Genomic DNA, 239,932 nt, shown 5'->3' with positions numbered 1-239,932 from the left:
TTTCCCAAAGACAACCTCTGGATATGATGCTGAACACATGCACTCAACTCCTTTGGTCGACCATGGTGAGGCCTGTTCTGAGTGGACCCTGTCCTGTTAAACCGCTGTATGGTCTTGGCCACCGTGCTGCATCTCAGTTTCAGGATCTTTGCAATCTTCTTATAGCCTAGGCCATCTTTATGTAGAGCAACATTTTTTTCTCCAGATCCTTAGAGAGTTCTTTGCCATGAGGTGCCATGTTGAACTTCCAGTGACCAGTATGAGAGAGTGAGAGTGATAACACCAAATTTAAATTGGTATAGAGAGCTTAGACTTTTTAGGCATGACAAAACATAATGTAGAAAAATATTATTTTATTATAGAAAGACAAAGAAAACATATATTAAAATCCACGCTAATGGACCAGCTAATGGTTAAAATATTGCAACTGTACATAACCCTTATGCAACTAGATGGAATACAAGAGAAAGACTTATTTCATGATACAATAAATCCCAGAGTGCGGTTATAATGCAGCGTTGCAATGTAAACTTGATCTTGCTCTACATGTTATGCGCCATGCGCTTCTGTGTTTAGTTATTTTATATTTTATACAAGCTGTACACTCACTACTTTACATTGTAGCAAAATGTAATTTCTTCAGTGTTGTCACATGAAAGATATGATAAAATATTTACAAAAACGTGAGGGGTGTACTCACTTTTGTGAGATACTGTATATGTGGTTTAATTGTGTATTTATCTTTTTGCGTGGAGTTTTTCAACCATGGAAAGTTGGTTGAGAAGCTGTGTATTTCATTTTGCAGTATTTAGCGATGAAAGTTGCTTTAGGGAAACCCCATAGGTGTAGTGCAACAGAGATCTGGAGACTACAGGAAGTTAACCTAAGTGCAACTTTAATAGACTTAGAAGGACTTTAAAGTGTTACTAAACCCACAACAGTAAAATATATCTGTATATGCAGTAAAGCATGCTTGTTATGCTCACTGTGGAACCTAAGGGGTTAATCCCCCGCATTGTGTAAAAAGGCTGCATGATCTTCTCTGATCCTCCCCTTCTTCCACAGTGCCCAATCCATCTGCTGATAGCACAGAGCCTTGGGGGCACTCTGCACATGCTCAGTTTGGTGTGTATTGCTAGAGAATTGTTTTTTTTTTTTTTTGGGAGGGTGCATGTGATCAACTCAGGTCCAATCAGCACTGTCCAGACAGAGGGTCGGGGTCCTGCAGCCTCATAGAACAGTCAGAGGAGAATGAAAACTCCTACAAGCTTTAACCAGTGCTTGGCCAGACACTGATAGAAGTCACAAGACTGCTATATATTGCTGATGGGAAAAGGTATTTAGCAGTTTATATTTACTAAAATAATTGCATTTCAATGTTCTGTGGGAAAATGTTAACCCCCAAACCAATGGATGGGACTTTTAAGGCAACTTAGAAAGCAAGTAGAAAATTCTATAAAAATTACATTTTTTACATCCATTTAAAAGTACCCTGGCCTCCTGTTTTTTGTTGTGGGCGGCCCCCTTTGGCGGCCCAGTGAGGGAAGTTCCGGTGGTTGTCCATGTCTCCCCGGGCTGGCCCTCCCCTTTTGGTGTGTATGGTCGCATGTGTGCGCCAGCGGTCCGTGGATGCATTACTTTTCATCCCACATTACGTTGGGGTAACGCCACGCTCCTTTGTTTTGGGAGGTTCCCCTACTATCTCCCGCGCATGCCCATACGCACCACGCATGCGCCGGCGTTCCGTTGCAATATTTAGGAGGGCCAGGGCAGTTCTATGCTGCATGTCCTTCTATTGCATAGAAGGTTTATGCAATTTTTCTATGCTTACACTTGTTGAGGCTTGATGATTGGAGGATGTTTTGGTGACTAGTAATCTGCAATGAGAACTACCCTCTGAGTCTTTTTCAAAAATACATATATTTTTGATTTGATGTATATACTTCTCCTATATAGATTTTTACATAATTGCGGAATCACCCTACTGATTGTGATCAGGTTCATTATATTAGTCATTAGATGACATATGGGACAGTATTAAAGTCCTTTGTTGATGCATACCCACAGAGTATAATTGATACTCCTATATACATATATATTTTATAGAGCTCCTATCTGTTTGGAGGTCTAGGAGTTGGCACTGAGGAGCCTTTGTGTGGGTCACCTGGAGCCTAAAATGTGGGAGTGTATGGATGCCCCCTCCATCTGGCAAGAGTGAACCTGGGTTTTAGATGTTGCACAGCTGTAATAATCATTGATCATCATGTATCGTATGCCACCACTGTTATACAGTATATCACACAGGAGTCTCATGTCCATATATCATTGTTCAAGGTTTAATGTCAAATATTATGTTTTATTCATAGAAACAAAATGTCTGTGACCCTCTCCCATTATACCCCTGAATAAAGGAGTGATTTCTTCCTGAAACGCATCAGGATAGACAAGAGATACTTTCACTAAAGCTGTGTGTATGCCCCAGAAGGGACATCAGCCGAGCAAGTCTTCAAGAGGAACGCAGGAGAAAGACTCTGAGATGTGACCAAAGGCGAAGGCAGGACTGACGAGCAGATCATGAACAGCTGAGTCACTGTGGAGAGAAAGGAGCTGGCAATTAGCCGACAGCTGAGCGGCCAGCTCAGAGAAGAAAGGGCTGAGCCCAGCCCTGACAGTACCCCTTTCTCAACGACGCCTCCCCCTCGGAGGACCACCGAGCTTGAGGGGAAAACATCTATGGAAATTACGGAGGAGGACAGGGGCATGTACGTCCGAGGATGAGACCCAAGACCATTCCTCCGGACCGTACCCCTTCCAATGCACCAGGTACTGTATGCTTCCACGGAACCTACGGGAGTCAACAATGGATTGTACTTCATACTCCTCATGGTTCCCAACCTGTATATGGTGAGCACGTGGCACAGAGGTGGTAAAGCGGTTGCAGACCAAAGGTTTCAATAAGGAAACATGAAACACATTAGAGATGCGCATACTAGGAAGAAGGTCCAACGCGTAAGCCACTGGGTTAATCCTGCGAAGGATACGGAAAGGCCCAATAAACCGAGGTGCGAACTTCAAAGAAAGAACACAAAGTCGGAGGTTGCGAGACAACAGCCAGACTCTGTCCCCAACCTGGTAGGAAGGCGCAGGCAGGCATCTGAGATCAGCATAGAGTCTGTACCTATCGTTAGCATGTCGCAAAGCCTCCTGGACTTGTGCCCAAGTGGAACGAAGACCATGGAGATGCTCCTCTAACGCAGGAATACTCTGCGGAACAAACGAGGCAGGCAACACAAAAGGTTGCAAACCATAGTTCGCCATAATCGAGGATAAATGGGAAGCTGAATTCAAGGCACTTTTGTGAGCAAACTCCGCCCATGGTAAGAGGTCTGACCAGTTGTTATGATGGTCATATATATAGCAACGTAGGAATTGCTCCAAGGACTGGCTCGTTCTGCGGCCCCATTAGACTGTGGGTGATACACAGAGGAGAACGCAAGCTGAATACCCAACTGTGCACAAAAGGCTCGCCAGAACCGGGACACAAACTGACTACCCCTGTCTGAGACAATCACCTTGGGTAGCCCATGTAAGTGGAAGATCTCCCGAGCAAAAATAGAAGCCAGTTCCTTAGAAGTAGGCAAGTTCTTGAGTTTAATAAACTGCAACATTTTTGAGAACCGGTCAACCACCATAAGGATAACTGTGTTGCCCTGGGAGTTGGGTAACTCCACAATGAAATCCATAGACAGATGGGTCCAGGGCCTCTCTCCATTTGGTATGGGTTGTAGGAGGCCCACTGGAAGGTATCGTGGAGTCTTACTCTGAGCACACACGGAACAGGCAGCTATGAAGGCGTTTACATCAGCACGTAGGCTAGGCCACCAGAATTGTTGGGAAATGGCCCAAAAGAGTTGATTCTTCACAGGGTGGCCAGCAGCCTTGGGAGAATGGTAAGTCTGGAGCACAGCAGTACGGAGACTCTCGGGAACAAAGCAGCGGTCACAAGGTTTCTCAGGAGGAGCATCGACCTGAGCAGCAAGAATTTTGTCACCCAAAGGAGAAGTAAGACTGGTGCGAACCGTAGCCAGAATACGATCAGGAGGATTCACAGGAACCGGAACCGACTCCATCTTGGAAGTGGAGGAAAATTGTCGTGACAAGGCGTCAGCCCTTACATTCTTTTTTTTTTAACAGTAAGTTGTTTTTTTTTTCTATTAAACATACAAGACAGTACAAACACAACAAATATCGTACAAAAGATCTGACATCAAGCAGTTAATTACATGACTTCAGTATTGCATGTGCAGGGGATATTCAAATCCAACAACATATTGTGAGGATTTACAAGATACACATATATTACAGTATTGTGACATAATATGGTGTGTGTTACATCAGGGGGTGGTCATAAAAAGATTATAAATAGGTGGAAGCATCTGGGCTAAGCTGACCCAGTGGGGGGAGCTATCCCCATCTCCCTAGCCAAAACGGCAATGGGAGGGAAGGACGGGGGGGGGGGGGGGAGAAGGGGCCCCACCATCGGACAAAACTTGAGTAGGATTTGACCCTGAGATCCAAAAGGAGGGAGCAACCTCGGTCTCTTCCCCAGAGAAGGGTATCTTCCAGGCATGAGCCGCTACGTGGGGCGTCCTCCCCTCATTGGGGTTCAGCCGCATGCTTCGACCCAGCTCGACCATACTTTCTTATATTTCTGAGGACAATTTCTACTCTCGTAAGTTATGCGATATAATGGCAGGACACTGTTTATCGTCTTTTGCCATGTTTCTGTGGTTGGAACCTATTTTTGCTTCCATTTAAGGAGTATTTCTCTTCTGGCATAGAATAGTCAATATGTTAGACACAGTTTAATGTAACGATCACCTTCTATATCCTCTAGGTGGCTCAGTAGTAGGGTTAGAGGATCCATTGGTGTAGTAAGACCGCATACTGTTCCTAAAGTGTCTGCCACTGCACTCCAAAATGGGCGTAGTTTGGGATAGGACCAGACCGTGTGAAAGAAAGTGCCAGTTTCTAGTTCACATCTGGTACACTTAGGGCTAAGTCCAGGATAAATTCTCGCTAGTCTTTGTGGCGTGTAATAAGCCCTATGTATGAATTTTAATTGTATGAATCTGTCCTTAGCCGCAATCATGGACGGGATAAATGTAGTTAAACACTCCTCCCATTCCCCTCCCCCAGAGAGGGAATATCTGCCTGCCATTTGGTCATAATTCTGTAATTTTTAACGTCATTGGCAACTGTTAAATAGAGGTACAGGGAGGATAGAGGTTTTTCCAACATCCCTGAGATCAGGAGGCGCTCGACTGAGTCAGGCTCAAGCGTCACCTGAGAGGGAAACTGGGCTTTGAGGGCATGCTGCAGCTGCCAGCATCTAAAAAGGAAGGTTCTCGGTAGGTTGTGAGCCTGTTGCAACTCTCAAAATGGGGCTAGGACCCTTCGCGGCATAACCTGTTTTAATGTGGTAATACCCTTCCTGGCCCAACTTGCTGGGTTTGGGATAGTGGAAAGGTGAGGAAGCATGGGGTTAGCCCACAGTGAGGTGTGTGGGGAGACGCAGGACTGTTTCAGGAGAGCTGCCCTAGAGGATCTCCACACCTGAACCGTGGTTTTTATAGGACCTGTCACAGCAGGATTAGCCCTCATCCCCCTATACGGCAAATTAGACAACGCTGCATATGATCCCATGATTGATGCCTCTAGGGTAACTGCTGGGTTTTGTCGAGTCTGCGAGAACCACCACCTCATTGTCACTAAGACAGCTGCCCAATAGTATACTAGAAAGTTAGGCAGTGCCAATCTGCCTCCAGCTAATGGAAGGTAAAGAAAGTTTTTAGCCACACTTGGAGATTTCCCTGCCCAAATAAAGGAGATCGCCACACTTTCCAGCCGGCGAAAAAAGGATCTAGGTATAGGGGTCGAGGTGTGCCTAAAATAGTACAGGAATTTTGGTAAGTAGATCATTTTTAAGAGTTTGCCTCTTCCCACCGGGGTCAAAGGGAGGGACTTCCAGGTGGAGCACTTCTGTTGAAGTTGGAACAGCAGCGGAAAGACGTTTTTATCAAAGTAGCCTTTCATGTCATTCCCTATTTTCACCCCCAGGTAGGTGAACTTGTCCACCCATTTCAAAGGGGTTCCTGTATCTATCTGGGGTAATGATTGCTGGAGGGGAAAGAGGAGCGATTTGTTCCAATTTATACGGATACCCGAAAATCGGCCAAATGTGTCGAACAAGGCTAGAGCTGCACATAGGGAATCTGAGGCATCCGCCAAGTACAGGAGTGAATCATCGGCGTATAAAGAGATCTTCTCTATCACTGTGTCCACTTGTAATTCTTTGACCGCCGCCTCCGCTCTAAGGAGAATGGCTAGTGGTTTGAGTGCCATGGCGAAAAGAGCCGGGGAGAGTGGGCAATCCTGCCTCGTTCCTCTCCCCAGGGTAAACGCCCCCGTTGGTACGGATGTGGGCTCTGGGCCGGGCATTGAGCAGCTGAAGCCAGGCCAGAAATCTAGGCCTGAACCCAAATTTGGAAAGTACTGCCCAGAGGTAGCCCCACTCGACTGAGTCGAAAGCCTTCTCTGCGTCGAGTGAGGCCACAACCCTGGGGTCACTGGATGAGGCCATCGCAATATGTGTGTGCAGCCGGTGGATGTTTATGTCCGTTCCCCTACCAGGCATAAAACCTGTCTGGTCTGGGTGTATCAGGGCCGTAATAACCGTGTTTAATCTATTGGCCAGAATTTTTTAGAGAATTTTTGTGTCAACATTAAGGAGGGAAATGGGGCCGTAGGATGAGCATAAAGTCAGATCCTTTCCTGGCTTGGGGATGACCACTATTACCGCGTCATGCATTGAGTCAGGGAGGTGACCCTCGTCCATGGTTTAGCTAGTAGGGATTGAAATTTGGGGGCTAGTTGTTCTGCATATGCTTTGTAAAACTCTACTGGGATACCAACCGGTCCCGGTGTCTTGCCTGTCTGCATCGTTTTTAGTGCTTTTAGGATTTCCTCAATTTTAATGGGGGCATCTAACTTGTTGGCGTATGTTGGGGTAAGGGTCGTTATGTCGATATTCTCAAGGTAGGCTGTCAACTCCCCAGAGTCATAAGTAACTCAGGAGCGGTATAAATTTTGGTAACAGGGGGCAAATTCCCTGCTGATTTCCTCTGAAGTGGAGAGCAGGGAGCCGTCAGCAGCCTGGATCTGCCCTATGGTCATACCTATGGATTGTTCCTTGGAGAGCCATGCCAACAAGTGGCCAGTCTTCTCCCCCTGTTCAAATATTCTCTGGGTTTGGTGGAGCAGTCTCTTTTGTGTTAGAGTTGTCCTCATCAGGAAACCTCTCTCAATAGGGATTGCAATTGGGCATACGTCTGTGGGTCTGGAGATCTGACATATAGAGCTTCCTGCCTCTCCGCCGCAGCTTCGAGGTTCGTGAGGTCTCGTCTACGTCCCCGGCGAACTTTTGCTATGATGGTCTGGTACTGTCCCCTGGAGTATGCTTTAAAAGCATCCCAGACTGAGGAGGCCGAGGCCGAGTCAACATTTACCTTCCAGTATGTCTCTAGCTCATCCCTGTATCTATATCTAGACAATCGCCAAAGTTTGTCTGATGGGGCAATCGAGAGATCTAGTTCCAGGAGAAGCGGGGCGTGGTCCAAGATACCTCGGGGAAGGATTTTAATATAACGGACTCTGGGGAGAACAGGTCCTCCCGCATAGACTAGGTCAATGCGAGAGAAGGTTCTGTGAGAGGCAGAGTGGCATGTAAAAGCCCTGGGGGTGTTTCCATCAACAGACATCATGTAGTCCATAAGTGTCAGCCCACTCTGCAAGCCCCTGGCGGGTCGCACCAGTGGGAGGGAGCCTGTCTAGACCGGCATCAGGAACCAAATTAAAATCCCCCATTATTATTACATTTTCAGTGGAGAATTCAGCTATTTTGGCAGTTACTCGGTTCAATATCTGAAGGGAGGCCAGGGGTGGAAGGTACAAGCCCACAATTACCCATGGCATGTTATGAAGCAGTGCATGTGACACCACATATCTACTCTCTGGGTCCAGAGCCAGATCGAGTAGCTTGAAGGGAAGCGTCTTTAGAATTAAAATGCTTACCCCTCTTGAAAATGTGGAGTGCGTCGAGTGATAGTGATAACCCACCCATGGTTTTTTAAGACTGAAGGTCCTCTTTCCCACCAAGTGGGTCTCCTGGAGCACGCATATATGAGGGTGGTAGGTTTTAACAAACTGGAATACCAGGGAGCGTTTGATAGGAGAGTTTAGGCCTCTCGTGTTCCAGGAGAGTAACTTAAGAGAAGACATCAGTACTGCTCAGAGACGATGTAGGATAGGTGTAGGTTAGACCTCCCCCATCGGGGCGTCTGGGCCCGGAAGGACACACAGGAGTTATTAGCAAGCATGCAATGTTAGTCAGATTATCATCCTGTAGTACTGTCAAATACAATAAAAACAATAAAAACAACAAATCAGGGTCTGCAACATCAGTCCAAAACAAGCAAAAGTCCCCTCCCCCCACCCCGCCCATCTCCCATCCCGGCAGGAGGGCCTCCATCCCCAAAAAACAAAAGGTTAGCTTATAGTCTAACTTGAGGGCAATGTGCAAGAGGCATCTAGCCTCCCCCTTCAGACCTGGGTGAAAAACAATACAAACATTTTGCAATCCGGCATGGATAATCAGTGTAGATCTCCCGGACCCCCGGGGGGACATACTTAAGAACACTGGGGCACTAAACGTATATAACAAACCTTTAAACAATGAGAACTTTTAGTTAATTTCTATCCATAACCCCTACCCCGTCCCCGAGCATGACGTATCCCAGTAGTCGAGCAAAGGGAGTAGACTCAGTCTCTTTACCCTGTGTCGCGGCCCCCCGGTGAAGCGTACGGGGGAGGTGAAGAGGGGGGTGGGACCTCCTCCAACATTCTCGGGTTGTTGTAGCACCGGGGGTTTTTAAAAGGAGGAATTTAAGATATTAAGAGGAGGGCTGCAAGTGAAGTCGGTATAAGCATCCGCACTCAGAATCTCTTCTCTCCGCAGGTGGTCTGTAGGATAGCAGTATCTTAGGGAGAAGTACAAGCCGTATATCTGGCCCTGCAGGCAAGTCCCTGTTTCATGTACGGCATAGCGGGATATCCATCTTGCACAAGCATGACATTCAACAGATAAGTAGTACACTCTGCAATTTCAACAGCTCAGAAAGAGACCAGGGGCCAAGGAGCTTGATGCTGATGAGTATATCAGTCCCCCAGTCCCCCTGCATTTGTCCTATATCGGCTGTAGGTGGGGGATCAGAGTGTGGGGAGCTATAGCAATCTCTGGGACCTGCCATAAATTGCTTCTCCATAGGTCACAAAGGAACGTCCATTGCATAGAAAAGACGGCCATATAACGTGCAGTCTATGTATTCTTATTCTTTGCACAAAATAACAGGGTGCCTTCCATATTCAGCCTGATTAATGGCATAGTCTAGGTGGATACACATCAGCTCAGACAAACGGTAGGGTATTATAGAAAGGGTCAGCATACCTGAGAATTAGTTGGGAAGAGTTTCAGCCCATGCTGCAGATTCCCTGGGCGAGGTGAAGAATTGTATCCCCTCTCCATCCTGAACCCGCAACCTGGCCGGGAAGAGCATGCTATATTTCACTCCCCTCTGACCGAACATGGTCAAACGATTTACGTCAGCGTTGGGTCTCCACCAAATAGTCCAGAAATATGAGGAGCTTTGTGTTTTCAAATTTGAGTTCTCCCTGCAGCCGAGCCGCCCGTAGTACCTCGTCCCAGTCCCGGTAGTGTAGCAACCCTAAATATGAAAGTGCGCGGTGGGGTGGCCTGAGGACCTCTGGTCACCGGCATACGGTGAGCTCTTTAAACGGAGAAGTGTGGGGAGAATTTGGTCCTGGGGAGCAAGGTTGGTAGTAGCCCCTCTATGAATGTGACTGGATCCTCTCCCTCCGCTCCTTTAGGGAGGCCGAGGACCCGCAGGTTGCTCCGCCTGTTACGGTTCTCGGCATCCTCAGCTCTTGTTTCCAAGTGTTTGACTTTCAGTTTCAGGGCTTGAATGTCAGCATGGTGATCCCTCTGTATGTCCTCAGTCTCAGAGACCTGCCGCTCCACCCCGCGGTCACGGAACTTATCCATGTCTCTCCTAATAAGTGCTGTTTCAGTCTGTACATGGTCAATTTTAGTTGTTAGCGTGGACTGGCATGTAGTTATAGTCAGCATTAAGGCATCAAAGGCGCCGAACCAGCTTGTATAGCTCCGTCGGGCGGGGAGTCTGGCTGTGACACCATGTTGTATGCCACGAGTGTTGTGGACCGCGGCAACGAGAGGGTACTCACCAGGGCTGTACTGTTCCTTTTATGGTTGAATCTTCTGCCCCCGGGCAGTGCCCAGTCCTCCCGCAGAATCTCCACAGAACAGTGGCTGCGTTACAGGTCTCCTACACTAGGATTGAAGCAGGATTGTTAGCCGGAGATTGGAGCTCTGCTATCACACGTCTGCTCCCAGCGCCATCTTGGACACGCCCCCCAGCCCTTACATTCTTAGTACCGGGTAAGAATGAGACAATGTAATTAAAACTCGACAAGAAAAGAGCCCATCACGATCTTCTGGGAGAGAGGCACTTAGCTTCAGACAAGAATGTGAGATTCTTATGGTCAGTAAGACTGAGAACCTGCACAGTGGTACCTTCAAGGAGATGTCTCCATTCTTTCAGGGCTAAAATGATCACCAACAGCTCTCTGTCACCAATCTCGTAATTGCACTCTGCCGGTGACAATTTCTTGGAAAAGTAGCCACACAGATGCATAGCGTACTCAGAGTTAGGACGTTGAGACAGAAGGGTGCCAACTCCAGTCTCGGAAGCATCAACTTCTAGGTTAAAAGGCAACGTAGGATCACGGTGTGCCAACACAGGAGCAGAAACAAAGGCAAACTTGAGACTCTCAAAGGCCTTAATGGACTCCGGAGACCAACTCTGTGGGTTGCCGTCTTTCCTGGTCATATCAGTCAGGGGCTTTACCAGAGACGAGAAGTTACAAATAAACTTCCGATAATAGTTGGCAAAGCCAAGAAAATGCTGCAGAGGACGTAAACCCATGGGTCGGGGCCACTGTAGGACCGCTGAAAGTTTCTCTGGGTCCATCGAAAAACCATCAGTGGAAATGACATAGCCCAGGAATTTCACCTGTTCACAATGGAATTTGCACTTTTCCAATTTACAATAGAGATTGCTCTCTTGTAGTCTCTGAAGCACACGACAGACATCTGTGTGGTGGCTCTCCGGGGACTTGGAAAATATGAGGATATCGTTGAAATAAACCACCACACATAACTGCAACAAATCTTGGAGGACGTTGTTAATGAACTCCTGGGAAACTGCTGAAGCGCTACAAAGGCCAAAAGACATTACGAGATACTCATAATGACCTGATCTAGTATTAAACGCAGTTTTCCACTCGTCTCCCGTCTTAATCCTGACGAGATTGTATGCCCCTCTCAAATCAAGCTTAGTGAAAAAAACGTTGCTCCCTTGAGGCGGTCAAATAACTCCGTAATCAATGGAATGGGATAGGGATTCTTAATCGTGAAACGATTGAGACCCCTATAAATCGATACAAGGTCTCAGTTCACCACTCTTCTTCTTCACAAAAAAGAAACCAGCACCAGCAGGAGACGAGGATTTGCAGATGAAACCATGAGAAAGTGCGTCTGCAACATACTCCTCCATGGCCTCATCCTCCAAGATCGACAAAGGGTAAACCTGGCCACGAGGGGGTATGGCACCAGGTTGAAGGTCAATTGCGCAATCATACGACCGGTGTGGAGGCAAAGTACCGGCTCTACCTTTGTCAAAGACATCGCTAAAATCGCGGTACTCCTCCGGCAGGGAGAAGAGTGAAGAGGTACACAGGACCTTGGCTACCTTCTGGAAGCATCTCTCACTGTACTGTGGCGACCAGGACAGAACCTCAGCACGGAGCCAATCAAAAGAAGGGTTGTGCCCCTGTAACCAAGGATAACTAATAACCAGCGGAAACTTAGGTGAGGAAATAACTTGGAATTGGATTATCTCATGGTGAAGGGCCCCTACGGCCATGGACAACGGAACAGTCCCATGAGTCACATGGGCAGGCTGTAGAGGTCTCCCGTCAAGAGCCTCAATGGCAAGTGGAGTGTCACGCAGCTGCAGCGGAATCGAGTGCCTCGATACAAAGGCAGCATCAATGAATAGGCCTGCAGCCTCAGAGTCGATTAGAGCCTGTATCTCGATGGACTACTCAGCCCAAGACAGGGTAACCAAAACCAGGGGTTTATCTTTCTGGGAAACTGGAGACGAAACAACGCCACCTGAGGTCTGTACGTGACAGGACCTCAAGGTTCGGGCGCTCCCTGGACGGTAGGACAAGACTTAAAAAAGTGACCAGCCTGGCCAAAATAAAGGCACAATCTCTCCCTCCTCCTAAGGGCTCTCTCATCCACAGAGAGACGCGTGAAGCTCAAGTGCATGGATTAATCTTCTCAGACCGACTCGGTACCAGGAGGCATGGGAGGTGAGGGAGGCATGGGTGGGACTGCAAAGCTCGGAGACAAATGTACAGGAGGCTTGCGCCAGTGCTTCTTAAAAGAGAGTCTTTCTCTGAGTCTGGAGTCAATGAGGATGCACATCACTGGATTGAGAAAGGACTCTGATATATATTTAGAGGGTATGTGGCATGCTGAAGGTTTTTTAACTAAAAAAAAAATTCTGCCTTTACAACCACTTTAAGTAATAGGCAAATTTAAATTAAAAATGTAATTTAAATGAAATTCTCTTTGGCTAACACATTGAAAGAAGATATAGCAACAGGGTTTTTTCTTGTGGAAAATGTATTCCATATGAAAAAAAAAAAGAAGTACCCCTGGTCAATGTTAAAAGGTTTGTCCCAATCTCTCTAACTGAAGTGTTTACTTGGCAGCTTGGTCTGTAAAGGAAGTGGCAAAATAAAGAATCTAAAAATTTACCTGCAAGTTTAAGTGAAGATATTTTTGCAGCACACCCATAATAGAAAACAACAAATTGTGATAGCAATCAAGTAAAAATGAATACAAAAAAATTAAAAGAACAAAGTTTGAAAAAGTAAAAATTATAATAAAGTTAAATTTTTTTTTTTTTTTTAATTGCCTTAACCCCCATTGCCCCTGCGCAAACGCAAGCCCGGGGTGCGCACGCGTATGTAAACCGCTGTCGCACCACACGTGTAACATATCGCCGTGAACATTAGAGTGAGAACAATAATTCTAGCACAAGAGCTCCTAGTTAACTCTAAACCGATGAGCTGTAAAGGCTTTTAAAGCGTCACCTATGGTGATTTTTGGGCACCATAGTTTTTGGAGATATCGTGGGAGCACGCAATTTTAAGACATGGAATGTTTGTTATCTATTTACTCGATACAACTTCATCTTTTATATTTTAACCAAAAATGGCTATTATATTGTGGGTTTTGCACTAAAATTCATTTTATTATGTTTTTTTCCTGAAAATTTACAACAGTTGTGCAAATATAATGTGACATAAAAATTTGCAACTATCACCATTTTATTCTACATGGCCACTGCTTTCAGAAAATATATAATATTCTGGGGGTTTAGTAATTTTATTGCTAAAAATTAATGAATAATAAATGAAAAAAAATTCTCTGGAGCCGAAATGGTTAAAGCAGGCGATGAGGAGGTGATGCAACACCTCCCCAAAGCCTGTCAAATGCTCTCTAAAGGACGATCCAAACACGGAATGCACTTCAGAGACCAAAGCAAGTTTAACCACTTGCCGTGCTGTGATTAACCACTTGCCCTCTGGAAGGTTTACCCCCCTTCATGAGCAGGCCATTTTTGCAATACAGCACTGCATTAATTTAACTGAAAATTGCGTGGTTGTGCAATACTGTACCCAAATAAAATGTATGCCCTTTTTTTTCATACAAACAGAGCTTTCTTTTGGTGGTATTTGATCACCTCTGCGGTTTTTATTTTTTGCACTATAAACAAAAGAAGCCGACAATTTAAAAAAAAAAAAAAAATCTTACTTTCCGTTATAAAACATATCCAATAAAAAATGGAAAAAAATTGAATTTCTTTATCATTTTAGACCAATATGTATTCTGCTACATGTTTTTAGTCAAATAAATCCCAATAAGCCGCAAGACTTCACTGCCCGTTTCCCGTATAGGCAATGGCGGCAGCAGCACCTGAGAGTTGATGGAAACATCAGCTGGGGTGCCGACATCGCTGGATTCCAGGACAGGTAAGTGTCTCAATATTAAAAGTCAGCAGCTACAGTATGTGTAGTTGCTGACTTTTAATTTTTTGCTGGGGGGGCAGAACTCTGCTTTAACCGCTTCAGCCCCGGAAAATTTCACCCCCTTCCTGACCAGAGCGTTTTTTTGCGATTCGGCACTGCGTCGCTTTAACTGACAATTGCACAGGCGTGCGACGTAGCTCCCAAACAAAATTGACGTCCTTTTTTTCCCACAAATAGAGCTTTCTTTTGGTGGTATTTGATCGCCTCTGCGATTTTTATTTTTTGCGCTATAAACAATATAAGAGCGACAATTTTGAAAAAAACGCATTATTTTTTACATTTTGCTATAATAAATATCCCCCAAAATATATAAAAAAACATTTTTTTCCTCCGTTTAGGCCGATCGTATTCTTTTACATATTTTTGGTAAAAAAAAATCGCAATAAGCGTTGATTGATTGGTTTGCGCAAAAGTTATAGTGTTTACTAAATAGGGGATAGTTTTATAGCATTTTTATTAAAATTTTTTTTTTTTACTAGAAATGGCGGCGATCAGCGATTTTCTTTGTGACTGCGACGTTATGGCGGACATGTCGGACATTTTTGACACATTTTTGGGACCATTGTCATTTATACAGCGATCAGTGCGATTAAAAATGCACTGATTACTGTGTAAATGACACTGGCAGTGAAGGGGTTAACCACTAGGGGGCGGGGAGGGGTTAAGTGTGTCCTAGGGGAGTGATTTCTAACTGTCAGGGGGATGGGCTGGTGTGTGACATCACTGATCTCTGCTCCCAATTACAGGGAGCTGAGATCGAGTGACACTTGTCACTAGGCAGAACGGGGAGATGCTGTTTACATCAGCATCTCCCCGTTCATCCTCTCCGTGAGGCGATCGTGGGTATCCCCGCGGCGATCGAGTCCGCGGGACCCGCGACCCGACTCATGGAGCTCCCAGCCGGCGCGCCGGCGGCGCACACGCAATGGCACGGCGGGGAATTCAAATGGACGTACAGGTACGCCCATTTGCCCAGCCGTGCCATTCTGCCGATGTACATCGGTGTGCGCCGGTCGGGAACCGGTTAAATAAGTGCCTAGCCAGTGTTTGTGTGTACTTTGAGCTGTGCTTTTACTAGGGGAAGCAAAAAGATTTTTTTCCCTGCTTTGCGGGGAAAGAAAATCTATTACTTCCCCGCTGACAGGACAGGGATTTGCCTTGTTTACACAGGCAGGGCTCTGTTCTGTTTGAAAACATGGTGATCAACATCTGCTGTGTTTAACTGCTTGCTGACTGTATACTGTATATATATATGGAGGCAAGGCAGCTCTCCTGTGCAAAATCACGTACCTGTATGTAATTCTGCACTTCTGGGTCTGGGGCGCGCATTTGCGCTGCCGGCAACCAGCTCCCGCTGTGATAGTGGGAGCCAATCAGAAAGTCTGATGGACGTGATGTCCCCCAGGACCCGCCGATTGTTTGGGATACAGGCATAACGGCGGTCTGCCCATGTGAACAAGGCAGATAGCCATTCTGTGAGAAGGGAAGGTTGTTATCCTGTGTTCCTACAAAGCAGGAACACGGATCTCTGCCTTCCCATAGTACAAGCATCCCCCACACAGTTAGCAAGGCACACATTTAACCCTTTGATCGCCCCTAATGTTATACCCTTCCCTGCCAGTGTCATTAGTAAAGTGAGAGTGCATATTTTTAGCACTGGTCACTGTATTAGTGTCACTGGTCTCCAAAACTGTCAGTGTCCAATTTGTCCACCGCAATATCACAGTCCTGCTATAAGTCGCTAATCGCCGCCATTACTAGTAAAAAATAAATAAATTCCGTAAATCTATCCCATAGTTTGTGGCCGCTATAACTTTTAACTTTTGCGCAAACCAATCAATATATGCTTAATGGGATTTCTTTCTCGAACATCACGGGACACAGAGCCTCAGTAATAATTGATGGGTTATATAGGTATCACTAGGTGATTGGACACTGGCACACCCTAATCAGGAAGTTCAACCCTCTATATAATCCCTCCCCTTACAGGGATACCTCAGTTTTTACACCAGTGTCTTAGGTGTTGGACGTGTAAAGATGTCCTGTGCTGAGCTCCAAAGGGAATATCCTATATCCTATACTGGGGCAAGCCAGGCGAACCGGATCCATTTCAAAGTGTCCTTTCTAGGCCGAATTGGATGGTACCCGGTCCTCGTGTCCGAAGAAACGAGGTTTTACCTGTAACGCTTCCTCTTTTTAGAGAGCTGGACCCCGCATATCAGAAAATGGTTTTCTATCCTTATTTCTGGCCGGGTGCTTTACAGGCCCAGAACTGTGGATCCCCCCAATCTGTAGGGGGCCCCAGCCTCTGAAGGTTTTTTCAAACGGAGCCCACCATGAGAGGTGAAGATTGGGTCTGTATAACAGAACCCTGCGGCTGGATAAGGTTAGGGAGATTCCACAGAATTTTTAATTCTAGTAGGATTTCTCCTTTAAAGTAAATGCATGCTGTGCCTATTGTCGCCACCGGGGGCTGCCAAGAGCACATACCTTCTCATGCTGATGTCTGTCTCAGTGTTTTCAGACTGCACAAGCTCCTCCAGACGGCTCCAGGTAGGATGGGATGGGGGGCTCTCCTCAGGGATATCACCCCCCAGACTAGGGGGAGGCCGCAGGTGGTCTGTGAGGCAGTTATACACCGCACTATTACTGCGGCCGCCATTGCCACGTGCAGGACCCATCACTGCCGGCCTCTCTCCTTCCTCCTCCACCCCCAGCCTTCCCTCCATGCTTGTCCCGGAGGGTCGGCTCGCACGGGAAGCGCACGGGTTTTTGAAAAACAGAGGGGGGGGGGGGTGATAGGGGGGGGGCAGGGCGTCAGCACAGCATCCAGCGTGCTCAGACTCCCACATTTGCCGGCTGCAGGCTATTAAATGCACACTTTACAGGTGCACAGAGCCTTTGGAGGGACACAGAGCTGACGGTCACATGTAAGGAGGGACACAGGCATTCTCCTAGGCAGCATTTACTAAAGAAACACCAGACTGGGCATTTGGTAACAAGGCTTTTGCCAGACTACATCGCTCAGCAGTCAGTGTTCATTTTGTGATACCTCCACCTTGTTGCTTCGCACTATGGGTAGAAGAGGTTCAAGTACCCCAAGAACCAGAGGCTCTAGGGGATCTCCTTCAGGTTCTGAGGACCCCCTTTCTGCAGCATTCCCCCCCCCTGAGGGGCCAGGGACGGCTAGCCAGGGAGCGCCGTTGGGGTCAGGGGCTACACCTGCTTCTGGCACTTCAGCCCCTGTATACATTACACAGGAGGTTTTTTCCTCAACCATTAATGGATTAGAGGAAAGGTTAATGGCCGTGATTACATCTTCACTCAGTGGAAGAAAACGTACTAGGCCTTCCTCTGTTTTCCAAGACCCTCAGGCAGAGGAGCTCTGGGATAAAGGAGAGGAATCCCTTTCAGAGGATCGGGATGGGATGGATGATTCCTCTTCTGAGGAATCAGGTGGAGAAGGACCCTCTGCGACTTCCCAAGAGGAGAAAGTCTTAGTGCAGATCCTTGCTGGATTGGTCCACATTTAAGTTGCTCATATCTGAATCAGTTAAAGAACCCTCTTCTTCTTTGGGGTCACTGAAGCCTCCTCAACAGCACATGCTTTTCCTGTTCATAATTTACTTGAAAAGCTCCTTTATTCCGAGTGGGATCACCCAGATAAGCGTTTTCTTCCGCCGAAAAAGTTTTCAACACTTTATCCTATGGAAGAAAAGTTTATTAAAATGTGGGGAATACCGGCCATTGATGCAGCCATTTCCTCCGTAAATAATAGTCTGACTTGTCCTGTAGACAATGCTCAGATGCTCAGGGATCCGGTGGATAAAAAGACGGAATCCCTGTTGAAGGATGTTTTCTCCTTAGCTGGTTCAGTGGCTCAACCTGCAGTAGCAGCGATTGGAGTCTGTCAATACTTAAGAGACCATGTTAAGCAGGTCCTCAAAGTTCTACCTGAACAGCAGGCCCAGGGGTTGGCTAACCTTCCAGCGGCCTTATGTTTTGTTGTTGACGCCATCAGAGATTCTATCATGCAGACCTCTCGTCTTTCACTTGGGTTGGTGCATATACCAAGAATTTTATGGTTGAAAAATTGGTCAGCTGAAGCACCATGTAAGAAGCTGCAGGCTGGGTTTCAGTTTCTTGGTGCAAGGTTGTTTGGAGAGGACTTGGATAATTATATCAAAAGGATCTCTTGTGGGAAAAGCACTCTCTTACCTGTTAAGAAGAAGAGTAAGCGTCCCTCTTTCAGACGGACTCTTTCCCCAGCACCAGGGGCATCAGCCTCCAGGCAGTCGCGACGTCCTCCTCCGTCTGGGTCAAGAAACAAGAGTCAGCCCCAGGGACAAAAGAAGTCCTGGGGGAAGAAGTCTACTAGACAAGACACTAAGACCTCTTTATGAAGGGGCGCCCCCGCTCGCTCGAGTGGGGGGAAGACTGCTACAGTTCTCAAAGCTCTGGCAGGAGAACTTCCAGGACAGATGGGTAATCTCCACTGTAACCTTAGGGTACAAGCTGGAGTTCCAAGAATTTCCCTCTCCTCGTTTCCTCAGATCAAGTGTCCCCAGAGATCCAGAGAAGAAGCAATCGCTCCTTCTAGCGTTAGAGTGACTTTTGTCGCAGGAGGTCATTATGATGGTTCCCACGAAGGATCAGGGATTGGGCTTCTATTCCAACCTTTTTACGGTCCAAAAACCAAATGGGGATGTCAGACCCATTCTGGATTTAAGGCATCTGGATCGATTCCTAAGGATTCAGTCCTTCCGCATGGAATCAATTTGGACAGTGGTCTCCATCCTGCAGGGAGGAGAATTTCTGGCATCGATAGACATCAGAGATGCATATCTGCATGTGCCCATTTTTCCTGCTCATCAGAAGTTTCTGTGCTTCGAAATAGGAGGGTGCCATTTCTAGTTTGTGGCTCTGCCTTTTGGGATAGCCACTGCACCTCGAGTGTTCACAAAGATCTTGGCTCCTCCTCTGGCCAGATTAAGGGCTCAGGGTATAGCTGTCATAGCATACCTAGACGACCTGCTATTGATAGACCGGTTGGTAGCCTCCTTGAACGGGAACTTGAGGACCACAGTCAAGTATCTGGAACACCTAGGTTGGATCCTCAACCTAGAAAAATCTTTCCTAAAACCAGTAAGAAGACTGGAGTATTTGGGTCTGATCATAGATACAAGCCAGGAGAAAGTATTTCTACCTCAAGCAAAGATCACTGCTTTAAGGGAGCTGATTCTGGCAGTCAGGACCAAAAAGGGTCCTTCTGTCCACCTTTGTATGAGGCTGCTAGGGAAGATGGTGTCTTCATTCGAAGCAGTTCCCTATGCTCATTTTCATTCAAGACTGCTGCAACACAGTATTCTGTCGGCCTGGAACAAGAAGGTTCAGGCATTAGACTTTCCGATGCACCTGTCTCATGCGGTGCGTCAGAGCCTAAATTGGAGGCTAATACCCGAAAACCTGCAGAAGGGGAAATCCTTTCTACCAGTTACCTGGACGGTGGTAACAACAGATGCCAGTCTGTCGGGTTGGGGAGCAGTTCTGGAACAGTCTGCGGTCCAAGGGGTATGGTCCAAAACCGAGAGGACCTTACCCATCAACATTCTGGAGATCCGTGCAGTATATCTAGCCCTAAAGGCCTGGACTATCAGGCTACAGGGTTGCCCGGTCAGGATCCAGTCCGACAATGCCACAGCAGTGGCTTATGTCAATCATCAGGGAGGCACCAGGAGCCGAGCTGCTCAAAGAGAAGTGAACCAGATCTTAGTCTGGGCAGAGAAGCATGTGCCATGCATATCAGCAGTTTTCATTCCAGGGATAGAGAACTGGCAGGCGGACTATTTAAGTCGCCAGCAGTTACTCCCAGGGGAATGGTCTCTGCATCCCGACGTCTTTTGGGCTATATGCCAAAGATGGGGGGTTCCAGATGTAGATCTCTTTGCATCCCGATTCAATAAAAAGATAGACAGATTTGTGGCAAGGACAAAGGATCCTCTTGCATGCGGGACGGATGCATTGGTGATTCCGTGGCATCGGTTCTCACTGATTTATGCATTCCCGCCTATTCTGCTACTGCCACGACTCCTTCGCAGGATCAGGCAGGAAAGGAAGTCAGTACTTCTGGTGGCCCCTGCTTGGCCCAGAAGGACTTGGTATGCAGAAATAGTGAGGATGACGGTGGGTTCCCCATGGACCCTACCGGTACGCCCAGACCTGTTATCTCAAGGTCCGGTGTTCCATCCTGCCTTACAAACGCTAAATTTGACGGTTTGGCTATTGAAACCCACGTTCTGAAAAGTCGTGGGCTTTCAGGTCCTGTGATATCTACCTTGATCAATGCAAGGAAGCCAGCTTCCAGGATGATTTATAGAGTCTGGAAAGCTTATGTATCCTGGTGTGAATCCAGGGGTTGGCATCCCAGAAAATATGTGATAGGTAGAATTCTTGATTTTCTACAATTGGGATTAGAGATGAAGCTGGCCTTGAGTACCATCAAGGGCTAGGTCTCGGCCTTATCAGTATTGTTTCAACGGCCACTTGCTTCGCATTCTTTGGTCCGAAACTTTATGCAGGGGGTGATGCGTCTTAATCCTCCGGTTAGGGCGCCTCTAAACCCCTGGGACTTGAATTTGGTTCTGTCTGTTTTACAGAACAACCTTTTGAACCAATATGTCAGATTCCTTTGGTTTTGTTGACAAGGAAGTTAATTTTTCTGGTAGCCATTTCTTCTGCTAGAAGAGTATCAGAATTAGCAGCTCTTTCCTGTAAAGAGCCTTATTTGATTGTACACAAGGATAGAGTGGTATTGCGCCCTTATCCTAGTTTTTTACCGAAGGTGGTTTCAGATTTTCATCTAAACCAAGAAATTGTTCTGCCTTCCTTTTTTTCAGATCCCTGTTCTTTGGAAGAAAGGTCACTACATTCTTTGGATGTAGTAAGAGCAATCAAGACCTATCTGGAAGCAACTGCACAAATTCGCAAAACGGATGTTTTGTTTGTGCTGCCAGAGGGTCCCAATAAAGGACAGGCAGCGTCAAAAGCTACCATTTCTAAATGGATTCGACAATTGATTATTCAAGCTTATGGTTTGAAACAGAAGATTCCTCCGTTTCAGATCAAGGCACATTCCACAAGGGCTATTGGTGCTTCTTGGGCAGTGCATCACCAGGCCTCTATGGCTCAAATCTGCAAGGCTGCAACCTGGTCTTCAGTCCATACATTCACCAGATTTTATCAGGTGGATGTGAGAAGGCATGAGGATATCGCCTTTGGGCGTAGTGTGCTGCAGACAGCGGTACAGGGTCCTCAGGTCTGATTGCACCCTACTTGGTTGTGTTCCCCCCCTCAGGTGGCATTGCTCTGGGACATACCATCAGTTATTACTGTGGCTCTGTGTCCTGTGATGTTCAAGAAAGAAAATAGGATTTTTTATAACAGCTTACCTGTAAAATCATTTTCTTTCAATGGACATCACGGGGCACAGAGGTCCCGCCCCTAATACTAATACACTATATTGCTTTGCTACAAAACTGAGGTATCCCTGTAAGGGGAGGGATTATATAGGGGGTTGAACTTCCTGGTTAGGGTGTGCCAGTGTCCAATCACATAGTGATACCCTATATAACCCATCAGTAATTACTGTGGCTCTGTGTCCCGTGATGTCCATTGAAAGAAAAGGATTTTACAGGTAAGCTGTTAAAAAAAATCCTATTTTTTTACCAAAAATATGTAGTAGAATAAATTGCCTAAATTGATGAATAAATTTGATTTTTTTATAGATAAAAGTAAAGTAAAAAATATTGTTGTTTTTTTTTTTTTTTAAACATGTCGGTCTTTTTTTGTTTATAATGCAAAAAATAAAAACCGCAGAGGTGATCAAATACCACTAAAAGAAAGCTCTATTTGTGGGATAAAAAGGACATACATTTTATTTGGGTACAGCATCGCACAACCGTGCAATTGTCAGTTGAAGTAACGCAGTGCTGTATCGTAAAAAACGACCTGGTCATGAAGGGGGGGTAAATCTTCCGGAGGTCAAGTGGTTAAACTGACCACCAAACAGTGTTGCCAACCTTACAGATTGAAATTTACTGACACGGCACCCAAAATTTGCTGGCACAGACAAATTTTTACTGGCATTTTTAAGCCTTACAGTTGACAGGTACCCGAACTTCTAGAAGTTTGGCCCCCCTCCTCCTTCCCCTGCCGCTGGGCCATTTACAAAGTGCCGTGCGCAGTAGGGCACTTTCCCTTACAAGCACCTGAGAGCCGATGGAAAAGTCAGCTGGGGGTGAAGACACTGCTGGATTCCAGGACAGGCAAGTGCCCTAATATTAAAAGTCATTTTTCTGAAATTCTAAAAAAACTTCTAAAATTTTTTTAGAACTCCGCTTTAAGTGCAAAAAAAAATACCTGTTGATCCTGCCAGAAATCCAGTGAGCACATAGTAATGTAATTAGCCCTACCCAATTCAGTCTGTTTGCTACAGAACCCTCACATTATTGATATGAGGAGAGAGGGAGCTGTCCTGTAGTCCTAATCCTTCCTGTCCTAAAGGCGCATTTCCTCCATAGAAACAGTGAGTGAGTGTTGTCACTGTAGGACAGGGAAAAAAAAAAGCCTGAGAAAGGAAAAACGAATTCAGCTACGGCTACTGCATCTGAAGCATGCTGATCGATATGGCTGCTGACTTAAAAAAAAAAATGTCTGCAGGAACCTGAACCTCATCTTTAAGGGAAAAAACATATTTCTTATTATTGTAAGTAATTAGCTCAGGGACAGGACTCAGGAGGGCAAGAAACGGGCAGGCACACACACATGATATTGATTCTCACAGTGACACTGACAGCAGAGTGAAGCAATATAGATGGTGATGACACCTCACCGACATGGCATGTCCCCTCCCGAGTCACAGTGACAGTCTCTATCAATGCCAGATGGTCCCTTCAGTCCAAACAGCACTGACAGTCCCACCCCCTGCTTGATTTGCTCCCATTTCACAGACCCACACAAGAGGCTCTGTCCGCTCCGCTCCCTTGCACAATGACATCACACGACACGCTTAGGCACCGTCTCGGCCAGACCTCCCCAGTGCCAGTGCCGCCCAAACACACGGTAGCAGGCACTCAGATCAGGTCATGGCTGGCTCTGATCCTGGAAAAGCATATGCGCAGTTCCAAGCGAAGTGTCACAACCATGTTTCATACCTTCCAACATTTTGAGATGGGAATGAGGGACACCTACTAACAAACGTATGTAGGCATAGGACATGCCCCCTGTCACACCCCCTTAAAGGAGAATTAACCAAAAAAAGGTTAAATCCAGAAGGGCTTTTTTTACCACTACTATTCCTTTAGACCCCTTTCACACTGAAGCGCTTTTCAGTCACTTTCACGCTAAAAAAAGTGCCTAAAAAGCTCATGAAAACTCTGTCATTAAAATCAATGAATGCTTTCACACTGGGGCAGTGCACTAGCAGGGTGGTGAAAAAACTCCCCTCTCCATTGAAAGCTCTTCAAAAGCGCCTGAAAAGCTGTTTACAAGCGCTTCAGTGTGAAAGGGGCCTTATACTGGCTTTTAAAATGTACACATGCAGCAATTTAGAAATTGGATGAAAGATTCAGCACTGGGAAACACTTTTTGAAAGATAAAAAGTACATTTTATATACAACTATATAGATCAGATCAAAATGAGGGACAAATGAGGAGGGAAGAGGGTCGGAGAGATAGTCCTTCGAAATCAGGGCGCTATGATGTTTTTTTACTGGCAAACTTTACAAGCAGAGTACAGATAATCAGAGTTATACAAACTGATACCTGTTACCAATCTACATACACTGCTCTATCATTGGAAGGGGGTCACAGTCACATTGCCGCATGCAATAGAACATCGATGACCAGTGAGTGTACATCAATAGAACAATGACCACTATAACACTTTCACATCTACCAACCCTACTGTCACAACATGAAGTCACATGGCCCCGTGTCACCACCAACTGACGTAATGTTCAGACGAAGAAATTACGTAAGCGCCTAACGTGCCGTACCATTGGTAAATCGGTAAGGAGGCGTGGAGCGCAGAGAAGGGTCCAGCTTATGATTGGCTTTTCCGCAGCCAATCGTAATCTGCGAGTGTCATTTGAACTGGAGGCGCTTGGGCAGCACGGAGGGCTGAGGTGAGGAATATTGTGAGGTAAAAGGCCGGGAGAGTGCATGAGGTGTGTCTGTCAGTGCGCCGAGCAGAGCTGTTGATAAGGGGGGTACCTCGGGCATAACAGGAGGGGCCCGGCAACTGTATGTGTAATGAAGGTATGCTTCTCCGGGGCACCTACCCTGCAAAAAACAAATGACATCTTTTAGGGGCCCGTGCCTTAGTTTTTAGGGGCCCAGGAAGCGCTAGCAGAGAGAGAACTTTTTATCCTGATTCCTGTGTGCGGGGTGGATGGACTCTAATCCCAGGCCTGCTGCCTCCCTCAGTGACTGCACTAGTGAATAATGGCAGTACTGAAGCCGGAGGGCTGGCAGTCACCCCTCCCCCCCAGCCATGCACATGATGAGCCAGCCCACAACACCTGTACTGTGTGATCATCATTGTGGTGATTGTTTGTCTGAGCTGATCGTTTTTAGGTCTCCTTTCCACTTGTGTTTTGGGGGGTGTGATTAAAAAAAAAAAAAATGCCATGTGTTTTTACTGCCTCCCAACCACTCCCCCTTACGCAGCAAACGCAATACTTCTTTTGCATCAACAATTTTGTAGTGGACGTTTGCCATGAACACAATGCTTTTTGCATGGCAACAATTATCCACACTGTTGTGTTCAGCGTTTTTACCACTACCACAATACCAGGCACTCCCCCCCCCCCTCCTCCTCCCTCCTGCCCAGGACAATTTTCAGCTTTCAGCGCCGTTGCACTTTGACAACTGCGCGGTCATACAACTCTGTGCTCAAATATATATATTTTTTTAATCATTATCTTCCCACAAATAGAGCTTTCTTTTGGTGGTATTTGATCACCTCTGTGGTTTTTATTTTTTGCTAAAAAGACTGCCAGTTTTTCTTCGTTTCTGTTAACCACTTAAGCTCCGGACCATTTGGCTGGCCAAAGACCGGAGCACTTGTTGCGATTGGGCACTGCATCGCTTTAACTGACAATTGCGCAGTCGTCCGAAGTTGCTCCCAAACGAAATTGACGTCCTTTTTTTCCCCCCCCACAAATAGAGCTTTCTTTTGGTGGTATTTGATCACCTCTGCGGTTTTTATTTTTTTGCATTATAAACAAAAAAGCGCCAATTTTGAAAAAAAAAAAAAGCAATATTATTTACTTTTTGCTACAATAAATATCCCCCAAAAATATATAAATAAAAACTTTTTTTTCCTCAGTTTAGGCCGATACATATTCTTCTACGTATTTTTGGTAAAAAATCACAATAAGCGTTTATTGATTGGTTTGCGCAAAAATTATAGCGTCTACAAAATAGGGGATAGTTTTATGGCATTTTTGTTACTAATATTTTTTTTCTTTTTTTTTTTTTTTTTTTTACTAGTAATGGCGGCGATCAGCGATTTCTTTTTTTTTTTTTTTTTTTTTTTTTTTTCCCCCCTGACAGATCGGACACTTTTGGTGCTATTTTGGGACCATTCACACTTATACAGCGATCAGTGCGATTAAAAATGCATTGATTACTGTGTAAATGTGACTGGCAGTGAAGGGGTTAACCACTAGGTGGCGCTGTAGGGGTTAAGTGTGTCCTAGGGAGTGATTCTAACTGTGGGGGGGGGGGGCTATGTGTGACACAACACTGATCACTGGTGTTGGGAGCTGTGATTAGTGTCATTAGGCAGAATGGGGAAATACTTGTTTACATCAGCATTTCCCCGTTCTTCCTCTCCGTGAGACGATCGCGGGTATCCCCGTGGACATTGAGTCCGTGGGACCCACGATCACACTCACGGAGCTCCCGGTGGGTGCGCGCCCGCAAGCTGCCTCTTAAAGGGCAACGTACAGGTACATTAATCTGCCTGTATGTGCCCTTCTGCCGCAGTATATCTGCGTGAGGCGGTCGGGAAGCGGTTAAAAAAAAAAAAATTGTTTTCTCCTTCATTGACGGGCACTGATATGCAGCAATGACGAGCACTGACAGGTGGCACTGATGAGGTACTGACAGCCTTTACTGATTGGCATCTGTGAAGGACACTTTGGTGGACACTGGCAGCTGATAGACACTAATTGGCAGATGTGGTGGGCACCTCTGATAGGGGCTGAGCTTATCATCAATGCGCTGTGCCATCAATGCGCTGACCCCCCATCTGACAGGAGAGCCGCCGATCTGCTCTCCCTGTCAGCACGAACCGAGGAAAATAATTTACCGGCATTTTCTGGTTACAGGCTGTGATTGGTCACAGCTGATCACATGGTAAAGAGCCTCTGTTAGAGGCTCTTTACCTAGATCAGAGTCGCGGTGTGTCAGTGACACACCACACTACTGATCGCCCAGCGGCTTATCCTGCTGGACGTCATATGACGTCCAGTCAGGATAACGAAACCACCTCCCGGCTGTGATTCTGCTATAGGCCGGGCGGGAAGTGGTTAAATGGTTGTGGACCACACATACATTTTGCTGCGGCAGTGCCGGCTGCTCTGTGCCAGATCAAATACCTAGTACGTGACACTTCCGGGCTCCCACTGTGATCACACACAGCAGGAGCCCAGCAACAGGTACTGCAGACTCGATGTCCGCCGCCACCTGCCAATTACTCAAGGCCCAGGCAGAACAACAATCTGCCAATATAAACAAGGTAGATTATCGTTCTGTCAGAAGGGAAGGCATTGATCCTGTGTTTCTGCTAAGTAGGAACACAGATCTCTGACTTCCCCCTAGTCAAAGCACTCCCCACAGTGAGTAAAAGCAACCTAGGCACACAGTTGACCCTTTGATCGCCCCTGATTTTAACCCGTTCCCAGCCAGTTATAAAATGAAAAGTGCAGCGCTGGACATATGACATAAAAATTGTGAACAGTAATAAATCAATAAATCAAATAAACAACGGTGAATAGCATCCAATAAAGATCAATATTATCAAATCCACTGATATATATTAAATCAATTAGGTACTCATAAATGTTGCAAAGACATAATAAAAAATGTAGTGAAAAAATAGTTCATATGGTAAAAGTGAAGGTGAAATAAAGTCCAAGATTTATGGTATTCAATGTGGGACCCAGGGTCAGTATTCCACCATTACTAGTAAAAAAAAAAAAAAAAAAAAAAAAAAATATTCAGTAGTTTGTAGACAGTAACGTTTGCGCAAACCAATCATATGCTTATTGGGATTTATTTATTTTTCTCCCTTCGTCTTTCAGGACAGCCACCATGAGAGATAGTCTCCTCCTCTTCCTCTAGGAAACACTGCGCCAGCCCATAAATTCTCACTTCCCCCTGCCAGACCTCAGTATTAGTGTTTCCTCCGGTGGGGAGACACTGTGCAAGGAACCGGGCCATTCAGTCAGGGTGACTGTGGCTGTTGTTTGTTTTTTTGGAGCCTGTAATGGTAACAGGGGCTTCCTAGGTGCATGGGGGGGACTTACCCCTCGTTCTGTTGCCACCACTTCCTAGCCGAGCGCGGCTTCAGGCTGTGGGGGCTCCCTATCGCGGCTACAGGACTGCAGCAGGCAAGCGTCCGCCTTTCCTGTATGCTTTACAGACCGCTCTTTTTTTTTTGGAACTAGGCGGGCCGGACGACGGGCGACGTCATTTCCGGCGGAAGGGCGAATGCTTGCCTTTGACCCGCGGCTTCCGGTTCCGGGTCGCGGAGCTGATAGGGAAGCCAGGCACAGGCTGGAGACGAGTCTGGGACGCGCACAGGCAGCGTAGGACTCGGTAGTAGCAACCACCTGCAAGTCATGTCGGAAGCGGATGCTCAGCCAACGGACACTACCTCCAGCCTTCCTAAGGTAAGAGTGCCTTGGGGAAAAGTACTCTTTATCTAGGATTGTCCCTCCATGTATGGTTCCTATCATGGGGGGGCAGATACCCTGGGTGGTCAGGGGAGGGAGGCTCAGTTCCCCACATATTAAGGAGGGTCTAGTGCACTCCCAGGGTTGTATCCTTGTTTTGAAAAAAAAAAAAAAAAAAGTGACAAAATGTTTGTTTTTTCCTTTTCATGTATTTCAGAAAGCTACAGAGAAGTCTAAGTCTACGCATAGCTCTAAGAGGAGGTGTGCCTCTTGCAGGGACACATTAGGGGAAGCATGGACAAAGGTCTTGTGTAGGGAGTGCATAGATTCCCTTGTTAAAGAGAGGGACTCTGAACAGGAGTCAGGACTTGCAGCCTCAGTAAAAGAGCTCTCGTCCACCTTTTTCTTCATTTAAAGCCTTATTTGAAAGGGTTCAGCCTCCCATTAGTCCAGCTCCCCAGGATACAACCCCGCCTCAGGCGCAGGGCTCTGCTCCTGCCCAACCTGCAACTTCAGTTAGGGCAGAGGAAGCTCCAGGGCCTTCCGGAGTGGAACAAAGACAGCCAGACAGTTCCTCCTCCGATTCCCAGGAGGGTTCAGAGGGGGAGGACCAGGACGGGGAATCCAGGAAATCCTCCAGATATAAATTATCCCTGGAAGAGGTAGAGGACCTCTTAGGGGCTATTTATACAACCCTCGGTATTCAGGAGGACAGGAAGCCCCTGACCCTTCATGACCAAATGTACAGGGGCTTGGGGGAACAAAGGAGAAAAGTTTTTCCAGTTCACGAGGTACTGGTTGAAACTATTAAAAAGGAGTGGCAAGATCCCGAAAGGAAACCCTTTTTTTCTAGATCCTTAAAAAGGAGATTTCCGTTCTCGGATGATCCTGCATCTATCTGGAATAAAAATCCCAAGTTAGATGCCGCTTTCCCCCAGGTTTCCAGGCACACAGACCTGGCATTTGAGGACATGGGGGCCCTGGTGGATGTCATGGATAAGAGAATAGACTCTCCTTTAAAAAGACTTGGGATTCAACAGTTGGTAACTTAAAACCTGAGTTGGCTGTCACAGTAGTGGCTCGCAATCTGGAGCACTGGCTCTCGAAGATCCAAGAGCATATTGAAGCTGGAACGGCAAAAGAGACCATTCTATCTTCTTTCCCTACGATTCTGCGAGGTATTGCCTACATAGCTGATGCCTCGGCAGAATCAGTTTGTATGTCGGCCAGATCAGCGGCTCTGGCCAATTCGGCCAGGAGAGCTCTCTGGCTAAAAACTTGGCCGGGCGATAGCGCCTCTAAAGTCAAGTTGTGCGGGATACCGTTGACGGGAGACCTTCTCTTCGGCCCAGGGTTAGAGACCGTCTTGGACCGCACAGCAGACAGAAATCCTTTCCAGTTAAGCGGAAAACCCCTACACAAACAAAGAAGGGGTTTCGTCCGCAAAAACGTAAAGAAACTCCAAAGCCAGAAGGGCAAAAGAAATTTTGGGGTCAAAAAGGCAAGGGCAGGGGAGGGGCGATTTTTCGCCCTCCTGAACAGCCCCGTAAAAGCCAATGACTCCCCAACCACGGTGGGGGGAAGACTGGGGGCCTTCCTCCCACAGTGGGAGGCAATATCCCCCAATCGCTTTATCCTAGGGGTTATAAGAAGGGGGTAACGTATCGAATTCACCAATCCTCCTCCACGGAGATTTCTTGTCACGCACCTACCCAGGTGTACGGCAAAAGCCGAGGCTCTGTTGGAAGCACTAAGAGATCTGGTAGATCAAAATGTGGTTCTCAGAGTCCCAAGGGCCGAGGAGGGCGAGGGTTTCTATTCACACGTCTTCGTAGTAAGGAAACCCACAGGGAAGTTCAGACTAATTCTGAATTTAAAGTCCCTGAACAGGTCAGTGACATACAGGAAATTCCGTATGGAGACAATTTTCACAGTCAGAGCCCTGTTGCCCCACAACTGCTTTATGGTATCGCTGGACCTAAGGGACGCGTATCTACACGTTCCTATAATAGAAGCCTCGCAGAGGTTTCTTCGGCTAGCAGTAGACGTAGGTGGAACAACGGTACATCTACAGTTTCAGGCGCTGCCTTTCGGGCTATCCTCCTCGCCCCGCATTTTCACCAAGGTCTTGGCGGAGGTGATGGCCTTTCTTCGGCTCCAGGGAATATCAGTGATAGCATATCTGGACGACCTGCTCCTATTTGCAGCGTGTCCACTGCAGTTAGTCAGAGATCTAGAACTAACAAAAAGGGTTCTTACAGGTCTAGGGTGGCTAATGAACTTGGAGAAATCCAATTTGATTCCCTCTCAGCGCATCACGTACTTAGGCTATCTGTTGGACTCAACGCTACTGAGAGTGTTTTCTTCCAGCAGAAAAAGTACAAAAACTGGACAGGGCAGTGGCTGTTCTCCAGTGCAGCAGTCAGGTCTCCATAAGAGTTCTGATGTCGGCCCCGGGACTATTAACAGCTACCCTCCCAGCAGTGCAATGGGCAGGTCTGCACTTTCGTCCCTTACAGTCCTTTGTTCTAAGGGTGTGGGATCACAGTCAGAAAGATCTGGACACCTTGGTACAGGTTCCACCCCAAGTAAAGAGATCCCTCTGGTGGTGGAGGAAGATCTCAAACTTGTCGCAGGGTCGTCTGTGGTTCATCCCAGTTTTTCAGGTGGTAACCACAGACGCGAGCGGCAAAGGTTGGGGGGCGCATCTGGGTTCCCTTTTAGCACAGGGCACCTGGGAGGGCGACGAACTAAGAAGGTCGTCCAATTGGAAGGAGCTGAGGGCAATCGGGCTAGCACTCAGGTTCTTCAAAAAGGAACTACAGGGCCACCATGTTCAGGTGCGGTCGGACAACTCGTCCGCCGTGGCCTATGTAAACAAACAGGGCGGCACGAGAAGCGGAGTCCTGTTGGCCTTAGCATCAGACATTCTGAACTGGGCCGAAACTCACACTCTCTCACTCTCAGCAATCTTCCTGAGAGGAGAAAAGAATGTGTGATAGCAGACTTCCTCAGCCGAACCAAGCTGAGAGAGGGGGATTGGATCCTCAACCAGGAGGTTTTCAATCTCATTTCAGAAAAATGAGGTCCTCCAGAAGTAGATCTGTTTGTGTCAAAAAACAACGCGAAAGCCCCTTGTTTTTTCTCCCTAAACAAAGGGGAGGGAGCGCGAGGGGTCGACGCATTGATCCAGAACTGGCATTTCAGAATCTGCTATGCCTTCCCGCCCCCGGCGTTATTACCGGCAGTTCTCAGGAAGTTCCAGATGGAAAACACGTCCCTGATTCTAGTAGCACCACATTGGCCAAAGAGGGCTTGGTTCTCAATACTCAAGCAGCTAGCGGTCGAACCTCCCTTATTCCTGCCACCTCGAGAGGATCTCCTCTCACAGGGTCCAGTCCTCTGTCCACAGGTACACCAATGGCAGTTAGCGGCCTGGCTACTGAGGAGGGTATGCTAAGAGCTAGGGGTTTTTCTGAGAAATTAATCTCCACCCTCGTCAACAGCAGGAAGAAGGAAACACGCCAGATCTATAAAAAGGTCTGGGTACGTTTCAATGAATGGTGTGCAGAAGGCTCCTTTTCGGTACACAGTCCTACTGCTGCGTTGGCATTCCTTCAGTGCGGGGCAGATAGGGGTTTATCCATAAGTACACTTAAGGGTCAGGTGTCAGCACTCAGTGCCTATTTAGAAAAGCATCTGGCCACCAACCCATGGGTGGTCAGATTCTTTAAGGCTCTGTCTAGACAGAGACCGGTTCAGGGTCCCCCCTTTCCCAAGTGGGACCTATCTTTAGTTTTACAAGGCCTGACGGGAATCCCCTTTGAACCTTTAGAAGGATGTCTACTAAAGGATCTTACGTTAACAGTTTTTTTGGTAGCAGTGACAACTGCCAGGAGAGTCAGTGAGATTGAGGCCTTATCTGTTAGACCTCCTTTTTGCGTTATCTTTCCAGATCGGATCATCTTCAAGACTGATCCAGCATTTTTACCTAAGGTTGCTTCTGGTTTTCACAGAAGTCAGGAGGTAGTTCTACCCTCATTTTGTCCCAACCCCTCGGGGGAAAGGGAATTAAAATTTCATTCTTTGGATGTAAGGAGATGTATCCTTCAGTACCTAAAACTGACTAAGATGTTTAGAAAGTCAGACTCTTTATTTGTTTTGTTTTCTGGGGCCAGAAAAGGATGCAAAGCGTCTCGACGCACTATTGCCAGATGGCTCAGAGTAACCATTGGCCAGGCCTATTCATTAGCAGGGAAAGAAATCCCAATAGGTATAAGGGCACACTCTACCAGAGCTATGGCAGCTTCTCAGGCAGAAAAGGCTGGAGCAACGCCAGAGCAAATATGCAGGGCTGCAACATGGTCCAGCTATTCCACTTTCGTAAAGCACTACAGAGTGGACCTGGTGTCGGCTAGTGAGCAAGCCTTTGGGCGAAAGGTGTTGCAAGCTGTAGTCCCACCCTAACTGGTAAGTGCTCGTTCATCCTCTCATGGTGGCTGTCCTGAAAGACGAAGGGGGAAAATTAAAGTTACGTACCGGTAACGTCTTTTCCAGTAGTCTTTCAGGACAGCCCTAGTTACCCACCCGAAATTTTGGGGTGTCTTATAAAAGACCAGAACGCAGCATGATAATGATATGGGATAGTATATTAATGTGTTCTTGTGTCTCCCCAGCTGACCGGAGGTAATCTCGGAATATACTGAGGTCTGGCAGGGGGAAGTGAGAATTTATGGGCTGGCGCAGTGTTTCCTAGAGGAAGAGGAGGAGACTATCTCTCATGGTGGCTGTCCTGAAAGACTACTGGAAAAGACGTTACCGGTACGTAACTTTAATTTTTTCGGTACAATGTTTTTTTATTGAAATATAAAAAGGGAAAAACCTCAGATAATGAGTTCCCACGCAGGGGATATGTACAGAAACATAAGAAAAAGGTTTACATGAAAGCACATAATGAACATTTTTGAGTGCATGTTATCAACTGACATTGACCCGTCAGCCAGGGCCGGCGGTCAGTGCGCTATGCCCAAGCCGTAAGGCCCAGGGGCTAAGGCGGACAAAAGTGAGCGGAGTTATCCGCAAAACAGAGTAGGGGGAGACAAACAAGCATGAGAAGAGAGGAAAGAAGAGAGAAAAGAAAAAAAAAAAGAAAGAAAGAAGGGAGAAAAAGGGGGAAAAAGAACACATGTACAACAACAGAGGGGGAAGGAGGAGGAGATATAAGAGTAGAACAGAGCGGCGGGCAAGAGGCCCAGAAAAAGAGGGGATGGGAGGGGGAAAAAGAGGTCCCTCAGGCTGGAGGCTAGTTCAAGTTGGATCTACAGACCTAGACTAGTCGGATTTAAATTGGGGAGTGTGTAAGACCACCATGGGGCCCATACCTTAAGGAATTTTGCATGGGAGTCGTGGAGGATGCTGGACATTTTTTCGTGAATCATGAGGGTCGTCAAGGAATTCTTCACCTCTGCAAATGAGACAGAGGGTTTTTTCCAAGCCCTCGCTATTGTTCGTTTGGTGGCAATAAATAAGTATGTAGCTAGTTTTTGTTGATGAGAGAAGAGGCCCGGGAGCGGGCAATGGAGTAATGCAAATTTGGGGTCTTTGCGGAAGGGAGCATGAAATAGGGAGGAAAGTAGACCAAAGACCCTTGACCAGAAGCCTATAAGACGGGGGCAGGACCACCACGTGTGCAGTTCATCTCCTCGTTGACCACAACCCCTAAACCACCTGTCGTTGTATGATGGGTTTGATTTGGCGATACGGGCTGGAACCCAATACCAGCACAGGAGGACCTTATAGGCCGCCTCCAACGTGGCAGTGTTAAAGGAGCATTTTGCTATGCTGGACCAGGCTTTACTCCAATCCGCGAGATCTATGGGGGATAGGTCGCGTTCCCATTTAAGCGTATAGGAAAGGGTAGTGGAATTGTTGCCGGCAGTTAGTAAGGAGTATATCATGGAGATGGTGCCACGAGCACCTGGGCAATGTTGGCAGGAGTGCTCAAAGGCAGTCACTTGGTACGGGAAGGAGCCCAGGCGTCGAAGGGAAGTTATCCAATGTCGTAGTTGGATATAACGGAAGAGTTCGGCAGGTGGAGCTTCATGGTTCTCTCGAAACAAGGACCACGTGGGAAAGGCTATTTATTTTTTTTTACCAAAAATATGTAGCAGAATACATATTGGCCTAAGTGTATGAAGGAGTTAAAAAAAAAATGTTATACTTTTTTTTTTTTTTTTTTAATTGGATATGTTTTATAGCAGAAAGTAAATTTTTTTTTTTTTTTTTTTTTTTTAATTGTTGGCCTTTTTTTGTTTAGAGCGCAAAAAATAAAAAAACGTAGAGGTGATCAAATACCACCAAAAGACAGCTTTATTTGTGTCAACAATAGGACAAAAATTTTGAGTACAGAGTACAGTGTGTGTTTAAGTGGTTAGAAGGTAATGTAGCACCTCATTACTGCCTGTGATATGTTGTCTAATGAGCGATCCAGATGTTGATTGCTCCACAGAGAGTGTATATGTGTGTGTGTGTGTGTGTATGTGTGTATATATATATATATATATATATATATATATATATATATATATATATATATATATATATATATATATATATATATATATATATATATATATATATTATTATGATCAGTGCAACTTTCTGAATAAAGTTAATGAGTAAATAGTGAAATAAGTATAACAATGAAAATGGTGATCAAAGTCCAAAATAACCAAATGTGATAACCGATTCTTCTCAAAAGTATGTGTGTGTGTGTAGATATGGAGGGGATTCTTCTGAACACTGTTTCTGTGACTTCGCAATAGCTTAATGCTCCCAGAGCTCTTACCTCAGTAAGCAGTATAATAAGCCTTATGGATCTCCTGTGGTGAGGACGGGCTTACAGCTACAGATCTCCAATTTCCAGGAAGTTCCGGTACTGGATGGTGTTACACCAGGCTCAGGACTCCATATGGTGCCAAACTTCCCCTTCCCCGTCTCCCAATTATACGGTCATATCAAGGTTCCAAATATCATATAAGAACAAAAAAATGGCCTCCCATAGTTTAAAATGTATAAACAATATAGATTTATTCAAAAGCCAAATGGATTCTTACAAAAAAAAGGTTAAAAAGAGCTTGTAAAGTACAAAACACAGCGTTGCGGACGCCTCTTACGTCACTAATGGTCCGCTCCGACTATCCGGCCATGCGTTACCTCATGACACACAGAGTACTCTGTACAGGGCTACATAAGAGAAGGGGGTTTGTCATTAAAAATAAAGCTTTGTTAGTTAAAAAAATAAAAAATCTGGCTTCTAAATTTTTTTTTTAGCTGGCTCCTAGATTCTTGACATTTTAGGGCCTCTGAAACTGACATGGGTAGTGAGGAAAGTGAAATGAGCAATTTAAACACTTAGAAATCCTGAAGGCGGTGATTGGTTTTCAGGATCCTGTATGCGGTTAGGCTCCCAAAAAGTCTCGTACATGTAGTATCCCCGTTCTCGGGAGAAGCAGCAGAATGTATTTTGGGTGTAATAAAAAAAAAAAAAAAAAAAAAAAATATATATATATATATATATATATATATATATATATATATTTATTTTCTCTCTCCAACCATGTGTGGGCAATATATAATTTCAGTCACAACTTTTTTTTTTTTTTTTTTTTTTTTTAATTACTTACAAAAAAAATGAAACATTCAGTGGGCTCAACATACCTCTCAGCAAATTCCTTGGGGTGTCTACTTTCCAAAAAGGGGTCATTTGGGGGGGGGGGGGATTATACTGTCCTGCCAATTTAGCACCTCAAGAAATGGGCAGTCATAAACTAAAAGCTGTGTAAATTCCAGTAAATATCCCATAGTTTGTAGTAGAGGTCGACCGATATGGGTTTTTCTCTGGCCGATGCCGATGCCGATATTTAGAAATCGCGGTGGCCGATGGCCGATATGTGATGCCGATTTTTTTGGGCCGATATATTAGGCCGATTTTTTTTTTTTTTTTACCTTCATCTCATAAAATCTAACAGTTAGACCCCTTTCACAATGGGGCGTTTTTCAGGCGCTTTTGGGCTAAAAATAGCACCTGTAAAGTGCCTGTCAAACGGCTCCCCTGCAGTCTCAGTGTGAAAGCCCGAGTGCTTTCACACTGAGGCGATGTGCTGGCAGGATATTAAAAAAAGTCCTGCAAGCAGCATCTTTGGAGCGGTGTATACCACCACTCCTGCCCATTGAAATTAATGCGCACCGCTGTCGAATCGCCTGCAAAGCGTTTCGGCAGCAGCGCTTCAGGGGTGCGTTTAACCCCTTCCTCGGCCGCTAGCTGGGTTATAAGCGACCTGCTAGCAGCCGAATAGCGCCGCTAAAATGACGGTAAAGAGCCGCTAAAACTAGCAGTCTTTTACCGTCAATGCATGCCCGCTCCAGTGTGAAAGCAACCTTCAGTGATACGGAAATTTTTTTACATTTAAACATTTATTAAACAAAACAAACCTCCAATCAGTTCACTTGTATGTAGAATTTAGATAAAAAAAATATAAAAAAAACCTCTCTTAAATATTAAATACACAAAAACAGGTAATCAAAACTTCTGGATGAAAAAAAATGGGCTAACTTTACTGCTTAGTTTTTTTTTTAAATTTATTAGTGTATTTTTTTTTTTTAAATTACATTTGAAAGACGCTGCGCAAATACCGTGTGACATAAAATATTGCAACAACCGCTATTTTATTCCCTAGGGTCTCTGCTAAAAAAAATATATATAATGTTTGGGGGTTCCAAGTGATTTTCTAGCAGAAAATACTGGATTTTTACTTGTAAGCAACAAATGTCAGAAAAGATTTAGTCTTTAAATGGTTAAACTGAAAACTTCTACACACGGAATTTAGTTCATTCAGAAGTGTAAACATTGTATCCTTCAGGTTCTTTTTATCAGATTTGGCAGGCTGCCCAGAGAGGGGGAGAAGTCGCTTCACACAGACAACTTACACTGACTTCTATTACAGAAGTCTTTTGCAAGTCGCGCTGAAGCTATATCGGCTTTTTTATCAGCACAATCGGCCGATGCCGATTAAGTAAAAAACACCAAATATCGGCCGATATATCGGCCGGCCGATATATCGGTCGACCTCTAGTTTGTAGACGCTAAAACTTCTGCGCAAACCAATAAACATATGCAAGACATGTAGCCGAGTACATTTTGGCCTAAATGTGTGACAAAAATTGAGTGTATTGGATATTATAACAAAAAGTAGATTTTTTTTTTTTTTTTTTTTTTTTTTTTTTTTTTTTCCCTCTTTCAGGACAGCACACTTGAGAGACCTCGGCTCCTCCCCTCTTAGGAAACACCGCCTCCACCAGATTTTTAAGTCGCCCCTTCCCTTTAGCCTGTCAGTTTTTGGTGTTTCCTCCAGAAGGGAGACATCGCTAGGAACCTAGGCCATATCAGCTGGGGAGGCTGAGGCCGGTACGATCGTTAGAAAGGAGAGACAGATGTCTCTCATTCACAGCAGTTCGGATGGGGAGTCTGGTTACCTGCTGTGGCATTGCGCTCCCTGTCCTCCCTTGGGGAATGCGAAGGCCTGGGAGTTCGTTTTTTCCGCTGCCTGGGGAAGGCGATACGAAGGTGTCCAGATTCCCCTCATCTTGAGAGTCAGCATGGAGCAAACGCGGGATGGATAAACGAACGGCGCAAGGGCTGGTGCAAGCTCCATTAAAGCTGAAGTGTCAGACAGAGGAGCATTCTGAAGCAGACCACTCCACTGGCCAGAGGGATGTCAGAGACGGATGGTTCCCGTTCTGTGCCGGGTGACGCCAGCACCAGCCACACTAAGGTAAGTGGAACCCTGGGGTGGTGTTCCCTTACCTTATTCCCACTTAGCTCCATGGGATAAACCCCCCTCTTAGTGGTCAGAGGGGAGGAGAGGCACGTCTGGGACCCTGGTGGTGGTTGGTCCTGGGGGGGTGCACTCCTGGTGTTGGTCACTTGGTTCTTTGGTTTTAAAAGACTGTTGCTGATGCCGACGCCTGTTTTTGTCATTCCAGGACAAACCTGCGGAAAAGACCAAGCCCTTACATGTGTCCAAAAGAAAGTGCCCATCATGTAGAAGTACTTTGGGAGAGTCCTGGGGGAAAGTCTTGTGCAAGAAATGCATTGAAGACTTAGTTAAGGAACACTCTATGGAACAGAGCTCTGACCTGACAGCTTCTGTTAAAGAGCTTTCCAGCACTTTTCAATCTTTCAAAACATTGAACATTTTCAGCTTATACAGCCCCCAGCAGGTCATCTGCCAGCACAGCAAGATCTTGCACCTGGTCCTTCAGGTCCCTCAGTCAGTGAGGAGTTACCGGGGGTTTCCAGAGAGGCTTTGGAAGATGAATCGGATGGTGCATCCTCACATTCCCCAAGCGAATCAGATGGAGAGAAGGTGGATGGCAAGTCCTCCAGAACCTCCCGATACAAACTCTCCTTGGAGGAGGTGGAGGAGCTCTTGGGAGCAATCCACACCACCCTAGGTATCCAGGAGGAGAAAAAATCTGTCTCTACATGACCGAATGTACGTGGGTCTTGGAGAGCAGAAGAAAAGGGTCTTTCCGGTGCATGAGGTCCTAGTAGATACCATTAAAAGAGAATGGCGGGACCCAGAAAGGAAACCTTTCTTTTCCAGAGCATTAAAACGCAGATTCCCTTTTTCAGAGGATGAAGCTGCTGTATGGAACAAGTCACCTAAACTGGATGCAGCCTTCTCTCAGGTATCCAGAAAGACAGACTTGGCGTTTGAAGATATGGGGGTGTTAACAGATCCCATTGACAAACGGATGGATTCTCTACTTAGAAAATCCTGGGATTCCTCTTTAGGCAACCTTAAGCCGGCCATGGCTGTCACAGTGGTGGCACGTAACATGGAGCACTGGCTAACACATATAAAAGCTCATATTGAAGCCGGAACCGCTAAGGAGACGATTCTCTCCTCCTTCCCAATGCTCTTGAAGGGAATCGCATACATTGCTGATGCCTCGGCGGAGTCGGGCCGCATGTCTGCTAGATCCTCTGCCTTGGCCAACTCAGCCAGGAGAGCCCTTTGGTTAAAGACCTGGCAGGGGGACAACGCTTCAAAAATAAAGCTTTGCGGGGTCCCTTTCACTGGGGACTTGCTGTTCGGTCCGGATCTGGAGGCGGTTCGTGATCGAACAGCCGATAAAAAGAAGGCCTTCCCCTTGAAGAAAAAGTTGGGGGAACAGCCTAGAAAGAAGACTCGCTCGCAAAGGAAGTTTAATTTTCCTAGAGCAGAGTCTCAGAAAAGAGTCTGGACCAACAAAGGCAGAGGGCGCGGGGGAGCGATTTTTCGCTCCCTCCTGAACAGCCCCGAAAGCCCCAATGACGGGCTAACCCCAGTGGGAGGAAGACTGGGGGCCTTCCACAGTGGGAGTCAGTTACCTCCAATCGGTTTATTCTGGGGATCGTAAGGAGGGGTTACAGACTAGAATTGAAGTCCCCGCCCCCCCCCCCCCCCACAGGCGACTGGTTACGGACTTGCCAAAGTGTGTGGAGAAGGCAGCGGCATTAATGGCCTCACTGGAGGATCTAGAGCGGCAGGATGTGATATCACGTGTCCCATCCGGAGAAATAGGCAGGGGTTGCTACTCCCACATCTTTGTGGTTCGGAAGCCTTCAGGGAAATTCAGGCTCATCCTGAACTTAAAGCCCCTGAACCTATCAATCTCCTACAAGAAGTTTCGGATGGATTCAATTTTCTCTGTAAAAACACTACTCCCTCCGAATTGCTACATGGCGTCCATAGATCTAAGGGACACCTATCTGCACATTCCGATTGCAGAGGACAGTCAGAAGTTCCTCAGGCTGGCGGTAAGGTCCGGGGAACAAGTAGTGCATCTTCAGTTCCAGGCCCTCCCCTTTGGGCTCTCCTCTTCGCCCTGAATATTCACCAAAGTTTTGGCGGAAGTTCTGGCATTTATGCGCCTTCGGGGAATTTCGGTGGTCGCATACCTGGATGACCTGCTCCTTTTTGCTCCCTCCCCAGAGCAGCTGGTCCAGGATCTGCGAGAGGTATACTGGAACATCTGGGATGGTTCCATCCCAGAGGATTACATTCCTAGGTTACATCTTGGACTCAATCCAACGGAGAGTTTTTCTTCCCGAAGAGAAAATTGCCAAAATAGACAGAGCCTTGGCAGTTCTGCAGGGCAATCACCAAATCACCATAAGAAGGGCCATGTCAGCCTTGGGATTGTTGACAGCTGCCCACCCAGCAGTAAGGTGGGCAGTTGTGCACTTCCGCCCTTTACAGTGGTTCATTCTGAAAGTTTGGGACCACACTCAGAAGTCCTTGGACTCGGCAGTCTACATTCCTGTACGAGTGAAGAGGTCCCTGTGGTGGTGGAGAAAGGCAGCAAACCTATCGCAGGGTCTGGAGTGGGTTCTGCCTGTCTCCAAAATTGTGACAACGGATGCAAGTGGCACCGGTTGGGGCGCACACCTGGGGACGAGTCTGGCACAAGGTTCCTGGGGGGTCGAGGACACACTACAGTCCTCAAACTGGAGAGAACTAAGGGCCATTTTTCTGGCTCTCAGAGCCTTCCAACAGGATCTCCGGGGACATCATGTACAGATCCGTTCAGACAATTCCTCAGCGGTTGCTTATGTGAACTGACAGGGGGGCACTAGGAGCAGTTCCCTTTGGGGTCTGGCGGAGATAATTTTCAGTTGGGCCGAGGTCATGGTACTCTCACTATCGGCGGTTCACCTGAAAGGGGAGTTAAACCAGAGAGCAGACTTCCTCAGCCGGAGGAAGTTGAAGGAAGGCGATTGGGTCCTCAATCAGATCATTTACAAGATGATTATCGAAAAGTGGGGGATCCCATGTGTGGACCTTTTCGCTTCAGGGGAAAACACGAAGGCCCCTCTATTTTTCTCCCTAAACCGCTTGGACGGGGCGATAGGGGTGGATGCTCTGTCTCAGAGCTGGCATTTTACCAAATGCTATGCCTCCCCCCCCCCCCCCCCCCCCCTCTGGTTCTGTTGCCTGCGGTCTTGAGAAAATTCCAGTTAGAGGACACGACTCTGATCCTGATAGCTCCACACTGGCCCAGGAGGCCATGGTTCTCGGTCCTAAGGAAACTGGCGGTGGAACCACCCTGGATTCTACCAGTCGGGGAGGATCTGCTCTATCAAGGCCCAGTCTGCTGCCCTCAGGTGGAGAGGTGGAATCTGGCTGCCTGGCTACTGAAGAGGACTTGCTGAGAAGTAAGGGGTTTTCCGAAGGACTGATAACAACTCTTCTGAATTCTAGAAAAGAGGAGACGCGCAGAATCTATTTGAAGGTCTGGAAGAAATTCAGTTCCTGGTGCGCAGAGAGCTCCTTTAATGTTCGCAGTCCAGTAGCAGAGTTCCTACAGAGTGGGGCAGATAAGGGATTGGCACTCAGTACCCTTAAGAGTCAGGTATCGGCTTTAAGTGTATTCCTTGAACAACAGCTAGCAGTGAATCCCTGGATATCCAGGTTCTTTAGAGCTTTAAGAAGGCAGAGACCAGTCAGCTCTTGCCCTTTTCCGGTATGGGACTTATCCTTAGTACTACAGGCCCTTACAGAGGGTCCTTTTGAACCTATTGAGTCTTGTACGGTGAAATTTTTAACCCTCAAGACGGTTTTCTTAGTAGGCATCACTACTGCAAGGAGGGTTAGTGAGCTACAAGCCCTGACCAGGAGGGCACCTTTCTTTCAAGTTTTTCCTGATAGGATTATTTTTAAAACCGATCCGGCCTTTTTTCCAAAGGTGATTTCGAAGTTTCATAGAAGCCAGGAAATTTGTTTACCCACCTTTTGTTCAAATCCTGTGAGGAAACAGGAGCAAGTCTTCCACAAGTTAGATGTCAGAAAATGTGCATTAAGGTACCTGGAGGTTACGGAGCAGTTTAAGAAATCCGACTCCTTTTTTGTTTCTTTTTCAGGGGCAAGGATGGGTTCCAAAGCCTCTAGACACACTATAGCCAGATGGCTAAGATTGGCTATTGGTCTGGCTCATTCCACTAGGGCTATGGCAACGTCACAAGCAGAGTGGGCTGGTGCTACACCCGATCAGATCTGCAGAGCAGCAACGTGGTCAAGTTTTAAGACTTTCGTTAAGCACTACAGACTGGACCTATTGTCTGCCCAGGACCAGGCTTTTGGGCGAAAGGTTCTGCGGGCAGTAGTCCCACCCTAGGGTAAGTGCTCGCTTATCCTCTCAAGTGTGCTGTCCTGAAAGACGAAAGAGGGAAAATCGAAGTTACTTACCGGTAACGTTTTTTCCAGGAGTCTTTCAGGACAGCACCAGTACCCACCCAGATATTGTCTTGCCACTAGGACGTGGAGCATCAGGAATATAAATGTTGTTATGTATTCTTATGTCTCCCTAGACTGGCCGGAGGTTCTCGTGTAAAAACTGACGGGCTAAAGGGAAGGGGCGACTTAAAAGTCTGGTGGAGGTGGTGTTTCCTAAGAGGGGAGGAGCTGAGGTCTCTCAAGTGTGCTGTCCTAAAAGACTCCTGGAAAAAACGTTACAGGTAAGTAATCGCAATCCCCAGTGGTGATCAAATACCACTAAAAGAGAGCTCTATTTGTGGGGGGAAAATAAGCAAATTTTGTTTGGGCACAGCATTGCATGACCGCACAATTACCAGTTAAACAGCACAGTGGCAAATTCTCCTCTAGGAGTGTCGGTGCTTCCTGGGCTATTCATCATCAAGCTTCTGTTCAAGTTTGTAAAGCTGCTATCTGGTCTTTTCTTCAAGTTTATTAAATTTTACCAGGATGAAGTTTTTGCCTCTGAACTCCAGTTTCAGATAAAATGGTTTTACAGCTGTCTTTGGGGTTCTGTTTGGAAATTGGGGCTTGTTCACCCTGTTGCTGTGTTGCCCTACCCACAGATTCATTACTTGGGACATCCCATATAGTAATGTTTATTTACTCCTCTGTGTCCTGTGATGAACGATTAAGAAATTAGAAAGTTAGAAAAGTGATGTGGGATTGATTTATTTGTCTGACAAGTCCCTTTTTTTTTTTTTTTTTAATTTTTTTAATGTTCTTGTATTTTTTGTTTCTACTAGTAAAATCCTTTCTTTTTGAAGTACATCACAAATGTAGTTCCCTCGCTCAGTTTCTCATTGCTTGTTACAAAACTGAGGCTTAGCTGAGCTGAATTCCTGCTTTTTTTTTTTTTTTTTTTTTTTTTTTTCCCCTGGCCAGTGTCTATTCATCTGAAGGTAGCAGCATAACTCTTGTAGTAATGACTTTTATCCTTTATGTCAAGAAAAGGATTTTATAGACAAATCAAAATCCCGATTTTACCACTAAGAAATTATTCTTTGCACCTGTTTCCAAAAAATGTAATTTCTGACATTTAACAATTTCCAATAGTAAAATTATTATGGGAAGAATCCTTACTTTTTTTGGCTTTCATTTCTTTATTGCTAATTTTGTGCCCTAATTTTAATGAGGTATGTATGTTAATAATAATAATAATAATAAAATATATGTATGTGTAATTTTTTTTTTTTTTTTTTTTTTTTTTTTTTTTTTTCTAGCTTGGCCCAGGTGAAAACTTTTTTTTTTTGTTAAGTAAAGAACGGACAAGATGTCGTCTCCTGCATTTCCGGCTTCAAATGAAAATCTGATACCATTAACACAGACTGTTGTAAGTTGTTGTTTTTTTTTCATAATACAACAATGAAAGGGTTTTCCTAAATTACAAAAATGTACCTGTTGATCCTGCCAGTAACTTTGTGAGTTGCTTTTTATGTGCCTTCTTCAGCGCTCTCAAGCTATTATCAGCTCTGCTTAATTCACTTTAAATACAGAACAACTCTGTTTTGGAGGTGGTGGTATGGTGAGTGATCATTGTTAGCCTATGATAGAAATAAAATAAAAAGGAAAAACCACCTAATAAAAATTATTGCAGCTCGAGCTCTAACATTTAGGCCTCGTTCACACCATGGTGCAGAGATGTCAGTTTTTCTGCACGCATTCTGCAAGAGCACAAAAAAACCCAATTGTTCTCTATGTCCCCTGTTCACACCACAACACTGGTATCATGTGTAGATTTTTTTTTTTCTGCGCAGGAATCTGCAACGTGTATACAGTTTTCTGCATAGAAAAAAAAAAAACTGGCATGATTACAACATTGGTGTGAACAGGGCACATAACTGACATGCATAACAACTGACAACGTGCATAAAAACTGATGTGAAACTGATGTAAACTCGTGTCTCTGCAAGTTTTGGTTTTCAGTTTTCATGCACATATGGTGTAAATGAGCTTTTAAGTATCGGTAAGCTGCAATACTACAACTTGCTCTTGGGTTTAATGCACTTTAAAAAGCTTTTTCTAATAACGTCAATCATACATAGAGATTTTTAGTATATACACCTAAACATGTTATAAACCTTTCTACCAGAACCTTGTGTTTTTTACCTGCATAAGATGTGCATTCCTCCTGTAGTTTCATGGTATCATTTGTTGCCCTGTACACAGCCAACATTAAATCTTCACATTCCAGTGTCAGATTTCTGTTAAAACGTGAGGCATGCAGTATGGCACTGCACAGGTTATGGATGATATCTGTCTCTAGTCTTAAGCCTCGTGCACACGTTTGGATTGTTGGCCAACAGAGCATCAGATTTTTGTTAAAAGGGCGTGTGCCTGGATCTTGTCTTGCATACTAATGGCACACAATTGTTGGCCAACAAACACGAACGTAGTGACGTACTACGTGGAATTTCAGCTCTTGAACGCCACCCTTTGGGCACCTTCTGCTAATGTGTTTGAGCATTGATTCCGAGCATGCGTGTTTGTACTTTGGACTTTTGTGTGACGGACTTGTGTACAGACTATACGAAAATCGGACAACAGGCCATTGTCTGACGAAAATTTACTAGCCTGACATCCAACATTTGTTGGCTGAAAGTTGGACAACAATTGTCTGAAGGAGCGTACTAATGGTCAGATTTTAGGCAAACTGTCTGTCATCACACAATCCCCTGCCAACAATCGGATCGTGTGTACCCCACTTAACCACTTCAGTCCCAGAAGGATTTACCCCCTTCCTGACCAGAGCACTTTTTACAATTTGGCACTGCGTCGCTTTAACTGCTAATTGCGCGGTCATGCAATGCTGTACCGAAACGAAATTTGCGTCCTTTTCTTCCTACAAATAGCGCTTTCTTTTGATGGTATTTGATCACCTCTGCCGTTTTTTATTTTTTGCGCTATAAACGGAAAAAGACCGAAAATTTTGAAAAAAAAAAAATGATATTTTCTACTTTTTGTTATAAAAAAAATCCAATAAACTCAATTTTAGTCATACATTTAGGCCAAAATGTATTCGGCCACATGTCTTTGGTAAAAAAAAATGTCAATAAGCGTATTTTTATTGGTTTGTGCAAAAGTTATAGCGTCTACAAACTAGGGTGCATTTTCTGGAATTTACACAGCTTTTAGTTTGACTGCCTATGTCATTTCTTGAGGTACTAAAATGGCAGGGCAGTACAAAACCCCCCCAAATGACCCCATTTTGGAAAGTAGACACCCCAAGGAAATTGCTGAGAGGCATGTTGAGCCCATTGAATTTTTATTTTTTTTGGCCCAAGTGATTGAATAATGACAAAAAAAAAATTTACAAAAAGTTGTCACTAAATGATATATTGCTCACACAGGCCATGGGCATATGTGGAATTGCACCCCAAAATACATTCTGCTGATTCTCCTGAGTACGGGGATACCACATGTGTGGGACTTTTTGGGAGCCTAGCCGCGTACGGGGCCCCAAAAACCAAGCACCGCCTTCAGGATTTCTAAGGGCGTAAAGTTGTGATTTCACTCCTCACTACCTATCACAGTTTTGAAGGCCATAAAATGCCCAGATGGCACAAAACCCCCACAAATGACCCAATTTTGGAAAGTAGACACCCCAAGCTATTTGCTGAGAGGCATGTTGAGTCCATGGAATATTTTATATTTTGACACAAGTTGCGGAAAAGTGACAGTTTTTATTTTTATTTTTTTTTTTTTGCACAAAGTTGTCACTAAATGATATATTGCTCAAACATGCCATGGGCATATGTGGAATTACACCCCAAAATACATTCTGCTGCTTCTCCTATATCATTTAGTGACAACTTTGTGCAAAAAAAAAAAAAAAATTTGTCTTTTTGCCGCAACTTGTGTCGCAATATAAAATATTCCATGGACTCGACATGCCTCTCAGCAAATAGCTTGGGGTGTCTACTTTCCAAAATGGGGTCATTTGGGGGGGGTTTTGAACTGTCCTGGCATTTTATGCATAACATTTAGAAGCTTATGTCACACATCACCCACTCTTCTAACCACTTGAAGACAAAGCCCTTTCTGACACTTTTTGTTTACATGAAAAAATTATTTTTTTTTGCAATAAAATTACTTTGAACCCCCAAACATTATATATATATTTTTAAAGCAAATGCCCTACAGTTTAAAATGGTGGGTGTTTCATTTTTTTTTTTTTTTTTTTCACAGTATTTGCGCAGCGATTTTTCAAACGCATTTTTTGGGGCAAAAACACACTTATTGCCCAAATGTTTGATGAAATAAAAAAGATGATCTTAGGCCGAGTACATGGATACCAAACATGACATGCTTTAAAATTGCGCACAAACATGCAGTGGCGACAAACGAAATACATTTTTAAAAGCCTTTACAGGGGGGGGGCGGCGGCATTCCCTCCCACTGCTTGTAAAAGCAGTCTGGAGGCTAATTAGCCACTAGGATTGCTTTTACATGAAAGCCGACCGCTGGCTGAAAAGAATGATACCAAGATGATACCTAAACCTGAAGGCATCATTCTGGTATAACCACTCAAAGTCCAGCAACATACCAGTACATTGCTGGTCCTTGTTGGGCATATATTGTAAACTTTTTTCATGCAGCCTGTGGGCTGAACGAAAAAAAGATATTGATCGGTGGGTATGCCCACCATTAGAATACCTACCTTCATCCACCCACTTCTAATGATGGGCATACATGCACTATATATATATATATATATATATATATATATATATATATATATATATATATATATATATATATATATATATATATATATATATATAATCGAAGCATGGGGGCATCCTCCCACAAAAGTTAAGAGCAAATCGCTCCTCCGCCCACTGCTGCCCCCACGCTTCGGCATATATGCTGAAGTATGTAACTGTGGTGGTGAAATCACCTCCAACAGCGCTGGAGTCACGGCTTTATGTATCGTGGGATCAAACGCTGTTGCTGTCTAGATAAATAAATCCGCCCTGCAACTGAATGGCGTACCTGCTAAGCAAATGATGGTTAACAAAAAAACAAAGTAACATTACAGTATAACAGTAATGCTTACCATACCTGCAAAGCAAATACAAAAAAAAACATAGTAAAAAATAAAACATTTAACGCAACCAGTGCCTACCTAAAATATATATATATATGCCTGAAGCTCTGTATAGCACATGAGCATTCAGCAAAGCCAATTGAAATAAATAAACAGACACTTTTTTGTACCAGCGTCTGGCCTTACGGGCAACTAGGTACGGCGCCAACAACTGGTCGTTGAGGTCCACCCCTCCCATATTTTGGTTATATTCGTGGACACAGAGGGGTTTCTCCACAACACCAGTCGCCGTAGTAATTTGGGTCGTCGTGTCTGCATGAAGGGAGGTAAGAACGAAAACATTCTTATTGTCCCTCCACTTCATAGCGAGCAAATTATTACACTGCAAGCAGGCTCTCTCCCCCAGCCTAAGACGGGAATCTACAAGCCGCTGGGGAAAGCCCCGGCGATTAGGTCGCACGGTGCCACATGCTCCAATCTGTTGATCAAAAAGGTGACTAAAAAGTGGCACGCTTGTGTAATAATTGTCCACGTACAAGTGGTACCCCTTTCCGAATAAGGGTGACACCAAGTCCCACACTATCTTGTCAGAGCTTCCTATGTAGTCAGGGCAGTTTGTCGGCTCTACGTGACTATCTTTGCCCTCGTAAACCATAAATCTACATGTAAAGCCTGTGGCCCTGTCACAGAGCTTATACATCTTGACCCCGTATCTGGCACCCTTGCTGGGAAGGTACTGTTTGAATGACAAGCGGCCAGAAAATTTAATCAGGGACTCATCAACGCAGACAACTTGATGGGGAGTAAACAAGTCTGCAAAACGCTGGTTGAAGTGGTTTACGAGGGGCCGAATTTTGTAGAGCCGATCAAATCCAGGGTCTCCACGAGGACGACAGAGTTTATTGTCGTTGAAGTGCATGAACCGCAAAATCTGCTCGTATCGTGCCCTGGTCATGGAGGCAGAGAACACGGCCATATGGTGAATTGGGTCAGTGGACCAAAATGACCGCAACTCACTCTTTTTAGTTATGCCCATGAGGAGGGAAAGGCCCAGAAAGTTCTTAAATTCGGAAAACGTAATTGGTCTCCAATCTCTGGCAAGGGAGGACTGGGGAATAGTGGCGATGTGTTGACCAGCGTACAAATTGCTTTGGTCCACAATAGATCTATAGAGATCTTCGGTGAAAAACAGCGAATAAAAATCCAGTGGCATAAAATCAACTGTTTCCACCTGAATTCCGGGTTGGCCAGTGAATGGGAGAAGTACGGGTGCTGCAGAAGTGGTGGGTTCCCAATTCGGATTGGCGAATGCAGCAGGAAGGGCACTATGGGCACGACGGGCCTGTGTTTGTCTTCTTGGTGGCAGCGGGACACTACTTGTGCTTGCCACCTCGCCAGCTTGAACTGCACTTATGGGACTCGCCACGTCACCAAGTGTTACTGCAGTGCTGGATGTACGACCAGGGTGTACTAGGCCGCTGGTGCTTGCCAGTTCACCAGAAGGAATAGCGGCAATAGTACTTCTCTGCTCCATACGAGAGCCCTGCGGTTCTTGCACTTCCAGGACAAATAAGTTTGGGGTCTGGTACGCCTGACCTTAGCAGGGACCACAACTCCGTCGTCAGAGCTATCTGTCATGGAGCCGCTGTCCTCTACAGGATCGTATTCTGAGCCTGAATCTGACAGATGAGTGACTTCCTCTTCACTATCTGTCATGCTCAGAAACGTGTAGGCCTCTTCACTAGTGTACCTTTGATTTGCCATTTTGGGCTCTAAATTTAGGGGTACACTAGTGAGACTCACAGGCAAAAAAGCTCCTGACTGTCAGCGACTGATTCAAAACGCTAACAAAAAACTGTTAGCGATCGCAGGAATCAGGCCTGACTCTGCAAACGCTGCAGTTATGTGTGCTTAGTAGAGCTGCACAATTAATCGTTAAAAAATCGTGATCTCGATTCACCTCCCCCGACGATCTCTCCTGCTGAGTTTGTCGATTCTTTCATATAATCAAGTTGAGAGATTATCTGCTCACTCAGCTGTCAAAAGAAAACATCTGGGCAGTCTGCCAAGTTTAGAACTTGAAACATTGTATCTAACTTCCTTCTTAGATCAAAGGGATAGAACTTCTCTGTGTAAACAAATAACCTGGGCAATCTGCCAAGCTTTAAACAACCCGTAATGCAGGAAGTTTAACCACTTAAAATCTAAATCTTTTTCTGACACTTCTTAAGTTAAAATCAATATTTTTTGCTAAAAAAAATTACTTGGCACCCCAAACATTATATATATATATATATATATATATATATATATATATATATATATATATATATATATATATATATATATATATATATATATATATATATATATTATAATTTTTTTTTTTTTTTTTTAGCAGAGACTCTAGGGAATAAAATGGCAATTGCTGCAATATTTTATGTCACACTTTATTTGCCCAGCGGTCTTTCAAATGCAATTTTTTGGTAAAAAATACACTTCAATAAATAAAAAAAAAACGAAACAGTAAAGTTAGCACAATTTTTTTTGTTTTAATGTAAAAGATGATGTTACGCCGCGAGAATCGTGAGAGAATCGTGATCTATCCTCTAAGCAAAAAAATCGTGATTCTCATTTTAGCCAGAATCGTGCAGCTCTAGTGCTTAGTGTTTTGTAAGTGTCAGTGATCGATCGATACTGCACTTGGGTGGGCTGGGCTGGGCCGAGGAGCAAAACGCAGGTGCTAGCAGGTATCTGGGCTGATCCCGCTAACACTGCGTTTATGGGAACCCTAAACTGCTGGGGAGTATAGATCTGATCAGATATCGATCCGTTCAGATACTATAGCACTAAGGGAGGTGTATGCTGCGTGCGTGGGTTTTAGAGGTACTGGCGCTAACTTGACGCTGCCTGGGGCAACGCAGACCTTATATGATCCTAAAAACGGAACTTATATCACCGCCGGGCAATTAGGGGGTTAAACCTTTATAGGTAATAAACGGCGGGTGCCCTAAAACTATAATAAACAAACTAACCAGCGTCACCCGTAACACTTATACGGTGATCGCTGGTGAAAGGGTTAACTAGGGGGCAATCGGGGTTAAAACCTTTAGTAGGTAGTATATGGGGGTCCCTGTCGCTATAAAACACTGGCAGCGCACCTATATACTTACCTCCCTAACTAGCGTCACCTGTGTCACTAATACAGCGATCAGAAAAACGATCGCTTAGTGACACTGGCGACGGGGGGTGATCAAGGGGTTAACCTTTATTAGGGGGGGTTAGGGGGGTACGCTGGACCTAAAGGGGGGTACCCCAGACCTAAAGGGGGCTAACCTAACTGCCCTAACACTTATAACTGTCACAAACTGACACCAATGCAAAAAAAAAAAAAAAAACTGCTATTGGTGTCAGTGTGACAGGGGGTACAGGGGGGGTGAAGGGGGGTGAAAAGTGTGCCTGGCGTGTTCTACTGGAAGTGTAGTGTTGGTGCACACATACGTTTTGGTTCAGTGTCACTCGACTGCGCAATTGTCAGTTAAAAAAAAAAAGCAGTGCCATAGCACAAAAAATGGTCTGGTCATAAAGGGGGTAAAACCTTCCGGACGTGAAGTGGTTAAATGTATTTATTCCTGACATTATTTGGGCTATCCTGTCAGTTTCTGAAGAATGATTTAGTATGGTGTTTGTATATTTCAGTCACCTGTAGCCATTATAGCAGTCACAAAATCCTACTGGCATTATAGTGCATTTCTTTTATGTAATATTGGGGTATATTTTATAGCTTTAATTTAGTAAATATAAGAATGCTAAAGTGATGGTCTTACTTGCTGTTGTTTTTGCCCTTTTTTTAACCCCCCCTTTTTTTTTTTTTTATTTATTTTTTTTTTTTTTAATGCATAGGTTCATCGTAAATCTGTTGGAAGGACTCCCCTGAAGACACTTGGTGTTCTTGACCCGAATAGTTTAAATAACCAGAGGCTCTCTCTTGCTAAGCCACCAAGCAACACAAGTCTTTTTGATAAGGTACAAAATTATACCAAGATCAACATTTTATGTAGTCGCATGTTTGTGGACAGGACACACATTATTTCTGCATAAAATTGAATGCTTTCTATTCTGAAGTTGGTCTTTTTATATTGACCACAGATTAAAGTGGAACTTTAATGTGGAAAAAAGAAAATGCGAGCAGGCAGTTTTTTCAGTTCAGAAGAGACCTACTTGGGTCTCTTTTGCATTAAAGTTTCTCATCTGCTTGTTTGCACTGTATGCTGAGCTGCGCACTCTCAGCTCAGTGTACAATTTTCACATCTGCCAAAATGAATGAACTCCCTCAGATGCATGGGAGTGAGGTTATCTCAACCTGGCCAATCTATTTGGCTGAAGATTCGAACTCAGAGGAAGACCGCCATGTCAATGGACGTGAGGAAGCTCCAGACACCGCATCGCTGGTGTGGAGGCAGGTATGGTTCTATATTTTTAAAGGTGTTTTTTTTTTTTTTTTTTTGCACTTAAAGGTGCACACACAAATACCTTGGAGGGGGAGACTGTCCTGCAGTATAGCTGTAAAGAACTCAGAAAGCTCTGATAACACTACTTAGGATTTCAGTGCAGCAAATGCACATTGCACAGGCGCTCACTGGATTTTTATTTTTTTCCAAAACAAAACATGGTGAAATGTGCATGTAATGCATAGATATACTGATTTATTTATTTAAAAATTATGTCCAGACCTACTTTAACACCTTTCCGCCGATGGCAACCATAAATGTGGCCTCCCCTGTGCCACATACATGCTTACCTCTCATTGTTCTGGGAGTGAGCCACACAGCGCACTCCCAGCACAGAGGTCAGGCTCACACCAAGAACCCCGGGGCTTGTCCTAACAATTGTGACCTGGAACTCCTGGCTTCGGCCACCTGATTGTTTTTACAGCCTCTGATTGGTCTTCACAGTGATCACCCACTGTGTAGCCCGCCCCTCTTCTGAATGGGGCGGAAGAAGCATTGAATCTTCATTTCATTTCAGGAGAGGAAGATGTAAAAAAAAAAATATATATATTTTTGCTTTTTAAGCCTACCTAAAACACAATGACACTGATCAGACATTAATTTCAAAATGCTTTGTTAAAAAAAAAAAAAAAAAAAAAATCCTATCAAAAATATACTGACCCCAACCTTGACCCAAACACTGGCACTGATCTAACCATTTTTTTTTCTTTATATATAAAGAAAAAAAATGGTTAGATCAGTGCCAGTGTTTGGGTCAAGGTTGGGGGTCAGTATATTTTTGATAGGATTTTTTTTTTTTTTTTTTTTTTTTTAACAAAGCATTTTGAAATTAATGTCTGATCAGTGTCATTGTGTTTTAGGTAGGCTTAAAAAGCAAAATGCGCACCATTGTTTCTGGGCTGTACTACGGGCACAAACAAAAATTAACGTACACCTGTGGTTTCACTGCAATCGTTGGGAGCAGGACAGTTTATTTTGGTGGTAAAAGGGGTAATAAGAGGGGCGGGCGTGGCGGAACTCCGACATCTAGGAATTGGTAAGCTGTTATATAATAAGTGTTTGCATTTGGATTTAATGCAAGTTGGGCAGAAGTCACTAAGATGCTACCATGTCTGCCTAATCTAGTTGTGGCCCAATTTTTAGGTGTGGAAGAAATGAGCTCGGCCATAGAAGTAGATCAAGATGTGCATTAATAATAATAATCTGTAGCCCAACAGCCCCCCACATTCTGGTTTTGATGCTTCTGGAATGATGTGAAAGATTATTTTATTGTAAAATAGTAAAGCTAGTATTCACAGCTTATTTCTTTTCCAGGAAACTTCCCTTATCAGTGCTGGTGTTCCTGTTAGTGTGTGGGTTGACTCTCGTTCTGATGATGATGATTGCGTGACAAGTTCAGCAAAACTATCTTCCTTCTCCTTGGAAAACAAAGAATTACAAGTTGACTTTATGGAATCCTCTACAAAATTGAAAGCTGATTATCAGTCTAGCCAGCCTTGTGAAACTGTATTGATTTCAGACGTACGTTCAGATCAGGTCCAGGAAGCGGTTCCTGAAAACTCAGCGATTACATTTCTTGAGGAATACAACACAATGGTTAGCTTAGCTTCTGAAGCGGCAGTTATTGAAACCTCATGCACTGATGGCCAACAGACTGTTTATGCACACCAATCGGGTCAGACAACCTTTAATGTTTGCAGTAACACAGTAGCGGCAACGCTTCTGGAGACATCAACAGACCTTTATGCAAAATCCTCTTTAAATAAAGATAACTCAAGCTCTAGTGATTGTGCTGTTTTAACCACAGTGGTTAATGAGCGTTCCCAAGTTACTGATATCGGCTTTATATCTGAATTTAACAATTTGTTATCTGCAGACAGTACTTATGAAATAAATCAGAATTTTGATGGTGAATTTGAAGTTTGCCACTTGCCTTTGTTCTCTGGGGAGATTTCAGCCTTGGCTCAAAAAGTTGAGAACTGGGGAATTTTTGGGAAGGAGGATGAAGAAAGCTTTACGGCTGTGCCAGACACGCATTGCGACTGTTCTAGACATGATCTCCATGCTAATGTGTTGCCTTCAGCTTTGCTAGGTGATGCAATAAATGAGGATAAAAGCAAGCAAATTGTGGATGCCTCATCAGCCTTTTGGGATTCTGCAGTGGTGCTGGACAAGCTTGATAGTATTGTTAGCCATGGTATTTTAAGTGATGAATGTTCTTTGCCTTTCATTCTTACTCATCCAGCAAAAACAATAACCATAGATGATGAATTTTCTTCAGGCAGTATTGAAAATACTACAGAGAGCGGCTTGGAAATGAGAGAATCTACTGACAAATGTTTTTTCCCTATCAGAGGGAGTACACCACATTCTAAACTAAAAGAATGTGATTCCACCAAAGTAACAAATACAGAGTGGCTGAGACCCAGCTCTAGTTTACATCAAACAGGTCATTCTAGCTTGGCTTTTGATCCAAAAAGGAGTGAGGAGTTTGCCACATCAGCTAAATGTACTAACTGCCCTACTCCAATTATTCCGCCTCACTCTAGGCCTCATTCTGTCTTCTCACTTAGACGTATCTGTAACAACATTTTTCCTGAGGCATTGGCCTCTCTTCATGAAGTTGGCACAGCTATGACCCCAATATCAACATCTGAAGAAATTACATGGACTACCCCTGTAATGCTTCTCAACAAAAGCATGAACACATCTTGGAACTTGAAGGGGAAGGGAGTGACAAGTGCAAAAGACAATGCCTCTGAGACAGATTACGTGCTTTGGAAGTAAGTAGAACTCTAGCTCCCTGGTGCCCGCCCTTTGGCCCCATGGCTAATTTGTGTGCTCCTATTGCCGTGTTTTAGCAGTCTCATGTAATATGTTTCCAGTCTGATTCTCCTAAAGCATGCCCCCAGTCTCCTACAACTCATATAGCATGTTAACCACCTCTGACAATCTCCTTTACCGTATCCATGGTCTGTGACCATCTCTTGTATCATGCCCATAGTCTTTGACTGACTATATCCTGTTTCATGTCTGCTGTCTGAATTTTATGTGTTGCCCTTTGGTGATGTTGGGGGGGCCACATACGAGGCCCCCTATTTCAGGAAAGTTGGCCACCACTGCTCTAGCTGTACTCGCATAGCTCTTATAAAGGGCAATAACCCCTGGAAACCACTCAAGCCGATAGTTGTAAGCAAAACATTTAAAATGAATTCCTATTCGATGCAGCTCTTTACCAATCCCTATAACTTCTCTGCAGCTATGTTTAAATTTCAGTTTTATGTACCTCAGTTGTATCAATAATGCATTTCTCCAGGGTCTTGCTAATTTTTTTAATTTTTTTTATTTTTATTTTTTTTCATTTGGCTGATTTTGACCCATAGAAGAAAAAATATTGAGCCAACTAGTAGATGTAAGGTTTAGAATTAATTTGTGATAATGCTGAAGTTGAGAACCAAGTATCGATTACAGTATTAATAAGACTCTTAGTTTCTAAGCTGCCCTGCGCCTGGATGGGTGAGTGAAACCCCTTTATTGTGGGGTGTCCCAGTGATTGCAGCAACCAGTCAAGTTAGCTAGAGGCTGGACACCTGTGTGCAGTGACCATACGGGGAGTTTTGGGCTAGCCGCGGGTGTTTTGCAAAGTGTACCCTCCTTCTTCCTTTTTTTTTTTTTTTTTTTTGCATACGTGCATTCACATGAGCGCAGCTGTGCGCAGCAGTTTTTTTTAAATTTGGCGGCCACGGCGCACGTGGCTTCGCGGCATGCGCCGTATCCTTTTATCTGGGTGCACCAAGATTTACATCATATCCGAATACAGCCACGCCTGTTCACTGTGCGTGCGCACGTACAGAACCGTTCAGTGCACAGCCAGTTTATTTGAGCTGTGTACATAGAGCAGGCTCTGAACCAGGCATTTGCAGCAGTTATTTCTCCTTAGCCGGGTCACGTGAGTCACCAGGTGTTGCTTGGCAGGCTAAAGGTGCTTACCAGGATTGTTGCATAGGGGCTTGGTCTCCTTTCTGAGGTGTGTTAATACTACACCCAAGTACTCTTTTTGTGGCTAGTATATGTCCTCTAAAAAGAGGAGCAGGATTAACCCTACAGGGAAGGGCACACCTATGTCGTCGGTAGTTCCTGATGAACCTAGTCGTATCCCCAGTGTTGTATCCCCCTGAAAGACCAGAGGCTTCTGGGTAATCTGAGCCGCTGCGCCTATCTGGTATTGTGCCTACAGTCAACGCTGCTGCTTCACCCTTTATCACCAAGGATGAACTGCCCTTGGCCCTAGCCGGGTTAGAGCACAAGATTGCCTCCATACCGCAGGGTGGCAAGAAGCATGACCCTGGTTTGGAGCAGGAATGGGTTGAGGATGGGGAAGAGCTAAAAAAAGCTCAGAATTCTGTGGAGGGCCTGGCAGGTGAGTCTGTTTCTGAGCAATCTGTGTTCTGACTGATCTAAGGAAGGGCGCGAACAAATCGGCCCAACATGTAATCTTTGAATGATTCCAATTACTTTGTAATCTTTTTCCAAAGATTTGATGGAATAAAGCAACAATTTTTAAGTCTCTATCTATCTATCTATCTTACTGCTGGACTCTGGGAAAGAAGGTATCCCTTTTGAAACGGCAGTGGCCCTCAAAATCTTCTCTATTACCATCTGGAGTCTGTTTTGCTCAGACCGATTTGCCATCATCTAAGGCTATTTATATTGTGGTGTTCTTTCACATGTTTGTTAGTAGTTTTTCATTTACTCTTTTAATGCACATGGTTGGTGCGCCCTCTTTTTTCCATTTCTCTTTAGGGTTTTACCCGAACCTGTTTATGGTTCAAAAACCAAACAGGGACACAAGGCCCATTTTGGACCTAAGATCACTGAACCAGTGTCTACTAATCCAGTCCTTTTGGATGGAGTCTGTCCGCTCAGTGGTAGCCTCGCTCCAGATTGGAGACTCTCTAGCCTCCTTCGATATAAAAGACGCGTATTTACACGTAGCTATCTTTCAGCCTCATCAGAGGTTCCTTTGATTTGCAGTAGAGGGACGTCATTTTCAGTTTGTGGCTCTACCCTTAGGGCTTGCTACAGCTCCCTGGGTGTTCACAATGGTCCTAGCAGCAGTACTGGGTCTTTTAAGGACCCAAGGGATCTTGGTGCTCGGGTATCTGGACGACCTCATGCTCAGAGATCACACATTACAGGCTCTAGAACAGAGAATACCATGCACAGTGTGGTGTTTGAAAAGCTTAGGTTGGATCATAAATACCGAAAGGTCAACCTTGAGACCAGTCTAAAGTATTTAGGTCTTCCTAGATATGGTCCAAGCAAGGGTATTATTGCCACCGGTAAGGATCTGTGTCCTGAAGGATCAGGTGCGTCAGATAAGGGGCACCAGACAACCCTCCATTCGGCTTTGTATGAGTCTTCTAGGGAAAATGGTGTCCTCCTTTGAGGCAGTGTCCTATGACCAGTTCCATTCCAGGCCTTTACAACCTTGGAACAGAAGAGGACAAGCCCTGGATTATCCAATGTTCTTATCTCCTTGGGCACGCTTAAGCCTAAACTGGTGGTTGCAGGATCAGAACCTGCGAAAAGGAAAATCCTTGCTCCCGGTAACTTGGAGAGTACTGACTACAGATGCCAGTCTCTCAGGCTGGGGAGTGACCCTATAGGGGCTCACAGCTATGGGGAAATGGTCAAGGACAGAACAGATCCTGCCCATCAATGTCCTGGAGTTATGGGCAGTACATCTGGCCCTAAGGTTCTGGACGGTGGAGGTTCAGTCTGACAATGCCACTGCCGTGGCCTATATAAACCCACCAAGGCGGTATCTGGAGTCGTTCAGCTCTGAAGGAGGTGAACCACATACTAGCCTGGGCATGTGCCGATTTTCTATCGGCAGTCCATATCCTGGGAGTAGAGAACTGGAAAGCGGATTATCTCAGCCACCAGCAGGTCTGCCCGGGAGAATGGTCCCTACACCCAGGGGTGTTCGAGGAAATTTGCCAGCTTTGGGGATGGCCAGAGGTTGACCTACTGGTATCCAGGTTCAACAACCAGCTACAGCAGTTTGTGTTCCCTGAACAAGAGATCCTCTGGCAATGGGAGCAGATGCTCTGGTAGTTCCTTGGAGCCAGTAGTCCCTGGTTTATGCTTTTCCCTCCGATCCCTCTCCTTCCACATTTTGTTGCACAGGATTTGGAAAGAGGGGGGGGGGTTCCAGTCATTTTAGTGGCACCAGCCTTGCCCAGAAGGCCCTGGTTCCCGGAGATTGTGAGACCAACAATAGACGGACCATGGGCGCTTCCATGTCACCCCGATCTACTGTCTCAAGGTCCAATATTCCACCCCAATTTAGTGTCTCTAAATTTGACGGCATGGCTACTGAAGTCAGGGTGTTGAGGGACCGTGGCATCTCGGGACCAGTGGCATCTACCCTAGTGAATGCTAGAAAAAATGTCACTAGGAAGATCTATCAAAGTCTGGAAGACTTGTATTGCTTGGTGTGAAGCCAGAAAATGGCATCCTCAGAATTTTGTGATTGGGAGACTTCTCTCTTTTCTACAGTTGGCTGTGGAAATCAGATTAGCTTTGAGTACAATCAGAGGTCAGATTACGGCCCTGACAGTATTCTGCCAAAGGCCTTTGGCCTCCCATTCACTGGTCTGAACCTTTTATTCAGGGGGCGACTCGTTTTGCTTCCCCCCCCCCATTAGGTCACTTATGTGTACTTGGGACTTGTACTTGGTGCTGTCTGTGTTACAGAAACAACCATTTAAAATTATCAAGGAAATTCCATTACACTTGCTGTCACACAAGCTAGCCTTCCTGATGGCCATCACCTTGGCTAGAAGGGAGACGGAGTTCCCTTTCGTGCAGGGAACCATACTTGATTCTTCACCATGACAGGGTCCTGTTACAACCTCTGTTCCATCCTTTTTGCCAAAATTGATGTCAGCCTTTCATTTAAATCGGGACATTATTTTGCGTTCTTTTTTTCTCTCAGCCTCGTTCGGAAGAGAGACGACTGCATTCCTTGAATGTTGTCCGGGCAGTCAAGGTTTACTTGTCTAGATCTACAGAGAGCCAAAGATCAGACTCCTTTTTTTAGTTTTACCAAAAGGACCCAAGGAGGGGCAGGCAGCTTCCAAAGCTTCCATTGCCAATTGGGTCCACCAATTGGTCATTCAGGCCTATGGTCTGAAACTTAAAGCTCCTCCGTTTAGGGTGAGAGCTCATTCTACCAGGGGTGTAGGAACCCCTGGGCTTTTCACCATCAGGTATCTGTGGATCAGATTTGTAAGGCTGCTACCTGGTTTTCAGTGCATACGTTCACAAAATTTTATCAAGTGGATGTTCGAGCAGCCGAGGATTCGGCTTTCGGCCGCTGTGTACTGCAGGCTACCGTATAAGGTCTGATGGCTATTGTTTGGCAGGGTGTCTCCCTCCCCTCAAGGCTATTGCTCTGGGATGTCCCAGTAGGTAATATTAGCCTAACTCTGTGTCCCATGATGTACTCAAATGAAAAGGATTTTACAGGTAAGTATGACGAAAAAAATCCCTTTTTTTTTTTTTTTTTTTTTCTCTGTAAAATTATTTTCTCTGCATTCATTGAAAGATACAGCACTTGCCCTTCTTGTTGTGTTGGCCATTGCCATTTTTGGTGTTTTGATCTCTAACTGTTTTGTTAAAATGAGGGGGTTGGCCACCCCAGGCTGTGTTTGTTTATCTTACTCGTGCAGGTAACAGTATGATCCTTTGGCCAACTCTACTAATCTCTGTGTCCTTTAATGAACGCAAAGAAAATAATTTTACGTTGAATTATAAAAAACTTTTTCTTTTTTTTTTTTTTTTTTTTTTTTTTTTTAATCCTCTAGAATGGAGAGACACTAGAGAGGAAACCCGAGATTTGCTGCTCACCCCTTGAAAACTGAAAACAGAGGAAAAGTTCCCCCAGGGTGGGGTTTTTAGGCAGCACAATGATAAAGGGAGTCGGATTCAATATCAAAAATATAACAAATTTATTGGGGTGTATCATAAAAGTTAAAACAATGAGCTCCAGTAGGGGGTGCTTAAGATAAAATTACATGTTAAATGAGCTGAACATATATAGGCAGACATATATTCACAACAACACTGGGTAGCATGAATATTTGAACCTGACGCGTTTCAACCCCTGTACCTTTGGTCTTCTTCAGAGGATTGGTCTGCTGAAAAATATACATAGATGAAATTGATACATGTAAGTAAAGTACATTGATATAGTAATAGTTACATTCACCATGTAAGATATGGATACAATAATAATAATTAACCAATAATATATGTTCGGCAGAGAAAGGAGCAAGGCCTCCCATATGGAGATCCCTTAGAAGGACTGTCCTCCCATCCTCCCCAGAGGAAGAATACCGGGCACCCCTACCGCCACCGTGGTTCAGGCCAGGGTAGTGAGGGCAGCGACGTGGCTTGCGAGAGGTCACACTCTTGAGTACCACCCACCAGATTAGCAATCAACCAGGGAGCACAAAAAGTTACACCTGTGATGGTAATCAAAGAATTTCTCATAATAAACTCAGTCATTTACACAGTATTAGTCATGTGTCCAAGAGGGGACGGAAATTGTAAAAATTATTTACATATATATATATATATATATATATATATATATATATATATATATATATATATATATATATATATATATATATATATATATATATGGTATTCTCCATAGGCGGTATAGGGTATAGGCAGCACCTCAGTATGTGCTCAATGTGACAGCGATCCATGTAAAAATGTGAAAATGTGAAGAAACTAGGGTAAAGTGAAAGGGTAAAAAATGTAATGGCTAGTGGGGAGTAAGTGTAAGAATATGGTGAGAAAGAGTAATTACACCGAGAGTGCTGGAAGTAAAAAAGATGTGAAGGGGGAAGGAGAAAGCGGGAGAAGGTGGGAGGGGGGGAAAGGAAAGGGAAAAGAAAAGAAAGGAGAAGGAGGGGGAGGGGAGGGGAGGGGGGGAAGGAAAGGGAAAAGAAAAAGGATTGCACAAAAGTGATTAATTAAAAATTGGATTAATTACCTCAAAGGGTACTAAAGGACATGTGTTTTAGCACTATGTTGTCCCATACATACAGGACTGTTGCCTGTTAACCAAACCCGGGATTGGTCATAAGGTACAGCGGGCTCGGTGGATTGGTATCCCACACTGAGTCCACCGGTCTAAAAAATAAGTAAACACAAAAGTATAAGTTGTAGAAAGCAGATGGTGGCCAAGCCATTATAGAGCAGGGCCACTATAAATAAACGGGGGTCAATGCAGAGTCAAATAGTATACGCATGAACCCCCATTGTATAGGGCAAGAAATAGTGCCTAGACACGGAAAAAACGTAGAATGATGGAAATGGTACTTACTTAGTGAGAAGTGAAAAGTGCCTGCTATTCACCAGAGAGGAAGGGAGACTGAGGGTATGCTGCAAATATACCTCTTATATACTGCCTAATGAGGGTGTGTGCTTACTTGTAATCAATCCAGGTGTGTGTGCTAACCCTAGGTCGCTCTACGGTGGGCGGCATGGCCGCCATTGAGACAGTCGAGCGTGGCTTCCCCGGCGTTCCGGAAGAGCTAGGCTCCGACTCGGCGTCACTCTCGCCGAAATCTCGTGATGCCAGTGACGTCACGCCGCACGCGCGGGGCCCCGCGCATGTGCAGTGGCGAAAGGCATCCGAGAGTGTTCCGGAATGCCGCCGGCAAGGAGGAAGTGATCCCCAATGTGGCGCCCGGTGGCCATCCGGGCATCCAATGGGGAAAAAACATGGGGGGGAGGAGCCACCTGAAAGAGGCCGGCTCGTCCCCCCCCCCCCACCTTGCCGGGAAGCCAGATCACTCTGAACCAGTTTGTCCCTCAATGATGTAGCTCGTCTGTAAGTAATGGAGGGGGTATTTGAAATGAACCTACTGACTTTCGGGTCATCCAAAAGTATAGACCAGTGCTTGCGGATGATGTTGTTTATCTCATTGTGCTGTTTTGAGAAACGTAAAATCACCCTGGTAGTGGCCATGTCCTGGTCACGTCTCACTCTCTCTTTGAACAACAGTGTATGCCTTGGCTGTGTGACCACTCTATTATATGCCTTACGTAGGCATGAGCGGCTATAGCCTCACGCTAGAAGCCTCGTTTGTAGTTTTTGTGCTTCTTGTTTGAAAGATACCTCGTCGGAACAATTCCTACGAACACGTAGATACTGTCCATAAGGGATCGAATTTTTTTAGGCGTGTGGAATGAAAGCTATCCGCGTGTAGGATGGTGTTTCCTGCGGTGCTTTTTCGAAAGAGTGTGCTAGAAATTGTATTCTCAGAGGTACGTCTCAACTGTACATCCAAGAATGTAATCTGGTCACGATCGTAGGACATAGTGAATTTTAAATTAAATTCATTTGCGTTGATTTGATCAAAGAACTTTAATAATAACTCTTCCGGGCCATCCCAGATGAGGAGGACATCATCAATGTATCGTCGCCACATATATATGTGGCTCCTATACCTGGCAATGTCCTCCCCATCGTCAAGCACTTTCTCCCACTCCCCCAGGTACAGATTGGCGTAGGCCGGGGCACAACAAGTGCCCATGGCCACGCCCTGCACCTGGAGGTAGTGGGAGTTGTCGAAGATGAAAAAATTATGATTGAGGATGTACTCGAGTCCATTGATGATGAACTCGTTTACTGCCCCATCGTATCTCAAATGTCTTGACAGGAGTTTTTTTCCCCATTGGATGCCCGGATGGCCACCGGGCGCCACATTGGGGATCACTTCCTCCTTGGCGGCGGCATTCCGGAACACTCTCGGATGCCTTTCGCCACTGCGCATGCGCGGGGGCCCCGCGCGTGCGGCGTGACGTCACTGGCATCACGAGATTTCGGCGAGAGTGACGCCGAGTCGGAGCCTAGCTCTTCCGGAACGCCGGGGAAGCCACGCTCGACTGCCTCAATGGCGGCCATGCCGCCCACCGTAGAGCGACCTAGGGTTAGCACACACACCTGGATTGATTACAAGTAAGCACACACCCTCATTAGGCAGTATATAAGAGGTATATTTGCAGCATACCCTCAGTCTCCCTTCCTCTGGTGAATAGCAGGCACTTTTCACTTCTCACTAAGTAAGTACCATTTCCATCATTCTACGTTTTTTCCGTGTCTAGGCACTATTTCTTGCCCTATACAATGGGGGTTCATGCGTATACTATTTGACTCCGCATTGACCCCCGTTTATTTATAGTGGCCCTGCTCTATAATGGCTTGGCCACCATCTGCTTTCTACAACTTATACTTTTGTGTTTACTTATTTTTTAGACCGGTGGACTCAGTGTGGGATACCAATCCACCGAGCCCGCTGTACCTTATGACCAATCCCGGGTTTGGTTAACAGGCAACAGTCCTGTATGTATGGGACAACATAGTGCTAAAACACATGTCCTTTAGTACCCTTTGAGGTAATTAATCCAATTTTTAATTAATCACTTTTGTGCAATCCTTTTTCTTTTCCCTTTCCTTCAAATATTCATGCTACCCAGTGTTGTTGTGAATATATGTCTGCCTATATATGTTCAGCTCATTTAACATGTAATTTTATCTTAAGCACCCCCTACTGGAGCTCATTGTTTTAACTTTTATGATACACCCCAATAAATTTGTTATATTTTTGATATTGAATCCGACTCCCTTTTTTTTTAATCCTCTATACTTGAAAAATAGGTCCAGTCTGGGTTCCATGCAAACATGATTTATGAGCAGTATGATTGATACTGATATGCAAAGTTTTATGATTCTGTCTAGGTCAGACTGGTCTACATGCAACTATTCAGCAGAATCAAAAAGTGACCGCAATTCTCCTTATTAAGGCCTTGATCACACTGATCTGACACGAAAGTCGCATGACTTCCGATTTGACTTTGCCCTGCGCCTTCGGATCCGACTCTAACCCCCTTCACGCTGACCGTACGCAAATTTGCGTTCATGGCTTGAAGGGGTTAAGCCTGGAACTGCAAACATCACTCTGGTACCGTTTTTTAGAGCCAGCGGTTGGCTTTTTAGTTATAACAACCGATACAGCTAAAAGCCGCTTGACTGTTATCCTATCTGCCGCTCTTCCTGACAGTATGACAGTATTCAGAATTGCCGATTTTGATGATCTGATTACTTTTAAGTGCAAAGTAGGGATTTGGGGTCCTTATCACTCCATAAAATCCCTCCATAAAGAGTACCTGTCGCCACCTATTACGGTCATAAGGAATGTTTACATTCCTTGTGACAGCAATGAAAGTGATCAGAATTTTTTTTATTTATTTTTTTTCTAAGGGACAATGTAAAAAAAAAAAAAAAACACTAAATCGCTCATGCAGCAAAGAAAACGCATATGTAAGTCACGCCTGCAAATGTAAACGGCGTTCAAATCACACATGTCAGGTATCGCCGCGATTGTCAGACTGAGAGAAATAATTCTGGCAAAAGACCTCCTCTGGAACTCTAACCTGGTAACCGTTTAATTTTTTTTGAAAGCGTCGCCTATGGAGATTAGGTACCATAGTTTGTCGCCATTCCACGAGTGTGCGCAATTTCAAAGCATAACATGTTGGTTATCTATTTACTCAGTGTAACATCATCTTTCACATTATACAAAATAATTGGGCTAACTTTACTGTTTAGTGTGTGGTGGTTGTTGTGTTTTTTTTAATGAAAATGTCCTTTTTCCCAAAAAATTGCGCTTGAAAGACCGCTGCGCAAATCCCGTGAGACATAAAATATTGCAATGATCACCTCCTTATTCACTAGGGTCTCTGCTAAAAAAAATATATAGTTGTGTGTGTTGTAAGTAATTTTCTAGCAAAAGATACGGTTTTTAACTTGTAAGCAACAAATGACAGAACTAGGCTTAGGCTTTCATGAAGGGATAATGAACTGGATCCGATTTTTTTTTTTTTTTTTTTTTTTATCTGACTCTGAGATGAGTGCGACTTTCCTTTGACCAATCAAAACAATTCCTTTGGTTCTGGTATGGATGAAACCTCATGCCCAATTAAAAAAAAAAAGGCGTGTCCCCCCCCCCCCCCCCCCCCCCCCCCCAAAGGAAATACCAAACACTTAACTGAGCATGCAGCCTGGCATGTCAAAAGGGGGGGACGAGTGAACGCCCCCAACCCCCCCCTCCCCAAACCATTTCAGGCCACATGCCCCCACCCCAAAGCACCTTGCCCCCATGTTGATGGTGACAAGGGTCTCTTCCCCACAACCCTGGGTCGTGGAAGTCTGCAGGCAGGGGGCTTATCGGAATCTGTAAGCCCCTTTAGGAAAGGGGTCCCCCAGACTTGGCCGACCCCTACCCATCCACCCAAAATAAAAGTGTAGTGTAATAAAAACCATGAGATTGTTTTTTAACAAGTCCTTTATTAAAAATTAAGATTGTCCCCCGATGTAGATCCAATGTCTTCCTCGTCTGCCGCGTTAAAAAAAAAAAAAAAAAAAAAAACTCTCCTCCCCGCCAAATGCTGCCGCCCCTCTGGCAGCTTCTGTGTCTGACAGTTAATTATATAGCTATGGGGTGTGGCCATGCGGTGACGTAACTCGAAGACCCCCGTCCCATTGTGATGTCAATGTACTCCATGCTTATTCACATGGGGGGGGCTGGATCTGGGGTCCCCCCTTAAAGGCCTGTTATGATTCGGGGGGGGGGGTGCTCGCTCGTCCCCAAGCCCTTTCCAGGCTTGCTGGGCTGCATGCTTGGTTAAGGATCTGGTATGGATTTTCGGGGGGGGGGGGCCTACGTAGGGTTTAAAGGGGGGGGGGGGGGGGGGGGGAATTTAAATTTTGGTGTGAAGTTCATTCCACTACAGTGGTGAGTGTGTCCTGGGATTTCTGTCACTAGGCTTTAGTTCCTCCCAGGTTGCAAAATGTTTTGGAAAAGAATGCGTAGGGTCTCTCCCCCAACCCCCCCCCCCCCCCTTGGATTTGTGGGGGACCCCACGCGTTTTTTGTTTTTTTACCAGTACAATTTGCATTAACATCCTGAGCACAAGTTGCATGTTACAAATCTGATCAGTTAAGATGCTGATCAGACTTTGATGCGACTTCCATTCAATTCTATGGGTTGAATTCAGACAGAAGTCTGACCAAAGTAAGGCACAAACCTTTTCCAATGTCGGACCGACACAAGTTGGACCAGTTAAGATCGCTCTCATAGGGAACCATTGCTTTTGACATGTCATGCAACTTGTGCTCTCGAAGTCGGAGCGCATGTCAGATCAGTGTGAAGAGTGCAAAATCTGGTGCAGCTGTGTATGGTAGCCAATCAGCTTCTAACTTCAGCTTGTTCAATTAGGCTTTGACAATATAACCTGGAAGCCGATTGGTTTCTATGCAGATCTGCACCAGATTTTGCAGCTCTTTAGTTTTAGAACATCAACCCCTTTTGTCTGCATTGTTTTTCATAGTGGTTTGTCTTTAGTTTTTCTAAGGAGACCTTTTGCCAAGCATCTCGGGAAGAACTAATACATCGCCTAGAAGGAACTTTAATTGTTGTTGAAGTGCTTTCTCGTCAACTCCAAGACTGGCAACAACGAACTGTCACATCTAAACCATCTGAACAGAGAGAGGCCTCCACGCAGACATGTGTAATGTATGACAGTGAAGTAAGTTCTTAGACTACACATTTTTTTTTACTTTTTAAAGTGTGTGTGTGTGTGTGTGTGTGTGTGTGTGTGTGATTTTAATTTGGATGCAAAACAAAACATCTACTTTATATTCTTTTTTATGTTCTGATTCACATAGCTTAACTTTAGGAAATGTTTTAAAAACTGCAGCTTACCTTTCCAAGTTCTTTACTGGAAATTCCATCAATGAAAAATCCTCCCAGTAATACTGCGAACTGGATTGGTACATTTTTTATTTCTTATGGCAATAGGGGGCTGAGTGTTTTGCCGATCTGTCCTGCGCTGTCAGATTGCCGCTATCATTTGTACACTAGATTTGAACAGGGTCTGTCTTAACAGCATTAAAGTAGTTGTAAAGGCATGTGTTATTTTTTTTTTTTCCTTTCTTAAAATGATAAACGTTATGCTTGCCTCCTCTGTACAATGGTATTGCACAGAGCTGCCTCTTCTTCTGGGGTCCACTGTCGGCTCTGTCTGCTCCTATTCGAGTGCCCCCATAGCAAGCCGTGTGCTATGGGCACACTGGTGCAGGCACTCTACTACTCCAGACTGTGTGTGTGTCGATAGATGGACAACATGGCTCGGCACCACCCTCTCGCTCCCTCCTCACAGGATTTGATGGACAGCAGCAGGAGCCGATGGTTCCTGCTCTAAGGCAAGCCAGTAAGGAGCAGTTTACACCAGACATCCACAAACTCCTCATGTGAAGACTCCCATGACTAAGCCCCGTGGGCCATGACAAACATGTCAGGGTTGTGGCCTAGATGAAGTGTCTAGGCTGAGGCTGCTTCCACTCTTTAACTGAGGGTTTTGTGTGATGTGCGGATCCTGGGAGTTCTTCTCCTTCCCCGTTGACTTCTATGGAGCTGAGATGAGCTCTTTTTCTGCCTGTACTCCCAACGATTGTCGGCATATAAAGACCTACTAGAGCCTGAAGTGGCACCCTTAAAGTGATGATAAACTCTTGTTGTTTTCACCTACAGGTAAGCTTTTAATAAAGCTTACCTCTAGGTAAAATTAATATCTTGCGAGCAGAAGCCAGTAACTTCACCGGCGCAAGTGCTCTGAAGGAACAGCACACCCATGCCATTGCTTCAGAGCTGTGTACCATGGACAAGACTCCCACCCGCATGCATGGGAGTGATGTCATTGTGGCTCGGCCATTCAAACAGCTGCAGCCCGCAAACCTGGAAGGGTCAGAGCAGAGAGCCAGTGACTGACGGTCACTAGCTCTCTGCACCTGAAGACTGAGAGTTGAGCGATCAGCACTCTATAATCGCTCAGTTCTCGGTCTGGAGCCGGTGGGGAACAGAAGCAGCATCAAGAAAACCAGGTTACTCATGATTGGGGGCGGGGATGCTCCTGGCTCCCCCCCTTTTCTGGGGACTTTGTGTTGGGCCCTTCCGCAGGAGAGTGCACCACGTGGTGGGGCTACCCCCAACTTTAGGCCGTGACTTTGTGGCCTCCTGGACTGGACAACGACACTCGCCATTTTACATATGGGGAGTCGCCCTCTGTGTGCCACCACTGCTGTTAAGTCCGCCACCCTCCTCTGGGTGAGAGGTGCTATAGGGGTGGACCTTGTTCAGGGCGGCAGCGGCCGCCATTTTGCTTTAGGGCATACATCCTTTCTCTCCCATCTCCTGTGCTGCGCTTTATGCGGTGGGCTGGTCCACTCAGGTATGTGGGGTGAGCCAGTCCTTGGGCACCGGAGGTTGGCTGGAGTTCCCCCACCCCCGGTCCAGTGGCCACGTGTGTGTGTGTGTGTGTGTGTGTGTGTGTGTGTGTGTGTGGGAAACGGACATACTCTGAGGCGTCACGCTCGGAGCTTTGCTGATCTGGCTCCACAATGAGTCCCAGTGAGTCTTTTTGCCTACTTGCTGCTCACAAACTGGCACTAGTGGCTGCACTGTTTGCCTCGGTGTGGAGTGCGTTACAAAATGAGGATAATTTTTGTTATGTGGCTGAGAATGTCCAAAGCATCCTTTCCTGATTCCGAAACATTTTTAGGTATGTTTTTTCTTTTTGCGGTAGCCCTTCTGAAAATATGGATCTGGCCGAAGTGGGTCTCCCCACTGCTGGGTTGCATAAAGCAACCATGATACTGGTGGAGGAGACCCCTTCCTTTCAGACTAAAAATACTAGATGAACCCTCTGCATGCTGTTATACCCTTTTCTAGCAAACTTTCCAATAAAAAATAGGGATATTTAGTTCACACATATTCCAATAAATGTTTAAGCTGGCCAACTGCATCAAAGTAATCCCTCTTTAGCTAGTCCTACTCTGCTCTGCCACTGCAAATGCTACTGTGAACATAATGCCAACATGGGGCAAACAGATACAAAATGGGGGAGAGCTACAAGGTTTAGGTCTGGCCCAAGCTATTGGGATCTGAGCACAGGTATATCTTGTTTCCCTTCCTACAAATTAAGGGACTTTCTTGGAGACCCCCAGGTCACCAGAACTAGTGTTGGAAGATTCTTCTTCTTTCTTCTTCTCCCCGCTACACTCCAAGCTTATCCATCTTGGTGTAAGTGCTTCGGGAAGTCCTTTTTGGCTAGTGTTGGTCCGCTGACCAGCCATCTTAAGCGGTCCAGGGTGACTTACCCTTCCTGGGTTATCTTCTCTCTGGTTTCTGCTTTGGATGACATCAAGAACCTTGCTGGTGGCAAGAGAATTTTCTTCCTACATCCACAAAAAAATTATGTGACCATGTCGTAAGCACAATCCATTCTCTGTAATTGATAGTGGTGGTGTTTTTTTTTTTTTTGGTTTTTTGTTTTTTTTTATTTTACTGACTGCTTGTACAAGGGCTCCAGTCTCTTCAAGGTGCCCACTAGGATGCCTGGTGTCCCTGGCCTTGCATAACCCTGAAGCCTGCGGACAAGACCTCCTCAGTGGGAAGGTGTACCCAGCCATTTCCAGGGTTGGGGGTCATCTTTACTGGTTCACAGGCCCTTGGACCTCTAATCCCTCGACAACTGGATCTGCAAACTGACTGTGTTCGCCTCCAAAACAGAATTCTCTTCTCCTTCAGAGAAATTATTTCTGTCCAGTCTTTGCTTCCCCTGTCTCACCTGCGGGGGTACTTGCATGGTGGGACAGGATTTGCTACTCCAGTAACTTTTCCAGAGCCGTTTTGGGGACCTTTACTCCAACCTGTTTACAGTTCCAATAGTGTGCCGGGTTCACCCAATAATGGGCTTCCAAGCCCTGAATGCCTTTTGAGGATGCAGAAGTTCAGGATGGAATCGATTACATTCTTTGGTGACCTCCCCTCCTCAGGGTGAGTTTCTAGCCTCCATGAACATCAAGGTCACATACATACCTGCACGTCCCCATATGTGCTAGGTATCAAGGCTACATTTTGCTCATTGGGGACTCATTTTCATTTGTGTTGCATTCCTTTGGCTTGGCCACTGCTCCTCAGCCTTTTACCAACGTGCTGGCCTCAGTTCCAGCGTTGCTGAGACACCAGGGGATCGCTGGAATGGCTACCTGGACAACCCTCCCCTGCTAGTGGAGACTTATTTTGTGCTGATGTACTACCTTATGATCACAATGCACTCTGTAGAAATGTTAATAGGTCCTGAAATTCAAGGCCTGCCTTGACTGCAAGTCGAGAGTATCTGTGTCTGATCCTTCACTCAGCATGGGCTTAAGTGTTTCTCCCAATCAGGCAAGCTCCAAACGCTCGGACGGCGGTCCTGCTGCTCCTGTCTGGCAGACCGTTTTCACTGTGGTCTTGCATGCAGGTCGTGGGTCCTATGGTTTATATGCAGTTTCATGCAACAGTTCCGCAGAGAATTTCTAGCCAATGGGACCACTCTTCCGCCTCCCAAGTCAACCAGAGTTGTCTGAGTCTGTTGGCTAGGGCCTCTCTCCTTTTTTGGTGGCTTCAGTATTCCTTCCTACAGATTGAGAGGTCCTTTCTTCCCCCTCCACTGGATGGTAGTCACAGTGAACACCGCTCTATCCAGCTGGGGAGGGGTTAATTTGGAGCCAAAGGTGGCTCGGCTTCCCACCTATGTCCTGGTGCTGTGTGCGATACGGCTGGATCTGAATCAATAAAAGGATCCTCTCTGAGGGTGTCCAGTCTGGAACCAATCTGACAACATCACTGTGGTGGCCTATATTAAACTGAAGGACAGTACGAGGAATGCAACAGCAGCGCTGGAGGCCTCACACATCCTTTAGTGGGCAGACCTTCATCTACTGGCCCTCTCTACCATGTACATTCCAGGCACTGGCAGGAGTTTTGCCTTAGTTGTCAGACGCTGGATCAGGGAGAGGGAGGGGGGTTGTCGGGTTTGGTGTTCCCGATCATATTGAAGGCGTGAGGGTCTACCTCTTGGGAGATATATCATCGCACCTGTAAGGCTTACATCATCTGGTGTGAGGCTCTGGCTGTATATCCACATTCCTTCTTGGTGGCTTGGGTTTTGGCCTTTTTCCTATGGGGCATTGAACAAAGGCTGCTGGAGTGCCAATAAGGTCCAGGTTTCCACCCTGGCGATCTTTTTTCTCTGACCCTTGGCCACGCTGTCTTTTGATATGTATCTTCACCAAAGGGGTTCGCCATATAGCACCTTCTGTGTGTTCCCCCGTTGTGCCACGGGATCTGACCGTGGTTTTTTCGGTACTCCAGAAGCCTCCTTTGAGAGTATTTGGGATATTCCCCTACTTATGCTATGTCAGCAAGTTGCCTTTTGGTCACCTTCATTTTCACACAGTGGGTGTTGAAACTGGCGGCCTTATCCTGTGGATTTTTCCGCTTTGGTCTTACACAGGGATCAGGGGTTCTCTGTCTGTGTCCCTCCTCCCTTCTAAAGATCGTGTTGGATTTCCACCAGGCTGAAGACATTGACCTGCCTTCCCTGTGTCGTCGACCTTTGTTCCATGAAGAGGGTCTGATGCACTCCTGTGATATGGGCAGTTCGTGTATTCCTATCTGCTATGGTTTTCTTTCTGGAGACCCGATGCCTTTATGACCTGATGCCTTTTTTGTGATCCGATGACCCCTAAAATGGCCTAGTGGCATCCTTTGCCATTATTTCTTGAGGGATTTGCCAAATGATTGTTCAGGTTTTTAACTTTTTAAGCATTGGGCTCTGCCCTTTCTGGTCACTACTCACTCCTCTAGAGTGGTGCTTCTTGGGCTTTCGGATAGCATGTGTCTGTCTCAGGTTTGCAACGTTGTCAACGTTCCTATGACAACGTCCAATAGGACGAAACGTACGTCGGAAGGCAGACGCGCTGACGTCATCGTTTCTATCCCATTGCGAACGGGTGCATGCAGGCCGGCCGGCTGATTTATATTACATGCTGTTTTATTCGTTCTTTTTGGTAAGTGCGCTATTTTTACTGTTTTCAATAAATTATTCAAGCGGATTCACACTATGGAGGATGTGTTTTTTATTCCCCTGGGTTCCCATTGCTGAGTTATTGGGCCTTGTTGTCGGTGAGTCCCGGGTGATCCTCCCTCTATGCTGAGACGGATGGTGGTGTCCCCACTGAGTGGATTTCTGGCATAAGCTTCATTACAGCTTACCTCTGGTAAACATATATCTACATAGGTGGTGGATTCTTCTCACAAGATGTTTTATTCACTAAAGTTTCCAATCACTATTGGTGGAACATATTGCAATAAGGACTGTTGATATCAGAAGTCACTTTTACTGTCACGGACTTTACCTTTTTTTTGTCACTTTTTATAATTATTTGCATCCAGTTTTATAGCACATTTCTCTGATTTATTTTTCACATATATATTGTGTCGATATTTTATTTATCTTATATTGATCACTTTACAGCATTCGAAATAATTGAGGATTCATTGATTGCTTATATTTAGCGCGGTTCTTTTATGTATTGCAAGGCGGCTACCTGGTCGTCCATGCACGCTTTTACTGCTGCTGTTTTCGCAGCTTGCAATGCTTTAAGGCTGCAAGTTTTTTTTGGTGGCCGATGTTTAAGCTTCCCTGTTCTCTCTGGGGAGGGAGTTTTGTGTGGGTGGTTGGTATGTTTGCCTGGTTGTCCCAGTTTTTTGTTGCCCACCCCCTCAGTGAAGAATTGAATGTGCGACGTTCCTATGGTAAGGAATAAAAACGAACAAGGCAAAGTTCTGACTGAATAGGATGCAGATGGCAAAAAAGTGTTGGCTAGGTCTGTACTTCAATTTGGGGAAACATTGCGAAATGTTTTTTTTTTTTTTTTCTATTAGGATGAACGTTATTACCGCAATTTATATTTTCAAACACTGAGTAGACAGCAGTCATTGCAACGCTGCCATGAGGATGAGAAGCGCTTACAAGAAGTTCTCCAAGAAGCCACTGAAGCCTTGGTAAGCACACATTTATGCAAATGTAATGCTGCTTGCTTACATGGTGCAACGAAACAGGTTCACTAAAATGTAATTCTTTCCAGCATATAATTCTTGTTGTAACCACTGCTCCGTTCAGCAAAAGAAAATCACGGAGTCTTCACATACATAGGGCTATGTAGAGAATTAAAGCTTAATTCCAGCCACAAAAACTTTCATTCAAATACAGTATCTCACAAAAGTGAGTACACCCCTCAAATTTTTGTAAATATTTTATTATATCTTTTCATGTGACAACACTGAAGAAATGACACTTTGCTACAATGTAAAGTAGTGAGTGCACCGCTTGTATAACAGTGTAAACTTGCTGTCCCCTCAAAATAATTGAACACATAGCCATTACCGTCTAAGCCTCTGGCAACAAAAGTGAGTACACCTCTAAGTGAAAGTCCATATTGGGCCCAAAGTGCAAATATTTTGTGTGGCCACCATTATTTTCCAGCACTGCTTTAACCCTCTTGAGCATGGAGTTCATCAGAGCTTCACAGGTTTCCACTGGAGTCCTCTTCCACTCCTCCATGACAACATCACGGAGCTGGTGGATGTTGGAGACCTTGCGCTCCTCCACCTTCCATTTTGAGGATGCCCAATAGGGTTTAGGTCTGGAGACATGCTTGGCCAGTCCATCACCAAAGCTTCTTTAAAAAGGCAGTGGTCGTCTTGGAGGTGTGTGTGAGATTGTTATGTTGGAATACTGCCCTGCAGTGCAGTCTCCGAAGGGAGGGGATCATGCTCCGCTTTAGTATGTCGCAGTACATGTTGGCATTCATGGTTCCCTCAATGAACTGTAGCTCCCCAGTGCCAGCAGCACTCGTGCAGCCCCAGACCATGACACTCCCACCACCATGCTTGACTGTAGGCAAGACACACTTGACTTTGTACTCCTCATATGGTTGCCGCCACACACGCTTGACACCATCTAAACCAAATAAGTTTATCTTGGTCTCATCAGACCACAGGACATGGTTCCAGTAATCCATGTCCTTAGTCTGCTTGTCTTCAGCAAACTGTTTTGCGGGCTTTCTTGGACATTATCTTTAGAAGAGGCTTCCTTCTGGGACAACAGCCATGCAGACCAACTTGATGCAGTGTGCGGCGTATGGTCTGAGCACCGATGGACTGACCCCCACCCCTTCAACCTCTGCAGCAATGCTGGCAGCACTCATACATCTATTTCCCAAAGACAGCCTCGATAAGAGGCTGAGCACGTGCACCCAACCTCTTTGGTCAACCATGGCGAGGCCTGTTCTGAGTAGAACCTGTCCTGTTAAACCACTGTATGGTCTTTGCCACCGTGCAGCAGCTCAGTTTCAGGGTCTTGGCAATCTTCTTATAGCCTAGGCCATCTTTATGTAGAGCAACAATTCTTTATTTTCAGATCCTCAGAGTTCTTTTGAACTTCCAGTGACCAGTATGAGAGAGTGAGCGCGATAACGCCAAATTGAACACACCTGCCTCCCATTCACACCTGAGACCTTGTAACACTGAGTCACATGACACGGGAGGGAAAATGGCTAATTGGGCCCTATTTGGAAATTTTCACTTAAGGGTGTACTCACTTTGTTGCCAGCAGTTTAAACATTAATCGCTGTGTGTTGAATTATTTTGAGGGGCCAGCAAATTTACACTGTTATACGAGCTGTACACTCACTACTTTACATTGTAGCAAAGTGTCATTTCTTCAGTGTTGTCACATGAAAAGATGTAATAAAATATTTACAAAAAATGTGAGGGGTGTACTCACTTTTGTGAGATACTGTATATTCCTCAACAAACACAAAAGATATAAATTCAATCTATATTCACCAAATACCTTTGCAAACTCAGATATTAACTTGTTAAATTGTGGTGACCTCATCACTGTCCTGCACATAGACTAAGCAGAGCTGTGGCAGGGACCCATCAGATCCCACCACTACAGGCTGCCTGTAGAAAACTATAGGAGGGGGTGGCTATAAGACCAGTCTGCACAAGGATAGAAAGGGGTGACTGGTCTTACAGGAAGCTCCTGCACAGAGGCAAAGTTACAGCCCTGGAAGAACTGCACACTGAAATTCATGAATTTTTGTACAGATCTGGATGATATACACAAAGTACACCAAGATTCAATTAAAGCGGGGGTCCACCTATCAGTTTTTTTTTTTTTGTTTTTTTTTGAGTTCATTCACAAACTTTTCTTCTCAGCATTACATACTCACATATTGTGTGTAATATGTCCGCCTGTGTCAGATTTCGTCGGAAAGAATAACTTATATTATTCACTGCAGGCGGTTTCCAGCTTCATTGTGTGCATTTGAAGCCCACAAGCATTTATTTCCTGGATGCGGTGAATGCTGTGCTCCCAGCATTCACCGCTCGTTCCCGCACATGCTCAGTGGCATCCTGGGAAGCCTGAGACTAGCTCCCAGGAGACTGTGCGGAGTCTGGGAGAGGCTAGAAACACGCTTACTCCCACGGGAGGAGAACCAGGAAGTGCAAAGAATAGAAAAATAAAAGGTAATTACTGCGATTTAAATTTTTTTAAACGGCATGTCAGCATCTAGGCAAGGAAGAGAATACACACAGATATTGTTCAAAATTTGGGTGGAACCCCGCTTTAAGAATACACACCTACATTAGTTTACCCCAGAGTTCTAAAGAAAAGCTTTCAAATAAGACTCCTCTGTTGTCAAAAGGTTCTACCAATGATAACTATCCTGAAGATTCTTTCTACAAAAAAGTTAAAGCATTGGTTTAAACCAATGTGTTTAAGCAAGTCAAGTGTACCATTTCCCGCTTTCATTGCAGCCCTTGGTTCATGTAAAATTTAAAGGGAATGAGATCTCTCATTGTTCTGTAGTTCACTAAAGGAAACCTGATGAATTATATAGTAAGCCATTTCCTAACATCCTTCCAAAAATCTCATTATTCCAGTGGTTCCAACAATCACTGTTAAAGGATAAGTTCAGCTTTCATAACATGTTACATTAATATGCAGGATGTAACATGTTATTAAATAAGCAGCCTCTGCACCCCAACCCCATCTCTTAGCAAATGTAAAACCTTGTAAGATGTGAAACTGAGAATAACCTGTAACTCCAGATTGCAGTGGGGGACAATTAAAGAAATTTAGATCTTAATTCTTTGCAAAGGCTTTGGGGGATGTATTCGCACCCCACCAAACTGAAGATTGCATGGCTAACCTTGAATGTGACCTTTGGTCGCTGGGCTCTGCTTGTGGTGCCAGACCTTGGTGTACTGTTAGCAGCAGGTCACTCTTCACGTCCAGAGCCATGGCACAGATTCTGATCCAGTCTCTATAAACCCCTGTTAGTGTCCTATACTTGTAACCATGGAACATGTTGCTTTCAGACTTAAAGCCCTGCATTTTAATGGATATTTTTTTTTTTTTATATCCTGTCATTGTGTACTTACTGTTTTGCATTTTCATCCGGGCCAAACTTGATGCAGTTCCTAAGTGACCCAAACTCTGATCCCTTCCATAGATATTAGCAGATATCTACTATGGTTAACATAGCCCAAAGTGTAACCTTTTGATCTCTAGATTATTCTATATGTTATGCTTTCATACTCTTCAGTGTTAGCTAGGCCTAGAAAAGTGGCATGACTTTTTGCTGTGACCAAGTCTCTCACCTCATTAAATGAGCAGAATGGTTGGTTTTGCAGTGCCTTGAAACAGTATTCATACCTCCTTGAAATTTAGTCGTTTTGAAACCAAAATCGTAAATGTATTTTATTCGGATTTTATGTGATAGACCAACACAAAGTGGCACATAATTGTGAAATGGAAGGAAAATGATAAACCGCTTTTAAAATTCTTTACAAATATGTGAAAAGTGGGGCGTGCATTTGTATTCAGCCCCCTGAGTCAATACTTTGTAGAACCACCTGTCATGGCGGAGACGCATCAAAATATCTTTTTTTTTTTTTTTTTTATTTAGACTTTAAACTGAGTCAGCACTCCAAGAAAGCACTCCCCCCTCCCAAGGGAATAGGCTGATTGCTGGAGTAAAGAGACAAAAACTGTTAAAGCTAAGTAAACATAAACACTAAGGTCATCTTACCCAAAACCAGCTGACAAAAAACAACATTTCTGTTTCCAAATCCAAGTTACAAAGCTTTCAATTTAAAGAAAAGAAGTGGATAAATAAACCCATTGTGTCAAAGGGTGAATTTATATTCTTCGTCAACCCCAATTTTGGCAGAACTACCTAGAGCATTATGCTTTGCCATAGATGCTATGAAGGATTCTATTCATTAGGCTTCTCGCCTTACGCTTGTGCTAGTTCACGTGCGAAGAACCCTTTGGTTAAAGGGTTGGTCAGCTGAAGCGCCTTTGCAAGAATCTTTTAACCAGTTTTCCTTTTAAGGGAGAATGACTATTTGGCGAAAGTTTGGATAAGTATATCCAGACAATCTCTAGCGGAAAGAGTACTCTTTTGCCAGTTAAAAGAAGATATAGACGTCCTTCATTTAAGCGCACCTTTTCCCCTGTGCCAGGTACATCCGCCTCTAGGCAGGGGCGACTGCCTCCACCGTCAGACTCTAGAGGAAGACCTCAGGGTCAAACCCAGGCACAAAGGAAAACCTGGGGCCGCAAGCCTGCAAAGCAGAATACCAAGGCCTCATCATGAAGAGGCATCTCCCCTCACCAAGGTGGGGGGAAGACTTCTGGGGTACTCAGAAGTCTGGCAAAGGGAGATTCAGGACAAATGGACTTTCTCCACAGTCTCTCTAGGATACAAGCTAGAGTTTTGAGAGATTCCACCATCTCGTTTTCGGAGATCGAAAAGGGATCCAGGGAAAAAGCAATCACTGTTGCAAGCATTAGACCGATTATTGGCTCAAGGGGTAATCATACAGATTCCCAAACAAGAGCAGGGTTTGGGGTTCTACTCAAACCTGTTTACGGTACCAAAGCCAAATGGGGATATCAGACCAATTTTAGAGCTACGGAATCTAAATCAGTTCCTGAAGATCCACTCCTTTCTCATGGAGTCGATCAGATCAGTTGTTTCCATCCTACAAGGAGGAGAACTTTTGGCATCCATAGACATCAGAGATGCATATCTGCATGTCCCTATATTCCCTCCTCACCAGAAATTTCTGCGATTCGATGTAGAACAAAGGCAATTTCAGTTTGTAGCCTTGCCCTTCGGGCTAGCTACAGCACCTCGGGTATTCACAAAGGTACTAGCCCCACTTCTAGCAAGGTTAAGGGCACAGGGCATAACTGTCTTGGCTTACTTAGACGATCTATTGTTAGTAGATCAGTCGGTGGCCCGCTTGAAGCAGGTTGTAGCCATTACAAGCAGTTACCTGGAGAATCTGGATTGGATTCTCAGTCTGAAGAAATCCTCCTTAAAGCCATTAAAAAGGCTTGAGTATCTGGGCCTGATCATAGACACAGCCCAGAAAAGGGTGTTCTTGCCTCCCGCAAAGATCAGCTCCATACAGGAGCTGGTACGGATGGTCAGGTCAAAGAGAAATCCCTCAATACGTCTTTGCATGAGGTTATTAGGAAAGATGGTAGCTTCATTCAAAGCAGTCCCCTATGCCCAATTCCATTCGAGACGGTTTCAAAACAGTATCCTGTCTGCTTAGAACAAGACGATTCAAGCTTTAGATTTACCAATGAGGCTGTCCTCAAGAGTGTCTCAAAGCCTCGGTGGTTACTAAGTCGGAACCTGCTGAAGGGAAAGTCCTTCAGACCAATTGTTTGGAAAGTAGTCACGACAGATGCCAGCCTTTCAGGCTGGGGAGCAGTACTAGAGAAGACGACTCTCCAGGGACAGTGGTCAAGAACCGAAAGAGCCTTGCCCATAAACATCCTGGAGATTCGGGCAGTATATCTGGCTCTGAGAACCTGGACTTCCAGGTTAAAGAATTGTCCTGTCAGGATCCAATCAGACAATGCCACGGCTGTGGCATATATCAATCATCAAGGGGGCACCAAGATTCTCTCAGCTCAGAGAGAGGTGAACCAGATTATAACTTGGGCAGAAAAGAATGTCCCATGCCTATCGGCAGTTTTCATTCTGGGAGTAGAAAATTGGCAGGCGGACTACTTAATTCGCCAGCAATTGTCCCCGGGGGAATGGTCTCTTCATCCCGAGATTTTTCATGCAATTTGCCAAAGATAGGGGACTCCGGACGTAGACCTTCTAGCGTCCAGGTTCAACATGAAGCTAGTCAATTTTGTGTCCAGAACATGGGACCCACTCGCATACGGAACAGATGCGTTAGTGACCCCATGGGATCAGTTTTCACTGATCTATGCATTTCCCCCGATTCAGTTGCTACCTCGACTTCTTTGCAGGATCAGACTGGAAGGAAAGTCGGTAATACTGGTAGCACCAGCATGGCCCAGAAGGTCATGGTATGCAGAGATAGTAAAGATGGCAGTGGAGGGTCCATGGCTCCTCCCACTAAGGCCAGACCTGCTAGCATAAGGGCTTAACGGCCTGGCTATTGATACCCACATTCTGAAGAAGCGTGGGCTTTCCGGGGAAGTTATTTCTACTTTAATGCTAGGAAGCCAGCTTCTAGAGCTATATATTATAGAGTCCGGAAAGCTTATGTTTCCTGGTGTGAATCCAAAGGTTGGCACCCTCAAAGATATATTATAGGCGGAATTCTTGCCTTCCTACAAGTAGGCGTAGAGATGAAGTTGGCCCTGAGTACTATTAAGGGCCAAGTCTCAGCCTTATCAATTTTATTTCAAAGACCACTTGCTACGCATTCTTTAGTATGGGGTTTCATGCAAGGAGTGATGCGAATTAATCCACCAGTTAAATCACCCTTAAGCCCTTGGGACTTGAATTTAGTTTTGTCGGTGTTACGAAAACCGCCATTTGAACCATTACAGCATATTCATTTAGTCCTTCTGACTAGAAAGCTGATATTTTTGGTTGCTATATCCTCAGCAAGGAGAGCTTCAGAATTGGCTGCTCTTTCCTGTAAAGAGCCCTATTTGATTATTCATGAGGACAGAGTGGTGTTACGCCCTCGTCCAGGCTTTTTTGCCAAAAGTGGTTTTAGGCTTTCATCTGAATGAAGATATTGTCCTGCCATCGTTTTTTCCAAAACCATGTTCCAAGGAAGAAAAGTCACTACATTGTCTTGATGTGGTTAGAGCAGTGAAGATCTATTTAAAGAAAACTGCTCAGATTCGTAAGACTGATGTCTTATTTATTCTGCCAGAGGGTCCTAAAAAAGGACAGGCAGCGTCAAAATCCACTGTGGCTAAGTGGATTCGGCAAGTTATAATTCAAACTTATGATTTAAAGGGAAAGATTCCCCCTTTTCAAGTTAAGGCACACTCTACCAGAGCGGTTGGTGCTTCTTGGGCAATGCGTCACCAGGCCTCAATGTCTCAGATCTGCAAGGCCGCGACTTGGTCTTTGGTCCATACATTTACAAAATTTTATCAAGTAGATGTAAGGTGGAATGAGGATATCGCATTTGGGCGCAGTGTGCTGCAGGCAGCAGTAGGATTCCTCAAGGTCTGGGGGTGCCCTACGGGTTGTGTCTCCCTCCCCTCCAGTAGCATTGCTATGGGACATTCCAAGAAGTAATTACTTGAGGCTCTGTGTCCTATGATGTACGATAAAGAAAATCTGATTTTTAAAACAGCTTACCTGTAAAATCCTTTTCTTGGAGTACATCATAGGACACAGAGCTCCCGCCCCTCTGTTTTATGGGGTGAGAGTATATTGCTTATATTGCTTGGAGGGGTTATATAGGGGAGTCAACTTCCTGTATTGGTTATACCAGTGTCAACACCTGAAGGTAGACCCATAACCCACCACCAAGTAATTACTTGAGGCTCTGTGTCCTATGATGTACTCCAAGAAAAGGATTTTACAAGTAAGCTGTTTTAAAAATCCTATTTTTTTCAAGTCTTGCCACATATTCTTATGCCGGCCATACACGGTTCGAATTTCGAAATAATTTTCTTTCGAAAATCGTATCTAAGACTTTTCGTACGAATTTCGCACCATTAGGGGGCTGCAGCAATGGGCGATTTTCGTGCGGCAATCAAATTTGAGGAATCGGACATGTTGGAAATTTTTAGAAAAACGAACTATTTTCTAATCAATGATGGGAGAATCGTGCGAGAAATGTAATAAGAAAAGAAAATTTACGGAGAGAAAAGAAGATTCCCGGCCACGAAAATTCTTTTCTGTAGCAACATGAGGTGAAATTGAAGGCTTGGTCGGCCGAATTTCGAAAATCAATGGTGGCATCATCGGATCACACAAAAAAAAAAACGAACTTTCTGATTTGAAACGAAAATCCCTTCGAAATTCGACCATGTATGGCCTGCCTTAATTGGATTTAGGTCTGGACTTTGACTGGGCCATTCTAACACATAAATATGCTTTGATCTAAACCCTAACCCATTCCATTGTAGCTCTGGCTGTATGTTTAGGGTCATTGTCCTGCTGGGAGGTGAACCTCAACCCCAGTCTCAAGTCTTTTGCAGAGCCTAACAGGTTTTCTTCTAAGATTGCCCGGTATTTGGCTCCATTCATTTTTCCCATCAACTCTGACCATCTTCCCTGTTCCTGCTGAAGAAAACCATCCCAACAACATGATGCTGCCACCATCATGTTTCACGGTGGGGATGGTGTGTTCAGGGTGATGTGCAGTGTTAGTTTTTAACCACCCATGGCATTTTGCTTTTAGGCCAAAAAGTTCAATTTTGGTCTCATCTGACCAGAGCACCTTCTTCCACATGTTTGCTGTTTCCCCCTTATGGCTTCTCGCAAACTGCAAATGGGACTTATGGCTTTCTTTCAACAATGGCTTTCTTCTTGCCACTCTTCCGTAAAGGCCAGATTTGTGGAGTACACGACTAATAGTTGTCTTGTGGACAGATTCTCCCACCTGAGCTGTGGATCTCTGCAGCTCCTCCAGAGTTAACATGGGTCTCCAGGCTGCTTCTGTGATTAATGCTCTCCTTGCCCGGCCTGTCAGTTTAGGTGGACGCCATGTCTTGGTAGGTTTGCAGTTGTGCCATATGTTTTTAGTTTTTGGATGTTGGATTGAACAGTGCTCTGTGAGATGTTCAAAGCATGGGATATTTTTGTATAACCTAGCCCTGCTTTAAACTTCTCCACAACTTTATCCCTTTTATGATGCGGTTTGTTCACTAAGATTTTCTAACCAACCTCTGAGGGCTTCACAGAACAGCTGTATTTATACTGAGATTAAATTACACACAGGTGGACTCTGTTCACTAATTAGGTGACTTCTGAAGGCAATTGGTTCCACTAGAATTTAGTTAGGGGTATCAGAGTAAAGGGGGCTGAATACAAATGCACGCCATACTTTTCAGATATTTATTTGTAAAAAATTTTGAAAACCATTTATATTTTATCACTTTACGCTTTTGTTTGTAACATGACAAAATGTGGAACATTTCAAGGGGTATGAGTTTTAAGGCACTGTATAAGCTGAAATATATATAAAAGCATTTTGACTGCCACTTTATATGTATTACATTACACTTATGGAATGACAGGTGGGGGGAGGGGCTTCTATTGGTAAATAAAATTAATTAAACTATACTTTTATTCTAGACATCATACAAAAGTGAAGCTGTTTCAATGGTCACCTTTGCCGAGAACCTGTATGAGACGGTACAGAAGGACAGAGTTGACTTGAACCAGAAAGTAAGACTTTTTTTTTTTTTTTTTTTTTTTTATATAACCTCAAATGCTTTTAAAATATGCATTTCTAATCTGAAGTGCTCTATAATATGTTGTTGTAACATTTAGCTCTTTATTGCATTAAATAGGATCAATTATGTTGTTTGCAGATCTTCATAATGGTTCCCTATCATTCCAAACACACACAGAATTATAAAACTGGGAACAGGCTCAGCTGGTATTGGCAGTGGTAAACCATGCCAGGACAGAGGGTAATAGTGGAGTCAGTAGTGATAATACAGCTGTAACTTCTAATCCTGGGGTGAATGCAAGGACAATTCAAAAACCAAGCCCGTGGAAAACTAAGGGGAATTAATATGCACCCATACAACTCGGAGAGGCGTATGCACAAATGCTAGGAGCCTAGCTAACAAAATGTAGGAACTGGAGCTGCTATTACATGAGGAGAACTTGGACTTTGTGGGAATAACTGAAACTTGGTTTGACAGCTCACTGGATTGGCTGGCATATATACAGGGATATTCCTTGTATCGGAAAGACAGGGAAGGTAGAAGAGGGGGAGGAATGTGTCTATATGTAAAAAATGTTGCAAGTGTGGTAGAGGAGCGACATTGTGAATGGGGGGTGCAATCAGTATGGGTATAACTTCAAAGAGAAGAAGTGGGAAATTAATAGTGGGGAAATGTTTTATAGACCACCCAACCTGAAGGAGGAGGAGCCGGACCTTAATATCACAGCTAGAAATTGCAGCGAGGCAGGTAAATGTCATCATAATGGGGGACTTCAGTTATTCCGATTGACTGGGCAGAGGGGACAGCCCGTCATTTCATGAATGTCTTACAGGACACCTTCATGTCCCAATTGGTGGATTCTCCATCTGGAAAGAATGCCCTGCTACATCTATTGATTACGAATGATCGTAGTCTGATCTCAGATGTGGAAATACGGGACAACTTGGGATCTACCGATCAGAGGATGATCATATTTAACGTAAAACATAGAAAAAGGAGGCATGAGGGAAGCATAAGAACACTAAATTTCAAACGAGCCAATTTTTCTGAACTGCGCTCATTACTACATGAATTGGGACCAAATCCTAGATACATTTAACTCAGAAGAAAAACGTGAATGCTTTAGGAGCATATTAAACAAAGGTATCACACAGTGCATTCCAGTGGGCAGTAAATCTAGAAGAGCGAAGGTGAAACCTGGGTGGCTAAACCGTAATGTAAAAAGCCTCATTAAAGAGAGAAAAATGGCATTTTAAACAATATTAAGGGGTTGGGTCACCGTCAGCATTCCAACACTACAAGGAATGCATTAAGAAGTGTAAGAACGCAATCGGGGTGGCCAAAAAAGACTGAGATACATATAGTGGAGGAGAGTAAAATGAATCCAAATAAATTTTTTAGATACTGTACATGAACAGTAAAAAGGCAAAATCAGAGCACATAGCTCCCTTAAAAGACGAGGATGATTATGGATGACACAGAAGGCAACTGTACTAAATGCCTTCTTTTCCTCAGTTTTTACACCGGAAAATGAGGGGTATATTGACTGCGACAATACTGTTAGTGACACATCACAGGGCATACCCTCGTGGCTAACTGAAACTGTAGTCAAGGAAAGACTAGATAAACTTAAAGCGGAGTTCCACCCTAAAGTGGAACTTCCGCTCATCGGATTCCTCCCCCCTTCCGGTGTCACAATTGGCACCTTTCAGGGGGGAGGGGGGTGCAGATACCTGTATAATACAGGTATCTGCACCCACTTCCGGGTATAGCTAGCCGCAGACTCCCCGCCCACCCCCGTTGTGTTGTGGGAATTACACAGTTCCCACAACACAACAGGGACCAGTGTAGACGCGCAGCGCGACTCGCGCATGCGCAGTAGGGAACTGGCCAGTGAAGCCGCAACGCTTCACTTCCCGATTCCCTCAGTGAGAATGGCGGCGGCAGCACCCGAGGATCGAGGGACAGTTCGGCCTCGGGTGCCGACATCGCTGGACCCCAGGACAGGTAAGTGTCCTTATTTTAAAAGTCAGCAGCTGCAGTATTTGCAGCTGCTGACATCTAAAAAAAATTTTTTTAGCGAAACTCCGCTTTAATACAAATAAATCACTAGGACCAGATGGCTTACCCTCACGAATCCTCAGAGAACTCAGGTTATAGCCAGACCATTGTTCCTGATCTTTTGTGGACAGCATACTGACAGGATTTGTACCAGCTGATTGCTAGTATTCAAAAAAGGACAGACAAATCTTTGGAAACTACAGGCCAGTTAGCCTAACATCAATGGTAAGTAAATTATTGGAGTGGATGATAAGGGACTATATTCAAAAATTTACTGAGGGGGGGAAAAAAATATAGTTATCAGCATGGGTTTACGAAAGGTCATTCTGTTAACATTCTATGAGGATGTGAGCTGCCATCTAGATAGGGGACGGCCTCTGGATTTTTAAAGGCATTCAGTACAGTCCCCCATAAGCACTTAATCTACAAGCTGAGGTCCGCAGGTATGGACCATAAGGTTTTTCTTAGGTAAAACTTTACAGGGGCGTATCCAAAGGGTAGTGGTAAATAATGTATACTCAGACTGGTCTGGAGTGGTAAGCGGTGCTACCCGAAGGTTCTGTCTTGGGACTAATTCTATTCAATTTATTCATAAATGATATAGAGCAGTGGTCATCAACCCTGTCCTCAGGGCCCACTAACATGCCAGATTTTATGTATTACCTTGGGGAGATGCAGACTAGAATACTGCAATCACTGAGCATGCAAATTATATCACCTGTTATGTATTTCAGTTATCTTGCAAACTTGGCCTGTTAGTGGGCCCTGAAGACAGGGTTGATGACCACTGATAGAGGACGGGATAAATGGCTCAATCTCAGTTTTTTGTGGACGACTCAAAAATAAGCAGGGCAATAACTTCACATCAGGATATAGAAATTTTACAGAAAGACCTGAAAAAAATAATGGAGTGGGCCAATGCATGGCAAATGAGGTTTAATGTGGAGAAATGTTAAGTAATGCACTTGGGGGCAAAAAACCTAAATGTAAACCACTCACTACAGGGAGAACCGCTGGGGAAATCAAGGATGGAGAGAGATCTGAGGGTCCTGGTAGATGAGATTGAGCAATAGCATGTAATGTCAAGCTGCAGCTACCAAAGCTGGCAGAATATGGGCATGCATAAAAAAAAAAAAAAAAAAAGGTATATTCCAGGGATAAAACTATAATCCTACCACTTTATAAAACTCTAGTTAGACCACAAATGGAGTATTCTGTCCAATTCTGGTCACCAGTCCTCAGAAGGCATTTGCTGTAACTGGAGAGACCCCAAAGAGGGGCAACAAAACTAATAAGGGGACTGGAGTACCTCGACTATGAGGAGCGACTGCAAACACTAAATCTATTCTCGCTGGAGAAATGACGCTTGCAAGGATAGCGATTTTATAAATACCTCAATGGCAATCCCAGCATAGGAAAAAAGGATTCAGTCTCAAGGAGTGTAAGAGGTCATGGGGCCACACTATGAGATTGGAGGAGAAGCTGTTTAATGTTAAACTGCACAGGGTTTTTTTCACTCAGAATGCTAATTTGTAGTCCTGTGAGCCTCCAGGTAATTGACCAAATCTGGTGTCCAAAATAGTATATCTTTGCAAATGATCAGCTGCTAACGTTACGCATGTCTCATAACCATGCAAAATAGTTAAACCAAATTGTACACACGCTGCGCTTATCAAAATAAAAAAGAAATTTCCACTAAAATATGAATAAAGTGATATTGTGCTTAACATATCCAAAATCTATGAATACTATACGTTAATGTGCAATAAATTTCACTGAATGAATAAATAGGTAAAAGTGCTCCAATAAGCCTGTGTATTGCAAATATTCCACAAAGCTTGTGCAATTTTCAAACATTAATAGATAATTCAACACAAACATCCATGCGATTTAGTGTTGCATCCAAGCATATCAGTACTGCATCTATGCAATATGGTGTTAGTGCAATGTTCGAACAATAAAAAGTTAAAAAATACAAAAAACGCATCCATGCGATTTGGTGCTACATCCATGTGATTCTATTCAATTCAGTGCTGTGTTGCTGTGCAATGATTAAATTAACAGTCCGATTTAGTGTTGCATCCATGCATTTCAGTGCTGCATCTATGCAATATGGTGTTAGTGCAATGTTCAAACAATAAAAAGTTAAAAAAATACAAAAAACCGCATCCATGCGATTTGGTGTTGCATCCATGTGATTCTATGCAATTCAGCGCTGTGTTGCTGTGCAATGATCAAATTAACAGTCCACAGATATTCCACAATCCATTCATGTGTTATGGTGAACACAAACTAAAGTGCTGTGCGCTCATACAAGTGCCCCCCCCCCAGGTGATAGCCCCTCACCTTAGGGTGTGCGACCTTGCAATTAAGCTTGGTCAGAATGCGCCTTAGAACCTCTCTGGGTTCGATGTTATATGCAGGGTCCTGGATAGATTTGCACTGGTGCCTCTGTTCCTCTCAGCAGTCCCGTTTGTAGCTCAATATATCAAAATAAAAAGGACTTCATGGTGCAGTATGTACTAAATTTATTAAAATCATAAACAAATCCCGCAATGGGTACTCACAGTAACAAGGCGCTTAAGGGCGCCACACTAAAACAGCAGAGACGAACGGGCAACAGCGGCCGGTATGGGGTGGCGTGCTAATCTGTCCCAACAGGTTGTATGTATAACGTTCCGTATAACACGGCGTGCTAATCTGTCCCAACAGGTTGTATGTATAACGCTCCGTATAACACGGAAATTTCTTATTTTTTATTTTGATAAGCGCAGCGTGTGTACAACAGGGTTTTTTCACTGTCGGGGCAATAAGGATGTGGAACTCTCTTCCACAATTGGTGGTGGCTGCGGGGCGTGTGGATGTTTTTAAGAGACTCTTTGATGTGCATCTTAAAGGACACAACATACAGGGATATGGGAAATAATTATAGATACTGACACATGTGCACCTACACAGGTTGAACTAGATGGACTATTGTCTTTTATTCAACCTTCCCTACTATATAACCATGCATGAAAAAGATTAGTCCAAGCTGATTTGTCCTGTGCTATTATTTAGCAAGGCAGTAAACAAACATGGCATGAATGCCAGGGGGCTTTTTACAGCAATGCTTTAGCCTACAACAAAACATGCGCCTGTCAGAGCTGCTAACTAAACCTCAGGTCTATTCGTAACTAACAGGCTCCCCAAAACAGGCAGCACATGTTCCTTTTTACTGTTCGGTCAGCCTCATTCACTCATAGCAATGTAAGTTGACACTGCAGTCTGCACACTATGGCCCATTCAAACAAATGCAGACTGCAGCTACCTACGAAGCTCTGTTCTTAAATGGGTAACTCCACTTTCATTGGAAACAAAAGACAAATAAAAAAAAAAAAAAGTACTGCTATATGGTAAGTTGGAGGCGTTTTGTACACAGATGGTATACCAAATGCCCCCAGAAATGTACTTTCCTGCTTGTGTGATTTGGCTTACTGATTTTCCCAGAAGTCTGCACTAATATACAAGTCCGGTATTAGACATCCCCTGCAATAAAATTGTAATTTTTGGTGAGATACTCCCAAAGAGAAATCGTCTAAAGGGATGCAGACCCTGCCACTTTCCTCATTGGAACCCTGCAAGAGCAGCAGCTGATTATTATAAAACCACTGCCATTAGATTCACTGTGCCCATGGATACAGAGAAGCAAACGGCTATTTTTTTTAGAATGACAAAGTTTTTAAAATCCTTGCAATGTACTTGGATCACCCAGAGGGGACAACAAAAGTGGTATTAAGCGTTAACAATATTGATGTTCTAAAATTAAATTGTATGCTGTGAATATAAATCTCCTTTTTAATACGCCTTTAAAGGGAAGTGGCACTTTACATTAATAAAGCAGCAAAGCACCAAATACACCTAAATTGATTCATTTACTTGTGATCTTGCATTGCTTGGAGTTCTTAATTCTTTATTTTTATTTCATTTAAGGTAAGCTGCACTCATTCTCTACTTGCGGATTACATGACATCTCTGTCTAAGATGAGAAAGAAGATGGAAAACAATGAACTTGAAAAAGAGGAAATGAAAGCTCGTATGGAGGAGGCCCAACTTGCAAAAAAAGCGGTATATCCTCTCCTAGGGGTTGGCGTTCCATAACATTCATAAACTACTTATGAGACTAAAAAGCACTTAATAGTGCCTTTGCTTAAGTGTATGGGGTTTTTTTTTTCCCTCTTTCTTTCTTTGGTCCTTGAAAGTCCTTCCTGGCTGTCTACTGTATCTTACTATTTGTATATCACAATGAGAGGTGGCCTTATTGGTTAATAGAAAGAAGTGGAGGGTATGGGGCAGCCTTTGACATTCGAAAAGTGTTGAAAATGTCCCTGTTAAAAAAAAAACAGGCATTTATTACCCTGCTCTCATCCTTCATCTCACGCCCACCTCTCAGATATAAGTCCTTGCTAATTCACATACTAAACGCTGGCAAGATGTGCATCTCCGGTAACTGAGAAAAAAATTACCTTTCCGACACTCTAGCAGTGGTTTGATAGAGTGAGGGATTTTCAGACCATGGGCACCTTATTGTGGTTCTTGGAGATAAATCTGCAGACCGGGCTAAGAAATGGAAAGAATTTTAAATGCTCATCCCAATATAAATAATGCAACTAGGAGGTTAATGCTTCTGCCTCAGATTGTAATCCCCCCCCCCCCCCCCCACTCCAAATTTCCTGCAGTACCTATATTTCCCCCTGCATGTGTCTGGGGATTTGCCCCTGATAAAAAAAAAAAAAAAAAAAAAAAAAATTGAAAAGTTTTGCCAAAGACATGATATCTTTTCCAACCGCCTATGACAGATTATACTGATGGGATGGTATGTATACATGGATTGTATTCCATTTTGTGTATGCTTGTATGCCATTTTGTGTGTGCTTGGAAAGTTTGTTTTTTTCATTTATTAATGCCTGTCTCTTGCTGTTTTGGTGAATCTTTCCGAATAAATAAAAAAAGGAAAAAAAAAAACAAAACAGGAATTTGCTGAATATACAGACTGACCTATTTACTTTGAAACCACGTAATTTGTTGTTTTGCTATATGTAGGCAGATCAGTGTCTGGAGGATCTTGAAATTCATTCTTCAGCGGTCATTGCTCAGCTTCGCAGAGATCTAGAATCTGAAAGGAAAATGTGTGAGGCTGTCAGAGAAGCAAAAGAACAGCAGGTAAGTTTCAATAAGTCTATAGGGCAAAGACATTTTCCATGTTTGCTGAAAACTTGGCTTTGAGCCCCTTATCAGATTTAAGAGTTAAAGTGATTGTAAAGGTTAATTTCTTATCGTTCATCACGGGACACAGAGCCATAGTAGTTACAATGTGGGTTATAGGCCACCTTCAGGTGATGGACACTGGCACGCCCTAAATTAAAAAGTGCACTCCCTATATAACCCCTCCCACTGGTGGGAGTACCTCAGTTTTTTTGCCAGTGTCTAAGGTGTTGGTCATGAGTAAAGATGTGCTGTTCTGAGCTTCTGAGCTCCACTGGAGCAATCCTTGCTGGGGCTAGCCATGCAGCCGGATCCATTCAAAGTGTCTTTTTTGGCCGAATTGAATGGTACTCGGGCCTCGTGTCCGAAGAAACGAGGTTTTGCCTGTTAACGCTTCTCTTTTAGACAGCTGGACCTCGGGATCCAGTACTTTTTGGTATTAAGGCCATAAAGTTTTACTGGCGGTGGTGCTATTACAGGTCCAGGATTGTGGGTTTCCTCGAGGATCCCCAGCTCCTGAAGGTTTAACGGAACCCACCGTGAAGGGTGAAGATTGGGTCTGTTGGTTTACCACAGAAAACCCTGCGGCGGGAAAGGTAAGTGGAGTTTTTCTAAGAAATTTGTCATCACTGGGCGCTGTATAGAGCACTTACGTCTCATGCTTCTCAGAGAGCCCACAATGTGTCCAGAAAACAGCAGTTTTCTCTTCGGTCGGCAGCAGACCTCCTCATCTGGGGGATGTGCTGTTTTTTCTTCAGGGAAGGAGTGCTTCAAAAAAAGGAAGCGCAAACAGCAGGGAAAAATCGTGGGTGCGTGTTATACGCCGATCCCCGCTAATTGTGATCTATCGGAGCGATCGCTGCCGACATTCGCATAGCGTGTAGTTTTAAATATAGTTCGGAGGGACTCGGCGCTGAACGAGCGCCGCCGAGATACACATAGCCGAGTGTTCTCGGCTCTTCTCGGGGGCCGTTCAGTCACGCCCAGTCCCGCCGTTGGACCTGTGTTATGTCCATCGTAGGGACTGGGCGTGACTGTGAGCGGCAACGAGAAGAGCCGAGAACACTCGGCTATGTGTATCTCGGCTCCACCCAGTCCCTCCGAACTCTGCGGCGCCATATTTAAAACTACACGCTTTGTGTATATCGCCGGCGATCTGTCCAAGCATGTAATGGACACTGGGGGCAAGGCTGCACTGGACACTGGGGGCAAGGCTGCACTGGACACTGGGGGCAAGGCTGCACTGGACACTGGGGGCAAGGCTGCACTGGACACTGGGGGCAAGGCTGCACTGGACACTGGGGGCAAGGCTGCACTGGACACTGGGGGCAAGGCTGCACTGGACACTGGGGGCAAGGCTGCACTGGACACTGGGGGCAAGGCTGCACTGGACACTGGGGCAAGGCTACGCTGACAAGGCTGCAGATGGACACGATAAGGCTGCATTGATGGGCATTTAAATGTAAGTTGTTTTTTTCTCCTTAAACTTTACTCCTAAAAGTTTTTTTCCTTAAAATTCCCTCCTAAACTTGGGGTGCGTGTTATACGCCGATAAATACTATAACTATAAGGAGTTCTTTTTTTTCCTCCAACCATTCTAAGTTTGGAGCAAAAAATTGATGCTTTAATCGCATCCCAGAGTGGGACTAAGCATAACGTGTCCCAATCCATTGCTCAGGACCCTCATGCTGAGGTACAAGGAGCGAGAGATGACGAATTTCTCTCAAGGGACCAGGAAGAGGCTGATGTCCGAAGAACCTAATATGAAAGGATCAGGTTCACAGGAAAGGTGGTTGGTACAGTCTCTCACTGAATTGGTCTGCTCCACATTTTTACTGCCAATAAGCGCAGTCAATCGATGAGCCCACTTCTGGTTTGGGTTCACTAAAGCCTCCTCAATCTGTTCATGCTTTTCCTATCCATTCATGGCTAAAAAAGCTTATGTATTCTGAGTTGGGAGCACCCAGATAAAGTTTTTTTTCCTCCAAAAAAGTTTTCAATACTTTATCCTATGGAGAAAGAGTTCCATAAGAAATGGGGATTTCCAGCAGTTGACGCTGCTATATCCTCTGTACCTGACTTATCCAGTAGACAATGCTCATATGCTAAAGGATCCAACAGATAAGAAGTTGAAATTCCTTTTTTAAAGCTATATTTCGCTCGCAGGTTCAGCCTGCGCGATCAGAGTATCTCATCCTTAAAGGACCAGTTTATGGAGGTACTCAAGATTATTCCTGATCAGTAGGCCCAAGATTTGGCCGGGATATCAGAAGCATTGTGTTTTACAGTAGACGCTATGAAAGATTCTATTCTCCAGGTCTCACGGCTCATGCAAGGGCTGGTACATGTGCGTAGAATCCTATGGTTGATAAATTGGTCAGCTAAAGCGCCATGCAAAAGCTCTTGGCCAGTTTCCCATTTCATGGTGAACGGTTATTTGGAGACGCTCTGGATAGGTATATCCAAAGAATTTCTAATAGGAAAAGTTCCCTTTTTACCAGTTAAAAAGAAGTTTAAGCATTTTTTTCTTTTAAAACATGCTTCTTCGGTGCCAGGGGCATCAGCCTCCCGGTAGTCATAACGGCCTCCTTCGTCAGGTTCAAGAGGTAACCATCAGGGTCAGTCCCAGGGCCAAAAGAGGACCCGGGGGAGGAAACCCACAAAACAAAATACTAAAGCCTCTTTATGAAGGGGCACCCCCGCTCGCTCAAGTGGGGGGAATGGCTTCTACAGTTTTCAAGGGTCTGGCAGGAACAATGTCAAGACAGATGGGCGGCTTCCTCAATATCTCTAGGTTACAAACTAGAGTTCTGAGGGTTCCCGTCGCCTCGTTTTCTCAGATCAAACGTTTCCCGAGATCCAGTGAAAAAAAGTCTCTTTCTAGCTTTGGCTCATCTCTTGTCTCAGAGTGATATCAGTGGTCCCCATGGAAGAGCAACGATTGGGGTTTTTATTCAAACCTTTTCACAGTTCCAAAACCAAACGGGGAAGTCGGACCCATTTTAGATCTAAAGATCTAAACCGGTTTTTGAATATGCTTTCTTTTCGTATGGAGTCAATCCAGTCAGTAGTCTTCATCCTACAAGGGGGAGAACTTCTGGCGTCAATCGACATCAGGGATGCTTTTCTCCATGTGCTGATTTTCCCCGCTCACCAGAAATTTCTACGCTTTAAGGTAGAAAATCTTCATTTCCAGTTGGCAGCTCTGCCTTCGGTCTAGCTACTGCGCCTCGAGTGTTTACAAAGGTCCTGGCTCCTCCTTTAACCATGTTAGGGGCTCAAGGTATAACGATACTAGCCTACTTAGGCAATCTACTCTTGATAGATCAATCGGTAGCCCGCTTAAAACCAAAGTTTGGTCACCGCAGTCAGCAACTTGGAATACCTAGGTTGGATTCTCAACCTATAAAAATCCTCCCTAAAACCATCAAGGAGATTGAAGTACTTGGGGCTGATCATAGATACAGCTCAGAAGAGGGTGTTTTTGCCCCAGCAAAGGATCATTTCCATAAGGAAACTGATTCAGTTGATCAAAACAAAGAAGAATCCTTCTATTTGACTTTGCATGAAATTGTTGGGAAAGATGGCTTGTTTCGAGTTCGTTCCTTATGCGCAGTTTCATTCAAGACTGCTGCAAAACTTTATCCTGTCAACTTGGAACAAGAAGGTCCACGCTCTGGACTTCCCAATGCGTTTATCCCCCAAAGTGCGTCAGAGCGCCTCAATTGGTGGTTGATATCCAAGATTCAAAAACGAAAATCCTTTCTACCAGTTACTTGGAAGGTGGTAACAGGTGCCAGCCTTCTGGGCTGGGGAGCAGTCCTGGAAGAAGTGTCTGCCCAAGGGAAATGGTCCAAATCAGAGATGACCTTTCCCATCAATATTCTAGAGATTCGGGCAGTATGCCTGGCCCTGGAGGCCTGGACGCTCAGGCTACGGAATTGTCCTGCCAGAATCCAATCTGACAATGCCACAGCTGTGGCCTATATCAATCACCAAGGGGGCACGAGAAGTCGTGCAGCCCAGAGAGAGGTGAATCGTATTTTATCTTGGGGAAAACAACATTCCTTGCCCATCAGCAATTTTCATTCCAGGGATAGAGAATGGGCAGGTGGACTACTTTGAGTCGCCAACAATTTGTTCCCAGGAGAATGGTCCCTTCATCCTGACATCTTTCTGTCAATATGCCAGAAATGGGGAGTTCCGGACGTGGATCTGATTGCGTCCAGGTTGAACAACTAGATCGACCACTTTGTGACAAGGGATCCGAAGGCATACGGAACAGATGCCTTGGTTTTCCGTGGGATCAGTTTTTCACTGATCTATGCGTTCCCTCCTGTTCTGCTTCTTCCGCACCTTCTCGCAGGATGAAGCAAGAAGGGAAGGAGGTGATTCCCGTGGCCCAAGAGATCTTGGTTTGCCAAGATCGTAAAAATGGCGGTAGGGGACCCTTGGACCCTACCGCTATGGCCAGACTTTCTTTTGTTAGGTCCGGTATTCCATCCTACCTTTACAAATGCTAAATTTAGCAGTTTGGCTATTGAGACCCACATTCTAAAAGATCGTGGGCTATTAGCTTCAGTAGTTTCTACTTGATTAATGCTAGGAATTCGGCCTCCGGAGTCATATACTATAGAATCTGAAAGGCATATGTCTCCTGGTGTGAATCCAGCGTTGGCACCCCAGGAAATGTGTCATAGGTAGGATCCTTGAATTCCTACAGATAGTACTCAAGGCCAGCTTCATTTCTAATCCTGTCAAGGCCAGATGTCAGCTTTATCTGTGTTTTTTCAACGACCACTTGCTTCACTCTCTCTGGTTCATTAAACTTTATTCAGGGTAACGCAGATTAATCCTCCAATCAGGTCACCCCTGAACCCTTGGGACTTAAATTTAGTCCTGTCAGCTTTACAGAAGCAGCCTTTTGACCCAATACGAGATATTCCCTTGCTTCTCTTGACAAGGAAAAATAATTTTCTTGGTTGCCATATCTTCTGCAGGAAGAATATCAGAGTTGGTTGCTCTTTCTTGTAAAGAGCCATATTGGTTTATTCATAAGGATGAGGTTGCATTGCGGCCTCATCCTGAATTCCTACTGAAGGTAGTATCGGTTTTTCATTTAAACCAGGATATTGTTCTGCCTTAATTTTTTTCTAGAACCTCGTTCTGTGGAAGAAAGGTCACTACATTCTCTTGATGTGGTGAGAGCGGTCAAAGTCTGTTGAAAGTGTCCGCTCAGATTCAGATTCATAAAACAGATGTTTTGTTCGTGTTGCCAGACGATCCTAAAAGAGGACAGGCAGCGTCGAAATCTACTTTTTTCTAAATGGATTCGTCAAGTGATTGTTCATATTAAAGCGCACTTCTCCAGGGCTGTTAGTGCTTCTTGGGCAGTGCATCACCAAGCCTCCATGGCTCAGATCTGCAAGGCCACAAATTGGTCTTCAGTCCATACACTTACCAGATTCTATCAAGTAGATGTAAAAGATCATGAGGATATCTCCTTTGGGCGCAGTGTACTGCAGGCTGCAGTATAAGTCCTTTAGTCTCTTGGTGCCCTACTTTTGTTGTCTCCCTCCCTTCAGTTGGCATTGCTATGGGACATCCCACATAGTAACCACTATGGCTCTGCCTCCCGTGATGTACGATAAGCAAATAGGATTTTTATAACAGCTTACCTGTAAAATCCTTTTCTTTTGAAGTACATCACGGGACCCAGAGGTCCCTCCCTTTTTGGTATACACATGTATTGCTTCGCTACAAAACTGAGGTACTCCCACCAGTGGGAGGTGTTATATAGGGAGTGCATTTTTTAATTTAGGGCATGCCAATGTCCATCACCTGTGTCCCGTGATGTACTTCAAAGAAAAGGATTTTACAGGTAAGCTGTTAATTTTTTTTTTTTTTACATAACAAGCATGCCTTCTTCCTTTTTTATTTTATTTTTTTTTTATAAAATATTTTTTATTGAGAAATTTTGCCATCTTATACAACAGTACAAAAATAACCCCCTTCCCCACTCCCCGCCCCCCCCCCTACTTTCATGCCCCTCACTTGTTACCATCTTTCATTCGCGCCCAACCCCCCCCCCCCCCCTATCCAATCCCATCTCCATATATATACTTCACCTCTAGCCATAATTTCCACAATCTCTCATATTTCTTAATATTTCTCCTCTTACTGTATGTAAATTTCTCCTTCCATATCATATCTTTCATAACTTTCATCCTTTCTTCCGCCATCGGAGGGATTTTTGCTCCAATTTTTGGATCCACTTCTGTGCAATCAGCTTTCTTGCTTGAAACAGACATCTAGTTATTGCGGTCTCTGTCTCCTCAAAAAACATTCCTTTCTAGAAGCCCCAAAACACATGTCTTGGCCTCCTATGTCTAGAGATGTCCCAAATACAGAATTTATTTTATTAACGATTTCCCTCCGATACTGGTGTAATTTGGGGTATCTTCAGACCATATGCACCAAATTTCCCTTTACATCCCCGCACCTTGGGTATTTCGTATCTAGTCTTCTTCCAAACAAACAACTTTAGGGGCGCGTAGCATGATCTGTGTACCAAAAATAAGTGGGATACAATCTGGAAGGGTGGTAATGAGACCGTGGGCCCCAATGCCAGTATTCGACTCCTTTGCTCCTCAGTTATTTGTCCAATATCCTCCTCCCATTTACCCCTATTAGAAATCAGCCCCTTAGAGATCCTAGCATTAACCCCCTTTCAGAGAGAGGGCATCTCACTCCACTCTAATGTCCAGGGCATGTCTGACCTGCAGGCTGACCTGCAGGTACCTGTAAAAAGACCGGTTTGGGACAGCATATTCCTCCTTTATCTCTTGAAATGATTTCAGTTCACCTGCTCGATACAGTTGTGCCAAACAATGAATACCACTTTGTTCCCATTTCTCAATTTTCCCCATCACCTTAAGTTCCTTTTAAGTTTTTATTATCCCATAAGGGGGAAAATTCAGAAAACCCATTATAGCCCAGCAGGGCCTTAACGGTTTCCCAGCTCTTTACCATCAGTTGTACTGTAGGACACTTGGAGCAAAGAGTCCGCCTCAACTGCCTCCACTACTATATCATGACTAGTGTCTACCATTGCCAGTCCCCCTCCAACCCCCCCCCCCCCCCACTGGTAGGTTACTTCCTCTCATATGCTGCATTTGTGCCGCCAATAAATGATTTCTCGGGTGTGGTAAGTTAGCCCTCCTTCCTCTCTCGGTAGCTGCAACGTTCACAGGCGGATTCTGGCTGAACCGTTTTTTAAAATCAGCTCTCTAAAAATACTGTCAATTTTTTTGAACCAGTGCTTTGGAACCCAAACTGGGGAGTTTTGCAACAGGTACAAAATCTGTTGTATCCAAACCATTTAATTAAATTACAACGGCCAGCCAGTGATAGAGGAAGCCAGCTCCAAACCCGGCATTTGTGTTTTAATTTTGTCATAAGTGGGACTGTATTGCTAGCCATATATTGGCTCGGGTCTCTGTGCAAGGGTTTTGCACAGAGCGGCCCCGGCTCCTGTGTCACTGGATTTGATTGACAGCAGCAGGAGCCAATGGCTCCTGCTGCTATCAATCTATCCAATTAGGACCCGAGACAGCGGCTGGAGCTGCTGGCCTTGTCCTTGACGCTGAAACGATCGGGTTCAGGTAAGTAAAAGGGGGGCTCTGTGGGGCTGCTGCATCACAGAAGGTTTTTCACCTAAATGCATAGAAAGATGTTTTTACATGACTACTGCTTGTGGCTATAGATGCCAGCATTAGTCATTGTGTTCTGCTGGCTGGGAAGGCTACTCACCGGCAGAATACAATATGTGGACGCTACTCCAGGGATTTCCCTATTCACACTGAATGTGTTGATGGGTAAATCGAGCGATTTTCTTTTCTTGTCTTTCACCCCTGGTGGAAGGAAACCAAATCAAATCTTCTATGGCTTGTGTTAGACCTTGTTCTCACTTTTTAAAATAAGTTTAAAGCGCATCAAAAATGCTCCCCAAACACTCCATGCGTGTTTGACACATTAAAAACACCCCCAGGTTCCTATGGAGCAGTACCATAGACTGGAATGGAAGGAGTTGAGATGCTTCAACTTTCAAATTCAACTTGTAGTTTCAGCTTTACAGCGAAGCAATACAAAAACTTCATGTTTTGATAATGTGAACAGCTTATTTGAGGGGCATTAGTGTGAACAAGGCCTTAAAGTCTAGAGTAAAGGTTGGCTATCTGTTCACAACTGAATCTCCCTTTTAGATGGAGGGTATGTATAAAGCTTGATCTACTTGAGGCTGTTTTTACTGAAGTCACTCTATGAATCAACTTCAGTACAACCAGCCTGTTGGGTTCTTTATTTTTTTATTTTTTTTGCACAAATACTGCCACAGACTATAGCCGGCAGCAGTTATGATTGTATTCTGACGGTGGGGAAACCTCCTGGGGACGCTATTGATTGGAGAATCAAGCTAATTTTTTCTCTCTTTAGATTTTTTTTATCAGCAAGAGCTCAACTAGGAAAGGTTGTCGCGCAAAATAGCTAAATTGATATATGGGAACTGCTGCCCTTACAAATACACTCACCTAGGTGGGCTGTAGAGATTAAAGGATAAAATTAGTAGGCGTGGCGCTGTTCTTAAATCCTAGGATTTTTGGAGTGCTCCAAATTCACAATCCTAACCAGTGACTTGTATATCTAAACAATCTTGAGTATGTTATAAAAAATGACTGGTGCTAAACATAATTATTGTGCTAACAGTGCAATCACTGTAGTAGTTGTAGTTGTACATGCTGTAATACTGTATGCATATAGATGCTTTTTTTATGAATGTAAAGTGTTTTATTTTCTCCTAAAGTCGTCTTACAATGAAGAGCTAGTAGAATTTGTTCGCAGAGCTCGTTCTGTTTCATCTGAAGTGGAAGATGACCGAACTCAGCTCTTGATTCAGGTAATGAGTAGCCAGACTGTTTTAACATGTTTTCTCCTTTTTTTTTTTTATTTATTTATTTTTTTACAGCAGTTTTGTGTTTTAATAGACTCCTTTTAATGAATAGAATACCTGGAGTACAGAACTTGGCAAATACCAAATTTGTGCAACTCTTATAAGTTTCAGTAGAAAACTGTTTGCTGGCTTCTTGATTTCAGACTAGGGTCTGAATTCTACAGTAATTTCTGGCAGAGATGTGTAAAATTCACCCTGTTGCATGTTTAAACCTTTCCCAGTCTTGCCATACTTCATTTTCTTTTTTTGTTAGAAAAATTGTGTCATTATTACTACCTTCGAAATGAGCTGAAGACTTGTTTTTTGTTAGGACCCTTAAAACTTGCACTGTGGGGTGGAATTATTGCTTTCAAGAACTGTTTTGGGCAGCGTTTTGATCCATCTTGTAAACAGTTGCCTAAGGCCTGTAAGACTCTTGTATCCCTGTTCTAGTATCAAATCGCATGGCAAGTCGCACCCCATTGCCAGCAATAGAACCATGCACATCACCGCGACTCGTGTCGCAGCGATTATGAAAAGGGTTCCTGCACTACTTTTTACAGATTTTTCATTTCGACTTGCATAGGCTTCTTCTTTTCAAATGAAAGTCGCAAGCTGCAATGAAATCGGCAGTGCAACTTGCGAACGGGGGGCTAACTTGCCTTCAGAAGTCACCTAATTAGTAAATCGGGTCCACCTGTGTGTAATTTAAGCTCAGTATAAATACAGCTGTTCTGTGAGGACCTCAGAGGTTCGTTAGAGAACCTTCTTGAACAAACAGCATCATGAAGGCCAAAGAACACACCAGACAGGTTAGGGATGAAGTTGGAGAAGTTTAAAGCAGGGTTAGGTTATAAAAAAAATATTCCAAGCTTTGAACATTTTACGGAGCACTGTTTAATCCATCATCTGAAAATGGAAACAGTATGGTACAACTGCAAACCTACCAAGTCATGGCCGTCCACTTAAACTGACAGGCTGGGCAAGCAGAGCATTAATCAGAGAAGCAGCCAAGAGGCCCATGGTAATGCTGGAGGAGCTGCAGAGATCCACAACTCAGGTGGAAGAGTCTGTCCACGGGACAACTATTAGTCGTGCACTCCACAAATCTGGCCCTTATGGAAGAGTGGCAAGAAGAAAGCCATTGTTGAAAGAAAGCCATAAGAAGTCCCGTTTACAATTTGAGGAAGCCAAGTGGAGGACACAGCAAACATGTGGAATAAGGTGTGCTGGTCAGATGAGACCAAAACTTTTTGGCCCAAAAACAAAGCGTTATGTGTGGTGAAAAACTAACACTTCACATCACCATGCCCACTGTGAAACATGGTTGTGGCAGCGTCATATTGTTGGGGATGCTTTTCTTCAGCAGGGACAGGGAAGCTGATCTGAGTTGATGGGGAAAATGGATGGAGCCTCAGCCAAATACAGGGCATTCCAAAAAGAAAACCTGTTGGAGTCTGCAGAAGACTTGAGACTGGGGTGGAGGTTCACAGCAGGACATCGACCCTAAACATACAGCCAGAGCTACAATGGAATGGTTTAGATCAAAGCATGTGTTACACTGGCCCATAATAGTCCACACCTAAATCCAATTGAGAATCTGTGGCAAGACTTAAAACTTGCTGTTCATAGACGCCCTCCATCTAATCTGACAGAGCTTGAGCTATTTTGCAATAAAGAATGGGCAAAAAATTCACTCTCCAGATGTGCAAAGCTGGTAGAGACATACCCAAAAAGACTTGCATCTGTAATTGCAATTTGGAAAACCATTTATCATTTTCCTTCTACTTCACAATTATGTGCCACTTTGTCTTGGTCTATCCCATAAAATCCCAATAAAATACTTTTATGTTTTTAGTTGCAACATGACAAAATGTGGAATTTTTCAAGGGGTATGAATACTTTTTCGAGGCACTGTATTCAGGGATCTAATTTTCTGACTGGTATTTGTTGATAGTGTTCTCAGGCCAGGGAACTGATGTCTCGACACTGGCACCTATTTATGATTATGAAGGAAATAACCCAGTCGGCTCTAGAGAAGTATGATGGAATTAAGAATGAAAGGGACCATGCCATTTTGGAAAAAGAAGAGGTGAGTGAAAACTGGTACCTTACAAGGTCCCAAACGGTAGATGTGTATAGCCAAGTCTGCAATACATAACTTTGTCCATTTTTATTATAGAGAGGCTTGCAAAATTAAAATGGTAATTGGTGTTTGAGTATATTTTGTTCAGACTCGATCATATGGGTTATTTTATGGATAGTATTTCCTGTGTTATACAAACCTTTTTTATTTTTATCAACATTTGGATTATAAAAAAAGTTGATATTTTAATACATCGACACCCCAAATATTTAAATAACTGTTTTACTTTGTCATGTTCATCTGTATGATCAGGATTCAGAGAGAATTGTCTAAGTCTGTTCCCTTGTAACAAACAAGATTTTCATCTGTCCTGTAAACTGATAGGAGAAGAACTATAAGAAGCACTATCTTCTTAAACTGCTGCTGAGAGAATCATGGCGAATGCCATTGATGCTGCTCAGTCTGCAAATTGTAGCTGCCTGTCTGTTGGGTTGACACTATTTTTTTGAGTCCAGTTACCATCTAAGGGGTAAATTCACTGTGCTTCTGTAGTTGGTGTGCCTCTTTGCCTTCCTACCATCTCCTCTGTACCTGCATCAGTTCTACAATCCTCTGAATGGTACCTGGCCTTCCTGCTGCCTTAGGCCAGGTTCACACTGGAACAACACGACAGTCATACGACTGTGGATCCGACTTTGGCCTGCGACTTGAAGTCCGATATCCATCCAACTTCAATGAACGAAGATCCGACTTTGATCCCGACAATACCAGGCACTTTGTGTCTGGTATGAATCTTTAGGGGAACCCCCACGCCACATGCCCTCAACTTGCGGGGTGTGGGTGCTTTGGAGCAGGAGGGCCCTGCGCCTTCCCACCCCAAAGCACCTTGACCCCATATTGATGAGGACAAGGGCCTCTTCTGGACAACCCTGGCCGGTGGTTGTCGGGGTCTGCAGGCAGGGGGTTTATCAGAATCTGGAAGCCCCCCTTTAACAAGGGTCCCCAGCCCCCCACTCTGTGACTGAGTATGGGGTACATTGTACCCCTACCGATTTATCCCCCAAAAAAGTGTAAGGAATGAAAATACTACACGGGTTTTTAAAGTAATTTATTAAGGCAGCTCTGGAGTCTCTTCCGATTTCTTCTCCCTCCTCCGCTGATGTCTTCTCCCCCTCTCTGGTTCTTCTCTTCTCTGCACTGTCTTCTGCCTCTGCCGGGTCTCCTCTCTTCGCTGTCTTCTCCCTCTGTTCTTCCTCTGATGTTGTCTCAACGCTCTCTCCCAGTGTAATGCTAGGGCCGCCGTGTGATATTACTTATATAGGCATGGGGCGTGGCCACCCGGTGGCATCACCTGGAGGTCCCGCCCCCTTGTGACGTCACCACCCGGGGGTGGTACGGTGATGTCACAAGAGGGTGGGGCCTCATGATGACCACTGGGTGGCCACGTCCCTTGCCCATATAAGTAATAGGGTTGTCTGGAAGAGGCCCTGGTCCTAATCAACATGGGGACAAGGTGCTTTGGGGTGGGGGGGCCACACCCCCTCATATTGAGGGCATGTGGCCTGGTATGGTTCAGGAGGGGGACGCTCGCTCTTTCCCACCCCCTTTCCTGGCCTGCCAGGCTGCGTGCTCGGATAAGGGTCTGATATGGATTTTGGGGGGACCCCACGCCGTTTTTTCTGGCGTGGGGGTTCCCATTAAAATCCATACCAGACCACAGGGCTGGCGTGGAGTTCCTCTTCAAGATCCGCACAAGTCACATGCCAAAGTCAGATCAGTTAAAACAATGATCTGACTTCAATGATATTGAATGGGCTGGAGTAGGATCAAAGTCAGACCAAAGTAATGTAGGAACATTTTTCAAAGTCAGACCAGTTAAGACGGCTCTCATAGGGAACCCTTGATTTGCACACGTCATGCAACATGAGCTCCCAATGTTGGAGCGTTTGTTGTACAAGTGTGAACTGACAGCTGTCCCAAGAGCCTGTCCAGCTTGCAATCCACTAACTGTGCTGGGGGTATCTTCCAGTGTTTTCAAACTAGCAGGTATTTTACGCCAAGTATCCAAAACTGGTCCAAACGCTGGTCGTTGGAGCATAAGTGCAAGAAGTGTCTCTTGTGTATGCCCCTTGTAGCAAGTCCCTGGGCAACTTCATCAGTGACGTTCCTGGGGACACGAGTACTCTTAATCCCAAGAAAAACTAGGCTAAACCTTTCTGGGAGACCCTCTATGCCTGCGGCTAAAAAGTTCTTTTCACATCTTAGACTTCCAGAGCATTTTTTTTTCCTTGCCAACAGCTACCAATCGGATTCACATCTGTCCTGAAAAAAGACATTTGGAATTTGAAGGCTTAAATCTCCCTTTTCAGATTCAGTTCCTAGCACAAAGACTAGTTGTATAGCAATTACTATAAATTGTGTACCTTTCACTTAGAGCAAAATGGCAGAATTGTCTATGAAATTTTGTTTCTCTTTGTAAACCTTTTTACTGGTAGATGTCCATTCGCCTGGCTGACCTGAAGTCTTTGAATGAACAAACAAAATTGGAAAACTCTCGTCTGGGTTCAGGTTTGTGTGTTAAGTGCTGTATAAATGTGGTTACTGTGCATTTCTGTTTTTATATTTATCTGTTTTATATATTTATTATTTTGTTAGAGCTAGAATCTCTAATGGAGCGTTTGTGTATTATGGAGTCAGAAATTGATAAATGGAAGGAGGACAATTCCGAGCTGGCGGAACAACTGTCAGCTAGAGACTCGTCTGTGATGCTTCTAGAAAAAGAGCTTAACGAGGCAACTGCAAGGTATAAAGCCATTTGATTTTTAAATGATTTCATAAATCTCCTCTTATGGTTGTATTGAATGTAATCTCTGTCCATACCTGCATAGATCTGTTAAAAAAAATTTGGGCTCATTTTACTAATGAACAGACCAAAGCTGGGGTGAGAAGTACCTCAGCAAGATGTTCCTGGGATATCAAACAAGCGAGGTAGTAAATCTAGTTATGTACATTATATTTGCTGATTGGGTCATCATGTTACAATGCCTGTTCAGCTCAGGTGCTTGTGAAGATTTTACACATGTGCACCACTATTGCTCTACTGCTTAAAATTCTAGCTGATCAGTCAAGTGTTCAGGTCATTTGGCACATGAGCACTTTAGCTTTTAGGAGCCAAATTATAAAGCAAGAGTATAGCCATACTGCTGCATAAATACCACATGTTTTTAGAAATGTTCTTAGCACTCCACTGACCTCTAGATTTCTAGACCATCAGAGCATTATTCTTCTAAATGCAATAAAAAAAAAATTGCTTGGAGAAGAGGCTATTCATGTGACCCAGTAAAGTCGCATGCCCAACTCTCGTTCAGTTATGGAATTGTCTGCAGCATATTTAAAACTAAAGATACATTTTGAATATATTGCTGCTATATATTGCATATAATGGGAAGAAAGGTTGGGACTTTATATGAGGCACATATAGAATGTGCCTCCATCCCTAATTGGAGATTAATGGAAAAGGTTGGGACTTTAATTGAGGTCATAGACATGGTGGAGACAAGTTCAATAAAAGTACACATTTATTGTCATAAAATCATGAAACAAATCAATAACAAAGACCACATGGGTAAAACACATTGTAATAAATGTAGTTTCATGTTTGTTCATACATACTATTGTGAGTGTGCATGCAATACAGGCAACTGGGGTACATCCGAGTATAGTAACCAAGTGCCCCACAGTGGTCTGATTGATCATAAATACATTCTAATGAGTTCATAATGGTACAAAAATATGTTGACAATACTAGCGAAAAAGACAGTGAGACCAAAATAATGCATAGTCAAAGCAAGAAAAGAATAGTAGGGAAAATCATCGAAGTATGAAGAGACATCCCAAGATCGCCCAAAATTGCCCAAATCAGATGGTGAGAAAGGGGCTTGTATCTGCATCCCAAAATAATAATGCCCGACGCGTTTCGTGTGTTTCACACTCATCAGGGGCGGGTGCTGATAGTATATCTACAAGATATAATAAGGTATCATTAGTGGAATATAATGGAGCCTATTCAAAAGGAAGATGGGTGGGCGTTTCCAAAATACTTACAGGGACTCACTGTAACTGAGGTATTGCACGTATGACACCGGGGTCAACCAATCTATGCCGGGAGCTGAGGTGATGAAACAGCGCGCTGGTAGGGCATACATCAAAGACTCCCCAAAACACAGGACACAGCCAGGTAGTATATATGGTAGGTCAGCAGTGTTGGAACCAAAGGGGCCACCAACGGTCTAGAAATATATATAATATCAAGATGTAATGACGTTCATTAATGTTAAAAAATAATGCATAATTGTATGGTGATGGGCACTCGTCAAACAGAGCTTACCAGTGTCACTGCTGGGAAAAAAAAAAAAGGGTGGTGAAATGAACTGCAGCGTCAGATGTTTAAAAGTCAATGAAGGAGCTGTGCCTGGGGAGGCCAGATATACCGCTCCACACACGTGCACGCTGCCCGCCACCAGCGTCACGCAAGCACGGCTGAAGAGGGGAGGAGCTCCGACGCCGGCGGTGAGCACCGCCCTTGACAGACGCTCATTCCCCCCGCTGGGCCGGCTGAGATGGCAGCATCACATGCTTGCCGTGATGACGTCAAAACCAGACGACGCACGAGAAGCAGGGGGCGTGGCGCCGATGCGCTGTGGGAGAAACTACCCCCCGCCCCCCCAAAGGCAAAGCACAGGGGGCCGGAGGGAACAGAAACACGCAGAGCGCATCGCAGCTCCCGGCAAGGGACAGAAACAACCCCAGCACATACAGCCTCAGAAAAAAAAAAAAAAAGAGGGAAGTGACTCAAAGCACAGTAATCTGTGCTGAATCCTCTCACTGATATGCAGAGGAGACCAGTGTCTCTAAAGCATAAGCCCAACCAAAAATGATCGAATGTGCCGGGCTTGATAATCTCACACCTAGGTGACAGAGAAAAAGAGGGACTGTCAATCTAGTCTATGGACCTCCATCCCTAATATCAGCAAACAATGGGAAGAAAGGTTGGGACTTTATATGAGGCACATATAGAATGTGCCTCCATCCCTAATTGGAGATTAATGGAAAAGGTTGGGACTTTAATTGAGGTCATAGACATGGTGGAGACAAGTTCAATAAAAGTACACATTTATTGTCATAAAATCATGAAACAAATCAATAACAAAGACCACATGGGTAAAACACATTGTAATAAATGTAGTTTCATGTTTGTTCATACATACTATTGTGAGTGTGCATGCAATACAGGCAACTGGGGTACATCCGAGTATAGTAACCAAGTGCCCCAGCAGTGACACTGGTAAGCTCTGTTTGACGAGTGCCCATCACCATACAATTATGCATTATTTTTTAACATTAATGAACGTCATTACATCTTGATATTATATATATTTCTAGACCGTTGGTGGCCCCTTTGGTTCCAACACTGCTGACCTACCATATATACTACCTGGCTGTGTCCTGTGTTTTGGGGAGTCTTTGATGTATGCCCTACCAGCGCGCTGTTTCATCACCTCAGCTCCCGGCATAGATTGGTTGACCCCGGTGTCATACGTGCAATACCTCAGTTACAGTGAGTCCCTGTAAGTATTTTGGAAACGCCCACCCATCTTCCTTTTGAATAGGCTCCATTATATTCCACTAATGATACCTTATTATATCTTGTAGATATACTATCAGCACCCGCCCCTGATGAGTGTGAAACACACGAAACGCGTCGGGCATTATTATTTTGGGATGCAGATACAAGCCCCTTTCTCACCATCTGATTTGGGCAATTTTGGGCGATCTTGGGATGTCTCTTCATACTTCGATGATTTTCCCTACTATTCTTTTCTTGCTTTGACTATGCATTATTTTGGTCTCACTGTCTTTTTCGCTAGTATTGTCAACATATTTTTGTACCATTATGAACTCATTAGAATGTATTTATGATCAATCAGACCACTGTGGGGCACTTGGTTACTATACTCGAATGTACCCCAGTTGCCTGTATTGCATGCACACTCACAATAGTATGTATGAACAAACATGAAACTACATTTATTACAATGTGTTTTACCCATGTGGTCTTTGTTATTGATTTGTTTCATAATTTTATGACAATAAATGTGTACTTTTATTGAACTTGTCTCCACCATGTCTATGACCTCAATTAAAGTCCCAACCTTTTCCATTAATCTATATATTGCATATATCCTTTGATATGGTGGCTGCCTTATTTTTATTTTATTTATTTCAGGCTTTTTCTATATTTTCAATTTGTGATTCTGCCAGTAACACACCTCTAGGGTAACCGTGTTCACTTGCTTCACTCTATGGAGGAGCAATGTTGTCTCCCAAGGCTACTCTCCTGATTTGGACTATAAACTGCTTCCCTCTTATCTCTATTGCATGGAAATGAAGTTGCTTAGCAATTCACAGAAGATAGCTGAGTAGACAGATTACACTGTTCAGTGAAGGAGAAGTTACAAGGGCACTATGACAGAATCAACAGATATTTTTCTGTGCTTACTTAAAATATACTAAGCCTTAAAAAAGAAAACAAATAGAGCCATCAGAAATTAGAACTGGTAAGCTTGAATATATTACATTTTTATTCTGGGGTTTAGATATACTTTAAGCAGAGATAACTCTGTTGCTTTGCTGGCTTCAAACCCTGGCTCACATTTTAAGATTTGGGCTCTAAAATGCAGGCCTTAGTGTGTATAACCTAGTGCAGTATAACTAAGCTTGGTTAGCAACTCGTCCCCTCAGTGTCCGGTGACTAACTTGTTAAAAAAATTTGTTCTTTCAGAGGCCAGTCATATCAAAATCGCATCAAGTATCTGTCTGCGGAGGTTGTGCCCAGGTATTATTCCCCCCCCCCCCCCTTTAACGTTTAAAACACGGTTACTGCTGATGGCATTAATTCAATTTAACTTTTTTTAAACTTGCAACGCAGGACACAGAACAGTTAATTATTGGACTACTGTGTTATGCTCCACCTCTAAGTGAATGGACACTGGCAAATAACAAAGCTTTACCATTCCCAGCATAATTGCTCCCACCCTGCTTGCTATTTTTTTATTTTTTTTTTTTGACAGTTAGGTTTTTTCAGCAGAGATGGACAAATTATCTGCTTTAATTTGTGGATTTCAACTGCCTTACTGTGCTGAACCTTGGTGCTCTTATAGCAGTGGCAGTCTTCTGGATTGGTCTCTGCAGATGCTTATATCTGAGTGGACCGTACCAGTGGAAGAACTGGAAAGGCTTGTAAGCTGCTTGTGCACTGGATCCAATGTGTGGTGCCTACTTCAGCAAATGGTTAAATGGTTTGGTTGCATCTGTGAATTAGCTGGAGGGGATTTTAACAGATCAGAACATATTTGCTGTGTGTGCAGTAAGTGCTCCTGTGGTGGTGGTGGTGGGTGGTGGGGGAATTGTCCCATTGTGTTGTCTGCTTAATAAGAGTCCGACGTGAGTTGCGGTTTCAATGCCATGCCTGTCTGCTGCAGGTTCCAGTATGGTATGCATTTCTAGAGGGTGCTGTTGGCATTCCTTGGTTGGTTCTGGTCACGTGCGCTATCCTGTTTGGTTGTAAAGTGGCGTAAATTCCTCTGGTTTTAGTGTGTTGTCGCAGCTGGCTGCCTATTGTGCAGGCGCAGCCCTGTTACACAGACATGGTCTGCCCGCCAGTGCTATTGTGCTGCAGGGCCTGAAGAATGTAATGGGCAAATGCAGGTGGACGCTTCAAACCTTGGATGGATGTTGCCTGTAAAGACTGCTGCAATTCCCAAGTTGGATTCCCTCTTTGTGCTTTCTGAAGGCCCAAGGAAGGGTCATGCAGCTGCTAAATCTACTATCTCTTGATGCATCTGTCAGCTTATTTCTCAAGCTTACAGTCGAAGAGGAAAAGTTCAACCTGTTTTTGCAACAGGTCATTCTACCAGGAGTGCCAGTGTCTTCTGGGCTATTCGTCAACAGGCTTCCATAGCTCAAGGTTTTTGAAACTGCTAAGTGGTCTTCAGATCAAGCTTTTACGAAGTTAGGAAGTCGATGTTAGAGCTGCATGGGATGCTACCTTTTGGTCGGCGCGTTTCACAGGCTGCTGTATGAAGTTCTAACTTTTTCTGGTTTAGTTGTTTGGGGCCTGTTGGCTTGTTGTCATTTTGACCACCCTTCATATTCCTGTGCTTTGGGACAACCATTCAGCCCCCCCCCCCCCCCCCCCCCATCACTCTGACTCAATAGGTGGAAGCTTTGTATCCATTTATAGCTTGACAGACATGGTACAGCTTTGATACAAAACAGGTGTGATTATAAGAGGGGTTTTTTCTGGGCTGGCCTACAGTTTTTCGTTTGCCAGGGTCCAATACACCTGTAGGCAGGAGTATAACCAGCAGGTTAAGACTGAAACGTGCAAAATTGCATACTCTCCAGACACACACACATAAATGCGCTGCCGTTTAGCAGTGCTTAATCGCACCCCCATGCATCTGCTGACAAGCACATCAAAACGTATGGTGTTGTGCTTTTTTTTTTCTTTTGCAAAAGACTTACAAACTTCTGCCCATTGAAATGAATGGGCCACTCTACAAGTTGTACGTTGTAAAGCACACACACGCTCATATCTGCATGGTTTAAATGGAGCCCAAGACTTCTTATGTTCCTCAATGGACTCCAGAGAATTTTTTTTGTAGCGATTACAAAATTCCTATTTTACAACATGATATGTTAGTCTTAGTGATTGTTGTGTGGTGTGTGTTTTTTTTATTTTATTTATTTTTTACCAAAATAAGGTCTACAAGCATGTTATACTTGCTGTATCTGCTCTGTGCTATGGTATTGCACAGAGGGGCCTTGAACCTCCTCTTCTGGGGTCCCCTACCAGTGCCTTCCGCTCCTTTTTTTTTCTGTCTGCTCCCCCAAAGCAAATGCTTGATAGACATGCAGGCTCACTCCCAAGCTGGGCTGTGTGCATCTATAGACCCAGCACGGCTCACAGAATTTGACTAGCAGGAGCCAAGCCTGTGAGTGAGGAAAGAGGTGAAGAGCTGCTGCAGATAGGACAGCGCTGTATCGAGAATGAGGGGTGTGCTGGCAAGGAACTGCTATGGAAAGTTTTTACCTTAACCACTTCATCCCCGGAAGATTTTACCCCCTTTCTGACCAGAGCACTTTTTGCGATTCGGCACTGCGTTGCTTTAACTGACAATTGCGCGGTCATGCGACGTTGCACCCAAACAAAATTGACGTCCTTTTTTTCCCACAAATAGCTTTCTTTTGATGGTATTTGATCACCTCTATGGTTTTTATTTTATAAAACATATAAACAAAAAAATAGTGACAATTTTGAAAAAACGAAATATTTTTTACTTTTTGCTATAATAAATATCCCCCAAAAATATATAAAAAAAAAAACATTTTTTTTTCCTTCAGTTTAGGCCGATATGTATGCTTCTACATATTTTTGGTAAAAAAAAATCACGATAAGTATATATTGATTGGTTTGCGCAAAAGTTATAGCGTCTACAAAATAGGGGATAGTTTTATGGCATTTTTATTACACATTTTTTTTCTTTACCAGTAATGGCGGCGAGCTGTGATTTTTATCGGGACTGCGACATTGTGGCGGACATATCGGACACTTTTGACACATTTTTGGGACCATTGGCATTTATATAGCGATCAGTGCTATAAAAATGTATTGATTACTTTAAAAATGTCACTGGCAGGGAAGGGGTTAACACTAGGACGATCAAGGGGTTGTGTTCCCTGGTGTGTGTTCTAACTGCAGTGGGGAGTGGACTATGTAGGGGAGATGACAGATCGCTGTTCATACTCTGTATGAACAGACGATCAGTCACTTCTCTCCTCAGAGAACTGGAAACTGTATGTTTTACACACACAGATCCCTGTTCTCCATGTGTCAGCAGCGATCACGGGAGCTCGGCGGTGATCATGAGTGCCAGGCACTCGCATCGGCTCCGGAGGCCTAGTGGCCACAGGGCGAAGCGTCGTAACATAATGTCGTTTCACCCAGCCGCGCCATTCTGCCGCAGTACAACTGTGGTGGCTGGTCGGCAAGTGGTTAATGCAGAGAGTGCTTTAAGGTAAAAAAAAAACCTTTTGCCTTTAAAACCACTTTAATGTTTTGTCAAATATTATACAACTGAAGCATGTAATTTTTCTGCCCTGACGGAGGGTCTAATGACATTAACGATAGCATCCAAAAGACAAAAAGTACATTTGCCATGATCTTTACTATAATGAACGGCCCTATTTACCAATGGCCTGTACGGCAGTAATTTTTGTGGTACTTATGTAAAGTAGGTTCCAGATAGTGTCTTCTGTCTGTTTACTACATAATGAAGCGAAGCTGTGTGCGTGTGGTGTTCTTCTTTTTTTTTTTTTTTTTATAGAATTTTAATATATCATTCTAATAACATTAAATGGATCGTGGCCGTAATATCACCATTTATAGATTACTGCAAGAGCATGCCAAATGATGAAAGTTTTGTTTTTTGTTGGTTCATAGTGTTGAATGTAGTGGTGCATAACACTGTTAGGGTTTTTTTTTTTTTTTTTTTTGGATGCTTGCTTGGGTAGTTTAGTATAGTTTTATAAGTGAATAACATTTTAATTTGTGCTTGATATGTTTTATTTATGATTCTAGCTTGGAACTTCATTTGTCAGAGGTTTCAAGCCAGAAGAACACTCTACAGACACAGCTGCAGGCTATGAAACAGGAACATGCTTCACAAATTGCCTACTATACAGAAAGCCTAGAGGTAAGACACTGTTTCCTTCTGTGTGCAGTATTAAACCAAATTAATCTTAGATTCTCCAAAAGAATGACATCGTGATTTGAAATATAATGCCACTGTATATTTTTAATGTTACGTTTCCCACTGTGTGCTGAAACAAAGTACATGTTTTCCAGTTTCTTGAACAAGAGAATCGGGTTTGTCAAGAGCAAGTAACAGAGACCGAATCTCAGCGAAGAATCGATCATCTTAGCTTGCTGGAGCGAAACTATCAGTGTGAGAATCTGAAGGATATGGTCAAGAAGCTAGAGTGAGTACACACTAAACATGATGATAATCTGTCAAGATTTACTGTATCTACTTAAAGAAAGCAGTATTTAACGCAAAAGCAAACATTTATTATATTGCAGTTTACCAATTCTTAGATGTGATGGCTTACCTAAAAATGAAGCCCTCCAGCAATGCACTGTCACCACTTGAGGCCCCTTCCATCTCCACCCGGTCTTCCTTCCCGGGCCTGCGGACTCTGGCTGTGTGACTGGCCAGAGCTGCAATGGCGTTACTTTCACGTATGTGCATGGGTGCCGCTGTTTATGGCACAGGGCTCTGAAGTAACAGCCTGGGTGGCCGTTCCTTCAGAACGCATGCGCCGGTGACGCCATCGGCTGCATATACATTAAATATTTCCTAAACTGTGCACATTTAGGAGATGTTTACGGTACCTATATGTAAGCCTTCTTATAGGCTTATAGGTACAAGACAGAGATCGGAGTTTACTCCCACTTTAAAGTGATGCTAAACTCTTGTTTTTTATTTAAATTTTTTTCTTTAAAAATAACAAACATGTTCGGACTATTTCTTTGGTGTACGGAAAATAATTTTTTTTTATATACATTTCACATTATTTATGTCTATTTATGATATGTTTTACATTATATATTTTGTTTTTTTTTTTTTTTGTTTTGCATGGAATGAAATCAGTTTTCCTTTTTCATGTTTATTCTTGCCCTGTGTAATGTTTTTGTACAGAGCAGAGCAGCCTGAATCCTCCTCCTCTTCTCGGGTCCCTCGCCGGCGCTCCTGGCCCCTCCCAGCTGTCGAGTACCCCCCCCAGCAAGCAGCTTACTATGGGGGCACCCGAGCTCCAGCTGTGTCCATTCAGACACAGAGCTGCGGTTTGGCCCCGTCCCCCTCTCTCCTCATTGGCTAACTGACTTTGACAGCAGCCGGAGTCAATAGCGCCGCTGCCGGGTCCCAGCCAAACAAGAGGGAGAGCCCCAGACAGGCGAGTCCCTCGTGCACATCCCTGGATTGAGATGGTGCTCAGGTAATTATGAGGGTGGGCTGCTGCACACGGAAGGTTTTCTCTTAATGCATTGCATTAAGATAAAAAAACCTTCTGCCTTTACAACCACTTTTAAGAGTCCCAAGCCAATAAAAAAAATTCCTGTACATTCACTGTGTTGTATGGTGATTTGTCCAATCATGGTAGGACATTTACCTCTCCCACAAGATTTGAAGAGGTGTTCCCTAGGAAAAAAGATTTCCTATAATGGATACAGCCATTTTCTGTCCTCCTAAGACCCTTACTATTAAGAACATCTTGGTGTTTTTTTTTAGGTCCGGTGAAAATTCTCCACGCTTGCTCGTCCTTGTTATGAAAGGTAGCCCTCACTTCTTGGGGCAGGTGGGGCATTTGTTGGTCTTTATGACCACATGGTCCAAGGACTTTTCAGATGCCCTGGTCCAATGGGTGGTGTCCTGGGGCTACTAGCTAACTTACCAATCTATCTTTGCCGCGCTTGAAGTCTAATCTTCTGCTTTCCTTGCAACAACTAGTGGACCTTCATGCTGGCTCAACTCTTTGGTCAGGGGATCATAGCCATGGAATTTGCGAAGCCCATTGTTGCTTCCCACAATCTCGGGCATTGCTGTCTCTGTAGACATCAAGGATGCTTCCTACATGTTCCAAGCTTTTCAGCGCATCTATGTTTCTTAGACTTTTTTCTGTGGGTACACTGCCCTTACCTGTTGCCCACCCCCAAGGGGCTGGCCCCTGTTGCTGTATGTCGCTGCTGATAGATTGCCTTTTATGGGTTACTTAGATGACTTTTTAATGAGGGAAGAGTTGGCAAAGACCAACATCTGACAAACTGGTCAATCACTTCAGAGGTTTGGCTGGATTCTGAACCTCCAAAAATCGAGTGATGGAATCAGGCCCTCTCTGCTAGTGTCTGGACCTTCTCTTGGATACTGTTCTGTCTAAGGTTTGTCTTTCGCAGAGAAAAGGCTTCAGGTTCCCCACTACCACTTTCATACTGTGCAGTCCAGGAGCCAGCCTACCTTTCATGAGATAGGGCTTGAGTGTAGCCTCCTTCGATGCAGTTCCATTTGTCCAACTCCACTCTGGACCACTGCAGCTCAACATTTTGTCTGTGTGGAAACTAGAAGGCTTATTTTCTGGATCTTTGCATTCCCCTAATGCCAATGACCATATTGGCTTGGGCATGATGGCTTACAAGTCCAGCCCCTCTGCTGTGGAAGGTTCTCACAATAAAATGCCAGGTTATCAAGACTTGCTCATCCTCTCGATGCAAGGGAGTTGGTCACTGGAGGGAGCTTGGCTCCCAAACAACATCCTGGAACTACAAATGACTTGGTTATATTTATCAACACTCGACCTCTCAACTACAGTTTCATTTTATTCTGATTCAGTCAGGCAATGCCACGAATGATTTACAATAACCATCAAGGAAGAACCATAAGTCATGCAACTCTAAGGGAAGCCAAGTGGATTCTAGTTTGGGCAGAACGTCACATTTTGGCTTTGCCCAGCATACACATTCCAGGCAAAGAAGATTAACAGGCAAGTTTCCTCAGCTAACAATATATGAAATCAATAGTTTAGCCTCTTTCCTAGGTGGTTTCAAGCCCTCTCTCGCAGGGAACAGGTGACAGACCACCTGGTCCCGAAATTGTACCACAAACTGATCAAGCTTGTTTCCAGGAATCCTCTTATAATCAATGTGAAAGCCAAAGTGACTGTGCAATTCATTTCTTGCATGCCTCGAAGGATCGGGATAGGAAGCATTTTGATGTCTTTATTGCACCTAACTCTGCCAGTCGGACAGTTTACTCGGACCTCATTGGGCTCCTGGGAGACTTTCTGTCTCCTCCAGGATCTTCCATCCCAAGGGCTTGTTTACCATACTGTATTATAGTTGCTAGTTTTGTGGCCTGGCTGTTGAATCCCTGGTCATCAAGATTGTTCCCATGCTTCTCGACGCTAGGGATTCTTCTTACAAGAACTACCATTGTACCTAGAATGCAAACTTCTCAGGGTGTAACATATAACTTCTGGTGCGCTACTATCATCAAAAATAGAACAAATAAATCAATAAATAAATAAATGTGAATATATATTCAGATACTGCACAACCCTGGTGATTGAATAAAGTCCTGGAAAAAAATCAGTCAATCCTGAAAAGACAGTCAGTCAATAGTCAATCAGTGCAAATCTCTGTATATGAAGTTCTTCCTTCAATGAATGAAAGACATCTCTTTGATCGAGGCAAGAACGACAGAAAGGAGGGGGGGGGGCGCTTACCAGATACGTTGGACCCCTATTATGGGGGTCTTATGAGCCCACAGATGCCGGATCAGGGAAGCAGGAACAGCTGATGTTAGTGGTTTGCGGCCTGTCTCCAGTCCCTCACAGGCAATGGGAGTACAGCGGGAAAGCCAATGCTTTTATTATTCTGAAGAAATGTTTTCTTCAGAATAATACAAGCTGTACTCCCATTGCCTGTGAGGGACTGGAGACGGACCGCAAACCACTAACAACATCAGCTGTTCCTGCTTGCCTGATCCGGCATCTGTGGGCTCATAAGACCCCCGTAATAGGGGTCCAACGTATCTGTTAAGCGCCCTCCTCCCCCTCCTTTCTGTCGTTCTTGCCTCGATCAAGGAGATGTCTTTCATTCATTGAAGGAAGGATTCATATACAGAGATTTGCACTGATTGACTGTCTTTTCAGGATTGATTGATTTGATTTTTTCCAGGACTTTATTCAATCACCAGGGTTGTGCAGTATCTGAATATAAATTTATTCATTGCTTTATTTGTTCTATTTTTGATGATAGCGCACCAGAAGTTATGTTACACTTACCAGAACTGGATATTCGAGTTTTTTTTTGTTTGCAGCACTCTTTTATCAATGTACACTTAAATATAATTTTTTATCACATTATCACTGAACTGCGGGGATAGCGCAGATTGTTTTTGGATCGAGCAAACTTCTCAGGGTGCCAGGCAAAAATATTCAATCTCATGGTGTTCTCAATGGGACGAATTCTGCCTCTTTCCAGTCTGGACTAGATCAACGCCTATCCCCGAGTACCATATGTGGGCAGCTTTCAGATTTGGCTGTTCACTTTCACAATTCACTTCCATCTCACTTTTTTGTGATGAACTTTATTTAAGGTGTTGCTCACACTGTTCCCTCTGTGCATTCCCCAGTGCCACTGTGGGGTCTCCGGTTCTGTTGGTTTTTCATACCCCCTTCTTTGAACCTACTTGATATACTCATTTATCTGCTCTTACTCGCAAAGTGGCCTTCCATCACCATCACTTCTGCGGGGCAAATTTTTTGACCTTGTGGCTCTAACCCAGTGTTTCTCAATCTTTTTTTCAGTCAAGTCACCCTTGAAAAGTATTTTCACTTTTGAGGCACCCCTGTCCAAGGCTTGGTTCACGTTGCTATGTATCGCGAAACATGTGCAAAATCACACTTGTTCCTGACACACAGACAAATGCGCTGCTCTTTAGGGGTACCATTAAGAGGGTTAAGTGGGTTTTTGGTGCGGAACAATTTTAAAAAAGTGTCAGATGTCTTTCCCTGCATTTCTGTGGGTAGGGAAGCCTATTGAAATGAATGGGCTGCCCTACACTCAGCACGCATCCACACAGATGTGAACCAAGGGCCTATTCACATGTCAGGTTGGACCGGGGGGGGGGGGGGGGTGCGCGCGTCGGCAGTAAAGCGCCGCGCTAATTTTAGCGGCGCTATTCGCCCGCTTGGGGGGGGCGGTTTTAACCCCCCGCTAGAGGCTGAAAAGGGGTTAAATCCGCCCGCAAAATGGCGCTGGAGAGGCGTTTTGCCGGCGGTATCACAGTGCTGCCCCATTGCTTTCAACCGCTACAAAGAAGCTGCTGGCAGGACTTTTTGTGATGTCCTGCCTGTGCACCGCTCCAGTGTGAAAGCCCTCAGCTTCTTTAGCAAGGCAATGGTCATTTTCGGGGTCGTTATCATGTTGGAATACTGCCCTGCGGCCCAGTCTTCGAAGCGAGGGGATCTTGTTCGGCTTCGGTATGTCACAGTATATGTTGGCATTCATGGTTCCCTCAAAGAACTGTAGCTCCCCAGTGCTGGCAGCACTCATGCAGCCCCAGACCATGACACTCCCACCACCATGCTTGACTGTAGGCAAGACACACTTGTCTTTGTACTCCTCACCTGGTTCCCGCCACACACGCTTGACACCATCTGAACCAAAGTTTATCTTGGTCTCATCAGACCACAGGACATGGTTCCAGTAATCCATGTTCTTAATCTGCTTGTCTTCAGCAAACTGTTTGTGAGCTTTCTTGTGCATCATCTTTAGAAGAGGCTTCCTTCTGGGACGACAGCCAATTTGATGCCGTGTGCGCCGTATGGTCTGAGCACTGACAGGCTGAACCTCCCCCACCCCTTCAACCTCTGCAGCAATGCTGGCAGCACTTATATGTCTATTTCTCAAAGACAACCTCTGGATATGACGCTGAGCACGTGCACTCAACTTCTTTGGTCGACCATGGCGAGGTATGTTCTGAGTGGAACCTGTCCTGTTAAACAGCTGCATGGTCTTGGCCACCGTGCTGCAGCTCGGTTTCAGGGTCTTGGCAATCTTCTTATAGCCTAGGCCATCTTTATGTAGAGCAACAATTCTTTTTTTTTTTTTTTTTTTTTTTTTTCAGATCCTCTGAGTTCTTTGCCATGAGATGCCATGTTCAACTTTCAATGACCAGTATGAGAGAGAGCGATAACACCAGATTTAACACTCCTGCTCCCCATTCACACCTGAGACCTTGTAACGCTAACGAGTCACATGACACCGGGGAGGGAAAATTACTAATTGGGCCCAAATTCAGCCCGTGTATGGGGCTTAAGACTGGCCATACACAAAGTGTGCGCGCGCTGGCTCTCCTAGAATCTTTACAATTCCAGGAGAGCCAGCAGGTTTTTAGGAGCTGCGCTCACTTTGTCAGGGCCAACTTTAAACTTTTCTTTATCGTACATCATGGGACACAGAGCCTTAAGTAATTACTTAATGGGTTATAGCCTACCGTCAGGTGTTGAAACTGGTAAACCCTAATTAAGGAAGTTTACTCCCCTATATAACCCCTCCTCCTTCCAGGAGCACACCAGTTTTTTCCCCAGTGTCTAAGGTGTTGGTCACGAGTGAAGAAGTGCTCTGAGGAGCTCCAGGAGGGATCCATGTTGGATTTAAATTATTCCATAAAAATAAACCAGATCCATCCAGAAGTGCCACTAAGGCCTAAAATGGATGATACCTGGGACCTCGTATCTGAAGCACGAGATTTTGCCTGTAATGGCTCTTTGTAGGGCTGGATCCCAGGAACCCAGGGCTTAGGTCTTGTTACATTACCTCAAGTTTCCTGATGTGGGGTGCTATACAAGGCCCAAGGTAGTTCAGTCGGACCCAGTTTTAACGGACCTAGTCCTTGAAGGTTTCTTAAACGTAACCCGCCGTGATAGGTGAAAGCTGGATTTTCTGTTAAAACAGCAAAATCTTGCGGCGAGGACAAGGTAAGGAAAGAGAGACTTGGATATTAAAAACATCTATACATTTCTTTCATTGAAGGAAAAATGTTGTCATGCCTTAAAAATCTCCTCTAGATGGAGTCTATGCACATACCTTACTCTGTTGTCTCACTGTTTGCTCAGTTCCGTGCCTGGCTGTACAGCATGTGGAAGCAGATTTTTGCAAGGTAGGAAAAGCTGCAAAAAATGTTTTTTCTTCCCCTGATGGGACCAGAGGGTTAGAGGGACAACAGCAACAGGTCTGTGCCTCACTGCAGGAGGCTCTGCCGCCCCTCTCCCCCTTATGTTGGGTCTGGGGGGGGAGCGGGGCCTAACGCAGGTGCCGTGAAACATCCGCTGACAAACGGCAGGCTAATGGCAGATAAATACAGCTGTGTCAGTCTCTCCTCTGCTGAGGGGGAAACAAGCTGCCTGCACACAGGGACACACGAACTGTGGGACACGTATGGGTTGCAAAACTGGCATTTCCTGATTCAGGAAGGACACCCTTTTCCAGCACTAAGCTGAACTGTATAACAATTTTAAAAGCATTGACTATTTTCAGCGATTTAGTGCAATGTGTATAGCGCCTCTGTTTTTGTACTTAGGACTATGCCTGCCAAAAAAGACACCACAAAAGCCAAAAGAGTAAAGGTTTCACCCCCAGGCATTAGGATTTCAAGCTGTATTTCCTCGCCTGAATTACCAATCATGGCAACTCAGGGTGAGCCATTAGAGCAAATTGTTGGTGCGGCTGCCTCTCACATCTCAGCACCTGCATACGTGACTGAAGAAACTCTTTCCTCCTCACTCCAAGATCTGGAAGAAAGACTAGCGGCTTTAATCGCATCCTCCATTCAAAAGGATAGGAAACGTACTAGCTCCCCCTCCCCCGCTTCAGCTTTACAAGGGGAACAGTGGGCACACGATGAGGTTCTACCCTCAATCAATCAAGAAGAGCTTACCGATGATTCTTCTACTTAAACAACGGTAGATGAACCTTTGTTAGTGTCTCAATCAGAAAAATTGCTGATACAAACTCTTACAGAGTTGGTTCGTTCCTCTTTCATGCTGCCTCTAACAGAGTCTAATGAAAACGTGGCCTCTTCCTTAGGTTCCTTAAAACCTTCCCATCCTTTGCATGCGTTTCCTGTGCATGCATTACTTGAACAGCTTATTTTTTCGGAATGGGATAAACATTTTCTCCCTCCTAAGAGGTTCTCAATTCTCTATCCTCTGGAGGAGAAATTCTCCAAAAACTGGAAAGTACCAGCAATTGATGCTGCGATTTCCAATGTAAATAATAACTTGTCCTGTAGACAATGCACAGATGCTTAAAGATCCAACAGATAAGAAGTTGGAATCCCTGCTAAAGTCTGCTTTTTCCATAGCAGGTGCCTTCACCCAGCCTGCAGTCGCCGCGATAGGCGTCTGCCAATCCCTAGAGGACCAATTCAAACAGGCCCTTGGAGAGCTTCCTACACAACTAGCTCAAGATTTGGCTGAACTACCTAAGGCATTATGTTTTGCCATAGATGCCATCAAAGACTCTATCCACCAGGCATCCTGCCTCACGCTTATGCTTGTACAAATGCGCAGAATCCTGTGGTTGAAAAATTGGTCAGCTGAAACGCCATGTAAAAACCTAACTGGGTTTCATTTTCATGGGGAGCGAATATTTGGAGAAGACTTGGATAAATATGTCAAGACAATTTCTGCTGGGAAAAGTTCCTTTTTACCAGTCAAAAGAAAAAATAAACGCCCTGCATTTAAACTGACTCTTTCCCCTGGGCCAGGGGCTTCCGCCTCTAGGCAGTGGCAATGGCCTCCGCCGTCAGACTCTAGAGGAAGGACTCGGGGTCAGACCCAGGCTCAAAAGAAGCCCTGGGGTAGGAAATCTGCAAAACAGAATCCTAAGGCCTCAAGAGGCAACCCCCCCTCACCAAGGTGGAGGGAAGACTTTTGCAATTTTCAGAAGTCTGGAAAAGGGAAATTCAAGACAGATGGGTCATTTCCATGATAATGCTGGGGTACAAGCTGGAATTCCGGAACTTTCCACCGCCTCGCTTCCTGAGGTCAAGCATTCCCAAAGAGCTAGAGAAAAAACAGTCTCTGTTTCAGGTACTAGACCGATTAATATCTCAAGGGGTGATCATACAGATACCCACAAAAGAGCAAGGTCTGGGATTTTATTCAAACCTTTTTATGGTACCAAAGCCAAGTGGAGATGTCAGACCCATTCTAGATCTAAGAAAGCTAAATCAATTCCTGAATATCCGCTCCTTTCGCATGGAGACAATCAGGTCAGTAGTTTCTATCCTTTTAGGAAGGGAACTTCTGGCATCAATCGATATCAGGGATGCATATCTGCATGTCCCTATATTTCCTGCTCATCAAAAGTTTGAGGTTTGAGTTGGAACAGCAGCATTTTCAATTTGTAGCCCTGCCCTTTGGGCTAGCCACAGCACCTCGTGTGTTTACCAAAGTGCTGGCCCCACCTCTAGCCAGGTTAAGGGCACAGGGCATAACAATCGTAGCGTACCTAGACGATCTATTACTTATAGATCAATCAGCGACTCGTCTGGAGCAAAGCGTACGCACTACAACCAACTAGCTAAAAAGTTTGGGTAGGATTCTCAACCTAGAGAAATCTTCCTTAATACCGCTAAGAAGGCTGGAGTACTTGGGTCTGATCATAGATACAGCCCAGGAAAGGGTGTTCTTTCCTCAGGCAAAAATCAACTCCATAGGAGAACTGGCGCGGAGGGTCAGGTCAAATGGCAATCCCTCCATTCGCCTTTGCATGAGGTTGCTAGGAACCATGGTAGCTTCATTCGGAGCAGTTCCCTATGCCCAGTTCCATTCAAGACTGTTGCAAAACAGTATCCTTGGAACAAAACAATTCAAGCTTTAGACTTGCCAATGCGGCTGTCCCCAAGAGTGGCCCAAAGCCTCACTTGGTGGTCATTAACCCAGAATCTGCTGAAGGGAGGATACTTCAGACCAGTCATCTGGAAAGTGGTAACGATGGATGCCAGCCTTTCAGGCGTTGGAGTAGTACTAGAAAAAACAACTGTTCAAAGACAGTGGTCAAGAACCAAAAGAAGCTTACCCATCAATATCCTAGAGATTCGGGCAGTACGCCTGGCTCTAAAGGCCTGGACTTTCAGGTTACAGGATTGTCCTGTCAGGATTCAATCAGACAATGCCACAGCTGTGGCCTATATCAATCACCAAGGGGGCAGCAAAACTCTCAGCGCAGAGAGAGGTGAAACATATTCTAACTTGGGCAGAAAGGAATGTTCCATGCCTTTCTGCAATCTTCATTCCGGGAGTAGAGAATTGGCAGGCAGACTACTTAAGTCGCCAGATTCTACCAGGTCGGTTAGTGCTTCTTGGGCAGTGTTTCATCAGGCCTCCATGGCTCAGATCTGTAAGGCCGCAATTTGGTCTTCAGTACTTACATTCACAAAATGTTATCAGGTGGGTGTAAGGAGGTATGAGGATATCGCCTTCGGGCGCAGTGTGCTGCAAGCAGCAGTATAAATCCTCAAGTCTGGGCGTACCCTGCGGGTTGTTTTCTCCCACCCCTCATTTGGCATTGCTATGGGACGTCCCATTAAGTAATTACTTAAGGCTCTGTGTCCCATGATGTACGATAAAGAAAATACAATTTTTATAACAGCTTACCTGTAAAATCCTTTTCTTGGAGTACATCATGGGACACAGAGCTCCCTCCCCTCTTTTTTGGGATACAAGTGTATTGCTTTGCTACAAAAACTGATGTGCTCCTGGAAGATGGAGGGGTTATATAGGGGAGTAAACTTCCTTAATTAGGGTTTACCAGTGTCAACACCTGACTGTAGGCTATAACCCATTAAGTAATTACTTAAGGCTCTGTGTCCCATGATGTACTCCAAGAAAAGGATTTTACAGGTAAGCTGTTATAAAAATCCTATTTTTTAATAATCAGTATGAAATCATCATTTACATATGATTATACATACAAGCATCCCCATAATAATGCAAAAACAAATTAAATCCGATTTAAATCTAGACAAAAGTAAAGCGTATTGGTGCTAAAGAGTGCTAAAATAGCACTGTGAAAGTTAACATTTTTTTTTTTTAATCCATTACTTTGAATATATAAACAACTAAAAAATGCACAGTGTGGCGCTATTATGTGAATACAGTATGAAAAAACTAAACATAAATTATTCAAATCATAAACATCTCATGTGAGCACTTATGACAGTGACTAGTGAAAGAATAATACATATGTGTGTTTAGATGAATTAAACATCAAAGGCAAAATCAAATATAGAGTCCATAACACCAAAAAGAAAAAGTCCGTGATAGCAGTGTATAAATGGTATGCAGGTGTATTTCCTGTATATGCAGGAAGATCAATTAGACCCGGTAGCCTGGTAGATGAATGGAACATAAACGACCAGAGGTGCACAGAAATTTGAAAACGGTGCCAGGACCATCACCAGAAGATATGGAGGCTTACCAGAAGTAGTGGCCCGAAATAGCGTATGCTAAAACAGGTCAAGAAGGCTTGGTGACCAACTGGTCTAGATGTATTGTCTGGTTAGATGTCATCACCACATCAACGGAGGGAAGGGGGGGAAGCAATCAGCACGATTTCCTCAATAATAATCTTACCACCAAGCCAAGCGAAAGATTCGTGTACCATGTGAGGAATGAAAACACTCACATAGTGTAATAACGTATTAACTTGGATTTATTAAAAATAACAATAAAAAACAAACTCACATTTTATGCAGATCAAACAGGCATGTAAATCGTATAGCGGTAGTTGTGAGGGGTCCACCCAACATGTTTCAACTAAAAAAGTCGTCTTCTGGGGTGTGGAACCCTCTCTCCCCACCGCTCTATTTATGGACAAAGAATGACCCCCACTGGAAGTGTCCGAAACCGGAAGTAATTAAGATGACCCTATTTCCGTTTTTTTTATCTGAACTGTTTATTTAGATTATGAGATAAAGTATCGCTGTATACGATCTACATTTTAGATAACTTGTTTAACTTGTCTGATCTTTTAATTAAGTTTAAAGATGCTCATTAGTTACTCATAATTTCAGCAGTACATCCACCTTTGCTGACATTTCCTGTCCCTTCCGTCCCCTCAATAGGAGGTTGGGTGTCACTTCCTGTTCTGACTATGTTGCTGGATGTGACTAATCCTATTGAAAATGAGGCTTGGCTAAAGGCCTGGAGCGCACCGCCATCGTTATTCGATCGTGCGCGTGACGTCATCGCGTCATTCGACGGCCGATCGAAAACGAGGCTTGGATTATACCCTTGGAACGCACGGACGTGAATTATGGGCGTGATGTTATCACGCCACCGTGTCGGAACGAGGCTTGGCACTGAGGGTGGAGCGCAGCTGTGTGGAGGCGCTTCCACCCACTGCATACAGGGACTGAGAGTGAGGCTTGGTTACGGATTTAACCATCCGGACCAAAGCCGATCTATACAGTAATGTACATTGGTCTTATAGTTCGGACCTCACACAGGACTATGAGATTTTTGATATTGAATCTACTAATGGGTGATTTTTTTGAATTTCTTATATATGCCCCCCCCTGACCGGAAATAGGGGTCATCTTAATTACTTCCGGTTTCGGACACTTCCAGTGGGGGTCATTCTTTGTCCATAAATAGAGCGGTGGGGAGAGAGGGTTCCACACCCCCAGAAGACGACTTTTTTAGTTGAAACATGTTGGGTGGACCCCTCACAACTACCGCTATACGATTTACATGCCTGTTTGATCTGCATAAAATGTGAGTTTGTTTTTTATTGTTATTTTTAATAAATCCAAGTTAATACGTTATTACACTATGTGAGTGTTTTCATTCCTCACATGGTACACGAATCTTTCGCTTGGCTTGGTGGTGCGATTATTATTGAGGAAATCGTGCTGATTGCTTCCCCCCCCTTCCCTCCGTTGATGTGGTGATGACATCTAACCAGACAATACATCTAGACCAGTTGGTCACCAAGCCTTCTTGACCTGTTTTAGCATACGCTATTTCGGGCCACTACTTCTGGTAAGCCTCCATATCTTCTGGTGATGGTCCTGGCACCGTTTTCAAATTTCTGTGCACCTCTGGTCGTTTATGGTCCATTCATCTACCAGGCTACCGGGTCTATTTGATCTTCCTGCATATAACAGGAAATACACCTGCATACCATTTATACACTGCTATCACGGACTTTTTCTTTTTGGTGTTATGGACTCTATATTTGATTTTGCCTTTGATGTTTAATTCATCTAAACACACATATGTATTATTCTTTCACTAGTCACTGTCATAAGTGCTCACATGAGATGTTTATGATTTGAATAATTTATGTTTAGTTTTTTCATACTGTATTCACATAATAGCGCCACACTGTGCATTTTTTAGTGTTTTCTTTTTTTTCTCCCTGAGTCTACGGGTGTGTTGGCTGCTTACTTAGTTTGTTGTAGCGCAGCGCTGTATCATATTTCTTGAAACTTTGAATATATAGCATTGAGATTTAAAATTTACATTTATAAGGCAGAATTGTATCAACGAAGTAATATCAGTTTTATTTTTGAAAATTTAATTAGATAATTGACTCTCCAGCTTTTTGCATATTTCTCTTTTTGGAAGGTGTGGGAGTGTGTGTTCACCTTTTGATGCTATTCTGTAACAGGAAGTTTGGGTTCACACAGTTGCTCTGCGGTAATGTACAATTTCCTCAATATACTTCGGTGTTTCTTCTTAATGGCTTGCCAATGGAGGTGTGTTGCAGCGCACCGCACCGCAATGCAAGGTAACACTATTGTGTGTTGTAATGTGCCTCCTTGCACAGAATATAACCCGTATGTTCTTTGTTGGTGCATTGGAAAATGGCACTATCTCTAAATATAGGAGGCATCCTCTCCTCTTTAGATAAAGCATACAAAAATGCATATAAAAAACATGCCGTTTTGAAATCTAGAAGTTCAAACCAGCCCCTTATGAGCAAAACATAGATTTCTAAGTGAAGCTAATTCATATAAATGTGGTTTGCACATGCAGGGAAGATGTTAATGAACTGAGGCGGAATTTGGCAGATGCAGAGAATGAAGCTCAGAATGTGAAAGCAAACACGGTCAAAGAAATGGCTAAGTCCTCCTCTGAAGTCTCAAAAATCACAGCACTTCTCCTAGATGTAATAAGAAATCTGAAGGAAAGCTCCCGGAGAGAGGTATGACCACTCCAGTTCTTGATATATACAGTATCCTCAAAGAATTCATTGCTTTTGGGGGGGGGGGGGGGGGGGGGGGGGGATACTTTCATGAGTTTTAGTGCACACAAACACAATATAATACTCAATTTTTTTTGTAAAATGTGAAAGATGTTAATTAGTAGATAGTTGCCTAACAGAAGAGATAAGCAATTTGTAGCCAAAAATGCAGATTTTTACATAAGTGCAAAAAAATGAAAAAAAAAAAAAAATTGCTCTAGTGCTTAAGTTGTTAAAACTTTTATAGGCCAGTTTATGGGATTGGTTGCCTTTATTCATAAAGTATCCCCATATTAAAGCAGAACGTCATCGAACGTTTTCATTTTGCAGGTAAAAGTTAATGCCTATGGACAGCATACACCAGGTGGGAGTCTCGCACACTCAAACACTTTTACAGAAGAATCTTTTCAGACAACAATCTTGAACACAACAGGTTAGAAGTGAAATGTTTTCCTAGAATATTTTTTGGCATTGTTAACGGTTCTACAGAGTGTGTTGGGAAGGTATGTGAAGAAACTTTCATCAAACAATAATTGGGGGACACATTATAAATTAAAAAGTCCTGCATCATAGGAAGATGGAAACTAAGCACAAAAATAGGGGGCATTGCTCCTCTCATGCGCCATATTCCTCTCAGGAAATGGAAACCAAGTTTTAACTTGGTGTCCTAGGTTTTCTTCAAGAAAGGTATGAGAGTGTAGTATTTTATAATAAATGTGTGGAATGTTTAATTAAATAAAACAGAGGGTTTTGGTGAATGGTAAATTATGAATGGTGTCTGAATTATCAATGTAGTAGATATGCAGTGCCTCCAGCCGATTATAATAAATAACTTGACAACAATATAAATTTTGTTCACTTACTCAGTAGTATACCACAACAATTTCCTGAGTTCTATAGTGATTTCTTACCAATTATAAACCTCTCCCAATTTAAATTAATAAGTAAATATCATTTATTGAAATACAAGTATAATTCTACAATTTCATACAAAACTGGAATTACTGGTGATTTATATTTCACACACGCAATCAACACAATATGAAAGTAATTTCTCTTACATTTTAAAGACAAACCGGGACAGTCTCAACCAACTATAAAAGTGTGATTTAACCGTGCTATTAAAATATTTAAAAAAAAACCCCTTATAACTCTTAATACAATTTCTGACTCTCTGCGGCCGGAAGAGAGAAAGGAAGATATCTTGAAGAGCCAAAAGAAAACTGCTACTAAAATTTTAAGAGGTCCTAGCTTAAATAGAGCTGTTAAATTAGGGTAGAAAATATTAGATTTCCCTGGGACACCACTATAGCCAATTTAGCTGCAATCAATACAGGTCTGTAACTAATTTACACGGTTTCAACATACAACATAGACAACCTATGTAGGAAAACTTTGGTAATTTTCCTGATTTTTTATTTTTTTTTGCATATTTCTCACATTTAAATGATTCAGCTCATCAAAATTTTTAATATCTAGGGCGCATGCGCAGCGCCGAGCGTGATGGACGCCTGATAGAGTAGCTCCGTCCAGCCCGGGAAGATAACGGCTTTTGCAGGGCTATTATCAGTACTCAACTCGGCGATTCTATCACCCCTCGAGCCCCTTAGACGTGGTGCATGCCTGGGAGAAAGAAGAAACCCAGAGGTTCGTCTCAGCACACCCTAACCCACTATCTCCTCCGCACTCGTGAGCTCGGCAGCATGTCTCAAAATGGCGCTGCAGGGAGAAGCAAGCCTCCGTCTCCGGCCTCATCACCAGGATTTCTCCACGACCAAATATCCGCCCTGGATCCTAGCCATGAGTACACAGCCTCCCTTACCAAGACAGACCTAGAGAGCAGCCTGGAGGCCATGTACACTAGGCTGGCTACTAAGTTCCAGACTGAGCTGCACAAAACCTCTCACACACTCTCCCAGGAGATTGCAGCCTTAGGCTCCAGAACTGAAAGACTGGAAACTAAACATGACAAGCTGGCGCTTGCTTACAGTGACCTCTCTAGAGAACATGAATCTCTAGCCACGGCCTTTTCTTTGATGCAGTCCCAAATAGAAGACCTCGATAACCGCAATAGACGCAACAATTTGCGCATAAGAGGTATCCCAGAATCCGTTACGGATCTCATTCCCACTATGATTCGCCTGTTCAAATCTCTGCTCCCAGACACGGATGCTGGTTCTTTCACCTGTGACCGCATTCATAGAGCCCTCAGACCTAAACCTCCGGATGATAAACCCCCCAGGGACATTGTTCTTTGCATGAAGGACTTTTTAATCAAAGAGGAGATTCTCAGAGCTGCTTGCAACCAGCAACGCATCACCCTGGACGACCGTACCATTCAAATATATCCTGATATTTCCCCCGCCACCCTGGACAGGAGACGTGGCATGAAAGAGGTTACTTCTGCCCTTCAAGCTGCTCGCATTCGCTATAGATGGGGCTTCCCTTTTAAGCTTGTAATCCCCCATAATGGTACCACATATTCTGCCAAGTCACACATGGAAGGTCAAGAGGTGTTGGTTAAATTGGGCCTTCTGGATCCTGATGTCATTCGTCGGCCCCCTTCTACCCCAAGACCTTCACCCATCTGGCAGACGCCTCCAACCAGGAGAGACAGACGCAGAATCAGATACGACGTCGGAGATAGATTGGAGGACCCCTTTCGTTGATCTTCCCAGCACAGATGACACCTACATGACAACCCAGCAACATGCACCCCGTTCCAGTTTGCAATGACCCTGACGTCGGTCCCTTGGAGCCGCGACATGGAGCCGCGACATGTTTACCCCAACCAGCCGCAGCCTTGCAGATTCTGACTTCTTTTTTATTTTTGGTTGCGTCGTTACTGCAGGCACGTTCTTTTTTTGTTTTTTTTTTATATTCCTTCCTACTAGATCAGCATAGTACAGAACATATTCCCGGCTGGGTTCGAGACCTTGTAGTCTCGTGAGTTGTGATTTCTCTTATCAGGTCTATTACCGTTACCTGATCCAGTTACTAGTTATGATGACACTTGCATTATCATCAGACTTATGTTTACTTTTCATTTTTTTTTTTCTCCATCTTTTTTTCTCCTTTTTTTTAGGTTTTGGTCAGCCATAATACTACTTTTGCATCAAATCTCTATTGAAAAAATATTGTATGGGTTACATGCTTCAGTTAGCCTTTATGGCTTACATTTTTGATATGTTTCACTCTACTGCCAGCCAGTGCTCGAGTATGTCGGCCCTCTTTTTGGTCCTTGAAATGCAAAGGGCTTGTCTTAGATCCCTCTTGGATGCTATTTGTCCCCACACTATAGTTTTACTATAACCACCACCATGGTAATTAGGTGTATATCACACAATGTCAAGGGATTTAATTCCCCACTTAAAAGGAGGAAGGCTTTTGCCTTCTATAAACAACTGGGAGCTCAAATCCTCCTCTTGCAGGAGACACATTTTGCACACTCCTCACACCCCAAATTTCTCCACAGAAGCTTTCCTCAGACTTTTTGCTCTTTGCACCAGACAAAAAGCAGAGGTGCCGCCATACTCTTGCACAGTTCCTTCCCAATGGAAGTCAAACAGGTTTTTAAAGACATAGATAGCAGATATGTTATAATCAAAGGTCTGATTCACAGCAGAGAACGAACTATCGCCAGTATTTATGCCCCAAATGATGCTCCTGCCTCTCTTTCATTCCTTCTTTGACCGCCTTTCTCATTTTCAATCACCCCACATGATAATAGGAGGGGACTTCAATATGGTTGCTAACCTTGACAGATCCTCCCTGTCCCCCTCCTCCAAATCTTTTCCTCGCTCCCTCTCCAGTGGACTGCTAGACCACCAGCTGGTAGACTCCTGGAGAGCACTTAACATCGGTGCTAAGGAGTACACGTTCTACTCCCATCCCCACAAAAGTTATGCGAGATTAGATTATATCTATACTACCCCCATTATCCTTGCTAATACCACAGATGCAAGCATCCACCCTTGCACTTGGTCGGACCATCATGCCACTGCCTTCACCACTACATACATTAGGCTTGCACCTACTTCTTACTCATGGCGGCTAAATGAGGCTCTCCTCTCAGATGCAGTCGTGGAGGTAGAGGTTGCACAAGCCATTGAAGAATATTTTAATCTCAACGCTATTCCAGAAACCCCTCCTTCCACTGTTTGGTCGGCACATAAGGCAGTCCTGAGAGGTAAACTTATTAGTTTAGCATCTGCCCAGAACAAAACCGACAAACAAAACATCTTAACCCTCACTAAAGACCTAGATAGTCTTTACAAGAACACTAATCTCCTACACTTAGAATCCACCAGACAACTGATTGGTCAAAAGAGATTGGAGTTGGATGGCATCTTGTCGAAAAGGGTGGAAAAGGCTCTGCGTTGGTCTAAAGCCAAATTTCTCCTTCATGAGAGTTCCGCTTCTACCCTTTTTCGCCAGAAAACGAAACCACTCTTCCCGCCCACCCCACGTCTATAGATTAATGACCCCCTCAGGGCACGTCACTTCCCATCCCCAAGAGGTCCTTCACATCTTTGAACAATTTTACTCTTCTTTGCTAGCCCCCTCCCAACTAAAGCCCTCTCCATCTGACGAAGCCTGGTTTCAGAATATCCCTCTACCAAATTTCACCCCTACACAACTAGATAAACAGAACGCCCCGATCACACCTGCAGAGGTTTTGAATGTGATTAAATCTTTGAAATCAGGCTCAGCCCCAGGCCCTTACGGATTTTCCTCTCTATACTATAAGAAATTTTCCTCCCTCCTTACCACTAGATTGGTTCATTTATTTAACTGGGTATTACAAGGGGGTAGTTTCCCCGAAGAGATGTTATTAGCCAATATGTCCCTGATCCCGAAACATCACAAAAACCATACCCTACCCCAAAACTATAGACCTATCTCGGTCATTAATAATGATTTGAAAATCTTTAGCAGGATCATGGCGGACAGACTAGCAGTGGTTATCCCCTCTCATTTCCCTGTATCAGTCTGGTTTTATACCCCATAGACTTATTACTGATAACATTCGCCTTGCGACAAATATAATACAAGATGCCAACCTGTTTTCACGTAAACTCCTCATGCTTAGCCTAGACATACAGAAGGCATTTGATAGTGTCTCATGGGCATACATCACTACACTCCTACAACGTATGGGTTTCCAGGGAGCATTCCTACAAGCATTCTTGGCCCTCTATCGTAACCCGAAAACTAGGATCAGGCTCCCTGGCTGTAATTCTATGTTTTTTAGCCTGGGCAGAGGTACAAGACAAGGTTGCCCGTTGTCACCTTTAATTTTTGCATTAGCTCTCGAACCTCTAGCCATTGCTATACTCCAAAACCCTAATATCTCCGGTTATCTGAAGGGCCACTCGACATACAAATTTGGGATGTATGCTTATGATGTATTGATGTTTGTCACCAATCCCCTTGTTTCTCTGCCGAACTTATTTCAGACTCTATCGAAGTTTGCAGAGATTTCAGGCCTATCCATAAACATGGCAAAATCGAGCGCCCTCCCAATAGGCTACACTCTTGGAGAACTACATCATCTTCAATCAGTCTATACTTTTATTTGGGCAGACTCTCACCTCCCTTACCTAGGTATCAACCTGACTAAAGATTTCTGTAGACTCTTTAAAGTGAATTTCCCACCCATGGTTTCTAAACTGAAAGGTATCCTTAAACAGTGGTCACACTTACACATTTCATTTCTTGGTAGAATCACTGCACTTAAGATGACAATTCTCCCCAAACTTCTCTACCTTTTTAGATCCCTGCCACTTAAAATATCTAAAACCTACCTACACACTTTTCAGGTGTTGTTTAATAAATTCATTTGGAAGGACCAACCTCCACGCTTCGCCAAGGAGGTCTTGTACCGCTCCTCTAAGAGGGGTGGTCTAGGGGTTCCTCAAATATGGTTTTATTACCTAGCCCGTAGATACACTCAACAGGCGCAATGGAACATTCATAACTCCAGAGTCCCTTGGGTGCAGTTTGAATGTGAGTCCATCTCCCCTTTATTTCTCCCAGGCCTTATGTGGTCAAACAATCCGGCTAGATCAGAAATGGGTTCTAAAAATTTGATCACGCAGGCAGGCCTTCAACTCTGGGACGCATATAAAAAAATGTACAATCTTGTTTCTGCTGTACCTCTGGGTGCCTCATTTCTAGGAGATTCTAGATTCCCCTTGGCCTTTGATAGACCCTCTTCCTTTCAACTCTGGATTGATTTAAAATTGACTACATTAGATAAATTCCTCCTAAATTCAAAATTCATTTCGTTTTCTCAGTTGCAAACCAATTACCACATCCCAAACAATGAATTTTATCATTTTTTTACAAATACGACACTTCTTTCAAAAGCATTATTCGGGCCCTTTCTCGACCTCCACGACTCTGTTTGAGGACATTTGCCATGATTCACCTCGCCAAAAAGGCCTTATTTCACTAGTCTACATCGATTTAGAGGCTAACGCTGAGGTCCCAACCCTAAAATATAGATCTCAATGGGAATTAGAATTAGATTTGGAGGACATTGACATAGACTGGGTGAAGGGCTGGCAAAATTTACGCAAGTGTACCAAATCCATTATGGTTCGTGAAACAGCCATCAAACTGATGACACGCTGGTACTACACCCCAATGCGTATTCACAAGATATACCCACAATCCTCCCATCTCTGCTTTAGAGGTTGCATACAACAAGGCTCATTTCTCCATACCTTTTGGGAATGCGAGAAATTGCGTCCCACCTGGAATGAGATCCTGAAAGTAATAGACAAATTGGCAGGCAAACCCCTTAACATTTCCTTCCAACATTGCCTGTTGTTTCAATCTCCTCCAGACTCCCCTAAACCATTGGTTAAACTGATTCATTCTGTCTGTGTAGCTATGCATTGGGTAATTGCTCTGCACTGGAAGTCATCTTCAGTTCCATATACACAAGTTATTGCAAGAATAGATCACATGATGTTGGCCAACAAGATTTATCACACCCTACACGACACTATCTCTCAGTATGATGCTATCTGGAATCCTTGGTTTTTATTTAGGCTCCAGACCTGACCGTTTTACATTTCTTTTCTCCTTTTATTTTACATTTTGTATGTTTTATCCTCCTGTTTAGCTGCTTTATTTTCTCTTCGATTTTGTATCTAGCCATGTTTTATTCACTTGGCTAAGTTTAGACTTTCAGACTCTGTTGATTGTTTTAATAGATATATGTAACTCAGCAGTATATTTATATACTTAGTCTTTGCAAACAATGTTTGATCCCTGCACTTTTTGTACTCATTGCTCTGACTGTCTTGGATTTATATTTGTTTTATTTTTGTTCTAAAATAAAAACCGTTTGAAAACAAAAAAAAAAATTTTAATATCACAGAAAGATAACCCACGTAAATCCAAGATGCAGTTTCTAATGATTCCCTTTATTAAGGGAAAAAAGCTGTTCAAACCTGCATGGCCCTATGTGAAAAATGAATTGCCCCCTCTAATGCTGAATCATGAATGAACTGTGATTAACCACAATTTTTTGGAAAGCTGAGTTAAATTTCACTTGCCACACCCAGGCCTGATTACTGCCAGACCTGTTTAATCAAAAAAATCACATAAATAGAAGCTGTCTGACAAAGTGAAGCATGCTAACAGATCACAAAAAGCCAAACATCATGCCACAATCTAAAAAAATTCAAGAACAGATTAGAAACAAAGTAATGTATATGTATCGGTCTAGGAAAGGGTTCAAAGTCATTTCTAAGGCTTTGGAACTCCAGTGAACCAGGGGGAGAGCTACGGTATTATCCACAAATGGAGATAACATGGAACAGTGGTGAACCTTCCCAGGCGTGGCCGGCCTATGACAACTCATCCAGGAGGTCATAAAAGAACCCAGAACATCTAAAGAACTGCAGGCCTCACTTAAGATCAGTGTTCATGCTTCAACAATAACAAAGAGACTGGGCAAAAGTGGCATCCATGGTGGAGTTCCAAGGCCAAAGCCATTGCTGACCAAAAAGAACACAGGCTCATCTCACATTTACCAAAAAGCATCTTTTTGACTTTTAGGCAAATATTCTGTAGACTGATGAGACAAAAATTTACCTTTTGGAAGGTGTGCATCCCCTTACATCTGGCATAAAATGAATACAGCATTTCATAACAAGAACATCATACTAACAGTCAGACGTGGTGGTAACTTGATGATCTGGGGCTGCTTTGCAGCTTCAGGACCTGGACGACTTACCATAATTGATGGAACCATGAATTCTGAGCTGTACCAGAAAATCCTAAAGGAGAATGTACGGCCATTAGTTCGTGACCTCCAAGTGCACTTGGGTTATGCAGCAGGACAATGATCCAAAACACAACAGCAAGTCCACCTATAAATGGTTCAGACAAAGCAAAATTGAGGTTTTGGTGTGGCCTAGTCAAAGCCTGGACTTAAATCCAATTGAGATGCTGTGTCATGACCTTACACAGGCGTTCATGCTTGAAAATCCTCCAATGTGGCTGAATTAAAACAATTCTGTAAAGAAGAGTGGGCCAAAATTGCTCTACAGCAATGTGAAAGACTCCTTGCCAGTTATCACAAAAGCTTGATTGTGGTTGTTGCTGCCAAGGGTGGCACAACCAGTTATTAGGTTTAGGGGGAAATTACTTTTTTCAGGTTTGGACAGTTTTTTTGCATTAGGTGAAACCAACATTTAAAAACTGCATTTTGTATTTTACTTGGGTAATCTTTGTGTAATAATATTTGTTTGATGATCTGAGTCATTTTAAGTGTGACAAATATGCAGAAAAAAAAATACACAAAGGGGGCAAATACTTTTTCACAGCATTGTGTGGGTGGGGTATGTATGTATGTATGTATGTATGTATGTATGTAGATAGATAGATAGATAGATGGATATATCTATAGATATATATCTATCTAGATAGATATCTCAGACAATAGGTGGGTTATCTTCTTTTCTTATTGTTCTGGAATATCCAAGCACAGTCACGGTGGACTCCCAATCTTCCACTAAAAAACGATTAGAAAAAGACGGGACCAATGCTTCGATGCAATTTTTCTTTACTTCAGGTTTCAAAAACATAGAAAGTGCAAGCAGCAGCAACTGTACAGTATCTAGCATAAATCGCTCTTCCTCAGCCTTCTCTGGCTATGTGTGAAGACATTGATACAATCTCTCTCCTTTATCCACAACACAATGAAACACCACACATGTGTGCAATCTAATCATCACAATTACCAACCCTCAGCGATGATGAACTTAACCCCATCCAGTATTAAATGACAGAGAAAAACAGTGTTATTGTGAATCAATGAAAAAACATATATACAAAATACTACCTATATACATATAAATGCAATGAATATGCCACGTCTAGAATTTAAATATCATCGGGATATCTGAATTAGCGGCATGCGACTTTTATCAAAAAAATCATTCAACTGCCCAATTCGCCTAAATGCAATCTAGAACTTCTTTGTTTCAATATGCATCCAAAGTATGTAGCAATTGAAAATTTCTCAAGCAGGGAAATATTCCACTGGATCTAGAGGAAAAAGAAATGAAATATATATATATATATATATATATATATATATATATATATATATATATATATATATATATATATATATATATATAAATATTCAGAATCCCTGTATGTATATTGTAAAACTCTCTCTTGTCAGTTTGCCTACAAGAATACTTGATTTGATTGTAACCGTATTAGTGCAATTGTGACAGAGAAAATTGAGTACTGTCCGTGATACTTTTTTTTTATTTGCACTAACATACAATTTTTCAGGACAAGCTTTCGGGGTATGTCCCCTTCTTCAAGGTCCAAGCAGTACTGATTCACAAATTTTTAAGCAGAATGTTAAAGAAGGAAAAAAGAAAACCAAACGGTTTCCTTACACATTATGCTAAAGTTTTACGACCGCTCTGTGACCAGCATCCCCCCCTGCATTCCCTCCCTAGCTCTCCCTCTGTCTTATCTCACTAACTCTGCTGCTATCTTTATTGCCATTGATTTGTATGTGTTTGGTTTTCTTTTTTCCCTACAAGAATAAATATAGATCATAGTCTCTAAATGGCAAGCCTAGTGCCCAAAAAACCACGCCCTTTACTAACCACGGGAAGCTGCCAACATAAAGGAGTATACTCACAAAACTCAAAAAGAATCTAAAAATAAATGGGTATGTGGCGCTACCTCATCTAAAAATAATAACAACAACAGATAGGATACTGTACTAAAGGTGATCCAAAATAAAATACAAAAACGAGACTATAAAATCTTCAAAGTGACCTAAGGATAAATATATGCACAATACTGATAAACGGGACCTCACTATAAAAAGTGCATAGAATAAACAATAAAATCATGGAAAAATCAAATAAATAGTGATATAAATGTATGTGCAAAACCATAATATCGTGAACTCATAAGTAAAAGTGCATAGGAGCCAAAATAAAAAGTCACAGGTAGGCTTCATTCAATAAAATAGTAATGATAAATATAGAAAAAAGGGAGCAATAAGTGAACTCCTAATAGTGATACTTTATACTGGATATATAATCAGAATTCCAAGAAGAAAACAGGTGTTAATCCGGAAGAAATTAACTCCAAAAGTGATAGGAAAGTGCATTCCATCTACACTGATGTTTTGCACTTGCACTTGCCTACCTGTGACTTTTTATTTTGGCTCCTTTGCACTATGCACTTTTACTTATGAGTTCACAATATTATGGTTTTGCACATACATTTATGATATCACTATTGATTTGATTTTTCCATGATTTTATTGTTCTATGCACTGATGCACTTTTTTATAGTGAGGTCCCGTTTTTTATCAATATTGTGCATATATTTATCCTTAGGTCACTAAGATTTTATAGTCTCGTTTTTTCTTATTTTATTTTGGATCACCTTTAGTACAGTATCCTATCTGTTATTTTTAGATGAGGTAGCGCTACATACCCATTTATTTTTAGATCATAGTCTCTGTTCATCCCCCCAGGATGCAGAGACTGTAATCTATTAATCCATCAAACCTCGCGCTTTTTCAGTTTCAAAGTTCTTTCTCCCCCTCTTCTATCGCGGAACACCTCTTCCAATACTATGAAACGCAATTCCGATTCCTTGTGTCCCTTTTCTGAAAAATTACGTGACACATTGAAACCAGGTTGCAAATGTCTAATTGTACTGCGATGTTGTGCTATGCGATCCTTGATTTTTTTGAGTTGTCTCACCCACATAAATGAGATTACAGGGGCACACAAGAATATACACCACATATGATGACTGACAGGTATAGAAACCATTAACCATTATCTTTTCTCTACTGTTGGGATGGATATAGCAGAGTATTGGTAACTGTAAGCGCAAACACACAAGTCCATATATAACAGGAGATATAAAGGGCTGAGCAACTTAGTCCATAGGGGACAGGCTGGAAGTTCAAGGGTTAAGTGGTAACCGGTAATGTAATGGTTAAAGTAGGCTGGTAGGCTAGGCGGCTGCTGTTTCCTCAGAGAGCTGGCTCTGTGATGGATGAGAGAGGGGTAGAGAAGGAAGCGCCACCTGAGTGTAGTATTAACAAATGATGTTTAATGACACCAGGTAAAAACACACTTACAGGATAAAAACATATAAAAGGCTCATCTGTATAGGTATGTGGTCCTCGGTGTTCCCTCTGATCCTGTGGTGGTGACGCTGCAGGGATACTGGGCTGCAGAAGGTGGATTACCAGCCGGGAGCTCCTTCTGTGGCCATCAGGAAGAGACTAGGGGCCAGCGTGGAGCGCACCTGAAGCATGCATGACGTCACAGGTCGTCCGTCTGCTTCCAGGTTCAGTATCCAGGGGAGGGATCGTCCAGGGAGGATGGCTAGCAGAGAGGTTGAGAGAAGGCTACGCGCTCGGAACCACTGCTCCTTCAATAGGCCTTATAGGGAGGTGTCTGCAATGTGCTTTTATATGGCAGTGCTGTGGGATAACAGGTCCCAGCGTCTATCACAAGAAAGCACAGTGCCACCTGTGGGCGGGAGGGGAACTACAAGGTAACAATATACACAGAGAAAAAAACAGGAGGTTATATAATAGTCAGTGTCATGGAAACATATATATGAAGAAGTGCATGGTAGTAAACATGGAGACAATAATATTAACAATAGTAAAAATGGGAGTAACAATGGGGGCAAAAGATGGAGGTAAGTATAAGCCGGTTTCACACATGTGCGGTGCGAATTGAGTTCAGGTTTCAATGGGGAAATAAAAATCTCCTGTTCAAAGGAATCATTGTGTTTTAGCTCAGGATCAGTGAGCAGGGAGAGGGGGAGGGAGGGGGGGGGGGGGGGAGAGGCGGAGGTGTAGTGAGGAGAAGTAGAAAATCCTTGTTCAGAACGCAATGCATCTGCGAATCAGATGCGTTCCCATAGGAGATAATAGGCTTGTAGTTCGCACCGCAATGCCCAAAAAACGCACACGTCTTTTGTGCAATGCGCAGTGCAAATGCAACGCACATACATCTGCATTCATATTAATGATGATGCATTAATATTATTAATAATATGATATTAATCAGATGCATTCATATTTAATGTATTTTAAAATGTCCTGCGAATCAGATGCGGTGTAAGTCGCATCTAATTTGCATAGGTGTGAACCCGGGCTAAAAGTATAAGTATAAAAAAATTATATACATACATACATACATACATACATACATACATACATACGTAGAGAAAGGCAAAAAAAAAGGTGAAAAAATTATGGTATAAGAAGTGGACATGGATAAAGCATGCGTATTGGGAAAACACAAACAGGGAAGCACGTATCTGTGCAGGGTTCTTGAAGATATATATATTGTAGCAAGGCTACATCTGTAGGGGTGGTCTCATGAGGAAACGGGGTGGCTTAAAGTAGTGTGTGCACCTCAATATCCTCGTTCAACCCCCCAGGTGCTAAAGTGCCCAAAGAGTAGATCCAGTAAGTTTCTTGCTGGCAAAGACGTTTATATCGCTCAGCGGCAGGGTATTTGGCCGGGATAGATTCAATGACCCACACACTGAGGCCAGCTGTAGATCGGCCGTGGTGAGTCAGGAAGTGTTTAGGGAAGCTGTGGTGGTCATGGCCTTTTTTGATAAAGCGCCGGTGCTCCCCAAAGTGGGCCCTTAGGGCTCTGATGGTTCTGCCGACATATATTAGGCCACAGGGGCAGGTGAGGCAGTATATAACAAAGTCAGTTGAACAGTTGTAGAATTCTTTTAGGGTATAGTTTTTTCCTTTGACAGTGAAGGTTTTCTGACCGTGTTGTATGAACTGGCAGGTTAAGCAGAGGGGTTTTTTGCATTGATACATCCCTCTGAGGGGTATCAGGGTGAGTGGTGATGAGGTGGGTTGGGTAGGCTTAATTCTACTGGGTGCAATTTTACTCTTAATGTTTCTGGATTTTCTATATGCCACTTTAGGTTTGGTATCGACTGTGGTTCTGAGATGAGGGTCTTCCAACAGAATAGGCCAGTGTGAAGCCGGGATCTTCTCCATTTTCTTGTATTTGTCCTGAAATTGCATGATGAAGCAGGTAGGTTGTTTACCAGTGGTAGGAGGACGCTTGGGGCCTGGGGATAGACTACGGTAATGATGGAAGGCCGCGTCGATAAGTGGGGTGGGGTATCCTTTGTCTAGGAATTTTTTTGACAGAAGTTGTCCATGGATGTCATAGTCTGAGTCTCTGGTACAATTCCTTCGAAGGCGGCAGAATTGGCTGCGGGGGATGTTGTTGACCCATCTCGGATGGTGGCAGCTATCATAGTGTATAAATGAATTACCAGCAGTAGGTTTGGTAAAGTTTCTTGCATATATAGCTTTGTTGTCATGGCAAAGCTCGAGGTCTAGAAAGGCCAAAGTGTCAGGGTCAGCAATGTGAGTGAAGGATAGGCCCAAGCTGTTATTGTTGCAGTATTGTACAAAGGTCATGATGTCATCAAACGTGCCATCCCAGATGATCACTATATCGTCGATGTATCGACCGTAATATATCACGTGGGCGGCGTGGGGATGGTCAGCTGCAAGGTACATATGTTCCTAATATCCCATGGTGAGATTGGCATAGCTGGGGGCAAAGTTAGCCCCCATTGCTGTTCCATTGATCTGGAGGTAGTGTGTGCCTTCTGATTCGAAGTAGTTGTGTTTGAGGCAAAAGGTTAAGGCCTCAAGAATGAAATTGGCTTGCCGGGGGTTGGTGAGGGGATCATTGGCCAGGAAGTGTTCAACAGCACGGACTCCCACATCGTGGGGGATGGAGGTATATAATGATGAGACATCAAGAGAGAGCCACCAATAGTTCTGTTCCCAAGTGTAAGGCTTCAGCATATCAAGTAGGTGGGGTCCATCATGTATGTAGGAGGGGAGGTTCTGTGCCAGAGGTTGAAGGAATTGGTCAATGTAGATGGAGAAGCCACTAGTGACGCTGTCCATAGCGGCTACTATTGGACAGCCAGGGGGATTGGTTAGATCTTTATGGATCTTGGGTAGATGGTAGAAGTAGGGGACTTTATAGAAATTTTTTGTGATTAAAAGAGGCTTCGGATTTGGAAATGATTTTTTCTGTCGGCTCGGTTGACCAGTGTTGCAACTTCAAGGGCGAACTGGGATGTGGGGTCACTGGAGAGGATGGAGTAAGTATTGATGTCGGAGAGCAGTCTACGTGATTCACGGACATAATCATCCTTTTCTTGGATCACTATACTACCCCCTTTGTCCGCGGGTTTGATGACAATGGACTGGTTGAGAGTGAGCTGTTCTAGAGCCTGGCGTTCTAAAGGAGAGAGATTGGATTTGATGTAGATGTGTTCACGGTTGGTGAGGAACGGAGGGAGGGTACATACTAAAAAAATCATTATCCAAGGTGGAGGCTAATGTATTACTAGTGGTTGCAGTCTTAAGGGATTTGGGCTTGTGCAACTGGGTAAGGGGTAGGTTATCCAACCAAGCTGGGGGTTGCTGCTCTTGGATGTGGTTAGGGTGATTACTAAGTGAATCATGATCGGAGTCCTGTTCTGGATTGGGCAACTGGGTGGACACAAGAACATCCGTGGAAACTACTCCTTGGGCAGGATAGGATGGTGATATAGAACTGTCATTGGGGCAAGGTGCTGTTGTCTGAGTGATGGGGGCTTTTTTTGTTCTGTTCCTGGACCGTTTCGGCTTGGGGGAAAAGAATTTGGGGATGGTAGGAGGCTGGGGAGTGTGCCATGACATTGACCAGGGTCTGGGTATGTTGTGGGGTGGGGGCCTGGGTTGGGGTTTCAAACTAGGTCCAGGGGTGTTCTCATGTAGGCGGATGGACATGACCCAGGAAGTATGCCCTGATTGGGGTTTTTTGTGTGTTTCCAGCTGAATACTTGATTAGTGTTGTAATCAAACAGGTCCCTTCTAAATTTGCCAAGTTTGCTGGCAATGGTGTTATCTTCATTTATAATTGTGTTTCTCTTAAGCATGCTGAACCATGTGAATGGTAAATGGGGAATGGTATCACAAATGGTTTTACAAAGTGTGATAATTTTATCTTTGAGAATCATATATTTCCTATCTCTCTTTTGGATGATGATGCCCATCCATTTTGCTGTACAAAATTCGGATACATGAGCCCATTCGGTGTGGAGGTCTGGGTCGAGGAAGGCACATTGTTTCAGGACTCTAAGTCCTCTGGGGGAGATTTTATGTTGTATGTATGACTGTAAGAAGAACTTGTCCCACCATTGCTGATTGGCAGTGGAGATCAGGTCCTCTAGTTTTCTAAAATGGGTGCATAGTTTGGGCATGGGGATCTTGGAGCCCGTGATATGGCAGTCCTTTTTGAAAAAATGGGCGGGGAATAGGGCATAAAATTCTTTCAAGATAACATATTTGTGTTCTTCAATGGCAGCTAGGAGATCCATAGGAACAGATCGTGGTACATAAATTACCAATGGACATATAAAACAATAAAAATAACAATATGAAATAAAATAAGATTAGTAAAATAATGAATGGAGCTTGGTAATGCAGCTCAGTTAAAGCAGGGTAACAGACAAACAGAGTATTGGTAACTGTAAGCGCAAACACACAAGTCCATATATAACAGTAGATATAAAGGGCTGAGCAACTTAGTCCATAGGGGACAGGCTGGAAGTTCAGAGGTTAGGTAGTAACCGGTAATGTAATGGTTAAAGTAGGCTGGTAGGCTAGGCGGCTGCTGTTTCCTCAGAGAGCTGGCTCTGTGATGGATGAGAGAGGGGTAGAGAAGGAAGCGCCACCTGAGTGTAGTATTAACAAATGATGTTTAATGACACCAGGTAAAAACACACTTACAGGATAAAAACATATAAAAGGCTCATCTGTATAGGTATGTGGTCCTCTGTGTTCCCTTTGATCCTGTGGTGGTGACGCTGCAGGGATGCTGGGCTGCAGAAGGTGGATTACCAGCCGGGAGCTCCTTCTGTGGCCATCAGGAAGAGACTAGGGGCCGGCGTGGAGCGCACATGAAGCATGCATGACGTCACAGGTCGTCCGTCTGCTTCCGGGTTCAGTATCCAGGGGAGGGATCGTCCAGGGAGGATGGTTAGCAGAGAGGTTGAGAGAAGGCTACGCGCTCAGAGCCACTGCTCCTTCAATAGGCCTAATAGGGAGGTGTCTGCAATGTGCTTTTATATGGCAGTGCTGTGGGATAACAGGTCCCAGCGTCTATCACAAGAAAGCACAGTGCCACCTGTGGGCGGGAGGGGAACTACAAGGTAACAATATACACAGAGAAAAAAACAGGAGGTTATATAATAGTCAGTGTCATGGAAACATATATATGAAGAAGTGCATGGTAGTAAACATGGAGACAATAATATTAACAATAGTAAAAATGGGAGTAACAATGGGGGCAAAAGATGGAGGTAAGTATAAGCCCGGTTTCACACATGTGCGGTGCGAATTGAGCTCAGGTTTCACTGGGGAGATAAAAATCTCCTGTTCAAAGGAATCATTGCGTTTTAGCTCAGGATCAGTGAGCAGGGAGAGGGGGAGGGAGTGGAATGTGGGATGGATATAGCGATTACCCTTTAACATAAGATTGCATTGAATGCAGTTTAGGCACGGGGAAACGTCCTTTTCTTTTTTTACCAAGGAATGTAATTTTTGTTTCTTGTGTACTAGTTCTAAATTCAGATCGCACCAAAGTATCCCGTAATGTTTTATTTCGCCGATATGCCTTCATGGGAATTTGCTGAAATTCGTCTAATTGAGGGTATAATCGCTTCAAAAGAGGCCAATGTTTTTTCACTATATTAAAATTTTTTTCACTGTAACTGTGAAATTGGAATACAAATGGTATCCTAGGTTGTGTCTGTTTCCGTTTTCTACAACTGTGTGTGCTGTCTGTTTGTAGGAGTTTATTCATTTCTTGTGCAATCAATCTCTCTGGGTATCCCCGCTCTTTAAACCTGAGGCACAATTCTTTTAATCTGTTGTCCCTAATGGTCTCATTGCTAACAATCCGTGCAACCCTGAGGAGTTGACTCCTAATGATAGACCTAAAAACATGAGGAGGGTGATAACTGTCAAATCTAAGGAGTTGATTTCTGTCAGTGGGTTTGGTGTATAAATCCATCTCAATCCGGCCCTGTTCTAAATATACCCGTTTGTCCAAAAAAGGGAACAGAATCGCCACCAACATGCCTCTTAAATTGAATATCCGGAGGGAACCCATTAAATGTTTCATCAAATATTTTGAGAGATTCAATGTTGCCCCGCCATATCGCAAAAAAAAATCATTATATAGTGCCACCAGGTGGCGCAATTCCTCTGAAAGTTTTCATTGATAAAGATATATGTCTGCTCAAAATCGTTCATGGATGAACATGCGTATGGTGGGGCAACATTGGAACCCATTGCAACTCCGGTGAGCTGTACAAAAAACTGTTCTTTAAATAAGAAATACACTATATATATATATATATATATATATATATATATATATATATATATATATATAATTTCCACCTTCATATTATAGTTCTTTCGCAATATGTGGAGGGGAATATTTCATGTCTTTGCCTGATGCTGTCGTCTTGTTTGTGGTTTAATATATGAAAAACTCTTGTTTTTGGATCTTTCCTTTTTTCAGATAATGGGACTCTCCCCTTGCAGTTTTATTTCAGTTTCATACTTTGTTATTTTCGGTAAATGACTTCTGGCATACGTTAATCCTTGTACTGTATATAGGAAGCATAGTAATTTAATATATATATTTTGCTCACATCGTTTGTAGTTTCTGTTTTAAACTTGTAACTGGATGTTATTTGGTGTATAATTAACCAAGTGACTCTGCCATTGTTTTGGGCAACAGCTGAGTCAACACTGGATTTTTATTGAAGAGACCGTCTTCATCCTCGGAACAATGGGGCTCAATTAACCATCTTGGAGATTGTATGGTCTTCAGTTCAATCTTTCCTATGGAGCTGTGATATCTTGACCTGGATTTCCCTTGATCAAAGACTTTATTTACTGCCCTCAAATGTCAGGTCCTCCCAGCAATGTCAACTGGGGTTGAGTAGTTGCGTAGACCTAACATTACATTTGTACTGATGAAATTTGGTCAACTTGATTGTCTGAAGAACCAGTTCTTCTAGGTTTTTGTCTTAAATGGTTCAGGAGAGGGGCAAATTTGGTCATTGCAAATCGTACTTCATTGGTTTTTATAATTATCTCCTCACCTGGTGATTCACTGCAAGGGGCTTCCACTTTTGGGTTTAAAGAGTACGTCCTTGAGTTTGAACCCTACTTCTAGAGAGTTGGAGGGCTTTTCATTGTTGCCAGTCTAAGCAAGGAGAGAACCTTTTTCCTCCTGTGAACTCCTTCAGTGCTACCTAAATCACTGATCCATTACTGCAACAACCTGGTTCCTTTAGCCTTCATGCCTTAACCCTAGGTTCACACTTCTGCATATGGCTGCGGGAATTGCAGCGACTCCCACAACCACCCGCATTGAAGACGCACTTCTCTGCGGAAACGTGCAGGCTGCCATTCATTCTAAATGGCACCGCCATGCATGTAAAATTGCAGTTCAGGTGCAGGAACCACAGGGAGATCGCATGGTCAAAAAGACCATGCGATTTCCCTGCGGCCGCGTTTTTGCAGATGCATGGACCCTTTTTTCATTTTTTTCCAGAAATGCAGGCATGGCAGCCTATTCATTTGAATGCGCTGCCGTGGCAGCACGCAAAGATGCATAGGTGTGAACATAGCGTAACTGAATACATAACTGGTCCATAAAAGGCCCTGATGTGAGTCGGTTAGCAACTAGAATGTTGTAAGAGGATTTGTGCATGACAAATTTCCATAAATACACATCAATTATGTTTGTTTTTTTTCCTCTAGATCCTGAAGAGCCCAAAGCAGACAGTATTTGGAGTGAAACAAGTGCCTTCACAGTTGTAAAGCCAGTGGCTTCACCATCTGCAAGTGTGTGTCTACTGATCTTATAAATTTATATTGTTTAATGTGGTTTTCTGAACAGTTTTATCATTACATTTTCGTAATGGGGCCATAGGCACTGGAAAACAATACAGAATAAGAAAAAGTCTGTACAGCAAAAAAAAAGTGAAGCTCGTGTTTTGTGAAAGTTTAATACATGCATACCAGACTGTTATGCCAAGGATGTACTGTATCTTCAAACAATGAAGACTGTATAGTCTTAGATGTGATTTCATGCTTTCAAGCCTTTTTTTTTTAACCTTTACCAATGTTACGTAATTGCATTTACCTATTACATTTTCATGCAGTGTGTAACATTTTCTCTATCACCAGGCACTCCAGTGATAAATTTGACAGACCTGCTACTTGAACTGAGCAGTGTTGTGTCAGACGTTGTCACCGTATCATCACGTGCCATGAACACAAAACAAGATTTCATCAGAAGTTTGAAGATGGAAATGTAAGTCAACCGACTGACTTACATATTTTGTGGTGATACAGATGGTGTCACAACTTTCTTCTTTGTTTACTTTGCAGCTTCCTCTTCATTCCTGCCTTCAGGTCTGTCATCCCTAAAAACCTAATTCTCTAGCTTTGACATGGCATGCAAACGAAAGAGGTGTAGAGCTTAAAGTGGTTCTAAACTGTCGGCGCTATATAAATCCTGTATAATAATAATCAGAAGGTTTTTTTTAACCTTACCTTTTACCTTTTACCGCCGCACGCCGATGTACGTTGGCAGAATGGCACGGGTGGGCAAATAGGCGTACATGTACATCCCATCCTCCCCGTGAGCGGCGCAATCACACCCCCCGTGACAGTCGGGTTTGTTAGGAGAGCGGTCAGTCCCCAGGGCCGGACCAATGATTTATGGTCTGGACCTGGTAAACGCTCCTAACAAATTAAAACCTTCCCCTGTCTGTGTAAACACAGACAGAAGGAAGTGATGTCATCTCTCCTCATGGAGTCTTTTCGATTCCAGTGAGAGAGAGGACATCTAACCGTGAGTTGCACCAACAATACACTAACACCAGTACACATAGGTACACTTGCGCGCCCCCCCCCCCATCCCCCCCCCCCCAGTTAACTTTCACTCCCTGTCACTGTGTCACCAGTGAAGTTTTGATTGATGTCATTTGTGACTGAAATAAGTGTTAGGGCAGTTAGTAGTAGCCCCCATTAGGTCTAGGTTACCCCCACTAAAGATTTAACCCCTTGATCGCCCCCCCTTAACCCTTTCATCCCCTGTCGCCAGTGTCACTAATCGATCGCCGTATTTGTGACACTGGTGACGCTAGTTAGCCCCCCATATATAACCTAACAAAGGTTTTAACCCCCTGATTGCCCCCTAGTTAACCATTTCACCCCCTGTCACCAGTGATCACCGTATTAGTGTTACGGGTGACACTGGTTAGTTTGTTTTTTTTATAGCATCAGGTCACCCGCCGTATATTACCCAATAAAGGTTTAACCACCTGATCAACCGGGGGGTGATATCAGTTAGGTTTTAGCGTCAGTCAGGGTCTGCGTCGCCCCAGGCAGTGTCAGATTAGAGCCAGTAGCGCCAACACCCACGCATGCACCATACACCTCTCTTAGTAGTATAGTGTCTGAACAGATCAATATCTGATCTGATCAGATCTACACTAGCGTCCCCAGCAGTTTAGGGTTCCCAAAAACTCAGTGTTAGCGGTATCAGCCCAGATACCTGCTAGCACCTGTGTTTAGCCCCTCTGCCCAGCCCACCCAAGTGCAGTATCAATTGATCACTGTCACTTACAAAACAGAACACACGTAACTGCAGCGTTCGCAGAGTCAAGCCTGATCCCTGTGACCGATAACAGTTTTTTTTTGGTAGCGTTTGGATCAGCCGCTGATAGTCAGGAGCTTTTTTACCTATGAGTCTCATTGGTGTACCAGTAAATTTAGAGACCCAAATGTCAAATCAAAGGTACACTAGTGAAGAGGCCTACACGTGTCTGAGCATGACAGGTAGTGAAGAGGAAGTCGCTCATCTGTCAGATTCAAACTCGGAATGCAATCCTGTAGATAGCAGCACCACCCTGACAGATAGCTCTGATGATGGAGTTGTGGTCCCTGCCAAGGTCAGGCATACCAGACACCGATCTTCTGCTGTCGTTGAGGTGCAAGAACCGCAGGGCTCCCGTATGGAGCAGAGAGCCGGTACTAGCGCCGCTCATCCTGGTGAACTGGCAAGCACCAGCGACCTAGTACATCCTGGTCGTAGTCAAACCAGCACTGCAGTAACACGTGGTGACATGGCGAGTCCCATAAGTGCAGTTCAAGCTGGTGAGGTGGCAAGCACAAGTAGTGTACCGCAGCCACCAAGAAGAAAACAAACACAGGCCCGTCGTGCCCAAACAGTTGATTTTACGTCACTTGATTTTTATTCGCTGTTTTTCACGGAAGATCTCTATAGATGTATTATGGACCAAAACAATTTGTATGCTAGTCAATCGCCGCTAATCCCCATTTGACCCTTGCAGAGATTGGAGACCAATTACGGTTTCCAAATTTAAGACCTCTCTGGGCCTATCCCTCCTCATGGGCATAACCAAAAAGAGTGAATTGCGGTCATATTGGTCCATTGACCCAATTCACCATATGCCCGTGTTCTCTGCCTACATGGCCAGGGCACGATACAAGCAGATCTTGTGGTTCGTGCACTTCAACGACAATGAACTCTGTTGTCCTCAAGGTGACCCTGGATACGATCGGCTGTACAAAATTTGGCCCCTCGTAAACCACTTCAACCAACGGTTTGCAGCCTTGTTTACTCCCCATCAAGTTGTCTGCATTGATGAGTGCCTGATTGAGTTTTCTAGCCGCTTGTCTTTCAAACAGTATCTTCCCAGCAAGCGTGCCAGATATGGGGTCAAGATGTATAAGCTCTGTGACAGGGCATCAGGCTATACATATAGTTTTATGGTTTACGAGGGAAGAGATAGTCACGTGGAGCCGCCGAACTGCCCAGATTACATAGGGAGCGCTGACAAGATTGTGTGGGACTTGATGTCACCCTTATTCGGAAAGGGGTACCATTTGTATGTGGACAATTACACGAGCGTGCCACTTTTTAGTCACTTGTTTGATCACAGAATTGGCGCATGTGGCACTGTGCGATCTAATCGTCGGGGCTTTACCCCAGCGGCTTGTAGATTCCTGTCTTAGGCTGGGGGAGAGAGCCTGCTTAAAGTGTAATAATTTGCTCGCTGTGAAGTGGAGGGATAATCAGAATTTTTCGTTCTGTCCTCCCTTCACGCAGACACGACGGTCCAAATTCCTACGGCAACTGGTGTTTTGGAGAAACCCCTCTGTGTCCACGAATATAACCTTAATATGGGAGAGGTGGACCTCAACGACCAGTTGTTAGCGCCATACCTAATTGCCCTGTAAGGCCAGACGCTGGTACAAAAAAGTGTCTGTATACTTATTTCAATTGGCTCTGCTAAATGCTTATGTGCTATACAAAGCTTCAGGACAAACTGGATCCTTCCTTAAATTCCAGGAACAGATCATCACAGCCCTTCTGTTTCCAGACGGTGCTGTGGCCCAACTTCCCAATCCAAATGCAGTAAGCCAGCTACATGAGAGGCAAAATACATTCTGCTGCTTCTCCTAAGTACGGGGATACCACATGTGTGAGACTTTTTTTGGAGCCTACCCGTGTACAGGACCCCGAAAACCAATCACTGCCGTCAGGCTTTCTAAGGGTGTAAAATGGTGATTTGACTTCCTCACTACCTATCACAGTTTCGGAGGCCCTGAAATGTCAAGATAGCACAAAACCCCCCTAAATGACCCCAATTTGGAAAGAAGACACTTCAAGCTTTTTGCTAATAGGCATGTTGTGTCCATGGAATATTTGATATTTTGCCACAAGTTTTGGGAAAATTACAATTTTTTTTTTTTTTTTTTAAGACAAAGTTGTCACTAAATGATATATTCAAACATGGCATGGCTAAATGTGCAATTACACCACAAAATACATTCTGCTACTTCTGTGTACAGGGGTACCACATGTGTGAGACTTTTTGGGAGCCTAGCCGCGTACAGGACCCCAAAAACCAAGCACCGCTTCCAGGCTTTCTAAAGGCGTAAAATTGTGATTTTACTCCTCACTACTGATCAGTTACGGAGGCCCTGAAATGTCCAGATAGCACAAACCCCCCCAATGACTCCATTTTCGAAGGTAGACACCCCAAGGCATGGTGAGTATTTTGCAGATCTCATTTATTTTTGAAAATTAAGAAAGAAAAGAAAAATTATTATTATTTTTTTTTTTTTTTCAATTTTCAAAACTTTGTGTCTACTTTCCAAAATGGGGTCATTTGGGGGTGGGGGTTGTGCTATCTGGGCATTTCATGGCCTCCGAAACTGTGATAGGCAGGGCGGAGTGAAATAAAAAATGTACACACTTTGAAAGTCAGGCAGTGATTGGTTTTGGGGGTCCTGTACGCGGTTAGACTGCCAAAAAGTTCCACACAAGTGGTATCCCCGTACTCGGGAGAAGCATATAACCATGCCATGTTTGAACAGTACATCATTTAGTGACAACATTGTGTAAAAAAAAAAATTGTAATTTTCCCGAAACTTGTGGCAAAATAAAAAATATTCCATGGACTCAACATTCCTATCAGCAAATAGCTTGGGGTGTCTACTTTCCAAAATGGGGTCATTTGGGGGGGTGTTGTGCTATCTGGGCATTTTATGGCCTTCAAAACTGTGACAGGTAGTGAGGAGTGAAATAAAAAATTTACACCCTTAGAAAGCCTGAAGGCAATGATTGGTTTTTGGGGTCCTGTACGCGGCTAGGCTCAGAAAATGTCTGACACATGAGGTATCCCCATACTCAGGAGAAGCAGCAGAATGTATTTTGGGGTGTAATTCCACATATCACCATGGCATGTGTGAGCAATATATCATTTAGTGACAACTTTTTGTAATTTTATTTTATTTTTTGTCATTTTTCAATCACTTGTGACAAAAAAATAAAATATTCAATGGGCTCAACATGCCTCTCAGCAATTTCCTTGGGGTGTCTACTTTCCAAAATGGGGTCATTTGGGTGGGGTTTGTACTGCCCTGGCATTTTAGCACCTCAAGAAATTACATAGGCAGTCATAAACTAAAAGCTGTGTAAATTCCAGAAAATGTACCATAGTTTGTAGATATAACTTTTGCTCAAACCAATAAATATACGCTTCTTGACATTTTTTTTTTACCAAAGTGGCTAAATAGATTTTGGCCTAAATGTATAACTAAAATTGAGTTTATTAACATTTTTTTTATAACAAAAAGTAGAAAATATATTTTTTTTTTCAAAATTTTTGGTCTTTTTCCATTTATATCGCAAAAAATATAAACCGCAGAGGCAATCCAATACCATCAAAAGAAAGCTATATTTGTGGGGAAAAAAGGACACAAATTTCGTTAGGGTACAGCATTGCATGACTGCGCAATTACCAATTAAAGCAGCGCAGTGCCAAATTGTAAAAAGTGCTCCGATCATTGCCAAATCCTCCGGGGCTGAAGTGGCAGGTATGAGGTGTGCGGCGGCTCCTCCTCTCTCAGCGCCCAGTCCAACTGCATGTGCAGCTCTGTGCCACCTCAAACTGGGGTCGGCTAGGTACAACAGTTTAGCAGGAGGCGGCGGGGCGGAAGCTGCTGGACATGAGGCAAGAGAACGGGAGGCTGAGACGTGAGGAGGCAGAGGTTGAGCTGAGCAAGGCGGTGCTGTGGCTGCTAAGGGGAAAGTGAGACTGGTGCACAGAGAGCTGTGTGTGATGTGGGGTGAGTTGGGTGCTGCTGCGCACTGTATTTTTTTTTTTTTTTTTCACAGGACTTGACCCCTGGGTCGGGGTGTTGTAAATCAGAGTGTTCTGACACTGGAGAATTCCGGAATTCACTTTCAGAAAAATAGCTCAGCGGGAGTGAATCCACCTTGAATGTGTGCATGGGGGAATCGGGTTAGGTTTTTTTATTCCTTCAACTCGCTGTTTGAATAAAAACTCAATCGTCTATGGGCTGTTTAACCGCTTCCCGCCTGCCCAACGTCATATGACGTAGTCGAATTTGAGCAGTGATATCTGAATAACTGCAGTTACAGGCATCATTCAGATATCTACTTTTAGAGCCGGCGATTCCCTGCACAATAAGAACAATCATAGCGGCTTGATCGTTCTTGTAGGTGATGGGAGAGGACGTCCCATCCCGCCGCCCTCCGGTGCTTCTCCGGTGCTTCTCCGGACTCGCCCCTGCCATCAGTGAACCGGAGAAGGAACCGACCGGCGGAGGATGTTGACAATAGAGATTTCCAGCGGGCCAGATGGTCCTCCGAGCCTCTGATTGTATGGAGGCCGGGCCTGATGGTGTGACGTCACGCCTGGCCTCTGCATTTGAAAAAAATGCAGCCGCCTCGGCTGGGAAGCCAGGATCCATCCTTCCTTCCTTCCTTCCTTCCTTCCTTCCTTTTTTTTTTTTTTTTTTTTTTAAGGCTTCTCAGCCTAGAGGTGAGATCTGGGGACTTTTTGACCCCAGATCTCACTGTAAAGAGGACCTGTCACGCACTATTCCTATTACAAGGGATGTTTGCATCCCTTGTAATAGGAATAAAAGTGATAAAAAATGTATCAAAGCTTCAAACTAGAAAAATAAAAGTAATATTAACAATAAGTTAAATACATTTTTTATTTATTTTTTTTAAGTGCCTTTGTCCCCGCGTACTCACTCGCAGAAGCAAGCCACATATGTAAACGACGTTCAAACCACATGTGAGGTATCGCCACTAACATTAAAGTGGGAGCAATAATTCTAGCATTAGACTTCCTCTGTAACGTTAAAACATGTAACCTGTAAAAAATTTTAAGTACCGAAGTTTGGCGTCCTACCACGAGCGTGTGCAATTTTGAAGCGTGACATGTTGGGTATCTATTTAGCGTAATGCAAATTCCGTGCGAGATAAAAAGTTGCAACAATTTTATTCTCTAGGGTCTCTGCTAAAAAAACATATATAATGTTTGGGGGTTCTGTGTAATTTTCTAGCAAAACAATTATTTTTGCATGTGGGAGAGAAATGTCAGAATTGGCCTGGTAGGCAAGTGGTAAAGTTTGTTAACCCAATACTTCATATTCCTGATATGTGCCTGCTATACCATGTACTTGTATGAGAGTCTCCTGTTCTCCTTGTATTGCTACATTTATGTGAAATTCCAAGTGTTCCTGCTAGTCCCCTTGCTTTCCAATTAAAAACTGACCACACTAAGCAGGAGAGCACACCATGGTCAGTTCTCTAGCTATACTGGGAACTCCGTATTCTCTCCTCCAATGATTAGATATGTCTTGACACGCCCCTGTTGCACAGCCATTCACTGGCAAGTTCAGTGTGCAGCTACTTCTCCCCCCAGCTCTTATGCAGCTGAGAACAGGGGGAATGTATTCATGTATTTAAAAAAAAAAAAAGTATTTATGTTTTGTTTTTTTTTTTGTTTGTACGTATACAAAAATGTTTTGCCTTTCATTTTGATTTAAAACGGAAAAGGTTGTTTTACAAGGTGATCATTTCCACTCACTTTAAGCTTTAGTCAGCTCCTGGAAATCATTTATTTACTCATGTATTTCTGTAAGAGTCCACCTTTATCTCCCACCCCCCCAAATCACCAACACATTACATAAGTCCCAACTTATTATAAAAGAAAACTTTTTAGAATGCTAGGATGACACACATTTTCTGATTAGATTGGCCTGTGTGTGTGGTTACCTGACTTTGTAGTGACACTTAACTGTAAGGTTCTCTGGGTTGAGGATTGATAATTGTTCCAAATCAAAAATCATATCTCTGCAATCTGTCACAGATTGATGGCCCAAATCAAAAAACACATCTCTGATACAGTCTGTTGAGGATTGAGGTGAATTGCTCAATGTGCTTTTATAGAGTTTTATAATAGGTTGGCTCTATATAGGAGTAAAAATACATAATAAATCTCATCATCTCCTTTTTCTAAAGCTCTTCTTTGAAGGAAGAGCTGCAGAATCAAAGATACCAGCATAAGTGTGATGTGCGTGACCTGCAGGATGAGATTGACAAGCTAAGAAAAATCAACGGTGTCCTTGAGGAGAAAATAACCAATAAGGAAAAGGTAAATATCCAGCCACTTTTTTCAGAACTATAATACTTTAACCATCCATTTGAAGTTTATCCCCAGTAGATCTGTCATGGGCTGGGGGACCTTTTTCTGATAGGCTCTTATGTTTATAAATAGCAATTGCTTTTTTGGATGTGTTTCTCAGTGTTGTGATCACATTTGTGATCCTGATCTAGGTAGCTGCTAAGGTCATATTGTAATGGAAAGTCACTAAACCAGTATGGTTCCTGGTGATGTGGTTGCTTTGACGGTCAGCCTAAAGTTTTTAAAGTACAGGCTTAATGATTATAAATGTAAAGTGCACCTTGCACCATAATGTTAAATGGTTGACATATTGTCATCTGATTGTAATGGAGGTCTTCATGTGATACCTCTGCATGTGACAATACAGTGGGGAAAATAATTTTGATTCCCTGCAGATTTTGTAAGTTTGCCCACTTACAAAGAAATGAAGGGTCTAATTTTTTTATCATAGGTGTATTTAAAAAGATTGAAACAGAATATCAACCAATAATTGAGAAAAAAAACACATTATTAAAATGTTATAAACTGAGTTGCAGTTCAGTGAGTAAAAAAGTTTTTGATCTCCTACCAACCAACAATCAATCTGGCTCCCACAGACTGGCTAAAGTATGTGGTACACAGGAGCACCTTCTTAAAATTGACAGGACTAATCTAACAACTCCTCGTTATATGTATAAGACACCTGTCCACAGAATCTTTCTTCCATTCAAACCTAACCATCATGGGAAACACCAAAGAGCTGTCAAAGGAACGTCAGGGACAAGACTGTAGACTTGCACAAGTCTGGAATGGGCTGCAAAGACCATCAGCAAAAGGCTTGGGGAGAAGGAGACAACTGTTGGCGCGATTATTTGCAAATGGTAGAAATACAAAATAACCATCAATCGCCCTCTGTCTGGAGCTTCATGCAAAATTTCACTTAATGGGGTAAGGCTGATCCTGAGAAAAGTGAGGGATCAGCCCAGAACTACACAGAAGGAGCTTGTGAATTATTCCAAGGCAGTTGGGACCAGTGTCACCAAACAAACCATTGGTAACACAATATGCCGCTATGTATTGAAATCCTCCAGTGCTCGCAAGGTCCCCCTCCTCAAGAAGGCACAAGTACAGGCCCGTCTGAAGTTTGCCAATGAACATCCAAATGATTCTGAAAAGGTTTGAAAGAAATTGCTGTGATCAGGTAAGACCAAAATGTAACGCTTTGGCATTAACTCAACTCGCCGTGTTTGCAGGAAGAAAAATGTTGACTATGACCCGAAGAACACCATCCCTACTGGAAAGCATGAAGGTGGAAACATTATGTTTTGGGGCTGTTTCTCTGCTAAAGGTAAAAGCCGATTTTGCCGCATTAAGGGGGCTATGTATTGTAAAATCTTTGAGAACCTTCTTCCCTCAGCCAGAACACTCAAGATGGGTCTTGTGTTTTTTCAGCATGACAGTGACTCAAAACATACTGCCAAGGCAACAAAAGAGTGGCTCAAGAACAAGCACATTAACCTTCGGGTCTCTCCACTCATTCAAGGATTAAAGATTGCATGGCTGGAGGAAAGGGTAGCTCTAGATGCGGACGGCTTGCTGCTGTTTTTAAATGATGCAGGTCCCTCTCTAGAAGGGGCACTTCAGACTTTAGAGGCGTTTTCTTCCATTACTGGGTTGAGAGTTAACTGGTCAAAGTCACTATTGTTCCCCATAGACCCTGTCGCTCACCAGTCTGCTCCTTTTGACGTTGCAGCTCCAGTAGGTGGAAGATTTTAAAGTGGTTGTAAACCCATTACAACCACTTTAACCTACAGGTAAGCCTAGATTAAGGCTTACCTGTAGGTGCAAGAAATCTCTCCCAAACCTAAAAGGTTTAGGAGATATTTGCAGGAATAGCGCCACCGATGTCTATGGCGCATGCACCGTAGACATCGGGTGCAAGCGCACTGAGCGTGCCATTTCTAACGGCAATCATGCCGTTAGTGGCAGCACCAGTGCGCATGCGCGGGAGTGACATCATCGCGGCTCCAGCCAGTCACAGCGCCAGAGCCTCGATACCCGGAAGTCACTCCGGAATAGATGTTGGAGGAGGTGAACGAGGGACGATGCTGGGGCTTCGATCTCAGGTAAGTCATTCATAATGAGCTAGTATGCTATGCATACTAGCTCATTATGCCTTGCAGGGTGTATTTAAAAAAAAAAAGAGGCTTTACTTCCTCTTTAAATATTATATTTCCAGTCATGATACAGACTATCTCAAGCTCAATTTGTTTCCTGTCTTTCAGGCAACAAAGGCTCAACCTGAAGGCATAGGAACACCTACCCCTGTCCCTATTGGGCAGCATAAATTTGATAAAAATTTAAAATTCTCCCAAAATTTAATTTTTAGGCGCTCTCCCCAATGGTTCCCGAAATCCTTTTTTCTACAGCTTAATCAACTGTTCTCCTTTATATGGGCATCCAGTCCTCCAAGATACAAATTGAAAACACTGATGCGGCCTACCTCCTGAGGAGCATTAGCCCTGCCAGACTGTTACAAGTATTATTTAGCCTCACAGCTGGTAACAGCTAAATGGTGGTTGTGTCCTGACCGATATAACACCTCTATGATCTTGGAGGTGGCGGTGCTAAATTCCTTGAAGGCCTTTTTTTCCGTAGTCCTAAGGCACCATACCCACTGACGTAATCCATGGTTACCACCTTGAGGGCATGGAGGGTGGGTCTGACTTGCGAGGCTATGCCACATAACGGTGTATCCCCCAATACTCCTCTGTGGCAAAATCCGAACTTATCGCATCTATATACTATACCAGATCCTCAAGTATGGGCCAAATATAGAATCACGCTTATTTTCCCCATTGTTAATAATGGCTCTCTATGCCCATTTACATCATTGATTGAAGATTACAATATTCCAAACACTTGTTCAGATACTTCTAATTGTTCCATGCCAGTTCCCTGTGGATAACACAGTCTGCTTTGGAAGAAACAATTCGCGCTGACTGCTTGAAGAAGCCTACTTCTGTGCTCTATTATATCCTATTTGTCTCTCTCCCTGATCTCTACTCAGACAGAGGTAGTTGAGGGATATTCCTGAGCTAGACAATGAAGACTGGGAGGATCAGTGGGACCTACCCTTTCATCATCTGGTCTCTTGAAGAGATAAACTAATTCATTTCAAGATCCTCTCCTATGCGCGCAAAGCCATAACTATGTCATGGAATAAGGTTGCACCTCCCTCTCTTGTCTTTTGGAAACAGTTAATAACCTCCCGTTATACAAAGACACATATGCAAATAGGGGCTGTCACAGAAAATATGACAAGGTGTGGTTTAAGTGGCTGGCTAAGCCCAGCACAGCTTCTATAATGGACATTTGAGGATATATGTACGCCCTAATGTTTCTTGCAATAACTATGAAATTGAGGTGATGAACATGACCTAGTGACAATCCCCCATTCTTGATTAACTTCTTCTGACATGTATAACTCATTAATTTTGAGCGAGAGCCAAGCACACTATACCTAGCTCATTGTTTTGGTTGCCTAGCTCCAGATGAGAAGATACTCAGTATTATAGGGCCCCGGTAGGGGTGGATGTGTAATTCCTTGCTATTTTCTTTCAATGTAAATCTTTGTTTTATTTTTCTTCTCTGAGCCGATTGTGCTGTATGTTGTTCAATCTTAATAAAAAGATATTTAAAAAAAAAAAAAGTCATGGAGTGGCCCAGCCAGTCTCCAGACCTTAATCCTATAGAAAATTTATAGAGGGAGCTGAAATTTCGAGTTGCCAAACGTCAGCCAAGAAAATTTAAGGATTTGGACAAGTTCTATAAAATAGATTGACCCAAAATCCCTCCTGAGATGTGTGCAAACCTGGTAACCAACTACAGTAAAACCTTGGTTTGAGAGTAACTTGGTTTGAGAGCGTTTTGCAAGACAAGCAACATTTTTAAATAAAGTTTGACTTGATATACAAGTAGCGTCATGTCACAACTGGGTATAAAAGAGAAGAGAGGCACCTCTAAGTGTAGCAATATGGTTACATTTAATGAAGGTACAACATTTAGCAACATATTGCTACACTTAGAGGCGCCTCTCTTCTCTTTAATACTCTGTAGCTCCTGCTGGATTTTGCTTCTAATCCACTTGTGCAGGCTTCCATTTGTGGATGGACATTTTATGGTTACACAACCTATCACATGGCTATAATCTTTTTATATGGACTATAAACTGACGGACCTATGAATAAATGGCTGTGGGACAAATCATTTGAGTTTCCATTACTTCTTATGGGGAAATTTTGCTTTGATATACAAGTACTTTGGATTACAAACATGTTTCTGGGACCAATTATGCTCTCAATTCAAGGTTTTACTGTACAAGAATTGTCTTACCTCTGTACTTGCCAACAAGGGTTTCTCCACCAAGTTCTAAGTCATGTTTCCTTGGGGATCAAATACTTATTTTACTCACTGAACGGCAACTCTTTTTAAAACATTTGTATTGTGTTTTTTTTTTTTTTTTTTTTCTGGATTTTTGGTTCATCCTCTAAATAGACCTATAATAAAAAATTATAGACCCTTCATTTCTTTGTAAATGAGCAAACTTACAAAATCTGCAGGTAATCAAATCCTATTGTTTTTCCTACTTTATATGCATCTTCTTGCTCTGTAGGCTACTCTGTTCTGTTCTATTTTATGGTTATATTCTCTTATTTCTCTGGAAGACTAAACAATTGATAATATCAAAGCGGTATTAAAACCAAAAGTGTAATTTCTCTTACGTTCATTGACCGACCCAACTCTTCTATTCTTGACCATAGGGTTTATAGCGCAACATACAGGAATAGGACACCAGGCAGAAAAAGAACAGAGCACCGCCTATGGGCAGTCCTAGCTGGTATTAATCTTCTTTTTGCTTTAGGCAAGCCAATTTTTTTTATTTGGTTTGCCCACCCTTCATGGAGGCAATGCTTTGGGATGCCCTCATGTTACTTATCATAAAAGCCCTTTCGCTGAGTTCATCGCCGGACACAGCTATTCTATTCTCGACCATGAGGTTAATAGTGACAGCTTGACACAGGCTCCTAAGCCATCTGTCTTTGTGCCTCAGCCCACTGCTCAGTCCTTTTTTGACCACCTCCCATCTCTTCCTCTCCCCGCAGCTACCGCACATATGGTGGCTGTCCTTCTCCCCTCTGCCGCTGCTTACCCGAGAAGAGGAGCAGTCCTGCCAGTGCTAGGCTTGTTGCGGGCAATTGGCAGGCAGCAGAAGGGAGAGCAGCCACAGCTGAAAGACTGACCTCAAAGCAGCAGCAGCAGGAAGAGTAAGAGATAGCCAGGGGTGAGAGTGATGGACTGAGAAGGGACAAAGACATTGTAGTCACATGTCAGTCACCAGTCCTTCCTGCTGCAGCTGCCACTAAAGCCATGTGGGGTGGCTTCCACAGGAGAGGACAAAGTGAATGGCCTTTCCAGGAAGCTGGCAGGTTATGAGGAATGAGAGTGGCAACTTAATAGCCAGAAGATCTAAAACTAAATAATCTGTCCCAGCCAACTGGCTGCAATGTTTGCAGGTGCTGGTTGGGTGGAATACTGGTTCATCAGACACATCGAGAAGTACAACAAAATGGCTCCCTATCCGCACATTGCCTCAGCATATAGTGAGCTCCTCTTGGTAATAAAAAAAAAAAATAGCTTCAGCTTGGTTTTCAACCCATGGGAGAACCCCCTGTGACATGTTTTTCCCAGTAGGGCAGGGATCCTCAAACTACTGCCCTCCAGCTGTTGCGGAAATACATATCCCATGAGGCATTGTAAAACTCTAACATTCACAGATATGACTAGGCATGATGGGAATTGTAGTTCCTAAACAACTAGAGGGCCATAGTTTGAAGATCCCTGCAGTAGGCGCTTAATTGTAGAGGCCTCCTTGATTATTGCTTTTTTGTTGTTGGAGCCAGAGGAACAGCTGCAATATTGTTGCCACTAACAATAGGGAGGTCCATAGAAAAGGCAGGATCAACCAGGTATATACAAATAAGAAAAAGCTATATGTTGCTGGGTGTCTAAACACAGGTTTAAAATGTACTTTTAAAGAGATATACGCTAATACAATTTTTAGGTTTAATGACACTTCGTACAATAGGGAGTTATCTATTGTGTTGCTGTATTCTCACAGCAAATGGGCACAATGGGTTGGGTTTATTCACTCTCTTGAGGGTTAAGACAAAACAATACCAAAAATCACCTTCTATCCATAAAAACACCAAAGGGCAGAAACAACCTAATTAACCAATGATAATTGATATGTTTTAAATTTTCATGAAAAGCAGTAGTAAGCGCAATACAACTAATACACTAAAAGCATAATACCAGAATTATAGGTCATTTCAAATAGACAGGGCTAATGCAGAGTGTCATGTAATTGTTTTTTTTTTTTTACAATTTCTTTAGTTTATTATTGTAGTCCATTCCAACTGAAGCTTCCGCCATCATTGCGGAATCTTCTTGCTCCCTTTCCCACCTGAGCTATTGCCCTTGTACGTCAGTGCAGTAAGGTTCAACAAAGGAACTGATGAATGGACAGCACTCTTGCAGGATTACAATATAATGCCTTAAAGTAATAATGGAGACACAGCACATAAGTGTATTAATTAACGGCACACTCATACAAAGTCAGGCTGCTTGTAAATGTACCACATCCACATGCTTTCCAACACCCAAAACCAAATTTTATGGTAGGACTTTACTGGACAGACCATTCATTTAAGAAAAGTTTTTATACGATTTTTTTTTATATTAAAAGTTCCATATATTTCATAAAGAAAAAAGCTAGAATCACATGCGAACCCCCCCCAAAATGAGGAACCAACATGACATAATTGTGCTAATCATTCTTTTTTTTTTTTTTTTTTTCTGCCCCAGTAACGTCTGACTATAAAATTTGGTTTTGGGTGTTTGACAGCACACTCAATTTGCCATCGTTGCGAATAACAATGTGCACGCGTGAGTGAAGTAATTAAAACAACGAGCTAACAATCTCTCCTAAACTGTGCACCTTAAAGACTCCTACTAGTAAGACATTACTTTATCATACATCACGGGACACTGAGGCTATTATTCCTTACTTACTGGGTTGTACTCCATCTCCAGGTGAGTGGACATTGGTAGAACAAAGGTCTTTAGACAGGAAGTGATCCCCTATATAACCCCTCCCATACAGGAAGTACTTTGGGTTTTTTTTTTTTTAACCAGTTTCTACAAGTTGTTAGAGCAGCCGAGGATTCTGCTTTCAGCCATAGTGTACTGCAGGCTGCCGTTTAAAGTCTGATGGCAATTTTTGTTTGGCAGGGTGTCTCCCTCCCCGCAAGGCTATTGCTCTGGGACATCCTAGTAAGTAAGGAATAATAGCCTCACTCTGTGTCCCATGATGTATGATAAAGTAAATCAATTTTTTTCATCCTACTTACCTGTAAAATCCTTTTCTTTGCGTACATCATGGGACACAGAGGTCCCTCCCCTCTTTTTCAGGATTAAGTGCTTGCTACGAAACTGAAGTACTTCCTGTATGGGAGGGGTTATATAGGGGATCACTTCCTTTCTAAAGACATTTGGTCTACCAGTGTCCATTTACCTGGAGATGGAGTATAACATAGTAAGTAAGGAATAATAGCCTCCCTCTGTGTCCCGTGATGTACTCAAAGTATAGGTTTTATTTTTATACCTATTTACTGTACATGGTGCTGGCTTGTCCTGGGGAGTTCACTCCCGCTTTTATTCTGCAATTGGAAAATTAAAGTTGGGTACACCCTTTTGAGGCTGTGTTTATGGTTAAAGGGTAATTTTTGCCCTGATTTTGTCTGAGCACTTGATCATCGTATGTAGCCCATATCATTGTGTGTGCCTGTTTCCTGGGATAATGAATAATGGGTGTAATCCATACAATTAAAGCTGAGCCCCAATATCTTTGGATAAAGCTCATAGTGAATATAAATGGATATAAAGTCATTTTAACTGTTTTCCTAATATCTTTCATCATTAGTGGAGTCTTTTTGCTTCTGTTCTTTTTGCTTCCTTTGTGTAAAATACCCAAGTGATCCTGCCATTCCCCATGGTTTCCTGTTAAAAACCTACCATGCTGAGCATCAGAGCATAGCGTGTTTAGTTTCTAGCTGTGCTGGGAACTCTGCCTTCTCTTCTCCAATGATCAGACTTGTGCTGACACGCCCCCCCCCCAATGCAGAAATTCACTGGGAAGATCAGTGTACTGCTGTTTCTCCTCCCCCAGCTCTCTGAGCTTCTTACGTAGCTGAGAATAAATGCTAAGTGATCACTTAACCGCTTGCCGACCGCCGCACGCCGATGTACGTCCAAAGTTTGACGGCAGATATCGTTATGGCAGCAGCTAGCTGCCATAACCCCGGTATCCCTGTTTTCGTGCGGAGGTTGGCTTTCAGATAAAAGTGGTCTCTGCGGCGGATTCGCCACGAGATCATTTTTATCGGTGGCCGTCGGTAGCGGCGGAGGTGATTGCGTCTGTCTCCTTGCTGTGCCTGGTGACGAGTGAGGCTAACATGGCGCCCACTCGTCTCCATGACACTGCGGGGTGGAAGCGACGTCAAAACGCCACTTCCGCCCATACGTCCTAAAGGCACATTTTTTTTCCAATGTCATTTTTTTTATATAAACCGTGTAAAAAATAAATAAAATCGTGTAAAATAATAAAAATTAAAAATAAAAAAAAAACCGTCCCGACGAGCTTGCGCGCAGAAGCGAACGCATACGTGAGTAGCGCCCGCATATGAAAACGGTGGTCAAACCGCACATGTGAGGTATCGCCGCAATCGATAGAGCGAGAGGAATAATTCTAGTCCTAGACCTCCTCTGTAACGCAAAACATGCAACCTGTAGAATTTTTTAAACGTCGCCTATGGAGATTTTTGAGAGTAAAAGTTTGACGTCATTCCACGAGCAGGCGCAATTTTGAAGCGTGACATGATTGGTATCAATTTACTCGCCATAACGAGTAAAAAAAAAAATTTATGCTAACTTTACTGTTACTTTACTGTCTTATTTTTTTTATTCAAAAAAGTGAATTTTTTCCCAAAAAAGCGCGCTTGTAAGACCGCTGCGCAAATGCGGTATGAAAAAAAGTATTGCAATGACCACCATTTTATTCTCTAGGGTGTTAGAAAAAAAAACAATATATAATGTTTGGGGGTTCTAAGTAATTTTCTAGCCAAAAAAAACTGTGTAAACACCTGAATTCCAAAACGAAGCTGGTCCTTAAGTGGTTAAAAAAAAAAAAAAAAAAGGTATTTTATCAACTGAATGTTTTACGAGGTGAGAGTACACATATACTTTAATGAAAAAGCTGTGTCCTAAACCACTTGACACCCAACCACTATTTAAAAATTGCACTTCACAGTCCCAGCCTGAATATATGTTTAATTTGTGTTTATGCAAAAGTTTCAGCCTAATTGTTCATTACATATGCAGGCTTTGCTTTCTGTTTTTTAATGCTACACAATGGTTGCGCTGTTATGTTACATCTCACAATGCAAGTCTATGGCTCTGCTGACCTCCTTGCCATATAATTGTACATCCTGTATGGGTTATATAAAAACTTGTTGCACATAAAGGCCTATTGCAGCATAAAATAGTTGTCTCTACTGGCAACTCTTGAAATTTCTATGGCTAATAAATACCTTTTTACAGTAAAAATGTGAAAGTTACGTCAGTCTAGTAAACATGACCTATACATCTCAAAATGTTCCTTATGTTTTCCAAGTTATAAAGAGTAAAATATGTTGCCTTATTTCCTTCCAAAACCAGAAAAGTGCTTTAATTAAAGTGTATCTAAACCCCTGCCCCCTCGATAAAATAGGGGAGGTGCTTTGCAATTGAGATAGTTGGGAGCAATGCAAGGCATAACTGACTGAAGAAGAACACAGGAAGTTATTGCACAAGATTTCTGGCTGGTAAATTTTTTTTTTTTTTTAACTTGTCGAGCAGATATAATTAACAGACCAGAAGATCGCAAATAAGATACATTTTTTGTTAAAGTATACATACACTTTAAGAAATCTTGTCACCTTGCCAATGCCGGGCAAAGGAACAATCTCTGCACAAGACCCCACACCCCTCATATACTAGACTTACTTGTTCCCCCTTTCATCAGCTGGCAGTAAAATATGCAATTTTGGTGATTGCACCAGATTCTGTGACAGTGCTAGAGCATGGCACTTGGCTCTATCACAGTGGAGCATGTTGTATGTTCTTTCATATCTGGAAGTGGTGGGTGTGGAAGCTGTGAGGGAACACTGGTAAGGTTAGTATATAGGTTTGGTAGATGTTCCTTTTTAAAAGATCTGTCACTTTATCTTGCATTGGCAAAATTATAGTGTTTTTTTTGTTTTTTTTTTTAAGCAGGATAGACTTGTCAAACATGAGATGGTTAATAAAATTCTGTACTCATACAAGCCTGCTTATCCAACAGCATATCGGAAAGCTTCAGGAGCTGGTCCATCAGCATGAACAGAAGATAATTCAGCAGATTACCAAAATGAACGAGATAGAGGTAAACATCTATCATCTATTAAGCAATCACACCTTTTGTGAATTCATATAAAAGAGTTGGCTTTGTCATTATTTACTCTAAACAAGCAATTCACGTTTTATGGATATATGTGAATTATTCGATGGCTGGGATAAAACTGAAGCCATTATCTTGAGCTACAGTAGGGTATGACTTAGATTAGCCATGTTTTTCTTGTTTAACCAGCAAGCTATGTATAACACCACTGCTCTTCATTGGCACACTAGCACACGGGAGCTGCCAGTGATGTATGGTCTCTCACCACAAGGCCCTAGTGCCCTCAGTTTGGACGGTTGCCCCCAGCTGGATTCCCTGCTTTTCGTCTTTTCACTCCACTAGCTCTTTGGCCACATACCCTTCCTCCTATCTATCAAAAGAGGAGTTTACTTCCACCATGTCTGATTTTTTTTTTTTTTTTTTTTTTTTTGGGCCTTTTTGAGGTCCTAGATGACAGGAGTCACAAACTAGCCCCTTCATTCTCCCCTCTTGAGTCAATTTCTGTCTTTGCTCTTGAAGGGGGTTGGTTGATGAGGATGATCCATCCCCCCCCCCCCCCTTCTTCTGAGAAATCTGATCAAGATGGGATGTATTTTGGCAGAAATTTCATCCAGGCTTAAGGATACCATTGCTACCTTTTTATATTGACATGGTACGTTTAGCATTAGAGCAACCGGAGTCTGTGCACCCTAAGGTCTCCATCAATGGGTTCCATAATTTTGTCCAAGCCTACTACGTTCTTTGCATAATTCCCCCATCAACACAGATGGCGTTGCCAGGGGAATCCCTCCTGCTGAGCCATTGTATTCTACCGGCGCAGGGGAAACCGTCCCTGCAGTGACTATCACTAGTGACTACAGCAGCCGTTTGCGATAATTTCAAGCGAATTTGGCAGGCTGGTTGTACCCTAGTTGATCGATTGATTAATTTGGTACATTCAGCCTGCCCATTAATGGTTTGCATTTTCGTGCTCCCACTGTCCATAGTCGGCTGGACCTTTTGCCCAGGGACTTGTGCTACTGCATGAATGGTTTGGCAGATAACACTTTTTGTGAAATTTCCAAAATGAGCTTTCTTTGTACACATGCACGGGATTCTCTGGCTTAAATTCTGGTCAGCAGAACTCCCTTGCAAGAACTGCCTTGAGCTCTTACACTTTAAAGGTGAAAGCCTGTTTGGTCCCACCTTGACTGTGTATATCAAGGAGATCACAGGTGTATCTTTGTATTGTACTTTGTACTGTACTTTTATATCAAGGAGATCAAGAAGAAAAAGGCTCATGCTTCCATCAGTAGTTCTACTACTGAGGTTAGGAAGGGTTCCTTTTGTCACTCTCAATCCTCCAATGTTAAATCGAAGACCCGAACACACTTTTGTGTTAAGGAATAGCCCTACAACCTATGTCTTCTGACAATGATGATGGATTCCCACTTCTCATGAAGAAGAATGTCTGTTGGTCTTCAAGTCCTGGACAGTCTAACACCTGGGTCCAGAGTGATGTTTTCAGGGAATAAAAAATATTTTCACACTCTCTGCCTTTTTCAACTTCATGCTCTCTAATTTGTCTCCTTTTCTTGACAGATCTGATTGTTGCTAACAGCTCTTAGATCAAGGAGTCATTGCCCCCGTACCAACAGGAGAACACTTTTAAGGACTCCACTCTAAATTCTTAACAGTTCCCAAACTAAGTGGAAGACTTCAGCGTATTCTTGTTCTGAAAATTCTTAACTTGTTCTTACAAATTCAGAAATTTTGCATAGAAGATGCCAGATCAGTCATTGCCTTCTTCCTCCTGGGAGGGATTTTGCACACTGCCTGTCTGCAAATTCTCTTCAACATTATCTGTGTTTTGCAGTGACAAACTTCTGCATCTTTGTTGTCACTCCGGGGACCTCTGGGCCCTACGGAAGTCCTCAGTTTGTGCTTGCATGAAGGTTTTGGGTCTGATGGTGGCCTCCTTTTGATTCACTTCAGACTGTTGCAACACCACATTCTGGCCACATTTGGATAAATTGACTTTGTCCTTTGATCGCCCTATGCTTCTGACTCCTAAAGCCAAGCTTCTGACTCCTAAAGCCAGCGCTGTAGTTGCAGGACCCCTTTTCCTCACAAGTTTGGAGTTGTCACAACAGATTGCAGCTTAATAGGGCTGGGGAGCAGACCAGAACTCTTCTTTTTTTTTTTTTTTTTTTTTTTGGTCCTGTCTGCCACCCACATCCCAGGTGTGGAAAATTGGCAGGTGGACTTTCTCGGTTATCCCCAGTGGAATGGCGTCCCCATCTAGGGTTGTTTCAAGCCCATTGCCACAGGTGGGGATCCCCAGATGTAAACCCCCTATTGAGCTTCAACAACCTATTGTGTGATGTTTTAGCTAAGTTCTAGGACCCTTGCACCTTCGCATTGGAGGCTCTGGTGACACCGTGAGATCCGTTCAACCTTATCTATGCCTTCCCGCCCAACCCCGGCCAGCTACTGACCTCTTCGGTCAGTATTCAGCAGATGGCAAATGCATAGTATGTCTCTTCCTATGTAGGAAAGCCTGGCTGTCTTTTTTGTTTTCATTTTGAGTAAAACTTCACTTTACCACTTGCTGTCCAGAGGCTGTTTTATATATGGCCTCAGCAGCAAGGAAAAACCCATTCACTGACTATCTCTGACTAATGAAACCAGAAGCGAGGAGAATTTTGTCACTCCGGTTTACGGCTGCCTTTCCCTGGCCAGTACAGCCAGAAAAATCTCTAATCGTACCGATCTGTTTGGTCAGATGCTTAGAAGGGTGCAATAAGGAAAACTGGTCACTACCCAAAGCTATCACACCCCTTGTGGTAGCAATAAAGTGATTTAAAAAAATAAAAAAGGAAAACACCCCAGGTCCTCCATGCTTGCATGCAGGTCTCCCACGCATATGTAAGTGCCGATTGCACCACACGTGAGATATTAACACGAATGAGTGAGGAAAATAATTCTAGCACTAAAGCTAATGTTTACCTCTAAACTAGTAACCTGTAAAGGCTTTTAAAGTGTCACCTATGGGCAGTTTTAGGCAGAGCTTTGTTATTAGAATTGTGCACTAGTAAGTGACTCTGTAGTCTGTTCACATTTACTATATGAAGAATCACAAATGAAGGAGGTGGTTTTTGATTTACAATGGTTTTATAGCACAATTTTATGCATATAATTACGCACAAGTAAGGTGAATGGGTTATTTTTTGTTTTGTTTGACAGAGCAGTGCAACACCATTAATAATTTTTATTGACTAGATGTGGAAACACATTGGTTGGTTGCAGCAGCTCAGGTGTTTTTTATTTTATTTATTTTTATTTTATATTTTACAGCTTATCCTGAGTTTTATGAATAGATTAGTGGCAGCGCAGAAGTGTTTGGGTTAATAGTGAGATCTACTGCCAACTTTGCGGGACTTCTCTCTGGGTTTTTATATACACTGCTCAAAAAAATTAAAGGAACACTTTTTAACTAGAATATAGCATCAAGTCAGTTAAACTCTTGGGATATTGATCTGGTCCATCAAGTAGCAGAGGGGGTTGTTAATCAGTTTCAGCTGCTTTGGTGTTAATGAAATGCAACAATGAGGAGACCTCCAAAACAGGAATGGTTTTACAAGTGGAGCCCATTGAGGTTTTTTTCCCTACATATCTTTTCTGACTGTTTTTCACTAGATTTGCATTTGGCTATGGTCAGTGTCACTACTGGTAGCATGAGGTGATACCTGGACCCTATAGAGGTTGCACAAGCAGTCCAACTTTTCTAGGATGGCACATCAATACGTGCCATTGCCAGAAGGTTTGCTGTGTCTCCCAGCACAGTCTCACAAGCATGGAGGAAATTTCAGGAGACAGGCAGTTACTCTAAGAGAGCTGGACAGGGTGGTAGAAGGTCCTTAAGCCATCAGCGGGATTGGTACCTGCTCCTTTGTGCAAGGTGGAACGGGACGATTGGCATTTGCCATTGAACACCAGAATGGGCAGGTCCGCCACTGGCGTCCTGTGCTTTTCACAAATGAGCAGATTCACCCTGAGCACATGTGACAAATGTGAAAGGGTCTGAAGAAGCTGTGGAGAACGTTATGCTGCCTGTAACATCTTTCAGCATGACTGGTTTGGTGGTGAGTCAGTGATGGTCTGGGAAGGCATATCCATGGAGGGACGCACAGAACTCTACAAGCTAGACAACGGCACCCTGACTGCCATTAGGTATCTGGATGAAATCCTTAGACCTATTGTCAGACCCTACTCTTGTGCAGTGTGTCCTGGGTTCCCTCCAGGTGCACGAAAATGTCCGTCCTTATGTGGCAAGTGTATGCAGCCAGTTCCTGGAGAATGAAGGAATTGATACCATTGAATGGCCCCCATGCTCGCCTGACCTAAATCCAATAGAACACCTCTGGGACATTATGTTTCGGTCCATCCGACGCCGCCACGTTGCACCTCCAGTTTGTTGAGGAGCTTCGTGATGATCTGGTCCAGATCTGGGGGGAAATACCCCAGGACACCATCCATCTCATTAGGAGCATGCCCTGACGCTGTCAGGCATGCATACAAGCACGTGGGGGCCATACAAACTACTGAGTACCATTTTGAGTTGCTGCAATGAAATTTCAGCAAAATGGACTAGCCTGCTGCATCATTTTTTCACTTTGTTATTCGGGGTGTCTTTGAATTCAGTTCTCTGTAGATTGATCATTTTTATTTCCATTAAACGATGTGGCATCCTTGTTCCTTACACATTACCCAGTCCATATCAGTATAGATATCCAACATATTTTTCCCCATGAAGATCTCCTGTGTTTTTTCAAAGTGTTCCTTTCATTTTTTTGGGCAGTGGAGTATAAAGCATTTCTGTGTTCTGCGGCCCCTAGTGGATTATTCTTTTTTTAAAGCATCTTGACTACCTGGCTGCTTCAGTTTGTCTGGCCTTGACCCATAAAACCCTATGTTTCATTCAAATAGGATGTCATTCAGGAAAACTCCAAGTTAAAACTTTCATTAAAGCAGTGTGAAAGTGATGTGGAGGTCCTCAAAAGAATGCTGGTCCAAAATCCCTCAGATATGGAAAGAAACTGGATTGAGGAGAAGCTGATGATGCACAAAGATGTAAGTCTGCTTAATTTTGAGTGTCCATTAAGTTTTCATAGATCTTTCTTATATAATTATTGTAGGGGTTTCAGTCCCATGAAAGCTTTTCATTTATTAGGTCAGATATTCGCAACCTTTTTTCACATTAGGTATCAATATACATCAGATCACTGGCACGCCAGTTATTTAACGTTGTAGTAGTATGGCTTGTTTTCAACTTTTCCACTTATAGTTTTACTGCCTATGGGAAATTAAAGTGGTTCTAAAGTCATAACATTTCTTACCCTAATGCTCCCCCCCCATCCCTAAAAAAAAATACTTGCCTGAATCCTCACTCAATCCAGTGCCGTGCCCTTCTGTAGTGCTCTCTCCTCTCCCTCTGCATTCACAGGACACAGAAGCAACAGTTTGAGCCATTGGCTATTGCTATCAATCAAATCCTGTGAGCAGGGGGTGTGGGCTGAGCCACGGTGTGTGTGTGTCTATGGTTGTACACAAACCAGCTAGGCAGCAAGCGCGCAGATGTGCCCCATAGGATGCAACGATGGGAAGAGGAGAAGTTTTTGCCGATGGAGGTTTAGGCAGTGGCGTTGTTAGGTGGGTGCGGGGGGGTGTGGGCCGCACTCGGGTGACACCCACCAGAGGGGTGACACCCGTAGGTAGCGGCACGCACTGCTAACACCGCCGGCTGCCCTGATCTGCGCCTCAGGTCTTGCGCTGTGTCCCTCAGTGCAGCGGACTGAAGCCACCTCCCCCTCCTCTGTTTACATCCACACAGGAGGAGGAGGAGCCCGAGGGACACACACGGCTGTGTGTATCTGTCCGCGCTGTTTTTGAGGTCTGTAAAATGTATGTATATGTGGGTGGACATGTGCAGGGGGTGTCTATACTAATGGGGGGTCTGCACTGAGGGGGAATTCTATACTAATGGAGGGTCTGCACTGAGGGGGGATTCTATACTAATGGGGGGTTTGCACTGAGGGGGATTCTATACTAATGGGGCGTCTGCACTGAGGGGGATTCTACACTAATGGGGGGTCTGCACTGAGGGGGGATTCTATACTAATGGGGGGTCTGCGCTGAGGGGGCATTCTATACTAATGGGGGGTCTGCGCTGAGGGGGGATTCTATACTAATGGGTGGTCTGCACTGAGGGGGGATTCTATACTAATGGGGTGCCTGCGCTGAGGGGGGATTCTATACTAATGGGGTGCCTGCGCTGAGGGGGAATTCTATACTAATGGGGGGTCTGCACTGAGGGGGGATTCTATACTAATGGGGGCTCTGCACTGAGGGGGGATTCTATACTAATGGGGGCTCTGCACTGAGGGGGGATTCTATACTAATGGGGGCTCTGCACTGAGGGGGGATTCTATACTAATGGGGGCTCTGCACTGAGGGGGGATTCTATACTAATGGGGGCTCTGCACTGAGGGGGGATTCTATACTAATGGGGGCTCTGCACTGAGGGGGTTTTTTTACTGATGGGGGGTCTGCACTGGGGGGGGGGGATTCTATACTAATGAGGGGGGGATTTTATACTGATGGGGGTCTGCACTGAGGGGGGATTCTATACTAATGGGGGGTCTGCACTGAGGGGGGATTCTATACTAATGGGGGGTCTGCACTGAGGGGGGTTCTATACTAATGGGGGTTGGCACTGAGGGGGGGATTTTATACTGATGGGGGTCTGCACTGAGGTGGGATTCTATACTGATGGGGGTCTGCACTGAGGTGGGATTCTATACTGATGGGGGGTTCTGCACTGAGAGGGGGATTCCATACTGATGGGGGTCAACATTGAGGGGGGTGTCTGTACTGATGGGGGGTCTGCAATAAGGGAGTGGAGTCTGTACTGAGGTAGGGGGTCGGTACTTAGTGGGGGTCTATACTGATGGAGGGGGGTCTGTACTGAGGGAGGGGAGTCTGTACTTAGTGGGTGGTCTATATTGAGGGAGGGGGGCTATATTGATGGAGTAGGGTCTGTCGTTAGTGGAGGGGGGGTCTGTACTGAGGTAGTTGGTGGAGAAGGGGGTGACACCAATTTTTTTGGCACCGGGTGACACCAACCCTAGTGACGCCACTGGGTTTAGGACTGCTTTGTGCAATACACAGAGCAGGTAAGTATAACATGTTTTTTATTTTAGAAAAAAAAATGTAATCCTTTAGAACCACATTAAACTCAAATCTGCACCTTCAGTCCTCAGATCAGCCCCAGTTCAAGCACCTTTTAGACCTCAAATTAGCCCCAGTTTATACACTTTCACACTGACAGATCAGCCCTACACTTCAGGCATCTTTAGACCTCAGATTAGCCCCAATTTATGCACCTTCACATCTCAAATCAGCCTCAATCCTGCACCATTGGAAATGTAAGGGTAATGAAATGCATATCTGCTGCAGCTGACAGTTCCACTTAAAGCATGAAAACAGTACCTATGCTTGACTGATAGAGAGCCACTCTTAAAAGCCTAGCACTGAAAACATTACCATACGATAAACTGTTGCCTTTATATAATTTTTAACAGGTGTTGCGTTTATATTATTATTATATTGCAATCTAAAACGATATGTCAAGACAGTATATTTATTCAATAAATGCACATTTCTCTCAACTTAAGCTGCAGGCCTTAGTAAATAGAGAGGAAAGTATATTATTTACCTGTGAGAGATAGATATCATTTTTCAGTTGCTTCCTGGTTTCTGGCCTAGGCCAAATTGACTCCAGTGTTCTTGGGCTTTTCTTTTTCCTTTCATCTGGAGGTGAGGAACGGCCTTTGCAGCTAAGCACGCCCTCCTCCCTGCATGCCTGAGCGAAGGGCATATCCAGATTTCCAAGTAAATGCTACAAGAGTCATCTGCCCTTTCTCAATATGGCTGCAATTAGAAATGCAAGAGTAATGTTTTTCAAAGTGTTTTCTCAACAAAATAAAGCTTAGAGACAGGGTGGGTGGATGGGTGAGTTTGCTTTGGATAATAAAATTTAATTCCACTTTAAGTCACTACATACATGTTCATTTTTTATAACCTTAGCATTGCAATAGCAATCAAACGGTAGTTTATTTTTGACAAACCCACACTTTTTTACTTGAAAAATCTACTTTCATGTTATGAGTGTGGATTGTTCGATGGCCATTTCTTCCAACATCTCCTGTGAATTTCCTGCTTGCTTTGTGACCTCTCCTTTCTTCATGCCTTATTTAAAGCGGTTGTATACCCGCACAAAAAAACCCCAAACCTGTAAGGCAAAGGAAACCGCATACTAGCTCATTATGAAATAATTGCCTTAGAACAAGGCATCGGCATCTGATCCCGGTCACCGCCGAGGGAGTTGACATTTTCCCCTTGGTGCGTCTTCCGGGTTCACGGCTCCGGCGCTGTGAGTGATCGGAGCCGTGGTGATGTCACTCCCGCGTATGCTCGTGGGAGTCTTCTGACAAGGTCCCGCAGCGTCCACCTGACCTTCACAGCGCATTTGCCGCTAACGTCAGCAGCTGCATGCAAAGTGATTATCTCCTAAACCATACAGGTTTAGGAGATATTAATTTTACCTACAGGTAAGCCTTATTATAGGCTTGCCTGTAGGTAAAAATGTAAAAAAGGGTATACGACCACTTTAATTTTTCGGGACTACATATACCATGGTACCTTGCTGCCAGTGATAATGTGATGTCTTTCCTGTGCCTCTTGAAACTGCTTCTCAGTACTTTTCATAGTTTAGACAGCAAAGTCTGTGAAATATGTGGCACAGTTGTGCAGTATTCACAGGGCATAGTGAGTGTGGCACTGCATTCAAGGAAGCAAATATGTGGGGGTTTTCAAAAAGTATGTTTTCAGACTTTCAAGATCGTTCAGAATAATAGAAATAGGCTAGAAATACTTTAAAAATCCATGTGGCAAGTAATATGATTTAAAATTTTGACCACACATACAAAGGAACACAGTGCAACATTATCTTAGATGCAGCTACCTACAGTAGATTGTACACTGGAAACTATTGGAATAGCCATTATAACCCTTCTTATGCCCATCATAATTCAGTTTCTGCTAGTGTGTTAGGTTAATGTATGCCTTCTCTCTCCTCTAAAAGAAGCACTATGCCCCTTGGTTTACCTCACGGGGAGGGGGGGGGGGGGGGTTATGGATGGGTGGTTCTTTTTTGGGGGGGGGGGGTCCTTTCAGGTATTCTTGGGGGAGGGGAAGGAGGAGGATGTCGATTTGGTCCTACACCAGGTCTCGCTCCTTTTTCTGTTTTTGACAATCTAAAGCTGTGAAGAAAGTAAGGCATGCTCTTCCTACTCCTAAGAAGTGCTGCTTTTGCAAGAGGTACCTTAAGTCAGTGGTCATCAACCCTGTCCTCAGGGCCCACTAACAGGCCAGGTTTTATGTATTACCTTGGGGAGATGCAGAGTAGAATACTGCAATCACTGAGCAGCAAATTATATCACCTGTGATGTATTTCAGTTATCTTGCAAACCTGGCCTGTTAGTGGGCCCTGAGGACAGCGATGATGACCACTGCCTTAAGGGATACCTGGACAAAGGCTTTGTGTAAAGATTGTATAGCCGACCTAGTGAAGCTGGAATTGCCCCAGAATACCTCACAGATAGCTTTTCAATTTTTCCACTCTGTTTTGAAAAAGCACCCTTCGCTCCAGTCTGGGAGTTGGGCTAATGTACCATCCAGTCCTCTTCTACTTCACTACTTCAGTATCCAGGGGGGAGAGTGACTCAGAGGGAGTAAGCAGGACTAGCTCCCCTGAGATCTGAGGATTAGGAGAATACAGAAGATTATATACAAATTTATCCCTGGAGGAAGTGGATGATTTGCTAAAGAATATTCATACCACCTTTAGCATTCAGGAGAATAAAGGTAACTTATCTCTTCATGACAAAATGTTTGAGGGCCTTGGTGAGGTTAAACAGAGTGTTTTTCTGGTACACAAGGTCCTTTCAGAGGCTGTTAAGAGCGAAAGAAAGGACACAGAGAGGGCTCCGTTTTTCTCTAAACCCCTTAGGGAAGGTTCCCCTTTGACGATGGAATGAGGATGAGTGTGGAATAAAAGGCCTAAATTAGATGCGGCCTTTCCCCAGTTTTCTGTTTGCTAGGTGAAAAGAACAGTTACCGACAAATTTGAGCAGAACGGAATGCCACTTGCGAAGCTTGGGTTGGCTGCTGAATAAAAGTCGAATCTGTTTGCCTCCCAAGTGATGAGGTTTTTGGGCTACACCATGGACTCAATTCAACTAAGGAACTTTCTGCCAGAAGAGAAGATTCTGGGGGCGGTAAAACTGATTCAGACCAGCTTGGCAGTTACGGTTCGGTCAGCACTGGGTCTCCTAGCATCCTCTATCCCAGCTGTTCAGTGTGTCCGCCCCCATTCAAGGGAGCCACAGCAGATAATTCTGCAGAATTGGAAGCACAGAGAACCCTTAGAGAAACTGATCACAATCCCCTTGTGTTAGAGGAGGAAACCCCCTGGTGGTGGAGGAGCCAGCCAATCTGAACAAGGGCCTTATTTGGGTGTTCCCTGTCTCGAGAAGTCTGATGGATGCAAGTTCCTAGGGATGGGGAGCACACCTGGAAGGTCATTTTGCCCAGGGGGCCTGGTCAAGCCTAGAAGCAAGGAGATCATCCAATTGGAGGGAACTGAGCGCAATTCTCATGGGGCTCTTGTATTTCCAGGAGAAGATCAGGGGCCAGCATATTGAGATCTTAGGCAACCTCCACAGCATTGAGAAGAATATAAGATAAGTCGGCGCAGTGGATATGGGTACAGTTGGAATATAGAACCTGCTGCCTCTACAGGTACAATTCCACCTGGGTGGAGTGTACTAGAATAGGTATAGAAAACAAGTGTAGCTATGGCACTGTTCTAGTGGAGTAGATTATTAATGGTAAACCACCGTTTTATACCTTTTATATAGTCTCCTAGGCTAGGTATGGAAGCTAGATGGTTTAAATTATATATACTATAAATTAATGGCAAGTGCCTTAAACAGTGTGTGTGTGTGCGCGCGCGCGCATATATATCACAATGTAGTGCTACAGATTTGTAGTGTCCTTTTGGCAAATAAACTGATTCAAACACAAAATGAGTGGATGAATAAAATTAAAAATAAAAAGTATATAAAAAAAATATATAAAATATCAGAACCAACGTGTGTTACAACCTCTGTAGCCCAGTTTGCGGTGTGTTTTGGATTGTGCTACAGCCTCTGGTGGCTGCAGGACAATGTGGTTTCAGTGGTCCTAGAATGTGTTTCAAATGTGTATTTTTAAACCAAAAAATGGTGTGGGTTACACTCCGTTGCTTACAAATATTATATACTAATTTGCAAATGTAAAGATAGGATCACATTAAATATATCCAATATTATATCACATACAATTGCATTGATGACATTTTTTTTTTTTTTTTTTTTTTTTTTTTTAGTGCAGAAAGTGCTTGTAATAAAATGTGTGCTAATTTAGCACCTATTAATTGGCAAAGTGACTAGTGCTCAGAAAATTAATTGACAAAGTGACTTGTGCTCCAAAAGAAAAACCAGTACTTGCTGGAAAGACCGTTTTGTTTTTTTAAAAAGTCTTTTTATATGGCTCAAAAAGGGTGAATCCTCATTGAGAGACAATATGATTAAAAAAATCTTCTTATCTAGGTGCTGGGTGGTGATGGTGCTTCTTAATCGTGCTCCTAATGTGCTTGCATCATCGGATAGCCTCACCCCTGCAGGGGTATATGCGATCACAGTATCTGCCACTTTGTAGCAACCTTGGATGGCTCCGGTCCATACTTTAATTGTTGTCTAGCGACTTTTAATGTGCTCACCATAAAAAAGAGGGAATGCCCATAGCGTAAAAGCTTTATTTTAACATAAGCAAAGATCATACTCACATTTTTAATATAAGCATGAAAGGATAAGAACGTCACAAAAGGCCTGTGTTCGTCTGACTGGGGGTGATGCAAGACGTTCGTAAGTCCTTCCCTACGCGTTTCGTCATTGGACATCTACAGGAGCATGACGCACATGTTGCAAACCAGGGAGGTACCAGAAGCAGTGTTCTCCTAACCTTAGCTCGGCATTTCCTATTTTGTGCGGAGGAGGATCTGGAGTCCCTGTCGGCCCTGCATCTGAAGGGCAGTTTGAATCGGTGGCAGATTTCCTGAGCAGGAAGAAAATTTCAGAATCAGAGTGCAGCCTAGATTTTGGAAGTTTTTCAGATGATTGTGAACAAGTGGGGCATTCCGCAGTTCGATTTGTTCGCAACTCACTCAAACGTTCTGGTTTACTTTTCCCTGAACAGAGAAGATCAGGCAATGGGTCTAGAAGCTCTGGCCCAGCCTTGTGACTTTCTTTTGTGTTATGCTTTTCCCCCCTTTCAGCTAATACTGGTGGTCCTCAAAAAAATTTAAATAAGAATCCACAAACCTAATACTTGTAGCCCCCGATTGGCCCAAAAGGATATGGTTTTCGACACTTCTGAATTTGGGGACAGAGCCTCACTGGATTTTACTTCTGCGGGATGATCTACTAAATTAGGGGCCCCTCCTTCATCCAAACATAAACCAGCTCAGGCTATCAGTGGTTTCTGAAGAAAAGGTCTATCTGACAACTTAGTTTCTACGCTGCTAAATTGTAGGAAGAAAATTACATTAGACATTTATTTCAAGGTTTGGAAATGCTACAACTCCTGGTGCGTTGCAAAAGAGTGTTTGCAGCAGGAAGTAGTTTCCATCCTGTAATTTCTTTGACGGAATAGAGAAGGGATTAGTGGTCAGCACCTTAAAGACACAGGTAGCCGTACGATCAGTTTTTTTGGAAAGGCAATTATCACGAGATCCATTGATAATTAGGTTCTTTAAGACCCTGGCTAGGTCAAGACCAGCGCCTGTTAAATTTTTTCCAAGATGGGACTTGGTGATGGTTTTGCAAGGTCTGACTAAAAGACCTCTTGAGCCTCCAGAAAGTGCTACAGTTAAGGATTGGACTTTGAAAACGGTCCTGTTGGTGGCGATCACCTCTGCCAGAAAAGTTAGCGAGCTGCAGGCTTTCTCTGTGGTCGAACATTTCTTCATGATTTTTCCAGACCGGATAGGTCTAAGGGTTGAATGCAATGAGTAAGCACAGTGTAGCCGTGCGAAACTTGTCCCCCTCAGTTCTGGCTACTGCATATGTGGTGAGTGTCATTGTTTGCATGGAATATATTCAATAAATGGACTTCAATCACGTTGGTGTGCAGCCAATTTCTTCCTTCATCCATTCTTCTGTGGCAGGCGAGCCGGGACTTGCACCCATGTGAAGAGTCTTATATTTTTCATCATGTCTGGAGTCTCTCACCTGGAGTGGCCATTATCCTTTGTTGTGCAGTTCGAAGGGTTGATCCAGATTTCCTGACAAAGGTCTCTTCCTTTTTTTCAATTATCACAAGAGGTCGTTTTTCCAACCTTTTTGTTCATCCTCATCTGTTCCTAAAGAGGATGTTTTCCCACACTCTAGATGTGAAAAGATGTTTACTATGATACCTAGAGATCACTAAGAATTTGAGAAAATCAATTCTCTTTTCGTGCTGTTTTCCGATTGCATTAGGGATATCGTGCTTCCAAAAGCACAATAGGAAAGTGGCTTAAACTGGCCATTAAAGAAGCCTACACGACCTCAGGGCAGGTACCTCCAGATGGTATCGTGGCCCATTTAACTAGGGCAGTGGCAACATCCTGATGGCACCTCATCCAATCTAATTTTGTAAGGCAGCAACATGGACAAGCTTCTCTACGTTCATCCGGCATTGTAGAATCGATTTTGCTGTCAGCCACAGAGGGTCCTGCATGCGGTGGTCCCACCCTAGAAAAAGTTTTCTCTTATCTCCACGTGCTGTCCTAAAAGACTATTTGGGAAAACCTTAGTTCGATTTACCGGTAACAGTATTTCTAGGAGTCTTTCAGGACAGAAGCTATTACCCTCCCTAATGGTTTTTAGTTTGTACTGTTATGTTGTAATGGTTTGTTTTCTGGTTCTGTCTTTCGACATGGCTAGAGGGTTCTCTATTACGACATGGTGGTGGAAGTGCCTTTTAAAAACATTGATCATGTTGTTCCCTGTCTGGGAAAGTGGACGGAGCTGTGCTCTCTCCATGTGCTGTCCTAAAATACTTCTAGAAATACTGTTTTTTTTTTTTCCTTTTTCTAGCCCTCATTCAGATTATTGGAACACTGTTGTGCTAAGAGAGCTCCTTTGCAGTTTTCCAGTTCAACAGACCCTCAGTGTTGCCTTGAAAGCCATATTTAGACCCCACCATGAAGAAGACAAGGAGATGGCCTCTATTGTGTACCATCAGGCACTAGGTCCTGATTGAGGCTCTTTTTTTTGGGTCACCTAGAGTACTGTATTAGGCGTTGGGCATTTCTTTTTCATACATCATGGGACAGGCTAGAGTCAGGCTAATATTCATTACCTGCTGGCTTATACTCTATCTCCAGGTGAATGGACATTGGTAGACCAAAGGTCTTTAGACAGGAAGTGATCTCATATATATAACCCCTCCCATACAGGAAGTACTTCTGCAAGGTGGATGGCATGGTTTGTTTGAGCTCTCTGAGCTCCAGGTCTCTAGTCCCACAAACAGTTCTTGAATGAATCAAGGGATTGACTGATCGAATCAATTTGACACAGGCTTTATATGCTTAGATAAATGGTACCCGAGCCTTGCAAAGAAGACCCCAGAACCTGCAAGGTTTTGCTTGTAATGCGGCCTCCGGGCCCTGGCTCCTGCGAAGTGGAATCCTGGACACCACAGCGCTAAGGCATTCCCGCAGGGTGTGCTGTACTGGTCCAAGGGAGTGGACACTAAACATGAAAAGGGTACCCAGTTTTTGAAGGTCCTCAAGTGACAGGAACTCGCCGTGATGGGTGAAGTTTGGGCTTAGTTTATAAGCTGCCCTGCGCCTGCATGGGTAAGTGAAACCCCTATAATATTATTATTGTGAGGTGTCCCAGTGATTGTAACAATCAGTCAAGCTAGCTAGAGGCTGGACACCTGTGCTAGCTGTGGGTGTTTGCAAAGTGTACCTTTTTTTTTTTTTTTTTGCTTGCCTGGCTGTTTTTTTTTTATGATGAAACACGATGGTGCGGCATTTTCGCCTTGGTTCACCATGGCGCACATGTATTTGCAAAAGCGCCACTGGACTTAGCAGTTTGAATAGCTTGCATGGCGCACGCGGCTTCACCGCACATGCGCAGTAGTCTTTATCTGGGTGCACGTAGATTCATGTCATACGCGAATAGTCACGCCCGTTCGCCGGGGCCACGTGTGCGCATGCACAGAACCTTCCGGCGCACACCCAGCTCATTTAAGCGGTGTAGGCCAAGCATGCGGTGCTTCCAGAAGGCAGCTGTGGGACACAGAGCAGGCTCTGAACAGACACTTGCAGCATGTTTCATTTCTCCTTACCCGGGTCAAGTGAGTCACCAAGTGTTGCTTGGAAGGATAAAGGTGCTTAGCAGGATAGTTACATAGGGGGCTTGGTGAGCCCTATTAAAGGGTCTCCCTTCTGAGGTGTTTTAATACTACACCCAAGTACTCTTTTTGTGGCTGGTAATTGTCTTCAAAAAAAGAGCGTGCCTCTTCAGGCCGTACAGGCTTTTGCCCTACACCCCCTGGAACAGGAGGTGTATGCTGATTGGGAACATCCTGACAGGATTTTTGTTCCTCCTAAGAGGTTTTCCCTTTTATATCCCATGGATGAAAAGTTTGTCAAAAAATGGAGCACGCCAGCCGTAGATGCAGCAGTCAGTCTCTTCCTTAAACAAGCACTTAACTTGTCTAGTAGATAAAACACAGGGCTTGAAAGACCCTGTTGACAAGAAATTGGAGTCATTATTAAAGGCTTCCTTTTCTTTGGCCAGTTCAGCTATTCAGCCAGCTGTTGCAGCAATTGGTGGCTGCCAGTCCATAATGAATCAGGTCAGATGGCCTGATGGGCCTAACCAGGAGGATGATCTGCCTGAAAGTAAGACAAATATTCCCCGAGCGCTATGTTTTGCTGTTGACGTCTTAAAGGCTTCAATACAGCAGGTTTCTCGTTTGGATCTCTTGTCTGTACATATGCTCCGAATGTTGTGGCTTAAGAACTGGTCAGCCGAGCTTCCTTGTAAAAAGTTATTGGCAGGTTTCCCTTTTAGTGGGGAACATTTTATTTGGTGATCTTTTGGACAAATATATCCAAAAAAAAGTCCGGAGGGAAGAGTTCTCTACTTCCTGTGAAGAAACGCACCAGACGTCCCTCGTTTAAAACCTCAGGGACTCCTTCCTCAAATGTCTCAGCGTCAAGGCGGTTCCGCCGCCAACAGGTCGTTAGGGCCAGGGGCAAGCCCTAGGACCAGAAGCCCTGGGTCCAAAGCTCTTCTAAACCCAGCACCAAGTCCTCCTTTTGAGGGGACGCCCCCACTCCATCGATTGGGGGGAAGCCTTCTGCACTTTGCGGACATTTGGAGAACAATAATTCAGGATGAGTGGGTCACCTCAATTATATCTCGTGGTTACAAGCTGTAGTTGCTGGGGGTTCCCCCTCAAAGGTTTTCAAGAGTCAACGTTCCCTCAAATCCTTCAAAAAGAAACTTATTGCTTCAGGCACTACATCATCTACTGCATCAAGGAATGATTGTAAAGGTTTCCTTCCGAAAGGGGCACAGGGTTTTACTCAAACCTGTTTACAGTCCTTTCTGATGGAGTCTGTCCGATCAGTAGTAGCCTCACTCCAGAGGGGAGACTTTCTAGCCTCCATCGATATAAAAGACATGTATTTACACATACTTATCTTTCAGCCTCAACAGAGGTTCCTACGTTTTGCAGTAGAGGAACGTAATTTTCAGTTTGTGACTCTACCCTTTGGGCTTGCTACAGCTCCCTGGGTGTTCACAAAGGTCCTAGCACCAGTACTGGGTCTTTTAAGGGCCCAAGGGATCCTGGTGTTCGGGTATCTGGACAATCTCCTGCTCAGAGATCACTCATTACAGGCTCTAGAACAGCAAAATATGCACAGTGCAGTATTTGAAAAGCTTAGGCTGGATCATAAATACCAAAAAGTCAGCCTTGAAACCAGCTCAAAGTCTGAAGTATTTAGGTCTGATCCTAGATACGGTTCAAGCAAGAGTATTCTTGCCACCTGTAAGGATCTGTACCCTGAAGGTTCAGGTGTGTCAGATAAGGGGCACCAGACAACCCTCCATTTGGCTCTGTATGAGTCTTCTAGGGAGGATGGTATCCTCCTTCGAGGCAGTGCCCTATGCCCAGTTTCATTCCAGGCCTTTACAGCAAGACCTCTTGTCTTGGAACAGAAGAGGACAAGCCCTGAATTATCCAATGTGCTTATCTCCTCGGGCACGCTTAAGCGTAGTTGCAGGATCAGAACACGCTTAACACGCAGGATCAGGCACGCTTAAGCCTGGTTGCAGGATCAGAACCTGCGAAAAACAAAAATCCCTGGCAACTTGGAGAGTACTGACTACAGATGCCAGTCTCTCACGCTGGGGAGCAACCCTAGAGGGGCTCTCGGCTCAGGGGAAATGGTCAGGGACAGAACAGATCCTGCCCAGCAACGTCCAGGAATTACGGGCAGTACGTTTTGCCCTACGGTCCTGGACGGTGGAGGTTCAGTCCGACAATGCCACTGCAGTGGGCTATATAAACCACCAAGGCGGTAGTAGGAGTTGTTCAGCTCTGAAGGAGGTGAACAACATACTAGCCTGGGCAGAGAAACATGTGCCAATTCTATTGGCAGTCCATATCCCAGGAGTAGAGAACTGGAAGGCAGATTATCTCAGCCGCCAGTAGATCTGCCCCAGGGGAATGGTCACTACTTCCAGGGGTGTTCCAGGAAATTTGCCAGCATTGGGGATGGCCAGAGGTCTTCCTATTGGCATCCAGGTTCAACAATAAGCTACAGCAATTTGTGTCCTGAACAAGGGATCCTCTGGCAATCGGAGCAGATGCTCTGATAGTCCCATGAAGCCAGTACGCCCTGGTTTATGCTTTCCCTCCAATCCCTCTCCTTCCACATTTTGCTGCGCAGGATTCGGAGAGAGGGGGTTCCAATCATCCTTGGAAATCCGTGATTGGGAGGATTCTTTTTTTTTTTTCTACAGTCAGCTGTGGAAATAAGATTGGCTTTGAGTACAATCGGAGATCAGATTTCGGCCCTGTCAGTATTCTTCCAAAGGCCTTTAGCATCCCATTCGTTAGTCCGAACCTTTATGCAGGGGGCGACTCGTTTGTTTCCCCCCATTAGGTCACCTATGTGTCCTTGGGACTTGATCTTGGTGCTATCCGTGTTACAGAAACAACCATTTGAACGTATCAAGGAAATTCCATTAGACTTGCTGTCACGCAAGCTAGCCTTCCTGATGGCCATCACCTCGTCTAGAAGGGTGTCGAAGTTGGCGGCCCTTTCGTGCAGGGAACCATACTTGATCCTTCACCACGATAGGGTCGTGTTAAGACCTGTTCCATCCTTTTTGCCAAAAGTGGTGTCGACCTTTCATTTAAATCAGGACATTATTTTGCCTTCTTTTTTCTCTCGGCCTCGCTTGGCGGAAGAGAGTCGACTGCATTCATTGGATGTTGTCCGGGCAGTCAAGGTTTATTTGTCGAGATCTGCGGAGAGCCGAGGATCAGACTCCTTTTTTGTTTTACCAAAAGGACCCAAGAAGGGGCAGGCAGCTTCCAAGGCTTCCATTGCCAATTGGGTCCATCAATTGATCATTCTGGCCTATGGTCTGAAACATAAAGCCCCACCCTTTAGGGTGAGAGCTCATTCTACCAGAGGTGTAGGAACCTCCTGGGTTTTTTTCGCCATGAGCTATCTGTGGCTCAGATTTGTAAGGCTGCTACCTGGTCTTTAGTGCATACGTTCACAAAATTTTATCAAGTGGATGTTCGAGCAGCCAAGGATTCGGCTTTCAGCCGCAGTGTACTGCAGGCTGACGTATACGTTCTGATGGCTATTGTTTGGCAGGGTGTCTCCCTCCCCTCAAGGCTATTGCTCCTGGGACATCCCAGCAGGTAATGAATATTAGCCTGACTCTGTGTCCCATGATGTGTGAAATATAGGATTTTTTTTGTCATACCTGTAAAATTCTTTTCTTTGAATACATCATGAGACACAGAGATCCCTCCCCTCTTTTTTTGAGGATTCAGTGCTTGCTACAGAACTGAAGTACTTTCTGTATGGGGAGGGGTTATATAGGTGATCACTTCCTGTCTAAAGACCTTTTGGTCAATCAGTGTCCATTCACCTGGAGATGGAGTATAACCCATCCCCATAGCCCAACAATTTAGTGAATGCCAAGAAGGCGGTCACTAGAAGCATCTATTATAAAGTCTGGAAGACTTATATTGCTTGGTGTAAAGCCACAAAATTGCATCCTCGGAAATACGTTATTGGGAGAATCCTCATTTCTACAGTTGGCTGTGGAAATCAGATTGGCTTTGAGTACAGTCAGGGGTTAGATTTTGCGCCGGTCAGTATTTCAAAGGCATTCCAAACAGTTATGCTGTGGGCAACTAGTTTGCTTCCCCCCATTAGGTCCCTCTTGTGTCCTTGGAACTTTAACCTGGTGTTGTCTGTGTTACAGAAACAACCATTTAAGCCTATCAAGGAAATTCCATTCGTCTTGCTGTCATGCAAGCTAGCCTTCCTGCTGGCCATCACCTTGGCTAGAAGGGTATGTGAATTGGTGGGCCTTTCATGTAGGGAACCATGCTTAATCCTTCACCACAACAAGGTGGTGTTGTGTCCTATTCCATGCTTCTTGCCAAAGGTGGTGTTGGCCTTTCATTTGAATCGGGACATTGCTTTTCCTTCTTTTTTCTCGCTGCCTCGTTCGGCGAGAGAGAGATGACTGAACTCCTTGGCCATAGTTTGGGTAGTCAGTTTATTTGTCTAGATCTGCAGAGATCCGAGGATCGGACTGCTTTTTTATTTTGCCAAAAGGACTCGAGAAGGGGCAGGCAGCTTCCGAAGCTTCCATCGCCAGTTAGGTCTGCCATTTGGTCATTTAGGCCTATGGTCTGAAACGCAAGGCTCCTCCCTTCAGGGTGAGCGCTCATTCTACCAGGGGTGTAGGAACCTCCTGGGCTTTTCGCCATCAGGTATCTGTGGCTCAGATTTGTAAGGCTGCTACCTAGTCTTCAGTGCATACATTTACAAGATTTTATCAGGTGGATGTTGGAGCAGCCGAAGATTCGGCTTTCAGCCGTAGTGTACTACAGGCTGCTGTATAAAGTCTGATTGCTATTTTGATATTGTTTTTGGCAGAGTGTCTTTCTCCCCTCAAGGCTATTGCTCTGGGACGTCCCAGTATTATTATTATTATTCAGGATTTATATAGCGCCAACAGTTTACGCAGTGCTTTACAATATAAAAGGGAGACAATACAGTTATAATACAATAAAATACAAGAGGATTAAGAGGGCCCTGCTCAGAAGAGCTTACCATCTAATAAGTAATGAATAATAGCCTAACTCTGTGTCTCGTGATGTATGATAAAGAAAATTGGATTTTTTTCGTCATATTTGCCTGTAAAATCCTTTTCTTTGAATACATCACTGGACCCAGGTCCCTCCCATCTTTTGTGAATTCAGTGCTTGCTACAAAACTGATGCACTTCCTGTATAGGGGCGGACTTCCTGTCTAAGACTTTTGGTTTACCAGTGTCCATTCACCTAAAGAAGGAATAATAGCTTCTTTTTTTTTTTTTTTTTTTTTTTTTAAACAGCTAAAAAATGTTTTGTGCCATAGACATTAAATATCTGTACCTGTTTGTTCTTAATTGTCTGGTAGATGCTTTTAACAGTGGCTTTATGTTTTGTGTTCCTCAGTTAACTGCACTGAATATAAAACTTAATGATGTAGAATATTCAAAGTCTGAAGTTGTCCAGAGACTAATGAGACATGTAAGTACTTTTTTTTTTTTTTTTTTCCCATCAACAAATATACCTTTTATTAGTAAATGCCTACAATAAGGTGTCTTCCATGTATGGTATGAGCTATAAAAGAAAGGATCCCAAACTGCTATGCTTTAATTTCAAAAAGTTTATTTTTTACATTTACTTTCAGGTGAATCGCTTATTCTTATGGTCATGCTTACATTTTTAAGTGTAGTCATTTCTATGAGTGATTTGTATGCAAAAGCCAATGTCTAGAACAAAATGGTTGTTTGGATTTTCGTAACCTAGTTGTGTATGCTAATTATGCAAATGACTGGCAATTTGGAGACTGTTCTGTTTATCTTCACTCATATATGATCAGAAAAAAAATTATATTTAGAACAGCATTTCTTAACTCCCTTTTTTTAATATTACAGGCCCCCCAACATACCCCTTTCACCAGACTGACTGTTGAAATCATTACCAGTCCTATCAGATACCAACTTTACTTAAAGTGGTTGTAAATTTGCAGCTTCTCCCGCATCCCCACCTAAATTTATACATACCCAAGCCAGAACTCAATCCAGCAACCTGCACAAGAGCCAAGGCTCTCCTTCGGCCATTTCCTTCCTCATTGGCTCAGCTATAGTGAAGTAGGGCTGAGTGCCCCCTTAAGCAGGCGGCTTGCTATGGGGGCACTAGGCAGGGCAGGGGACCCCAGAAGAGAATTGGGGCTGCTTTTGCACAGAGCAAGTAGGTATAACCTGTTTGTTTAACCACTTGCCACCCAGGCCAATTCTGACATTACACAGAATTACACAGAACCCCCTAAATATATATTATATGTATGTTTTTTTTTTTTTTTTAGCAGAGACCCTAGAGAATAAGATGGCAGTCGTTGCAACTTTTTATCTCGCACGGTATTTGCGCCACAGTTTTTCAAACGCGTTTTTAAAAAAAAAAGGTAAAGTTAGCCTTTTTTTTGTATATAAAGATGATGTTAAGCCGAGTAAATAGATACCTAACATGTCACGCTTCAAAATTGCACACGCTCGTTGAATGGCACCAAACTTCGGTACTTAAAAATCCCCATAGGCGACACTTTAAAATTTTTTACAGGTTACATGTTTTGTGTTACAGAGGAGTTCTAGTGCTAGAATTATTGATCTCGCTCTTGCGGCAATACCTCACATGTGTGGTTTGAATGCCGTGTTTTCTTTTGTTTTTTTTTTTTCATTTCACTTTTATTTTTCTATTTTGACACTTTCTTTAGAATTTTTTTTTTTTTTTTTTGATCACTTTTATTCCTATTACAAGGAATGTAAACACCCCTTGTAATAGTAATAGTGCTTGGCAGGTCCTCTTTAGAGTGAGATCTGGGGTCAGTAAGTCCTATAAGAACAATCAAGCTCATATCATTCTTCTGGTGAAGGGAATCGCTGGCTCTAAAAGATGATATCAGAATGATGCCTGCAGCTGCAGTCATCATTCAGATATCACCGCTCAAAGTCCATGATGTCATATGATGTTACGCAGGCGGTATGTGTGTGTGTGTGTGTGAGACAACACTGAAGAAATGACACTTTGCTACAATGTAAAGTAGTGAGTGTACAGCTTGTATAACAGTGTAAATGTATTGGCCCCTCAAAATAACTCAACACACAGCCATTAATGTCTAAACCGCTGGCAACAAAAGTGAGTACACCCCTAAGAGAAAATTTCCAAATTGGGCCCAAAATGTCAATATTTTTTATTGCCACCATTATTTTCCAGCACTGCCTTAACCCTCTTGGGAATGGCGTTCACCAGAGCTTCGCAGGTTTCTACTGGAGTCCTCTTCCACTCCTCCATGGCGACATCACGGAGCTGGCGGATGTTAGAGACCTTGCGCTCCTCCACCTTCCATTTAAGGATGCCCCACAGATGCTCAATAGGGTTTAGGTCTGGAGACATGTTTGGCCAGTCCATCACCTTTACCCTCAGCTTCTTTAGCAAGGCAGTGGTCATCTTGGAGGTGCGTTTGGAGTCGTTATCATGTTGGAATACTGCCCTGCGGCCCACTCTCCGAAGGGAGGGGGATCATGCTCTGCTTCTGTATGTCACATGTTGGCATTCATGGTTCCTCAATGAACTGTAGCTCCCCAGTGCCAGCAGCACTCATGCAGCCCCAGACCATGACACTCCCACCACCATGCTTGACTGTAGGCAAGACACACTTGTGTTTGTACTCCTTACCTGGTTGCCACCACACACGCTTGACACCATCTGAACCAAATAAATGTATCTTCGTCTCATTAGACCACAGGACATGGTTTCAGTAATCCATGTCCCTAATCTGCTTGTCTTCAGCAAAAACTGTTAGCGGGCTTTCATCTTTAGAAGAGGTTTCCTTCTGGGATGACAGCCATGCAGACCAATTTTATGCAGTGTGCGGCATATGGTCTGAGCACTGACAGGATGATCCCCCACCCCTTCAACCTCTGCAGCAATGCTGGCAGCACTCGTACGTCTATATTTCCCAAAGCCAATCTCTGGATATTACGCTGAGCACGTGCACTCGACTCCTTTGATCGACCATGGCGAGGCCTGTTCTGAGTGGAACCTGTCCTGTTACACCGCTGTAACACCAAATTTAACACACTTGCTCCCCATTCACACCTGAGACCTTGTAACAATGAGTCACATGACACCGGGGAGGGAAAATGGTTAATTGGGTCGAATTTGGACATTTTCACTTAGGGGTGTACTCGTTGCCAGTGGTTTTAGACATTAATGGCTGTGTGCTGAGTTATTTTGAGGGGACAGCAAATTTACACTGTTATACAAGCTGCACACTCACTACTTTACATTGTAGCAAAGCGTCATTTCTTCAGTGTTGTTACATGAAAAGATATAATAAAATACTTCCAAAAATGTGAGGGTGTACTCACTTTTGTGAGATACTGTGTGTGCGTGTATGTATGTATGTATAATCTGCGCTCCCTCCCTGTTCCCGAGGGGGGGGGGGGCGCATGCTCCTGGCGGTGCTGTGATTCGATCCAGAACCGATCAGTTAACAGGTCCAGGCCAATGATTTTTGGCCTTTGACCTGCTGATCGGTTTTGGCGAATCAGGGAACAGCATGTGCCTGTGTTTACAAAGCATAGGAAATGTCATCTGTTCTCATGGAGCCCTTTTCGGTTCCAGCGTGAGAGGAGAGAACATCAGACAGAGTTTAAGCACTACACTGACACACAATCACATAGTTGGGCACATTTAACCCCCTGATCGCTCATAAGGTATATTACCAAAACACCTTTGGGATGAATTAGAGTGGAGACTGCGAGCCAGGCCTTCTCGTACACATTACTGCCTGACCTCACAAATGCGCTTCTGGAAGAATGTTCAATCGTTTCCTTAGAGACACTCCTAAACCTTGTGGGCAGCCTTCCCAGAAGAGTTGAAGCCGTTATAGCTACAAACGGTGGGCCAACTCAATATTGAACACTATAGACTAAGACTGGGATGCTTAAAAGATTAAAGTTCATGTATGTGTAAAGGCAGGTATCCCAATTCTTTTGGTAATATAGTGTATATCAGCCTTTGCAGCAGTGCAGTTAAAAAAGAAAAAAAAAAAAAGTACAGTATATACCCAAGCATGGGAGCCTGGGGTGGCCAGTGGGCAGATCGCTTTTATGCTTCGGCATATATATTTTTCTTTTCTTTTTTTGGCACAGATTTCTTCATCTACCTCGATGGATGTGAATGGAGGAATCTGTTAGGCTCTCTTTTTTGGTTTAGCCACACAGGATGTGTGGGGAAAAAAAGAACATTACATATATGCTCAACAAGGACCAGCAATGTACTGGTATGTCGCTATACTGGTTATACTGAGAAGATGCCTGCAGTTGTAGGCATCATCTTGGTTTCGTTTTTTCAGCCGGCTGTCGGCTTTCATGTAAAAGCAATCCTGGTGGCTAGTTAGCCGCTAGATTGCTTTTACAAGCAGTGGGATGGGACACCTTCCACGTTTTTCTTGGGCTCTAATGTCCCACAGGGGAAACCCGAGAATGCAGGCGGCGGTTCTGCCAGCTGACCATAGAGCTGACCGGAGACCAGAATGGCTCCAATCATCTCTACCCTCTAAAACTGAAAGTTAGGAGCATTTCATCACTTAGGTTTCGCTGCATGTAAACAGCGTCATTTTTAAATTGGGAAAGCTTCTGATCACACCGATCTTGGTGTGATCATATGCTTTAAGGGCAGAGGAGAGACCCCAGATTTCTCAGAAAAGAGTACCTGTCACTGCCTATTGCTTTCACAGGGGGTATTTACATTCCCTGTGATTAACAATAAAAGTGATCAAAAGGAAAAAAATTAAATGGACAGGGTAAAAATTTAAGCAAAATTAAAGCACCTCCGTCCAAAGGCGAATGCAAGCATCAGTCTCGTGTCAGTATGTAAACAATAATTGAACCATGCATGTGAGGTATCACTGCGAACATCAGATCAAGGGCAGTAATTATACCACTAGACCCCCTGTAAAAATCGAAAGTGGTAAAGTGAAGGCTTTTAACGCATCGCCTATGGATATTAAAGCGGAGCGCCGCCGATAATTTTGCCTACAAATACTGCAGCTGCTGACTTTTAAAACATGGACACTTACCTGTCCAGGGCGCCCGCGATGTCGGCACCCGAGGCCGAACCGTCTCTCCGTCCTCGGGTGCTGCCGCCTCCATCTTCGGTAAGGGAATCAGGAAGTGAAGCCGTGCGGCTTCACTTCCCGGTTCCCTACTGCGCATGCGCGAGTCGCGCAGCGCAATATGGATAGTCCCTGCTGCCTCTGGGACCCGTGTGTTTCCCAGCAGGCAGCGGGGAGGGAGCAGGAAGTGGCATAAATAACCGCAGATTCTGCGGCTATCTATGCCGGAAGTGAGTACAGATACCTGTAATATACAGGTATCTGTACTCCCCTCCCCCCTGAAAGGTGCCAACTGTGTCACCGGAGGGGGGGAGGAATCTGATGAGTGGAAGTTCCACTTTTGGGTGGAACTCCACTTTAAAAATGTATGTAGTATGTCACCCATTGCACAGGCGTGTGCAATTTTAAAGTAGGTCATGTTTGGTAAAATATAAACGCTCTTACGCCGAGTAAATAGATACCAAACAATTGGGCAATGCGTTTTGTGTTTTTGTGCATTAAATCTCAAAAGTGTATTTTTTCCCCAAAAAATTGTTTGAAAAACTGCTGCGCAAATACTGTGTGACATAAAAAATTCTCTCGGGCCAATGTATGATGTTTGTGGGTTCAAAGTAATTTTCTAGCAAAAAAAAAAAAATATATTTTTTTCATGTAAACAAAGTGTCAGAAAAGGCTTGGTCTTCAAGTGGTTGGAAGAGTGGGCGATGTGTAGCATATGCTTCTAATGTTGGGCAAAAAAATGCCAGGACAGCTCAAACCCCCCCCCAAATGACTCCTTTTTGGAAAGTAGATACCCCAAGGTATTTGTTGAGAGGCCTGTTGTGGCAAAAAATTCTTCTATGCACTACAAGTTTATGAAAAATGTCTACTATCCTGGCATTTCAGGGCCTTTTGAAACTGTGATAGTAGGTTGTGAGGAGGTGACATGAGGAAATACACCCTTTAAAAGCTTGCAGGAGGTGGTCTTTGAATTTTGGAGGCCTGTACATGGTTAGTCTGCCAAAAAGTCTCACATGTGGTATCCCCATACTCTGGAGAAGCAGCAGAATGTATTTTGGGGTGTTATTCCACATATATCTATGGCATGTGTGACAGTATATCATTTAAGTAAAAACTTTATGTAAAATAAAAAAATAAAAACTTTTGTTATTTTCCAGAGAATGGTGGCAAAAATAAATAATTCCTTGGACTCAACATGCCTCTCAGCAAATAGCTTGGGGTGTCTGCTTTCCAAAAAGGGGTAATTTGGGGGGTGTTTGTACTGCCCTGGCATTTTAGCACCTCAAGAAATGGGATAGGCAGTCAGGAAAAAAAAAAGCTGCGTAAATTCCAGTTTATATACCATAGTTTTGTAGACGCTATAACTCACACCAATTATACACTTATTGGGATTTTCTTCTTCCAAAAACATGTAGCAGAATAAATGTTGGTCTTAAATGTATGATGAAATTTGAGTTTATTGGATATTTTTTTATAACACGGTAGAACATTTTTTGGGTTTTTTTTGTTCATATCGCAAAAAATAAAAACCCAGTGGTGATCAAATACCACCAAAAGAAAGCTATTTATGTGGGGGAAAAAAAGGACATAAGTTTCATTTGGTTACAGCGTTGCATTACCAGTTAAAGTAGCGTAGTGCTGAATACCAAAAAATGGCCTGGTCAGGAAGAAGGTAAAATCTTTTGGAGGTCAAGTGGCTAATATTAAATATAAATTAATATCGCTTTAAAAAAAAAAAAAAAAAATCAATGCCTTGCTCTATACAGATAGCTAGAAACAGAACAAATGAAAATCCTAATTTTATGTATATAAAAAATGACAAATCACAAATAGGCAAACTAGCTAGTGAGATTTTTGTTTTCTAATCAAAACATGGATTTGAGGTAGTTACTGACAATGTTACTTGCATGTCTGACCCATGTATTTCAGGTTCAACAATGCAGAGAATTCAGCTTCCTTTTTTTTCCCCTCAACATCTAGTAGTCCATTGAACATATGTCCTTTGGGTGGATTTATTTTCCCTCTTAGCTAGGTTCACACCTTGGTGGCTATGGAGCTGTGTTTGCGCAGGCAAGGAAGCCCGTTCATTCAGATGGGCTGCTGTGCCATTGTTTCCGCAGGAAAAAGGTTCCTACACCTTATTTTAATGCAGCAAGTGGGAAATCGCACTGTGTTTTTGCACTGTGATTTCCCACAACCTAAAACGCACTCTTGTCTTCAGATGCATGGGGGGGATGCCATTAAGAATGAATAGCAGCCCCTCGCGTCTGCAACAAAGCAGCAAGATTTGGCTGCGGGTGTGAAAACAGTTGCAATTTACACGCTGTCCCTTACCCACAACAGCAAGTGTGAACCTTGCCTCAGTTTAGCTTTTTTGTCTCATCAGTATGAAAAGTGCAAAGTTTTAGAGCTAAATTAAAATTGCGCATTGCAATAATGGGCATGTTTCCTCAATGTAATGCATATTATGTGTTGGTATGTGTCGCTACACACCGTAGTACATGCTGTATGTGATGACTGCAGGGTGGATTTGATTTAAATCGCTAGTAAAAAAGGCTTTACTTAAATCAACTTGATTTAAATCATAATTTTTACAGAGAAACTGTCATCTCTGCCCCCTGCGGCTCCTTGACTCACTGACAATCCCATTAACTTTTAACCACTTCCACCTGGCCTATAGCAGAATGACGGCCGGGCGGTGGTTCAGTTATCCTGACTGGGCGTCATATGATGTCCTTCAGGATAACAGCCACCGCGCTCCCGTGGGGGCGCGCACCGCGGCAGTCGGTGGTGTGGTGTGTCAGACTGACACACAGAGGCTCTTTACCACGTGATCAGCTGTGTCCAATCACGGCTGATCACAATGTAAACAGGAAGAGCTGACAGACGTGAGTAGAGGAGAGCCAATCGGCGGCTCTCCTGACGGGGGGTCTGCGCTGATTATCAGCGCAGCCCCCCCACAGATGCCCACCCAGCACCACCATCATGCCGCCCAGGACCACCCGGGAAGGGGGCAACATGTGGATGGTCAGGTATGTACACCATGGCCATCCACATATGAAAAAATTGCACAATACATGGCAATCAGTGCCCACAAATGGGCACTGTCAACATTATGGTCCAGCTAAAAAAAAAAAAGTGATGCCCAGCAATGCCACCTCTCAGTGCCCATCAGTGCCACCCATAAGTGCCCATCAATGCTGCTTATGAGTGCCCATCAGTGCTCATTGATGCCGCCTTATCAGTGCAGCCATATCAGTGCCCGTCATTGAAGAAGAAAACTTATTTACAAAAAATTTTACAGAAACAAAAAACTTAAATGCAAAACGTAAAAATCGCAGAGGTTATCAAATACCACCAAAAGAAAGCTCTATTTGTGGGAACAAAATGATAAAAAATTTGTTTGGGTACAGTGTAGCATGACCGCGCAATTGTCATTCAAATTGCGACAGCGATGAAAGCTGAAAATTGGCTTAGGCAGGAAGGTGCGTAAGTGCCCGGTATTGAAGTGGTTAAGGATGGGCTCAGGCTTTGTTCGCAGTTTCACATGCCCGAGCCCGCCAGGAAGCTCACACTGCACAGCGCTAATCACAGGCAGTGAGACCTTTCCCGATCCGTGGCTGCACAGATGGGGAAATGTCTCAATGGCTGTGATTAGCGGTGTGAGCTTCCTGGTGGGCTTGTGGCATGTGGAGCTGCGAACACGCCCAAGCTCATCCTTATTCACTTTAATGGGACGGCTGGTGATGTGGATGCCCGCTAACGGGTGCTGCCGTGATGGATCTGAAATGATAGGTGCTCTTTAAATGTAAGGACTCATTCTTGCTGGTAGTTAGAATTTTTAATATTTGCAAACAAAATGAAGGTTTCCTGTTTAGAATAATATGCTGTCAGGTTAGTAAAACGGCAATATCAGAACCGATTGAATCATACAGTTTGTAATGTACATGGATTTGCAAAACAATGGGATAAAGGGATATTCCTGAACTTTGTTTTATCTCATGGTTACTGTAAAATTGTGTGAATGCATCAATTAATTAAATATAATGTGCTGTCTCTTTAAACCATCATATATATCGTGCAAAATGTATTCTGTGTACATACACAATAAGTAAAGTGCTGATCAATGAATATGTCCAATGTGTGTCCAATTCTTCAAAGTTTAAAAAGTGCATAAATCAGCTCCAACAGATCAAAAAAAAAAAATATGTATACAAAAATCATTCCATTTTTAAAGTTCATAAAAAGTGATGTTGAAGTGAAAAAATGATTATGTTCAGTGGATATGGTGACTCTTCATACGTGCTCCCCCCCTCAGGTCCGCACTCACCAAAGGGATGTACCCATGCAGGGGTAAAAGGCCTTGCAATGGAGTCGGCTCTTTGTCCTGCGTTTTCTCTTTGACATCCACGATCGTTTTATATGAACTCTCACATATAGATGGATAAGAAAAGAAGGGATCCCATCGTGTAAATCGTAATTAAAAGTTTATAAAGTATTTTAAAAAAGCACTGCCACTAGTGCTACAGAGTAATACACGACTTAACAAAATCGTCTGGGACGCCTTGCGTTCCACAGACCGAAAACTCCAAAACCGGAAGTGACGTAGTGACACTGAAGTCTCTGCCCTATTTATTGTGTATGTACACAATACATTTAGCGTGATATGATGATGGTTTAAAGAGACAGCATATTGTATTTATTTTTTCTATATAACACAAGTTGTCACATTAACATTTAGCAGCACCAATTTACCCATATACTTTCCATTTATCCCTTCACTGATCCCACACCTGTGGGCACAGCTAGGCGCGGAACATAATTATATATATATATAATATAATTTTTTTTTTTTTTTTAATCAATGCAGTGCATGTTATCTCAGCTTGCAGAGCTTGGATTCATTGAATGAGTTTACCAAAAATGTAACTTTCTTTATCGTACATCACGGTACACAGAGCACCATAGTAATCACTATGTGGGTATATAGGCACCTTCAGGTGATGGATACTGGTATACCCAATACAGGAAGTTCACTCCCCATATAACCCCTCCTCCTACCAGGAGTACCTCAGTTTTTTCGCCAGTGTCTAGGGTGTTGGTCACAAGTGAAGATGTGCTCTGAGGAGCTCCAGGAGGGCTCCTTGCTGGATTTAAATAGCCTCCACAGATCGGATTCATCCAAAGTGCCACTGAGGCCAAGGTGGATGGTACCTGGGCCTTGTATTCGAAGCGTGAGGTTTTGCCTGTAATGCCTCTCTTTGCAGGGCTGGACCCCAGGACGCAGGACTTTGGCCAAGTCTACATCACTTAAAGTTTTTCCTGGCGGGGTGCTATTACAGGTCCAAGGGAGTGGAACCCCGATAAAAAGGGACCGGGTCCTTGAAGGTTTGCTACATGATGGCTGAAGTTTGATTCTGTCTGTTAATTCAGCAGAATCCTGCGGCGGGGCTAAGGTAAGGGAAGAAGCCTAGGAACTATAAAAGTCCACCTATGGTTTTTTTCTTTAGGGAAAAATGTTGTCATGCCTTAAATCTCCACTAGAGGGAGTCTGTGCACAAACCTTAATCTGCTGTCTTCACTTCAAGCTCAGTGTCAGTCTGTGTGTGGCACAGCAGCTTGCACAGGGGGATTCCTTTTGGGGTAAGAGATTTGCCATGCTTTTCTCCCCCCTGAAGAGACCAGGAGGGTTAGGGAATCAGCATTGTTGTTACCCCCTTTCAATACAGGTCCCGATATTCCGTTCCACATGTTTTTTTTCTTTCCTGCTTGTTTCCTTAGGCTCTGCCTCTCTCCCTCCCCCCTCGTGTTGGGTCTGCAGACCCGAAGGCCATGTGCGGGAACGTCTTGAATTTCAAACGAGGGGGCGGGTTGACGAAGGGGACGGGGCCTAGGCACAGCGCTGTGTATAGGACGCACGGCGCAGGCTTAAGAAATCAACTGGAGCACTCTCTCCTCAGCTGATAGCGAGGAGAAGCAAGCCTGGCTACACCCGGGACACGGGAGCGGTGGGGCACGTAAGGACTGCAAAGGTGTTCCTAATATGAAAAGGACATTTTTCCCAGCGCTAGACTGAACTTGTATAGCGGCATTATACTGTCAGACTATTATTCAGCGATTAGTGCATTTAATAGTGCCTCTGCTTTTTGTGCTTAGGACTATGTCTGCCAAAAAAGACACCACAAAAACCTAACAAAAGGTACCAAAGATTTCACCTCCAGGTGCTGGGAACTCCAGCCATGCCTCCAACACTGTCACCCTACCACTTGGGGCAGCCCAGGGTGAGTTATTGGAACAAATTGGGGGTGCAGCTGCTTCTCACATCTCAGCCCCTGTATACGTGACTGAAGATGCCTTTTCCTCCGCCCTGCAATCGCAACCTCCATCCAAATGGATAGGAAGCGTGTTAGATCCCCCTCCCCCACCTTAGACCCTTTGCAAGGAGAACAGTGGGTACAGGATGAGGTGTTACCCTCAGGTGATCAGGAGAAAAAACAAACCGATTACTCCACTGCGGAGGAAACAACGGTAGATGAACCCTTTTCAGCTTCGCAATCTGAGAAATTGTTGGTACAGTCTCTTACGGAGATGGTTCGTTCCATTTTCATGCTACCCCTAACGGAGTCTGCTGAAAGTTTGGTTTCTTACTTGGGTTCCTTAAAACCTTCACAGCCTTTGCATGCATTTCCTGTCCATGCATTACTAGAAAAGCTTATTTATGCTGAATGGGATCATCCGGATAAGCATTTTCTCCATCCAAAGAGATTCTCCGTTCTCTATCCCATGGAGGAGAAATTCACTAAAAAATCTAATGTACCAGCAGTTGACGCTGCGATTTCCAGTGTGAATAAAAGTGTAACTTGTCCAGTAGACAATGCACAAATGCTTAAGGATCCAACAGATAAGATTGGAATTCCTGCTAAAATCCTCTTTTTCTTTGGCAGGTGCCATTACTCAGCCTGCAGTCGCTGCACTAGGCATCTGTCAATCCCTAAAGGACCAATTTAGACAGGCCCTTCAAGAGCTTCCTGTACAGCAAGCCCGGGATTTCGCCGAACTGCCAAGAGCATTATGTTTTGACATAGACGCCATTAAAAATTATATTCACCAGGCGTCCCGCCTTGCGCTTGTGCAAGTACACATGTGAAGAATCCTGTGGGCGCCCACCCTCACCAGGGTGGGGGGAAGACTTCTGCAGTTCTCAGAAGTCTGGCAAGAGGAAATTCAGGACAGATGGGTCATCTTCATGGTAACTCTAAGGTACAAACTGGAATTTCGGGACTTTCCACCGTCTCATTTTCTGAGGTCAAACGTTCCCAAAGATCTAGGGAAATGGCAATCTCTGTTTCAGGCACTAGATCGATTTAAAGGCTCAGGGGGTGATCATACAAATCCCCACAAGAGCAAGGTTTGGGGTTTTATTCAAACCTCTTTACGGTACCAAAACCGAATGGAGATGTCAGACCCAGTCTAAAAAATCTAAATCAGTTCCTGAAGATACGCTCCTTTCGCATGGAGTCGATCAGGTCGGTCGTTTCTATCCTACAAGGAGGAGAACTTCTGGCGTCTATCGACATCAGGGATGCATATCTGCATGTTCCTATATTTCCCGCTCACCAAAGGTTTCTGCGGTTCCCCCCTGGGTGTTTACAAAAGTCCTGGCCCCACCACTAGCCAGGTTAAGGGCACAGGGCATAACAGTCTTGGCGTACCTGGACGATCTATTGCTAATAAACCAGTCGGTGGCTCGTTTGGAGCAAAGCATACACATTACAACCAGTTACCTGGAAAGTCTAGGTTGGATTCTCAACCTAGAGAAGCCTTCCTTAAAACCGCTAAAAAGGCTGGACTATTTGGGTCTGATCATAGACACAGCCCAGAAAACGGTGTTCTTGCCTCAGGCGAAGATCAATTCCATAACAGAACTGGTGCGGATGGTCAGGACAAAAGGGGAGCCCTCCATTCGCATTTGCATTAGGTTGTTAGGAAAGATAGTGGCTTCATTCAAAGCAGTTCCCTATGCCCAGTTCCATTCAAGACTGCTGCAAAACAGTATCCTGTCTACTTGGAACAATTTGATTCAAGCTTTAGCTTGAATGCGGCTGTTCCTAATGCGGCTGTCCCTAAGGGTGTCCCAAAGACTCAGTTGGTGGTTACTAACCCAGAATCTGCTGAAAGGAAAATCATTCAGACCTGTTATCTGGAAGGTGGTAACGACAGAGGCCAGCCTTTCAGGCTAGGGAGCAGTGTTAGAAAAGACAACTGTCCAGGGACAGTGGTCAAGAACCGAAAGAGCCTTGCCCATCAACATCCTAGAGATTTGAGCAGTGTGTCTGGCTCTGAAGGCCTGGACTTTCAGGTTACGGGATTGTCCTGTCAGGATCCAATCCGACAATGCCACAGCTGTGGCCTATATCATTCACCAAGGGGGCACCAAGAGTCTCGCAGAGCAGAAAGAGGTGAACCATATTCTAACTTGGGCAGAAAGGAATGTTCCGTGCCTATTGGCAGTCTTCATTACGGGAGTAGAGAATTGGCAGGCGGACTAGGGTCGCCAGCAGTTATTCCCGGGGGAATGGTCCCTTCACACCGACATTTTTCGGGCTGTTTGCCAAAGATGGGGCACTCCGGACGTAGATCTGGCATCCAGATTCGACATGAAGTTGGTCAACTTTATGCCCAGAACAAGGGATGTGCATGCGGAACAGATGCGTTGGTGACCCTGTGGGATCAGTTCTCACTGATTTATGCATTTCCCCCTATTCAGTTCCTGCCCCGACTTCTTTGCAGGATCAAGGTGGAAAGAAAGCCGGTAATTCTGGTAGCCCCAGTGTGACCCAGAAGGTCCTGGTATGCAGAAATCGTAAAGATGGCGATGGAGGATCCATGGTCCCTTCCACTACGGCCAGACCTACTCTCACAGGGGCCAATATTCCATCCTACCGTGCGAATGCTAAATTTAACAAGTTGGCTATTGAAACCCACATTATGAAAAAATGGGTCAGTTATCTCCACCTTGGCACCCTCGAAAGTATATCATAGGCAGAATTCTTGCCTTTCTACAAATAGGGGTAGAGATGAAATTGGCATTGAGTACTATTAAGGTACAAATCTCAGCTTTATCAATCTTATTTCAAAGACCGCTTGCTTCACATTCTTTAGTCCGGGGTTTTATGCAAGGGGTGATGCGGCTTAATCCGCCAGTTAAATCACCTTTGAGCCCTTGGGACTTGAACTTAGTTTTGTCAGTGTTACAAAAACAGCCATTTGAACCGATACAGCATATTTCCTTAGGCCTTTTGACAAGGAAGTTGGTGTTCTTGGTTGCTATATCCTCAGCAAGGAGGGTTTTGGAATTGGCTGCTCTTTCTTGTAAAGAGCCATACTTGATTATTCACGAGGACAGAGTGGTGTTGCGCCCTCGTCCAGGTTTTCTGCCAAAAGTGGTCTCAGGTTTCCTGCCAAAAGTGGTCTCAGGTTTCCATCTGAACCAAGATATTGTCCTGCCATCGTTTTTTCCAAAACCATGTTCCAGGGAAGAGAAGTCACTACATTGTCTTGATGTGGTGAGAGCGGTCAAAGTCTATTTAAAGACTGCTCAGATCCGAAAGACTGATGTCTTATTTGTACTGCCAGAGGGTCCTAAGAAAGGATAGGCAGCGTCGAAAACCACTGTCGGAGTGAATTCGGCAAGTTATAATTCAGACTTATTATTTAAGGAGTAAGATTCCACCTTTTCAAGTCAAAGCGCACTCTATCAGGGTGGTTAGTGCTTCTTGGGCAGTGCATCAACCAGGCCTCCATGGTTCAGATATGTAAGGCCGCGACTTGGTCTTCAGTACATACGTTCACCAAGTTTTATCAGATGGATGTAAGAAGGGCATGAGGATATCGCTTTGGGCACAGTGTGCTGCAGGCAGCAGTATAGGTCCTCAAGTCTGGGGGTGCCCTACGGGTTGTCTCTCCCTCCTCTTAAATAGCATTGCTATGGGACGTCCTACATAGTGATTACTATGGTGCTCTGTGTCCCGTGATGTACGATAAAGAAAATAGGATTGTTATAACAGCTTACCTGTAAAATCCTTTTCTTGGAGTACATCATGGGACAAAGAGGTCCCACCCCTCTTTCTGGGGTTTAGATTTATTGCTTTGCTACAAAAACTGAGGTACTCCTGGTAGGAGGAGGGGTTATATAGGGAGTGAAGTTCCTGTATTGGGTATAACAGTGTCCATCACCTGAATGTGCCTATATACCCACATAGTGATTACTATGGTGCTCTGATTCCCATGATGTACTCCAAGAAAAGGATTTTACAGGTAAGCTGTTATAAAAATCGTATTATTGCAGAATATACAGCCTCATGCTACATAATTAATGTGTTTCATGCTGAATAAACTACATTATTAATGTGTCCTAAAGAGAAAACTATCTTTAGATAGATTTTTTACTCCAAAAGCATTTTATTAAAATTAATTTGATAATCAAAAAAACCTTTTTTTTTTTTTTTTTTAAATCCTTGATTTTTATTAACCTTTGGATGACTGTCATGCGTTGTGTTACAAACATGGGTTATGTCCTATTTTGTACATACTGGGGAGTGTTGACCTCTCATTCAAAATGAGTATGCTGCCTTAAGAAATGTATGCTAATGTGTGACATACTGGGCTTTAATGCACCTTACACATGTAAATGGGTCATATTAGTCTTTGTTGCTTTTACTGAAGGTTGTAATTTGATATCTAATTTTCTTTTCTACTCCATTACACCTATTTTTGCATATGTGTTCTCTTAATTTTATAGAGGGACATTTTGCAAGGAAATCTCGCTCGCTCAGAGGCAGAAGTAAAGAAGCTTGATGACATTATTGAAAAAATAAGAGAGGTAATGTTGAAAGATAGTTTTCAGTAAAAGCCTTGGCTGTGACTGTCATAACTCTTTACTGAATTGATTTCATTTCTACAAAACCATTGTGAAATCTTTTAGGTTATGTACATTAAAAGGATTAGTCCAACCAAAGCACAGTTTTTGGTCCTCTGCTATGCAAATAAGTTCACTCTTATGCTACCATGTTGTTTTGGTAACAAGTTTGCTATTGTTTTTCTAAGCTGCTCTTAGTCACATGCAAATAAAGATGCATTCTTAAAGTATGTTATTTACAGCTATTTTTCCATCCTTTCTGCAGGCTCTGCTTTCTGTACCAGACATTGTAAACCAATGCAACACTCTTAGACAGTTAAAGGAGTTTCTCAACTAGAACATCATCAGATTTTTAATACTGCAAGAAAAAATGTATGAAATTACAGCATTTTAATATGTTAAACATATAAAAATTTGTACATTTGTTTATATTGTCAAATGTTTGTAAAGTTGTTCTAAATATTAAATAAATAAAATAATTTGAGATGTGAATGCATACTATGCTTCGGAATGGGGAGAGCTGATGCTATCAGCTGACATTGAGCATATGCCCTCTTTTTCCCTCTGGGTCTTCATACTTGCTATATTCATGGACTGGTAAAATGTTGCAACACTTGCGTTAAAAGAAAACACTCCCCAGAGATCTCAGTGTGTGTTTAATTTTATGGTTATATAATTTTGTATGCCGCATGCATGAAATGAGGTGCATAAAATCATATTCTTCACATGCTTCATCTCATGCATACACAGTATGACAATACTGCAAGATCTAATAGTTTATGTACAAGATTTTCCTGAACACAATGGGATGCTGTCTTCACAGGGGGCTTCATCAGGGAAACCAAAAAGGTAAGTAAAGCAAAAAAAAAACTGCTTTCTTAAAAGAAAAAAAAAAAAAAAAAGTGTGAGGTGATTTCACATCAGCAAGCAGAAAGGCATGCTGACGTGAATTTTTAGGAAAAGGGTGGAAAGGTTAACTTTTATAATTGTGGGTTTTTGTGGTGTGTTCCTCCTTGTGACTATTTTTACATTTGTAGGATTTGTGAACTGAACTCAGAAGTATGAGTTACTCTTAAATGGTATTTACACAGGGGGCAGTTCATGCTGATATGCAGCCACTGAATAATGCAGACCTTATGAGCAAAGTGATTTCAGGAGTGGCGTCTACGCAGAGAGAAGACAAAGCGTTAATATCCAGAGTGAAAAGATAAACATTTTATATTACTAATTTTAATCGTAACTTATGTAGCGCTAACCCCACAGGGGCTGCTGGTGATAACTGATTCTCCCTCAAACGGTACAGAGGCTGCTGTCCCTGCAAACATCAGTCCATGCATGCTGGCTCCAATAGCTCAATCAAGGGGATGTCTTTTTGAAATGTATTGCTTGAATAACTCTAAACAGGATAGGGGTTAGGTCATGGGATACTCCAAATTGCTTGTGCAGTAATAGGAGCATACTCTTCACTGGGCTCCCACGCATAGATACTGCTGAGGACACAGGATTGCCCGGTATGCTGAGACCCTATGAGAGCTGTCTCAGTCCATAGCTACCTCTGGCACTAACATTCCAAAGCACATAGTCACCAGGGATTACAATTCAGGGTCATTACTTACAAGCCCCCCGGACAGCTACACACCTCCCAGCTTCCTCCAGACATATCCCAGTGAGGGAGACAATCCTTCTCCAGACCAGATCCCATAAGGTGAAGTTCCACAGCCAGCTCCTCAGATGATTGGTTCAGATTTATAAGCTTTGCCACAGCTGAGACTAAACAGCCACCCAGTCCACAGGCTGCCTCAGGGGCAGCAGCCCCAGAGGCTTTGGAACGCTCCCTTATGAGCAAAGAATCTCTTCAGGGCTCCATACTATTTCTCGCCTTTTCAGCCACCTTCCGGACACTCTGCAGGTTGGTGCATGATAAATATGCAGACTGACCATTTGATTCTCCCAGCCCCATATTTGGCAAACTTATTCCAGAAGCAAACTTCCAGTCTGTGAAACTCTGAACAGACCACAGCAAACAATCACTCCTCCCTTGTCTACAGATTGAGCCAAAAACTCAATTTGTCTAGTATCCTACGCTAGGAGGGTGCTACAATAAGCTTTAGGCATAAATGGGTCATTTCTTATCATACATTGCGGGACACAGAGCCATAGTAGTTACTATGTGGGTTATAGGCCACCTTCAGGTGATGGACACTGGCACACCCTAAGACAGGAAGTCCACTCCCTATATAACCCCTCCCATTACTGTGAGTACCTCAGTGTTTTTGCCAGTGTCTACGGTGTTGGAAACGAGTCACGATGTGCTGTGCTGAGCTCCGCTGGAGCAATCCTTGCTGGGGCCAGCTATGCAGCCGGAACCATTCAAAGTGTCTTTTCAGGCTGAACTGAACAGTACCCGGGCCTTGTGGCGGAAGAAACGAGGTTTTGCCTGTAACGCTTCTCTTTTTAGAAAGCTGGACCCCAGGATCCAGAGTTTTTTAGTTTTTTTCAGCCATAAAGTTTTTTCTGGCAGTGTGTTTTACGGGTCGGGGGAGTGTGGGTTCCCCGAGGGTCCCTGGTTCCTGAAGGTTTTGTAACAGAGCCCACCGTGAGAGGTGAAGGTTGGGTCTGTTACTTTTTACCACAGAATACCCTGCGGTGGGAAAGGTAATTGGAGGTTTCTACGGAATTTAAAAATTTTCTTATGAAATGTCATGCCTAAGAGTTACCACTGGGGGCTGTATAGAGCACGTACCTTGTCATGCTTTCCTCCAAACATCACGCTTGTCACAGAAGCAGCAGGCTTTCCTCTAGCGAGCAGCTCAGTCCTCAGGCAAGATTGGGGGGATTTTCTTCTACGAAGCACCCTCCCCCCCCCCCCACCTGGACGAAGCTCTTCCTGCAAGGGGGAAGCCAAAAACTATTGGCAATGCTGCTCCGTTTTTTCACCGCCCCTGCACGGCGGCTTGTTACAGGTCTCCTCATCATCCCCCCCACACACACGCCGATCCCGTTGGAGCGGAGGCCCGCGCTCGCGCTGGAAAACCCTCTTTTGAAAAGAGGGGGGTGCAATGTGATGGAAGGGGCCGGGCTTAGCGCAGCGTTGGCGTCCTCCAACGTCCAGCGCCGGAGTATTTTTAAAAGCTCCGTTTTCTTTCTCGAACATCACGGGACACAGAGCCACAGTAATTACTGATGGGTTATATAGGGTATCACTGGTGATTGGACACTGGCACACCCTATCAGAAAGTTCAACCCCCTATATAATCCCTCCCCTTGCAGGGATACCTCAGTTTTTATGCCAGTGTCTTAGGTGATGGACGTGTAAAGATGTCCTGCGCTGAGCTCCAGGGGGAATATCCCATATCCTATACTGGGGCAAGCCAGGCGAACCGGATCCATTCAAAGTGTCCTTTCGTGGCCGAATTGGATGGTACCCGGGCCTCGTGTCCAAAGAAATGAGGCTTTACCTGTAACGCTTCTCTTTTTAGAGAGCTGGACCCTGCATATTAGAAAATGGTTTTTCTAGCCGGGTGCTTTACAGGTCCAGAACTGCAGGATCCCCCTATTCGTAGGGGGCCCCAGTCTCTGACGGTTTTCCAAATGGAGCCCACCGTGAGAGGTGAAGATTGGGTCTGTACAACAGAACCCTGCGGCTGGATAAGGTGAGAGGAGATTCCACAGAATTTTTTAATTCTAGTAGGTTTTCTCCTTTAAGGTAGATGCATGCTATGCCTATTGTGACCACCGGGGGCTGCCAAGAGCACATACCTTCACATGCTGATGTCTGTCTCAGGGTTCTCACGCTGCACAGCGTCTCCGGACGGCTCCAGGTAGGATGGATGGGGGGATTTCTCATGCTTGAATGTTCCCCCCAGACTAGGGGGAGGCCACAGGGGTCTGAGAAGTGGTTATACACCGCTCAAGCACTGCCGCCATTACACAGGCCCCATCACTACCGGCCTCTCTTCTGCCTCCCCCTCCCACAGCCTTCCTCCAAGTTATTTCCGGAGGGTCAGCCAGCGCGGGAAGCGCTCGTTTTTTCAAAATTCAGGGGGGGGGGGGGGCGGGACGTCAGCACAGATGCTTAGACTCCCACTCAGGCCAGCTGCAGGCTGTTAAAGCACTTTGTACAGGTGCGCACAGCCTTTGGAGGGACACAGAGCTGACGGTCGCATGTAAGGTGGGCTACAGGCATTCTCCTAGGCAGCATTTACTAAGGTAACACCAGACTGGGCATTGAGTAGCAGGACTTTCAGCCGGACTACATCGCTCAGCAGTCAGTGTTCATTTGTGATACCTCCACCTTGTTGCTTTGCACTATGGGTAGAAGAGGTTCAAACACCCCAAGAACCAGAGACACTAAGGGGATATCGGTCGGGTTCTGAGGACCCCCTTTCTGCAGCATCCTCCCCCTCCTGAGGGGCCAGGGATGGCTGACCAGAGGGAGCCATCGGGGTCAGGGGCTATACCTGCCTCCGGCACTTCAGCCCCTGTATACATTACACAGGAGGTTTTTTCCTCAACCATTAGTGGTTTAGAGGAGAGATTAATGGCCATGATTACATCTTCACTCAGTGGAAGAAAACGCACTAGGCCTTCCTCTGTTTCCCAAGACCCTCAGGAAGAGGAGCTCTGGGATAAATCCCCTTCAGAGGATCGGGATGGCACGGATGATTCCTCTTCGGGGGAATCAGGTGGAGAGAGACCCTCTGCGACTTCCCAAGAGGAGAAAGTCTTAGTGCAGATCCTTACTGGATTGGTCCACTCCACATTTAAGTTGCCCGTATCTGAATCAGATCAAAGAACCCTCTTCTTCTTTGGGGTCACTGAAGCCTCCTCATACAGCACATGCTTTTCCTGTTCATAATTTACTTGAAAAGCTCATTTATTCTGAGTGGGATCACCCAGACAAACGTTTCTTTCCGCCGAGAAAGTTTTCAACACTTTATCCGATGGAAGAAAAGTTTGTTAAAATGTGGGGAATACCGGCCATTGATGCCGCCATTTCCTCCGTAAATAATAGTCTGACTTGTCCTGTAGACAATGCTCAGATGCTCAGGGATCCTGTAGATAAAAAGATGGAATCCCTATTGAAGGATGTTTTTTCCTTAGGTTCAGTGGCTCAACCTGCAGTAGCAGCGATTGGAGTCTGTCAATACTTAAGAGACCATGTTAAACAGGTCATCAAAGTTTTACCTGAACAGCAGGCCCAGGGGTTGGCTAACCTTCCTGTGGCCTTAAGTTATGTTGTTGACGCCATCAGAGATTCTATCGTGCAAACCTCTCGTCTTTCACTGGGGTTAGTGCATATACGTAGAATGCTATGGTTGAAAAATTGGTCAGCTGAAGCACCATGTAAGAAGCTGCTTTCTGGGTTTCCGTTTCGTGGTGCAAGGTTGTTTGGAGATGACTTGGATGACTATATCAAAATCTCTGGTGGGAAAAGTACTCTTACCTGTCAAGAAGAAGAGTAAGCGTCCCTCTTTCAAACGGACTCTTTCCCCAGCGCCAGGGGCTTCAGCCTCCAGGCAGTCTCAACGGCTTCCTCCGTCTGGGTTCAGAAGCAAGAGTCAACCCCAGGAACAAAAGAAGTCCTGGGGGAAGAAGCCTACTAGGCAAAACACTAAGACCTCTTCATGAAGGGGCGCCCCCGCTCGCTCGAGTGGGGGCAAGACTGCGACAATTCTCAGAGCTCTGGCAGGAGGACTTCCAGGACAGATGGGTAATCTCCACGGTAACCTTAGGGTACAAGCTGGAGTTTCAGGAATTTCCCTCTCCTCGGTTCCTCAGATCAAGTGTCCCCAGAGACCCAGAGAAGAAGCAGTCGCTCCTTCTAGTGTTAGATTGACTTTTGTCGCAGGAGGTCATTATGATGGTTCCCGCAAAGGACCAGGGATTTGGCTTCTATGCCAACCTTTTTACGGTCAAAAAACCAAATGGGGCTGTCAGACCCATTCTGGATTTAAGGGATCTGAACCGGTTCCTAAGGATTCAGTCTTTCCGCATGGAATCAATTCGGACAGTAGTCTCCATCCTGCGGGGAGGAGAATTTCTGGCATCGATAGACATCAGAGATGGATATCTGCATGTGCCCATTTTTCCTGCTCATCAGAAGTTTCTGCGCTTCGAGATAGGAGGGCGCCATTTCCAGTTTATGGCTCTACCTTTTGGGATAGCCACTGCACCTCGGGTGTTCACAAAGGTCTTGGCCCCTCCTCTGGCCAGGTTAAGGGCCCAGGGTATAGCTGTCATAGCATACCTAGACGACCTGCTACTAATAGACCGGTCGGTAGCTTCCTTGAACGGAAATTGAGGACCACAGTCAGGTATCTGGAACACCTGGGTTGGATCCTCAACCTAGAAAAATCTTTCCTAAAACCAGTAAGAAGACTGGAGTATTTAGGTCTGATCATAGATGCAAGCCAGGAGAAAATATTTCTACCGCAGGCAAAGATCACTGCTTTTAGAGAGCTGATTCTGGCAGTCAGGACCAAGAAGGGTCCTTCTGTCTGCCTTTGTATGAGACTACTAGGGAAGATGGTGTCTTCATTCGAAGCAGTTCCCTATGCTCAGTTCCATTCAAGAATGCTGCAACACAGTATTCTGTCGACCTGGAACAAGAAGGTTCAGGCATTAGACTTTCCAATGCACCTGTCGCGTTGCGGTGCGTCAGAGCCTCAATTGGTGGCTCATACCCAAAAACCTGCAGAAGGGGAAATCCTTTCTACCGGTTACCTGGACGGTGGTAACAACAGATGCCAGTCTGTCAGGTTGGGGAGCAGTTCTGGAACAGTCTGCGATTCAGGGGCTATGGTCCAAGACCAAGAGGACCTTACCCATCAATATTCGAGAAACCCGGCGGTATACCTGGCCCTAAAAGCCTGGACTATCAGGCTACAGGGTTGCCCGGTCAGGATCCAGTCCCACAATGCCACAGCAGTGGCTTATGTCAATCATCAGGGAGGCACCCGGAGCCAAGCTGCTCAAAAGGAGGTGAACCAGATCTTAGTCTGGGCAGAGATACATGTGCCATGCATATCGGCAGTTTTCATTCCAGGGATAGAGAACTGGCAGGCGGACTATCTAAGTCGCCAGCAGCTACTTCCAGGGGAATGGTCTCTGCATCCCGACGTCTTTTGGAATATATGCCAAAGATGGGGGGGGGGGGGGTCCCAGATGTAGATCTCTTTGCATCCCGGTTCAACAAAAAGAGACAGATTTGTGGCAAGGAGGAGGGATCCTCTGGCATGCGGGACGAATGCATTGGTGATTCCGTGGCATCGGTTCTCACTGAGTTATGCATTCCCGCCTATTCTGCTACTGCCACGACTCCTTCGCAGGATCAGGCAGGAAAGGAAGTCGGTACTTCTGGTGGCCCCCGCTTGGCCCAGAAGGACTTGGTATGCAGAAATAGTAAGGATGACGGTGGGTTCCCCGTGGACCCTACCGGTACGCCCAGACCTGTTATCTCAAGGTCCAGTGTGCCATCCTGCCTTACAAACGCTAAATTTGACCGTTTGGCTATTGAGACCCACGTTCTGAGGAGTCGTGGGCTTTCAGGTCCTGTCATATCTACCTTGATCAATGCAAGGAAGCCAGCTTCCAGAATGATTTATCATAGAGTCTGGAAAGCTTATGTTTCCTGGTGTGAATCCAGGGGTTGGCATCCCAGGAAATATGTCATAGGTAGAATTCTTGATTTTCTGCAATTAGGATTAGAGATGAAGCTGGCCTTGAGTACCACCATCAAGGGGCAGGTTTAGGCTTTATCAGTATTATTTCAACGGCCACTTGCTTCGCATTCTTTGGTCCGAAACTTTATGCAGGGGGTTATGCGTCTTAATCCTCCGGTTAAAGCGCCCCTAAACCCCTGGGACTTGAACTTGGTCCTGGCTGTGTTACAGAAACAGCCTTTTGAACCAATAAGTCAGATTCCTTTGGTCTTGTTGACAAGGAAGTTAATTTTTCTGGTAGCCATCTCTTCTGCTAGAAGAGTTTCAGAATTAGCAGCCCTTTCCTGTAAGGAGCCTTATTTGATTGTACACAAGGATAGAGTGGTACTGCGCCCTCATCCTAGTTTTTTTACCAAAGGTGGTTTCTGATTTTCATTTGAACCAAGACATTGTTCTGCCTTCCTTTTTTCCAGATCCCTGTTCTCCGGAAGAGAGATCACTACATTCATTGGATGTAGTAAGAGCAGTCAAGACCTATCTCGAGGCAACTGCTCAGATTCGCAAAACGGATGTTTTGTTCGTGCTGCCAGAGGGTCCCAATAGAGGGCAGGCAACGTCAAAAGCTACCATTTCTAAATGGATTCGTCAGTTGATTATTCAGGCTTACGGTTTGAAGCAGAAGATTCCTTCATTTCAGATCAAGGCACATTCCACAAGGGCTATTGGTGCTTCTTAGGCAGTACATCACCAGGCCTCTATGGCTCAAATCTGTAAGGCCGTAACCTGGTCTTCAGTCCAGTCCATACATTCACCAGATTCTATCAGGTGGATGTGAGAAGGCATGAGGAATATCGCCTTTGGGCATAGTGTGCTGCAGGCAGCGGTACAGGGTCCTCAGGTCTGATTGCACCCTACTTGGTCGTGGTTCCCCCCCCCCCCCCAGATAGCATTGCTCTGGGACATCCCATCAGTAATTACTGTGGCTCTGTGTCCCATGATGTTCGAGACAGAAAAAAGGATTTTTTAAGACAGCTTACCTGTAAAATCCTTTTCTTTCAATGGACATCACGGGACACAGAGGTCCCGCCCCTCTTCTAATATACTATAGTGCTTGGCTACAAAACTGAGGTATCCCTGCAAGGGGAGGGATTATATAGGGGGTTGAACTTTCTGATAGGGTGTGCCAGTGTCCAATCACCAGTGATATTGTATTGTATTATAACTGTATTGTCTCCCTTTTATATTGTAAAGCGCTGCGTAAACTGTTGGCGCTATATAAATCCTGAATAATAATAATAATAATAATAATAATACCCTATATAACCCATCAGTAATTACTGTGGCTCTGTGTCCCGTGATGTCCATCGAAAGAAAATGATTTTACAGGTAAGCTGTCTTAAAAAAATCCTATTTTTTGTTGGCTGCAGATGTCGGAGGGACGCGAGCAAAAAGGGGCATATAAGAGGTTGGTGACACAGGCATTCCCTGAAACATTTACTAAAAGCATCACGCTGAGTGCTAAAAGCAGCAGCAATGGCTGGACTATTGCTCAAGCAGTGGATGCGATTTCTTCTGATAGTACCTCTGCTTTTGTGCATAGGGCTAAGTTCAGAAGGGGGGTTGACACACCCAACAAAAAAAGGGCTAAAAGGGTCTCCCTCTGAAGCTTTGGAAAGCCTACTCATCACTACAATGGCGTTCTCCCCTGAGAGGGGGTGGCTGGTCAGAGTGAGCATCGGTGCCCCTGTTTGTTACTAAAAAAGGTCTTTTTTCCTCAGCCATGATAGGATTGGAAAAAAAAAGGTTAGCGGCTTTAATCACTTCCCACTGTGGGACAAAATGCGACAGGTTCTCTTCCATTACCCAGGACCCTCAAACTGAGGAACTAGGGGTGGGAAAGAATTAATTCCCTCAGGGGACTGTAGTGAGGCTGATGACTCCTCTTCTGAGGTGTCAAATGCGGGGGGATCAGCTTTCACAATCTGTAAGATTGATGGTGCAATTTCTTGCTGAATGGTCCGCTCCACATTTATGTACCCTTAACTGAGTGGGTTCGCTAAAGCTTCCTCAAGCTGTGCATGCCTTTCTTGTATATTCATTGCTGGAAAAGCTTCTTATATCCGAGTGGATCACCCAGATAAGCATTTTTTCCCTCCTAAAAAGATTTTCACACTTTATCCTATGGAGGAGAAAATTCACTAAAAGTGGGGTATACCAGCAAATTACGCTGCTATATCCTCTGGGAATAAGAGTTTGACTTGTCCGGCAGACAATGCTCAAATGCTTAGGGATCCAACAGATAAAAAGTTGGAATTCCTATTGAAAAAAAACAAAACAAAAACATTTTTTTATCTTTGCTGACAGTAATTGGTTAATCATTGAGAGACCAGTTTAAACAGGTGCACAAGGTTATCCTGTTCAGCAGGCCCAGGATCTGGCAAGCTACTAGCAGCTTTATGTTTGCAATAGTTGCTATGAGAGATTCTATCCTTCAGGCCTTGCACCCTTCGCTATGTGCCATGCAAGAAGTTCCTGGCTAGTCTTTTTTTGCGGTGAAACTGCTATTTGGGGATGATTTTGGGTAATGCATCCAAAGAAATTTTAGTGGAAAGTACCCCTTTGCCATTTAAGAAAAGGAGTAAACGTATTTCATTTTAACAATCTCTTCCTGTGCCAGGGGCATTAGCCTCCAGGCAGTCACGACGGCCTCCGCCGTCAAGCTCAAAAGGTAATCCTCAGGGTCAACCCCATGGACAAAAGTGGTCTTGGGGGAGGAAACCTACAAGAGAAGTGGCCCAGATCAGAAATGGCCTTGCCCATTAACATTCTAGAAATTCAGGCAGAGCACTTGGTCCTGAGGGCCTGAGCGTTCAGTTTACGGAATTGTCCTGCCAGGATTCAATCCGATAATGCCACAGCAATGGCCTATATTAATCACCATGGGGGGAAAAGAGGTTGTGCGGCCCAGAGAGAGATGAATCATATCCTATCTTGGGCAGAAAACAATGTACTTTGCCTATCGGCAGTCTTCACCCTAGAAATAGAAAATTGGCAGGCAGACTACTTGAGTCGCCAGCAGTTGTTCCTGGGAGAATGGTTCCTTCACCCCGATATCTTCATGTCAAAGATGAGGGATCCCAGACGTAGATCTGTTTGCGTCCAGGTTCAACAAAGAAATTCAACAGCTTTGTGTCAAGAACATGCATTCCCTCCTATTCTGCCTGCATCCACTACTTCGCAGGATCAAGCAGGAAGGGAAGTCGGTGATTCTTGTGGCCCAGAAGATCTTAGTATGCAGAGATCGTAAAGAAGCCGGTAGGGGACCCATGGACCCTAACGCCACGGCCAGACCTTCTCTCGCAAGGTATTCCATTCTACTTTACGAACCCTAAATTTAAGGGTTTGGCTATTGAGACCCACATTCTGAAGACGCGTGGGCTGTCGGGTTCAGTGGTATCTTCTCTGGTTAATGCAAGGAACCCGGCCTCCAGAGTCATATATTATAGCGTCTGGAAGGCATATGTCTCCTGGTGTGAATCCAGGGGTTGGCACCCCAGGAAGTATATCATAGTCAATCCTTGACTTTCTACAGATGGGATTAGAAATAAAGCTGGTCTTGAGTACTATCAAGGGCCAGATTTCGGTCTTATCGGTATTATTTCAGCAACCATTTGCTTCACGCGCTTTGGTTCGTAGCTTTATTCAGGGGGTAACGTGGCTTAATCCTCTGGTTAGGTCACCCCTGAACCCTTGGGACTTGAATTTAGTCCTGTCGGCATTACAGAAACAGCCTTTTGAGCCAATACGACATATTCCCTTGGTTCTTTTGACAAGAAAACTAGTTTTTCTGGTAGCCATATCTTCTGCAAGAAGGGTATCAGAGTTGGCTGCTCTTTCTTGTAAAGAGCCATATTTATTTATTAACAAGGATAAGGTTGTTTTTCGTCCTCATCCTAATTTTCTACCGAAGGTAGTGTCAGGTTTTTTTTTAAACCAGGATATTGTTCTACCTTCATTTTTCCCAGAACCCTATTCTGCGGAAGAAAAGTCACTATATAGTTCCACCTTTTCATATTAAAGCGCACTCCACCAGGGCTGTTAGTGCTTCCCGGGCAGTGCATCACCAAGCCTCCACGGCTCAAATTTGCATCGCCTTTGGGCACAGTGTGCTGCAGGCACCCACATAGTAACTACCATGGCTCTGTGTCCTGTGATGTACTTCAAAGAATCCTTTTTTTTTTTTTTTTTTTTTTTTTTTTTTTTTTGCTCAGCCAGTGGGTTAAATAATAAAAAAAAACTGAACTGATCCACCTTCCACCTTTGAATGTGTGGATGGGACTATCCTCCCCACTACACCGTTGCATTCTGACAGCGCAGAGACTCCCCTGCTGTCAGAATATGCAGATCAGTGCTGCAGGCTATTCCCCACGGCACTGTTTGAATAGCTTTTATTTAGCCAGGTGGTTGAACAGACATCGACTGGTAGATTAACTTCTGTTCAACTGCAGTGGTCACACATGGACTGAAATTTGACCAGGTGCTGCTGGACTGTCCAAATTTTGATCCATGCATGACCAGCTTTAGAAATTAAATGCATTTATAAGCCATTCGTTACTTGACTTCCTTCCTCCCTCTGCAGACATTTAACCACTTGACCTCCCGGAATGTTTACCCCCCCCCCTTGACAATTGCATGGCTGTGCGAGGTTATTCCCAAATAACATTTATGTCCCTTTTTTTTTTTTTTTTCTCCCCAGAAATAGAGCTTTCTTTTGGCATTTGATCACCTCTGCAGGTTTTTATTTTTTTCACTATAAACAAAAAATCACCGACCCAATTTTGAAAAAAAAAATTTTTACTTTCTGCTGTAAAACGCATCCAATAAAAAAAAAAGTAAAAATCGAATTAAAAATCTAAATATATGTATTCTGCTACATATTTTTGGTTAAAAACAAAAATCTGAATAATCGTGTATTGATTGGTTTGCACAAATGTTATAGCATTTACATAACATTTGATATATTTATGTAATTTTTTATTTTTATTTTTTTTACTAGTAATAGCGATCAGTGACATTATAGCGGGACTGCAATATTGCGGCCTACAAATCAAACACTTATGCCCCGTACACACGGTCGGACTTTGTTCGGACATTCCGACAACAAAATCCTAGGATTTTTTCCGACGGATGTTGGCTCAAACTTGTTTTGCTTACACACGATCGCACAAAGTTGTCGGAATTTCCGATCGACAACCACGCGGTCACGTACACCACGTACGACGAGACTAGAAAAGGCTGGTTCAGAACCAAGCGTGGCACCCTTTGGGCTCCTTTTGCTAATCTCGTGTTAGTAAAAGTTTGGTGAGAGACGATTCGCGCTTTTTCAGACTCGTGGCTTTCAGATCGTTTTCTGCTGTTCAGTTTGTGCTTGTGGGTTTGTATCTGCTCTTCAGTGCGTGCAGTCAGTTCGTATCAGAGTTTTCTGTGTGATCTTGCCTGCTCGTTGCTGTTTTTCAGGTCGCTCTTCACAGGCCTTGCTGTTCTTCAGTGCGTTCTGTTACTTCGTTCTGAACAGCCGACCGTTTTCTAGCCATGTTTCGTATGCGTACTCCTCGTACAGTTCGTGCTGTGCGGGGGCTTGGTGTTGGGGTCCTGACCTTGACACAAGTCCAGTCCATGAACAGGGTGGGGAGGAGTTCATGGACCAAGAATTGGTTGCTTCAGCGTCACCAGTTCTCTCATATGCCTTTGCTCCGTGAGATCCGTGAGAATAATCCTGATGATTTCAGGAACTTTCTCAGGACGACGGACCCCATGTTTCACCGTTTGTTGGCTTTGCTGACCCCCTATATCAGCAGGCAGGATACCTTCATGAGGCAAGCCATCACTCCGGAGCAGAGGTTGGTCGCTACCTTGCGGTATTTGGCCACAGGGAGAAGCCTGCAGGACCTCAAGTTCTCGACAGGCATCTCCCCCCAGGCTCTTCTTTGTGGACATTTACTGCTTGTGTTTGTGTTTGTTTTAGCTGACCCTGACAGAAATGTGTGGAGTGCAGAGAATGTCGTGATTGTGTAACCTTATACAAAGCACTGTTGGCTGTTATTTACTAAATACAAAGACACTTTTCACTACAAGTGCACTTGCAACTGCACTGAAACTGCACTTGTAGTGCAAAGTGGATTTCCCCTTAGGAAATAACCCCCATTTTCTCATAAAACAACAATTACATCACCCCAAAAGTGTTGTAGCGTGAGACAATAATCCACACATTCTTGATGAACAATCTTTTTAATACCTGCACAATCACATGTGCATTTACCAAAGGTTTTTCTGACAAACCAACATGTTTGTTGTATACCAATTTTTGTGGTGTCATTATCCAAAATCAAAATGTCCATTTTATAGAAAACAGGCCTGTGTAAAACCAACAAGAAAGACACAAATCTTGATCTTACAAAGTTCACATTTGGTAGAACTGGAAGGCAATATCAGACATGAGTATTTAGGAACTGTGTTTGATATAGCGTTCAGATGGGGGGAAATCACCCCTGGAAAAGCCAAATTTGGAAGATGCACACAAATTTCCCAATGTCAACATGTGCTAGCTGCCATCACGGGGGATCAAGGGATGTGTTTTGGGGGAGAAAGCCCTTCCTCACCGCTACTTTATAATTGAGGAAGGGGTTGCACCCCCAAAACGCGTCCATTGATCTCCTGTGATGGCAGATAGCACATGTTGGCACACTGTGTGCATCCTCCAAATTTGGCTTTGGGAAAAATCACAAAAAGATTTAGCACATTGTAGCACACAAAAGAAGAAAGTGATTTGGAGGGGCTTTAAACTTGCCCCAAAACATCAATGATGTTTTTATATTTTGGAATAACATCATTGATGTTTTGCTTGATGTTTTCCAATTGTAAATTACACCCCATGATCTCCCCGATCAGGATCTGGGCACTTTCGGATGTGAAAGGATCTGGATCCACAACCTCACGATCACCTAAAAAGAGAGGAAACCCAAAATAAATTAGGTTTCAAAAAAATGCCGCAATCCATCTCTTATCTGAGCCTGTGGTCGCAGACACTCACCTGTTGTGGTAACTAATTCCACCACGTCTTCATCCTCCTGCTCATCTTGTGTTGGGGGGATTTCCCCATCTTCCAGAGGAGGGGGGGGCTCTGGTCTCCTCGGATGAGGGGTGTCCTCCGAGTCTTTTCTCCCCTATGTAAAACAAAAATGGTATAATTAGCACACAGATATTTAATGTCAGAACTATAAAGATGAAACATTGCTTGGAAGTGGGGTACAATTGTCTATTTTAGCTGAGTTCCAAGATGTAGCTTTTTTAGTGCCCTTTGTCAAGCTGCAATACTTTACCTGTTTGGTAAAAGCTTCACAGATGTAGCCCCCCCTATAGTATACACTGGGGCACCTGTGTGGCCCCCCCTAATAAAAATGGTGTTCTGGGGTCCCACACTAGTGCTCCAGTGTCCAGATGTGAAAACAGCTGCTCAGTGTCCTCTCCTTACACACAATCTAGTTTGCATTTCATTCTAGTAACAAAGCCATCTACACAACCCAATTCTTTGAAGACAAGTATAGGGCGTCAAAATGGTGGCCAAATGCATATGGCCTAAACAATGGTATTTTATCGTCCGAAATAACAATGTGTGATCCGAACGAATAATGTGCCCATGAACATGAAAGTTGCCATTTTAAACTGTACAACAGTTCCTAAAAGCACATGGAGCAGCACGAACGTAATAAACATAAAGAATAGGAACATAGCACAACTACTTACTTTTTTGCAGCAATCTCCGGATCTTTCTGTACTGCTCGTGTTCTCGTAATTTCAGGTCCGACCACCGCTTCCTGAGCTGATCTTTCGATCGTCGTACCCCGAATTTCCGGTGCAGACTTCTGACCACTTTCGCCATGATCTTGGCCTTTCTGACATTGGGGTTGGGGTAAGGCCCATACTTTCCATCATAGTCGGCCTTCTTCAGGATGTCCACCATTTCCAACATCTCCCCAAAGGACATATTTGAGTCCTTTAATCTCCTTCTGGATCGGGACGTTTCCGGCTCCAGCCTTTCCTCCTCCTCCTCCTCGTTGCTACAATTAGCACGATCCTGCTGTCTATCTGCCATGTGCTCTTCCCCCACTGCGCCGAACGAAAAGGGGCGGGGAATAGACTAGAAAGAACGTCAGGGGCGGGCGGAGTTATACGCATGCGCAGTGTGTAGAAATCGTAACGCGCGCGTTTTACGTACGATCTGTGAGCGGAGGAAGGAGCATCGGAGACGCCGATCGTGCTAACGAAGGTAGGATCTAAACTTGGGCCTATACTGCTTCGAAATGGAAGCCTATATTGTAACAAGATTAGGGGAGTTTGGCCTGACATTAGGCTTTGTCTTGTGTTGTGTCTTACAGAGAAAATGGATGGGTTCAACGACTACAATTTCCTGCCCCTGTTCATAGACAAGTACAGGGAGCTGCCCTGTCTGTGGCAAGTGAGACACCCCCACTATAATCACAAACAGAAGAGGCAGGCAGCGCTGGAGAAACTGCTGGAGTTGGTGAAGCCGGTGGTCCCCACAGCAACCATCCCTTATTTGAAAGCTAAAATTGGTGGCCTGAGGAGCACTTATCTTAGGGAGCGCAAGAAGGTCACAGATTCTCACAGGTCCGGAGCTGCAGCAGATGACGTTTATGTCCCCAGGCTGTGGTACTATGAGAGACTGCGATTTCTGTCAGACCACACTGAAGTCAGGGAATCCCTCTCTACTCTTCCTTCCACTCTTCCTTCCACCCCAGCTGAGGCTTCCGATGTCCAACCTGGGCCTTCCAGCCAGGAAGAAATGGAGGAGCCCAGCTGGAGTCAGGTATAGCATTCTTCTACAGATTTCTGGTCAATAAATAAATGATGTTTATTAGATGTTATTATTGATCACTAATTGCTGATTAAAAAAAGTGCTTTACATATCAATAGACAGTAGTGGGCACCCAAAATTGGGAAAAGAATGAAAACTGCTGGGCTCAGAAGGATAGTCTGTTATATTTGTTAACATTCAATTTGCAGCAGTCAGGAGGTGAAAATTGTGTGTGATTGATGAATAAAAAACTAAAACTATGTCCCTTTTTCATACACAGGAAGACCTCAGCCAGGAGGAGGCTGTGGAATGTGGCAGTCAGGAGGAGGAGGGGATTATTAGTGTCAGCCAGGAGGAGGCGGGGATTAGTGGCAGCCAGGAGGAGGCGGGTCTAAGTGGCAGCCAAGAGAAGCCTGGGACAAGTCGCAACCTGACTGAGTCTCAGGTCCCTCCCCTCCGCCTGCCATATAAACGAGCCAGGAAGGCCACTCCGAGTCCCGTGCAGGATTCAGCGTACAGGCTGATCCAGGAGGCTTCGGCGTCCCTCCGAGCCTTCCCCAGTCCTGAAGAGGCCTTTGCCTGCATGGCTGCCACAAAATTGCAGGGCATGCAGGAGGGTCAACGCAAGATCTCTGAGGACCTGATTTATAAAGTCCTTCGTAAGGGGGAGAGTGGGGAACTGACACACAAGACGGATGTCATTGAGAGGGACGATCCTCCTCCTCCTCCTGCTGCCACAACTCCACCACCACAGCCAAAGCCTGTAAGGAAGCGTGGAAGGAAGACCTGAGAGTGATGACCCTGGGTTCAGTCTGGTCTGACAGAAGATGCAGTCTCTCGTATGATCACAGCCTGGGGACACAGATGTCATCTGCTGCTTTCCGGATCTCTGGGACTTCTGGACCAGACTGCCCTCCCTTATGATATGGACTCCTCAGGCCACCAATTTTGCTTTTAAATAGTTGATGTCTGCCCCAGGGGTCCAAGGCTTCACCCACTTCTGCAGTTTCTCCAGCGTTGCCTCCCTCTTTGTTTATAGTTGTGACCCCTTAATAAAATTTTTTTGGGTAAATTCTACTCTCCTGTGTGTGTTTTCATCCAAAAAGGACAGTTTGTTGGTGACGATTCAGGTACATTTCTAAAGTACAATGTGAAATTAACAAGAAACAACAACACCAAACAATCTCCTACAGATTAAATAGAACAACATATTAGTGGTGTTGTGGGAACTTGTCACCAAAAACACACACAAACATTTTCGGGAATACAAATCAAAATCACCAAAAAAATAAAAATAAAAAAGAGAAACACACAAAAAAATCTACATTAAAGTCCAAAAAAAAAAAAAAAATTTTGTTGTCAGATGTGAGAAATCAAAATATATTGAGGGAATCACGATAAATAGTAACAAAATAAGTTTGTGAGAAGTGTGTGTGAATATGAGCAGCAAAACTACTTAATTCTTGTGACATTATAACGAAGAAGAGAGTGCGCTGTATTAAACCATTTTGAACATTGCAGCGTGACGAAAGTGCTGTATCCATTCCGAACGCTACGTTTACCAGAACGAGCTGTCCCGTGTCGGAATTTCTTCTGAGCATGCGTGGCACTTTGTGCGTCGGAATAGGCCACACACGGTCGGAATTGACGCGATCGGATTTTGTTGTCGGAAAATTTTATCTCCTGCTGTCCAACTTTGTGTGTCGGAAAATCCGATGGAAAATGTCCGATGGCGCCCACACACGGTCGGAATTTCCGACAACACGCTCCGATCGGACATTGTCCATCGGAAAATCCGACCGTGTGTACGGGGCATTAGACTACTTTCACACTGGGGCATTGGCATTTTTTAGTGGCACTTTACCGTCGTTTTTGCGGAGGTTTTCAGACACTGGCTGGCACTTTTAACCCTCGCTAGCGGCTGAAAAAGAGTTAAAACCGCCCGCAAAGCGCCGCTGCAGTGGCGCTATGGTAGTTCAGCGGTGCTGCCCATTGATTTCAAGTGCTGCAAAGATGCGGCTTGCAGGACTTTTTTTGGTGTCCTGCCAGCGCACTGCTTCAATTACAGGTGCTATGCAGGCGCTATTTTTGGCGCTATAGCACCTGTAAAGTGCCTCAGTGTAAAAGCAGCCTAACTGACAGTGTCATTCGTCCCCAAAAAATATAGTGATCATTATTCTAATGACACTGGCTGGGAAGGGGTTAACATCAGGGGCAATCAAAGGCTAACTGTGTGCCTAACTATGTGTTTTCTCACTGTGGGGGAGGTGCTTTTACTATAGGAAGGCATTGATTTATATTCCTACTTTAGGAACACAGGATTAATGCCTTCCCTACTGACAGAACGGCGATCTGCCTTGTTTACAAGGCAGATCGCCTTTCTGCTTCTCTGCCTAATGATCGGCGGGTGCCGACGGACATGGAGTCCGCGGTACCAGCAGATCAGAGTGGGTCGCCAGGTGACATGCATGCGCGTCCCAGACACAGAAGTGCAGGATCACGTACTAGGTATGTGATCCTGCACAGGAGAGACACCTTGCCACCATATATTTACAGTATACGGCCGGCAAGCGGTTAGTTAACCCTTTTTACTGCCAGGCCTTGTCTACCATTTTGCACCTAAGGTGCCAATATTAATTTTGTTATTTTTAACTTACAGCTTTGAAAGTTGGTAAAAGACCCCCGAAACCATATATTATCTAAAAGCGCAGGTTTTGTAAAATTAAATGGTGCTGATTTAGTACATCCCATGTGAATTGTGCAAATGTTTATTAAAACTATATTTCCCTTATGTCCATTGACCGAAACAGCTCTTCATATTTTTGATCGTAGTGTTATAGCACCACCTTCAGGAACAGGACACTATGGAAAAAAAAAAAAAAAGCAGCTGATAGGAAACCTCTAGGTATAGACAGCTCGATTTTTATTTTTTCCGCCTAGAGTAAGTAGTTAAGGCCTCCCTGCTGGTACCGGTGGTTCCATAGCCTTTTCCCATGGATTTTTCCAGTGAAGATCTTTAACAGCCAGGCTGGATAATCTAGATCCAGAAGGCACCTCAGCCTGTCCAGTGAGCACATGCAGACCTTTAGCTATGTGTTGGGTCAGCTGTGACAGCCCCATCCTGGACTGGGGACACACATGACCGACACCTGACGTCTGTGTTCCCCTGTCCTGGTCCTGGGGTGGGGTTGGGGTCGTTTCCCAGCTTGAGGGCGTGGTGCAGGATTTCCCAGTTTTCCCCCACTGTGGCCGTTTTGCCTGGGGCTGTGTTCAGCTGCAGCCATTTTGGGGAAGCTTCTCTCCCATTTAGCCTGCCCCTTGGTTTAGCTATGTTTATGTAGTTGCAGTACTGGGCTTGTGCTGTGGGTGCAGTGTGTACCTTGGTTCATTCAGTGGTGAGTCCTACTGGGTCTCCCTATCTTTGCTGCAGCCTCTTAGGGGTGGTTTTCTGGGGGATGTGCCCATGCTTGAAGTCTAAGTAGCACGCCTTCCCCACCCCCCAGACCTCTCATGGAGGCAACAGAGTCCTTGGGGTCCTCCTTTTCCCTTGGACGCATTGTCAGCGGTTGCTAACTCATTTGTATCCTAGGTGAAGGTGGTGATCAGGCATAAGGTGAGTGAAAACGCCCCACCCGCTCTGTTCCTCTCAGATCATTCCAAGCTGGAGTCAGGTTTGGTCTCAGCGGGCCTCATTTTTCCTGCAAACCCAGAGTATGAAGTCCCCAATCCTTATGGTAGCAAGGATGATTCCTCTGCCGCCATGCAAGAAAAGGCACTAGTGTCAGCACTCAATACTGCCAGGAAACTTTAAAAATCAAGGATACTTCTGGGGTGGCCGTGGACTTGGCTGTCCCCTTTGGTACTTACAAACCATCATGTTCTAATGTTTTTCCTTACCCGACCCATTTGTTTTGGGGTCCCAAAGCGTTTCTTGGTGCGTTACCCCTTTTGAGGATGCCTTTCTGAAGAAATGGACTTCTGTCGTTGACTCTCCCATTTCTAGGTTGAACAAGGCAACTATGATACTGGCAGAGGAGGCCCCCTTCTTTAAAGTGGAGTTCCACCCAAAAGTGGAACTTCCGCTCATTGTACTCCCCCCCCCCCCCCCCCCCACAGTGTCACATTTGGCACCTTTTGGGGGGAGGGGGGACAGCATACCTGTCTTTCACAGGTATCCTTTCCCTACTTCCAGGAGCCTCAGCCACTGGTATGATGTCACAGCTGGGGCTCCCTCCTCCTCCTGTCACGTGCCAGTAGGAGAGAGGAGCGGAACCTCGTGCATGCGCAGTCGGGTTCCCGGCGTGAAGCTGAAAGGCTACACTGCCGGGTTCCCTTACTCGCAATGGAGGTAGCGTACGGCTGATGGAAACCTCAGCTGCAGCGCTGACATCGCTGGACTCCCAGGACAGGTAAGTGTCCGATTTATTAAAAGTCAGCAGCTGCAGTATGTGCAGCTGCTGGCCTTTAATTTTTGCAGCGGTGGGCGGACCTCCGCTTTAAGGTTTCTGCAAACGGGAAGGTGGAATCATTGACCTGTTTCTGGTTTAGGGTTTCAGCTCTTTGCTTTGATGTTAGTCACCCATTTTGTGTCATAAATACTCACTGAGAGGGGTAAGCTTTTACACCCAGGTTTTGGTAATGAATATGTCTCCCTGATCTAGGTGGAGTTGGTGGACTAAATAGTCCAGGGCCTCAAGTACATGTGTGGCGCTTCCTTGGATGCAGTCCCACTGCTTTTCAAGCTCTCTGTCGAAGCCATGGTTTTCCGGTGAGTCCTCTGACTACTGTTGCTCAGCAGACTAGACCTCAAAGGAAGCCTTAGCCTATTCGGGAGAGTGGCTTTTTGGAGCAACCCTGGTCAACATCATCAAGAATCTTATGGGAGGGATGGATAACTTTCTTTGGCAAACCAGGAAATGGAAGGAGCAGCTTCGCTAGCAGGTCCCCGCTCCTCTACATACAAGTGCCTTTTTCATTCACCAAGCTCCTTGGACAAGGAATCCAAGACCATCAAGGCCCCCACGTGTGGCACAAAGCGCTCCTGGCCTCGAAAGCCCACGTCCAAGTTCTCCTCAGCATGAAGGCTTGTCCACACCTGTTTCCTGGATGGGGAGGGTCACCTTTGTTGGTTCGTGGATTTGTGGACCTCTCTGATTTCCCACCAACTGGGTCCGCAAACTGATTTGGTCAGGCTATAAAATAGTTTCTTTTCCTATCCGCCAGACAAGTTCTTTCACTGTCTCGTTTGCAGGCTTTTTATTTGGGCGGTGCAAGATCGTCTTCTCCAGAGGGCGATCCTTTGCTTCTGGATTCAGAGAGGTTTTGGGTATTTTCCTCCAACCTGTTTGCTGTACTGAAGAAGGAAAGAGTCTATCCAATACTGGACCTCAAGGCCCTGAACTTCTTTGTGAATTTGTGAAAGTTAAAGATAGAATTCTTCCATTCGGTGGTGGCCTTCCTTCATCAGTGATATTTCCTGGCTTCCATAGACATCAAGGACATGTACTTACACATTTTCATCTGTGCCGTGGCCCAGCGATTCTTGTACTTTCCCGTCAGGGACGTGCATTATCAGTTCTTGGGGCTTCCTTTTGGTCTGTTCTGTTGTTGCTGAGACGGCAGGTAATTGCTGTGATAGGCACTCTGGAAAACCTCCTTTTGAATGCAGTTTAACTGTGCAATAATGAACGATGTGGCAATCACCATGTGCACTCTACAGGAGTTTGGCTCGGTGTTGAAGTCCGCTCGAGAAGTCAGCTCCGATCCTGTCCAGGTGTCTGGAATATCTGGGGCTGAACCTCAATGCGGCATGGGCCAGGGTGTTTCTTCCACCGGCAAGCTTCAGAACTCCAAGTTGCAGTTCATTTGCTGTTGTCCCGCTGGTGGTCACCTCTGCATAGTTGCGTGCAGGTTCTGGGCCTCATGCTATGGTGATGGCCAATGTCAATCACCAGGATGGGGGAAGGAGCTTGACAGTGGCGCTGGAGGCATCACACATTTTTTGATGGGCAGAACTTCATGTTCCCACTGTCTGTACCACTTCATTCTTGGTGTGGAGAACTGGCAGAACCTAAGCCATCGGTCTCTGACTCGGGGAGAGTGGTTTCTGCACCCAGACATGTTTCATCAGATCTGCCTGCGATGGGACACCCCGGACATGATCATCTGGCGTCCCGTCTCAACAGGATTGTGTCAGGACTTGTGGCAAGAATTAGGGATACTCTGGCAGGTGGGATGTAGGCTCTGGTGGTGGCATTATTGACTCATTTACGCCTTTCCTTCTTTGAAGTTTAAGGCCAAAGGGATCCCAGTCACTCTGGTGGCTCTGGCAGATTTGTCCTTTTCGACCCTGGTATGCCAACATGGTGCAACTGGTTGCGGATGCTCCCTGGCAGCTTCCTCTGTGAGAAGGTATTCTGTTCCAAGATCTTCCAATAGGCTTTACCGTCGCTGGCTTTGACAGCATTTCTCTTGACTCCAGGTTGCTAACCTCTGTCATTCCCACCATGTTGAAGGCATGTAAATCCATTTTCCGCAAGATTTGCCATTGCACTTGATGGGCCTACAGATCTTGGTGCGAGTTTTGTGGGCTTTCATTTCGGTTTCTCAGATTTTGACCTTTCTCCATCAAGAGTTGATCAGAAGCTCCTGAGCACAGTTAAGGGCCTAGCTTCTGCTCTTGCAATTTTATTCCTCTGGCTGCACATTTCTTGATTTGATTTTTGTTTTATTCAAGGCGTTTTGGCTTCAAGCTCCTTCAGTGCGATTTCCTTTGCCCCGTGGGACCATAAACCATGTTCTGTTGGCTCCCGAAGGGTCAGATTAGCTCAGAGTCCAAGCTCTTATCTAGTATCTCCACTGTGTGAGGCGCAGGAATTCCCCAGGAAATTTCTGCAGCTATCAGTAGTTCTCATTGCCGTGGAAAATCTAGAACGCAAGCGTAGCCACTCTCCTTCCCCTCTACTTTTGCGGGAGGTGTGGTGTTGGAATAACATGCTTAAGAGAAGGAAGCTGTCAAGGTCCTGGATTCCTCCCAGGAAGAATCTCATGGTCCAGAGCTGTCTCAGATACACAAGACCTTGGTGGGCTTCCTAGCAGATGTGGTGCATACTACTGTAATTTTCTTCCCCAAAGTCACTGGTTTTGGGGTGGTGGCCCCCAAAACCTCCCATGCTCTTTTTAGTGTACCCCACCTTGCAGGAATTATGTATGCTTAATTTCCGATTACCTGGAGACTGTGTTTTCACCTCCAAAACATTTGCTCAAGGGTACCCCAAGGAGAAAGAACTCTATGCAAAATGGTGTTCTCTGACTGTTGACCTGGCCAAGTCATACCCCGACGATGTCAGTGGATGAAGTACTAGTCTTTAAAGACTCAATGGCCAAGAGGCCCCTTTTTTCTTTTCTTTTCTTTTTTTTTTTTTTAAGCATCCTTTTCTCTGGTACAAGCAACTCTGCAGCCTACAGTAGGAGTCTGCCAAGCCCTTAAGGTGTGGGGGCAAAGTGTACGCTCAATTCCAGAGAATCGGACCCATGAGATTTTACCATCTGGTACTTCCTTTTTTTTTTTTTCTCTCTCAAGCTTTGAGTTTCTCAAATGCCTTGGAAGATTCCAAATGGCAGCCTTCATGGGTGAGCACCAAGTTTGCCAACGTGAGAAGGAGCCTAAGACTCAAGTGTTGAAGCAAGTTGAGCAGATATCCTTTCATTCATAAGGTAATTGTGGGGAAAAACTTTGGATAAGTCTCTATGAGCTTGCCACTTCTTACCACTGGGATTTTTGCCCATTCCTCCTTGCAAAACTGCTCCAGCTCCTTCAAGTTGGATGGTTTGCGCTTCTGATAAGCATTCTTTAAGTCTGACCACAGATTTTCTATTGGATTGAGGTCTGGGCTTTGACTAGGCTATTCCAACACATTGACATGTTTCCCCTTAAACCACTCAAGTATTGCTTTAGCAGTGTGTTTGGGGTCATTGTCCTGGTGAAAGGTGAACCTCCGTCCTAGCCTCAAATCACACACAGAGTGGTACAGGTTTTGCTCAAGAATATCCCTGTATTTAGCACCATCCATCTTTCCCTCAACTCTGTTCCAGTTTCCCACTCCCGACTGCTGAAAAACATCCCCACAGCATGATGCTGCCACCACCATGTTTCACTGTGGGGATGGTGTTCTTTGGGTGATGTCATGTGTTGGGTTTTCGCCAGACATAGCATTTTCTTTGATGGCCAAAAAGTTAAATTTTAGTCTCATCAGACCAGAGCACCTTCCTCCATACATTTTGGGAGTCTCCCACATGCAATTTTTGCAAACTCAAAACGTGCCATTTTGTTTTTTGCTGAAAGTAATGGCTTTCTTCTGGCCACTCTGCCATATAGCCTAACTCTATGGATCGTACGGCTTATTGTTGTCCTATGTACAGATACTCCAGTCTCTGCTGTGGAACTCTGCAGCTCCTCCAGGGTTAGGTCTCTGTGCTGCCTCTCTGATTAATGCCATCCTTGCCCGGTCCGTGAGTTTTGGTGTGCGGTCGTCTCTTGGCAGGTTTGCTGTTGTGCCATGTTCTTTCCATTTGGTTATGATAGATTTGATGGTGCTCCTAGGCATCATCAAAGATTTGGATATTTTTTATAACTTTACCCTGACTTGTACTTCTCCACAACATTGTCCCTTACTTGTTTGGAGAGTTCCTTGGTCTTCATGGCAGTGTTTGGTTAGTGGTGCCTTTTGCTTAGGTGTTGCAGCCTCTGGGGCCTTTCAAAAAGGTGTGTATATGTAATGACAGATCATGTAACAATTAGATTGCACACAGGTGGACATCATTTCACTAATTAGGTGACTTCTGAAGGTAATTGGTTGCACCGGAGCTTTTTTTATGGGCTTCATAACAAAGGGGGTAAATACATACACACATGCCAATTATCAATTTTTTATTTCTGAAAAATAGTTTTATGTAAATATTTTTCTCATTTTACTTCACCAACTTAGACTATTGTGTTCTGAATCATCACATATAATTCAGATTAAAAAAACATTGAACTAAAGTCTGTAATGTAACAATAGGTAAAAAGCCAAGGGGGGTGAATACTTTCTCCTACATTGTACAGAGGCCAATGTGATCAGATCTTTCAATTAACATGTATAGTTCAGAATCAAACAAACCAGGAATAGTCTTTGTATATTTCCTGGGAGATAATGTGGATAAATATTACTGTTCCATTTTAAGTAATCTAAGCCACAGTCTTAATCAGTTCCTGACCAGCCGCCGCAGTTTTACTGCGGCAGAATGGCACGGGTGGGCAAAACGACATTACCTTATTACGCGTGATGATCAGATTCGTTTCAGAACCGACCAAACAAACCAGGAATAGTCTTTGTATATTTCCTGGGAGATATTGTGGATAAATATTACTGTTCCATTTAGGTAATCCAAGCCACATTCTTAACCACTTGCCCAACAGCTGAACCTCCATGGACGTCCTGGGTTTGTGGTGGTATATCTGAATGATGCCTGAAGCTACAGGCATCATTCAGATATCTGCGTTTTCAGCCGGCGATTTCCTACACCAAAAGAGCGATCGTAACGGCTGGTCAGCCGCTAGATCGTTCTTACGGGCGGTGAGAGGGGACCCCCCCCCCGCCGCCCTCCGGTGCTTCTAACGACTCGCCTCTGCGATCAGTGAGTTGGATAACAGATCCACTGGCCCCGGATGTCCACCATAGAGATTTCTGGCAGACCAGATGGTCGCCGGAGTCTCTATGATCATCTCGGGTCGGGTGCAATGTTATGACGTCACGGCCGGCCTCTGCATACGTGTGCTCGCACGTAGAAGCGAACGAATACATAAGTCCCGCCCACATATGAAAACTGCGTTGAAACCACAAATGTGAGGTGCCACCGCGAACGTTAGAGCGAGAGCAATAATTCTAGCCCTAGCCCTCTGTAACTCAAAACATGTAACCAGTAAAAAATGTTAAAGCGTTGCCTATGGGGATTTTTAAGTACCGAAGTTTGGTGCCATTCCACGAGCGTGTGCAATTTTGAAGCGTGACATGTTAGGTATCTATTTACTCGGCGCAACTTCATCTTTCACATTATGCAAGAAAATTGGATTAACTTTACTGTTTTGCTTTTGTTAAAGCATGAAACTGTTTTTTTTTTTTTTTTTTTTAAAAAGCGTTTGAAAAATTGCTGCTCAAATACCGTGTGCGATAAAAAGTTGCAATGATCGCCATTGTATTCTCTAGGGTCTCTGCTAAAAAAAACATTATAATGTTTGGGGGTTCTATGTAATTTTCTAGCAAAAAAATTATTTTTTACATGTAGGAGAGAAATGTCAGAATGGGCCTGGTGAGCAAGTGGTTAATGACCATTATTTTCTTGGTCACCCTGTGGCCCTAATAGGCACAGGGTAACTTAGACATAAGAGGTGCATGGGGAGCTGAAGCAAGGGTTTCCCAACCTCTCCGAGGGATTCTGGTTTCCACCAGCCCCCCGCCCGAAGGGACTCCCATATTTCTCTCCCCTTTCAGCAGCAGACTAACACAGGAGGTAACCCAAGACGAATTTACTCCGAAGTTAGTCCGTAGTTCCAGTCCCCCAATGCCTGTACCCCAAACAAATTGTTACCAACAGAGCATTACTTACCCAGCTAACCTCTGCCTCTCTCGTAGAACATACCTGCTGCTGGGGGGGGGGTGCAGACTGGTCCTTCCCCTGGAGTCCCTTCAGCCGCTGGAGAGAAGACAGGGTAGCTGGCCTCACTCCGTCATGCTGTTGGGGATCGGGGCCGACTGCCCAGCATTCGTGGGGTATACAAGTGGAGACCTTTGTCCAGTGATAGTGAACCTTGGCTCCCAGATGTTTTGGAACTAAATTTCCCATGATGCTCATGCACTCTGCCATGTAGCTGAGCACCATGGGAAATGTAGTTCCAAAACATCTGGGGTGCCAAGGTTCGCCATCACTGCCCTAGTCCATTCCACCTTCAAAGGAAATCCATCCTTTGTTAGTGGAGGGCAGAGGCCAGCAGTGCTCTGTCCTGTTGCCAGCAGTTCAGCTGGGCGTAGGAGCTTCGCTACATCAACTTGTCGCTGGGGAGGGAGGCTGACTGCCCCGGCTCCCTGGAACTCCGCAGTTGTTGCCGGTGCTGGGCAGAGGTTGGTAGCACTCTGCCCTGTTGTCAGCACTTCTGCAGGGGTTCTGTTAGTGGAGACTACAGGCCCATCCACCGACACCAGCTCAAGCTGCTGGTGTGAGATGCCCATTGCACTCTCTCTCCCTGGATTGTTGTGCGCAGAGGCCAGTAGTGTTCTGCCCTGTTAGCGCTTCAGCGCTCACATCGTCTAACTGTTGGGGAGGGAAGACGATGACCACCTCCTCTCCCTACTCCCCCTGGATCCTAATCTGCTGCTAGGGAGTGACTGCCACCTCACCCTGGGCCTCCAGAACTGCCGTCTTGGAACCTCTGTCCAGTTGCCAGCGCTTCAGCTGGCTTGGTGTTATCATTCTGGGGCGGCCTTTCTCTGATACTGTCTCCCAGGTGCACCAATTTCTTGTTGGGGAGGGGGAATGGCTGCTTTCCCTCGGTGCATCTCTGAAATCCACTGCGGAAGTAGAACCAACACCTTCTCACCTGCAGGCCTCCAAAACTGCCACGAGTGTGGAGCAGGGGCCTGCAGTACTCTGTCCTGCTGCCAGCACTTCTGCTGGGGGTTCGCTAGGTGGTTACTCTACAGAAAAGTCTATTAAATCCCCAGTCTCTGGAATTGCCGAAAGTCCAGGGCACGGGCTGGTGGCCCTTGGGCCCAGTGCCAACAGTTTGGCAGGTGAATCATCATCCATAACATTTTCTGATGAAAAGTCAATTAAATCCCTGCTTTCTGTTATCTATGTCTGGGGATTGAGGACAGCTTCCTCTTCTGTCAAGCCCTTGAACTGCTGTTGGACAGACTCATTTCTCATTTTCAAACTCATCCTGTGCAGAAACAGGTTCATCCAGGTCAGTCAACACTTGCTGCATCCGCCATAAGACTTCCGCTTCCATAGCTGTGGGCAGAGATGGGCAAAGTACACTGTTACTCTGCTCCATTGCTGACACTTCCACCGAGATTTCAGGACTGTCGGCTGGTACTTCTGGATAGTCCCAAGCAAAGGGAGCCCAGCCCTGGCGCTGAGCGGAGTCTAGCAGCCATCTGCAGGCGATCTCCAGCTCCCATTCCTGCATGACAAGAAACTCTATATCTTCCAATGCACGTCCGACACATTCAGTATCTCTTCTCTGAAATCCATGATTTCGTCCAACCGCCACTCCAAATCCGTCCCAAAGTTAGGGTCCCCTGACAGCTTCACATACAACAGTCCCAGGCCGCTGTAGCCAAAGCCTTCCATTGGGCTGTCATCCGCTATTCAAGGGCATGCTTTGGGATACATGCCACCGGAGGGCTCTTTAGCTCTCATCCAACCACATCTCTGCCCAGCCTGCTTAACTAAGCTGTCTGCTCCTTGTGCAGTTTTTCTCCCAAAAACAGCACCCACAATCCATACTGTGACCAGTATCTTTCCTGGCTGGAGGGGAGAATTTTACCCTGGTGCGCTGCTCACAGGCTAGCGCTTCCTTACAGAGTTTGCAGCGGATAGAATCATACCATCCCAGCAGGACCTGCTCTGCTCCTGGCCCCCTGTGCTGTATCTGCATCTCTTGCAACCGCCTTTCTGAATTCATCCTCCATGGCGGCTGCTATCTGTATCTCTCCTCTTCTGCTATCTGTATTTTGGATCCCGGTGGAGATTTAACATAGCATAAAATAGAATTAACATAGCTAATTAACTAGTCCCTTAAAGCAGCCGAGGTGACTCCTTGCACGCCTGCCCATTGTTGTGATTAATCAGGATTTCACTACAGGTCAGACTTGTCACCGAGCTTCACACAGTAGATTATAGATTATCATAAGTATAAACACATGACACCTTCACACAATAGCAGGAGCTTCCAGTAGCAGACGGACCGTCTCCTACATTGTACAGAGGCCAATGTGATCAGCTCTTTCAATTAACATGTATAGTTCAGAATCAAACAAACCAGGAATAGTCTTTGTATATTTCCTGGGAGATAATGTGGATAAATATTACTGTTCCACTTTAAGTAATCTAAACCACAGTCTTAATCAGTTCCTGACCAGCCGCCGCAGTTTTACTGCGGCAGAATGGCACAGGTGGGCAAAACGACATTACCTTATGTTGGGCACGCCGCCGCCTAGGGGGCGTGCGTGACGATCAGATTTGTTTCAGAATCGATCAGTCTCCAGGCCAATGATTTCTGGCCTGGACCTTCTGATTGGTTCTGACGAATGAAATCCTCCCCTGCCTATGTAAGTGTAAACACAAACAGGGGAAGTGATGTCATCTCCCCTCGTGGAACTCTTTTCTGTTCCAGAAAGAGGACATCCAAAACATGAGTTGCACTAAAACTACACTGGCACAGTACACATAAGCACGTATTTCACCTCCCGATCGCCACCCCCCCCCCCCCCCAGTTAACCCCTTCACTTCCTGTCACTGTCACCCAGTGCAGTGTTCATATTATTCTTTGATCACTGTGCTGGTGTCATTTGTGACACTAATCAGCTTTAGGGTACTTAGTAGTAGCCACAGATAGGTCTAGGGACCCCCCTAACCCTCCCTAATAAAGGTTTAACCCCTTGATCACCCTGTCACCAGTGATTGCTTATTAGTGTCACGGGTGACGCTGGTCAGTTATTTTTTACAGCGTCAGGGCACCCTCGTATATTACAAACTTCTGGACATCAATGAACACATTAAATTTTTCTTACTTTCTTGGGGGGGCGACCTTGAGGCCATTATTCAAAACTGTTAGTTCTTCAATGGTCAATTCCTTTGAATTTTTTCATATGTGAATAATGATTTTCATCAGGACCGACAAGGACAAAAAAGGCCTTTGGATCTAAGAGAGGTTCCAGAGGGGGGAGGAGAACTCAGAGGAAAAAAAAGATAGGCCAAGGAGTTTTCAATCTTAGCACAAAGGAATTGACCATCGAAGAAATAACAGTTTTGGATAAGGGCCTCAAGTTCGCCCCCCCAAGGAAGTTAGATAAATTTAACACGTTTATCGATGTCCAGAAGTTTGTTAGAAAAATCAATATTCAGCGTTATCTCACATCCAATACTTCTCAATATACTGAGCGGGACGCGATCCCGGGGATGGTTCACTCAGGTTTGTCAAATCCCTCTTTGTTTAGCCCTCCGGTACCTACGGCCCCTGCTGTTACTATATTCAAGGATCTAGTCCTTAAAGATTTAGCTATGTTACCTGCTAAGAAATCCTATAGTCATCCCTTACCCAAGATGAGCAGGTTGACAGATGTTCTCTATTAACTACAAAATCTCCACGAGAACCTGATGAATCCTTTAAGTGCTCCATGCTTACATCATTTTCAGTACAGCATAAAGATATCAAGGCTATTATTAAAGCGGGAGTCCGGCGACCAATCCTTTTTTTTTTTTTTTTAGGTCATTGAGACACTTTGCTAATCCCAAAATAATACTCACAGTTTGGGTGTAATATTTCTGCCTCTGTCTGTTTTCGTACTGAAGAATAACTTAAAAATGTGATGCTGGCTGTTTCCATCTTGCTTGTGGGCATGTGAAGCCCACAAGCATTGATTTTCGGGATGCGGTGAATGCTGTTCATTCACAGCTTGTTCACGCACATGATCATTGTTTCCACACTGAATCTTGGGAAGCCTGACACTAAGCTCCCAGGAGACAGTGTGGCGCCAGGGAAAGGCAATAAACATGCCTACTCCGATGGGAGGAGAGACAGGAAGTGCCACAATAAAGTACAATATAAAGGTAATTACATCGATAAAATTTTTTTCGTGTGGCATTTGAACATCTATGCAATTAACTGAAGGGGGTAAGTTAAAAATTTGAGTGGAACCCCACTTTAACCACCACTGGTATATACTCAGAAATGACGAATTCTTGGCACTATTTTACCTGAACGACCAAAGGTCATTTTTAGGGGATAGAATTGCCCTTAGTATCATTAACCCCCCCCAGAACGTCCCACATTTTTTCACAATATGGTGGGATATTTTCCGTGCAAAAAGTGCACAATATGTCAGCACAACTCTTGTGGGAGACATAAGACCTTGGAGTTTTGATCAAATGTGACTAATCAAACTTACCCCATAAAGGTATTTTGTACTTGTGCGACTAGGTATGTTGTGTATATGATCACCTGCCCGTGCAGTAAGCAATATGTGGGTCGCACGATTCGTGCCTTTTCCGTTCAGGTAGGTGAACATATTGCGAAGATTATAGGTGGCGACACTAAACACACCGTACCAAGGCATTACAGACAACACCATAACCGTGACCCTACGGGATCGCAATTTCTTATCATAGATTGATATGTCCCCCCTTGGAGGGGTGGAGCCTTGACCCATGGAATGTCACAGTTAGAAACTTATTGGATTTACGAACTACAGTCTCACTCACCATTAGGGTTAAATGTGGAATGGGATATTGACGCATTTATTAACCAATCTTAAGACTTGTCTGATTCTGGGTGTAGTAATATGATACTAGGCACAATATGTTTTTAAATTGTTTTAAATTTTCTTTTATATGGTTCATTTATATATTATATGGCATATGTCTGTCTATGGAGGCTCCATATTGAGCTATGGCTCCAAGATTAGATGTAGTATAATGAATATGAGCATATACATTCCCTTAAAAAACTTTGGTTGCTTTCGCAGTATGCTCGGGTGATTGTCCATCTGCACTGTGAAGTGCCGTCCAATGAGTTCTGAAGCATTTTGCTGAATATAAGTAGATAATATTGCCCGAAACACTTCAAAATTCATCCTGCTGCTTTTGTCAGCAGTCACATCATCAATAAATACAAGAGAACCAGTTCCATTGGCAGCCATACATGCCCACGCCATGACACTACCACCACCATGCTTCACTGATGAGGTGGTATGCTTTGGATTATGAGCAGGTCATTTCCTTCTCCATACTCTTTTCTTCCAATCACTCTGGTACAAGTTGATCTTGGTCTCATCTGTCCATAGGATGTTGTTCCAGAACTGAAGGCTTTTTTAGATGTTGTTTGGCAAACTCTAATCTGGCCTTCCTGTTTTTGAGGCTCACAATGGTTTACATCTTGTGGTGAACCCCTTTTATTCACTCTGGTGAAGTCTTCTCTTGATTGTTGACTTTGACACACATACACTTACCTCCTGGAGAGTGTTCTTGATCTGCCCAACTGTTGCGAAGGGTGTTTTCTTCACCAGGGAAAGAATTCTTCGGTCATCCACCACAGTTTTCCGTGGTCTTCCGGGTCTTTTGGTGTTGCTGAGCTCACCGGTGCGTTCTTTCTTTTTAAGGATGTTCCAAACAGTTGATTTGGCCACACCTAATGTTTTTGCTATCTCTGTGATTGGTTTGTTTTGTTTTTTCAGCCTAATGATGGCTTGCTTCACTGATAGTGACAGCTCTTTGGATCTCATATTGTGAGTTGACAGGAACAGATTCCAAATGCAAATAGCACACTTGAAATTAACTCTGGACCTTTTATCTGCTCTTTGTAAATGGGATAATGAGGGAATAACACACACCTGGCCATGGAACAGCTGAGCAGCCAATTGTCCCATTACTTTTGGTCCCTTAAAAAGTGGGAGGCACATATAAAAACTGTTGTAATTCCTACACCGTTCACCTGATTTGGATGTAAATACCCTCAAATTAAAGCCGAAAGTCTGCAGTTCTTTTTTTTTTTTTTTTTTTTTTTTTTTTGTTTTTGCCACGTCAGTTAACTTTATCCAGAGACTACTTTCAGATTAATGCTCATATGCGTCTCTAATCTAGTCACATCATTGTGGCATTCTATTGTTATTCCCCCCTTTTTCACTTTTTTTTTTTTTTTTTTTTTTTCCTTTTATTATATATTTTTTTTTTTTTTTTTTTTTTTTTTTTCCCCTTACCTTCCCCCCTTCCCCTCCCCTTTCCCCTTCCCCTCGTGAAGTGAGGAATTACAATTTGCAATACAATGTGTAAGTGTCACCAGAAGTCCCAAGCTGCGGGGCCCGTATCATGCAACTAGTGCCCCTGGCCCTGGTGACCACCATCCTGCCATGGCCGTATCATAAGAAAGTCTGCAGTTAAAGTACATCTTGTTTGTTTCATTTCAAATCCGTTGTGGTGGTGTATAGAGCCAAAAAGATTAGAATTGTGCCAATGTCCCAATATTTATGGACCTGACTGTAACTGCATTTGCAGAGTCAGGCCTGATCCCTGCGAATGCTAACAGTTTTTTTTAGTAGCGCTGGAAGTAGTCGCTGACAGTCAGGTGCTCTTTTTTCCTGTGAGTCTCACTAGTGTACCAGTAAATTTAGAGGCCAAAATGTCCAATCGAAGGTACGCTAGTGAAGAGGCCTACACATTTCTGAGCATGATGAGAGTGAAGAGGAACCCATCTGTCAGATTCAGGCTCAGAATACAAACCCATAGACAGCAGCGGCACCCTTTACAGCTCTGAGGACGGAGTAGTGGTCCCTGCCAAGATCAGGCGTACCCGAACCCGTTGTTCTGCAGTTGTTGAGGTGCAAGAACTGCAGGGCTCTCGTTTGGAGCAGAGAGCCAGTACTAGTGCCGCTCATCCTGAACTGGCAAGCACCAGCGGCCTAGTACATCCTGGTCGTACATCCTGGTCCTACATCCAGCACTGCAGTGTCACGTGGTGACGTGGCGGGTCCCATAAGTGCAGTTCAAGCTGGTGAAGTGGCTAGCACAACTAGTGTCCTGCAGCCACCAAGAAAACAAAGACATGCCCGTCAAGCCCATAGTGCCCTTCCTTCTGCATTTGCCAATCCAAATTGGGAGATCACCACTTCTGCAGCACCCGCACTTCCCTCATTCACTGGCCAACCCGGAATTCAGGTGGAAACAGTTGATTTTACGTCACTTTATTTTTATTTGCTGTTTTTCACTGAAGATCTCTATAGATCTATTGTGGACCAAAGCAATTTGTATGCTGGTCAATTCATCGCTGCTAATCCCCAGTTGACCCTAGCCAGAGATTGGAGACCTATTACAGTCTCCGAATTTAAGACCTTCCTGAGCCTACCCCTCGTCATGGGCATAAAAAAACAACTAAAAAAAGTGAGTTGCAGTCATATTGGTCCACTGACCCAATTTACCATATGCCCGTGTTCTCTGCCTCCATGAGCAGGACACGATATGAGCAGATCTTGCGGCTCATGCGTTTCAATGACAATGAACTCTCGGTCGTCCTTGGGATGACCCTGAATATAATTGGCTCTACAAAATTCAGTCTCTCGTAAACCACTTCAACCAGCAGTTTGCAGCCTTGTTTACTTCCGATCAAGTTGTCTGCGTTGATGAATCCCTGATTACGTTTTCTGGCCGCTTGTCATTCAAACAGTATCTTCCCAGCAAGCGTGCCAGATATGGGGTCAAGATGTATAAGCTCTGTTACAGGGCAACAGTCTATACATATAGTTTTATGGTTTACGAGGGAAGAGATAGGTACGTAGGGCCAGAGAACTGCCCAGACTACATAGGGAGCGCTGGTAAGATTGTGTGGGACTTGGTGTCATGCTTACTCGCAAAGGGGTACCACTTGTATGTGGACAATTATTACACAAGCCTGCCACTTTTTAGTCACTTGTTTGATCATGGCATTGGCACATGTGGCACCATGCGATCTAATCATCGGGGCTTACCCCCCAGCGGCTTGTAAATTCCTGTCTTAGGCTGAGGGAGAGAGCCTGCTTGAGATGTAAAAATGTGCTCACTGTGAAGTGGAGGGATAATAAGAATGTTTTCGTTCTGTCCTCCCTTCATGCAGACACAACAGTCCAAATTCAAACGATGACTGGTGTTGTGGAGAAACCCCTCTGTGTCCACAAATACAACCTTAACATGGGAGGGGTGGACCTCAATGACCAGTTGTTGGCGCCGTACCTAATTGCCCATAAGGCCAGACGCTGGTATAAAAAAAAAGTGTCTGTATATTTATTCCATTTGGCTCTGCTGAATGCCTATGTGCTATACAAAGCTTCAGGATGAACTGGATCCTTCCTTAAATTCCTTAAAGAGATCATCACAGCCCTTCTGTTTCCAGACGGTGCTGTGGCCCAACTTTCCAATCCAAATGCAGTGAGCCGGCTGCATGAGAGGCATTTTCCATATGTACTCCCTGGTACCCCTACCCAAAGAAGATGTCGTGTCTGCAGAAAACGTGGATATAGGCGTGGCACACGCTTTTATTGTCCCTCCTGTCCTGACCAACCTGGTCTTTGCATTGGTGAATGTTTTGAACGCTACCACACACTAGTGGAGTATTAGCATAGGGTACAGCATTGCACAGTCTTAGGGCACACCTACACAGGGCCTCAAAAGTTGAGATGGCCATCACATTTTGAGAGACCCTAATCTGGAACGTTTACAGTTTATATAAAAGTGCAAAAAAAAAAAAGCACAACAAAATAAAAAAGCCAAAAATAGTTGTGGTTTTATTTTTCTTCTCTCTCTATTGTTCTCTCTCTTATGTTCGCTCTCTATTGTCCACTCTATTGTTTGCTCTCTTTTGTTCTATATCTATTGTTCTCTCTCTATTGTTACTGTATTTTAGAACTGTAATGTTTTATTTTTAATATCTTTTATTGTATTTGCTTTGCAGGTATGGTATGTCTTACTGTTATACTGTAATGTTACTTTGTTTTATTGTTAACCATCATTTGCTTAGCAGGTACGCCATTCAGCTGCAGCATGAGTTTATTTATTCTGACAGCAACAGCGTTTGCTCCCACGATGCGTAAAGCCGTGACTCCAGCGTTGCAGGAGGTGATTTCACCACCACAGTTAAAAAAAAGAGCATATATGCCGAAGCATGGGGGCAGAGGTGGAGGAGCGATTTGCTCGTAACATTAGGGGCGGATTGCCTCCATACTTCGGTATATATTTTTTAGGCACAGATTGCATTCAAAAATCCAGTTGTTTTATTGAGTTAATGCTGCAGCATGATTTACTTATCTTGACAGCAACAGCGTTTGCTCTCACGATACGAAAATCAGTGACTACAGAGCTGTAGGAGGAAATTTCACCACCACAGTTAAAAAAAAATGGTGCATGTATGCCCATCATTAGAAGTGGGTGGATGAAGGGCGGTATTCTAATGGTTGGCATACCCACCAACCAATCTCTTTTTTTCATGCAGCCCCAAGGCTTTATGAAAAAAAGAACATTACAATGTATGCACAACAAGGACCAGCAACGTACTGGGGTATGTTGCTGGACTTTGAGTGGTTATACCAGAATGATGCCTGCAGGTTTAGGTATCATCTTGGTACCATTCTTTTCAGCCAGCGGTCGGCTTTCATGTAAAAGCAATCCTAGTAGCTAATTAGCCTCTAGACTGCTTTTACAAGCAGTGGGAGGGAACGCCCCCCCCATCTTCCATGGTTTTCCCTGGCTCTCCTGTCCCAACAGGGAACCCGAGAATGTAGCCGGTAGTTCCATCAGCTGACCATAGAGCTGATTGGAGACCAGAATGGCTCCAATCATCTCTATGGTCTAAGAAACTGGAAGCTACGAGTATTAAATGACTTAGGGTTTGCCGGAAATTAACAGCACTGTTGGGAAACTGGGAAAGCATTTTATGACACCAATCTTGATGTGGTTTAGATGCTTTGAGGGCAGAGGAGGGGTCTAATAGACCAATTTTTTCAAAAAAGAGTATCTGTCACTACCGTTTGCTATCATAGCGGATATTTACATTCCCTGAGATAACAATAACAATGATAAAAAGAACAAATTAAAGGAACAGTTTAAAAATTAAAAAAAAAAAGCAAAATAAATAATAAAAAACATCCCTGTCCCCCATGCTCACGCGCAAAGGCGAATGCAAGCGTCGGTCTGGTGTCATATGTAAACAGCAATTATCAACACGAAGGTCAGATCAAGGGCAGTAATTTTAGCAGTAGACCTCCTCTGTAAATCTAAAGTGGTAACCTTTAAAGGATTTTAAAGGCTTTTAAAAATGTACCGTATATACTCGAGTATAAGTTGAGATTTTCAGCCCTTTTTTTTGGGCTGAAAGTGCCCCCCTCGACTTATACTCGAGTCACCGCCATCTGCCTACATGATCAGCGTGTCATGCAGACAGACGTCAGCTAGCGTGTGATACATTACATTCGGCAGCCATTCCACTATTCAAAAGCCGCGCCACCTCCTCGTCTGTGATAGGCAGAACACTCAATTTCCCAGCAGTCAGTGTACAGCCTATCACGGACATTCTCTCATCCTCGTCCATGGTATGGGGATGAGAGAATGTCCGTGATAGGCTGACTGCTGGGAAATGGAGTGTTCTGCCTATCACAGACGAGGAGGAGGCGCAGCTTTTGAATAGTAGAATGGCTGCCGAATGTTATTTTTGACACGCTGATCGGTGGATGCAGAGCGGCACACGGAGGATGGATATCGCCATACGGAGGCTGCAGATCAGCACACGGAGGGATGCACAGGACACAGGTAGGCTGCACAGGACACATGCAGGCTGCACAGGACACATGCAGGCTGCACAGGACACATGCAGGCTGCACAGGACACAGGTAGGCTGCACAGGACACAGGGAGGCATGTAGCTTCAGATGGGCATTGTTGACCCTCTTTTTCCACTTACAGTAGCTGCTGTATTTCTCACCCTCGGCTTATACTGGGGTCAATAAGTTTTTCCCAGTTTTTTGTGGTAAATTAGGGGCCTCGGCTTATATTCGGAACGACCTATACTCGAGTATATACGGTATGTAGTTTGTTGCCACTGCACGTTTGTGCGCAATTTTAAAGCATGTCGTGTTTGGTATCCATGTACTCGGCATAAGATCATCTTTTTTATTTCATCAAACATTTGAGAATATAGTGTATTTTAGTGCATTAAAATTAAAACAAGTGTTTTTTTTCCCCCAAAAATTGCGTTTGAAAAGTCGCTGCGCCAATACTGTGTAAAAAAATTGCAACACCCACCATTTTAATCTGTAGGGCCTTTGCTTTAAAAAAAATATATGTTTGGGGGTTCAAA

The 239,932-nt window shown here is 44.2% G+C and overlaps 1 protein-coding gene across 2 annotated transcripts; it reads left to right on the top strand.

Annotated features, from left to right (window-relative positions):
- Positions 1–16,882: 16,882 nt before the first annotated feature.
- On the top strand, positions 16,883–201,754 carry SPAG5 (sperm associated antigen 5). 2 transcript variants are annotated; one of them, XM_073616771.1, is made up of 26 exons: positions 16,883–16,935; positions 43,930–44,039; positions 51,660–51,782; positions 53,582–55,050; positions 66,763–66,946; positions 73,192–73,311; positions 82,938–83,030; positions 89,072–89,206; positions 90,182–90,301; positions 99,204–99,296; positions 101,287–101,421; positions 103,911–103,983; positions 104,071–104,218; positions 108,257–108,310; positions 112,118–112,232; positions 112,385–112,518; positions 126,148–126,316; positions 126,686–126,788; positions 145,785–145,868; positions 146,214–146,340; positions 153,907–154,039; positions 164,550–164,630; positions 169,614–169,757; positions 185,616–185,690; positions 201,146–201,226; positions 201,528–201,754. In XM_073616771.1, the coding sequence occupies exons 2-26, from the start codon at positions 43,980–43,982 to the stop codon at positions 201,597–201,599; spliced, it is 4,125 nt and encodes a 1,374-aa protein (XP_073472872.1). In that variant the 5' UTR covers positions 16,883–16,935; positions 43,930–43,979; the 3' UTR covers positions 201,600–201,754. The 2 variants fall into 2 exon arrangements, with proteins under 2 accessions (XP_073472872.1, XP_073472871.1); XM_073616770.1 differs by lacking the exon at positions 16,883–16,935 and adding an exon at positions 24,483–24,566.
- The last annotated feature ends 38,178 nt before the right edge of the window (positions 201,755–239,932 follow it).

This window comes from Aquarana catesbeiana, linkage group LG02, assembly GCF_042186555.1.
Source record: "Aquarana catesbeiana isolate 2022-GZ linkage group LG02, ASM4218655v1, whole genome shotgun sequence".
Lineage (NCBI taxonomy): Eukaryota > Metazoa > Chordata > Amphibia > Anura > Ranidae > Aquarana > Aquarana catesbeiana.
The sequence above is the reverse complement of the archived record's forward strand: the minus strand, read 5'-3'. Positions and strand labels throughout refer to the sequence as shown.

Bases quoted from the DNA above. Each gene is read 5' to 3' on its own strand.
- SPAG5 (XM_073616771.1), top strand. From the start codon at position 43,980: ATGTCGTCTCCTGCATTTCCGGCTTCAAATGAAAATCTGATACCATTA. The intron at 104,219-108,256 runs GTATAAAGCCAT...TTGTTCTTTCAG, and splicing joins CTTAACGAGGCAACTGCAAG to AGGCCAGTCATATCAAAATC. The intron at 126,317-126,685 runs GTATGACCACTC...TTCATTTTGCAG, and splicing joins AGGAAAGCTCCCGGAGAGAG to GTAAAAGTTAATGCCTATGG.